The sequence below is a fragment of the Manihot esculenta genome, chromosome 14 (genome assembly GCF_001659605.2).
Source record: "Manihot esculenta cultivar AM560-2 chromosome 14, M.esculenta_v8, whole genome shotgun sequence".
NCBI lineage: Eukaryota > Viridiplantae > Streptophyta > Magnoliopsida > Malpighiales > Euphorbiaceae > Manihot > Manihot esculenta.
Window position 1 is genome coordinate 1,320,724 of NC_035174.2, and position 240,419 is coordinate 1,561,142.

Below are 240,419 nucleotides of genomic sequence, written 5' to 3' on the forward strand. Positions count from 1 at the left end.
AGTAATAAATTTTTATTTTTCATTTATTGGGCTAAAATTTTTTACTTATAATTTATATATTATAATTAAAATTGAAATATAAAAATTATTTAGTTGAAATATAAAAATTCAGTTAGAATTAATCATTTGAATATTTATATTCATAAATTAAAAATTTACTTGTCAATTAGTTAAAGTAAATACAAGTTAATATTATGCAATTTAAATCAAATGATTTTTTTTTTCTATTTTTTCCCTTACTCTCATTCTATGAATAATTGTTTTTTAATTATTGTTCCTCTTAGTTTGCTTTCTGTCTTTTATTTCATTCATATTAAAAATTATTATTTATATATGTACTTTAAATTTTTTTAAGGCAAACTTATTGGATTAATCAACTTAAATATATGTATATGTATATGTATATATATATTTGTGTTAGTATTTTATTAAATATTATTTTATGTTGATTATATTTATCATAAAGATTTTGCCATAATTTGATATTTTAAACTATTATTTATTATATATTAGCCTTAAACTTGCAAATTACTGTGGTTATTTTTCGCACTTAGTTCCAATCTAATTGAATGGGCTCAATAGTAAAACAAAACAACACAGCAGAATATTCACAAAATGGTGTCGTTTTGTGAAAGGGGAGGAGAAGAAAATAAAAGACAGGAAAACCGCTCAAAAGAGATGGCAGACGGGATCGTAATGGAGGGCACAATGGTAATTTTATAAGTTTGGCAGAAAGGCAATAAAGGCTGTGCCACAAAGATAAAAAAAATCATGGAGACATGAGAATAGAAATTTGGTATACCTAAATTGACATTCACCGTTCTAAATTGGAGGTGATAGTATGATTAAGGTTGTTTTATATAACATGCACATCTTGGTACCATAAACAAAATCCTTTTAAGATCCGAACGTTGAGGTTGAGATGGCAAAAATCCCATTGAATTAATCAATCAGCGTAGAAAGCCCGATTACATTTGAAAAAGTTTTTTAATTTTCTATATTTTATGATTCTTTCATCCCAAAAAACAAGATAATGCCACGCACGTGCCTCATAAACCTCTCATTAATTTACTATCCATTAATTAATTACTCTGTGTAGATAGTTATTCAACATTATATAAAGAGTAATTTCTTCATGCAAAATTTAAACTTGTGATTCGCTATCCCATTTAATCATCAAATTAAGAATGTGTAGATATACAAGATTTGCGTATTGGGTAATGTTCATATATTCCTGGCCTTGGCTATTGAAAGAGTTATGAATTTTATGAAGTTTAAATGATGCTGGCGGCTTGAGGAGTTCAAGAACATAATTGGAACTTGGACATATTAACTCAATAATGTTGATTAAAAAAAAGGAAAAATATTCATAAAAGTGAATTGAAAAATAATATTAATTACAATTCAAAAAGAAATCGAGTTGTTAATGTGATTAAGATTAGATGTAGATGATACTCCTTCAAAACAAGGTTATCACCAATAAACTTTTAATATAATATATGAATTTCAAAAATTAAGCTTCTACTATCACTAATGAAATTAATGTTTTGTTGGTGATACAAGTGAAATGCCTTTAAAGAAGAAAGTAAAGTTAAATAAGAAAAAGCTACAAGAAAAAAGGGATAGGGTTCTTGTATGAAGTCATCCCTCATTTCATTCCAACATGTCCACAACCCATTTATTACCAAGAGTATGAGAATCCCATTGTGCTTATTTTCATGAATTTTCAATTCCTTATTTTCGTCTTCTTACAGCAGTCTTGTTGGGCTGGCATCTATGATGTTCCACAAAAACCCTAACCCTAACCCTAACCCAAGTAGGGTTTAATGTGTGAGAGATCAACAAATAAGGGGTACCACTCCAAATACATTTGCCTTTCTAAGTGCTTCCTTTTCGAGGCGACACGATCACTTTCCCGGCGTTTCCTCCCACCTCTTGGAAATTCCCAATCTTTCATCTGGATTCTCGTTACCTATTTTGCCCCAAAATGCCCTCATTCCTTCTTTAAATTTTCCTAAACATTTTCTCTCTTCATCTTAAACATCCATTTACATGAATCAACTATAGATACGTGGTCTGTGTAATTTGCACACTATTTCAAGCATTAGGAATTATATGGACGTCAATTCCCGTTTAATGAAATGGTGAATTCCTGCTTCCAACAAAAAAGAAAAAAGAAATGGTGAATTAATTCCACTTCACCACTACTATTTGCATATAAAATTTATTCAAACAAGCTAATGCATTATTTTCGTTGATGGGTAATTCATCAAGATTTACATTTATATCAGTATATTCGTGGGGGACGTGATTAGCATTTTCCATCAATTTAACCTTTCCTAATTAGGTTCTTGATATGACATTTGTAATAGGGTGAATTCGGGGTAAAAAGGCGAAGGGCAATGTTGTTGTAATGGAAAAAAAAAAGGTAACCGGGACGATGGGTCATTGTATGGTCAAAGATAGCTTCCATTTTGTGTTTTTTTGTGCAAGCATGCAAACCGGATAATTGGCCCGCCTGGCCCTGTCTGCAACTTTCAAAGAAAAGCCGAAAGGCAAAACTCACATGTGTCGGTCACATTCCTCTGATTAAATGTATTTGCAGTAAATGGCTGGTGGCTTATCACCTCTCTTCTCTTTCCACGATTTTCAAGAATACAGCGAGAGAGAGAAAGAGAGAGAGGGTGATGTTTGGTTACAGACTTGGCTAGTAAGTAAATGTTTCTTTTAAGCCTGCTATTTCTTTAATTCTTCTTTTTACCCTTTTTGCCAGCTCTTTGATCTTCTCTTTCTGGTATTGCTTACAATGAGTATCCGCTTTTCGTTTTCTTTTCTTTTCTTTTTTTAAATAATGTATTCGTCGTTTCATAAATGATCTTCCTAATGAGAAGTGAGTTTGTAGAATTCTGAATGTTTTTGGAAGTTTTTAGATTCGAAAAGCTTGAAGATAGAGCGAGAGACGTGGGTCCTGCCCCCTTATTGTGGTGCACTTCAGTCAACGTAGTCTTATACATATATATTTTATATATGTGCAAGAATTTTGAGGGAATTGTGTCATTATCAACAATGGCAGGTGATTTTTTTTCTTTTGTTTTTATTGGAAAAGCTATACATGTTTTGTTCATTATTCTTGATTCAGATTCTACATCGGCAAGTTTGAACCCTAAAACCATGAGTAGTTTTCTCTCTCTCCAAAGATAGCTCCTGAGTAGTTCAGTTTCTAAATTAATGATGCAAATGTCCTCAACTTCCATAACTAAAATTCTTGTCAGCTGTAGTTTAATTTGAATCTATATACTGCAATATACTATGTTTGCGTTTGCAATTTATGAGGAAAAACAAAGATAAAGATCCGCTAGTTGCGTGGATACGATCACCAGCATATATAATAACTCACATGCAGCAGTCTGAGAAGTGGCAGAACCATTTTCATACTTGTATCTTCATTAATCGTCAATTTGTCTATATTCGTTGGGTATGAATTTAGCTTAACTAAGCAGAAATTTTAATCTAGAATTTGATTATTTTATTGATGACATTAATTTATGGATGGAGTACGTATAAAGGGATGACTGATATTTTTCAATTTTAGAATACTAGAAAACAAGGGCACAGTTTAATAAATTGATTAATTAGTGGTAACATTGTAATTAATTAATCCTTTTATAGTGTGTATGTGTGTATAATACATGACAAAGAAGTTATTTTAGCGAATAGTTTTTTAAATTTTTGACTGGCACGAAGATCAATTAGCTGGTCAACAGAATTCTACTATTGGGTAACCCAAATGAAATATAGTTTTTTAATTTCTTTGATTTTTTTTTTCTTTTTTACTGAGCACAACTTTTGGTCCTATTTTGAATGGGTGAGAGAGCACTTCGTAGTTCTTACTCTTCTATCCGGTACTTTTAATATCTAATGTCGATTTTTTTACAGTAAAATACTCCATGTCCGTACACATGCATCTTTAACACATGCAGGAACTCGGGGATCTACAAATTTTGTTTTTGATGAGAACCCATTAGAGTAATATGAGATCTTCTGTGGTTAATACTATAATATATAATCTTAATGTATTCAAGGATATATAGAGAGAGAGGTCGGTAACTTTACGTAGAACTGTAGATATTTAGACTAAGAGATGATTTGCAGAGTGTGGGAATGCTGGGCTTTGGGGAGTCATATATTGCATTCAACGAGGACGAGAGTTCCAATAAGCCTAGTGGGAAGAGGGAGAGAGATTTTAATTTCTATTTAGAATTGTGGGTTTGTCTCTACACATAGACTGAAAGGAGATGAAATAATTACATGATACTAGTTTAATACTATATTTTTACGACACTCGTGTCCTTATAGATAATCTAGTATTATTGTAGTATGATGATGACTTAGGGTCGGGCCGCTTAAAATGACCAGTGCACAAGGGGTAATCAACAATTTGGTTGATTTGTGTGTCTCTCTTGACTGCGAGAGAGCGAGGGGTTCCCTTCAACTTCCTTATACATTTCTCCTTTCTTCTTCTTTCTCCTCTCGACCTTTCTTAACACAATCTCCATTCAGGTAAACAAAAGGAAATTTACATATAAAAAGAGAAGGGGAGACGGAGAGGGTTTGAGAGCTAACTGCTTCAAAACCTAGCCCTGGTACAAAAACCTGTAAATCCAATCGTCCCTTTTGTTCTGTGCATTTGATTTTACATGTATATCAAGATATTTTTCCTATACTGAATGTGTAGTTTTTTTATATGCAGGATACATTTAGTCTGTTGAAGAAGAAGTAATATAGGGTTATTTACTCAAAGAAGCAAGGGCTCCATGAATTCAAACAACTGGCTTTCTTTTCCCCTTTCTCCCACTCATTCTTCTTTGCCAAACCATTTACATGCCTCTCACTCTCAACAGTTTTCTCTAGGGTTGGTAACAGAAAACTTGGACAACCCATTCCAACACCAAGGTATATTTCACTCCCATCTATTCTCTCTCTCTTTCTCACTCTCCCTATTATATACTTCATTTTTTCCTCCTTTGTTAAATGATTTTGCAGAGTGGAGTCTCGTCAACACCCAAGGCGGCAATGAAGTTCCAAAAGTTGCAGACTTTCTTGGTGTGAGCAAATCCGAGAATCAATCAGATCTTGTGGTGTTCAACGAAATTCAGCCTAATGATTCTGACTATATGTTTCCTAGCAATAGTTTGATGCCGGTGCAGAACACTATTGTAGCCGCCTCTAGCAACTACGAGTTCCAGGACAATGCCAATAATTTACAGTCATTAACGTTGTCTATGGGTAGTGCTAGTGGCAAAGGTTCTTCAACCTGTGAAACCAGCGGGGACACTAGTACTAACACCGTTGAAGCCGCTGTACCAAGAAGGTCTTTAGATACATTTGGACAGAGAACTTCCATATATCGTGGTGTAACAAGGTGGAGTTCATTCGATATATTGATAATTAATTTTTAGATTTCATTTTTTTTTCTTCTAATTAATTTATACTATGAACTTAATGTATCCACTTAGGATTTTGAAATGGATAATTTTCGACATGTAGACATCGGTGGACAGGAAGGTATGAAGCTCATCTGTGGGATAATAGCTGTAGAAGGGAAGGTCAATCTAGGAAAGGACGACAAGGTATTCAATATTGATTTTTTTTTTAAGGGTTGATAATGAGTGCTTATGAATTTAATGTAGCTTATATAAATGTTACTAATTAATTACTAACTCTTCCTCTCAAATTTTTTCTTGCCATTTTGGGTTCCGCAATTGTTCTTGCAGTCTATTTAGGTAAGTGAAGTTATTTACTTCAAATTTCTTCAATTTCTACCTTTTTTTTTTTTTAATCATTTTACGTTTTGTATATTTCAAATTATTATCCTATAATTTTATCTGAACAGGTGGTTACGACAAAGAAGAAAAGGCTGCAAGGGCTTACGATCTGGCAGCTCTAAAGTATTGGGGAACATCTACTACCACCAATTTCCCTGTAAGTTTCTTGTTCTAAAACTCAATAAAGCTGAAAATTAATTAAGAGCTGGCAAAATGATAGCGAGAGTGTCTTTATTTCTTTTTAGATCAGTAACTATGAGAAGGAAATAGAGGAGATGAAGCATATGACCAGACAAGAGTTTGTGGCATCCATTAGAAGGTAAATAATCAATTTTATCCCCTATAGCTCCATTTGCTTACAATGAAATTATCGGAGTTTAGTGGGTATTGATCAGACTATAAGTTTGAACGAACATTTACTTGCATTAACGGCTTCTTTTAGCTTTAAACGTAAGCTTAGCTTATTGTTTTTCTTGACTATGAACTACAGGAAGAGTAGTGGATTTTCTAGGGGTGCATCTATGTATCGAGGAGTAACAAGGTAACATATGAATAAATATAGCATCTCTCTCTCTCTCTCTCTCTCTCTCTCTCTCATATCATTATTTTTGAGCAGGCATCATCAACATGGAAGATGGCAAGCGAGGATTGGCAGAGTTGCAGGAAACAAGGATCTTTACCTTGGAACTTTTAGTAAATCATTGATTTTTTTTTCCATGCACGCTTGTTTACATTTTCTTCGAAAATTCCACCTAAGTAACTCAAACTCTTTGCTGATTCATAGAACTTCCTTTCGCATTGCTCAGTCAATTAACCTAGTAAATTTTGTTTAGAAGTCATATAAATTAATTTTTGTCGTAATATCAAATTAATTGTTTGATCATGTAGGTACTGAGGAGGAGGCTGCGGAAGCTTATGACATAGCAGCAATAAAGTTCAGAGGGTTGAATGCTGTGACCAACTTTGACATGAACCGATATGATGTTAAGAGCATTCTTGAAAGCAATTCTTTACCAATTGGAGGAGGAGCCGCCAAGCGGTTGAAGGAGGCTCAAGCAATTGAATCATCAAGAAAAAGAGAGGAAATGATCGCTCTCGGCTCAGGTTTTCAATATGGAAGCTCAAGCTCTAGCAAGTTACAAACTTACTCTTTATTGCAACCACCTTTTGAGCAACCCCAACCATTGTTAACCCTACAAAACCAAGACATTTCCCAGTACGCTCAGGATGCAGCGTTTCACCAAAATTTCCTTCAAACACAGCTCCATTTAAACCAGCAGTCAGGTGGGAGTAATTACCTGCAACAATCAAGCCAAAACCCTCAGTTTTACAACAGCTACATACAAAGCAATCCAGCTTTGCTTCATGGGCTCTTCAACATGGGTTCTTCATCGTGTATTATGGAGAACAATGGAAGTTCCAGTGGGAGTTACAGTGGGGGATATCTGGGACATGGAACGGGAGTTGCTTCAAATTCTTCAGGGTCTAACGCAGTGGGATCAGCCGAGGAACTGGCTCTTGTTAAGGTGGATTATGATATGCCTTCAGGAAGCTATGGCAGCTGGTCTGGTGACTCAGTTCAAGGATCAAATCCAGCTTTTTTTACAATGTGGAATGACTGACTGAAACATTAATTCGATAATTAATATTGAAGAGCGGAGCTGTCATATGCTTTTTTACTATTCAGATTGAGCATCAGGAGATGATTATTTTCCGATTGAAAACCCTAAATAGGTAGGCCTCATTTGATAAGGTGATATAAGTTAGGGTTTTTAATATGGGTGAAAAAGACGACCCAAATTTTGTATGCAAAAATATCCATCTTCTTCAGTAGTTATAAAGTTCTATTTATTCACCCAATTTGTCCACTCTTAGATTTATGTATGATATTCGATTTTAAAGTCAGTTAGTAAATTGATATAATAAATTAATTCAACAATAAATATGATTAGAGTCAGAGAATAGTTCATTAACATGACAAAAAGGAATATAAAATTTGAATTCGTACTTCTCTCTATCACTAAACTAATACTTGAAATAGAAGTTTTCTAATAATAGAATTACTCAATGGAAGAAAAAAAAAAACAAATTTTTAAATCTGCGCCTTCAGCAATAATAGCACGTTACAAATTCAAAAGCGCGTGTTCGAGACATATGATTGTAACTTTCCGGTTTTTATTTCAATCAAAACCAAGTCTCTGCGAATTGAATTGATTACCTCATCGGTTCAAGCAAATTAAATTTTAATGTGCGCTGAAAGTGGGTTTTCAGTTTGATCCTACTCGACTATTAATCAACCAATTTTTCAGGAAGAAAGATGCAAATATGAAATTAGAAAGTAGCAATTGCAACCATAACAGGGATTCAGCGATAAGCAGATATAATTCCATGAAAGCCATAATTTAAATTTACAAAGCTGCGCATATTAGCGTTCACGGACGACTTCCATATATTATCTAAGAATTCCAACAAGCCATTTTGGACGATTACCAGCAAACTGCCATATGAAACAGGATGATGCGTTACAAAACTAAGTACCTAACCACGACAAAGTCCATCAAACCAGCACAGATTTAGACTCAAAAACACTGGAGCCAACATATAAACTCTCGCCAATCACAAGACATAGAGTTCTTCATATTGCAGAGAGATGTCCGATGCTGCCTTGCTTCTCCCATAACAACAATGCAGATGGACACCTGCTAAGATACTTGGCCAACCCAGAACCCCCAAAGACAAAATGATCATCAACTTCCAGGACATGAAACTTCACTCAGTTTGATCTTCAGATCTTATCAAGCTTCTCTGCCTTGACAATGGGGTTGGCTTTAGCTATAGCCTGACGTGCAGCACTGTGATAATCAAATGGGCAGTCATGTTTGTCCGAGTAGCGATGAGATGCACAGAAAAAGTTGCCACATCGACACTTGAACCCTGTTAAACCAACTCGTTTCTTGCAAGTGCCGCACCGACTTGGACCCTCCTTTGGCTTTGCCTCAACACTCTCCCCCAACCCAGAAGCACAAGAAGGCTGCACAGAGATGGTATTTGGCTGCACTGTGTTGACGTGAACATCAACAGCTTCAACAACAACAACAGGTTGTTCCACATTGTTGCTTGCTGATCCATTAACTATATTTCCAGTAGGTGTTGCAGCGAGCTTAGCCTGCTCCTTTTTCAACAGCATATCTTTGTGGCACTTTGAACACAAGTTCATCGTGGCTGCACTTCCAAAGAAGCCACAATTGTTAACACACAAAATCGGGCGTTCAGGAGGAGCTTGACATCCTGTCTCATCATGGTCCATCTTTTAGTTGTCCTGCACCAAAACCATAGAATAATGAATATCAAGCACATACGAAAACAAACATGCCAGAGAGAATGTCTGAAGGCCTCATCCAAATACTAATAAGACAAACCTTGCAAATTTCTTAACGGATGTGTAACTACCCTCACAAGTAGCTTATTAGCAATCCTTAAAGAGAATGTGCAATAACTAATCCACATCCATAAAATACATTTACCAGAAATATGAAATAAAAATTGACAGGAGAAGATATAAGTTTCGATTCAAAACACAATTATCAGAAACACCTACAAACAGAAGTGTCTAGTATGCATAATTTAATACCATTGGCAGAAATGAGGCATCTTTACACAAATTCTAAACATATGAAAGCATGCCAAAACTCCAGGTTTTAGATGAGCACAATTTTTGTATCTCTCACAGGTTGTGATTGGACTGAAGTTGGATTTAATTTCCAAAGCTGTTCAGTGAGGTTGGTTTGTGAGATAAACAGAGGCTGTTGTATAGTACTCAAAAGAGAATAGGAAACATAACTCAAAACAGTGAGACTCATGCGAGGAAACAAAACAGTGAGAAAGGATAAAATTTATCCATATGTCCTTAAATTCATTATAAAAATCCAAAAAGAAAGGAAATTCATGACACAAGTTGATAATATCCTAGTATAGTCAAGAAAAACAAGTATAAAGCTTCAGCCTATTTTGTAGTCTTGTTTACCTGACCACTTGACTAATTTCTAGTAGTGGCAGCAAAAGATTTGGAATTCAGTGATTGGACAAGAGATTCAGAAAAGATAAACAGCAGCTTGGTTATATAATAATGGTGCTCTTTTCTGTTTATGTTTTTCTTTACATTTTTTCGGTTTCTCTGCATATCAAACATTATCTTACACTGAATTTCACAGAATTGCTTATACAATGCATTTGAAACAACTAATAATTTTGATGGAATTTGAAACAGCAGCTTTCATGACAAAATATGATACAAGCCCACTTCCTAACATCTCCTTACACTAGATTGATGTGAAAGCTGTATGCCAAATAGGATGGCATTGCTTGTGAAGCAGGAATAAGTATTTCACTCCATAGAAAAACAAAAGCAAACAACGCATGCCAAGGAGCAACAAAATTATTCCAGTCCAAATAAAACCAAATAGAAACTAGTTGAATGGGCTATATGAATCCATTTCTTCCTTTCCATCTGTTTAGGGCTACATTTTTAGAAAGATCCAGGCCAACATTAACAAATTTCCACATTTGTAGGTTTATTTCTCCTACCCACTATATATGTAATCAAACTCATCTTTGCCAACTTAATTGCCCTGAGTAGCCAGACGAGTAACACCAATCAAATGGTGTAATACGCTATTCATCAACAATCACTCACCTAACAAAGCTAAAATCTCAAATCTCAACTTTATAATTATTATTCCAATTCTTAAATCTCACCCAACCCATAACCAAATCGAGTAACAAAACTAAGCCAAAATCTATACTGAACCATACATTCTCAAATCTCACCCAATCCATAACCAAACCAAAAAACCAAGCTAAAATCTATATTGAACTACAATCATCGGTCACCACGAAAAGACAACTCTACTAATACAACACCCATCAGGGCAGTCTGACAATGTACAGAAGACGCTAATTTTTTTATATCATTCTCTTTATGGTGCCAAAATTAAATAAAAGGCGAAAATTTGTAAATACCAAAAAAGGAAATACAAACAAACAAGCACATATGTACACGAACCTGAAAGTTATTCGTAATTGGAAATGATTCCTTAAGCCGATCTCTTAGCTCAAAACTGCATCAGGTAAGACCTGCTTTAATCAAATAGAACAACTACATAATAAATCAACAGACTCAAAACACCCCCTCCCACCCCCCCAAAAAAAAAAAAAAAAAAGATAAAAAAATCGAGGTACGGGAATCATAAACCCTAACCCCAGGTGATGCTTACCAGATCGCAGAGGAGGGACCGCAGGAGGGGGAGAGAGAGAGAGAGGAGCAAAGCCAGAGAGATAGAGAGAGAGAGGCGTTTGGTGACTTCCCTTTCTCTATAAGAGAGAGAGAGAGATTTCCAAAGCTTTCTCTCTCTAACGCTTCCCTTTTGATTTTTGAAAGGAAAGGTGTCTGCCTCTGCCAACGAACGATCTTTATTGATAGAGGTGACGTGTCAAATTACTATTGGGTGAGCGTGCAAGCATCTGATTTTCCTGTTTTGTCCTGTAACTGTATACAAATAACGGTATTACCATGCTTTAGATTATCATTGTTATTTTTCTTAATTGGTTTATTATGGTGCAGGGAAATACTGGCTAGTCATGTTTAAGCTTTATTTTAGGGTAAAGTGTAATTTAGTCCCTCTGGTTTAGTGAAATACAATCTTTCATCCCTCTGTTTTAAAAAACCTTTAATTTAGTCACTGTGATTTTAAATAATTATGCGTTTAGTCCCTCCCGTTAGATTTTCGGTTAAATCACCGTTAGTCTTAGTTAAAAGACTAAAATACCCATTATTAATATAATTCTCTAACTTGCTCTAATCTGTTCTCCAATTCGATTTATCAAAGCAAACGAGAAACAGAAGGTGGAGCTCCATTTCTCTGACCCATCTAGATCTGTCGAACCTCATCTCTCTTCTGCAATCTGTTGAACCTCATCTCTATTTGTCAATCTGTCGAACCTCATCTCTATTCGTCAATCTGTCGAACCTCATCTCTATTTGGCAATCTGTTGCACCTCATCTCTATTCGGCAAAGCCGTGGCGCTTATCTTATAAAGATCAATCTTAGGTAATATATATATGAATTACTTGGTTAAATATAGTAAATATTAGGGTTTTGGGTTTTTTTATGATTTAGGGTGTTGGGCATTTTTATGATTTGGGGATTAGGGTTAGGGTTTTATGCTATGATTAGGTTTTTGACGATTTAGGGATTAGGGTTACCTGTTTTACAATTTGTGTTTTATTATTAATGTTTTTTTTTTTTTTGTTATTTGACAGAAATGGTGGGTTCATTATATGAATTGATCCTGCACTTTGAGAAGGAGGTTGTCATTGTGCGAAATGTTAACCCAGATATGTATTCATACTTTAGTCTATTATCAGATTGCCATAAGGGGGGTTATGTTATTAGAAGGAAAAAAAATGATGGGAAAAGGGTTACAGCTATATGTGCCACCGCTAGTTGTCCATGGAGAGTACATGCATCAGTGATACCAGATGGTAGAACATTTGTGATTAAAACAATGGCAAGTGATCATACATGTATTAGGGCAATGGGTAATAAAAATGCAAATGCAAATTCTAAGTGGGTTGCAGGTAAACTAATGGATGCCTTATCAGCAGATGGTGATATGTCTTATGACTTAATGCGTCATGAACTTGTGAAAGAATGGGGAGTTGAGGTGAGTCAATGGAATTTATACAAAGCTAAAGCAAGAGCTAGATTGCAAAATGAAGGCAGTCACTAAGATAGTTATAAGATTTTAGAAGAATATGTGAAGGAGCTACAAAGGCATAATCCAGGAACTTTTGTCAAATTTCAGTTTGGAGTTAGGCTTTCAGATAATGATCCAAAAGTATTTAAGAGGATGTTTTTGTCTTTTAAACCAATTATAGATGGCTTTAAAGCTGGATGTAGACCATTTATAGGTGTTGACGGTTGCCACTTGAAAGGTCCATTTGGAGGTGTTTTGCTATCAGCTATATCACTTGATGGTGATAAAGGTGTGATTCCTTTAGCTATTGCAATTGTGGAGATTGAGTGTGGTGCAAGTTGGGATTTTTTCTTTGATTGTTTGAAAACCTGCATTGGTCCAGAAGATGATGAAACACCTCTGACATTCATGAGTGACAGACAAAAGGTATTACTATCAGAACCATTTATACTTTTATTTTTCTGTTAACAAAATTATTTATACTTTTATTTTGCTGTTAACAAAATTATGTGTTTAATACTTTTTTTCTTAAATAGGGACTTATTGAAGCTGTCAGTAATTGGTTTCCTGAGGCATGTCATAGATTTTGTGCTAGACATATGTTCAACAACTTTAAGAAGCAATATCCTGGACTTGGTCTGAAACAAGATTTTTGGAATGCTGCTAGAGCCACACATGGATATGAGTTCTGGGAGGCAATGAAAAGGATTAAAAGGGTTAAGGATGGGGAGCCATTTGACTGGTTATTGAAGGTACCCATGAGCCAATGGAGTAGACACATGTTTTGGCCAGAAGCAAAATCAGAGCATTTAACCAATAACATGACAGAATCATTTAATGCATGGATTGGAAAAATTAGAGGGTTGCCAATTGTGAAACTGTTAGATGCATTTAGACAAAAATGCATGGTCAGACTCCAGAAGAGATATACCAATGGGACTTCATGGGAAGGTAAGATCACTCCTAACACTCGCAAGACAATTAATTCAATCATCAAGCAAGGGAAAAATTGTAGGTTATTGCCATGTAGAAATGATGAATTTGAAGTCACTGAGGGTAATCTGAAATTTGCTGTAAAGCTTCAGGAAAAAAAATGCTCTTGCAAATGGTGGGACATAAGTGGATTGCCTTGCAAACATGCAGCCTTGTGTATTGGATACATGCGTCAAGATATTGAGGATTATTGCCATTATTACTATTATGTTTCAACATATTTGAAGGTATATGAAGGGGTTATTCACCCAATGCCACAAGCCAATTACAGTATACAAGATGAGTCTCAATGCATTATGCCACCACTTTTGAAAAGGTTACCTGGAAGGCCTAGAAAAGCAAGGAAGAGGGAAGAAGGTGAAGCTGCTCCATCAAATGTAAGGACCAAATCAAAGACAACTAGGTGTGCCACATGTAAGCAACTAGGGCATAATAAAAGGACTTGCCAAAGGGCACCTATTAAGAAGAAGGTAAGTATTTGTGGATATTATTTTTTAGATAATATATTGAATAAATTAATTTAATCTCTTTTTTTATTTTTAACAGAGAAATGACAGTTCATCTAACATACATGGGAGACATATCTGAGATACCACAAGTAATGAAGATTTTGGAAGATGCAGATACTACCAATACCCTTCAAGATTTTGGAAGCTAGTTTTCTATGGACAATATTGATGTTGTACTTTTGTATTTTTGTAATTATGGGTACAGGTAGTCCTGGTAAATAGGATAAATTTTTTGGTTTTTTGGAGTATATATGGGTACAGACTTTTGGAAGCTTATGATAATTTTAGGATATGCAGAAAAAAGTTATAGCTATGATCTTTGTACTTGGGCAGTGAATGGGCAAATTTTGATATTGTATTGACTAATTATAATGATATGATATTTGTTTTAGACAACTCATTTATGAGCTAATTATGTCAGCAATTTTATTATCAATTTCATAGCAATTTATGTTTTGCCCAATTTGGATACTAGTAATTTAGTCATGAATTAAGCCCTCAGATTAATAAGTTTACAATCAATTTAATCCATGCGTTTGCAATTTTAACAGACCTTTAACCCCTATATTTTCATATTTCATAGTAAATAGTCCATCAATAATTTAAATTCAATACATATTACTCCTTTAATAATAAATTATACAACCATTCAGTTCATCTAACATTTCAGATTTTGTTATTACCAATAATTTTAGATCTAAATAATATTGATTCAACCAATTTACACAAACACATGAAAGCTGAGAATGTATAAAATACTGGTGTTTTTTTTTTTTGTTATTTGACAGAAATGGTGGCTTCATTATCTGAATTGGTCCTGCACTTTGAGAAGGAGGCAAACACATGGAAATTAAGAATGTATAAAATACTAGTCATCATTCATAATAGCTTGCATTGCATCAGATTTACGTACTACAAAAGTCTGTACCCACAATTTATGAAACTTAAGATTTCATTAACCCACATCCAACCCAAAATAACCCACAATCTATGATACTTAAGATTTCATTAACCCACATCCAACCCAAAATAACCCACAATCTATGAAACTTAAGATTTCATTAACCCACATCCAACTACTTCAACAACCTACTCCTTTTCATCCATTTACTTACACCCAAAATAACCCCAAGAAGCAAATACTGCAAAATACATTACACAGATCTCATTCTCCCCCCAATGAGAACGAGAATGAGAAGAAAAATAAAGACCATTAACACCAATACAATAACTAAGATAGCCTTTGTAAAACCCATCATATTCTCCATATCTTCCATCTTCATTATCATCTTTCGATTCTCATCTTGTACAATAAGCATATCTTCTTTTATATCAGCCAACTCTCGCCCAAGATTTCTTTGCCTCGGCCCGACTTCCACTGTCTCTGCACTTGCTGGAAACCTCGATGCCAGTATACACCATCCCAGGAATGAGCCACATACGTTGTTGCGACAAGCATAATACAAGCAGTTCTTGTTCCTTTCCGATTCAGAAATCCTCACAGCAGCCCTAATGCCACACTTGCAATTCTTATTCAGATATCTTCCCTCCCATCCGCCGCTGGTCGTGGGTGAGCAACTGGTGACCGACATCCTTCAATAATTTGCCTGTGCAGTAACTTTTCCTCATTCTTAAATAGCCCCTTCTTCTGTAATTGGAGGGAAAAAATATCATCCTTCCCGCTAGTTAAAGGGCAATCTTGAAATTTTCTATTTAATTTTCTGTTGACCAACTTATAAATTGAAGACTAACGGTGATTTAACCGAAAATCTAACGGGAGGGACTAAACGCATAATTATTTAAAATTACAGTGACTAAATTAAAGGTTTTTTAAAACAGAGGGACGAAAGGTTGTATTTCACTAAACCAGAGGGACTAAATTACAGTTTATCTTTTATTTTATTATATAAAAAATATTTATTATTTTAATTAATCAATAATTATTATATTATTCATCCAATAGTAGAAAGAATTTTGAATAATCACTAAAATACTAATTGCTTTTAACATTTTTTCGTATAGTGAATTAATAAATACACATGGAGTGTCATTTTATTTTGCGATGTGACACTGCAAATTAATTTTATTGTAATAAATTTATAAAAAAATAAAATTTAATAAATAAAAATTCAATTTTAACTTCATATAAAAAAATATAAATATTTTAATAATAATATAGATTTTACGGATAATTTTAAGTTAATTAACAATGTGTTACAATACAATTAAAACTAAACTGTAAAAAAAAAAAAAAATTCCTTTTGTATAAAAAATATTTCATATATAGATTATTTTTTCGTAAGCAACATAGTTTAGTTTTAGTAAAATATTAAATTAGCAAGCCGCCAGAACATGAAAGAAGAAAAAACCAAAAGATTAAATATGATCAATAAAAAAATGCAAATAAATAATAAATCAGCAAATATGAAAATAAAGCTTAAAATATCTTAGTTTTTGCGTTCAACTGAAATTTGGAGTCTAGATAAAGCACATTTTAACATTGTGATTTAGGAAAAAAACATTTTAAATGTTATTAAAATTTATTTTATTTTTATAAATTAAAATCTATTAATTTTGATGTAAAAATAATTTTAAGTATATCCAAAAGATATTCCATTTTAATGCCACTATTTTGCGTTTACGTAAAGCAAATTCTATCTTCAAATTTAAATTAAAATAGTGAATGACCATTGATTTGGACTAATTGTTTGAAATTCCTGCTGATAAATATGTTTGAAAAACAATTACAAATTATATTTTCTTTATAAACAAAAACAATTACAAACCCAATGATTCGGCCTGCCAATTGATTCAAGCCCATCAAATCAAGAATCACGTCTCTCTCTTTACGTGGTATGATCGAGTTCTGGGATTACCTGAATTGAAGGTCCAAATCTAGAGGGTTTTAGAATTTGTTTTCATCTCGACTCTGATTCCAAATGTGAATGCGTGGATGTACCTGAAGAGGTTTGAGTACTTGCTAATATGATGTCCGTTTCTTGAGGTGTCAAGAATAAGTAGATTCATCCTCAAAGCTCAAGTAGTTGGAGAGTGTGTTGCTTTAGCTTGACATACTCTCATCTCTGAGTTTTCAACCTTCACAAGAAATAGAGTTTTCATTACTCACTGGAATTCTTCATTACTCATGAATGAATGTGAAATTACAACATCAAAAGACAAGAAAAACAGTAGCCTCAAATGATACAATCATTTCTCCCTCAGCCTAATCTAAACAATTCTGAATGAGAAAATGTAAGTGGCCAATTATAGTCAATCACTCCTCCAGCTTCATATGAATGTGTATCTCAACAGCCAAATATCATGACATTGCGCAAATTGAAATGGCCACTAATCAAAATTAGAACCATACCAATTAGGTTAAATTTTCTTCTTCTCTTCTTTCACCAGCTTCAATTCGCTGCTTATTCTTCTCAATTGCTGCCGCCGCCTCCTTAGGCATGTACTTCTCATCATGCTTAGCCAAAACCTCCGTAGCAGAGAAGTAATACTCCCCGCTCCTCGCTTTCCCTGAAACGCTTCTTGCTCCCACTTCCTTCCTTAACTCCTCCGTCAATGGTTTCACAAACCCTTCCACCACCACCGAATGCCCTTCTCTAAACAAGTCAGGCAGCGATCCCTGGTACCTTACCAAAATATCAGTGACCAAATCTGTAATCACAAACTCCATTTCAGGCGAAGAAATGGATTGAACTACGCTTCCTTCGAGAACTAAACCACCTAATCTAAATTTGTTCTTTTGTGGGTTTACTTTATATTTTTCCTTGGCGTCTGTTGGGGTCACGTAAAACACTAATTGATCTTGAAAGTTGTTTAAAACGATAACTATAAAACCCGCGATGCAACTGAACGTCAAAGCATAGGTCCAGAGGCGGCCGGCTTGGCGTTGACGGGCTCGGGCCCCTATGTCGACGTTCTACGAGCGGGTAGGGTGGCGTCGGACGGTGGAGAAGAATCGGAGACCCGTGAGTGAGGGGAATTCCATAGAGATTTCACGGAGATCTGAATGAGGGGAGAGAAGCAAACGTTCAGATTTGATGGTGCAGAGGATTGGAGAATTTGAGAGGAACATCCTGCTGGTACTAGTCGTAGTGGTGGTGGTGGTGCGGAGGAGATGGGACCTAAGGCGGAAGAGGGAGGAGCGAAAGGCCATCTTTGTTTCTCGGGAAAGTGATGGAAACTTTCTGAGCAAACTTGGAAAAGGTTGGGGTTTGTGAAGGAAGCGAGTTTTGGCGGCTAAGCGAAGAATCAAGGAAGTTTGCCGCCGATTTACAGTTTCCCACGTGAAGAAACTGCCTTTCACAATCTGATCTATGGCGACGACAAATCGTTTAGATATTTTAGCAACATATTAGGTTGCCCGCTGGGTATAATTAGCATACGACTGGACGTTTTATAAGTGGAAGAGGACGGTTTCTTCCTATATACAGGGCGGGGTGCTCGTTTCTTTGGCGTCCCTATCAAACAATCCCTTTCTTCCACTGTTTATAGTTTTGTCCTCTCTCTTCTTCTTCTTCTCTAGTAATGTGGGCTTGTGTGTATAATCAATTCAATCACTTCCTCTGTGAACAAGAACTCTTTAAAAGTTCAATATGTTCTCTTTTACCCGCGCCTTTTTATCTGAACGGAATCTCAAGTCGTGGTAGCTCGCTCTTTCTCTTGTGGGTTGCAACTGATTTTCTTGTAATGGTTGAAGTACTTCTTTGTTTTTGAAAATTTAAAGGAGCCAATGCTATTGTTGCCGTAATAATTTGGTCGTATCTACTTATTTTGTTGCTTATGGGAACTCGATGTATTGTGTTCTAGCTAAGATTAAGAGATGAGGCTTCTTTTTACCGAAGTGTAAGGTGAGATCATCAATTCATTTCAAGTGTTTCTCAGATCATTTGTTTCTTTGTACTTACTGATATTCCCTCTCCGGAAAAGCCAGTGTTATATGCTATTCCTTTATTGGTATTGAGAGCAGCCCAGATAGATAATCCTATAAAACCCATCAATCTAAATCACCTGATTTTTGGTCTGAAGTTAAGCTTATGTTTACAAATGCTGAGGAAAACAAAATGTTCCAGTCTTAGAAATTCAAAAATATGTTCTTGGCCAACTTTTTTTCAGTTTAGTAGATTTGTTTTTGGTACTTGTTAAATCAACAGCCTTTCTGAATCATGATTCACTAATTGAGATTTTTATAATTATTTATTACTTTGAAATAGATCCATATCCATTTTACGTTCTAATGCACCAAAAAGCTCTGTATTTAGGTAAGCCTGCTTCAAGATTAGGTCTTCTTCTGTAACTAATTGTAACTTCTGGGTTATGAAACAGGTAGACTCTTTGTAATTCTTAATCAGGTCTCAATTTAAAAATGCTTGGGCTTTATAAGGTCATCCTGAGAGGTTGAACCCTCGATATCCAAGCCAAAAACTGGTTTCTTTTTCCTTCTTTTCTTCATCTTGACATGACTTACTGAGAAGGAAATAATGCTACTCATGAATGCAGCATGTATCTCAAATGGATAGTTGCTGATGAAGTCCTTATTTTATTGCTTACTGTTTCTTAACGCATTTTGCTCATGTTAAATTTCCTCATCCAACCCATTGTGAGAAAGAAATAAATTACCGTGGATGATATAAACTTGATTTTATTCTCTCCCTCTTTCTTTGCAGTAACATTGTCCAGACCTCTTTGTCCAGGGGCAGGTCTAATGTTGAGCATATCATCCTAGATCTGGCTCATAATGCTACACAATTGTCTTTTTAAAAGGAAACCTTTGGGTAAGCAATATCTTTCAAGTTTTTTATTCTAACACATTTCTAATGAGACGTTATTGATTTTTAAGTTTTTTTTGTTATTTATTTTTAATTTCTTGATTGAACAGTTTTTTGAGGTGTTAATCTTCGATTGTAGCAAGGTTTATCCAGAACCAACACTTGTCCCAGGTTGGCGTGTTAAAAGCAAAAAGATTTCAGATATTCTGCTCTCATAATCTGTAATTTATTCCATTACTCAAGCTGATGTATACTTCTTTTTTATGTCCTGGAACGATGTTTTGATGATCTGATGTTATGTATTAGAGTAGACAGCTATAGATAGTGATTACTTTATCTCTTATTTTATTTTTTTTTCCCTCTGTCAAGCCCACCTCAATATGGCTTCAGATATAGGAGCATATCATTTAGGGAACTCATAGAATGGAAGAAAGATATTATATGATATAGTTGTCCTTAATGTTGGAATGTTACAATTTGGATTGCATTTAAAACAAATTCCAGTTTTGAGTTATTACTTTATTACTAGTGTTGTTATTATTATTAGTATTATTTAATGTTCATAGATTGATCCAATTGGATGGAACTTTTGCTTTTATGAATTGTAGGCACAGGTTTGCATAATTTTCCAGAGGGAATGGCAGTTTACCCTCTGCCTTGTTTGTACTGCTCCAGTACGCGAGTGTATTGAATTGTTTATCCCAAGGTTGATGCATTGCAGATAGAAAATCTTAGCCATTTTAGGTTGCTGAAAATAAGGACCAGATCCACCACTTTTCTTACCAGATCTCTTACATAGCTCTTCCAAGACTTTCCTTTTCAAATTCTGTAATTGCGCTTTATGTGCTGTCACCTTCAAACGCCACCAATTACTCTCCACAATACCAATAGTCCCTCAATCACTTCTCATGGTTTCAGTGGAAACTAATTTAATGTATATAAACTTCTAATTATTTTGGCAACTGGCTGTCATTGATGGCTTTGTGAACTTTTGGTTCAACACTTATTATTGTGCTCCTCACTTCTGCTGTTTGGAAATGTGCTTCCTGGCCTACATGTTGGTCTTAATTAGGGTTTGGCCATTGCTTTGCACAATATTAAAGAGGTGCACATTCTCAGATCCTTAACATGGCCCCTTCTTTGTGCATTGGAATGGTTAGTATATCCTTGTAATTTATGCTATTTGTTCTTGCAAGTTCTTGCTCTCTGCAATGTTTGGAAAATTGATCTAGGGATTCTTTTTTTAATATAAGTTCATTGAATATTACATTTCACTCTTTTTGCGTGGACAAGCAATTTTCTGAGAGTATCCTTCTAAATTATTGATGAATCTTCTGTAAGAAAAATATATCTCCTATAAAGATGCGCAAGTGGTGGATGTCAAGATAATTTCCATGTTGAGAGTCTGCTGTAGGGATAGCAATATAGGGTGGTGCTGAGGAGGAATGCTGAATAAACGACAGAAGCGAACGTAGTGTTCACTACTACCCTTTTCTTTGTTAGAAATGATGTTTGTGAGCATGGCCTTTATTTAAATTTATAGGATTGATGAAGAACTGCTGCTTTGTATTGGTGATACCAGTTACGCTGGCCACATTAGCACCAAAATTTGAGCAGGAATCCTCCTTTTGGTTGCCAAAGCATTCGAATCCTAAAGAAAGGCAGTCTTTCAAATAACGCCAACATTAACAGTACCAGTTGTTGCATAGAACATTCTGTTGTTAATGTGGTGTAATATGGTCTATATTTTCAGCATTTTTTGACTTCAACACTATTATCACATATTCAGGTCCTCGACTCTGGGTGTTGGGACCTGTTAATGCATGTGTGCAGTTTTTCCTCCTATTATAACTGCATTTTTGTGTTTCATCTCAACGGATTAGGATTTATTACATTGAGAAAATGTCTAACAGGCTTGATTTGTGTACCAATCTGTTAGCAATCCAAAACTTTTGAGGGTTTGCTGTAGGCAAAGGAAGAGAGGCACAGGAGATCAATATCAGTCCTGGGAAAGGGAGAATTGGGACAGCTGGGAATAGAGACAAAAGGGGATAATAAAGTTAGCGAGAATCACAGACGAGAATGATTGCTGCTTGGGATCGGGGAATAGATAAATAAGAGTGTAGTCACAATAGAGGGCATTATCTGTATTCTTATTTTCTACTCTAAAAAGACATCCTGCTTTGGCTAGCTTGAGGTAGATGGGAGATTTCTCCAGGAATCCTTATTGTATCTTCTGAGGAGGTTCTTTTTTAGTAAGATTAACACCTTTTCATGTCATATGTTCTCTTATTTGCTTCTCACTCTATCATTTTGGTTCAACCTGCAGGTGGTGTCTCTTATGACCAAGACACGAATGGACTGAGGATTAGAAGCTTGAATCGATCAGATGGAGAGAAGCATGTCAAGTATAGAAGAAGTCATTGCTTCCCTGAAATTAGATCAAGACTAGAGGCTGCAAACAATCCAAACAGAGCAGGAACAACATTTTGCTCACCTTGAGACCTTACTTACAACCTTGGTACATGGTAAAGTCCCTATTGATGATGCGGAAGCATCCACCAAATCACTGGCACTCACTCAATGACTTGCCTTTTACACCAAATGGTGGTTTTGGATAACCCATCCATGGCTATTAAAAGGGTTGAGTCGCCCAATTTTTATGGCATGGATATTGTTGCATGGTTGGCTCGAGTTGAGCAGTATTTTGCCATCAACAATACACGGGATGACACAAAGGTTCAGTTGGCATTGGTGTGCATGGAAGGGTTGGCTTTGCACTGGGTACCTTGCGGCAACAATCTTCCGTGGATCAATTTATTGATGAAGTCGTCGCTTTAGTGTCTAGGGTGAATGGAATATCCGACCAACAGTCCCTTGGCTATTTTCTCAGCAGATTGCGTGATGACAAGCGCTCTCTAATTTGTTCCCATGAAGCTGTTGATTTATGTCAAACTATGACGATTGCTCTGGAGGTGGAATTAGAGAATCAATTTCTTTCCCCTTTATGCAGGTCAAAAATTCTATGGATGGTGCTCAGAGATGGACGTCTGGACCTGAGCCTAGGCCCGGGACAAAGGATGAAAGTCCAACACCCTTGAAGAGTTTACCCTTATTAACCAATGCTCTGACCGAACCCTCTTCCAAATTGATTGACAAAACCTCATTCACCTCTGCCAAAAACACCTCCACAGCCACCTCTTCTCCACGACCTACCAGTATGCCGATGCGCAACAGGGGTCTAGACATTACACCCATCAAGAGTTTCTTTATTTGAGAGCGAAAGGTCTTTGCTATAAGTGTAAGAAACCTTTTCACCCACCTCTTCTCCACGACCTACCAGTATGCCGGTGCGCAATAGGGGTCCAGACATTACACCCATCAAGAGCTTCTTTATTTGAGAGTGAAAAGTCTTTTTTGACAAAGGAAGAAGCAAATATTAGGGAAGTGGCTTTCGAAATTCTTAAGGTAACCATAACTGATGAAGCTCATTTCTCTAATATTGAAATGAGTCGTTTTATTCTATCGGGGTATTTCTTCACTCAAGACAATGAAATTAAAGGCTTGGGTAAGTTGGCAAGCAATAACCGTTATGATCGACAACGACGCAACACACAACTTTATTTCTGCTCAAATTAGTTTCCAGCTACAGATTGCTATGTAGACCACTCTCACATTTGGAGTAAAATTGGGAGATGGGCACATGGTGGAATCATCTGGAAGGTGTTGCAATATTCGCATTAATCTGGATCCAATTGAAATGCCAGTAGATTTTTTTATTTTTCCCCTTGGTGGTGTAGATCTGATTTTGGAAATGGCTTGATTGGAATCTTTGGGAAGGCAAATTAATTGGGCAACCAAACACATGACATTTCGGTATCAAGGGTAATTGGTCACGCTGCAATCTAGCTCTCACTAAAGCTCTAGTTTCGACTGCTTATTTACAGAAACTCAAGGATGTTGAGCTCTCAATGTTGTTATGAGAGATTGATGGTAGTTAGCCTTCTTTCTCAATGGAGGCCGAAATCAATCAATCTTAGCAGCAGGAATTGGACCAAATATTAACTCCCTCCAAGGAATTATTCTTTGATGTGACAAGTCTACCTCCGAGCAGGATCATTGATCATGAAATTCCTTTAATAAAAGACACTATTGCAGTAAATGTCTGGCTATAACGCCATGGACACTTTCATAAATATGAGATAGAGAAACTGGCCAATTCCAACGAATCTAAAAGCAATACGGGGTTTTCTTGGATTGACCGGTTATTGCCGACGTTTTGTTAAGGGATATGAATCCATCGCTCAACCTTTGACTCAACTCCTTAAAAAAGAAAATTAAATGCCCTTTCAATGGCCAAAATCAACACAACAAGCCTTTGATAATCTTAAGAAGGCTTTGGTTTCTTCTCCAGTTTTAGCAACCTCTGATTTTTCCGAAACATTTGTTATCGAATGTGATGCATCTGGAAGGTGTGTGGGGCAGCTTTGATGTAGGATCGACCCAATAGCATACTTCAGCAAAATCTTTTCTCCTAAAAATGTCAATAAGTCCACATATGAGAAAGAACTGATGACTTTAGTATTGGCTATTCGGCATTGGAGGCCATATCTTCTAGGTCACAAATTTGTTGTCCACAATGATCAAAGTAGTTTGCGTCGTATGCTGAATTAGTAGATTCATACACCAGCTCAACAAAATTGGGGAGCTAAGTTGCTTGGCTATGATTTCAAAATTTTGTATAAGGCGGGTAAAACAAACTCTGCAGTATTGTCAATGGTCAGACAGAGGTCTTAAACAGAGGGCTGGAAACTTATTTAAGATGCTTTGCATCAGAACAGCCTCGAAAGTAGCAAAAGTGGCTTTGATGGGCGAAGTTTTGGTATAATTCAAGCCACCACATAGTTGCGGGCATGTCTCCCTTTGAGGCAGTTTATGGTCGACCCTTTCGATGCTGCAGCATTACTTACCTGGAGAAACTAAAGCAAAGGCCGTAGCTTGAGAGTTGCTCACTCAAGATGAGTTGTTAAGACAATTGTCTTTCAACTTAAAAAGGGCCCAATAAAGAATGGTTAAAGCAACCAACAAATATAGAAGAAATGTAGAGTTTGAGGTGGGAGATTTAGTGTTTCTCAAAATTCGACCCCACAGACAACTTCTCTGAATCCTACAATCCATGCCAAGCTGACAACCTAATATTACAGTCCATTCTAAATTATTCAAAAGATAGGGAAGGTCGCCTATCGTCTACAATTACCTGAAGAAGCAAGGATCCATCCTGGAGCTGAAAAAGGTCGTAGGACAACATATGGTTACCTCAGCACTACCTAAAGGGCTGGAAGTGGAGGAGAAAGGATTTGCACCTGAACATATTCTACGAAGGAAGACGTCTCTGAATCATCCTACAGGCAGCAAGTTACTAATTAAGTGAGAAGGGAAACCAGAGGATGAAGCTACATGGATGGATTATACAGACTTATCAACTAATTTCCTTATTTTAGCCTTGTGAACAAGGCTATTAATTAGGAGGGAGGCATTGTTAGCAATCCAAAACTTTTGAGGGTCTACTATAGGCAAAGGAAGAGAGGCATAGGAGATCAGTCCAAGGAAAAGGGAGAATGGGGACAGTTCGGAATAGAGACAAAAGGGGATGATACATTTAGCGGGAATCACGGACGACAATCAATAGGAAATGATTGTTGCTTGGGATCAAGGAATAGATAAATAAGGGTGTAGTCACAATAGATGGCATTATCTGTGTTCTTATTTTCTTCTCTAAAAAAGCATTACTGCTTTGGCTAGCTTGAGCTAGACAGGAAATTTTTCCAGAAATCCTTATTGTATCTTCTGAGGAGGTTCTTTTTTAGTAAGATTAACATATTTCCCTATCATATACTTTCTTATTTGCTTCTCACTCTATCACAATCTCAGTGAGTTGCAGGCATTCAAATTGGCAATGCTTTCTGAAATTCTTGAGGGTCTGCTAAGGTCAGGTTGCACTACTATTTGTTCCTCATCATCTAAGTGATTAGGGAAAATTAATTATTAGCATTTCTCTATACTAATTTATCCAAATTGATGGTTTATCTTTTATTTTGTCAAATTTCAACTGTTATTTATGCCGATTAGTTTTTCAGTAATTGCTGATATTGAGCATTGCGTTTGTGATCTGTTTGTTGTTGCATTTGAAATCCGAGAAATGGAAAGCTCTGTTTAAGTGTTAATTATATATTGATCCGGTTAAAAAATTGGTTCTGGTCACTGCTGCTCAATTCGGTTAAAGAACTGCTAGAAGGGAGACGGGAAACAAGAAAGTCATAACCTGGAGTCATGGGCAACAATACTGTGTCCTCCATGCTATGACATGGAGTGTAATGACCTTTTACTCTGTATTAACACACTTTTGGGAATTTTAATCTTAAATGAGATTTGTAATGGTTGCTGAATTGTCACTTGATTGAGGTGTTTTTCTTGGGAAAAGGGCAAGAAGAGAATATGAATGCCTTAACCTTTTTTTTAATCCCTTCAGCTTTTCCTTTGAAGAAGTCACAAGGGAAGCAAAGATCTCATCAAAGAGATTCATGGGATTAAAGGTGTCCACTGCTGTCCAGTCCTATCTTACATTTCATATAAGAAAAAAAAGGGCTTTTGATTGGATATGTCAAAGTTGAATGAGAGAAAAGGGCAAAATGGTGGAGGGTAAAAAAAAATAGACCTACACTTAAAAGCAAAAGAGAAGATGAGTGTTTCATCAACTAAAGGAGGAATAAGGGATAGGAAGTTTCATTCAAAGCTTTATTGGGAAGAGAAGCAACTTATCCACGTTTGGAATTTAAGCTTTGCAGTGAGTGTTAGTTTCATCACTCTACTCTCTTTCACTTACACACACATAGGCACGCAGAGATCTCCATTATGATTTGCTTTCTTCTATCTCAAGCGTTTGTCCGTATTGGATATCCCCTATCATGAGACCTCAACTGGGGAGAATCTCCATAAACCTCCAAAGAAGCACTTCACTTGATAAAGCCAACAATTTTGGCATTTACAAAGCCAATGAGAGGGAGGGGCAGAAAGGGACCAATCCAAAGGAGAGGTTTTCATCTTTTTTATTTTTTTGAAAAATTCTCAAAGAATTAATCTTCCCTTCCCTTGTTGCGTTACTATATTTATGTTACAAAATCTTGATCACTTGATTATTTGCAATATGTGGAATGGTGGTGAATAAAATCAAAAAGCTTGAAAATTATAAATCTTGAATTTAAAATTTTAATAGATATCAGATAAATAGGAAAAAAAAACATTTATCTACGGTCTAAAACCAAAATTTTAAATTGATAAATTTGCAAATGGAATAATAACTCTTTCCAGGACTTTTTAAATTGTTATAATAATATATTTCATTGGTACAAAGAATAAAAGTACATACTGTTAGTTGACAAGTTAGTGATTGATTAGTGTAGAAAACGATGAATTTCGGTGACAGATCACTGGAACTAACAAAGAAAAGAGACTACGTACTCGGACACAGTGCCAATGGTTTAGCTCAGTAGATATATAGTCTGCAGATAAAGAGAGCGGAGACAAGATTGCGTAATGTGTATCTGGGATCACCGGGGACAGCTACTGAGGCAAACCTAATTTTACATACTTCGACTGTATAAATGAAATGATGTTTGATGAGACCTTTGATTGCTTCCTCTTCTTCTCTCTTGTTCCAGAAACTGCCAACAATATCTAATTCTAACAAAGCTTTTCCACCACTAATCACAGGGAAATGGCATTAAATATGCACATAGATGCGTAGGTTTTACAGGACTGACAAGCACCTCTCTCTGCATTTTCCCTATCCGTAATGTGCTTCTATCAGAGTATGCTATCATCTAGACCGTTCAGTGCCCTTTTGTTCTCGCAGAGAGATTACATGACAACACCCGCATGGCTAATAAATGTCCATGCATTTACTATCCTCCCAAAACTAGAAAATTTCATCTTGTCCTCCTTCTATGTTTCGTATCGTCCCATCTTCTTCTTCCTCTTCTTTTTGCTGAAAGATGATGGGATTGTGAATATGTCATAGGAATGGTATTCGATTGTCCAAAGTACAAACTTATGTATCTTTTTTTAGTTGGTACAATTAGTTCCTACTGAAATTTGAATTAAGCCTCTCGAAACTTGGAGACAACTCTATTTATTTATTATGTGTCTTTAACTTCATTGTCTTGATAATTAGAATTTACGATACTGTTTATACTTCATTGTCTGAATTACTAAATTGAGCAGCAGCATAAACTCATCCTTTATGGTACTGTATACTTTCAATCTCTGATTATATCAATGAATTAGCATCAACCCAGAAATTATAAGTACGTCATTTAACTCTTTGGTGGATCTTATTATATCCCCCATTCCTTTTCTTTTCTTTTTTTTTTCAGCATAATTTACACATACGAGATTATACATAATTGTAAAAATATAAGAGATTATTTCAGAATATGTAACTTTATTTAAGAGGCTACGATTGCGTAAAACAATATCAACTCAAAATATGGACCATAGTTTTCGAGATATTGTTCAATTAATTTCTTTCACCGAGTAGATTCATTCTCTTGCTCAATTTCAGAGGCTGGTTCTTCTTCTTCTTCTTCTTCAAAGGAGTCGATACCGTAAGCTGCATGGCCATGACCGAATGACTTGATATGATCTTTGAGAGACCTTTTGTGCTTGAAATCAGATCCACAAATGCAATACCAAAGCTTCCCACAGTTCTTCTCATGGGTTCTCCAATCACCTCTAACAGCAAAAGCCTTGCCACATTTTCTGCACATGAAAGGCTTGATCCCATGTTTTCTCTTGTAATGTGTTTGAAGGGTTCTAAAATCCTTGAGAGGTTTTGATCTTGGATGATCAATATTGTTCCTGCATCCTGGTGCACAGCAATAGCAAGGTAGCCTAAGCATGGCAGTTGGCTGTGTTCCTCTAAGAGACTCTGGCCCTTTCCTATACTGAGATCCATGCCCCCACATATGCATCTACACGATCAAGCCAGTGTTTAAATATGTGAAAAATAATAATGCATGATAAGAATAATTAAGAATAACAAGCTCATTGATACTAAAATTCTATCCCTAAGACCGAGTTCTGAGTTCCAGCCAAAAATAAAAAATAAAATAAAGTAAGGCACTGAACAATTCTAGGTATGTAACTAGCAAATAGACCTTCGAAATAAAAAAAGAAAGAAAAGAGGAGGAGCATTCATTGAAAGTGTAAGTCTGTCCTACATGATTTAGATATCATTGCACCTAAATCAACAAATAAAATATATACTTGGGATTTATCCAGAGAGTGAGAATTATCTATAAGTGCTCCCTTGTACTCATGCACGGAAGTAAAGAGCTTGTGCATGTACAGTGCAACCACATGCAAACCCTAACTAATTTCTTAATCAAAGGATCAATATGTAACTAAATGAAAAAAGGGAGTAAAAAGGGTTTGCTTTCAGAGAAGGTATTTAAGGTACATATGATTCTCAGCCTGCTCAATTGATATGCTGTCTCTCTGTTTATAGATGTGGCATATTATACACAATGTAAGAAGACAAAGGAGGCACTGAAACAAGATATTGAGAGCTCAAGTGACATGCACATCCAGAGTTTTTCAAAGATAAAGATGATATTTACGTGTTGGTTTTTTAAAATAAAAAAAAAATACGTGGTGGTTCTATTGGTGATGAAGAATACCAGAGAGAGAGGTGAAAGAACTGGGATCTCATCTGTTAATTTTACAGATTTGCCAAGGTAGAAGAACACAAACTTCAAGGTACAAAAGAGTAGGGTCTGAGTAGTTCAATCACATAAAGAGAGTTACTGATTTGATTTGTTCTTATTTTTAAATCACAAAGCCCACAAATCATGCCAAAAGAAGGAGATGAGGAGGAAGACGGGGTGGAGGGACATGAATAATTAGAAGAGCAAACGACAGATATGAATTAAAGAGTCGAAAAAGAGAAGATATGTATTAAAGTAGAGGAAAAAGAAAAAGGAAAACCCTAGCCTAAGGACCCACACTTACTCCATTATCAATGATCCAGCTTAATAAAAGTGAAAGGTGAAATCCAGCAACAAAAGAAGTGTACAAGCAAAGAACAATTAACTAGGGATGGGGGTTTGTCGCCTTTTTTTTCCTGCAAGATCAAAAAGGAGGAAAGGAAAGCCAAGCATTTTTTGAAGAATCATGGTTCGTTTCAAGAATTACCTGCATGTTATTGTATCTGTTGAAGGTCTTGAAGCAAAGAGGACATGAAAACTGTGTAGGACCAATCAGAATTTGTGCAGGTGTAGGGATCCAATATTGACGCTTGACAAGAGTATTGGTTGTCTGATACCCAGAAGCAACAGTAACATCTTCTTTATCTGAAGAGATCTCTGTGGAGGATAAGCTTGAGACAAAATCAGCAGAGCTAGGACTAGGAAGCCCTAGGTGCAAAGCCACAGTCACAGAGTCATTATCAAACAAGCTTTCTTCTTTGTCTTTGTTCTTGCCTACTTCCGTGGCACTGCACCAGGATTCTTGCTGGTGGTAGTCATGCCTTGTTGGGCTTAAACTGAGGAGTGGAAGAGCTGCTTTGACAGGAGGAGAGGGAGGTGAAGAGGAATATTGGCAATGATGAGTGAAAGAGTTGTAGCCATAAGATGCATATAAAGATGGATTGGAAGAAGATGCAGAGGAAGACAAGCGGGGTAGATGGTTTAGGTTATAGCATCCACTGAAGTAATTGGACTTGGGATCAATCATGACTGGAATCTGGAGGAGAGGAGAGTTGAGCACAGAAAGGGAGAGGGAGGAAAACAAAAATGAAAATGACGAAAAGGTTTATATGGTGGAGTATGAACAAGAAAACCAAATTAAAAGAAGTGAAACGGTGAAGGGTACAAAGGAAAATGAAGAAGATCAAGGTTGGTAAAGTGAACCCAATTGAGCTAAAAAGTGGAGACAAGATATCACTTGTGAGGTGGGACTAAACAATGGAGAAAAAATATGCTAAAGCAGAGAGAGAATTAGAAAGAAAGAAAGAAAGTAGAAGAGAAACAAGAGGGTTTGGGCTGAGAAAGTATAGAAGAAGATAATCTTGGGACTTGAATGAAGAAAGCAATTTATTCAGTACTGTGTCCAAAGATTTCAATAAGGAGAAAATAATAAGAAAAACAATGTCCAATAAAATAAATTGTCTAAATTACATTTTCATTTTTGAATTATGACTAATTTAATACACATATGTTTATTCATTTTTAAAACTTTTTGCTTTATATTTGAGTCTCTTGAATTAAAGGTCTTCGAAAAGAAAAACTAAGAGTTGGTCATTTTTATTAAAAAAATATATATTTTTTTTCGGTTTAATAAAATCAAATTTTATAAATATTTAAATTATTTATTTTTAAAAAATCAAAAAATACAAGTATTATCTTTAATATAGTTAAATGATTTAATATAATTTTAGATATTCCTCATATAGTTAAAGCATAATTGAATGGAAAAACGAAATAGAATAATATAGAATTAAACAGTTATATTTTAAAAATAGAAAATATTATATTAAATTTTATCCAAATAAATAGACTAGTTAAAAAAAAAAATCAATATACCCAGAAATTGTAATCTTAGAATGAAGCACATGGATTTAAGTGAATATTAAAATCAGTAATTTAGGGTTGGAGGCCTTTAAGCCAATTCCTGAAGAGGGAAGGGAAAACTGAACCTAACAACGTACGAATGTTGTTGGGAGACACTTGCTTTGTTGGGCGAGCCCTGATCGGCTTGGCTTAGCTACTGTCCAACCTGCAGCCTGCAGTTTCTTGCACAGGTGACACACACACACACACCTCTCTCACTGCTCTTTCTTTTCTTTTCTTTTCTTTTCTTTTCTTTTCTTGTTTGTTTCTGCTGCAATTATAACAGCGAGCTTCACCTACTAAATTGACCTAATTAATACAGTTCCTCTCCATAGCAAATCCTATGTTAGAAGTCCTTATTAATCAGACACTTGAAAGACATAACCCATCATTCTTTAAATACATGTAAGAGTGATTCTGATACAGCCACTGACTAGAGAAAAATTATTATATACCACCGTTATAAAGTTAAATTTTAATTATTGATCGTTGAGACTTGCATAAAATTCAATATAATTAATAAATATAATAAAACTGTTATATTGTAATTTTTTTTCTTAATATGTATCAAGATATATAAATAATATCTAAAAAAAATTGAATTTCAACATTTTTGTGGAGAATTTCACTACAGCAAGAAATGTTAAGTGTAAATTATGCATTTGAAACATTTATTGCAGAATCTTATGCATTAAATGATAAAAACCACATAAAATCAAGGATTTAAAGACAGTAGTTGCATAACGTTAAATTATGAGCCACAGATCATACAACATTGTTAAGGAAATGACCACTCCATCCCCAACCCGGCTTAATTTTCATTTTTAGCTTTCTGTATGTTAATTGTAGGAATTGTTCCATATTGTAAATATATGAAAATTTATAATTATATATAATAATTGATTAAAAATTATAAAATAATTTAAATTAATTATTTTAAATTAAATAAAAAATCAATTTAAAAATTATTTGATTCAATTTTAATCGAATTATATTTAATATGGATAAAAAAATAATTAATTTTAATAATAATTAAAAAAATAATTAATTTCAATAATAATTGTAGTAATATGAGTTATTTAATGTTTAACAAAGCAATGTGGGTATAGATTAATGTGAAAAAGATTATATTATTTTTATGCGCAGATGAGTAGATCATTATTCACTCTTAACAAAATATTTATTGATGACTCTGGGTTTCACTACCTGGTGAGAGGTCGAGCCCACAGTGATAGGGCCGGTCCAGGACCCGCAAAGTCCCACGAGTGAGAAGATTCAGCCCATTCATCCTTGAGATCGGACTTTTCTCAGGACCCAGCCTTCTCTTCTCGAGCCCGGCCTGGAAGCTTAGCAAAATGAGGATCACCGGTAGGGGTGTAAATGAGCCAAGCCGTTCGTGAGCTATTCGAGGTTCGATTCGATAAAAGCTCGACCGAGCTCGACTCGATTTCTAAACGAGCCAAGCTCGAGCTTAATTTTTAGGCTCGTTTGGTAAACGAGCCAAACTTGAACTCCATAGTATTCGGCTCGTTAAGGCTCGTGAGCTCGACTCATTTCTGAGTTCATGAGCAGGCTCGCGAATAGGCTCGTGAACAGTCTCGTTAAGTAAACTGAAATTACTATCATAAGAGAAATAAACTAAACCCTTCATATACTTTCATGAGCCAAATCTGAATTTTTTAAAATTCATCTCTATATAGTTTAGTTACACTCTTAAACTTGCATATATTTAGATCATTAAGATTTAAAAACTCATTTTTATAAGTTTACATGCTAATTTGTAGATATACTTATTAATCTAAAATTATTTTAGTTTTAAACTTATTAGTTTTAAACTAAAACTCATTATACATTTAAATAAATTAAATTATTCGTGAACTATTTGAGACTCAGCTCGATAAAAGCTCGACTCAGCTCGATAAAAGCTCGACTCGTCTAAGCTCGTTTGCTAAACGAGCCAAGCTTGAACTTCTTAATACTCGGCTCGAGTTCGATATGAGTAAAGCTCGAATTCGGCTCGAGCTCGAAAAAATTTTAACGAACCAAGCTTGAGCTCTTCAAAGCTCGGCTCGGCTTGGTTCGTTTACACCCCTAATCACCGGCCTAGTTCCGAACTGCTCGGTTAACCCGCGTGCTAAAAGGGAGAATTAAATGGCCGTTACGCAGCAGATATCTGATATCTCCATACGACCGTATCCGTATGGCAGAGACAGGTGGCCCAATGGCAGTGAGGCCATTACACGTCACTGACAGACCAAGGAAAAGAATAAAAGGAGAGGAGCATCCTCCTCTCAGACCAAGCTTACAAACCCCTTGTAAAACCCTATTTTTTTGGATCTCAGATTATCAATTGGCTCCGTCTGTGGGAACGAAGGAGATCTTTTCATCGCCGGAGTTCCATTCTCAAAAACACCCACTGAGATACACAATGGTCAATCATAATGAAAACAACATCGTTAACACCCCCAATGACCTGAGCTCTGCCCAAGAGGGGCAGCAGTTCTCTTTCTCCAGCCCCACAACTCCCAACAACCAACCACCAATCCTTTTCAATCGCTCACCGAGCTTGGCAGAGAATGTGTCCAGAAACACCCTATCCAACCAAGACCTCCAAGTCATGGCCCTCCAACTACAAAACATCGCCCATTGGCTGGGACAGATTATACAGCAGAGGGGCCTCGATACCCCGGTGAACATGTTGCCTGTGGTAGAAGAACCCCGCACCCATGAACCCTAGCCTACCTTTAACCACCCCCAAACAAACAGCAGAGAAACCGGAGAAAGGGGCAGAAGAGCTGGGGAGAAAAGGAGCCGGAAGCCGGAAGCCAGAATCCATGGAAGAAGGGCGAGAGAGTTGATAGAGAATGATGAGATTGACAGTTATTCTGCTAGAACAACCAGGAGAATGGAAGATGATGAATGGAGAGAAGAATGTCGCATGGAGAAAAGACCTAGGCAAGAAAAGGAGGATGTGGATCAAAAGCTGCAGAAAATGAAGGAGCAACTCCTGGTTGAGTTGGGAGCAAAGGAGCATAGCCAGACCCTCTTGCCTGCATCCTCACCCTTCTCAAAGTGGGTGCAGCACGAGACCATCCCCAAGAAGTTCATGATGCCGCCTATGGCAGCATATGATGGAGCTGGAAACCCAAGGGAGCACGTTGTAACGACCCAGAAATCGATACCCCTCTGTAACGGTCCGAACCGCCACCGGCGCTAGGATCCAGATCGGCTTAAGGCCGCCGCGACCCGTAGCAAGCCAAACATACCTCCTGACACCTGGTCAAATCCCATACATGATCAAAACATGAACATAAAAACTTAAAGATTTGATGTAAATACCGAGCTTGACCTGTATGCAACATAACTAAAAACATAAAGAAACCCCCTACTAGAGCCCTCATCGAGACTCTAGCTGGGTCAACATAACATACATCAAGCCGTAGTCACATCCAAAGAACTAGAACCTAACCTGAGCATGCATCAAAACCACAAACATAAGACCTCTACTAGGGTCCTCATCACACTAGCGTGGTAAACAACACATGCCACCAGTTTAGTTCAAGCACAACTCAACATCTAAAACATTACATACATCATGTATTAAACAGGGACTAACCAAGTCTTAGGGCCAAGCACAGTTCTAATCCATAAACATAACTCTGCTTAACTTTACATCACATTCTCTTACAATACACTATAACAATTTATAATACATGTCCACACTAAAAGTACTAATCTATTACTATTACAAGACTTTTACCCTTGACGTCTTCCTGGCCTACCTCTGACCTGCAAGACTGGGGTTAGGGAAAAGGGGTGAGCTAAAAAGCCCAGTGAGTAGAAACAAAGAAAACAGTTCATTAATTACATGCTTTCATGAAATGCGTCACAACACAAACATTTCACATAATAGATTGGACATGACCTCAAAACTCCCTCTGTCGGTGTCCGGCCCCAAAGGAGCTCACACAGGACTTTCAACACATAATATGGTGCCCGACCCTAAATGGGCTCACACAGGACTTATCCATCAAATGCCCGGCTCTCAAAGGACTCACACAGGACTTTCATTCATGACAGATCTATGGGCTATTGAGGTCGCCTTGGTCCATCCACATCAACAGTAAATAATGCAATGCGTCATATTCGTATAACTAGTGCAATCAACCTATTACATATAAACATAATGCATGAACATGCTTTAGGCATTTGATTTTCTTTAAAATAAAAGATTAAGTTAGTTTTACTCACCTCAGGCAGACGTTGAACTGACTCTGCAACTGCTAACACTGATAGCCTCCTCGGTCCCTCGGGTCCGATTCTACACAGGTGGACTCGAATGAGGTGCCAACGCACTCTAAACAACTCATAAACAACTCTCCAAAAACCCCCTAAAACATCACTTAAACATGCATAGAAAACAACCTTGAAAAGGCTGGACAGGGCACTTTTGGCGGCACCTTCGGCGGCCGAAAGTCCCTCTCCAAAGACGAAAGCCAGGCACTTTCGGCGGCCAAACCTTCCTTCGGCGGCCGAAAGTCTGCTTTCAAGCCAAAACTCAACTTTCGGGGGCAAGGTTAGGCGGCCAAACCATGCATCCAAAGGCAAGTTCGGCGGCCGAAACTACCTTCGGCGGCCGAACCTGAGTTCTTCCCAGAAGGGCAGAACTCAGCTTCTCATGCATTCAAGCCTCCCAAACCTTCCAAACACCCCAAAACAAGCACCCAACCTTACCAAAACATGCATAAACCCTTAACCATGCACAAAGGAGCTTAAACAAGCTTAAACTCCAACAAAGAACATAAAAAACATACATAGATAGCTTATGACCCACATAGGCCAAAACTATCAAAACAACCCAAATCCTCACATACTCTCTCCCCATCATGCATACTCACTCCCACATGCATTGACTAGCTTAAACTTTCAACATAACATCACATAAACATACATCAACAGGCATAAGCATACATTGGGCATAAAACCCACATAAACCTAAACATGCATATCTACCCATTAAAACTCCAATAAACTTACTTAAAACTTCATTAAAACACAAGGGAAGCAAAGATCTACACTTACCTCTTGAAGCTCGAGGGTTGGTGTGATCCCTAACTTGGAGATGGGAGGAAACTACTCTTTGGGTCTCCAAGCTCCCAAAACTTAGATCTAAGCTTGAAAACTATTCAACACAACCATGAAACTCATAAAAATATGAAGGAGATGAAGAAAAACATGAAAATGACCAAAGGAGGACATGAACTCACCTGAGCTCGAGAATGGGGAGAAAACTCGCCCATTTCCGATCTGAGGGCTCTTTATAGGTGGCCCGGTCGAAGACCTTCGGCAGCCTAACGTGCCCCCTAAACTCATGCATGTTCGGTGGCCGAACTTGAGGTTCGACAGCCGAACCTTGGCTCGTTCAAACAAGACTTTCGGAGGCCAAAAGCGCTCCCAAAACCTTTCCATGTTCGGCGGCCGAACTTCACTTTCGGCGGCCGAACCTGGCAAATGCCTCCTTGGTCTTTTCTTTTCAAAACTCAATTCTTTTTTTTTTTCATTTAAAACCATGAAATCAGTAAAAACATTTTAGAAAACACATTTTACCCCTCTAGAAGACTCTGACATCTTCAGAATTCCAGATTCCAACGGAGATTCCGCCGGAAGGTAGGGATTCCGATGCCGGAATCTAGCCGGGTATTACACACATCCTCAACTATAAGACCTTCATGGAGCTGCAGACTCTATCATATGCCTTGATGTGCAAGGTATTCCCCACGACGCTCGTGGGGCTAGCACGGGCATAGTTTAACAGCCTGGAGACTGGAAGTATCAAAAGTTTTGGAGATTTGGCCAAAATCTTCATCAGCCGGTTCATTGCCGGAGTACCGGCGGACATAAAGACGAGCTACCTGGAGACAGTCAGGCAGAGGAGGAATGAATCTTTGAGGCAGTATGTCGCCCGTTTCAATACGGAGGATCTGCAGATCCCCGATCTAGACGAGGGCAGAGCGGTGGAGGCCATGCAGAAGGGGACGACCTCCCCAGAGTTCTTTGGCTCATTGAGTAGGAAGCCTCCCACCTTGCTGGCAGAACTGATGAAGAGGGCAGAGAAATACATAAGGCAGGATGATGCCTTGGTAACGAGTAGATTTGCTAAAGAGTCAGCAGACAGGGGAAAAGGCCCGAAAGAAAGGAGGCCGGAGAGGCATGATAAAAGACAAAGCAAAAGACCTGAGTCTTACCGACAGCCCTAGGACCGAAGGGACTAGAGACCTCTCCCCCCTCGGGTTTCAGAACAAAAACCATTCCCCCGCGGGTTCCAGAGACCCTGACCCCACTCAACGCCTCTAGAGCCGAAGTGCTCATGGCAGTCCAAAACAAGGAGTTCCTCCAATGGCCGAAACCAATGAGGGCCGAGGCGAGCCAGCGAGATCCTGATAAATACTGCCAGTATCATCGTACATACGGCCACAACACCAACAACTGCTATCAGCTGATCAGCGAAATTGAGGTGTTGATAAAGAGGGGACACCTCAGGAATTTCGTGAAAAAACCAGAGGGAGAAAGGCATCAGCTGAACCCTACAGCAGAGAGACCCCGGAGGACGGGAGCAGGACCGGTGAATGATGGTTCCAGCGGAACCATCAACATGATTGTGGGGGGAACTGGAGGTCGGATGAGCCAAAGGGGAAAAAAGAGAGCCCGAGCCGGGGAGGGTAGTAGTGCCGAGGTCATGCAGATAGTTTAACATTCTCCAGTGACAATCTCCTTCTCTCCGGAGGATGCCCAGGGCGTTCAAATGCCTCACAATGACGCTCTTGTTATCGAGGCCGTCATCCATAACTACCGAGTTAGGAAGGTTCTCGTCGACAATGGAAGCAAGGTGAACTTGTTGCCGTAGAGGGTCTTCCAACAAATGAGAATCCCTGAAGAACAGCTGGTTCAGGATCAGGCCTCGGTGAAGGAGATCGGAGGAGTCCCAGTACCTGTAGAAGGAAAGGTGAAGCTGGCTCTCACTCTCGGAGAAGCACCTTTGGCTCGGATGCACTACGCGGTGTTCCTGGTGGTGAAGCTTCCCCTAAACTACAATGCAATACTGGGAAGGCCGGTGCTGTATGACTTTGAGGTCGTAACCAGCATAAGGTACTTGACCATGAAGTTCCCGACAGAAGCAGGAGTGGGAGTAGTCAGAGGAAGTCAGGAAGAGGCAAGAGTAGTGTACCTGGCCACGGTATCAGAGCTGAGCTCGGCAGGAGAGAAGTTTGACTCAGAAGTCCTAGAAGTCGGGGATGAGAAAAAAGAGGCCAGAACGGAGCCAATAGGAGAACTAGAAACTTTTCCCTTATCAAGAGCAGAGACAGATAAAGTCTTCAGTCTTAACATTGGCCTGACTGAAGAGCAGAAAACTGAAGTAATAGCCCTGATCCGAGGTCACGCATCAAGCTTCGCCTGGAAGCCTTCTGACATGCCTGGGATAGACCCGAAGGTGATGACTCACAAGTTGAACATTCTCCCAGAAGCCAAGCCGGTGAAACAGAAGAAGAGGGTAGTAGGAAGAGAGAAGCAGCAAGCCACTAGGGAGGAGGTACAAAAGCTTGAGGAAGTAGGGTTTATCAGGGAAGTGATATACCCCCAGTGGTTAGTAAATCCTGTATTAGTCAAAAAAGCCAATGGAAAATATAGGATGTGTATAGACTTTACTGACCTGAATTAGGCATGTCCCAAAGATTGTTATCCCCTCCCTGATATTAATAAAATGGTCGACTTAACAGCCGATTTTGATTACATGTCGTCTTTGGATGCAATGTCTGCTTACCACCAAATTCCGATGGACAGGTCAGATGAAGAAAAGACCTCGTTCATAACAGAAGATGGGATCTGCTGCTATAAGGCCATGCCTTTCGGGCTGAAGAATGCCGGGGCAACATATCAAAGATTGATGAACAAAATCTTCAAAGATCAGATCGGCAGGAACGTCGAAGTATATATGGATGATATGGTGGTGAAGAGTCCAACCTTCCAACAACACTTAACATACTTGAGGGAGGTGTTTGAAGTACTGGAGCAATATAGAATGAGGCTGAACCCGGCTAAATGTGCTTTCTTCATCAGGGGAGGAAAGTTCTTGGGATATATGGTGAGTGGAAAAGGCATTGAGCCCAATCCAGAGAAGGTAGAAACTATCTTGAAAATGTCTGAGCCGACCTGCGTGAGGGATGTCCAAAGACTTACTGGAAGGGTAGTAGCGCTCAATCGCTTCATATCGAGGTCGGCTGAAAGATGCCTGCCGTTCTTTATGAAGTTGAGAAAAGTTCCAAACTTTGAATGGACCGAGGACTGTCGAAAAGCCTTCGAAGAACTCAAACGCTATATTAGCTCGCCACATGTGCTCAGTAGTCCGCTGAAAGGGGAAGAGCTCTTGATTTACTTATCAGCCTCAGAGCAAGCTGTTAGTGCTGTACTGGTGAGAGTGGAAGGAGGAGAACAAAAACCAGTTTTCTATGTCAGCAAAGTGCTCAAAGATGCCGAGGTGAGATACCTGAACATTGAAAAAATAGCATATGCTCTGTTGCTGGCAGTCAAGAAGTTTAGGATTTACCTAGAAAGTCACCAAGGAGTAGTAATGACAGATCAGCCATTGAAGAAAATTCTTCACAGACTGGAAACCTCAGATCGAATGCTTGCTTGGTCCGTCGAAATCAGCCAGTATTGTTTGGAATACCAACCTCACACCACCATAAAGTCTCAAGCCCTCGCCGACTTCATAGCAGAGTGTTCTTTCAGTGAGAAACAAGTAGAATTGGATGTGACATCCTCAGAAACAGTGCAAGGCGAGACAAAGAGGCAGCCTCCAAGAGATTTCGGCTGTAGGTTGTATGTGGATGGGGCATCCGGGGCTGGGGGTAGCGGTGCAGGAATAATGCTAAAGGGACCTGAAGGGTTCAAAGTTTGTTACGCCTTACACCTAGAGTTCAGTGCCTCCAATAACATAGCGGAATATGAAGCCCTGATAAACGGGATGCTGGTAGCAATGGAGGTAGGGGCAACCGACCTCGAGGTGAATAGTGATTCCCAATTAGTGATCAACCAAATAACAGGGGCGTATCAGGCCAGAGACCCTACTATGCAGAATTATTTGGCGAAGGTAAAGGCCATAGAAGCCGAGCTCAAGAGTCGGGGGATCATGGTCAGATACCAGAGAATACCTCAGGAAGAGAATGAAGAAGCGGACTTGCTCAGCAGGTTGTCTAGGGAAGAGCTAGAGCAGCTCCCAGATGAGGTGTACATACAACATGTTAACATTCCCACCTTCGATAAAGCAAATATCGTGATTGAAGTCGAAGATGGGTAGAACTGGATGACCCCGTACCTTGAATATTTGGAAAGAGGAAAACTCCCCGAGGATAAAGCCGAGGCAAAGAAGATTGCAGCCCGGGCAGCTAACTACCAAGCAGTGAGAGGGACTTTATACAGAAGAGGGAAGTCTACCCCATGACTTCGATGCGTGAGTCCGGAAGAGGCTACAAGGGTGATGGAAGAAATACACCGGGGGATATGCGGAGCCCATGAGGGGGCAAGGACACTGGCAAATAAGATATTCAGGCAAGGGTATTATTGGCCCACCGTTAAAAAGGAGGCTGAAGAGTTTGTCCGAAGATGCGATATATGCCAGAGATTTGCCAACGCCATCAACGTGCCAGCCACACCTCAATCCAGCATATCCAGCCCATGGCCGTTCTCTCAATGGGGCATAGATATCCTGGGACCTTTTCCCAAGACCACTGGGCAGAAGAAGTTTGTGATAGTGGCTGTGGAATACTTTTCAAAGTGGCCAGAAGCTGAGGCAGTCCCTACTATCACAACGAGAAAAATGATAGACTTCGTTTGGGGCAACATTATCTGCAGGTTTGAGGTACCCAGGGTGCTCATATCAGATAACGGCAGACAATTTAACTGCAGCGCCTTCAAAAAATTTACAAGAAATATGGGCATCTGGCATAAATTCTCCTCGATGGCCCATCCCCAAACCAACGGCCAAACATAGGTCACCAACAGAGCTATTCTCCAAGGGCTGAAAAAGCGATTGGACGGAGCAAAGGGGAATTGGGCAGATGAGCTCAACAGTATTTTATGGGCATTCAGAACCGCGCCCAGGACGCCAACCAAGGAGAAACCTTTCGCACTTGCATTTGGCACTGAGGCCGTAGTTCCAATTGAGCTACAAATCCCTACACATCGAGTCCAGTTCAATGACGAGAACGCCAACAGTGATAAACTGAGAAGGAACCTGGATGCCTTAGAAGAAGTCAGAGAAGAAGCTCAAGTCCGTACAGCCGCTTAGCAACAAAGAGCGGCTCGTTATTACAATCAAAGGGTCAAGAAAGAAGCCTAAAGGTAAGGAATCTGGCTCTGAGAAATCTGGAAGCTACTGGAAAGAGAGCGGCAGTAGGAAAGCTGGCGCCGACCTGGGAGGGTCCTTTCATAATAATAAAAGTGGTCAAACCAAGGGTGTATTGAATCGAGGACATACAAGGAAACCCTGAGCCTCATGCTTGGAATATCCAACATTTGAAAAGGTACTTCCCTTAAGATGTTACCAAATGTAAGAGGATTGATTATATTTTGAAACATGGGAATAAAGTAAACGTTATTATCATCAAATTTGTTATTTACCATAACTTACATTGCTTCCATTGAAAGAAACGAAAAAGAAAAATAAAACAGGCACAAAGGCTCAAGACCTCAGTGAGGTAGGTGACTGGGCTCCCCAAGCGCCCCCGGCACCATAAAACCGGCTGAGATGATGAAGCGACAGTAAGGCCAAAGTGCCTGAATCTCGTTCAAGACCTCAGTGAGGTAGGTGACCGGGCTCCCCAAGTGCTCCCGGCATCACAAAATCGACTGAGATGATAAAGCGACAGTAAGGCCAAAGTGCCTGAATCTTGTTCAAGACCTCAGTGAGGTAGGTGACAGGGCTCCCCAAGCGCCCCCGGCACCATAAAACTGGCTGAGATGATGAAGCGACAGTAAGGCCAAAGTGCCTGAATCTCGTTCAAGACCTCAGTGAGGTAGGTGACCGGGCTCTCCAAGTGCCCCCGGCACCACAAAACCGGCTGAGATGATGAAGCGACAGTAAGGGTAAAGTGCCTGAATCTCGTTCAAGACCTCAGCGAGGTAGGTGACCGGGCTCCCCAAGCGCCTCCGGCACCACAAAACCGGCTGAGATGATGAAGCGACAGTAAGGCCAAAGTGCCTGAATCTCGTTCAAGACCTTAGTGAGGTAGGTGACCGGGCTCCCCAAGCGCCCTGGCACCACAAAACCGGCTGAGATGATGAAGCGACAGTAAGGCCAAAGTGCCTGAATCTCGTTCAAGACCTTAGTAAGGTAGGTGACCGGGCTCCCCAAGTGCCCCCGGCACCACAAAATCGGCTGAGATGATGAAGCGACAGTAAGGCCAAAGTGCCTGAATCTCGTTAAAGACCTCAGTGAGGTAGGTGACCGGACTCCCCAAGTGCCCCCGGCACCACAAAACCGGTTGAGATGGAGAAGAACGAGACAAGCCTAAGGTGCCTAGATCCCATTCAAGATCAAAAGGGTCTAAACCTTGAGCAAATTCAAAAATCAAAAGAGAATAGGGCAGGTCTAGAAAGAGCTGAAACGCGAGCTAAGATACCTAAATCCGAGCTCGGAGAAATCAAGCAAGAAAAGAACCAAATTCAGGAAAGCCAGAGGGATAAAGTGGAAGTCACAAATTCCCTCTAACCCAAGGAGCAAGAGGAAATCTAAGGCATGAGCAGACAAGGCCTCAGCCTCAATTCCTATCTGCACAGAACTAAAAACAAAGAGGCCGGCCTTGCTCATCACTTTAAAAGGTACATGGTCTGTTTCACTTTGATTACACGAAAATTATATATTCGATCTCAAATCATGGACGAGTCAACAGAATAAAAAATTAATAGGAATGCCTTTGCGAGATTGGAAAAACTTATAAGTTAAAAGTTAGTCGATTGCTGAGGTTCCAGATCGGATTAAGTTAAAGGTGAAGATATTGACATCATGGATGGTCAGCTTGGTATAACCAAACTCCTTAGTATAATTAGTCCCTGGAAAATGAATGTACGGTTTAACAAGTTTATCCTTAAGATTAACTCTTCCAGATTAAACTGCTCAGAAAATCCAGCAAAATAAAAAGCAAGAACAACCCAAGCACAAACATAGGCAAAAGACAGATTCTATTAGGTAGAAGAAAAATTACAAATACTGTTCAATCATCTAAGACTATTGGAGGAAAAATTGTCCGTAAAGGACTTACATTTCTAGGAACATCACTATTATCTACACTACTATCTCTGGGAGGCCCGACACCCTCTTGTCCAGACCCCCCAGTACCCACAAAGGGCACTATCTCTTTTCCTTGAGGTCCAGCATCTTCCCTCAGGGACTCAGCACCTTCCTCTTCAAGCCCAGCGGTCTCCTGCCCATCTCCCTCCTCAAGCTCGGTACCCTCTTCAAGAGAACCAGTGGCAGTGTGAGAAACTCTTTTAGGCAAGGGTCTGTCATCCTCCCCGTAACGCACCTCCTCGCCATCAGAGTCTACCTCAAGAGCTCGGAGTTGGGCTAGCGGGGTGGAAGGGGCATGCCTGGCTTCCCTCAAGCCCCGATTGAAATCGGAGATGAACATGTGGAAGCCCTTGTGCCATATTGCATTCTTCATCTCGTCAGAGGCTTTGAATTTCGCAAGTTGCGCCTCACAGGCCTCAACTATCTTGGCCTTCAACTCAGAAGAGTCCTTATAACTTTGGAGACGAGCTTCACAGGCCTGCTCAATCTCCTTCTTCAGCTCTGCCGACTCCTTATACTCCCTTAATTGTTCCTCACACTCCAACTGGACTCTATCTTCAGCATGCTTGGCATCCTCGAGCAGGGCTTAACACCTCTTCTTAAGAGCCTCGACTTCCTAGCAGAGATGCTGGTTTTGAAGTCTAGATGCCTCTGCTGCCAGAACCAGGTCTTTTTCATTATCAGCACGCTTGATCAGCTCTTGCTCGAAGACCACTATCCGAGCTAAAGCTTCATCTCTCTGGACCATCACGATGTTATAGCGAGTCCGAGCCCCCTCAAAATCTGCCTTCAGCGACTCATGCTGATGCTGGACCTCATCCCTTTGGCTCACCGCCTCGTCCCTCTCCTGCTGGATCTCTTCCAGGGAGGACAGTTGTTTTAAAGCTTCATCACGACGAAGTTCTGCCGCAGTTGCCCCCTCATAAGCCCTTTTGAGGGCTTCCAGCGCATAAGACAACTCTGCCTGCAGGGACTTGGAATGCTCCTAGGCCGCCGCGAGATTACCTTGGGCATCATTGGTGGCAGACAGATTCTCCTCCAGGCGTGCCTCCTCAATTCGGCGATCTAAAGATTCTCGAAGAGAGTGGTCACGAGCATCTACCTCCATGAAGAGACCCATCACCTAACACAAAAAGAAAACTATTAGAATAAGGAAACGAAGAAAACTAAAATAAAAACAGAAATCAGAAAGGACAGCTTACCATAAGGAGTATTTCCCTGATAATGTCTCCGAGCTCCCCCCGAGGACGAGATCAGAACGCTACTTGCTCCCTAGTAGAGCTGGCCAAAAGGCCAGTGAGAGCAAGCAAGCGGGGGTCTGAAGCCTCCGTGATCCCACCGAACATCCTCTCCCGTAGTATCTCTGCAACCACGCTCGCTGGAGATTGATGGGTGATGTCCTCTGCTGTAACTATCCGGAAACCGGACCTCAACCGGCGCTAGGATCCAGATCGACTTAAGGTCGTCGGGACCCGTAGCAAGCCTACTATACATGTTGTACACCTGATAAATCCCATACATGATCATACATTTTCATAAAAACTTTAAACTTTCACATATACCAAGCTTGACCTGTGCATGCACCATACTATAAACATAAAACCCCATACTAGAGCCCTCATCAAATGCTCTAGTGGGTCAACATATTATACATCAAGCTTGGTTCAACATTTCATATCATTAAAATATTTCATATAGATCATGTACAAAAAGGGATTTACCATAAACATTAGGGCCAAGCACAATACTAAGCCTCAATACATTTCTTTACATTACAATACATTACATTACATCATTCTTACACTTCATGTCCACTACTAGACTATTACATAGACTATACCATAATCCTGCTGACTTTCCCATAGCTACCTGCTAACCTGGGGGTTAGGGGAGAGGGGTGAGCTACAAAAGCCCAGTGAGCAGAACTATAAAAACATCATAATAAACATATGCTTTTATGAATGCGTCACAGCACAAACAATTCACATCACGGATGGACTGACCCAAAAATCCCTCTACTGTAACAGCCCGGACGTGAACCCCGGCACTGTTACCGTTCACGGCCCAGGGCTATCCCTCGCCTGGCCTCTTGCCACCTCGGGCTTTCCACTGGCGTCGTGAACAGCCCTTAACATCCATTCACCCTCACGGGTTCCTGGCAGGATTTGTCCCCTTGGGTTCTTACATCGAATGCATCCTTCCCCAAGTGGATTTGGCCCAAATTTTCCAAGGGGACAAATCCTGCCAGGAACCCGTGAGGGTGAATGGATGTTAAGAGCTGTTCACGACGCCAGTGGAAAGCCCGAGGTGGCAAGAGGCCAGGCGAGGGATAGCCCTGGGCCGTGAACGGTAACAGTGACGGGGTTCACGTTCGGGCTGTTACATCTACTCTATGCCCGGCCCTCGGTGGAGCTCCTCAGGACTTCTGTTACATACATAAGCTCTGTGCTCAGCCCTCGGTGGGGCTCTTCAGGACTTCTGTTACATAGCATAAAATCTAGAGGGCTAATGGGTCATCCTGTTGTCCATTCACACCCACAATGAATAATGCAATGCGTCATATTCGTGAATTCTAATGCCAACAACCTATTACATATCATGATGCATGAACGTGCTTAAAACATTTGCTTTCTTGAAATAAAGGATTAAGTTAGTTCCACTCACCTCTGGCTGACTCTAAACTAACTCTGAAGCAGCTATCTCACTGCTGATCACCTCGGTTCCTCAGGTCCGATCCTACACAGGTGGACTCAAATGAGGGACCAAATATACTCTAGCATAACTCTAAACATCTTCCCAAAAACCCCCTAAAACATCATAAAATATGCATGCAAAACAGGCAAAGGAAGGCTGAACAGGGGACTTTCGGCTGCAAGTTCGGCGGCCGAAGGTCCCTCCAGAGCCGAAAGTCAAGCACTTTCGGGGGCAGGTTCGGCGGCCGAAACTCCCCTCCAGAGCCGAAAGTCCAAACTTTCAGGGGCGAGTTTAGGCGGCCTAAAGCTGCCTCCAGGTAGGTTCGGCGGCCGAACCTGAGCTCTTCCAAAGGGCAGAACCCAAGCCTCACAAGCACATCCAGCCACCCCAAACCTTCCAACTCACACCAACATACACAAAAGCATGCATAAACATATTTTCAAGCATATAGGGGCATAAAACTAGCCTATACCCCAACAAACATCACAAAGCATACATTTGAGCATAAAACTAACATAAACCCTAACATTTACATCTACTCTAAAACATGCATCAAAATCCTTAACCCCTTTTTAAAACTTACTTAAAACATGAAAGAAGAGAATGATCTACACTTACCTTTTGAAGATCGAGAGAAGATGTGATACCAAACTTGGAGATGTGGAGGAACGAGCTCCGGGGGTCTCCAAGCTTCAAAACTTGATCTTGAGCTCAAAAATCTTCAAAACCAAGTAAAAACTCATTAAAACTTGAAGGGATTGAAGGAAAACAACAAATCAACCATGGAAGGGCGAAATCTCACCTATGCCCAAAAATAGAGAGAGAAAACTCGCCTATTTTCGAACAAGGGGCCTTTTATAGGTGGCTGGCCAGACCACCTTCGGGGGCCAAAGGTGCTTCCGCAAACTCCCCATGTTCGGCGGCCGAACCTGGGTTTTCTTCCTTGGTCTTTTTCTTTCAAAACTCAATTTCTTTCTTTATTAAAACCATAAAACATGTAAAAATATTTTAGAAAACCTTTATTTTACCCTTCTAGAAAGCTCCGACATCCGAGAAATTTCGGATTCCAACGGAAATTCCGCCGGAAGGTAGGAATTTCGGTGCCGGGGTCTAACCGGGTATTACATCTACATTCAGTATGTCGTTGTCCGGAGCAGAAAGTAGGGGCACCACTGGAGTCTTCTCTTTTTCGAGAGGAGGCAAGGCTAAAGATGGACGCCTGGAGGCCCGAGACTTATTGGGAACGGGAACAGGGGCAGGAGCGTCCGAGGGAAGAGGACGCTTACTCGCAGCCCTCTCAGCAACACCCTCAAAGACGTCTGAGACCTTCTCCGGGGGAGGAACGTCATCAACCGGCCGAGACTCACCCTCCCTCTAGGGATGTTCTCATTAGCAGAAGCGACCTCGACAGCAGCTCCTGTGATGCCTTCGCTGGCTAGGGCGACCTCGACCCCACTCTCGGGGGCCCTTCCATCAGCTAAAGAGGCCTCAAGCCTCCTCTCAGGGGCATCCTCGAAAGGCAAAGCAGTATCTGCCCTCACGAGCCCGGAACCCTCAACTGGCCTATCAGTAACCTGTGGAGCAATTTCCGTCCTCGCAGAGGTGGTCTGACGGGACCCAGCGGCGCGGGAAGATCGAGGGAGTGTGCTCGAACTGCTACGGCTGGAGGGCTTGGAAGACCTGACGCCTCGGGAGCTCGGCTTGAGAGCTCGGAAAGAAGTTGAAACAGGATGAGCAGACCGACCTGCCGACCTGGAAGAGATGACCTGGGCCACCTCCTGAGTGGCTTCCGACACAGACCGCCCAGCTCGGAAGGCATCTAAAGCAACATTCATACTCTCCCAAGATAGGATGAAGTTCCTAGGAGCCTTAATTTTTTCCATATCTACTTAAGAAGCTGCAAAAATCCAAAATCAACATAAGTTAGAAAAAGCACATAAGGAAAATCAAGGGGGAAGGAATCATGCAATTAAAACGAGGGGAAATACCCGCAGCCCTGTAGTCCTGAAGACTGGACACAAACATACACTTTTCGACGTCATACTTCTTTTCAACAGAAGTCAGTCGAAGGTATTCGACCTGCTCGGAAAGACTTAGCTATGGCAGGTCGTTGCAGCCTAGAGGGACACCCTCCCAGGAGAGCTCCACCTCCGAAGACAACCCGGAGTCCTTCTTCAGCTTAACCACAGCGAATCCTTCCACCCAGCCCTTTATCGAGTCCTTATGACCCGAGAAGATGGACAGCCCTCCACGAGGGGCAAAATAGTAAAAGTTTTGGCTTGCCCTAACCAGCTTAAAAAAGGTAATAAAGAGACACGCCGTGGGTGTGAACCCCTAGCTCAGACAGACAGATTCGAAAGAACACATGAAAAGAATGGAATTAGGAGCCAACATTCGAGGGGTTATCTCGAAGTACCGGAAGACCTCAATGAAGAAAGGAGAAAAGGGGAAGGTTAGACCGTATTCTCGTTGTTTGACGAAAAAGACTAGATTGAGATCTTTCTAGGGGTCTATTAAGCCAGAAGGAGGAGGATCGGGAAGAACGATCCTCTTATTCCGGTAAGGAGCTCGAATATGATAAAGGGGAGTGTCCAAATACTCCCGAGAAAAGAAATTTTTTAAAGTAGAAGGGGTGATACTAGACTCTAGATTAATGACGTCAGGAAGTTTTGGGCTATCCATGGTGAAAGGAGAAGTGTACCTTGAAAATGATAGGGGCAGGAAGACAGAACAGGCAGAACGCGCAGAGAACAGAGGAGAAGAAGGATTCTGTAAAAGCTAAGAAAATTCGAAATTTTGAAATAGTAAAGAGAAAAGAGAGAGAAGAAAAGACGTTTTAAGGGAAGCAGTCCTTGGGTCGCACGGTCATAATGGGTCCTCGGCGTTTACCCTCCCATCATTCATGTAATAACTGATGAGAAGGTAAAGGGGCAATGGATGCCGGTTGGGTTTCACTACCCTGGTGAGAGGTCTAGCCCATAGTGACAGGTCGAACCCACAGTGACAGGGCTGGCTCGGGACCCGCAAAGTCCCACGAGTGAGAAGACCCAGCCCATTCACCCTTGAGATCGGGCTTTTCTCAGGACCCAGCCTTCTCTTCCCGAGCCCAGCCTGGAAGCTTAGCAAAATGAGGATTACCGGCCCAGCCCCGAACTGTTCGGTTAACCCGCGTGCTAAAAGGGAGAATTAAATGGCCGTTACGCATAGAACAGATATCTGATATCTCCGTACGACCGTATCCGTATGGCAGAGACAGGTGGCCCAATGGCAGTGAGGCTATTACACGTCACTGACAGACCAATGAAAAGAATAAAAGGAAAGGAGCACCCTCCTCTCAGACCAAACTTACAAATTCCTTGTAAAACCCTATGTTTCTGGATTGCAGATTATCACTTATTAATTTGATGGAGTACACTTATCCCTCATAAATACTTTAATTCAAATAATTTTCCTTTTATTAATATATGACTAGAAAAGTTTAAAAAATTAGGAGAGAAAAATTATAAAATAAATTTTTAAAAAATATAGAAATAATTACTACATGTAATAAAGATAATAATAAAATTAAAAAAATAATCAATACTCTACAAAATGATAGAGTATTTTTTTCTTTTTAAAAAAAAGAAACTTTTCAAAAATATCACATTAGAGAGGACAAAAGGCATGGCATTTTAGGGTTCGAATTACTTCTTGTTAAAAACAATACTATTTCAAAAATATTTATAACAAATTTTAATTTTAATTTTAATTTTAGCTAATATATTTTAATCAGAAAACTTTTGAAATAGTAAAATAATTTTCAAATATTGTTATTGATATAATTATTACAAGATATTTTAAACTAACTTTTTAATTGTTCAACTACAATTTTAAATAAAGGCTTGTGAGATGGCCACATGAGAAGCAAAAGTGGCATTGGTACAATCAGATCAACGCGTTTCTGAGCTTAATAAAGTAATTCACCAGCAAAATTAAAAGCTAAATTTGTCCTTATTATACTTTCTATTATCGACTCGGATCGAACAAGCTGGCTGGACTACAATCAGCAAATTAAATCTCAAACTGATCCACATTTGTAATTCAATCAAATAACGAGCTAAACCAATTTGAATTAAAAAAAACTTATCTGTTAAACTTAAAAACTGAAGAATCATATTGAACTGTAATGAATTTAAAAAAGAACCTATTGTACCAATCAAACCAAACTTACATTTATAGTTTCAGTTCCCCATCCTTTAGTGTAATGATTGATCAGTGGTTTTCAATTCCTTTTATGTGGTAAATTACGGGCAGTTAAAAACTTTTATTTAAAATTGATTTTAGCAAAATTAAATAATCTTTCACATAATGATAGTTCCATTCTTTTTATTTTCATTTACAACTACTGATGTTTATAAAATTTTTAAAAGATATAAAAAAATAATTCTTTTTTAAATTCATTGACAGTTTTTCTAAATATTCTAATATATAAAGAATTTTTTTTTTTCCACAATACAAATATAGCCTTAACAAGCTTAAGTTTTCAGCTCAAACAATACTACAGAAGTACGAAAATTATTGTTTTTAGAATTTTTTTTTCCTCCATACAAAAATAGCATTAACTTGCACAAGGTTTTTTAGCTCAAAGAATACAAGGACATGATACTTCCAATAAAAAACTACATTTATTTTCAAGGATGAATGCTGTCGACAATGATTCAAGCTACCATTACAAGGTCTGCAAGGATAAGCAAAAGCAATTGCCTCTAAAGAACCCTAGATGAATGCTGAATGGCATTTGCAAGACTTCACTTTGAAAACATCAAATCCATTGCATTGCCCTAGAGATTTGACGCCATCTCTCCCCTCCTTCAAGGTCTGCTTAGCATTACTCTTACAGCTATTATTGAAAATAAAAATTCCAAACTGTTTACCCGATATCATCTTTGATTATGCTTTTTCATAATAGCGCTTTAGCCCTAAACAAGCTCTTAATTACGTCCAGAATCCAGATAATACACAAGTCAAATTGATATTGAGACAATAAATGCACCTTCATAAATTCAAAACCTATCAGGCCTTTAGGGTCTGTACCAAAGGGGGAAAACACCCAAGTAAAAATATGGTGATGCAATATGGCATTAATTTCGGTGACCAACTCCAAAGTGAAACCTCTTGGCATGCCTATCATTAAATGCATATTCGAGACGCAAAGGGCCTAAAGGGGAGTCCACTCTGATGCCAAAGCCATATCCATATCCACTTCCAGGCTTCAGCCTCGCCCCAGCAGGATCACCTGATAAAGAATAAAAATACCCATAGGATAAGAAGAAAGTTTTAATGTGCACTTCACTAATAACTATAGCATTAAGTGAAAATAACCAGTAATAATCATTGTCGAAAAAAGAAATCAATACACAGTTCGAAGAATCAAATTAAGCTGATTCAGATACTGAAACTCTCATTTAAGTATGCCCTGCATATTACTCTTAAAAGAGTTAAACGTCAGATGCCCCATAGTGACTTAGCTTCCTACTTCATAGATGAGCATAAATGAATGCATTCTCCCTTGACCATTAAACTTCCATAATAAGCCGCTGAGGCCAGGTGCCATGGACCCTGATGCTTAGGAAACGAAGCTTGACATGCTAAACCCCGTTAGTCATTTTGGTCAAAGTTAAACCCCATCCTACATATACTGTTGCGTCAATAGAAGAGGTATTATGCAGGACATTCAACTCCTGGAAGATGCACATTTCCAGTCCTTATCCCTTCCTGACCATGAATATTACAGAACCAGAGTCCATCTTTCCACCCTTCTAATATAACATTATTTACTTCTAAACAGCAGATAGAAAATCGCGAAAGACTTACCAGGCACAGTGGGCCCAGATCCCAGATCAGTTCCATAGTCAGCAAAGAGAACTCCTTCCACTGGCCCCAACTACAAAACAGAAAAGCAAAAGGATCATTGAATAAACCTTTTTAAATATATTTAGCTTACGGGAGCAATCGAGGAAAGCTTGCACCTCATCAAGCAAAGCACATGTAGGGAAAGAAATATAATTGATTGTATATCCACAAGTAAATGATACCAGGTTTACCAAAGGAAAAAAAAAAAAAAAGAAAAGAAGACAGCAGCACTTACCACAGGGAAAGAAATTTCACCAGAGCCAACAGAGTAAGATCGACCAGAACCGACAGCGCCTTCTTCATATCCTCTCACACTGTTTGTTCCACCTATGGCAAATGCTTCATGAGGGGAGAAATTACCCACCACATGGCCACCAGACAAACTAGAAATGAATACACAAGCAAGTCAGCAAGCTGAATCAGATTATATTCACTAAAAATTCCCATAAAATGAAATTCAATCAGGCAGACTAGAAGAAAATGTTTTTTTTTTATGACGCAAGCATACGCTTCAGGACAACGATTGATTCTCAGGAACATAGGATAAAATTGCAATATTTTTAGAACCATGGAAAATATTGGGCAATTTTGAATACTAAGCTGCTTATCAGGAGCTTAATGAACATGATAGTTGGCTCCTGAGAGTTAAGAAAGTCAGCAGATTGGATGCCACTTCTCAGGTAACCTCCTCAAAGAAACCTCCTTATCTTAAATATCAAGGACTTCTCTAGGAAAATAGTTACTGAAGAAACCACATCATCTTATTTTGGAAGGAAATGATCAATTTTCTTCCTTTAGTCCTTTGTGTATGCAGCACAGTGAATTGACATGCATAAATTGTGGAATGATGCATCACCAGATTCGATGCCTATGATTTGTTAGTAAGCCATTCCTATAGCTAATGTAGGTTATTCTAAAAGCTTATATGCTTATTTTCAAATTTATCTCCTGCCGAACTTATTTTCTTGAAGAAAAAACCCTTTATATGGACCCTGTTGGTTTATCAAGTATTCCATTCTAGCCAAATAGCCCTGGCTGCCAGCTGATATGGAGCTGAAATTGAATAAATTTGCATCTCGATTTTGTCAAACGCTTCTGATGCATCTGTTTTTGCCATCCACTCATGTATCAGTTTTGGTTTCAGACTAATAATGTTACATCATTTTCCAATTAAGAAAAGATTACAGATAGACATGATACCTTACAAGAAAGAGAGCAGGACCGATTTCTATGCCTTTTCTAGCACGTGCATTTACTCTGTTAAAGAATAGCCATTCAGGCCAAAGAGGAAGTCCTTGTTCTACATTCAATACAAACTGCAAGGATAAAAATTATGGCCCATGGATGCATCAGAAACTAATACTGACGAAGTCACTCCCTCTCTCTAAACTATCTCCAGATAAAGGGGTCAGAACCCTAAACTATAGATGACTAACCATTGAAGAACCATGGTCGCCAGAACCAGTATATACACTTTCAAATTTAGCTAGTAGCATATCATCATGAGTCTTGCCACTGCACCAACAAAACAGGTAAACAAAGAACACCAAATTAGAAATATATTAAACCATCACAAAATCAAACCATGGATACAAAATTCCTAGATTCATGATATCAAACTATCAGAGATGCATACCTCGCAGTAAGAGGGCTGCTATAGTGGTCCTTAATGATTGGATTTCCTTTTTCATCACGAGCACCAGCATGCTGTGATATTGGAATAAAAGGAAGTAAACAATGCAGATTAAACTGGAAGAGAGAGAGAGAAGCAGCCAAGCAACAGATTGATCTCAATATCATTATTACAAGCCAAGTTCAATGATGTTAGTGAAGTACCTGAAAAATAAGTCCAGCAGTTCCACTCCACTTTGGCCTTAGTGGTCGACTGAATTCTACACCAGCAATAACACGGCCAATGGTAAGACTGGTATTACCAGGTTGGTTACCATGGACGAGATTCCCTGGTGTTCTTGAATTCTAATAAGGAATGCACCATAAATTCCCATCACCAGACTACTATAACTGACACAAGAATGCAGAAAAAAAAAGTGCATATATATACCTGGACCATAATTGTTCTAGATGTTCTCTTGTCATCACCTTGAATCCATGGGTCTGTGTAGTTTATGCGAAATATTGAGTCAATTTGGCCTCTCTCCAAGGAAATATTGAGTTTCTGATTTCTTCCAAAAACATTTCTATGAGAATAGGTGAAGCTGCAACAGACAAAGAGTAACTATGAGGTGAAACAGCTGCTCATAAGTTGCCATGTGATTGTAGTTTAACAATAGATGTCATTACCAGAAGTATGAAAGATAAAGTTTATATTGCATGAATAAAAAAGAAGTGTTTTTTTCATCGCCCATTTTTTTAACACTTCTCACACATCAAAGGATATCAATATTGTAAACTAATAAAAAAAATTAAAGAAAGATGACAATTGTTATGTGTCAAGAAGCACTGCTTGGGGCTCTGGCAAAGAACTTGCAACCACAAGGGAACAAATTAGTGAATCGTGGTATATTACACACATAAAGATTCTTGAAAGCAGCACCTTAACATAAATATTGAAAGGTGTTTTCTCCAGATCCCCATTTGGCAATGCCATGGGAAATGAAACATGTGAGCTTTCTCACTGAATGCCTTCATAAAATCTTAGCTTTTTCCAAGAGTATAAATAGGATCAAAGGGGAGGCTTCTTAATTTAAATGATATTACCATCAAGTATAAAGAGTTTCTGAATAATAACGTACCCAATAATTACTATTTACTTCTGCCTTCGAAGAATCGAACCATTAGCATATACATTGACCAAGCCAAATGTGATTAAAAGAATAATAGATTGATAAGAGCTAGTTTTCCAATATTAGAACATGATTAGATGCAAAGCAAGTAAGGATCAGAATCAGAATGCATTCTGATAGGCTTAAACCTAGCAAGTCATGGTTGAAAAAGCACATAGAGATAACCGGATCAAAATAAATTGTCCAACACATCATTTTCCTTTTCAACTGTCAAGAGATCCCCCAAGAGGAGCAACAAATAAATGTCCAAACCTAACAAGTCATGACGGATAATTTACATAAAGCAAAACAAGAAAATAGAAGCAATCAGGTATTCTGTGACATTACCTTCCAATAAGTCCTGATAAAGGGCCACTAGTAATCCTAAAAAATTGCAATATAATCAGTATACGGTGTTTCTAATATACCACAAATATAAATTTAATACACACGATAACACCAAGTAGCATTGGCACCAGCACCATATGCATTAGTATCACCTACCCACTGGATATACCTCCACCAGCAGAGAAACCTCCACTTGGGCGTTCAACAACATTCATCACCAAATCAACTTTACCAGTGTCTATACAAAGAAAAAGTAGGCAATTGTGTTAATTTTCAAATGAAAAGGTTAAAAAATAACAATAAAAAAGCACATGTGCAGAAGAAAAGCACTTCCACTCAAATACGCGAACGTTATATTGACAGCACATATAACCAGAAGAAACACATAAGCAACAATAAATCTCTAATCAAATTCAACCAGCAAATTGAAATTCAGAGGAGATTTGTCCATTTGACATTTGATTCATCAAGTGATATCAATAAATACATATGTCAAACTGATTTAAGACTGTTGACATGATGTCAGGAAAAAAAAATTAGAGGCTGTTGCCCTTCAAGCGCAGAAAGTTTATAACTCACTTTCGAAGGAAAATAGAGCTAACTATCTATCTAGCAGTCAGTCCAGTCCCCATCTAAGGCAGGGCTAGTTTTAAATCCAGTGACAATTGTTCGCAGTAGTTAACTATACCTAGTGAATTGAGAGCAAAGACTCCACATAACCAAGTGTTGCCCATCTATTCATAAGTGAAAAGTCCTTCTAGATCAAACAAAACTTGAAGTGGAGACTTTGTTTAGTTTCTAGAATAGCTAGAGTAGCAGGAAAAGAAGATGTTACTAGTTAAGGCATAATCATAACTCTAATCCTCCTTCATTTCCTCCTCCTTCACTATACGTCCTCAGGATCAGGCAGACTAAACTCCCTTTTTTTGTTTGAGATTTCAACCAATTAGAATCAACAACCATATTTTTTACTTTTATTTTCTGAAATGTTCTCTGTGTGGATCTCTCAAAAAGGCTTTCTGGGCATGCAAAGTTTGAAATCAGGCATATATGTAGTTGAAAACAATGAAAGAAAATAAAGGGTCTACCAGTACATTTCAGGACTTCAATACCAAATTATGTCACAGAATGTGATGTTGCACATGAATAGTTATCATGATATACTTCAAAATGAACAAGAACGTGTTTCACCTCCAGCAGGTTGGGGAATGATGCTAACATCTTCCATGATTCCCATGGTTAACACAGTATCTACATCTCTTTTTCCTTGAAGCATGCTGTAGACCTACGAAGGGGTTATTGCAGATGTAACCATCATCATACTTTCTCAAAGTAATGCTGTGAAGAACAACTAGCGGGGACCAGAATTACCTGTCCCTTCTTAGTTGTAAGTTGTCTAAGTATTGTTTCAGGTTTTGTCTTCCCTTTAGTTGGTTCACCACTGGAGAAAGCAACAAAGAACATATCAATCATGAATCCTAGGGCTTTGTCAGTATGTGCAAGAGCACATACCAGCAGACAAATGCAAAGTTAATGCAACTTGATGGAACACTTACGTTTTCCTGTCAAGGAAACGTATGGAAATGTTGTTCACCTCAGCTTCTGCAACTTGTAACCTTATAATACCCCCAGAAAGGATCTCAACTCCTGAAACCTAAAATAACAATAAAGAGAATGCCTAATTATATAGAAGCTGTAATCATAAACCAGATAACCTTGGGGTCTAATTACAAGAAGCGTTAAAATACAAATGTCAAGATAGATGAAGCACTAACCAATCCGAAGAGACCACGCTCCATGTACCAGCCATTGATGGAAGTTATAACATCATCCAAATGCCTGATATTTACCACTTTTCCTGCACAGCTTGACATCAAAATCAAAACTAATGAATCCTATTAAAAGATCTAAAATGCAGCATCATAAGTTACAAGGATATACCCACATGTAAGAATCATAACATATTACAAGAGAGGATGTGTATAATGTAGCAATCAAGAAAAATAGATGGAGTAGATACTGGCATCCATAATATTAGGAGATGAGAAAGAGGGTAGGAGGAGGAAGAAGGAAAAGTCAAAGGAAAGGCACACCTATGTGCATGCCAGACACACTGCTAGAAACCTAGCACAAAGGTTTTTCTTATAAAAATAAAAATTTAAAGACAAAAGAAAACCTACCATATCCATCTCGAAAAGCATCCTCCAGAAACTTCGCTGGAAGAACACTGGCTCCTTCACATACCAACCCATGGAACTCCTGGTTTGGTTCTACCTTATGCCACAAGAAAGCAATATTAGTCATTAATTCAAGTCACAACAAGAAACGTGTTTCTGTACATAAATTTGCATTCTAACCGAAAAGTAAAGATAGGTTTACTAATGATTTGCAGTTAAACCGACCCTCAGTTGGAGAAAGGTTCAAGAATCGTTTTTATGAAATGAGAGAAAATGAGAGAGTGAAACTGCATATCAATATTGTTCCCTTTTGTTGCACCACATATTCGCGTTGTTAAATCCCACACTACAATGAGCAGCTTATTTTCAAGTTCTTAGACTCCTCTGAACAATAATACTATAGTACAAACGTTTTATACCTAAACGAAAGGGGATACCAATTATGTTTAAGAAAGACATAAATATATGCTCGGCACCAAAGTCATCGTCTCCCTACCTCATTCACTTTCAAAATCATCACATCAACATTTAAAACCATTTTGCCGCATTATTTTTTTTTCTTTTCATCCGTTAACACTTAGCACCAACTCTAAAATGCTAGTCATTTGACGGTGTAAAAGTTAAGTTGATATGGAATTTGCCTACCTGAAACACCAATCTTATACCATCGCGGGTATCTACTGCGACAGGCATACACGAGCAAAAATATCCACTATCAATTATCCTGTGTACATCCTCCTGAACCTCGCGAACCGTGAGAGCCGAATTGGCCCGGCACGCTTTCAATGCAGCCACAGCCTCCGCTTCCAGGTCCTTCCTCTCGAGCTCCTCGCCGTCCTTGTTCCTCACCAATACTTCGCTTATCAAAACTCTCTCCTCGTCGTGTCGACTGGCTGAGTGCGCACCTCCACCGCCACTCCCTTTCTGCTGAGTCACCAAGGCTTCTGAGCCCGGAGCCGCCGGTTCGGCAGGTTGACTCAAAGACAATGACGCCGAGCAGAGGATCGGCGACTTTATATGCGACTCGGAATGAGCTGAATCTGTTGATCGGGTAAGTGTCAATGAAGCTAAACATGTAAGAGGTGAGTTGGCAAACAAGTTAGACCTCCGAATTCTGATACCCGGAGTGCGAGGTACATGTAATCTAGAACGAGTTATGAGCGAGTCGATGAAATTAGTAAAAGAGATTACAGTATTGGCCAATTGAGAGTTGAGGATATGAGAAAAGAACGGGAGAGGAGGTGGTGGATGTGATGGTTGTTTTTTCAGCTGTTGTGAAGGAAGAGAAGGAATTTTGAGCAAAGATGATGTGAAGCGAACACTCTCGTTTTGGGGCATTGTGAATAAAGATTGGCAGAGAGGGACGCTTAACTACCGAACGAGGAACTGAAGAAGATCAATCCTGTGGGTTTTGATTTTTGAAGTAGGAGATAAACCCTAGGAACTTCGGCCCCCCAACTAGCTAGCCTGCGAGTAACTGATTCACTTTCTCCAAAGACATCAAAACGACACTCGTAAGCCCGTTTGGGTTAAGTTCGGCAGAAGAATTAAATATTAAAAAAGAAAAAATCTCATTGAAGAAGTTGATTTTTTTTTTTTTTTTTTTGTCGAAGAAGAAGTTGATAAATTATATGAAAATTGAATTAGTTATTTGATACTTTACAGTTTAGTCCTTAACTGTTTCCATTAATTATAATGAGATTTTATATTTTTAAAAATTTATATAATTTTTAACTTCATCGATAATTCAATTGTCCAGTTATTTTCAAAATAAATTCCAATTGTATATTGCATTATTCAAATTTCAAAAATTTACTGTTTTTTAAGTTTATAATTATTAAAATTTTAACCTAATTATTGTAAAAAATTTAAATCATCAATTTTTTTTTATCAGAAAATCAAATTATCAATTTATTAAGATTTTTCTTTAATTAAAAGAAAAATATATAAAGATATGAAGGTATTTAACGAAAATAAATTTATAAATATTTTAATAAATTTTTTAAAATATAGAGATTGAAACATTATAATTCAGTTTAATTATTTTAAAATTTTGATAATTAAGATATATTAAAATTATTTTTAATTTAATATTTAATATATATTTAGAAATTATATATCTATTTTGCAATATATGGGATGATAGATTTCAGAGATTTAAAATTTAAAAATATTTTATATTCCATATTTTAGTTATTTCAGAATTTTTGTTTATTTGAAGTATGTTGTTATGAAAAAAAATGACAGCTATTAGTACTATTAAATTCATTCTCATAATTATAAGATTTTGAATTAAGTTTAATCTTATTTTTTTAATAAACATTGATCAAAATTAATTCTCAATAATAACTGAAATTAAGGAGTAACTAAAAAATTGTAGTGTTGGGTGAGCTTTGTTTTAGAGAGTCAAATTTACGTGTCTATATCTAATGCGAGACATTTTCAAAAATAACAAATCATAATTTTTGAGATTCTCACTCTTTTTTCATTTTGAAATATTAAGTCAGTTATTGCAGTTATTTTAAATACTAATTTCACGTATATATCGTCTCTCTTTATTTCAATTATATATATATATGATCTCATTGTAAAATTTATTTGAAGGATAAATTACCTCCAAATTTAACTATTTATAAGTTATTAAATGAATTTATAGTGTAAAATGATTAGCAGTAAGTTGGAGTCTTGCTATACAAGTTATTCACGGTTAAAAAATATATAAAAAAAAAAAACGATTATTTGAAGATTGAATGGGACTGCAGAGCTGGGTAGAAGTGCTTACAATCTCAGCTTGTTGTTTGGGTTTCTATGCAATTCTTATAATTTAGGCTTGAACCTGTCTAAATAAAAAATAACTCTCCCAAATAACATTAATTCAGATATTCAACTACAGATCCAAAATATAGATCCAACCCACAAAAGAAAGTGGATCAACATCATCAGTGATTGTGCCATAATATATATAACCACATACTCATTGTTCATTATAGGAAAACGACAGTGAGATGAAATATATAAAGATAAAATCTACAAATATCTATGAAGACAATACAATCCAATTTGACCTAAGTATAACTAAAAGAAGCATTTTACCATGGTAGAGTATAATATGTATATTATATAATAAAGGGCAGTTAGCCTGTGACCAGTGTAATGAATAGTATTCGACAATTGATTTTACTTTTATTCAATTACACTTTTGCTCTCCTAAATGCCCTCCTTTCTCAGTTTTCTTCCTTGATTTTGAAGTCTTTCCATGTCCTCCCTTGTTGGATATTATTAAAACGGTACGGTTTCAAATCTCTTTCCTTTGTCAAAATGACATTATTCTTTGTTATCATTGGCTCCATCGTCTCTTTTTTTCCTTTATGTTTGCCTGCTATAGTCAAAACTCACTAAAAAGCAGTTGTGGCAGAAAAAAATAATGAGCCGGTTAAACACAATGGTCCCATGCATGCAGCTTTTTCAAATCGGTAAAATATCAACATATAATAAATCATTATCACGTCTATATTAATGCCAATATACAATAAATCATTTGTGGTTAAAGAATTTTTAATTCTTATACATTAAAAGTTTAAACTCAATGATAGCCCATTGATACAAAAATGCTGAAATTATATAAACAGATGATTTTAAGTCATAATTTCTACAGTTTAGTATTTATTAATAATTAAAAAACCTTTTCTTTTCAAGCATTAGAAATTTCAATTCATTAAATAAAGGCTGAATAAAAGAGTTGCAGATATATGACTTCTCAATAAGAGTTTATGAATACAAATGCATTGAAATGCTATTAAAAGATAATCACAGCCTATGATCTGAACAATATACTATTATAAACAGTGTATGACCTTTCAATTTCTGAGCAGGCTCTTTAGATATTTTGATCATTTAATACAGCATGCTCCTTCACACCTTAAACAAGGTGTAATCATCTCTTTTTGCTTGACTTTGTTCAAGTAAAGGAGATTACTTTTCTAGCTGAAATACTGTCACTTCATTGTCAGTGTTTCCATTTTTTTTAACCTTTTATTAAAGAAAATTACTAGGACAACAGTGAAGATGAATAGCCTCTTCTCTTCCTTAATCATGCCTCTAATCTTATTTATATGTTCACTTCAGTTTTTATATTTTCATTCAGCCCTCTCTTATCTCAGGTTTTCTCCTTTGTTTTTATTTTATTTTTTACTCGACTTCTCCTTTACGTCATTATAACTCTCTTTGATGCATTTTTCTTTTTCTTTTTTGTAGTTGCCTTCCCTTTATCTTTTATACACATTCGAAGGCTTTGCATTAGCTGATATCATATTTATTCCATAGCTTATCAATTTATTTCATTCAATGCTCTCATCGTTTTTTTTTTTCACTTATTTTGTTTTGAAGTTATATTCTTCGTTATTGACTTCACTTCTTTGTTTTGTTTTGTTTTTTATTTTGCGATTCTTTTTTATTTATTATTGTTTGGAGATACCGGATATGAAAAAATTGTTGTATGGATCATTAGAAATTAAGGTGTTTAACTGACAGATGCAACAAAGAAGAGACACGCCATCACAAAAAAGCCTTTCAATGGCAGCATGAAGAAGAAGGTTAGGGCTGGAAGTGTTTGATTTAGAGAACTGCGATAACCGTTTTTACTTTAAATTTTAAGATCTATAAGATATTATATACACATCTTTTAGAATTGTTTAGAAGCATTAATTAATATATTATAATATATATATAGACGTTTGTGTAATTTTTTTATTTATTACAAAGAATTACATTAAATTAATGGTAATTCAGATTATTTAAAAAATAAAAATTAGTTATATTTTTATTTTTTAAAACTACTGATGTGTTTAAACATGAAATACATATTTTATTAGTAGATATTATTTAATTAAATTACTGATAAAAAATCAATTAGGTTTAACACTTATCTCATTTTACTTTAAAAAATAGACTTCAATGCATTAAATTAAAAAAGTAATTTTATTTTTTAATGAAAAAGATACGTGGATACTTATTAAATACATAATTACATTTAGTTTTATTTAGTATTTAGAAATTAAATACTAATTTAATAAAAAAAATTACACAATACTCATTTCACTTTAAAAAGTATATTGTTTTTTTTTTTTTAAATATCGCAGTAATAGATATTATTATATTAAATAAAATACTGATTCCGTAAACAAATAAATTCTAACATATGTAAATGTTTATTAAATATATTATTTATGTATTCGTCTTCTTTTCATTTATTATTCTTACCATTTTTTAATCTTATTGTATTGATACTATTTTAATATATAATTGTATTATTTTGACAATTTATTATTTTTTTACTTTCAGTAATTCATATTTTCTAACCTCTTATTGTTACGGATTATTTAAATCTAATTGCAATATATAATTGTAAGTATTATTTATTATTTTTTTTTTAAATTTAAATCTTTAATCATGATTACTTTATATATATTCAATGTTTATTTTTATTATGTAAATATATATTGATGTTTATATAAATTAATCAATTTTTTTATTTTTACTGTATTTTTTTATAAAATAAAAAAAAGAGTAATAATATATTTATAAATTTTTATTCAGTGTATTACATAAATAAATATTATGTGTAAATTTTGCAGCGAATAACTTTTTAATATGAAATAAAAGGAGGTTGCAATGGTAAAACTGGTGATCTAAATCAATAACTAAATACAAGAGTCACAATTAAGGACATCCCTTGTAATATAGACTCGATTTGTCTTCAACAATCAAAAAGAGTTTATTTTAAATCTCACTGAGATTTAAAAAAAGTGAGGAGCAAGTAAAATTAATTTTTTTAATAGGAGGATAGGCTGTCTCTTGTCTAGAAGCTGTAGAAAATGACCACCCTCTGGTGGGGAGGGGAATGAATTGGATCAACAGATAAGAAAAAAGAAAGGGAATTATACCATTTGTAATTAAAATTTTTATTAAAATTAAACAAATTAAAATACATTCCACGAGCCATAATTGGAGGTGGAAAAAGAAAAGAAAAGAACAAAAACAAAACACCTTCCCCTCTTTTTGATGCTATTGGCCAAAAGCCACAAACGAGATTACATGATGATGTGGATGAAAAAGAATAAAGGATAGGAAATGATGGACCCTTACGCTGTTTTGGGTGCACGTTGGGCAAAAGCAAATATAATGCACACCAGGCACTTGGACGCTTGGCTCCCTAGTGGAACGGAAAGTGCTGACAATGCAAACCATTCGGATTTCGGACATACTTTAAAAAGCTATTGTTGCTATTACTAAGAAAAATATTGATTTATCTTGCGTTTATTTTAAATTTTTTTTTTAAATATTTTTTCTGTTTGAAATGCTTAATAAAGTTGTCAGTAAAAATATATTTATAATTAAATAAAAATTTTAATTATTTTTTACATTTTAAGAACTTTATTAATATTTTTATATATATTTTTTTAAAATTAAAATTAGACAGTAAAATATATTTTAAATATAAATTACTTTTTATAAATAAATAAAGTTTTAGAGTGTAATATTGTTATTGAATTTAATAAAAAAATTTAAAATCTCACATATTTATTTTAAAATAGAGATTAAAAATTGAGAGTGTAGAACTTGATATTTCTCATATTTACTTAAATGCATTTATTATTATATTAAATTTGTGAGAGCAAATTTTATATATTTATAATTTAAATTTATTTTAAATTTGATTGAGATAATAATTTTTAATATTTTAAATATATTCAAATTTCAGATTTTAAAAAGATAGAATGACAAGGAGATGGAATTGAATAATTGAATATTAAAGTTTAATTTGGCGTTGATCCAAGCCATAAGTGTAGTTGCAATCATATTTAAGTGATTATTTTATGGGCAAATCTGTATCTTTTTGATAAATTTTTTTATTAAATATGAACTCATATACTGTTATGAGGTCAACAAGTGAAGTGAAGAGAATAACATAAATAATTTTTAAGAAATTTCATAAAACTAACTAAACGGTTATGATTATATAATATATTAAGTGCTTACTATATAATTTGTCCTGTACTATGTTTAACAATAATGAGCAAAGTAGCTGTTGTTCCAAAGCAACATTACAGGGAAAGAAATAATAATCAATCCAACGCCGTATAGGAAGGGAAAAAAGAGAAATGATTATTGGCTTTTCATAGTGAGGGATAACTTTTCAGTATGGCAGACTTTTTGTCACGTGTGTTGTCTTATGTATATATATGTATAAGGAGTTTGAATAACTATTAAACTAAATGTTAATTTGTAATTAAATTAGTAAACGAACCAAAGATCCAGCAGGACAAGCATGTTGGACCATATCGGAAGGGGTCCCACTCAGCTTGTCGTCTTCTGTCGTCCATAAGGTACTAAATTTACGCTTCATCCCCGGGGTTTTTGCAAATTTAAGGTCGGGATTATTTTTATTTTTGGATTTAAGGCTGAGAAGATTTTATTTGTGATTTTGAGGTTTAACTGTCATGTGGTAGTCGAAAAGGACGTTTGGCGCCTCTTTAACAGGCGCCAGAGTCTGGCGCCATTTTAAGTGACGCCACGCTCTTTTTTTTATTTTTAAATGTGGTCTGGCGCCACTTAAAGTGACGCTAGACGATTATTTTTTTTTAAATTGTTATTATTATTATTTTTAATTATTAATATATTATAATAAAATATTTATATTATATTAATTTTTTTTATTTATATTATATTTTTATAATAATAAATATTTTTATAATTTTAATATATTAATATTTAAAAAATTCTATTATTAATATTTAAATAAAAAATTACTGGAATTATATTTCAGAATTATAAAATTGATATTATGTTGTGATTAGATGTATAAAAATAATTCAATCATATCGTATACATTTATCGAGTGATAAATTTTTTTATTATTTTAATATATTAATACATTAATTCTGTAATTAAATAGTATAAATATTTTGTACACGGTTAATGTTATTTTATAATTTTACAAAATACTAAACGTAGTTATAAATAATTATTATATTTTATAAAAATATTTTTAATATGTAATAATATTATAAAAATATTTAAAATTATAATATTATACTGCTATTAAATCTGTATAAAATAGCTTTATTGAATGAATTACTTAATTTAGTTATTTTTTATTTTTAATAAATTATAAATAATTCGTATAAAATATTTAAAATTATTATATTATTTTATTATTAAATATTATATGACCACTGAGTTGTTTATAATTTATAAAAAAAAAATTAATTAATTAATTTAATCGCAAAATAAATTAATTAGATCTATTCTATTTAATAAATTATAAATAATCAAGTGATCGTATATAATATTTAATTATTATTTTTTATTAATTATTTAAATTACATTATTGTTTATAATTATAAAAATAAATAAATAAATATTAATATTTAAAATTATAAAAATTAAATTTACTTTTTATTAACTGCTATTTAGAATTATAGAATATTATTATAGGCCACTTAAATGTTGCATGTGATCACCTGATTGTTTATAATTTATCAAATATAATTAATTTAATTAATTTATTTTGAATTAGATTAATTAATTATTTTTTTAATAAATTATAAATAACTCAATTCTCATATAATATCTAATAGTAAGACAATATAATAATTATTTATAACTACAATAATTATTTATAACTACGCTTAGTATTTTGTAAAGTTATAAAATAACGTATAAAATATTTATACTATTTAATTACAGAATTAATGTATTAATATATTAAAATAATAAAAAAATTTATCACTCGATAAATGTATACGATAGAATTGAATTATTTTTATACATCTAATCGCAACATAATATCAATTTTATAATCCTGAAATATAATTTCAGTAATTTTTTATTTAAATATTAATAATAAAATTTTTTAAATATTAATATATTAAAATTATAAAAAATATTTATTATTATAAAAAATATTTATTATTATAAAAATATAATATAAATAAAAAAATTAATATAATATAAATATTTTATTATAATATATTAATAATTAAAAATAATAATAAAAATAATTAAAAAAAAAACAATTGTCTGGCGCCACTTACCACATTTAAAAATAAAAAAAACAAAGAGCTTGGCAGTCAAATTTCAAAATTACAAATAAAATCTTCTCAGCCCCAAATTCAGAAATAAAAATAGCCCCGACCCTAATTTTACAAAAAGCCCTTCATCCCCCACTAAATCACATGCGGGATTGTATTCAACTCATTATCACTTCATTATGGATGTCTATCTTTTTAAGTCTTGTAAAATAATCTAAATCTTTTTTATATATTTATATTTATATCATAATTTTTTTATTGTAATAATATAAATATAATTATCCATTTTTAATTATCTTTTTCTCTAAAATAGTGTTCATTCGTTTAGATTATATATTTTTTATTTTAATTATAGTTAAAAATAAAGTAATTAATTAATTTTTTTTACTCTGCTAGTATCTTGAGTAAGTATTTAACTGTTAATATTCTCAGTGTCTTAATATAATTATTTTCTAATTATTCAAGTATAAAAGATTTAAATATAAATATAAATTATTTTATTGATAAAATATGAATATAAATTAAAAAAAAATTATTTTATTAAAAATAAAAAAAATAAATAGAATGACAAGTGACATTTTTAGTTTTGGTTGAAATTAATTTAAACTCTTAATTAAAATTGTAATAAATTTTAAAGATTTGATTTATTTGGTAGAATATAAATATTAATTAAAAAATGTTTGAATAAATATACTAGATAATTGAAACAACGTGCTAAAGCTATAAATATAAATCAAAACTAGAAGAAAGATAAGTATATACAATTAATAAATTATTTGTTTCCAAAAAAAAAAAAACTATGTACCAATATATCTCATTTTATTCATGTCCGTTATTTATATTTAAAAATTATATTTATTTATGAGTATGAGAAACGTTATTTTTATAGGAGTGCATTGATAAATTTTTTTATATGATATATTTGAAAATAATTTATTAGTAATTTGAATATTGAAGAAGAGGGAAAAAGAAAAACTGATTTATGGACACTAAACCGCCCCAATAGAATAGGAAATAATGGGCAAAGTGCCCTAACAGCACGGTCTGAGGTGCGTGCGAACTGCGAACCGTATAAGACGTTATGATTTCAAAAATTCAAAAAAACGAAGGCGACTATATAATGCGACAAGCCCCGTCTCTGAGAGTTTTCTGCCGCTTTCTTTCCCCTCGCATCTCTCTCCCTTTTATCTTTTGCAGTGGCCTCTGGCATATCATCTCTCTTCCCTATCAGCCCTAATCTTCTGTTGTATCACTGCTTTTATAATCCCTAATTCTTGATTACCTTTTACGAGTTCATTCAAAAAGTGAAAACATTAACCATCTTCCCTCTTATCTCCACTCTCCCGTGGTGACGATCGAAGCCTGTTATTTTCGTAGGTATATATCAGTTGACTGTTCTTTTGTTACGTATATTCTCAGTTATTTATATATATCACAGGGTTGCCTTTAAAAGATTTTATTCGCATGTCAAACTATAGATGTGGATATTAGATTTGACGGTAACCGTCGCCAGTCCCTGTTCTATTTGTGGTTTTGATTGATTTTGTGGAAATTCATATCCAGGAGTTGTTATCTCCTGTGCTTTATATTTTTGTAGGTTCAATTTTGGGTTCTTGTTCAACAAGCCAGTCCAAATTAAGGGTACTTCTTGTTATTTGTCTACTAAATTCTCCGTTTCATTGTTAAGTTTGCTTGATTGTTAATGCTTTCTAGCGCTTGACTTTCCTGGTCTGCTCATTTTTGCTTAGCTTCTATGAGCTTAATCATTCAGAACGGTAAAATGGAAGCTAATGGGAGAGCTGACCTCAAGGCACCTTTGCTGCAGCCTCCAGATGGTGTTGCAATTGCTGTTCCTAAAGAAAAGGATCACAGAGATAAGAAGCTTAAAACAATTAAGTTAAAAATAGGGGACATCAAGTGCAGCTCTTGTGCAACATCCATAGAATCTGTGTTGGGAGAGCTTAATGGAGTTGAGAGGACTATTGTATCGCCCCTTGATGGCCATGCTGCTATCTCTTACATACCAGACCTTGTTACTGTAAGTCAGCTTGACGACTTTATCTGCGTTCTTATATATGTTAATATTGCCAAATAATTGGAGAATTCTTGTGGTTTCCCTCCATGCTGTTGTAATTTTATGTCTCTGTTTCTTTGCAAAGCTTCTTGATTTGATGATATTTTTGATGCAGATAAGGAGTTGTGTTTTAGATTTAGATTTAGATTATTTTACTTGTCTGATTTTATTTTTGAAAATTGAGTCCAAATCTTGTTTCCCCCCTAATTGGTATGGGTACTTCTTATTCTGTATTTAAAATATTTTTAAAAGAAATTTTAATTTTATAGGCTCAAAAAATTAGGGAAACCATCGAAGGTGCTGGATTTTCTGTTGATGAGTTCCCAGAACAAGAAATGTCAGTATGCCGGCTTAGGATTAAGGGAATGGCATGCACTAGTTGCTCTGAGTCTGTTGAACGTGCACTTCTTATGGTTAATGGAATAAAAAAAGCAGTGGTTGGTCTAGCTCTTGAAGAAGCAAAGATTCACTTTGATCAGAACCTTACTGATACAGATCACATCATAGAAGCAGTAGAAGATGCTGGTTTTGGAGCTGAACTCATCAGTTCTGGTAATGATATGAACAAAGTGCATCTAAAAATTGAAGGAGTTAATTCCATAGAAGATGCGACCACTATTCAAGCCTTCCTTGAGTCATCACAAGGTGTGAATCATGTCGAAATGGACCTTGCAGAACATAAGGTAACTATTAACTATGACCCAGACCTTACAGGTCCAAGATCTCTTATACAGCGTGTTGAAGAAGCTTCCCTAGGTCCCATCATTTACCATGCAAGCTTGTATGTGCCTCCTAGGCGAAGAGAAACAGAGAAGCTGCAAGAAATTCGGACTTACAGAAACCAATTTTTCATGAGTTGCCTTTTCTCAGTTCCAGTGTTTCTATTTTCCATGGTACTTCCAATGCTTCATCCATATGGTAACTGGTTAGAGTACAGGATTCAAAACATGCTTAGCATTGGAATGCTTCTTAGGTGGATTCTGTGCACACCTGTACAGTTCATTGTTGGCCGAAGGTACTAAATAAGCGAAACTTTTATTACTTGATTTTTCAGTTGTACAATGGAAACCGAGTAGTCTCTTTTATTGAGAAGTATAGCTATATGCAGTAATTATGAAAACTCCATTGATCTTGTCTTGCTTAATGTCCTTTTTAGGTTCTATGTGGGATCTTACCATGCATTGCGACGGAAATCCGCCAATATGGATGTTTTGGTTGCGCTAGGCACCAATGCTGCTTACTTTTACTCTGTATATATAGTGATAAAAGCAATGACTTCTAAGAAATTTGAAGGGCAAGATTTCTTTGAGACAAGTGCCATGTTGATTTCTTTTATTCTCTTGGGGAAGTATTTGGAGGTTCTTGCTAAAGGAAAGACTTCAGATGCTTTAGCGAAGTTGACGGAACTTTCTCCTGAAACAGCATACCTGATAACACGAGATAGTGATGGAAATGTTGTTTCAGAGATGGAAATCAGTACTGAACTGATACAAAGGAATGATGTAATAAAGATTGTTCCAGGGGCAAAAGTTCCTGTTGATGGGATTGTCATAGATGGTCAAAGCCATGTGAATGAAAGTATGATTACGGGTGAGGCAAGACCTATTGCTAAAAGACCCGGTGACAAGGTAGCATTGGCGTTTATATACTGTTGCATGTGAAATTTGAGAAATAATAGAATGCCTAATGGAGATTCATTTTTTCTTCCTGTGATCTTCATGACATCTCCGTGTTTAATAGGTAATTGGTGGGACCATGAATGAGAATGGGTGCTTACTGGTTAAGGCTACTCATGTTGGGTCAGAAACTGCACTTTCGCAAATTGTTCAACTTGTAGAAGCTGCTCAGCTTGCCAGGGCCCCCGTTCAGAAACTAGCGGACCAAATCTCCAAGTTTTTTGTTCCCACAGTCAGTACATTTTATCCTTTAACTTCTTTTTTGTCAAGTTTTGTTCATGATGACCGGCTTTGCTAACTGATAAAAAAACTCAGCTATATTCTTTAGATGGTAGAATGTCAAGTACTTTGAGAGGATGTATTTCATGATAGACTATTGAAGCTTAGTTGTAGATTTTCCATTCGGGTCACTTGCCCATTTTCTTCCTGTTTCAAAGTATACAGGATTCTGTGTACCTTTTATTAGTCATCTTTAATTTTTCACCCCCTTTCAGGTTGTTATTGCAGCCTTTATAACATGGCTGGGATGGTTTATTCCTGGAGAAGCTGGTCTTTACCCTAGCCATTGGATACCAAAAGCCATGGACGGATTTGAGCTTGCTCTGCAGTTTGGTATATCCGTACTGGTGGTAGCCTGTCCATGTGCTCTGGGGCTAGCAACACCAACGGCGGTCATGGTAGCCACAGGCAAGGGTGCTTCTCAAGGTGTGCTCATCAAAGGTGGAGATGCACTTGAAAAGGCATACAAGGTATTAAAAAAATTTAACGATAACATAATTTGGGTTTAAAGGAATAAAGGCATGTCTTTCCATGCTTTTAGTTTACTTAGAAAAGTCTGACTCTTACCAGCTTTGAAATCTAAGAGAACCACTCGTTCCGCTACTTTTCCAATTTAGAGAAAAGTAGATGGTAGATATCAGTTGACTGCATTTACCAGATAAAGAAAAACATAAAGGTAGTACTAGTAGTTATTGCAACTGGTTAAGGCTTTAGGCTTGTGATTTCCAGCGGAGTTTTCAAGTACATAGATCATTATAGAGTAGAGACGATTATGGAAGGGCCGCCCTTTGTATAGCTCACATATGAACTTAACAAAGGGCAGCTATTTCTTTTAATTTTATGTTTTTATAATTGTTTTTAGATACAGTAGCGGAGAGTGGTCACTGTGCTTGCTGCAGGTATATTGCGTTAAGTGTTATATGATCCTTTACATGAGTCTAATTGAACCTTTACTGGTGGGTAGATTCATACATAAAATTGCCTTCCAGATGATTTGTGATTGTTATTTAAACCAGATTGTGTTCTTTCTGAGCTGTAGGTGAAGACAGTTATCTTTGACAAGACAGGTACATTAACAGTTGGAAAACCAGTAGTAGTTAGTGCTGTGCTCTTCTCTAGTTTCTCAATGGAGGAATTTTGTGATATGGCTACAGCTGCTGAGGTAGGTATCCATAATGTTAATGTTGTTCTGATATGAAAGCTACAGGATTGAAATACTACTTTTATTCACAAACCCTAAGTGGGGATTTTCTTTTTTCATAAAGAAGTTTCAAGATGCCAGCTTAACAAATAAACTTGGTTTTTTGGCTGCTACTGAAGTTTGTCAGTAACAACACTTCTAAACTGAAGAATAAGTATTTTCATTTCGATTTTTTTTAGACCAATTCTGAAGTATTTGGATAGTTCTCAAGTTACTTGAATATTTGAAGTGTATGCTAGTTATAAACAGTGTTATGAAAAAACCAGATTTTTTATGTGACTTCTGCTGGCTGCTGCCACTACAGTAGTGAGATAAATTTTGTGACTTCTTTTTCTCCCCAATCATCAGGTGAATAGTGAACACCCAATAGCAAAAGCTGTGGTGGAGCATGCTAAGAGGCTACGCCAGAAGGTTGGGTCTAGTGCAGTACATGTTGCCGAGGCTAAAGACTTTGAGGTGCACACTGGAGCTGGGGTGAGCGGAAAAGTGGGTGAAAAAATGGTTTTGGTTGGGAATAAGAGGCTCATGCGGGCTTGTAATGTCACAATTGGCACTGAGGTTGAGAACTACATTTCAGAAAATGAACAGCTGGCTAGAACATGTGTGCTAGTTTCTATTGATGGAAAAATTGCAGGAGCGTTTGCGGTTACTGATCCAGTAAAGCCAGAAGCTGGGCGGGTTATTTCCTATCTTCATTCCATGGGCATTTCAGCCATCATGGTGACTGGTGATAATTGGGCTACAGCAGCTGCTATTGCAAAGGAGGTTGGAATTGGAAAGGTGTTTGCCGAGACGGATCCAATGGGAAAGGCAGATAGGATCAAAGACTTGCAGGTATGCTGACTTTTACATGGTTATTGCTAAATTAATTAATAAATAAACAAATAACCCTGAATGGCTATCAATTGTACAAAACGCACCATGAAATAAATAAGTACAAGATCAACTATTTAGACCTGTTCAGCTGTTCCAAATATAAGAAAAAGAAAAAAAGAATTCTCTGCATTAGGAGGGAAGGATGGGGAATGGCTGTCCCCACTCTCTCTGTCCTGTTTCCTTTCGTAAAGGTACTGGCTTTCAGATTGAGTCAAAATCCTCAGTTATATTGGTTTTCCATCTATATTTTGAAATGATTGAACAGGCATCCAGTGGATGTGCAGGTGGTTAAGATGTGAAATATTTGAACTGATTGCAGGGAAAAGGGATAACTGTGGCAATGGTGGGAGATGGAATAAATGACTCACCAGCTTTGGTTGCAGCTGATGTTGGCATGGCAATTGGTGCTGGCACCGATGTAGCCATTGAGGCAGCTGATATTGTTCTCATCAAAAGTAACTTAGAAGATGTGGTTACAGCCATAGATCTATCAAGAAAGACCATTTTGCGCATTCGGCTAAACTATGTGTGGGCCCTTGGTTATAACATACTTGGCATGCCTATTGCTGCTGGAATCCTGTACCCATTCATTGGAATTCGGTTGCCACCTTGGCTTGCTGGTGCTTGCATGGCTGCTTCATCAATTAGTGTTGTTTGTTCTTCGTTATTATTGCAGTCTTATAAGAAACCTTTGCACTCTGCAAATTCTTGAGGGCAAATTCACGATGATACCATCTGAAAATTTGAACGACTTGTAGATAAAGTTGACTTTTAAGCTCTGGTTGGGATTATTCATGAACAGGTGTATCAGTGCATACAGTAGCCTTTTTATTAATGTAAGATCCTCTTGATTAATCCACGACATTGGTCTGAGGATGGGAAATTACTCTCTGCAACTCTTTTAGGTATATGATAATTTATTCTGATCAATCATGATTAATCTTACATTAATCTCATTACGATCAGTTATCAAATACTATGTGTATTTTAATTGTGCATACAACGATGGCACTTCATAATTATTCCTTATTTGCGTTTGAATGCGATTTTCTGATTTTTGAAATCTGAAAAGGTTGGATGGAAGTTGTTTATTGATGTTTTAAATTTAAAAATGTTCTAAATATATATTTTATTAAGTTTGGTTTCTATTTTTATTTTATTTCTTTTTATTTTATTTTTTTTAAATACGTAATAGTAATTTTGTATAGATATTTTTTTATTGTATTTATGTATTTTTTTTATTCTTTTTAAATACGTAATAGTAATTTTGTATATATATTTTTCTATTGTATTCATGTTGATAGTATATATGGGCAATTATTTAATTCTATTCGATATTATTTAGATATAATTTTAAAAATTACAGAGTCTATTGATTCAAAAAAAAAAATCAGAGTCTATTTCAACAGAAATTAAATAAGTATATAGAATTAAAATATTTCCGACCAATTTAAATCTTGTATGGTTTGTGAGGAAAAACCTTGCATTGATATAAAATTTATTAATGAGTATTAGACTTTCGTTTTCACGCCGATTTAAGTTTTGTTTATTTATGAGAACATATCTTGTATCGATATAAAATTTCTCAGGACGTATTGAACTTTTGCTAAATTTTAGTTTGATTCTTTTTATTTAGATCATTTTAAATTTAAGCATATGAAACTCAATAATATTATTTATATTGAAAAAAAGTATACCCTTGCAACGTAATGAATGCACTATTCTTTTGAAATTATAATTTTTCAGTATAGAATTACCACATCAGGAAAAGCTACTTGATATAATTGCTATATGCTTTATTTGAAATGATTTACTTCATAAAATATTTTAAATCATTTTTATAAAATTATGTATTATTTTATTTATTGAAAATGAAATTCTTTAAAATTAAAAGTTATTATTATTATTTTTAATTTTAAATAGGAGAAAATGATATAAAATAAATTTAATTAAATAAAATTATTGATTCTATGTTCTTGTAAAATTAATTCATCAAAATTTTTAATTATAATAGGGCCTATTACATTATCATCGATTTGGTTGACAAGAACGAATTTTGAAGGCCCCTTGAAAACTCTGAAGTGGTTGGACAATCGTGGAATTGGTGAGGAGGACGTCAACCTAATTATAATAAAAGGAAAAAAACAATTAAAAAAAAATCTTAAATGCTAAAATTACCATTTTTTTATAAATTGAAAAAAAAAATTGAGGTTTAAGATTTTTTTTTCAATTAAGATAATATATTATAGTTAATATAATATATCCTCTTTTACAATTATATTTAACTTAAAATATAGTATAAATAACTTGTTTTACAAATGGTGTTGCAAAAATTTGCCTAAAAAATAATTGTTATTCCTTTAATCGATATATTTTAGGTTTTGCATTGATATGGCTCAAATAATAATATTAAATTCACAGAGGGAGTGAAAGGCATATTTTCGACGAGAACAAACAGCTCAACGCGCAGCTTACCGTAGGATCTTTAAGCGTGGTGCCATCGGAAGCTCTTTTCTCTTGCTCCAACTTCGACCTCCGTTATCCCTGATTTTGTTTTATTTTGTTTTGAATTTCTATTTCAGCGAATACAATCTGCATCTTCCTCACTCATCTCATACAGTCAAATCTCCGTTGTGAATCAGTTAAGAGGTAAGCTCGAACTAACTTTCTGTTATAATTTAACTGTTTTTTAACTTTGTGCCATTGCATTGATCAAGTCTTTGTTTCATTTCCTAGGAAAGTTTCACTCTTCATTATCAAGAATGTGTGAATCACTGGAATAGATTATTGGGTCTTGTTCGGAAGCTTGATCTAACTTCACTTATCAAGCGTCTCTTTTATTGTGCGGATTCAGTTCCAACGTTTTTGGGTTTTTGAGTATTATGGGAGATCAAGTCGGAGATATGCTTTTATATGATTAGGAATTGGTATAATCTGTATTGGGTTATAGGGTTTATGTGGATTTTGGTTTTATGATTACCCGCTTCTTTAGCTGCTAAGAATTTCGAGGAAAATAGGAGGTGGAATATTGAGGTTTTATGCTCTATTGTTTTTTAGTTTCTCAGTGTGGAGATATCAGCTGGGATGAACCAGGTAATTATATTAGTTTAGTTAAGTGGGTTCGTTGCTTCCTTAAACATTGGAATATGTGATTTTTTATTATTTCATATTCCTTCATTTGTCAGCGACTTAACAGCATTAGGGTATTGGAATTGTAAGAGTCAATTCGTTGATATATGGATAATTCAGGTCTGGGAGGGCGTTTTTTGTCAGGTCCAACTGGTGGATTACTAGACCTTGAGTCACCAATTCATAGACAGCAGCAGACCCAGTTGGGTCATCCCCCTTTAACCCATCAAAATCATATGAATTTAATAGGTGGCCTTGATAATGATCATCAAACCATGGGGCTAACGGAAGTCAAAGGTTCAATCCCAAAAGGATATTCAGCTAATTTCAGTAAAGGGAAAGCAGTTAGCCCTCTCAATGCTGCAAACAATGGCAATGCGAGTGAAGATGATGAGCCAAGCTTTACAGAAGACTGGAATGGTGAGAACTCCAGTGGGGCTAAGGGTAAAAAGGGATCCCAATGGCAACGAATGAAATGGACAGATAATGTGGTTAGGCTTCTTATAGCAGTGGTTGCTTGTGTGGGAGATGATAATGAGGGTGTTGACGGGCTTAAGAGGAAATCTGGCATCCTGCAAAAGAAAGGTAAGTGGAAAACAGTGTCAAAGATAATGATGAGCAAGGGCTGTCATGTTTCGCCACAACAGTGTGAGGATAAGTTTAATGACTTGAATAAGAGGTACAAGCGGTTGAATGATATTCTTGGAAGGGGAACCAGTTGTAGAGTGGTGGAGAACCCTGCTCTGATGGACTCAATGCCTCATCTTTCCGCTAAGGCAAAGGATGATGTTAGAAAGATATTGAGCTCAAAACATTTGTTTTACAAGGAAATGTGTGCTTACCATAATGGACAGAGGATACCCAACTGCCAGGATCTTGACCTACAAGGCTGCTCATTACCCCGTGAAAGGTGCTCAAAAGACAACGATGGTTCAGAGGAAGAGGAAGCTGAGGGTCATGATGATAGTGATGATGATGAATGGGATGGTGAAGATGACAGTAATGCTAAAGTGGATGGAGAGAGGATGGGCAAGTATGAGAGAGATAATGTAAGTGAAGAAGATGCTCACCTTTGGACTCAATCAGGTGGGTGCACTGGCTTTGAGGTTGAAATGGCTGGGATTTTTCAAGATCCTACAGTGTCAGTATGGGAGAAAAAGGAGTGGATTAAGAAACAGAAGTTGCAAGTTTTGGAGCAGAGAGTCAGCATACAGGCTCAAGCATTTGAGCTCGAGAAGCAGCACTTCAAGTGGTTGAGATACTGCAGCAAGAAAGATAGGGAGTTTGAGAGATTAAGGCTGGAAAATGAGAGGATAAAACTAGAGAACGAGCAAAGCATATTGCAACTGAGGCAGAAGCAACTGGAAATGGATTTCAGGAGCTCGAAAACATCTCAAGACCCCACTTCCTTTGGTGTTGACAGAATACAAGCAAGAGATCAAATTGATCTGGGAAGGCATCAATAGACTCTTCAAGGTTTGAAGAACTGAAAAATACACTCCTTCTATCTTGTATGCAATTTTCCTAGCTTTATGTATACGGAGTATCTAACCTTGCTTACCACGTGTATCACTTTAGATTAGCCTTAGGAATGTCTTATAGTTAGTTATTTGAGCTTTTTGCTATACAAAGTTGAAAGTTTAATACTGCTGCTTTTGAGTACTCATCTCTCAGTCTGTTCCAGCTCCCCTGAGCCCCCCACCCAAAAAACAACCATCCAGTGCCTTTCTCTGTAAGCCAGAAGCTTATAGGCCATGAATGCACCCAGGAATTTTGAATAGTTCAGAGGTTTGTCCATTATTTGGTTACCACGCTGAGCGTCAGGCAATAATAGATTCGTCATGTTGTGGTTGGTATTTCTTGCGAGCTATTTGATTCAGTAGATGATTTTGGTTTGTTTTGAAGCACTCATTAGGAGAATTAAACATCTAGCTATTTTATTTCATTCAGTCTCTCTTCTTCCCTTTCTTCCCTCAACTTCTGTCAGATCCATGAACGAGGATTTAGCAACTTCAAACCTAGAGTACAACCAATCAAAGAAAAGAAATTTCAGAAGTCCCTCTCCTAATAAAACCTCATTCCTTTCCCCATGATAGATAAAAAAAATTCCATCCGCCACTACTGCCATTAAATGTAATTTTGCAGTCATCCATTACATGCACCAGAAAGCACCTTCAGTTTGTAGGACTTAAGAGCATAAGGCTCCCTCTGATCCCTGATTTCTATGCACCATGCACACAGCCCAAACAAGGTACTTCGCTCTCACTATGAGTATGCAGTATTGAACTCGGTGATATTTTGAGCTTATCTATGGCTCTGAAATTCTGACAAAGCATTTTGCCAACATTAAGAGAAAAAAAAAATCCCAAATCTATGTTGGGAAGTTATTTTCTAAAACCGGTGACTTGCCGCCCATTTATGAATTTTAACGTTACAAGGTTAGAATAATGGATTGTATGGTCAATAATTTAAGATTTCAGCAAAAAATTAATGGAACATTTTAAAAAAATTTGGTCTCTAATGTATTTTTTCTTTTGTATATATAAAATATGCCTTTTCTTTTCACAAAAAAAAAAAAAAAAAAACCATTTAGAGACTCTTAAGGATTTTCTTGTGGTTGTTTATGAATTTACTATTATGAAAGGATTTCCAAGCGTTGTAGATTTTTTTTTTTATTATTATTTTTACCTGGAGGCATTCTCTGTATTAGATGCAAGCATATGGAAACTATTGATAGGGGAAACCAATGATGTTACCGTGCAAATGAGTTGTTTATATTTGGCTGATCCACGTCAGGAAAACCTTCCTATTGATCCCAATTTTAAATGTTTTGTTCCAGGAAAATTAATCCATCTAGATTTATTCACTCAATCAATTAAGATATTTTATATCATCTAAAATCTTGACAATTCCTATCTAAATCCATGGTAGATTCCACTAAAAATCATAATTTTCTTGTTAGTTAAACGTAAATACAATTGAGTGGGTACAATAAATTTCCTTTTTGTTACTTGTGTGGACTGATATCATGTAGGTATTCTTCCAAACCTGAATGAGATGCTAAAGAGAAATGGAGATCATTTCAGCAGAAACATCCAAATACAACATGGTAAATATACCGTTGTGTGCTGGTGGGATAATACCAGTGTTATTTCCCCACCACTCAGGTATCTGAGCTCCTCTATCATCTACTAAACATCTCAAATTTTCTTTTCATTTCCACTTCCCCCTGCCATGTTCTCATTAATCTAATAAATTCTCCCTCAGGCCATAAACAATTGATTGAAGCATACGTTTAGTTACATATCATGCGATGAATTTTTGTTACATATTAATTTCAAATCCACTTCATGTATATTATTTTGCAGTTGCAATTGTAATTGTGTTTCAAGTGGAACCATATCATGATTATTTTCTGAGAACTTAGCTCTATCGTCCAAAGAAATTGAGGGTATATTTCCATCATCATGCATGCACAAGTAGACTAGCTTGATCTTTGATATAATATTCATAAGAGAAGTTTGTTGCTTAGAAGATCCCAAGAATTGTACTGAAGGAATCCGAAGAAGATGTGGACTGGTGTCATAATATCCGTAGCATAGTATTCCTACAAGAGAAGCAGCATGTTGGGATGGGTAAACTTTATTTCAATTATGTCAGAAGTAATAATCAATGAATAGTAGTACTGGTTAAAAACTCTCTTAAAGGTGTTTGAAATCATTACAAGTGCTGCTGAGGAAATGTGCCTATGAACTTGGCACAGGTGACTCCAAGGCAAATGACTAGCTCTTCATGGTAAGGTGGTATATAATAAGTTTATTTATTTATTGAATGGACACATGTATATTGAATTTAAGTTACTCTTGGTTTATTATTAAATGGTAAATGGGAACAGAATTGCACTTTTGCTTAGTGTAGAGAGACAAAAATGTAGGAGGGAATATAGAATATATGATAGGTGATTGCTTGCACGCTAGGTTTTGTTCTTCTCATTCCTGTTCCTTTGTCCTGTTTCTTTTCTTGGCACATGCCTGACAGCCTTTTCTCGGCCCTCTGGTCAGGCCGGCCACTGATTACTTGGGTACAAGAGCCATGGCATATTGGCATTGCCCTCCTGCCAGTGCTAGCTCAAACCTCACCACCCATGAAAATTGATTGGACATTACCACTATTGGGATGTACAATAACCTTTTGTGTCCTGCTTTGAGTTTTAATTTGGTTATATTGTAAGCTCTGGAGTATCAAACTAAAATACCATTACCATTTACCATTTTAATCTATCAACGACAACCAAGCAGTCCAAAAGCTTGCTACTTCATTCTGCTGCAGTTTGAGAAATTATCTTTTCAACAGCAAATGAAATTAGTTTGGAAACTCAATGCCATAAAGTAGTCCAATTAGTTTCATTTACTTGTTCATGAGCTTATCCACCTAATTAACATTTGTTTATAATTTGCTTTCCTTAATGAACAATATAAGGAAATGATAGATTTTGTGTGAGAGATTCCTCGACATACCTTGTTTGCCCCAGAAGGTGGTGGACCAAATTAGTTTACTTTTTGGAATAATTTCTTTGCGAACCTTAACCAACAAGCACATGAAAATTCATTTGCGGGTCCACAACAATCCAACACAGATAAACCCCCCAAAAACTGTTGACGTGTCTTGATTCTTTCCACGTCAATCTTTTCTTATGAAATTTTAGCTTTCTAACCGTACTGTTGAAATTTCTTGTGTTGATATGAGACTTCTTACCAGAGCAGAAACTACCCATAATAACAAGTTATTGTTTTTCTCTATGCTTTATTGTTTCACTCAGCTTGATTTTATGAGCGGATATTGATAGCCTCTACAATAAATCTTCAAACACCCTGTGGCCCATTGTTTGTTTACTTTTCAGATGTGTCTCAACGATATTTGATGGTCGATGTATTCTATAAGATGACTGAAATTGAGAAGGACGACGTGTGAAAGGCAAAAAAATTGCTCTTATTATTTTGTTTGATCGATGTGTGGTTTGTAGATTGATTCCTAAATCCTAACCAACCAACCAACCAAACTAAACTGACACCAACTTCCTTCTTGAGAGGATCAGATGGCTTTTGGTGATATTTTTTTTTTTTTTTTTGAAAAAAGAAAACATGGGTTCATTTTCTATACACAAGCCAACTACCCACTGCATCCCCAACCACAATGTTTAGCAAATTAGGATTTGTTTCCGCAGCGTGGGCCCATGTTTCAGTTTTTACAAGTTTCTTTTGTTGGTTTTTTAACTTAGTAAATTTTACACATTAATTATGAAATTATAAAAATCTAAATTGTGAACAAAACAAAAAATAATCAATGACATTTTTTAAAAAAAAAGTAATTTATTAATTTTTTAAAATTATATAGATTGAATAATTAATTTTTAAAAATCATTTGCACTCTATTGTTTGGTGAATTGGGATTTAATCGGCATTGAAGATTTGGGCAGTCTTAAGAAGGTTGGTGCCTTGTTGTCTAACAATCTAAACCCATTTAAAATCATTAATGCATATGAGCATTTCTATTGTATATTTGTAAACAATTAAATTTTTCATCAATTTTCAAGGAAAAAAGCGTTCATCATTTGATGGGCAGCAAAAATTTACTCTAATACTATAGAAACTACGAGTTTGTAATAGAGAATATGAATAATGAAAAATTCGAGTAAATTTTCTTTTATTAAGAACCATTGCCAATATTAGAAAAGAATATTTTTAATATAACATTCCTAAATTTAATTTAATTTATCAAGTCCACAAGAGCACAAGTAATTTTAGCAGATAAAAATCTGGTCCGTTGAAAAGAGAAGGGAAAAAAGAAAAAGGTTAAAAAGTGCTGTGTTGGCGTCACACGGAATCATTTCCAGTCCAACAACAGCATAAAGGTGCCATGCTGCTCACAAACGCAGATCAAATGTCGACGTGTAGAGAGAGAAGGAAAGAAAAAGATGTGAGAGTGACGAAGCGAGAAGAAGTCATGCTTCACCATTTCGCCCGTTCGCCGGAGAGAGCAAGCACGTCTCAACTGGCTTATCAGTGTCGGTTCTTCTTTCCCTCTCTCTCTCAGAATATCTTCTCTTTTATTTGTTAATAATAATTCTGAATAAATTATCATTCTTCTATTGAACATCTGATTCTCACTCTTCTTGTGTATTCTCTCTTGATCCACTCCTTTCACCTTTTTTTTTTCTCTCATTTTCCCGAGCTCATTTTGCTTCTTATGCACGCGGTACCACATTTTCTTCGTATTTTTCACATTTTCTTTTCTGTTAGTTCTCTAAATCACTATAATCACCTTTCCTGTTTTGGAGATCAATTTATTCGGACTCTCTTCATTTCTGGTTTCCATTTTGTGCTTTGCAGGAAAGCAAATTGTCGTGAAATTTGTCTACTGAGGTACTTATTTTCTCGTTTTGTTGTTTGACAAGAAAAAAAATTGTTGTAATTGTTAAATCCCGCTTCTTTTTTTTCCCATTCTCAAGGACGTGTTCTTGTTCTGAAATCTGAGACTCGGTTGATCAGTCCGATTTCAGTACATGCTATTGAGTTCTTCTCATTTAAGTAGTTTTTACCAACTATTGTTGCTTGAGATCAACTGGAATAAATTATTTGATGTGCAGTCAATGTTGATTATGTATCGTCTTTAGTTTTGATGCTTACTCTGTTGCTGATTTGCGCTTGCCTGTTTCCTTTGCAGAAATAGTGGGAAGTAATAAAGTAGTTAGGCAGGAGACTGTTTACTGAGGCGCACTGACTGAATCTGCAAGTTTAAATTTAGCGAGTAGGTTGGCATCTACCTTTTTGTTTCTATTTATGCAGTTTAATGCGCTTAAAAAATGTAAATCCAATTCTCCTTGATGAGTTGCGCTCACGCCTACGGCTTACTCATTTGACAGATTAGTGGTTAAAATGAATTGGAATCCACATATGGACGTTCAGTACATGAACTCTAGCTACCCTTATAATTCAGCCGGAAGCTTTATGGAATACTTCGAAGGCCTTACCTATGAACATGTGAATTTTATTTTTGATGGGGCCTCTCATGTTCAGGTACCTTAAAATTGACAATCCTTTCTTTCCGAAACGGGTAGATGGCTTCTTGGTTGGTGTTTCCTCAATGATAAATATAGATTGGCATTTTATTTGTCCATTGTGACACTTATTTGAAATGTGTATCAATTTGTATTGCTGCTTTTTAAGTCAATCTCTCTCTCTCTCTCTCTCTCTCTCTCTCTTTTTCAATATTATTGCTGATTTTAGTTTTCATGTCTAAACAAAAGAAGTTTCCGTAGTTTGCATTATTTTCTTTGGGGAATTGAATGGTCCTTCTTATACGTGCAGGAAAGTGTGTATCCTTCAATGAATGCTAATTTCTACAAGTTCGGTGTGTCCCAATCTGGGGGTAGTTTCTATTATGATCATATTCATGCTGATGAGGTCCATGATCATGGACCACAAATTGATGACTATAGAAGGCCCTTGGAGAATTCTTCTACAATGACTAATGTGCCAACTGGTGCTGTAAATGCAGAACGGGAACGAAACGAGAACATGACTACTCAAAATGATCATGTTGAATGTAAGTTTTGATTTTCCTTTAGGTGTTATCTTTTTCCACCATAAAGTTTGATAAATTTTTCTATGGGGGATAAGTATAACCATTATGGTGGATGGAGATTGGTAAATGGAGAGACAGGAGGGAGGGACAGTGAGGGAGAGAATCTCCTGAGCTGTTTGCTCTCTCCAGTGCAAATTTCTCTGACCAAATGGGGAGGCTGCCAAAAACTGAAGTTATTTTGAAGTGGGATGAGCCTTCAGGTTAGATGGATTGGGTTTTTTTGTATGGTGGGGGTGGGGGGGGCGCAGAGATCTCAAACTGTCGCACAGATTAATAAGCTCGATAAAGGTGGTAGTGTGCAGAGTGTTTCAAAATTCTTATTCATTGAAGATCACAAACAAGATGAAAGATAAGACTTTATTTGAAACCCCATTCTCAGTGCCCTCCCTTGCGCAAATTTGTTCGAGAAAGGCAATTGAACCTCGTAATAAACCCCTGATTATCTTTATATTGACATATTTCAAGCTTCTCTGTTAATTTTCGTTTTTTTTCTTGTCTTTGTTCTTGTCCTTTTTTTACCCTAAATCAGGGTTGAATCTTGGCATATGTTAATTCTTTTGCGAATTTATTTTAAATCCTTGCCATATGGATTCAATTTAGTGACAATATCATATATGAATTGCAGTGCAGCACACCACTATTTGGTGATCTTTTGATTTCACACGCTGCCTTTGGATTAGTTGGACGTTGTTTAAAGCTCAATTGCATTGACAGTTTCTTTTACGTTCTTGTATAGTTGTATTTGCTGATTGTTCTTTCTCATGTGGTAACTTATTCTTTTTGCACTTTTCCCTCAAGTTTCACACCTTCCTTCACTTTTCAGGCTTGCGAAGACATCAGAATGCTCAAGATTTTCAGGTGCACTAACTTCTTATTGGTCCAAGCCTACAGTGATATATGTCTGAATGCAGTTCATATATTAATACACTCTGTCACTCTCTCTACACACACAACAATTATATGTTGCCATAGACATGGTGTTGGGGGCTTCTATGTTTTCTAATTTCAGAAGATAAAAGATACACAAATGTGAAATAGTAGCAAGGAAGATATATCTAGCGAACTTTGACTAAGGTCATGCAAAAAAAATTATTGAGGGAAAGATAAGATTTTATTCCAAAACAATGTGCAAACAGAGAGGCGCTTTTCTTTGCAGCCTACCTATGTCAATATAACATATTAATATTATTTATGCTGTTGCCTACAAAAATAAGAATTCTTGTGGTTTTAGATGAGTATATTGTGTCATCTGTGGACTTTGCAGGTCATTTGGCAAGACAATATTGATCCTGACAATATGAGTTATGAGGTTAGATAATAAATTTCTATTTTCCCCCTTGTAGTTTTAGCGCATTTTAATATTGCTGAATCTGCATATCGTTTTCTTTTCATAATTATGGTGATATCGTCTGTGTGGGGATTCAATGATTGATTCCTTTAGTTGACAGGAGTTAAAAAATGGGTCCACTTTGAGTTTTATGGAGTTCCTAGACTGGGAGGCTTTAACAAGTCATAATTTTGTTTCCCCATTTAAAATTCTGGTGCATGGTTTTACACATAGAGCTGCTCTAGATGAACTTTATGCAGTGCCTGAGAATGAGAGTTGCAAGAGAGAGTAATTTTTTACTTATAGATGCCTGAGCTATTTGATCAAGTATGTGTCATTTCTGCTACCACCTAAGGTTTGTTAATTTGTGAACAAAGTGAATATCTGCTGTTAGTCATTTTATACAACATATTTTGAGTTAAAGCGCAAGTAATAGGCATGTGAATTTGATCAGCAGTGGGAAATGAGAGTTTACCTAGTGGACCAATGCATTATTTTATTCTATACTCTCTCTCTCTCTCCCATTATTTATGTTTGTAAACTATTTTGGTGTCAATTAGTCACATTGGAGCATATGACACTCGGTGCATGTTTATGTACAATTGTACATATGGCTGGGAAAACCTGACATATTGTGGTGATATGGCTCTAACATCTTTTAAGGAGGCCAAAGTATACTAGATGCTAATTTAATTTAACTTTTATAATTTCTATTCTGATCATAGCTTAAAGTCGAATTCTATGGTGGGATATTGTTCAGCATGTGACATACCCAGTACCACGTTATTGGTTGTCACATGTGGGTGTGAACTTTTTTAGCAGGGTTAGAAATGTTAATTTACTTGATTGGGATGTAATGGAGGTTACATTCCCTCTAATCAGTTTTCCCCTATTCTTGTGAATGACGAATGATGCTTCCAGATATACAGCAATTCTGCTTTCTACTAAAATGGGTAGTTCTTAGTGTTTTGACTTTCTTTCTTGCAAAAACTAAAGTGGCTTGTGAAGTTCCAAACTTAAAAGAAGATGTTTACAGTTGTATAGTTGTGGTCTTATAAATGTTTATTATTTGTCTTCTGTTGGTTTCCATTTTAATTTGCATATGTTTTGGATAATCATTTCCTGTTTTAACCAAATCTTTTCCATACAGGAATTATTGGAATTAGGTGAGACAGTTGGAACTCAAAGTCGTGGTCTTTCCCAAGAACTTATTTCCTTGCTTCCAGTATCGAAGTACAAGTGCAGCTTTTTCTCAAGAAGGAAATCAAGAAAAGAGAGGTACTATTTTGGGCTTATGTATGGTGTGTACTGATGTCCATTCCTAGAAATTTGGTTGTCTGCACAGATCCAGTTTGATTTGATTGTTTCTTGGAAGATGTTTTCAAAAGCTTTTATGACCTTCAGTTGGATGTTAAATTAACAATTAAATATCTGTTGAATGTTCGATTGGTCTTTTGGATGATGTCTTGATAAACTTTTCCAAGAGGAATTTAGCTTATTTATTTGGTTAGACATTTCATTACCTTCTGTTTAGAAACTGAACAATGTGCAAGTTCAAGGCATGAAAATATGATTGAGGACTTTATACACAGGATGCTGGTTTCTAGTCAAGGAATGTCAGTTTACTTTTTTAGAAGTCATACCTTTATCTATGAATAAATACTTGTAATGAAATGGAATCATGAATCTGTGACTCTTCCAATTAATGAGAAATGAATGCACTGGACATGGGATAAACACAAATGGTCCAAGGCAACATAGTGAACATGACAAAATTACACATAGAGAATATGACAAAATTACCATACGTTCTCTCCTCCTTTTTCCTTGCTTTTGAAGTAAATTCATTTGTTGATGCAATGGGGTTTGGTACCTAGGTATGCACTATTCCTTAGCATATGTTCTTTGCTTGCCATGCACACTGAGGCCACTGGTCTGTTTTTAATTTCCATGTTCGCATTTTCAATATGTGATCAGAAAATGTTATCTTTCCATCTAAAACTTGAATATGCCTTTCCATCACTACCATGTTTCCAAACCTTCTTTCTTTTTGCTGGAAATAGGTGTGTGATTTGCCAAATGGAGTATAAGCGAGGTGACCAGCGGATCACGCTGCCATGCAAACATGCTTATCACGTGGGTTGTGGGACTAGATGGCTTAGCATCAACAAGGTAAGCCGTTAAAATTTGTAAGATGAACTTGAAATCTTGTGGAATCTTCAAAAACTGATGACTCTTTATCCTATCAGGCCTGCCCCATTTGTTACGTGGACGTGTTTGGTGGCGCATCAAAACCTTAGGAAATATTTACCGGTGACATAACAATTTTCTGCTCTTCTGAATTCGGTATTTTTCACTGCACACATACAGAGTTGCTTGTTTGGGTTTTTCATTTCTCATGTTTAGAAAAGAATCACTTGTAATAAATTGAGTTGGAGACTTTGTGAGAGATGCTCCTGAGATTAGGGATTGTGTCGTTTTTTATGATCCTATCTTCCACGGACATCCACTACTCTCTTCGTTTTTTTTTTTCAAAGAAAATTTAAATCACTTCATATGTCACTTCATGGAGATTGGATAGGAACGCAAGACTTTTACAAGTCGCTATACCAAACCTGTGGTCTGATTTTGTTAGGGTTGACTTTGGAGCAATCTTGTTAGAAGTAAGTGTAAGATGCGAGATTCATTAGGTGTGTTCACGTAACTACACAAATCTAATGTCATGTTCTAAAGAGAACCCACCAACCAGAGGCAGTTGCAATATCTGAAAATTCAATTTACTAGTTGTTTTTGTTTTTTGTTCTTCAACTGACTAGTTCACGATTGGGCTGTACCGTCAGTTTGATTGTCCAGAAATCTCCAGTGGCACCTTGCATTTTTTCTGAAGATTGAAACAAATATGCTTCTCATTTATTTTATGCGTTACCTTCGTGCTTGTCGTTCGACGACTAACCGAATGTTAATTAACCATCAGGGGACGTTTAATTTAAACACGATCAGTCATTTGATTACGCCTTATTAAACTAAGGATTTCCGAATACCATGTTTAATCATTGTCCCTTTTTTTTTTTCCAATTCACGTTGATGCAAGATTTGATTTTCATAATTTATGTTGAGTTTCTTTACAAGCGAGTGAAACTAGCCTTTTTACCCTGGAATTGTCAGATCTAAGTGGTCCACCGCGTGGTATTCAGCAAAGTAATTTTCACATTGAAAAATTACTGAAATTCAATAGAATATTATAATTTAATAGTATATATAATATTTTAATTAAAAATTATTAAATAATTTGAATTAATTATTGTGAATGAAGTAAGAAAATAAATTAAAAAACTATTTAGATCGATTCGGGTTTCAGAAATATTCGATGGTCGGTTTAATCTACCAGTTTTAAAAATTTTCATCTTTGATGCATGGCTTTGTTATACTGTTTAATCTACCAGTTTTTAAAATTTTCATAAACACTGTTTTCTATTCTATTTGAATAAAATAATAATATTAAAATGTGTTATTTAATGTTTAATAATAATTTGCTAGTTTATAAAAATATTTAATAATAATTTATTTTGGTTTGAACTTGTAATACAACATTGTAATCAAACCAAAAAATATGAATAAACTAATGGTAATAGTAATGAATAACTTAGGAGTGGTTTCTATGGTTTCTGCGGCTGTGAGGTCTTAAGGTAAAATAACACTACCTTACGTTATTCAGTTGGGATGGTTTATAAGTGGCATATTCGATGTATTTGTAGACGGCTACATGTTCAAATCATTTGTTTTGTTTTTGTTTTTGTTTTTTTCAAATATTTTTATTAATTTAAAGATAAATGCACTACGTTTAAATATAAATATGTTTTTTTTTCCTGATGTATATATATGTATTAATTTTTAAATGAACTAGTAGAAACTTGAAGCCGAATATCAAACAATGTGATACTTATTTAATACAAATAAATATTGTTTTACATGAAATATGAATTTATAAAATCTATATAAAAATTCAAACACTTTATGTTTTGTCACAATTCTTCTAATTTTATAAGATAAAAGTCACAATTATAGTTAGATATAAAATTAATTTTAATCAATTTAAATTCAATACGTGTACTATTTTCTAATTTTATTAATTAAAACTAATCTCACATCATTAAGAGCCTACCATAGTTAATTCCCTTAAAGTAAACACACTTAGCCTACTAAATGTCCATACTATTTGTTATGTTAAAGTTGAGTTAGGGATTTTAACAATAAGAGGCAATAACATAACCTTTTTTATTTAGAATGTTTCACAGTATATTAAATCATATAATCAAAACAAAAAGAGATAATACATCATATGATCATGAGAAAGAAAAAAAAAATTATAAATATATACAAACGACGCAGCAGAGCATCCCCTCCATGCTGCTTCTTTGTATTGCTTTTATGAAATAAAATGAACGAAAGCGAACCCCAAGAATCATCATGCATTTGGAGCCATTATTCTCTTCAATAATTTGTAACCTACAGTAATAGAAAACAGCAATCTTCATGATCAAACGATGTATAACGGGCGGCATTATGCATAATTGTTTGTGAAGAGAGAGTTAATAAGTGTTCATCCCTTAGGGATGCTTCTTATTTATACTAATTATACATTAGAAAAATATATAAAAGAAAAGTAGAAGTACAAGATGAAGTTTATAGAAAATTATACTTACATGAACTTAAAATTAAGTTTTCTTTCTCTTAGTAAACAGGAGGAGGTGGAGGAGAGTAGTAATAATAGACCGGAGCAGGTGGGGGTGGAGAAGGTGGTGGTGGTGACTTGTAGTAATAAGGAGGTGGAGGGGAAGGAGATGGTGGAGGCGGAGACTTGTAGTAATATGGAGGTGGAGGAGATGGTGATGGTGGAGGTGGGGAGTGATAGTAGTATGGAGGTGGAGGAGATGGTGATGGTGGAGGTGGAGACTTATAGTAATAGGGAGGTGGAGGGGAAGGTGATGGTGGAGGCGGAGACTTGTAGTAATATGGAGGTGGAGGAGATGGTGATGGTGGAGGTGGGGACTTATAATAATAGGGAGGTGGAGGAGATGGTGATGGTGGAGGTGGGGACTTATAATAATAGGGAGGTGGAGGGGAAGGTGATGGTGGAGGTGGAGACTTGTAGTAGTATGGAGGTGGAGGGGATGGTGATGGTGGTGGTGGTGACTTATAGTAATAAGGAGGTGGAGGGGAAGGAGATGGTGGAGGTGGAGACTTGTAGTAGTATGGAGGTGGAGGAGATGGGGATGGTGGTGGAGGTGACTTATAGTAATAAGGAGGTGGAGGGGAAGGAGATGGTGGAGGTGGAGACTTATAATAATATGGAGGTGGAGGAGATGGTGATGGTGGAGGTGGGGACTTATAATAATAGGGAGGTGGAGGGGAAGGTGATGGTGGAGGTGGAGACTTGTAGTAGTATGGAGGTGGAGGGGATGGTGATGGTGGTGGTGGTGACTTATAGTAATAAGGAGGTGGAGGGGAAGGAGATGGTGGAGGTGGAGACTTGTAGTAGTATGGAGGTGGAGGAGATGGGGATGGTGGTGGAGGTGACTTATAGTAATAAGGAGGTGGAGGGGAAGGAGATGGTGGAGGTGGAGACTTATAATAATATGGAGGTGGAGGAGATGGAGATGGGGGAGGTGGAGACTTATAGTAGTAAGGTGGTGGAGGTGGAGATGTGTAATAATAAGGAGGTGGTGGAGATGTGTAATAATAAGGAGGTGGTGGGGATGGTGATGGTGGTGGTGGTGACTTATAATAGTAATGTGTAGGAGGAGGAGGTGGGGACTTGTAGTAGTATGGAGGTGGAGGGGATGGTGATGGAGGAGGTGGTGACTTGTAATAGTAAGGTGGTGGTGGTGGTGGTGATGGAGATGGCGGAGGTGGAGACTTGTAGTAGTATGGAGGTGGAGGAGATGGTGATGGCGGAGGTGGAGACTTATAATAATAAGGTGGTGGTGGTGATGGAGATGGCGGAGGTGGAGATTTGTAGTAATATGGTGGTGGAGGGGAAGGAGATGGTGGTGGTGGGGATTTATATACATAAGGTGGAGAGGGTGAGGGTGGTGGAGGGGACTTGTAAACATACGGAGAAGGTGGTGGCGGTGGTGATGGATAATAGGGCTCGTAATCTGCAGTTACCATATTAGCCATCAAGCTTAATGCCAAGGCATAGACTAGGCATGGCCAAACATTGGCCATGTTCCACAACATTGTCCGACCCCTAAGTTCCAGAGTCTTAGGATTGTATGGGTTATGGATCCAAAGATTATTATTAGTTGATGGGTGTTGGGATTAAAGGGAAGCACTTGCAGTTTATATAGCAAGAATCTGCAATGAATTATTCAATTTTCTTGCACTTAGCTGTTGCATGTTCATTCAGCTTGAACCATTCAAAAAGAGGATGCTGCCTTAGTTTTAATTAATTAATTAGAATGAGAAACAGAAACCCCAACAAATACATAAACAAACATATGAAGAAATTGCCAATAATTTGTTGGCATATCATTGTCTAATTGGATCAGCCGCTAAGATCATCAATCACTAACTCCATAATTTCATAATAATATCAAATTATTATTTTGTTAATAAGAAATATTTGAATTGCAATCAAAGTCCATTAGTTGATAATAATCTCTCATTGTTTATTCCTATTCGTAGAAGAAAATAATTAATTTGACAAAGTAAATTAAGGTACCACTTACCTTTCAATTTTCATTGGAAGTTTGACATTTGAGTTTTTTTTTTTTTTTTTTTTAAATGAGACCTAGTCTCAAATGGATTAAGGAAAAATGATAAGTTAGGAACTTGTATAATTATAATCTATGAGAGCGTAAGCATTTCCCTTGTCTTCAATATGAAAACGGTTAATGTGAATACTAAAATCTCATATTGTCTCAGTAAGTTTAATTAGAATTGAATTTAATAAAATACAATTTAAAATTTCGTAATTGACTTGGTTATTTGCTTGTATCAAAAGCTAAACAAGTGATGAAGTGTAGGAGACTGGACAATTTTCTTGAATGTGTAAACTTACGAAACCTATCATGAAATTGCAACTTCTCAGTGACATTTCGATATGGCTAATGGCAGGGAGTTGTTCAAAGATTTACATATATTTTGTATCAAGTAGTTATCAAGAAGGTAAAAAAAGATGGAAAATTTTTTTCCATATAGATTAGTTGGAGCAGGTTCTGAATAGGTCTTCCTGGAAATTAATTGGAATTACAAGGCTTTCTCCATTTTATACGTAAGTAAGGATGAGGACTTCAAATGGCCTGCTCAAATTGGACTTGTTCTACCTTCAGAGGTTAAAATGAATGCTGAAATTTCAATTTGTGGGGTGCAGGAGGCATGGCTAAGTATAAATTATTATATTTTCTGCCTACTGCAGTAGTATTTTAAGATTTTCAGAAAAACACATTGAAATTATAATGTACTATCCATTCTTTCTTTGTTTGATGAGAGTTCAGATGTAAATGAATCTACTATTAGGAAATGGATTAGTCGTTTCATATGTAATATCTGGAAATGTGATTTAGAGTTTCAGAATAATTAATGTACAGAACGCAGCATGATGATAGAATGCCTGCCAACAATAAATCAAACACTGAGCTTGGATCAGTAATCAGAGTTTGCAAATGGTGCTGCGAATGCATCTAAACAAGCCATCCGAACACAATCAACTTCTGCTCTTGCAGCAATAATGGCATCTTTGATGGCGAAAAACACGGCTGAAGCCAGAAAAAATGGAGGCTTGCCAACAGCTTTAGATGAATGGAAGGCCCTGTCAATTATGAAAACAAGCAGAAAAATTACGACCCTACTTTAAAGCCATAATATAACTCAGCGAACGCATGAGAGAACTAACACGCAATCTGCTTACTTCCCATCTTAGGTTATCATAAAACAGGCATCCATCCCCATGCATCTTTGATTACCTACATCTCTGCAGTGAGCTATTACTTTACAAACATGTATGGGAACTACTTATTTCATCTCTAATGGGTGATTTGGCTTAATGGTATTTGAAATGCACGTCAGGTCTTTTTGATCATTCGGAGTAAGCAATTTGCTTTATATCAATGCCTATCTGTATCAAGTTTTATAAAATGGAAAGCCTCACTTCAGATTTTGTATTTTAGAAAGTTTAGTAATGACTCCTTTTGGGAGATTAAAGAGAGAAACCAGGTGGTATCTACTTGTAAGCTGTGTCTCCCTACTTTAGTTCTTCCAAGGTTACCCACCCCAAACCTTGTTTAAATGCTCCTTCAATCTGAATTTGCATTGAAGCATACGGCAGAAGTCATACATTAATTCTCCCCATGATTTCTTATGTAGAAATGTAGTTTAGATGCATAAATTTTGCGTTGTTTTGGATCAGGGCATGAGGACAGTAGACAATATCATTCATCAGCTCAAGTGTACAATGAACTCTAAAAAGATATACGGCCAAAAACAAAAATCATGGAAAGAAATGACAGGCACCTGTCCAACATCATTGGCTGGATTGACGGACATTGTGTGGAAATCAGACACTAAGCAGATAAGCTTGCACGCATAAAAGGGTGGAAATCCAAAAATTTTATGCAGAAATCATGAAAATAAATCCACCTCAGCAAATGAGCTGAAATTATGTTTTGAAACAGGCTCCATTCGTGCCTTTATCTGCACACAGGCATCCAATACTGCAGCTCCATACATATCGGAGCTTGCGGAAGCTGCTATTGGTGATTCATTAGGTACCTGCAAGTATTAGAATATTCATTTAGGCAAATTGAAAGCCCAAGGGAAAGCTTATGGGCTATTCCTTCAGAATATTAACTAAATTGACAGGAAACTAAATGCAAATATGGAGAAAATGTATCAACAATTTGACTAATTAACCACACACACACACACACGAATAGATAAGCACAAGATAATGCAATTCAAAAGCTTAAGATAAACATATTTTACAATTTTTAGCAGAGCTTCAGACTAAAGTAAGTTCGATGGATGAGCAAGCTTTTCTAAATTTAAAAATAAATTATCCAGTGATGACTGATGGGTTTCTTCAGTCCGGTACAAGGTCAGACCCATAACAACAGCCCTTGTCCAAAGGACAAGATGCTCCTCCAACAACCCGGCCTGGATCACTCGGCCATGAGGATTGGGGCTTGATCATCCGGCCTCGAGGTCGGACCTCCCTTGGGCCAGTCTCCTTACGTTATGCTCGATAATGGAGCCCCGTAGGAGAAGAGATATCCGGCCCACATATCCAGCAGACTTGCTTACACGCGTACTGCGGAATTAAATGGTCTTTACGCATCGAGCAGATATCTGATATTTTTGTACGTCCGTATCTGTATTGCAGGTGGTTCAATGGCACTGAGGCCGTCATATAATAGATTTAAATGCTTCCTATCTAATTTGATTAGTAGGAGAATTACATATAATATAGTCATAGCTCAAGAAATAATTCATTTTTTATAGAAAAAGAAAGGAAAAATAGGCTTTTTTGCTATTAAAGTGCACCTGGATAAAGCCTATGATAGAGTTTGATGGGAGTTTCTTCTAGACACTCTCTTGGAGATGAGTATGCGATTCCTTTAACCAATTCATCATTGCTGTAGTTTAGTAATTGGGAAAAGTTATATATATTTGAATTCTAAAACTGCAAATTTATAGAGTTACATCAAAATTTAGAATAGCTAAAAACTAGTGACCACTGCTGCCACTTCTTACTTAACAATAAAACAAAAAATTTTGCTGAAAATCAGCTAAAGAATAGGATAATCCTAAAGACCAGGACTACATGGAACAGGTCCTGATTCATTTGCTAACATTCTCCTCCTGGATCAGGGGTTGCATACTCCCAGCTTCTCTCTGAGAAATTCAAATCTGCTAACATGAAGTGATTTTGTAAATATGTCTGCGATCTGATTTTCTGTGTTGCAGTACACTAACTTCACTTCACCACTGTTTTGGACTTCTCTCAAGTAATAAAACTTAACATTAAAATGCTTAGTTCTTCCATGAAACACTGGATTTTGAGATATAGCTATGGCAGCTTGGTTATCTACAAATATCACAGTGCTATCATCTTCCTTCAGCTGCAAATCCACCATAATCTTCCTAAGCCATAGTGCTTGATTAGCGGCAATTGTTGCTGCTACGAATTCAGCTTCCACAGTTGATTGTGCCACAATCTCCTGTTTCTTGGAACACCAAGAAAAGCACCCTCACCCAAAAGTAAAACAATAACCAGAAGTGCTTTTCATATCATCAAAGGACCCTGCCCAATCACTATCAGAATATCCATGAAGCTTGAAATCCTGACTTTTATTGAATTTAACGCCATAGTCTTGAGTTCCTTTGAGATATCTAAGCACACGTTTAGCTGCCATCATGTGTATTTTGCTGGCACAATTCAGAAACCTGGATAGGACACTTACAGGATACAAAATGTCAGGTCTTGTTGCTGTAAGATACATTAAACATCCAATCAGGCTTCTATACACTCCTTCATCAGCACGTTCAGCTCCATCTTCTTTCTGCAACTTCTCTTTTTGATTCATTGGAGTATTCACGCTTTTGCATTCACCCATTCTGAATCTCTTCAGAATTTCCTTCAAGTACTTCTTTTGACATATAAAAATTTCATTCTGAACTTGCTTTATTTCCATTCCGAGAAAATAATTCATTTCACCAAGGTCTGTCATGTCAAAAACTTTCATCATCTCCTGCTTGAATTCTTCAATCTTTGCAACATTATTACCTGTAACAAGCAAATCGTCTACATAGAGAGAGATGATTACAATTTCAGAATCAACCTTTTTAACATACAAAGTTGATTCACTTAAGCTTTTTTCAAAGCCTAATTTCAGCAAATAATCATCTATTCTGCCGTACCAAGCTCGTAGAGCTTGTTTTAGCCCATAAAGAGCCTTTTTTAACAAGCAGACCTTTCCTTCATGTCCGGGCACACTAAAACATTTGGGCTACTCAACAAAAATTTCTTCTTGCAAAGTACCATTCAAAAAAGCCGATTTCATATCAAGCTGAAAAAGCTTCCAACCTTGTTGTGCCGCCAACGCCAACAGTATTCTAATTGTGTCCAGCCTTGCTACGGGAGCAAAAGTGTCAGAAAAATCTACTCCCCAAATTTGTGCATAGCCCTTCACCACTAGCCTTGCTTTATGCTTGTTCAATGAGCCATCAGGATTTAGCTTTATCCTGAAAATCCATTTCACCCCAATTACTTTTCTATCTTGAGGTCTTTCTACTAGCTCCCATGTTTGATTTTTTTCTATTATAGCTAGCTCCTCCTCCATTGCTTTCACCCAATTTTTGTCAATTTTTGCTTCCTCATAACCAGCTGGTTCAAAAACAGCAACGTTGCACCTTTGATAAATGTCTGAGAGTGTTCTTGTTCCCCTAATAGATTGATCATCTTCTAGTTCATCAGGAACAAAGGACACAATCTGTTTTTTTATTTGAGACTCCTCATTCCAGTCTCATTGTTCACTTTCAAGGAATTGAACATCTCTGCTGGTTATAATTTTTTCTGTCCAAGGAAGAAAAATTCTATAGGCTTTAGACACCGAACTGTAACCAACAAAAACTCCTTCTTCAGCCTTCTCATCAAGTTTGTCTCTTTTTACCTGTGGAACATGTGAAAAACAGAGACAACAAAAAATTTTAAGGTTGGTTAAATCAGGTTTGACTCCACGCCAAGCTTCATATGGAGTTTTCTTTCCCACTGCTCTTATAGGCAGTCTATTCAGCAAGAAAACAACAGTATTTGCCACCTCTGCCCAGAATTTTTTGGAAGATTTTTCTCATGCAACAAGCACCTGGTCATCTCCATAATGGTTCTGTTTTTTCTTTCATTGATCCCATTTTGCTGTGGAGAATAGGGGACAGTGAGTTGGTGCTCAATTCTAGCTTCTTCACAAAATAAATTAAATTTCTCCGACGTATATTCAGTGCCATTATCTGATCTAATGACTTGAATTCTGTAGCCACTTTGGTTTTCAATCCAATTTTTAAACTTTATGAAAATTTCAGCAACCTCCGATTTAAATTTTATAAAGTATATCCAGCACATTCTTGTTAAATCATCAATAATTACTATGTAATACCTACTGCCATTTAGTGAAGGAGTTGACTGCGGACCACATAGATCAGTATGAATTAGCTGCAATTTCTCTATAGCTCTCCATGTAGATGTTCTGAATGGAAATCTAATTTGTTTCCCAAGCATACAAGCTTTGCAACTTGTGAGATGCTCCTCCAGGTTCGGTAGACCTCTTGCAAGATCATTTCTCTGCATGAACTGCAAAGCTTGATGATGAAAATGCCCCATCCGTTTGTGCCAAGTGTCTGCGGAAGTAAATTGACACGAAAAAGCCGTTTGCTCCTCCTCCAAAGGATTCAGAGAAAAACTTCTTTGCCGCATCTTAATTTTGAACAATTCTTGACCTCTAGGATCAGAGATCAGACACATTTTATTTTCAAACACAAGCTTGAATTCTTTCTCCAGCAACTGTCCCACACTTAGCAAATTTTGGTCAATTTCAGAAACATACAGAACTTCTGAAATTATTTTAATACCAGTAGGGCTTTCAATGGCTACCGTCCCTTCTCCTTCTACTGTGATGTAATCTCCATTTCCAATTCTGACCCTTGAACTTGCAGATTTGTCAAGCTCTCTGAATAGCTCCTCACAATTGATCATATGGTTTTTACAACCACTATCAACAAGCCAATTTTTGCTTGATGTCTTTGATGCAAAACATGAAGCAACAAAGAGTTGTTCTAGCTCTTGGTGAGTTGCAACTTGAGCTTCACCCTGCTGCTGTGTTTCTTTCTCTTTGCAAATTATCTCTGCATGCCCAAGCTTCTTGCACTTTCTACATCTCATGTCAGGCTTTCTCCAACACTTGTAATGAGGATGGTTTTTTCTGCCACAATGCTGACAAGGAGGGAATTTTCCTCCTTTGCTGCTAATGTTGGAGTTGCTTTCAGTGGCAGCATTTTCTGAATTGCCTGCTGCTCCTTTCTTTCCTCTCCACTTTTTGTTTTTGTCTCCAGAATTCTGCTGCCATTTGGCTTGCAAAGCTCCCTCCGTGATTCCTTATTGTCTCATCATTCTTCTTTGTTCCTGTGCCTGCAACGCACTTACTAATTCTGTCAAACTGATCTTTGACAGATCTTTAGTATTTTCCAAATAAGCAATAGTTGCCTCATATCTTTCAGGTAAGGATACAAGTATTTTTTGAACAATTCTATTGTCCATAAATTCATCTCCAAGTATCCTTACCTTAATTGCAATGCCAGACAGCCTCTCTACATACACTTTGTCCATTTTTGACTCCTTCATTTGCTGTATTTCAAATTCCCTAACCAGATTCAGCACCTTCATTCCTCTGATTCTTTCATCTCCTTTATATTCTTTCTTCAGAAAATTCCAAATGGCTTTAACTGAACCAAGTGACATGACCTTACTGAAGATGTTAGGAGAAACTGCAGCAAAAAGACAATTCTTCGCTTTGGATTTTTTAGTCTTTTTCTCCTTGTGTGTTTTGATCTGAGCCACTGTTGGGTTTTCTGGTAAAGGAGGTACCTCATAATCCTCCTCTATAGCATCCCACAAATCACACGCTTCCAAAAAAGCTTCCATTCTTATTGTCCACATCTGGTAGTCTTCTCCATCAAACACTGGTGGAGCCACCACTGAGAAAGAACTCTCTCCTTCCATTAAAAAAATTCCTTACAGCAGTAGAATTTTAGATAAACACTCAGAAAAAAACTCACAAGTCACTCAGAAAGAACTCTCACAGATCCCGTAAGAAATAGGGCTCTAATACCACTGTTGTAGTTTAGTAATTGGGAAAAGTTATATATATTTGAATTCCAAAACTGCAAATTTATAGAGTTACAGCAAAATTTAGAATAGCTAAAAACTAGTGACCACTACTGCCACTTCTTGCTTAACAATAAAATAAAAAATCTTGCTGAAAATCAGCTAAAAAATAGGACAATCCTAAAGATTAGGACTACATGAAACAGGTCCTGATTCACTTGCTAACAATCATGAAGTGTTTCTCTTCTGTTTCAATGCAAGTCATCTGGAATAGAATTCTAACTGATCAATTTTTACCCTCCAGTAGGCTTAGATAAGGAGACTCTTTTTTCTTTTATCTGTTTATGTTTTGCATGGAAAGACTTGCTCATGAGATCCAAGAAGCTATTAACTTGGGCTTATGCAAACCTTGTCATCTTAGATAAGGGTGAGCCTCCTATTTGTTATTTGTTTCCACACTCTTTTTTTTTTCTTTCTATCTCTCAAATGGATGTCATAAACAATAAGGACAAAATTAGCGTCTTCTTTTCGAAAAATATCTCAAGCAAAAGAAAAGGACCTCAGCAATAGATTGAATGTTGTTACTATGGAGAATTTGGAGAAATATCTTGGAGTACCTATTCTACATGGAAGGGTTACTGAAAGACCTGTCAGTACATTCTGGACAAGATCAAAAGTAAGCTTATCAGCTGGGATGCAAGAAAACTTTCATTTGCTGGTAGAATCACTCTAATGTGCCATCTGTATATTTCAGCAGCTTATTTTATTTGCTTGTAAAGTCCGGATTCCACGTTATATGTTCTAAGAGATTGCACAGTGGCTTTCTATGTCTGGAAAAGAGTAATAGTGGCCTCCTATGTCTGAAGAAAAATGGAATACTATCTACAGGACTGAATACGTTGGAACCTACAGAACATCAAGCACAAGGCATGATATGCTGGAAGTTATGGAATCGCCGAAATTCCAGTGTTTTTAGCTAAGAAGTGTTGAACATGGAAACGTTTGTGCAGGTCACCTTGAATGATATTAAGGAACTTCATTTGTCAAGATTATTCCTAGGTTTGGGGTGGTCTCTACAAGATCTACGGGCAATACAATTTGAACGAGGCCTCCGAAGGGTGTTATGAAGTTGAACGTGGATGCTACCACTTTAAAAGGGAACCACCTCGCCTTTGGAGGGGGCTTGCTGTGGGACTCTTCGGGATGATGGATCACAGGTTTTCTAACATCTCTAGGAAAAGTCTGGATGCTAAATGCGAAACTTATGGTTATTTGGCATGGTCTTAACTCAGCTAAGCAATGGGGTTACAATAATATTATTATATAGAGTGATAGTAAAATCGCAATAAACTTTTTAAACAGAAATAATCCAATTATTTGGAGTAGAATGATATAGTTAATAACATTTAAAACTTATGAACACCAAAGCTTACTTCTCAATTTAAACATATTATTCGTTTGCAGATCATCTAATCGATTTAGCTATTAAGTTGATGGTCCATTGGAAAGTGCTAGGTTCTCTACAGTGGGGCTACTCAAGTTGGAATTACCCATGAATCTGTCGATGGACTAGTTTTCTTTTTTATTAGGGATGGCAGGATCAAATATTTTTAGGTATTCGATTTTACTTAATCTTAATAAAACGGATTTGAGTAGTTATAATCAGATTTGAAACGAGTTTTAAAAAATAATACCCGCTGCGAATTTGGATCCTACATATTATCCACTGCTACCGAAACTCATTTATATAAATAATTAATTTAATATAAAAAATATATTTTACAATAATATTTATAAATTTTTTATATATTTTTATTTAAAAATTAAAATTTAAATATTTTCTAGAAATATTGAATTTTTTAAATGAAAATTATTAATGGAAAATATTTTTTATATAAATTATTAATTAAAATATATAAAATTAAACGGGTTTAAATTTAATTCGGATAATAATAATTAGATCTGTAATTGATACAAAAAATTTAGATTAATTTTTAATCAGGTTCAGAATGGATATTACTAACATAAATTGAATTTGAAATTTTACATTTCTATTATTTATCTTTCTGACTCAAAATAATGATAAAAAAAAAATCAACTACAACTTTACACTATTCTTCTTCATCCAAGCAAAAATTTAAAAAAAGAAAAAATTATTTTTTAGTCTCTAAAGTTTAATGTAATTAACATTTCTATTCCTTTATTTTGACGATCCAATACTTAAGTCTTTCACTTTCTCTTCTGTCCAAATTCATAGTCTTTCCGTCAAAAATAGTCATTTAGAATACATGAATTGATAAAATTGGCCCTCAATAAAAGTCTCTCTATTTCAAAATCATGAAACTCAAACCCAAACCTAATACCTCTTCATTATAGATGATTCTTTTTTTTCTTCCTCATACTATTTCTCCAACACTCCATCTATTCAAAATCACGAAACCAAAATCCAATACCTCTTCACTGTAGATTCTTCTTCTTCCTAATACTATTTCTCTAACTCTCCATCTCCAAATTACTGATCTCTCAATTTCTATGTCAACCTCCTTACCATAATTCCTAACCCTTCTGCAACAAATCCCTCTCTATTCCTGTAAGAGCTCACTCTCTCATCTCTCCATTGACCCTCCAAGAAAAGATCTTACAACTCTCAAATAATGTTTCAGGGATCCCAAGACTTGGAATCCCACCTTAGGAATTGTGATTTGAGTCTCTCCATAGAATTGCCACTAATGGTCTAGGTGTCTCATTTGAAAGTGGACTTGTTTCTTCAGCTACAAGTTTCCCTCAAGTTATTCTATCAGGACGCTTTGGTTCTTGATTGGATCAGCTGTTGCTGTTGAGGCTAGGGCAATGTATAATTGTAACGACCCGAAAATCGGACCGCTACCGGCGCTAGGATCCGGGTCGACTTAAGGCCGCCGGGACCCGTAGCAAGCCTGACATAGAACCTGTGAACCTGTATAATCCCATACATGATCAACAACATGCATAAAAATTAAAACTTTTCTTTTCATAAACATTAACCAAACTCAACCTGTGCATAAACATGAATATAACCTTGATCCCTCTGTGGGATCTCATCTGTGCCCTCAATGGGTGATATATCATCTGTTGAGTTGGTTTACATAAACATCATCAAAAACTCTAAGATCATGTGTAAAAGGGATACAACAATCTATGGTCAAGCACACACTAACGTCCATAAATCTCATTACATAACTATACTGTACTTTTACATTACAATTTGATCATATCCATTGCTATCTATTACATAAGCATGACTTCTTTACTCTATCCGGACTCCCGCACTATACTGTACCTGCAAGCCTGGGGGTAAAGGGAGAGGGATGAGCTAGAAGCCCAGTGAGTAGAGCTAGTAAAACACATTAACACTATGCTCAAATGGAATGCATCATAACACAAACAATTCACATAAGGGTTGGGTGAACTTGTCACCAATTAGTCCAAGCTAACATAGTGCCAGGCCGTAGCATGGGGTCCTGGTCTTCCTGTCATACATACATCACTTACCATTATTCCAGGGCCTCCTCTGGGCTCCTGGTCTTCGAGTCCACAATCGTGCCAGGCCGTAGAATGGGGTCCTCGTCTTACATTTCCGTGCCAGGCCGTAGAATGGGGTCCTGGTCTTCCTGTCATGGACTAATTGGGTCATCCAACATTCACCCACATCAACAATAAATGATGCAATGCGGCATATTCGTGAAACTAATGCAATCATCCTATTGCATAATCATGATGCATGGAACATGATAAAACATTTAATTTAAAAGATTATGTTTAGTTCCACTCACCTCTGGCTGACTCTGACAACACCGAAGCAGCTGAACTCACTGCTGGGGTCCTCGGTTCCTCGGGTCCGAACCTACACAGGTGGACTCAAATGAGGGACCAAACATACGTAATTACAACTCTAATATACTCCCCAAAAACCCCCTAAAACATCCTGAAAACATCACAGAAAATATGCATGAAATGGCTGAACAGGGCACTTTCGGCGGCACCTTCGGCGGCCGAAAGTCCTGGACAGAGACGAAACTCAGCTAGGTTCGGCGGCACCTTCGGCGGCCGAAAGTGCCAGACAGAGACGAAAGTCTCTCTTCGGGGGCAGCTTCGGCAGCCGAAAGGCCTGCCTCCCCAGCCATGTTCGGCGGCCGAAAGTACCTTCGGCTGCCGAACCTGGTTTCTGCCAAAGGGCAGAAACTTGGCTCCCTTTGCCCATATCGCCTCCAAACCTACCAATCATGCATATTTTTCAACCCAAAGCATGCATACAAGTTCCTAGGGGCCTCAAACAAGTATATACCCCATCTACAACACTTCACAAACACACAAACAAGATACATTGTTCACCAATCATCAAAAACCCAACATTTACTCAAACATGCATATATCCCTAAACATGCCATTCTACCCCATGAGTCTTGCATAAAACTTGTTTAAAACACATAAGGAGCTTAAGATCGGCTCTTACCTCTTGAAGATCGAGAGGGAGACGACCTAAACTTGGAGATCCACGAAAATGAGCTCCTGAGTTCCCAAAGCTCCAAAACTTGTTTCAAAAGCTTAAATCTTCAAAACCAAGTGAAAACAAGTGAAAATCTTGAAAGATTTAGAGGAAGAACATCAAAAATGGGTGAGAGACGGCGGAGAGCTCACCTTGGCCGAAAATGGGGAAAAGCTCGCCCGTTTTCGGCTAAGGGACCCTTTTATAGTGGCTGGCCAGACCACGTTCGGGGGCCGAATGTGCCTCCGCATGCATGCCATGTTCGGCGACCGAACATGAGGTTCGGCGGCCGAACCTGGACTTCCCTCACTCATGCTTTCGGGGGCCTAACGTGCCTCCAAAACGCATGCATGTTCGGCGGCCGAACTTGACTTTCGGCGGCCGAACCTGGGTTTTCCTCCAAAGACTTTTCATGCAAAAACTCATTCAATATCATACTCAAAATCATCAAGCACATTAAAATATTTTTATAAAACATGATTCTACCCTTCCAGAGGTCTCCGACATCCGAGATTCCACCGGACGGTAGGAATTCCGATACCGGAGTCTAGCCGGGTATTACAATAATATTAGGCAAGCAGGGTTGATGTTTTGACCTCATAATATTAATGTTTTTAGGGATTCCAGATGGGGAGAAGCCAAGAAACTTCGGGGAAGATCCTATGGTGGTTTCTGCTTATACTATTGAGTATGTCAAAGGGTTTTCAAAGTGAGAATTGGAAGATTGGTGGTGGTGGTGCTGATCGGGAAAATGGTGATGGATTTGGAGAGAAAAGGGTGTTGAGAGAAGTTCACAATGGCTCTTGTTGCAAACACTTTACTGTTTACGAATTGGAGAAATGGGGCAATTTCCGTAAATATTCCTCTTCAATGTTGTGGTAAACATTCATTTTCTTGGAATCTTTTAATCCACTTCATAATTTTTAAAAAATTTATGAGAAAATCAATAATGTCTAAAGAAAAATGAGAAGATATGAGAGAGAAGAATATGAACAAAAAAAAAAGAGAATCAACAATGGATAAAAGAAAATAGAGAAGATATGAAAAAAAAAAAAGATAGAGCGATTTTACGTTGAGAGGGTTTTAACAAGTCATTAAGGGTATTTATGGAAAAAATTCTCACCTCTCACTTTTGACTTTTTGACCAAACGACTATTTTGAATGGAAGAAAAAGTGAGGGACTTAAGCATTAGGTCTCCAAAATAAAGGAATAGAAATATTAATTATGTTAAACCTCAAGGACTAAAAAGTAATTTTCCCTAAAAATAAGAAGTCAAACCTTTTATACACGACACCGTTTCAGGCGATACTTGTGGGAATGATTCGCAGGCGCATAAAAGCCCCCAAGGGCCAGAACTCATTGCAAAAGCATCATCAGGAGGAGCTTGGGATTAATGGCAGCACCAACAGCAACGACCCAGGTAGGGTATCATCAACCTACCACTCTAGAAGAAGTCAGAACCCTTTGGATTGGTGATTTACAGTATTGGGTCGATGAAACCTACCTCAGTTCCTGCTTCGCTCACACTGGCGAGGTCCTTCTCTTTCTCTTATTCTCTCCCTTCAACCTATACTAGATTATATATGCGTTTTTATTGCTTACATGTATGTATGGATGTTTGTGCGTTTATTACTATTTTCTATTCCAGATAATTTCTGTTTCAGCTGCTTGGTGTTTGATTTTCTAGAGATCATTTGTCGTATGCAAGCGAAGGTTACTGGGTTATTGCTGTTGTTGCTTACTGCACATCTTCGAGGGAACAATGTCTTCCCATCTTTGTAGAGAAGCGCTTTCTTTCTTCAAAATAACTTTAAGGGACCGCAAATTCAGTTTCAATTTCGTGAAATAGAAAGAAGTTTTGGTCTTTACTAGGTGAAAGACAGCGCTAAAGATAACTTCTTTGCTTGCTACAGATTTCGCTGGCTTAGGATTGCAAAATATGTTATTTCTTTTTTTTTTTTTTAAGTGAAGAAAATTATTGAAAGCAACCGAATTACAAAGGGAACCAACCCATGTCCCATCTACGAAGAATTACTAAAACTCTTATATCTACACTAGGACAACCAATGCACAAGGAGTTTTCAGAAGCTATCAAACAAAAAGATCTCGGTTGTAAGGATTCAACTTTTGCAACACCATGTATGAAATCCATGGGGCAGCAAAAAATTAAGGACCAGTGAGCAAGTTTTCTCAATTAATTTCACTACTGAACAAACCTTTCATTTTTGCTGTTTCTGAATTTGAAGTAAATCTCTTTGTTAAAGGGCCCTGAATGAGAACCGATATAAGAGACTTGCTTAAACTACCTTGGGCATTTCTTCATGTGCTTCTGTTTTTGACTCTTACTATGTTTAATTGTTAATTGGGTTAATTGGTTGCATTGTGTGCTGTTTTATAACAATGATTTTGGTGGAGATGTAGTAGAAAATGCATCACAAATATGAATATATTGCTGCTGAAATACCCCTGACCTGCTTTTAATTAAGACTTCAACTGGTCCTAGATGTTAATGGATGTGCATCTTTGAGGTGTATTTAGATTTTCGTGCAAGCTTGTAGTACTTGCCCTCCATGCATTGATACTCTGAAATGATTAAATACAGGTAATTTCAATTAAGATAATACGCAACAAGATCACTGGCCAGCCTGAAGGTTATGGGTTTGTGGAGTTTGTTTCTCATGCAGCAGCTGAAAGGATTTTACAAACGTACAATGGGACACAAATGCCTGGAACTGAACAAACTTTCAGGCTGAATTGGGCTTCTTTTGGCATTGGAGAGAGACGGCCTGATGCTGGACCTGAACATTCAATTTTTGTTGGGGACTTGGCACCTGATGTTACTGATTACCTCCTGCAAGAGACATTTCGAGCCAATTATCCATCAGTTAGAGGTGCCAAGGTTGTGACTGATCCAAGTACTGGACGTTCTAAGGGATATGGGTTTGTTAAATTTGGTGATGAGAATGAACGAAATCGTTCTATGACTGAAATGAATGGCGTCTATTGCTCAACCAGGCCAATGCGTATTAGTGCAGCAACACCAAAGAAGACCACCGCTTATCAACAGCAATATACTGTAGCCAAAGGTCATATTTGGTTTTTTAATTATATTAGGAAATTAGCTATTGGTAATAAGCAAGTGTGACCTGCCGTGCTTCCTGAGTTCATATTACTCTTTCTTAGTTATCTGACTTCTCTTCATCTTTATTTTGAAATTTGGGAGTATTTCGAAAGATGTCTTGCTGGTTGACCTGTTATTGTCGTATAATCTGGTCTTAGTTTTTTTCTGAGTGTTGGGGGTAGGTGCTGAGTGTCTAAATCAGATATCTAGGTGCTTGGGAACTAATGCAACAAAACTCGTAGCGAGGTAGGTTTGATTTTACATTTAACATAGTATAGAGTAGGATCTTTAAGTGCCAAGGAGCAATGATTAAATTCTTCTTTATTTTTATATGCCATCTTGCAAAAGGGATGGTTTCTCAGTCAAGTGTGTAACTTTTATGCTTCAATAGTTTCTCGGACTAGAATTTGCTTGTCTATCAATTTTGCTGCAGCCATATATCCAGTTCCAGCATACACAACACCAGTCCAGGTGGTTACAGCTGATAGTGACATCACTAATACCACCGTAAGTTAGCAATATAGACCTTTGAGGAATTTATTGTCTTAGTCCAATTCTCTTACTATCTTTTCTTTTTGCAGATATTTGTTGGTAACTTGGATCCTAATGCCACTGAAGAGGAACTGAGACAAACATTTTTGCAGTTTGGGGAGATTGTCTATGTCAAAATTCCTGCAGGCAGAGGATGTGGTTTTGTACAGTTTGGAACTAGGTATGCTTGTGTTCAATAAATAATAATTTTCTTCTTCCCATTCTTCTTTCTTTTAAAATGTTCTATATAGACACTTTTAAAATGTTCTATATAGACACGTATGGTTATTTATTTTTATGGTGAAGCTTTTGGTAATTTAGTAAGAAGTTTGGTGTGTCTTTATTAATTTCTCTTCCACATTGTCATATGGTACAGCGTTGCTATACCTGTCTTATCAGTAAGAGAAAAGAGGCAATCATAAATACTGACAGTGAATGGGGACACACAGTACTATTGCAGAGATAGTCAAATTAGGGCTAGCCTTTATTTTATGCAAAGCTGATAGTCATGGTTTACATGTACCTTGTGTTTTGTGATGTTTCTGACCTATGCCGATCTGTTTGGACAGGGCATCTGCTGAAGAAGCCATACAAAGGATGCAGGGTCATGTGATTGGTCAACAGCCAGTGCGCATTTCTTGGGGCAGGAAACAGGTATTTCCATTTTGAGATATCTAGTGAGAATATTTTCTGCTATCTTATATCTTGCAATGTGATGCTTCATTTCTAATCCATAAACAACAATTTAAATTTTCAGTTTAAATAAATGCCATGAAGAAGGTGAAGGATACAGTTCATGATGGAATTCTGTATGGAATATATGGAATATTGTGGAATAGTTTTTCTTTTCTTTACAGTAGCCTTGCTAATATATGGTACTGTCTTATTGTAGGATGCAACAGGAATCTGGGGTCAGCAAGTTGATCAGTGGAGTGCCTATTATGGTTATGGACAAGGTTATGATGTCTATGGTTATGGGGCAACACAAGATCCATCATTATATGCATATGGTGCATATGCCGGTTATCCACAGTATCCTCAACCGGTAAGCATCTCAACACTTGCTGCAACTATTACAGTTTGACTTGGTGTTTTTCGTTATGCTAATAGTAGCAACTTTGAAGAGTAACTTTGGTCGTTTAGCCCTTAATAGCTGTTCAAAAATTATTTAATTCCTTAAAAGAGCAGTATATAAAGCTAAACGTCTCATTATATGCCATTCTTGGCACTTCATTTTTCCCCTTCCTTTCAAATAAATAGTTGGCGATGTCCTAAAGAGACTGGTAATATAATTCTAAGGGTGATTACAAATATACATGTACAAAGGTAAGAAGTTTTGTACTGGCAACCTAACTCCAGTGAAATTTAAATCTATCTAGCTGGTATATGAGTTCTGAACTTAAGGCAGAGAACCCCCCATTAGATTTTTTTCCAAACATGATGAAAATAAAAAACCCTGGAAGGAAGTAGGAGGGTCTGATTCTTTTCTTTTCTGTGTCTTGTGAATAGATAAACTCTGTTAAGATGTTTACTATCTAGTCAACCTTGGGAGTAGCGATATGGACTTGGCTACATGAATTTTCACATTTTCTATAACCACTGTTTCCGAATGCTGTTGAGGAAGAGATGCTTGGTGAACTAAGCTGATTTTTTTTTTCTTGAATAAAAAACTGACAATTATTGGATCACCCAATTTTTAGGTTGATGGTGTCCAGGATATGACTGGTGCTCTTCCAGTTGTAGAACAAAGGGAGGAACTTTATGATCCCTTGGCTGCACCTGATGTTGACAAGTGAAGTATCTCTTCAACTTTGTAGTGTATCTAGGCCCTACATTATCTATATTTATTGGCTGATTATTGATTTGGTTCTTTGAATTTGATTGTCAGGTTAAATGCTGCTTACCTTTCTATGCATGGAAATGCCATATTAGGCCGGCCCTTATGGATGAAGACGTCATCACTTACCCAACAAGCTTAGGCATCATGGTCCTCTCTCCGTTCAAATTTACGGTACTCGTTAATATTGTTCTGAAGACTGCAGTAGATTAGACAGTAGATTTGAGAAGTATCCTTAGATGAGGGAAATCTGCCGGCGGCAAAAACATTCTTGATATATGTCTATTTTGCTTAGTGCATGCCATGCAGGCGGAGTATGGACAGAGAGAAAACATCTAAAATTTGATGAACCCTTTTTTACTGGTGCATATTTTATTTGTAAAGGAAAACTTAAAGCTTAGAACTCTTTGATCGTTGGCAGGCGAGGCTTTATTCTCTCACAGGAATATATAAAATCACTTCTACAGATGAGCTCCTCTCTTGTTCCAGAAATCCTGGAAAATTGGACGAACAACACTTTTGAGCCACTCTTACCGGAAAATTATTCACTTGACCGTTGATTATAATGAAACTGAATTTATAAGATTTTTAGTATAAAACAGTTGTAAAATATTGACATAAATTACAGATTAAGAAATTTGAAAGTTAAAGGTTGGTTATTTATTTGTGAAAGTTACTGTGTATAAAAGTAATATAGCCATTTCTTTTAATTTTATTTTTTAAAATATCACCATCTTTTGCAAAAGGCGGTTGGGGTAAACTTTTTTAATTATTTCAACTATTATATTCATTATTACACGGTCCGAGTTTTGCTCTACGAACCCTAAATATGAGTTTTAAGTTTGTACAGAACTCAGATCAATCAAGTTTAGCTCTTATTTCTCGAAATCAGTTTTCATCATTTCGATTTTAATCAGTATCACCTCCTGATTGAATGGGCTCAATTCTAGAATTGAATTGTGATCAGGTCCTCCTATGACTTCCAACAAATATTCCATGGAAAAATTCGAAGACACGGACAAGTATTTAAACATTCAAAAATAAAACAGTCAATTGAAAACCAAAAGGAACTACAGTTCTCAAGAAAATACAGTTCTACGTTGCCGGAATTGAAGTAAACATGTATTGTAGCAATTAAAATTTGAGAATACGAGAAATAAAAAATTTAAATTGCTCATTTTAATGAAGGGAATGGAGTTCTCTTTGTTCTCAGATCATAAATACTTAGCCAACCAAGGTAGCTCCTTGCTGCCTTTCAATGCAAAGGCCACATCATCGCTGCAAACAGTAAAGGACTTTGTCAGATTATAATGCTGGAGCAGCACTTCCGCTGTACAAATAGATTCTTTTTTGGAAAAGAAAAACATGATGAAGCCCATAGTCACATTCTGGATCTTGACAGTTGAATTATCATGGTTAGCATTCTCTAGCTTATGCATGTTTGACAAATTTTAGTTCAACAATAATTTCTAGCAAATTTCTAGACTTCGTGGGTGTAAAGCTCTTTTACACCGTACATGTATCCCAAGTCCTAATCTGCTCCACTCTTTCCACATTGCACCACATAAAGAAGGAAAGAAAGAATGATTCTTATCTCAAGGTTTGGTTACTGAAACTTTCTGATAATTCCTTGCATGCAAGACTAGTGTACCACTCACACTAAAAGCTAGCTTAAGGGGGCTAGTTCAAGGGGAGGAGTAACTATGGCCCATATAAGAGCCATGTTATCCCTTTTCACAACCCCTCACGCTCAAAATTTTACTGGTGCGAGACATATTTTCAGGAGGCCCAACATCGAATAGGAGGCTCTGATACCATATTAAATTTGAGTCAGGTTTAACTCACCCAAAAACTAACTCAAGCGAGGAGTGCCTATAGCACATATAATAGGCACATTAACATTTCCACAACAGATGTAGATTCAACAGTTTCCAACATCCTACAGAAGGGATTCTGCTTACAGATCAAAGATCATATTCTACTGAACTGCCAACATCAATAGGACTTGTAGTCATGGCAGAAATACAGAAGAATCTCTGGGGAACTAACCTTGGAAAATTGAGCTGCAACTTCTGCAACCTGTGCCTAGCTCCATTTTCACACAGAATTATTCTGCTTTCACCTAGCATGCATCTGGCAAAGCAAACCACTGGATCAGAAAAATAATTATTTTGCATACGTGTTGAGAAGGGAATGCTCCATATGGCTGAATAACATAAGCTCAAATATGCGTGAATATGGGAATGTGGTTTTAGAACTTATGGTATCCATTCGCAGAATAGATAAAAAATAAATAGGGAAGATGCAGCTTAGAAGCATGCTTATTTTGAGTTGCCTTTTAGCAACAGGGTTAAGGGACTATCAGCAGAATGAAGGGATCATCTTGTAAATGACACATAAGCTTGTGTTGCCAAACATTAATCTAACATGTACAAAGAAAGAACACAGAGAATATTTCACTTCTCGATATCAGTTCAGTTTTTCTTGACAACTAGTTAGGTGTCAGTATTTTCCATCTGAGCCCAACTAGGACAACCAAAGATATGGTCATGACTACAACTGTTCTTCAATCTTCAATACAAGTCTTCAAAATTCATCAAAATTAGAGTTAACAAGGAAAATATTATGGCTCCCTTAACAAACTAACAAATAAAAGGAATGACTTACCCAACTTTTAAGAGAGTGTCCCAACCAGGAAATGCTTCTCCGTTGCTAGTACACATACATGAAACAGTAATTGCCAACTGTAACACAAAAGTACATTATAGAAATCAGAAAATCTTTGAACTTGAAAATGCTTGGTATTATCTACAAATGTTCCAACCATCCCAACTATACCAGCTAAGTTGTTTACATGTGATATCAAAGTGCGCTAATTATCATTTTATACCAGACAAAGAAGTTAACGCCATGGTAATGAACAGTGATGAAAGCATGTAATATTGCAGTTCCCTACTTCAGCTTTTGACATCTTCAATTTTCTTATAAAAAACAGAGGCATAGATTCACAACATTGCCAGTCCAGAAAGAATAGTCGTAGAAGTTTAAGACTTTGACCTTTTCAAAGGTTGTTTCACTCATCCCTGTTTTATAGAGCTCATACACCATAGATGTCAAGAAAATTTTGCTGTGTTTAGAACAATTCTTCATCACCTGTAAAAAGGAGAAATAAAAGAAGGAAAAACAGAAGGAAAACAAGAAAGCTCAGTTATTCACTAGGACATATACAATCAGCCAATCATAGTTGCAGCTAAAATCCTTCTCCCCATAAACTGATATTCATTTTTTTCTAAGTAAAATATAAATAAAAAGCTTCCTTTTCTAATGGGACATTATTTCAAGGAAAACTTTGGTCATTGACCTCTTATATGAATCTCAAAGATTCTGAGTCATAGCCTCATAGTGAAAGAGACAAATGCATCTACTGAGACAGTGAAGCAAAAGTGTCAAAAGACAACTACTAACAATTTCTGTGATTTATAGTTGAAAATCAACTCACTTGAATGTGTGGTGCCTGGAACATTTCCTGGATAGCTGCCTCAACCTCTGACATACCAACAAGGCCTTTTCCTGGAAAGTGATGAGATGTAGATGTACTTAGTGCAGAAACAACTATGCATTATGAATGAGAAGATAGTAATTCAAAATGGAATTGCATGTATGGTTTGGAAGTCTGCGGCTGACCAAATAAAACACAGCAGTTCGATAGAATAGAATTTAAAACCATACAAAATTGCAGAATATATAGGAATAAGAGTACTATTATGCCTAAGGGAAATAAAAATATCTTAGAAAATATTAAGACAGAAACCATTGGATGTGATCAAATTTTTGTTATTCCCATAACAATATTCTAGATGGATTTTTTATTGTTTCTTTGGTTGGGAAGATCAAAACCTAGTGTGTCAAAAGTATATGTACCTGCAGGAGTTGAGTCGGAATATGAATTTAATTTCTTAAGATGATAGTCAGCAATTTCTGCTGCACGCCTGCATATCTCCAGAGCACGACGTGCATCTCCTGAAATAGCTGCTACCTGAAAAAAAAGGCTGCTGGCTCAAAATATTTACAAGATGATGCTTGGAATAAACATTTAATCAGGAGATACCTGTCCCCTCAGTGCATAAAATTAGTATATGAGATACAGAACAAAATGAAATACAGATGGAAAAACAATTAGCACAAGGACAGACCTTCCTTGAAGCAAATTCTATAGCTTGCTTTTCAAATGCATCAATTCCTTTAAGCCGACTTGAAATGATTTCCTGAAGCTGCTGATAATTATAGGGTCCAAAACAAAGCCTTTGCATACCCATACGGCTTGAAATACGAGGAAGCAACTTTTCAGGAAGATCCATAGTATTTGCAATTCCTGAAGATCAAATTTTAAGTTGTAACAAAGAAATAAAAACACAATCAGTATCATCTATCATAAATAGTATCACTTAAAGCGTTGTATAAGAATGAGAAACAAACAAACACACACACAAACAGAGAGAGAGAGAGAGAGAGAGAGAGAGAGAGAGAGAGAGAGAGAGAGAGAGAGGGAGGGAGGGAGGGAGACCTATGACAATCAATTTCGAATGTGGCTTAGTAGGCCAGTCAAGAATATTGTACAGAACCTGGGATAGAGAAAAGGTCACGCATATTACACTTTTCAATCTTTATTAACATTAAAAATTATGTCCACTATAAAATATCTGTGATAAATTTTTATACAGTGAAAGAGATGCTTAAGTTACCGACTGATTTCGGGTTACAAGCAGATCAAGTTCATCAATAAGCAGAATACAAGGTCGGTCATCTCCTTTTGCCACTTTCTTTCCACCCGAGAATCGTTCATTCAGCAAATGGAGAGCCTTTTTCCAGCTGACTCTGTGTCCACTTAATGCTTCGTATATAACCTGAGAGAATGCAGGATATGATATTGTACATCAACCAGACAATCAGTCAAACACTGTCATTGGATAACTTTCACAAATATCGTACCCTGTAAATATTCTCTGGTGATGCTAACTTTAGACCATTAACCTCGACAAAACAATATGGTTTTATACTTCCTGCATCAACTTCAGACCTTAGGTTCCTCATCACCGCAAGTACACTCATTGTCTGCAATTTCATTGCCACAAAAAGATTCCATGAGTTTTTCACTTTGATGACTACCTTTTGGAAGAATGCAACAAATTTTTTATTGACTAAAGCCAGCAGATTTTTACCTTGCCAGTTCCAGGAACACCATGAACATAAAGGCAGCGCCCTAGACATTGATCATCGCAGATGGCACCTTTTATAAATGCAGTCATCTCTTCCATTTCTCTATATCAAATGTGTCAGCCAGTAGAAACTATAAAATAAAATTGGAACAGAAAAGCATTAAGTTCACATACTTATTCCTACAAGGTAGAGACTTTGGCAACATGGCCAACAGAAGTGTTTCTTTTGCTTTCTCCAGTTCAGTCTTCTTATGGCATCGCACATGTTGTGGGATTCTCTTTGTCCCTATCTTCTGAAGTCCAAAGAACTGGCCTTTGCGAGAGTTCTGTCATCATAAAATAATTGATCACTTCAAGTATGGAGCAGCTGCTAAGCTCAAAGCTCAAAAACATGCAAAAACAAGAATGTCCATACAGCAGCCAACCCATGAGCTGAGGATGTTCTAGCTTGTAAGTTCTTCACACTTTCCTTTTCATACTCGATGTCTTCATCTGAACAAGATTCCTCATCCTTGGAAGTACCCCAGTCTTCATCACTATCAGCATCTTCACCATCCTACCAAATGACGACGTGGTAGGATTAATTACCTTTTGATATGATGAATAGCAACATTGCTTTTATTTTCTTACCTCTTCATCATTATCAATCTCAGCCATTCGCTTGAAAGTGTGCCAATGAATGTCATATTCATACTCACACAAGAAAATATCATCTCCTGCATTACTTGCCTTTGCATATTCCTTAGGATTCATAACAAAGCAATGCCGAATAATAGATTCCATCTGCAGCATCAAGCACTGAAATGGTTATGAACTTCAATATGAAAATTTCTGCCACTCGGGGCATGTTAAATGGTTCTAGTAAAGGCACCACGAGGCACATGCCCCAGGACCTGAAATGTATACAGGCAGTTCAAGAGTATGCCATTGAGCAAACAGAGTGAGATGTGAAAATAAAAATAATAATAAAACACCATGACAACACAATGAATGTACAGAAATTTGGTAGTAATGCAACTAGAAAAGCACACAGGTCAGGAAGCTACCTCTTCTACTAGACAACTTAGTATTTTATGTCAATAGAGATCAAGTGAACAAATAATAATTAAAAAAACCATGTCAGAAGATCATAGATCATTTCAACTATGCAACTTATAGTGGTCAGATAAGATAACGATCACAACCTCAATGTCAGCAAAATCATTTGTTCTATAAAGCTCCCTCCTCAAATTATGAGGCTGTCTTCCAGCATTAGTTTCTTCTGGAATCATATACCATCGCCCCTTAAACCAATAGCTGCCATCCACCTCCTTCCATATGCTGTGAATAAGAAGGGGAAAGCTCAACACATATGAACTTAAGCCAATAAAACACTACAAATTTAGAAACATATATCCAAATCAAACCTCTCAATATGAGCAGCCCATAAGTCACTAGAGAGAAGCTTCTCCCTCAAAGTTCGAGCAGGTCTTTTCCCCTTAGGCGGCGCTGGCAACTCAACCTTCATACCCAATTTCCTGGCCTCGCAGAACCCGCAAGTCCAATCCCCTTCTGGGACGTCCTTTAGAGGAGGCTTCAAGCATTTCAAATGAAAACCACCTAAACAGCCATCACACTCAATCATTACCGCTTTCCCTGCTTTGAAGCACATTCTACACTCCTCCACTTCCGGGACCTCATCATCAGAGCTGGCATCCTCTCTTCTTTTCACATACACATCATCCCCTATTCCAAATTCCCCACCATCGTACAGCACTTTCTTATAATAAACCCTCTTCATATTGCTCTTTTGCTCACTTTTTGTATTCTTTGATGCCAATGCTCTTGTTATCACCTTCTCTTCACGCCGTTTCCTCTTCTTTGTCTCCTGGTAATCTGGTGAAACAGGAGAGAATGAAACCTCAACCACTTTAGTACTCGATTTTGGCGTTTTTGCGGATTCATAATCTCTCTTGATTTCTGGGGTCTTTGAAGATTCATTTTTCCTTGAATTTCTTCGGGCTCTTGAAGAATCCTTAACTAATTTTTGAGGTTTTTCAAATTCTTCCACCAATGAATCGTTGTTGGGATTTTCAAGTCGTGAAATGATATTTTGAGGGGTGGAAATCTGATCAAGCTTAAGAGATAATCGACGAGACGATCGGCGAGGAAGGTCAACAGCTTGTGGGGTTTGAGGGGTGAGAGAGATTGAGGAAGGAGAAGTTTGCTTGGGTTTCTTTGAAGGGGATCGGAGGTTTCTCCTCGGAGTATCCACCATTGTGGGCAGGGCCGGTGGAGACAGGGGCTTAGCTAAGGTTTTGCAGAGAGGGAAAGTGTGGGGTTTAGATGGAGGCTGAGAGAATAAATGGCGGGAAACGTTCCCCCTTTAACCCCCGGCTAACTCCGTGCCAGCAGCAGCGGGGTTTTTTTGCCAATTTGGTATTGAGCCAAACAAATTTTTTGGCAGTTTAGTTTTAAAAAAAATTAATTGTCATTTTGGGCATGGCACTCTTAATAGTGAATTTTTTTTTTTTTAAATATATCAGCCGATAGGGGGATTTTTACCGACCGATATTTAATTTTTTTTTTAATTATAAATTTTGATTTTGTGTTTGTGTGAATGACGTCGGACAAGACATTTATTTTTTTTTATTTTTTAAGTATTAATATATTATAATAATATATTTATATTATATTAATTTAATAATATTATTTATATTATAATTTTTTATAATAATAAATATTTTTATAATTTTTAATATATTAATATATAATATATTTTATTATTAATACTTAAATAAAAAATTATAACATTATGTAATTTTAATATCATAAAATTAATATTATATTATAATTAAATATGTGTAAGTTATACGAAAGTAATATAATAAAATATAAATATAATTTTTATAATTTTAAATAATTATATTAATTTATTAATTTATTTATTTTTAATACATTATAAATAATTTAATAATTTTATATACATTTAATTTCAGCATAATATAATTTTATAATTCTAAATACTAATATATTTAATTTATTAATATTTACTATATTTTATTATTAATATTTAAATAAAAAATATCATTGATGTTATATAATTTTAATATTATTCTGTGATTAAATTAATTAATTAATTTTAATAAATTATAAACAATCTAATAATAATATCAACTTTATAAATTACTGTATATTAAAAATAATAAAATTTATAAAATATAATATTTATGTATTAATAAATTTATAATTAATAGTATTTAATTACAGTATTACCATAATAATATATTAAAAACAGTACTCTTATAATTTATACTATTTAAATTGATAATTATTTTTAACTAGTATTATTCAATAAATTTAGTTTTTTAAAAAGTAATTATTTTATTTTTATTTTTTTAATTATTATTATATTATAATAATATATTTATATTATAATAATTTGATAATATATTTTTATAATAATAAATATTTTAATATTAATATATTAATGTAATGACACTATAATTAAAAATAATATCAATTATAAATTTATTAATAGGTAATTATTATATTTAATTTATTTTATATTATTAAATTAATATAATATAAATATATTAATATTTAAAAAATAAAAAATAAATATTTTAATCTCACATAGCACTAAATTAAAATCTATAATTAAAAAATAAATTTAAACGTGGATCGATAGATCTCTATTAGTTGATATATTTTAAACAAAAAATTTTATGGCGCTTTTGTCAAGAAGGTCTCTCCAAATTGATAATTAAGTTATTTTAAAATCTAAATTGACAAAAACCCTGCAGCGATAAAATGAAGAGCAATTATTCTTCCGAATGACCGGGCGTAAAAGGCACGTAGCGCTGAATGGGGTTGAAAGTGAAAGTCACCAAAAACTGGCGGAATGCTCTCGAAACCAATTCACTTGACTGGGACAGGGGAGAGTGGAATTTCGTGTGTAGGGGTGAAATCCAAGATCTACAAAGGAACCAACGGTTGTGGTTTGCAAATGTAAAATCACATATTTATATCCGAAATTAATCTATTAAATTCACAATTTATTAAATATTTAAATTTATAAATAATAATTGAATATAAATAAACATATTGTCCATAACTTATCTTTAAAAAAAAAACGTTCACTTCTGATTGTTACTATATTTAGAATTGAGATAGAGGTAGAACTAGCCTTAGTAATAGTTTATTTTAATTGGCTTTGAATTTTATGTGTTAAGCACTATATCTCAAATTTTGGCATAATTTATTAATTACGTATATGTAAAATTATAATTTATTAACAAAAAAATGTTTTAATAGAAATATTAATTAAAAAATATAAAATAAAATGAATTCATGTGGTGTTTGAGCAGTGATAATTAAGTTGACATGAACACACATAATTTAATTATATTTAAATTATTTGAAAATATATATATATAAGACTTCCAGCAATAAATATACACAGATAAGACAAGATAAGGCAAGGGTGATCGCTTTTAATGCCATTTGTTATGAGCATCGTTTTGTCTCGATCACGTGACTGAATCAAAGGAGCAAGCAATTGCCCACTTGTTTATCTGATTACACTAGTCTTACATATAATTAAAAACCAGAGTTTTCCTGTTCTATTGATACAGCTATTGAAAGCGAAACTTCTTATTAAAATTTGTAATAATAAAATATGATCGTGATGCTAAAACATTTGAATTATTATTACCCACGCAGCAAGCACTAATAAATAATGATACCAGAAATTGCTAGATCACATGGATGTTCCTTGTAGACCTCTTCAAGCCAAGAATCACAAGTACAAGTCCTAGATAATCAAGATTGTAAGCTGTTTCTAAAAGCATTAACTTGTGAATGTTCCATGGAGGAAATCTGAACCAGAAATCAGAGAGGAAGCTTCTTCTTGCAACTGGCTTGTAGTGTGTGAACGCATCGAATGAGAATTTCCCATGGTATCTGCCTATCCCACTTTTACCAATCCCTCCAAATGGCAAGGTATCAGCTACATACTGCAAAGCAAATGTGATTAAGTTTCAATCATGCATATCAATTGGAAGTAAGAAAAAAATCTATCACGGACTCGAGATACATCATACACGTCCTATTCTAGATCCACAATAAATCGGGTATAGGTAAAACTTGCTAGAGATTTTCGGGACAGAGACAAAAGAGAGAAGACCCAGTAAAGGAAGATAAGGTATTTGATGAAATACTTGAATGACTGCATCATTGAATACCAAGCTTCCAGATGATGTTTCTGCCACCATTCTTCTCTTGAATGGTTCATTTTTGGTGAAGGCATAAATTGCAAGAGCTTTTGGCTTTGAATTGATAAATTGAATGCTATCTTCAACCTTCTCTAACTGTTAGAAGCAAAGATAAATACAATGTAACCTGCAGCTTGCTTTGTTTAAAGAACGTAAAATGAAAAGATGAAACTCTCTATAGAAAGCAAAGATGGTGATCAATATGCATCTTACTGTAATTATAGGAAGCAATGGACCAAATATCTCTTCTGTCATTATGTCTGCTTCAAGGGGAGGATCTAGCAACACTGTTGGCTCTATAAACCTGAAAGGATGTTAATTATACCTTAAGCAAATAGAGAAAACAATACATTATGCACTCGTGTGTAAAGTGTTCAAGTTCCAATTAGAATTAGTTTAAGAGATAGCACTAGCAGTGTAATCATTTACAGATTCTCTTCATCCATTGAACCACCATAGACAATAGATTTTTGGACTGCCAAATCGCTGAGAAGGTTCTGCAATCTCAAGAAATGATGTTTGTTAACAATCCTTCCTATTGTATTTGATTCTCTAGGGTTATCTCCAAACATCTTTTTGATGGAATCCTTCATTAGTTCCACCTGAACACAGAGCAGACACCATTTCAAAATATTTCACTTGCAGAGAAAAGGAATTTATATAAAAACACAAATTACTATGCATTTTCCACATCCATACCAAAGCGGAAGCAAATCTCTTTTCCACCAGAATATAATCAACTGCTATGCATGCTTGACCAGTACAGTTTCCAAATTTCGAGACAATAATTCGATTTACAGCCACCTTCAGATTAAACAGCAGGAAAAAAAAATTAAAAATGCATCTAATATAAATTCGAGGTTTAGCTTAAATATTTATATCCAGATTTGTACAATTAAAGTTATACAACGAATGCATGTAAATGTTTAATGTAACGGTTATAAAACTAATCAATATAATAATTAGAAAGATGGGATTATTACCTGTTTGTCCCAAGAAGAAGAAAGGGAATCAACAACAGCAGGGCATTTCCCACCCAACTCAAGAACAACTGGTGTTAGATGCTTCGCCGCAGCTGACATGACTGTACGTCCCACACGGCTGCTACCTTAAAGCATCAGAAGAAGATGCAATAACACCAACATCCTTGGATTATTTAAAATTGAATCATGAGTTGAACTGTTTGTTCATTATCTGTGAGGATAGTTTTTGGTACCTGTGAAGAAAATCTTATCCCATTTTTGCTGCAGGAGTTGTTCACCAACAGATGGTCCTCCTTGGATGACCTTAATAGCTTTAGTGTCTAGGTAAGTGGACATAACATCTGCTAGAAGAGAGGAACAAGCAGGAGCCAGTTCTGAAGGTTTTAAAACTACTGTGTTTCCTGCAGCTATTGCTCCTATCAGTGGTTCCAAGGACAGTCCTGCATTTTGTAACAAAAACACTAGCTAGTAAGTTGGTTTTAGGAAAAAAAGAGGGAGTTCTTGAAAAAAAAATAAAATAAAATGAACAAGCCACATACCGAAAGGAAAATTCCAGGAGGATATGATGAGGACAAGGCCAAGAGGCTGAGGAACCAACTCTGCAGATGAGAGGATTGCAATTTTTGGGAGCTTCACCTGTCAATAAACATCAAACATGGTAGATTTCTACTATTGTTATTATTATTAAGTAAATGAGTCTGCTGAAGAAAAAATTTTACCTTTTCACTTGACATCCAATTTTTCAAACCTTTCAAAGCAAAATTTATGGATTTTATTAGAGTACCAACCTGCAACAACAAAAAAAAAAAAATTCCAAATTAACATTATTTGAAGATTCAAAAATCACCAGAAAATTCCATATATTACATGTTCTTTTAGCAAAAAAATATACCTCATCTCTAAAAGCCTCAACAGGATGCTTCCCTAAATCTTCCTTTAAAGCCTTAAAGATTTCAGCTTCTTTTTCCCTCATAAACAAGAGCAACCCTTTAAGCTGAGACTCCCTCCAAGAAGCATCTCTAGTGTTTCCACCATTAAAATACTGTCTCATGCTCTCTAACTCACTCTCCATTGCCTCTTGATCTCTCAGTGGAAAACAGCTGAATTGCACCACTTGAAACTTGGGTTTCCCAAAGTACTATTTATGGTGTTGTTGAGTCTTGTCCAACTGCTTCCTACTTCACATGCATTGCTCTTGCTGCTTCTAAAATCTTCCATCATCTCTGTCTTTAAATAAAAAAGATAACTTTGCTATAATTATATGTTGGAGTAGAGGGTCTCTTTCATAAATTCATGGGACCATTGGAGGCAGTGGAAACAGGATTTAGGTTCGATCTCTAAAAACGATATTACTGAGAGAGGCAGCTATAAATTTGGAGAGATTAGTGATGTATAAATTATAAATTAGACATTGAGGGATAGAGGATTAAAGCTCTTTCATATGATCCTAAGCTTATTACTTCAGCTAACTGTAATAAATAAGGGAAAAAAATGAACTCTTTTTTAACCAAGTATGTCGGTCGGTGTATAAAAGCCAAGACAAATTTACTAGTTAGGAGACACCCAAAAAAATTTAATTAAATTGAATATTTTTATTTTTATTTTTATTTTAAATAAATTAATTTCTCTTTACTTTTTATTTTAAAATTTTTAATTTATTTGATAAATTGATCTACCTTGAATTATGCCCATTGATTTAATTGTAAATTGAATCGTTTTATTAAATTCAACTCTAAATTAAATCCAAGTTAGCTATAATCTCTAACTCTCTTTTTTATATATATATAAAATTGGATGAAAAATTAGGTCCTAAAACTGAAATCGAATTAAGCCTGTGAATGTATTTATTATTATTATTTTTTACTATGTTTAACTTAGACATCAAAATTATTTGTAATTTGATTTTAAGGTAAAAATTAGTTTGATTTGATCTTAAATATATAAAAATAATTATAATTTTAGAAATATAAATTATATTATGTTATTTCATATGTTCTTGAATATAAAATTATTGCGATTCTCTTGTATTTTATTATAAATTGAAATATTTATTTAATCTATTGATCAAACTAACTGCTCTTTAATTACAAGTAGATTCCACCTCATTTACTACTGCAACCATTTTTAAAATTATAAGATTTTAAATTTAGAACTCATTTATTTACAAAAATAATTTATATTTAAAAAATATTTTCAAAAAGATATTTTTCAATAATATAATTTATTTTCTGTCATTTAAGTTTAATTTAAAAAATAAAATATATTAATAAATTTATATGTATAAGTTTTAATAAGATATTGTAAAGCGTAAAAAATATTTCTCTTTTAAAATATTTTATTTAAAATAATTTATTTTTTAATTAAATTTTTTGAACATTTTAAATACTTAAAAATTAGAAAATATGTTTATTAATAGACTTAGAATATAAAGATATTTTAATAAATTTCAGAAAATATAAAATATAATTTGTTAATAATAATAATATGTATAGATTAAATAGTAAATTTGTTAAATAGTAAATTTTTGTATTCCATTCAATTGAATTTAATTTGGTATAAGTTTGAAATTATTGAATTTCTGAAATCAAATTGAGAAAATTAAAAAACTAATAGGCACACATAATAATAATGACAAGGTCCCGATCAACTTTAATTTAGTTATTATCAGTTGGGGAGTGGTTGGGGTCAATTATATATTATTTAAAGATTATTCAATTTAATTTTTATTAAATATATTAATTTATTTAAATTAATTTTAATAATTGACTCTTAGGTAAAAAGACTTAAAAAAAAAAAAATTACTGCATTTATGAATAAGACTAATCTAAACTTGAAGCGGAAATGGTATTGTGGTAAAGTCCTCCACTAATTACTACTCCAGAATTCAAACTCTAATGTAAAAGATATTGTTAGAAACAAAATTATTTATTATTTAATTTTTATTTTATGATTAGAATAGGTTAAAATTAATTTTGAATTGAAGTTTCTTTTTAACTAATATATTTTAAAAATTATTTTTTTTCTGCCATTAAAATATTTTGTTTAAAAATATGAAAGTGAAAGGGAAGGAGATGTGTTACTTTTGCTTCCTTTATTTGGTGGGGAGACTATAAATAAATTAAAGCTATCTAACTATTTATGAGCTATCTAATAATAATTTGGATAGAAGTTTGGTTGATTCAATTTAATTTTTTATAAATTGTACACATCAATTGGTTAAAACTTGAAAATCAATTTATTTATAAATTCGCAAGTTGATTATAAATATTTTTATTTTTAATTTAACTATATTAAAATTATATATCAATAAAAATTATGCTTATTTTAACTTAATTAAAGTTATAATATATTTAAACTTTAAAAATAAGAGACTGAGATAGGATTACAGGCATTGTTTCTTTTCTAATCAGCGGTGTCAAGTTTAACTAAAAATATAAAGCAACTTTAAAATTTAAAATATAGCACGTTTCCAAATAAGTGAGGGAGAAATAAAAGGCTACCTGCCTCCGACCGTTTAGGTAATCTAACTAATTAATATGGAATGCCTAGCTAAGAGACACAACTTTGAGAAAAAAACATGACATAAATAATATTGAACACCGATCATATACTGTTTGATTGCTGGACCATCCTAATGTCCTCTTCAATAAATCTTCAACCACTCTCTCTTATGCCAATGCTTAAAATCACACATATAGCTTAACTCCAACTTTGATCCACATATTTTACTTATTTGAAATAATTATTTACCAGAAAACAATTCAATTATTTCATTTTAAATATATAAAAAATTAAAGAATGAAATATTTCAATACCAAACCTAACTACAGGAGTATAATAGTTGTATTAAACTAACACATTCCATATAAGTTCTACCATGATCCATGACTAATATGCAACCGTTGTAGAAATAATTTTTCCTAACTGCAAAGTATATTTGGTGCATGGAAAGAGTATACTTGCTCTTCCTATATATATATATATATACTAAAGAAAAAACAAACTAAGAATCCCAACAATATACATGAGTTTCCCTATCTGCTTCAGTGAATGACAGCAATTAAAAAACAAAACCACCTTTTCAAGTATGGACTTCTCTACAGGTGGCATTTATGGTTGCACAACTACCATGCAATTTCCTCAATAATTCTACAATTTGGGGTTCCACGTGAACTCATGCATCTTCCTATCCTACCGCCACTCTGTTCCCAAAGGGAAGTTCTTTCAACACACCAAAAAAGAAAAGAAAATTCCCACCATGTATTTCTCATGTATTTAGAACCAATCTTACACTTTACTGTGATAGTAAGTTACAGCAATCTTAAGCAATTAATTAATATTTAATAATAATTCAGTGTTTATCTCCTAATACAAATCATTTAAAATTTAAATTCTGAAAAAGAAAATACGATTGAGAATTTAATGGGATTAAAGGAATTTCAAGATACCGCAGATTATATGAAGAAGATAAACAGCAGCAGAGCAGAGCAGCAGTTCCACCTCACTGTAAAACAACTCAGAAGTTCATGCCACAGCATCAATTAGAAATCTAACATTCGTACGCTTGAAAGGATTGTGGCAACAAAATATACATTGTTGTGAATTACATCAACGATATGCCTCTGATCACATCGAGTGACCTCACCTCGTGAAGGCAGTGTAATTAACAGGCTCACTGGAAGAGATTCATTAGAAGAACAGAGTGCTAATTCCAGCTCACTTGCAAACTATTATTATCTAAGTCTTTGTTAGTTGTCTAGGGTATCATGAAGACTCGCATCCAATTCACTGGGATCTGAACGTGTCTTTTCATTGATATGTCCAAGTCCAACTTCTTTTATTTTTTTAACAGATGACAGCAGTTCACACGTGTCCGAGTATCAGAATATTACATAACGGGAAACATTGTCATGCCTACTAAACTACTAGAACATGATAATCATACTAGGAAGCCTATCAGCAATGTATCACTGTTACTGTCAAAACAACAAAATATTCATATTTGATGCTAAACTTTTCTCCAGAACCTCATCTCAGTAAGTTATAAAGGAGACCAAACAGAAACAGAGTTTGGATCCATTAAATAGAAAGACCATAGTTGGCACATTGAGATTTGGATAGAGAACTGATTAGAATCATAATATTCGATAAAAATTTACAAAATTAATTAAAAAGATATATATTCTAAAAATGAGTAAAAACATATCACAGTAGTATGTTTTCATGAATATAAAAGTATAATTCAGCTAATGAAAAATGATGTTTTATCTTATCATGTTATGTGGTTTTATATTATAATTATGAACTCTTAAATTATAAACAATGATTATCCTTGTGCATATCCTAATACTCCTATTTAAATTAAATCAAACAATTAGATAATAAAAAAGATGGTGAGTTAAATTAAAAGGTCAGGACATATTAATATGAAATTTTATAATTATAGTCAGAAAAATAAATTAACAAAAGACGAGAAAGAAAATAAAAGGAAAAAAGAGAGCTAAAAGAAAGACCACTGGGGAAAAAATAAGTATGACAACCCTCTAGAAAAACAATCAACTAAAATGATAGGTTCTACAGAATCATAAGATTTGATTATGATTCAAGTACATTTAAGATTCACCCTATAGTTTGAATCATTAGGATGGAGAATCAAATTGAATCATCTGAATGGAAACGAGAATGTAAGATTCTAATAACAGCGAAAGAGATTAAGGATGCATGGAGGCAAATATTGATAACATTGTTCACGCAAACAGGTTGCACTGGAGCATGTGCATGTTCTTAGGAGGCAACCAACTAAACCATTTCATGGAGCGAACACAGAATAACTCCTTTTGTCAAATGAGAAATAATTTCTTGACACAAACACTACATTGTTCTTAACCTTCTTCTCAACAACATACCTGCACATCAGAAGGCACATGGAAAAACTAAGCAATGTAGTTGAGGAAAGGCCCTGATATAAAAAAATTGAACTGCATAATTTGTAAGTAAAGTTGACATAAAACTACTATGTTAGGTCAAATTTACAGGATGTTAAGTCCATGGATATGTAGACATTTGAGAAACAGTTACTCAAATGGTTGTTAGTAGCCTGTGAAAGCAAAAATAAAAACAACACTGCAAATAAATAATATGGACATTAGAATGTGCCCAGAAAGTTGAATCAAACATTACATTCTCATATCTGCTTTAGAGTGACAAGACTTAGTATTACAAAGGGCCCTAGACAGAAACTAGTATAAAGGTCAGGGGCCAAATAATCCATTTGGCCTTTTTTTCCTCTCCAACACACTCTATAGTTCAAGTTTGCAAGACAAAATCAGGGAAATACATGCATAATGCCCTGCAGTAAATATAATAAGTGGGTCAAAACCAATAAATTAAATATCTCAAAGAGGCTTCCAGGTCTAGGAATGTGATTGAAACAACTTCCCAGATGAAGTAGTACCTCTCCTGGAAAGCATAGTCCTTGGAATCCTCTGTCTCTATTAGGTAAAATTGTGTAGCAAGTTTGTGAGCTTCATCCTTCAAATAATTAGAAGAAAAAAAATTAGAAACAAGAAAAGAACCAGAGCTCATAGACATTCTGAACTGCAAGAAGACTTGCAATGCACCTTTGGAATATCACCAAGTGGGAAAATAAGTTGTTTTAACTGGGTCTGAGGCAGATGTGAAAGAAAATAAGTTTGATCCTAGACCTACAAAGCCAAAATTACAGATGTTAACAGAAAGCAATGGACAATTGTTTCGAGTGATCTTCTTAAGAATTTACAACCAATTAACATGCATCAAAGGTTCAAAATAATAGAAATCAAAGACAACATATATGGTCTTCCATGCTCCTAATTTCAATCATTATTTTCTTCTCACTCTAGCCTTCAAACACTTTCTGTAACAGGATTTTTTACTAACTAATGCAGCAACCGTGCATCAAACCATGGAAAACCACATTTACTATCACATCTTTCCTTTACTGGTATTTTCATGAAAACAATAAGATTTATTGCAAAAACTCCATCTCAAAAAAGGCCTCCACTTTAAAAACGTTTGATCTTATGCCTCACAAAGCAGCCAGTTAAATGTAATATATTAAAAAAGACTAGCAAAAAAAAAAGGAACATAAAAAGAATAATAGCAAACGTGCGAATAACATGCTTATCATGTCCTTTGAGAGTTCTAAGACAGAAAAGCTTATTTTATTTCATCAGCAGATGGGTGGATAACATTGGCATAATGCCCAGAAGTATCATAATCAAATACTGTTGATGGCATCCATAATTGCACTTGCAATAAAAAAAATTGAAAATTTAAAAGAAAGAGTAAAACATGGAGCCAACTCGTCTTTGGATAATTTCCACTTTCAAGCTCAATTTATACATGCCAAACTTAATTCTCATATTTCAAAGAACATCTGGATTTTAAGCATGTCCTTTGAGAGTTCTAAGACATAAAAGCTTATTTTATTTCATCAGCAGATGGGTGGATAACATTGGCATAATGCCCAGAAGTATCATAATCAAATACTGTTGATGGCATCCATAAATGCACTTGCAATAAAAAAAATTGAAAATTTAAAAGAAAGAATAAAACATGGAGCCAACTCGTCTTTGGATAATTTCCACTTTCAAGCTCAATTTATAAATGCAAAACTTAATTCTCATATTTCAAAGAACATCTGGATTCAAAGTTCAGCCAAATTGATACTTCTCAATAATGTAAGAGACCTGAAATGTTTATCACTAATTTCTGAGATTTCGAAGACTGTAAAATGCCTATATGAACTCATTCAATTACTCAAAAAGTGAGTCAGAAATTCTCAGTAGGCAAACGGAAAAAAAAGGCCAACAAGAAAAGAAAATAACTTCATCATAAAAAGCACTGACATACTTCAAATCTTCCTCCCATGAGCATTCTGACCAAAAGTTCTCACAATCCTCCTACAGAAAACAATTCGCTCATACTGGTGAATAAAGAAGAAATAAAATAAAAATAAAAGCACCTAATGTTCCCTATAAACTACTAGGGGCACTAATTCAAGTTTTATACTTTGCGTCTCATAGGCCACGGCTGGTCTTACTTTCACTTTACCACTCCCTAATTTTTCTTAGACAAAGAGCCGGAATTTCAAAGAATAGCAACAATGCGGAGAGAGGGACAGCACTTGGAACCGGATTTTGAGGTAGAAGGCTGTGCACTAGTGGCCAGCGGCATGCAAGAGGTGGAGAGCGACACTACTATCGACGCCGCCGCTGAGAAGAAAAGCTATCCTAAGACGCCTATCAGGCATGCAGCAAGAGAGATAATAGGCCTCAACACTGGCACTATTGGGCAGATCAGGAGCCCATGAGGTATAAGATCGTCCCGGAAATGAAGAAGAAGATGAGAAAGAGACACATTAGAGGATTGGTGAGAGATTTCGGAGGGAAGAAAAGGATTTCAGAGAACTGGGCTCACCATTCCCAGTCTCATCTTAGTGAAACGAGACTGCGGACCATTTGTGGATGAGCACACGGTGAATAACCGAACCATTTTTTTTTTTTTTTGGGGGGGGTGGGGGAGGGGAAGAAGAGAAGGGGAAACTTTAAGGGCATTTTAGTCTTTAGATAAGAATATAAATTACAAACCCTACATAAACCACCAGCCTTCTCTCCTTTCCTTAAACCCTAGACAGGGCCGCTGCTGAGCCCAGCACCACACTACGTCACAAGAAAGGTAAGCTCTCTCTTCAATGTCCTACAGCTTCAATTTCATTATTTGTTGATTTCGACTTCGAGTTTGTTTCTTGACGTTCCCTTACTAATCTAGTTTTGAACTTTGCACTTTATGTATCGTTTTTAATTTCTGTTAAAAATTATATTTGCTCAGCTCGCTGTTTTCCGCTAAATTTTGTTTTTAGACGTTGTTGGATTAATCCATTTTCGCTTTAACTAGGTCTATCTGGATTTGCCTACTTGTTATAATAATTTTGAATGATTTTCATTTAGGGATATCGAATAATTTTATATGATCTCTTGTTTCTCCCTAAATACAAGCTTTTGTTAATCAAGGAAAAGAATACTATTGAGAAATCGGCGGATTTATACTATAGGCCATGGCTTTCATTGTTTGTCGCAATTTAAGTAATGGATATCTTTGAATCAGTTTGCCGTCTGTTAGTATATATATTTTATACACTGTCTGGCTGAAATGATACGCTACTTGGAGACATACGTGTTGTGCAATTGCGAACAGTTCCTCTGAAATTGTAGTCGAGAATTGAGGTTTAACATTTTGTCCAAGTATGAACCTGGCTTCGCTGTATAAATTTTTTTCTGAATTAACTGCAAGTACCTGGTTAACCAAATCTCTGTTTGCATTGTAGAATAAACTAAATAAGATGGTTCAGTATAATTTTAAGAAGATCACTGTGGTCCCAAGTGGGAAGGACTTCATTGACATTATCCTCTCTCGAACACAAAGGCAAACACCGACGGTTGTCCACAAGGGATATGCCATTTCTCGTCTGCGTCAGTTTTACATGCGCAAAGTCAAGTACACCCAGCAAAATTTTAGTGAGAAGTTGTCTACAATTATTGAGGAGTTTCCCCGACTGGATGATATCCATCCATTTTATGGTGACCTCCTTCATGTCCTTTACAATAAAGACCATTACAAGCTTGCCCTTGGCCAAGTAAACACTGCCAAGAATCTCATTAGCAGGATATCAAAGGATTATGTGAAATTGTTGAAGTATGGTGACTCACTATATCGGTGCAAATCTCTGAAAGTTGCTGCTCTTGGTCGCATGTGTACTGTGATTAAGAGGATTGGCCCTAGTTTGGCTTATCTGGAGCAAATAAGACAACACATGGCAAGGTTACCTTCAATTGATCCCAATACTCGAACTATCTTGATTTGTGGGTATCCTAATGTAGGCAAGAGTTCTTTCATTAACAAGATTACTAGGGCTGATGTGGATGTCCAGCCATATGCCTTCACCACTAAGTCACTTTTTGTGGGTCATACAGACTACAAGTACTTAAGGTACCAAGTCATTGATACACCAGGGATTCTGGACCGACCTTTTGAAGATCGTAATATCATTGAGATGTGTAGTATCACAGCTCTGGCACATCTACGAGCTGCGGTGCTGTTCTTCTTGGACATCTCAGGGTCCTGTGGTTATAGCATTGCTCAACAAGCTGCTTTATTCCATAGTATCAAGTCACTCTTTATGAACAAACCTTTGATAATTGTCTGCAACAAGACTGATTTGCAGCCGCTTGAAGGGATATCAGAGGAAGACATGAAATTAATCATGGAGATGAAAGCAGAAGCTTTAAAAACTGTGATTGGTCAAGGAGGTGAACCTACAAATGATGAGGGTGTTCTTTTGACAATGAGCACATTGACTGAGGAGGGGGTTATTGCTGTGAAGAATGCAGCTTGTGAGAGGTTACTGGATCAGCGAGTGGAATTAAAGATGAAGTCAAAAAAGATAAATGACTGCTTGAATCGGTTCCATGTTGCAATACCAAAGCCACGTGACCAGAAAGAAAGGCCACCTTGTATACCTCAGGCAGTTTTGGAAGCTAAGGCAAAGCAGGCTGCGCAGGCAGCAGAGAAGGAGAAGAGAAAAACCGAAAAGGATTTGGAAGACGAAAATGGTGGTGCAGGTGTATACTCTGCAAGTTTGAGGAAGAATTACATCTTAGCCAATGAAGAATGGAAAGAAGACATATTGCCCGAAATTCTGGATGGTCACAATGTTTATGACTTCATTGATCCTGATATCTTACAGAGACTTGAGGAGTTAGAAACGGAAGAAGGTATTCGGCAAGCAGAGGAGGAAAATGAGGATTTCTCAATGGATGGTGAGGAATTAACCCCAGAAGAGCAAGCAGCTTTGGCTGAGATCAGGAGAAAGAAAAGCTTGCTCATTCAAGAGCATAGGATGAAGAAGAGCACTGCAGAAAGTCGGTCTATTGTACCTAGAAAATTTGACAAGGACAGGAAGTTCACAACAGAGAGAATGGGCAGACAGCTTTCGGCTTTGGGGTTGGATCCTTCTCATGCAATTAATCGCGCCCGTAGCAGGTCACTCTCTAGGAGGGGCCGCAAGAGAGAGAGGTCACTTGACAGAGGGGATAATGATGCTGGTGATGCCATGGACATGGACGTTGACCAACAAAATAAGAAGCTGCGAATGAGATCCAGATCTCGGTCAAGATCGAAATCACGGCCTCCAAGTGAAGTTGTCCCTGGAGAGGGCTTCAAGGACTCTACTCAGAAGGTGAAAGCCCTCAAGCTTGCTAAGAAATCTGTTAAAAAGAGGAATAAGGATGCTCGTCGTGGAGAGGCAGATAGAGTTATTCCTAGTCTTAAACCTAAGCACCTGTTTTCTGGGAAGCGTTCCATTGGAAAAACCCAAAGACGCTGATCATTCAAGGTTCGTTACATATGCACTTGATTTCTTACCCCTTCTTGTTTAGTGCTCATTCCTTTGAAGCTTCTGCAGTTCTTTTTACTTGGGTGTGCTTGATTTGAGTTATTGGTGCATTGATTTATAAATTTCTAAATTGAAATGCACTTTCGAGTGACTAGACATCATACAATTTTCGTGTCAGTTGCAGGTTCCTTGGTTCTCTCCTAGTGTGTCGACTGTCTTAATATTTTTTCTGCAACATTCTGGTTTATTTGATTCTTTGTTCTAATCAATGAGCTTCACGTCAAATAAGATGGGAAAATTACTATCAAGTTTTGTTTGTCTCTATTTCAAAATCTCACAATTAAAATATTGTTATATTTTGTAAAATCATAAATTTTTAGTTATTCTACTAAAAAATTTATCGGCTAGCTTGTCATATTTATATTGTTTAGTTTTTATAATTTTAAATATTTGTACTATTTAGTCTTTTTTATTAAGTCTAAAATAGATAGGCTCTACAGAAAAACTAAAAAGTTTAATTTTACAAGATGCATGATTTTTAAATAAAGACGAACTAGTAAAATTTTTTAAAAAATCTAAAGACTTTGATAGTAATTCTCTCAATGAAAAGGGAGCAAATGCAAAGAAATCCAAGTGAAGTAGTTAGTAAACTTTTTTTTTGGTTTGCATTTTGCAGGGGAAGGCCTGATTACCTTTGCGTTATACTGGACTATGGATTGACACATGGATTGTATTTTCTGTACACATGCCTTATCATTTATTCAATTTACAGCGGTGTTTGTACTGTGGCAGTGAATGAGTTGTTTGTTTAATCTTTGTCTTCTAATTCGATTTTGAATGAGATTTTAATTTTTATATATTTTTATCACTTTTGAATTTGGAAAATTAATGTTCTAAGCTCAATCCTGCTTCAATGACTTGCCCTGAGAACTCGGATAAGGATTTCCTTAAACGCAAAAGTTGGTGCTCGTTCAAGGCTTGACTGCTGTTAACAAGGCCTGCCTAATTTTCTCCAACAATTAACAGGAAGCTAAGCACCCTCGTAGGCCATAGCAACCCGTCAAACTTCTGCCTCTTGATCCGCCAGCCGTCTAGCCCCTCAGATGCACAATAAACATCAAATATCAACATCAGTTAATAAGTTGATTCATTTTTATTCTTAACCAATTAACGCATTAACTCGTTGCTTATGATCTGGTAATCTAAAATGTTTTCCTTTTTTATTTTTTTCTTTTTACATGAGAATATCATTGTATTCATGAATTTATCTTTATTTGACTGCGATAATATAGTCAGTTAAGTACCCGTTTAAGGCTGGTATTGGATTTGGACTTACGGCTAATTTTAATTTGTCAGGGTTGCCGTTTGGATACTGGATAATTGTTTTTTTTTTTCAATCTTATTTATGAATAAAGGATGAATAATCGATGGGTTTAAATTGAATCAAACTGTTAAAACTAAAAATTTGCATTTATCAAAATTTTAAATTGAATTGAAGCAAATAAAATATAAAATTGAATTGATTAAATTGAAATAATTCCATTTTAGTTACGTTTTGATTTTACAAAAACAAATGCATTAACTAGAATAATTTATCATTTTTTACTTATTTTTATAATAAATATATTTATACTTTTAATCAAACACATCAATTTTTATTTATCATTTCTAAATAATATTAAATATCTAATAATTTAAAAGTTAAAAGTGTTTACTATGTTAGTAATAGCAACACAAGCCATTTAGTATTTCAAAAATTTAAAGAAAATAAATTTAATGTATTTAATTGAATGCGCATTTTCAAAAAAAGAAAATCAAATGCCTAAATATATGATCTATTACAAGCCCAACAAATAAATGGAATCATTAATGAGCACGCTAGCATAGAAGAGGAAGAAATGACTCCCGCAACCGGTTTAACTCAGCAATCTACATTTGGTACCTATGCCTTTCTCATGCAAAAAAAGAAAATTCGGTGCTACAATTGAAGCCATATGAACAGAGATCCAATGAACACAATGCATATTGTTGTGACCCACGGAAAGGAATTTGCAAAATATTATACATCAATTTGTTTTTTTATTTAAAAATTAAATGAACCTAATAAACTGAAAATTTTAAAAATAAAATCAAATTGAATCTTTAGATTTTATTGATTAATTCTCCGGTTTAAATAGAATAATAATCACCTTAAAGTCACATCACCCTTTAGCAAAAATAAATATATATATATACCTTGAAGCTCCATTGTACATATAACTCCAAGTGGAGACTTAACAAACATGATACTTTGTAATTATACACTACCTTGCTATTCTATGTATCTATATGAAATGTTAAACCAATAATCTATAAACCCATACCGTTCTTTCTACACTAGGATCAAGAATTAACTGTCTGTTAATATCAGAATCTAACTTATTCGTAAGAGCATAATTTTTATTTTTTTTTTGGTCTGTTAATTTTCTGGCCCTTTTTCTTCCATAGAATCTCCATGTATTGATAGAGAAGTAGAACAAATGCTACCATCATTTTGACAATGTTTCTGAAGGTACTGGTATGTTTCTTGAGAATTTGAATTTCTATTAAGCACTTGGTTTCATTACTCTAGAATTACCAATTCCAACTTCTAAGCACTAGAGATATCTCCAAATCATTTTTGGGTTATTGAATCCTGATGATACAAAAGAAGAAAAAACCATACGGATTCACAAGATAAGTTACAAGAGGTCAAATTGATTGGGAGGTGGCTGTAATATGCTGCAAGTAGACTGTTCCTTGCCCTTCTTCTATCTGCTGAATTACACTTGTTATATATATAAGTTTTATACGTGCTCAAGTAATTATGTCAACTTTGAACTCGTTTTCCTATTTGGAATTCCAAGTAGCACCCAGCTCATGAAGATAGGATTTTCAAGCAATGAAACATTATCCCTTTCTGGAAGTTGCTTCATCGCTCTTTTGTTCATCAATGTACTTAAGTGGACCTGCCGGCAAAATGAAAAGCTGGACTTATCATTATCAAGTTTATACGTTATTATTATTATACTTTGGCAATTATTTGGAGCTTTAAAAAAGATGAGTGCTTTCACAGTACATTCAGATTCATATTTGCAATCACATGCTACTGGTATTTTAACTTTTTTGCAGATTGATCCTGGTTTTCTGCCTATAATCTTTAGCCACATGTTGATAAAAGTTATGGTGTGGAAGCCTCTAAAAGGATCTGTAAGTCTCTTTTCTTTTATAGTGACTTTGTTTGAAAGTGGATTACCTCTTAGCCCAGAGATTCCACTTTCATTTTATGTACCCTACCAATATCTCTGGGTTTTTCTTGAGTTAAATTCTAATGATGTGCATGATATATGTATATGCTGATGGGTATGTCTTAGGATTTCGATGAAGATTTCGATTCTCTATTCTCGATTCATCGCTTATCGATTTGACAACTGACCCTTGTCTTAGGATGATTCTCATACAATAACTAGGTTTGCTTCAGTGACCTAGAAGGCCTTCCTTACTGGCCCAGTTTCATCAACCTGCAGGTATATGTGTTTACTTATTACAGGAGTAACCTTAAGAGGTAGAGACAAAGGTTTGGCAAGACTCAACAGAAACAGTAAGGAAAAAGCATTAAAAAGTTGAAACTTTGGAGTATCCTCTAATATTTCCCCACACCTTTTTCCCTCATTATTTTTATTTGGATTTACTTGAGTTGGCATAAAAATAATGTGTTTTATGAGAAAATTCATTAAAAAAATATATATCTAGTGCAATAAAATTCCCTGTTTAATTTAGGGCTTATGTCATCAAACTGTAAACAACCCTTAATCTCTCTTAAAAAGCAATGCTGCACTTGCTTGTCACTAAAATTACTGTAATAATGAGATCATTTGAAGTCAATTTGCTATGATGTTCTCTAACTATATAATTGAAAATGCTGATAGGACTGCATATATTTTGGATCTCCAACCACAAATCCAAAACAGCCAACACACAAAGTTCAATAACTACTTAATTGGATGATAGAATCTCTTTCATCTTCTTCCCCACTCACTTGATGGAGTACTGGATTTTTGGGCCCAATGGGGACTTTCAATATATCATATTGCCAGCTCTCTCTCTTTTTTTTTTTTTTTAATACTTTTGATCAATGTCTTGAAAGCTTTTTTGACTTTCCTTTTAACTTTTTGGCATCTAGAGATCAGGAGCTGGTGAAATAATATAAAAAGAACAATGATGCACAGTATATTTAGTATGAACATTGTAAAGGATCATATACATATATAGCAGAAGCAGCTTTTTCTATTGGTTGGTTAGGGATAGCTGATGTGAACATGTCTGAATTTAAATTTGTCAGGTTTTCATTAGATCACGAAATGCCTGATTGTCCCATCATAACTAGAACTCATGAGGGAGGGGTGTTGTTTGGCAGATGAGAAAATATAATTCAAAAGATTTTGATTTCTGCCATTCTAGAAGATGATTTTCCAAAATCCTACCAAAGCTTTCTGCCTCCAACATGACTGCCGGCTACGGAGACCAAGCATACCCCTGCATACTAGAGTAGTTTCTTAACTAAAGAAGAAATAGATCATCTTTAATTTTGTTGTCTGAAAGATGGTAACAAAAGTCAATTGTCTGTTTCCCCTTTTCTCAATTTCTTTTTTAAATGTCCTTCATCTTTTGCTATCTCTAGACAAAATATGTCAATGGGTAGCTGAAAATTCAATCAACTGAACCTGAATTGCTTGAAATACAATTCATTCTACTGTAGTAAATGAACAATGCATGGTTTGTGAAACATGTGTAAACCCGACCAGTGCAGGTTCATTAGAATTTTCCTTCTCTTGCCAAATGATATGTCCACTTCTTGACAAAATAATATACGATAAAATAGCTTCATAGATGGGTCTTGTTCACTAGGATCTAGGGCAAGTTTGTTCTGATATATTACCAAGATCTTATCCAAAAACCAGAGTTGCCCAGTTAATATTCTATAATAGGCAACACGACAATGATGAGAAAAGCCCTAAAGACCACGCAGAGAAAGGTAGTCGACCCCTTGGTAGGGCTTCCCAGAGGATACATAATGCAGAAACGGCATGTAGCTTTCATTTAGATAATTGTTCATCGATGAATTCTTGAATTTCTTTTCTCATCAACTTTCTCATATGGGATATATAAATTAATAAGGCTTAGATATTTTCCACATGTGGAGTCGTTTCTACTCTTTTGTGATCTCTCTGCATCCAAAGCCAAATCAAGAATGAAGATCTTTGATAAAGTGGACCAGGTTAAACATTTTCCATGTTTATTTTTCTTTTCTCTCTTTCTTTATTATTCTTCATCGTTTTATTTTATCACTATCTTCAAATACACGTGTGAGATTATGTGAAGTGGAAGCAAATATCGTGGCTTGGTTATCAAACAACCAATTTTCAATTTTCACTTTACTTGATTTCCTTTTATGTGTTTAATTGTTTTCAATCTCTCCATGTATGATCAATTCAGAAAATATGAATTGATAATTACCTTGTGACTGAAGTAATACATAATAGAAAAAGACAAGATCATAGAGTCAAAGACAAGACCACCTCTCTCTCTAATTTCCTCAGGTCCCTCTCCAAACCGTTTTGTACTCAGACCCATCAACCAACCCCCCCCCTCTCTCTCTCTTCCCTGTAATCTAAGCAAACCCCACAGCCATCATGATCATCATTCCCACTCTATGAAGCGTCCCAGGCCTCTCTCTCTCTTTCTTTCATGTTCTACCATTCTATAAAGTCTTAACTAATCAACATCAAGCCAGTTGGGGAAAGAGATACAGATACCTTTCAGAGGAGATAGGAGCCAAAGACTCTCAAAATGAGGAAGCCAGAAGTTTGTGGGAAGAACAACAACAAGCTTAGAAAGGGACTGTGGTCACCAGAGGAAGATGACAAGCTCATGAACTACATGTTAAACAATGGACAAGGTTGTTGGAGTGATGTAGCAAGAAATGCTGGCTTGCAGAGGTGTGGCAAGAGTTGTCGGCTTCGCTGGATCAATTATTTAAGACCTGACCTCAAGAGAGGTGCATTTTCACCCCAGGAAGAAGAGCTCATCATCCATCTGCATTCCCTTCTTGGCAACAGGTACCTTCTATGCTTCTGCCTTTTTATTATTATTATTATTATCTCTGTTGGCCTGAGGGAAATTTACAAAACTATGCTTATTTTCCTTTTCTTTGTATGTGTAATATTGTATTGTATGTGTAAATGCACTGCATATGCAAATTATTAATATATAAAAAATAAGTCTCAATTATCAATAAATTTTAGTTTAATATTTGGTATTTAAAACCATAATTAAGATATTAAATTCATATCTAAGCTAATTAACAGCTAATAAATAAATATCTCAATAGTTAAAATAATTTTATTTTAAAGATTTTTTTGGAGTGGCACACACATCGGATTTTTTAAAGAATTTTTAGAGTGGCACTCACGTGCTTAATCTGTTGGTAAGTGTATTTAAACAAATTTAAGAGATTTCAGGTTCTACTCAATTCCTATTTAAAAAAAAAAAAAATTAGAGTGAAATTAAGACAATTTCTTCAATTACATGTATATGTTTATTTTCAGAGCTACGGTTACTGGTATTAATGCAACAAATTCCATCAACGGAAAATAGAGTACACATATCGTGAAATGATGGCAAGAATGAATTCTTTTTTGAATTAATTAAAAAGATAAGGTAAAGCATTGACATCTGAATCTAGCTAGCTAAATAATATACTATTACTCCTTATTTTAATTAAATAAAAAAATATATATATATATATGCACATAATAAAAATAAAAGAAATTAAACTCAATTCTCACTCACTCAAATACTGCACGTGCATCTGTTTTCAAAGAACAAACAAATAATTTATATATACTGCTTTTTTCACTTCTGCTTTGCTGATGCTGTATATAGTTGAAAAGGAACATTAAATTGTTGTTTGTCTATATTAGTCATTACAGTTGAAGACAATATTCTTGTTTTCGATTCAATTAAGAAAGCATTCATATGCATCTGTAAGAATCTTGACTTTTAAAGTTTATTCGTTATCAAATAAATAATAAAATATATGAATTATAAAAAAAAATTATTTAAATTGGGTACGATTCGATTTTAATAAGTATTGTCTTGAATTATATGCTTCTACAAGCTTAATATAGGGGTAAAGATCAACGGGTTTAGATCTTCCATGCAATTCATGCAGTGATAAACATATAAGACACCTTCTTGGAAGTTAAGCTGAAACGTAATAATCTGGTGTTTTTTATATCAAAGGTGGTCTCAAATTGCGGCTGGCTTGCCTGGACGGACAGACAATGAAATCAAGAATTTTTGGAATTCAACAATAAAGAAAAGACTGAAGAATCTGACATCCTCCGCAGCCTCACCAAACACGAGTGATTCTTACTCAGAGCCAAGCAAAGAAGTAGCAGCAGCAGCAGCAGCCGCCATAGTGGGAGGAGGGTTCATCTCCATGCAAGAACAAGCCATGATGAATCCCATGTGTACAGACCCATCATTATCATCCGCATCATCATCAAACACATCCATGCAAGCTATGTTTCTGAACCAAATGGACTCATCACCTACCTTGGATCATGGCCTTAGCATGTATGGTGCAAATGCATACTTTAACAACAATGCACCCCCATGCATGACTCCGATAGGTATAACTAGTGGTGATGATTTGCATGGGAATCAAGGAATCCTTGGAGGTGTTAATATTGGGATAGGTGGGGAACTTCACATTCCTCCTTTAGAGAGTATAATCATTGAAGAAAATGCTAGAACTGAAGATATAGCGACGCATGGTAACACCACGAATAATTACCCTTTTAGCAACGTAAATAAAATGAACAGCAACTGCAATAAGGCAGAGAACATGGCTGCTGGGATTGGGAACTTATGGCAAGGAGAAGACCTAAAAGTAGGGGACTGGGACTTGGAAGAGTTGATGAAAGATGTTTCCTCCTTTCCTTTTCTTGATTTTTCCAATTGAATAAATGGTTTTCCTCATATTTTTTTTTCTTCCTTCAATTTTCATATATGCCCTCCATTTATAGACAAAATGATAAACCTATTGAATTTTTATGTCTCTAGCTCTGTCTTCTTCTTCTTTTTTTTTTTTTAATTTTTAATTGAAAAAGTAAATACTAAATATTCAAGACTACATCAAAGAATACTAACCTCACATTCTATACCCATGTATGTAAAGGGTATATAATTATTTATTGAGCTTGTATATATATATTTTTATAAATCAGCCTGCATGGTTTTACTTTCTGATGTAATTATAACTCAAACTTTCCCTGCTGCATGCCTAAAAATAGTAATGTATGGTTATGATTTAAAGTCAAATACTGGAGGAAGAAGTATAATTAAGGTGACTGAAAAAAATATAATCTGAATCATATTTTAGGAGAAGTGAATATAAAGCAAGCTTAATTATTTGTGGAGAGACTTTTTATATAATTTAGTTTTAGATGACAAAAGAGACCACTTTCAATTGAATGCCATACCAAAAAAAAAAAAGTTCTTTCTTAAATCATTTCCCTTTAGATTTCTAACATTCCATTACTAACATGGGAAATAATTATCCTATTGAGTAAAAGAAAACTCATGAACACAATATACATAATTAATTTAGTTAATAAAAATAGGAGAATTACTTATTAGCTAAATTAAGTTTAACATCATCCGTGAATTATTTTAATATATTAAACTGATTTGGAAGAGAGAGAGAGAGGAGAAGGACTAATAAAACGGGATGATTGGAAATTTAGGGTAACAGCGATGGCCCAAAAGCAGTGGGCCGTAGGGGCGTTTCGGTTATTGCAGAGGATGCTATTGTCATTTTGTTTTTAAATAGTTTATTTATACAATTTTTCCTTAAAAAGTAAAAGGAGAATAAATAAATTCGTCGCCTGAGAGATTCGAACTCTCGCGGGGAAACCCCATGTACTTAGCAGGCACACGCCTTAACCACTCGGCCAAAGCGACGTTGTTGAACTCCCCATCTCAATATCTAGTTTTTTTTCTTCTCGTTGGTTGTCAACATAGCTGAAAAAGAATAAAAATTAGTATTTGAAGGAGACTACGTTTCAAATCTCATATAAAATCATATGTTAATTAGACTGTGTTCGAAAAAGTCTTATAGGCACAGTGAGCTTATACTCCCTTTCTTTCTATTTTTTTTTTTTTTAAAATACTCACTTTGCCATTTTAAAAAATAATAAATACAAAAATTCAAACTCAAAACTCACTACTATTTTTATATTATAGAAAAAGACGAATCAAAAACAATTTTTGAGTACCGTATTTATAATATTTTATACTTTCACATTTAATTTCGTATTAGAAAAGTACAAATACAATTCGTCTCCTAATACAAATTTAGATGAGCAATTTCCTATCTTTACTTGATAATAGTGAGCTAAATCGACATGCATTAGTTGCATAAGTGGCATTTAATTCTGATAAACTTCATATGAAAAATATTTTTATTTATAGTTAATTTTTAATTTAAGTGTATTGTTAATTAAAAAAATATAATTAATATGGTTTCAACCATGTTCACCCACCTATTCAATTAATCACCGATATAGTGTAAAAGTTCATATTACGATAAAATTTATAATTAGATACTCCTCTTTGATTTGTTTAAATAGTAATTTATTAAGTAAATTATTAATATATCCTCATTTAATATGTAAAATAAATTAGTAATGTAATAATATGAATAAATGATTTATTAAAAAATTAATATAAAATTTACATTATTTTTAACCATAGTAATTATATTTTTTAAATTTATGCAAATAATAAATAGACTTTTTTTAGAATGGAGAAAGTATTATATATAATAAATATTAATAAAAAATTAAATTAAATTGATGAATGAACGTGTTTTTTGAATAAATTTTATAAAATCACAATGATTATTATTCTTTGTGTAAATTTTTTTTATTTTTTGTTCAATATGGAGTTTTTAATTTGCTTGCTATTGCCCGGTGCTTTCATGGAAACGCCAGTCGACGCTATTCTCTGGGCGGTCCCAAAATGGTCTTTTGAAGCGCCAAAACATTCGACCCTTGGACTCATAAAAAGGTCAGAATTTCGGATACCTGTGTCGCGTGGACTAGATTCCTCACGTGCCCTCATCTTACCCCAGGGTTACTCTCGTCTTTCACTTCTCTCAACTCACTGGCCATGAAATTTCCAACCTTTTTTGGCTAATATCTAACTGTTAACTCATTGGTCCGGTTCAGTCCACGTCACCAAAAAGCCGGGTAAAGCTTGGGCATGTCCCCACTTCCCAACTACCACGTGGACTGATTTTTCCCCGTTTGTCCTGGATCACTTTAGCATGATCCTCGCAACGAATGGGTCCAAGTGGGCCGGTGACCAGAACCAGAAGATCTTTAGATTTCCACCTCAAGTGAAGTCGACTCTATCCAAGCAAGAGTAGCCGTATATTCCCAAGTCTAATTCCACCCTCCGATCTATATCCAACGGCCCAAGTCATATTCTCTCCACTCCCCTTATAATAATTCACCCTCTTTCTCATTTTCGTCTTCTTTCCCCTCTTCCCTTCTTTGGATGCATGCTCAGCAGGAACACTGAAACAGAGAGCAAACCACCAAATGACGTCCCTAGCTCTCACAATGTCTTCTTCATGCTCTCTCGCCTTCAATTCTCGTCCTTCTTTCAAGTCCCCATCTCTCTCCCACTTCAGATCCTCTGCAACTCGCCTTCCCTCCTTCCCTAAACTCACCGCTAATATTAGATTTTCTCCCGCAATTTCTTACCTTCCGAAATTCTCCAAATCCGATGCAGTCACCGCCACCGAAGTCTTTCAGAAACGGAGAAGCTTTAGCTTAACGGTCAAAGCATCCGTCGCTGCTGCATCACCTGCTTCTTCTACTCCTCCCTCGCAGCCATGGCATGGCGCGGCTATCAAGCCATTACTAGCATCAATAGCCACAGGTGTCATTCTCTGGTTCATTCCTGTTCCATCTGGAGTCTCGCGACCCGCTTGGCAACTGCTCGCCATCTTTCTCGCAACTATTGTGGGCATCATCACGCAACCTTTGCCTCTCGGCGCCGTCGCCTTGATGGGCCTAGGTGCTTCAGTACTCACCAAAACCTTAACTTTCTCTGCCGCATTTTCAGCTTTCGGGGATCCGATCCCGTGGTTAATCGCTCTTGCATTCTTTTTCGCTCGAGGATTTATTAAGACTGGACTTGGAAACAGAATTGCTTACCAATTCGTATCGCTTTTTGGATCTTCTTCGTTAGGTTTAGGTTACAGTCTCGTATTCAGTGAAGCTCTATTAGCGCCTGCGATTCCTTCAGTTTCTGCTAGAGCAGGAGGGATCTTTTTACCTTTGGTGAAATCTTTGTGCGTTGCTTGTGGTAGTAATGCGGGTGATGGTACTGAGCATAAGCTTGGCTCCTGGTTAATGTTGACTTGTTTCCAAACATCGGTGATTTCTTCTTCCATGTTCTTGACTGCCATGGCTGCCAATCCTTTGAGTGCCAATTTGACTTTCAATACGATTAAGCAGACGATTGGATGGACCGATTGGGCTACGGCGGCGATTGTGCCTGGATTGGTGTCGTTGTTTGTTGTGCCCTTGCTTTTGTATATAATTTATCCGCCCACGGTTAAAAGCAGCCCTGATGCGCCTAAGTTGGCTAGGGAGAAATTGGAGAAGATGGGGCCAATGACTAAGAATGAGATTATTATGGCTGGCACTCTGCTTCTTACGGTATACTTTGATGCCTTTTAGTGTTTTTTTACCTTTATCATCAAATTAACTTTTGTTTTTCTGTCATTTTAATCTTACGTGTTTTTATTGAACTGTTGATTGGTTTAAATAAAGTGATGTAACTGGTAGACTGTCCGTTATAGACAGTAGGCTATCATCAGTTTTATGTTCTTCACGTCCTCCAAATCTTCTGTTTCACCCTTACTTCATTTATAGATTTTTTTGAACTCTGTGTAGTACTCATTGTGGAATTGTGTTTCCTGCTAGGCTATTCTTGGATTTCTGCAGCTTTTATATTCTAAGCTCTGAATGTGGATGGAATTTTAAATATATCAGAAGGGGTTGTTTGACTTGATGTTTTCTGGACATGCTCATCAAAAATAATTTATTGTTTCAGAGTAAGGTCATTATGATATCATTTGAGTTGGAGGGAGCCAAAATCAATTTGGTTGATTCATATTATTGTGGTTCTTATACAGTAATAAATGATGCTCTTGGAACAAATGCTTTCAAAAAAATGCTATATGCTAAATCTCATTGCTTAAACTCGACTTTTACAAGAAAACATTTGCAACTAGGGAAGCTCTATTGCCTTAACTCAAAACTTTTGCTATCCACGTCTATGCCAATCACTGTTGTAAATACTATACTGTAGAGCTAACTTATTATCATTTATGAGATGTATTTTATGTGTTTGTGCTCACAAGAATTATATATGTTCAATTAAATATTTTTAACTTAAAATATACTTAATTTAGTAGTTTGTTTTTGCCATTTGTCTTTCATTAATAGGTAGGCCTCTGGATTTTTGGATCAAAGCTGAATGTAGATGCTGTTACTGCTGCTATTCTTGGATTATCTATGCTCCTTATCACTGGTGTGGTGACATGGAAGGAGTGCTTATCTGAAGCAGTAGCCTGGGACACCCTCACATGGTTTGCTGCTCTCATTGCCATGGCTGGGTATCTCAATAAGTATGGCCTAATCTCTTGGTTCAGCCAAACCGTAGTTAAGGTTAGTTTCCTGTATCACTGGTTTCTCATTGTGCATTGCTTTATCTAAAGTTTATGTCAAAAGTCTTCATTATCAATCTTAAATCTTAATCTTAGCCATGTGCAGAAGCAAATTATGAATTTTTTTAAGTAGCATGTTATGTGACTTGAATTTGCTGAATCTCATTAGGTACATATTCATTGATAAATTACTTCTATTTTTCACAGTTTGTTGGTGGACTGGGTCTTTCATGGCAGCTATCTTTTGGCATTTTGGTTCTTCTCTACTTCTACTCCCACTATTTTTTTGCCAGTGGAGCAGCTCATATTGGTGCCATGTTTACAGCCTTCTTGTCTGTTGCCAGTGCTCTTGGTACTCCTCCATATTTTGGAGCCATGGTGTTGTCATTCCTTTCCAACCTCATGGGTGGGCTTACACACTATGGCATTGGATCTGCACCTGTTTTCTATGGTGCCAATTACGTACCTCTTGCCAAATGGTGGGGTTATGGGTTTCTCATGTCTGTTGTCAACATAATTATCTGGCTTGGAATTGGTGGGATTTGGTGGAAGGCCATTGGCTTGTGGTAAAAGTGGTGCTCACGAAAATTTGCCCACCCAAATTCTATTCCTGCTCAGGTTTTGTTAGCTCTTAGATGACGCTTTTACTTTCTGGTTTTCTATCTCAATGGGAGATCTTTCGCTTTTGTTGCTGATTCTTTGTCAAAGAACTAATCTTCCGGTGGAGAACTTGGATGGAAAGATTATATACACAATCGGTTTGTTTGGAGCAAAAATCAGAATTAGCTCCTGAAGCTGAAATTTTGACATGGCGTTGTAAGTTTGCAACTGCCTGCAATTCATGATTCATTGTCAGATGACTGAATATTCATTCCTCTTTTATGTAGTATATTGTGTTTGCCTGAAAAGAAATATTGATGTATTAATGTGCAGTATTGTGTTTGCCTGAAAAGAAATACTAATATATTAATGTGCAGTATTGTTAGGTCCATGATTAACTGGTGGAGTATTGAAATTTGCGGACCGCGTTTACTTGTAAGAAAAACTCTAATATTTCTCTGTTAATCTAATATATTTATATTTCTGTTTTAAAAAACTATGAACTATATTCAGCAGTTTTTTTATTTTTCCCTCTGGAACGTTTAATGCGATGTGGAAAGATTAACAGGTTTTAAATAGATTGACAGAGGAGGAACAAATGGGCATTTAGCCTTGGTCATTGTCATCTCTGCCTCTATACTATATCCCTGTGTGTACGCTCAATTATCGTAATGATTTTTGCTGGTCGCATAGACCATGGATCTTTATGGGCCTATATATACAAAGGGGAAGAAGATGAAAATTTGATCATGTATCCGTTTTTAACCCACGGAACATAAAGTGCAATGGTGCTTTCCCCTGTTTGGCAATGGGCAGGAAAATAACATGACATAGAATGAATAGTTAATGGAATCAGTATATGTAATTTTTTTAGAGTATAATCCAATTAATATTATCACTTATCATTTAATTTAATCACAATTAAAATATAAATACTTCTACGATCTCATTCTTTTTTAGACTCAATGTAACTATTAAGTTAAATGCTTCGCCTAAAAAATTGATATTCCCTGCAAAAGGGACAATTTTTTCTTACATTCACCACATTGTATGATTCGAAAAAGACTGGACGGCTTTAAAAGAATTTTTTTTTTTTTTAATTAAAGACATACATAAGTTCCTGAGATTGAAGAAAGCAGACAGTGACAGAGTAAAAGAGATCTCACTTTTTATTCTTTAAATTACATGATAATTAATAATCTTTTGAATCAACTATGTTTCTTGCATAATTTAATAGACTCAGAAATTTAACGCCCATATTAACTATAAATTTATTCAGAAATCGAAAAGTGGGATTAAAGATAGACTTTATTTTTTTAAAGAAAAAAAAGAATTTTGAGTAATATCCGGAAAATTCTTTTTGAAATTGTTAGTAAGCTAGCGAGCCTAAGAGAGACACTTGGCGAGCTATGTGCATGCATGCAATGGCACTGTTGAAGATTTTAGTGGAGAAGGAATAGCTTTCAAGAATTGATACTGACATGCACCTTTCTGTTCTTTGCTTTTATTGATTCTTGAAATTTCAATGGATACAAAACCTTCTTTCCATTTGAGGGACCCCCCTCAATTATGTTTTTCCATTAATATTAATCACACTTTGGATGCCAATCTGTGGCCATAAAAAGCTTCCAATTTGGACAAAGACAACTCTCTCTCTCTCTCTCTCTCTTTCAGAAGCGTGCAATTAAGCTCCTTGCTTGCTCATACAGACAACTTCAGCTTTCGATGAGAACGAGGCAGTCCCTCTTCAATATCTGCTCTTTTGGTTTGTTTGGTCAGGTGGGTACTTGTTTTGTTCTGGTTTTCAGGTATGTATATGCTTTAAGTCTCCAAGATCACATGTTTTTTCTTTTCTGTACCAGATGTTTTCTTTGGTGTGTCTTTTAATAGTTTCCTGATAGTATATGGTAATTTCTTTGAAATTGTTCATGAAAATGAGAAATGCAGCATGTTCTTTTCTATGATAAGAGTTAGGTGGACGCATATGTTATTTTGCCAATGAAATTCAAGTATTGATGTTTCGAAGATGGTTAAAGTCCAATCCTGAGTTCATGAGTTTAGTCTTAGGGAAATTTCCTGGTGTCTTCTATTGAAGTTGAGACTTGCTGCTTTTTCTCTACCTTTAAATGTTGAGACTTGCTGCTTTTTCTTTCTCTCAACTTTAAGTTAGCTTTCAATTTCAATGGAAACAGAAATTTCTATTTTTGAACCAACAATTTGTGGTCCTGACTTTGCCTTTTGCCTTTTGCATGTATCTATATATATCAGGTGCAGAATCTGCAGGTTCTGTGGTTTAATATTTGATGTTTCCGTTACGTCCACCACTTGAATGATCGATGGCTCAGGAGGATGATCTATATCCATCCATGGAGAAGAGCACAACTGTATGCATTTTCTTTAAGGATTTCAGGTAAATATGGTGTCAATGAATTGCATTTTCTATAAGGAATATATTACATTTTTTATCTTGTCAACCCAACCAACTTCATCATCCTAAGAAGCATTAGAAGTTAATGTTCGATTATTTTATGCTATGAGCAGACATGTTCTTAAGCTAGATGAAATTGGGCGAGACATTGCGCGGATAGCGTTGCCTGCGGCGCTGGCTTTAACAGCTGACCCTATTGCCTCTATGATGGACACAGCATTTATTGGCCAAATAGGTAATTTTCCTCCTCCTTTTCTTTGTTATGTTTCTGAACCAGCATCCTTTTTACCTTTTCTTTCTTTTCTTTTTCCCTTTTATTGGTTTCTGATTCAAATTCTTCATATTGACACTTGATTCGCGGTATATTTTTATTTTACATCACGAGGAATTGGATTGTGCTAATTCTTAATGACAGGTGCTCTCGTCACTTAGAGTTGTAATCGTTATGCTTAGAATTGTAATTGTTTTGAACTGTTCTGCAGTGACTTAGAATTATAGTCCTCATAGTTCATCAGTTATTGTTTAGCCTTAGTGCCTGTTGGCCCTTTTATTTGCCTCTGCATACTTTTACAAGCTCAACCTATTGCTGCTTTTCAGGTGCAGAATGCCCTTATGTTTTTTGGCTTGCCCTTCCTAGAAAGCATATATTGCTATTTCCTTGTACTGGAGAAAGATTATATGTTAGACCCCTTCTTTAATGTTTAATTATTGTAAATGGTGAAGGCACTTACCTCTATTTTATATGTTTCATTCAGGTCCAGTAGAACTGGCTGCTGTTGGAGTTTCTATTGCTCTATTCAATCAAGTATCAAGAATTGCAATATTCCCACTTGTAAGTGTTACAACCTCCTTTGTCGCTGAAGAAGATACTATTGGAAAATTGAGCCCTGAAGCACAAGAGAGTGAATCCCTTGAAACAGGGTCACATGTAAACAGTGAAAGTAAAGAGTTGATACCACAAAACGGTACTGAATACCATGTCCCACCCTTTACACTTTCTGTTTATGATAGATCCCATCTAGTGGGTCCAGCAGGATACTATATATATCTATTAAATTCTTTGGTACATCTTCTCTGTCCTGTTTGATAAAATCTGTATGTATTTTGTGAACTTAATGGCTTCTTTTTGTTTCATCATGTTCTATAAGACCCGGTTGAAGGTGCATCCAAGTCAAAATCTCTTATTAGCATCTTTGAAGTGTCTAAGATTGAGAATGAAAGAAGGCATATCCCATCAGCCTCATCTGCGTTAGTTATAGGTGCTATCCTTGGCTTTGTCCAAGCTATTTTCCTCATATCTGGAGCAAAACCATTGTTGAACTTCATGGGAGTCAGTTCAGTAAGTGCTTTTGTTTGAAAACAAGAAGAGGTTTCAACTTGTTCTATTTTCTTAAGTATCAGGATTGATTCTTTAAGAAGACAAGCATGAGACCTTTTTGTTTCTACAGGATTCACCTATGCTAATCCCTGCACAGCAATATTTGACATTGAGGTCACTTGGTGCCCCTGCAGTTCTTCTTTCCTTGGCCATGCAAGGGGTTTTCCGTGGATTTAAAGATACAAAGACTCCTTTATATGCCACTGGTAAGCCTTACGGGATTGAACAGCTCTGCTAGTGGGATATTTTTCAAAAACAATAGAAATTGAAATGTTTTGGCTCTTTTATCCGTTTGATTATTTCACATCATCCTAATGCTTGTGCTCATCTTATCTAATCTGTAGTGGCTGGAGATATTACAAACATAATTTTAGACCCCATATTCATGTTTATTTTCCGTCTGGGAGTTAGTGGTGCGGCCATTGCCCATGTTATATCCCAGTAAGTTATATTTGTCTATTCCCCTCTTAGAGGGGAACTGAATATTTTATTTCTTTTATCATGGTCCAGAGAACAGAAGGTTTGAAATATTTTCTTAGCTCATATTTCTTATTCTTTCTATATAATATATGGCGATTTTAGGTATCTGATTTCAATTATACTCTTGTGGAGATTAATGGAACAAGTTGATCTCTTACCTCCTAGTTTCAGACATCTACAATTTGGTAAATTTCTTAAAAATGGTAAGTTTCCTCCAACCTTCCCCTTCTTTCCTTCTTTTGTTAACTGAATCTCGTTTTCATTTGTACCTGTCACATCCTAATTTTTGTATCTGAGATGAGATATCCCTAAGCAGCATGCTATGTGTCACAATGCGTGCCACCATCAAATTGATAATGAAAATTAAAGTTAAATTTATACTTCCAATGTTAAGTTGTTTCCTAATCATTGGTTACTAAAAAATGGGAGAAGAATGGAAGATGCAGATAATAGTCTAGAGAACTGATGTTGAACCAATGACTTGAAACATGGAGAATAATTATCTGAGAAAATGTTTTCAATTCTAGAATGTTGTTGTAATGCTTTTCCTAAGTAAGAGTATTTGAAATACGTACAGTTTTTTCTTTTTTTGAGAAGTCAAGTTTTGTGCATGAAAATTTTTTAGATTTACTGATAGAGATATAACCGTTTTTTCTGGCACTTGAGCTCCAGGTCTTCTATTATTAATGAGGGTGATAGCTGTAACGTTCTGTGTTACTCTTTCTGCGTCATTAGCTGCACGACAAGGAGCAACATCCATGGCTGCATTTCAGGTCTGCTTGCAGGTTTGGCTGACCACATCTCTGCTCGCCGATGGATTGGCTGTTTCTGGTCAGGTTAGTTGGTTTCAGTCAGCAGTAGCTGCAACTACTGCAATTATTATTTGCATCCTCTTCTTCTCAGCTAGGATTGTGGTTACCTCTTGATTAATAAAAGGAGAGAGAGAGAGAGAGAGAGAGAGAGAGAGAGAGAGAGAGAGAGAGAGAGAGAGAGAGAGAGAGAACTTTAGAAAGATGTGAAGAACGTTCATCAGTTTGTGAAGTGTGGATGTGACTGCTCTATAACAGATTTTGTCTTTGGTATTCCAATTTGTTATGTTGAAATGACTTTTTCTTTGCTAATTCTACTCGTATTTTCAGGCAATACTTGCGAGTGCCTTTGCCAAAAAGGACTATGAGAAGGTGACAGCCACTGCATCTCGAGTGTTGCAGGTGCATACACAAATGCCAGAAAAATAAAAATGAATTCCAAAGTATATGACTTCCCCTAAAAAGTTGGTGATGAATGTAAACTGCAGTTGGGATTGCTTCTGGGATTGATGCTCGCTGTTATACTAGGATTAGGATTGAGTTTTGGGGCAAGGCTATTCACAAGTGATGTTGATGTTCTCCACGTGATCAGTATAGGCATCCCGGTGCCGAACAAGCACTCCTTTCTATCTGCTTAATGTCCCATATAAAATTGGAACTAAACATTTCTTCCTTAACATATCAGTTTGTTGTAGGTACTCAACCCATCAATGCCTTAGCATTTGTATTTGATGGTGTCAACTTTGGAGCTTCTGATTTTGCATACTCTGCATACTCCATGGTAAGTGTTTGGACTTCTCTGTACAATTAATACGTAATTATGTCCGTCTTTAGCATTATTGAAATCACCCTCCAAATGAGAGACAACTGCCAGAATGATTGCTTTTGATTTAGGAGAGAAGAAACCTATCCTGCTAAAGTTTGGCTTCTTCATGGGGAAAAAAATATGTAAAATGGGAGATGTTGCAACCAATGATGAACTCTTCTTTTAGGCGAGTAATGACAGAAAAATTATTGAAAGGGCTTTTGTGATTTGTAGGATTGAAATTGTGTGTTCAAGAATCAATTTTCCTTCTTTCCTATTTGCCTGAGAAGCAAAAACATAACATGTAACTTCAGGTTGTTTATTTCAGCATCCCCATTTTTGTAAAATTCTCAGAAAATTAGTTTGAAATTGTTCTTCTCCAGGTTCTGGTGGCCATTATTAGCATCATATGCTTACTTTTCCTATCCTCCAGCTACAAGTTCATCGGCATCTGGGTTGCTCTGACCATATATATGAGTCTCCGGGCATCTGCAGGCTTTTGGAGGTGATTTTTTTTTATCTCTATTACCAAAACTCCCCCTTCCCCCTCCCTTTTCTGGTGTTAAAAACTGGGACTAAACTTCCAAGTAGATTTATCAACTCTTCCATGCCAAAAGTAAAAAGATCATCAATTAAGAAACCATTTTGACCTTGTGCTACTTCTTCTGCAGGATAGGAACTAGAACAGGACCCTGGAAGTTTCTCAGGAGCTGTTAACGGGTTGTTTATGGTTTCAACCATTGTTTTCTTTTTCATAGATAGCATGGCTCTGGTTGCATAAGCATTTTTCCTTTTCTTTCTTTCTTCTTTTGTATCCTTATCCTTTAAGTGTAAATGTCATGAAATATTGCATCCTTATCTCCTAAAAAAATGAAGTATAGAAAAAGAGATAAAACCCACGTTCTCATTCTTAGAAAGTGATGGACTAGTTGATCAATCTCAATGATTTCTTCACCATTTTTCATTTTGCTTAAGCAAATGCCAACCTTCTAATTTTGATGAGATGCTTATTGGTCATTTAGTTCTTTTCAAATGTTTTTTTTTTCTTATTGCTTTTGTTTTACTTATACCACCGACAAAAATGTTGTATCTTGTAAGCATTGCTTCCCTTTTTTTCCCCCAAACCCCAATTTGTGAGGGAGAACCCACAGAATATATAAAATTAAGTGAAAACCCTAATTTTGGGAGAGAAAACTAAATGAAATCTTAATTAATAGTAAATGAAAACAGAAATCTATGCATTAGCAGTAATTTCTTTTAAAAAAAAATCATAATACTATTACATATTTGATATTAGAAAATTATGTATTTAAAAAATAAATTATCATTGGCATATAATTTAAGACCAATAAAAAAAAAAGAAGCAAGCCTGTTTCATAAAATAGAGGGACACTTCATAAAAGAAATAATTGGTTTCCCAAAAGTTGATTATTCTAAACTTCTACTCAAAACCGTCCATTATCACAATTTAATTTAATTTAATAATATTGAATTATTTTTAATATTATATAAAAACTTGAAGTTTTAAACTTTATCGGTAAACAATAATAATAATAAAGGCAGTAAAAGCAACCATCAAATGCCTTCTCTTCAAAACCGTTAGTTGTATGTCTCTTTCATCAAACCCTAAAAAATCAGCAAGTTTAGGGCATCTATCAAGATCAATTCCTGGAAATTGGTGAAGTTGTCATGCCCCCATATGTATATGTAACATCAAGGTTTAAGAATTTCCCACTTCAATAATGACCTAGCAACTACACAAATTTCTGTTTAAAGAAAAAGAACACTAGAGAAATTCAGATTAGTGGAGTGGCATCATGTTTGTGGTACATCATACCTTAAAGCCCCACTACATGAAAAAGTAGGTTCTACATTGCCTTTTTTTTTTTTTTTTTGGATAAATTCTTCATCTCCACTTCTCATCTTCTAATGAAGATTAAAAGAATCCAAAAAAAAAAAAAAGTACCCACCATCTCCACTTGTTGGGATCCACCTCATAATTGATTCCCATAACATTTCTATAGAAACAAATGACAAAATGCTGAAAGAAGCAAAGATGAATAAAGAAAGCAATAAGATTGATTGATTATTTAAAACAAAAATAAGAATTTTAAACATCCTGAAATTTATCATTCCCATTACAAATTTATCTCAGATGATATCCACAAGGAAGAAGAACATGGGGGTGGAGGAACTCAGCTGATGAGCTAAACAAAATTACATCAACCCTATACTTCGAACAAAAGAATTTAGGGGTAAAATGAACCTAAATAATATCCCCACAAGAGGATCTTGAACCCCTTTTGGTAGTTCTGTCATTAAATTATAAAAAAAAATGGAGGAAATAGTTACTCTGAATTCTGTCCTCCTATAACCTTGTATTGTTTCCACTATATTGTTAATTCTCAGTTTCAACTTTCAGCTATTTGAACCATTTTTATTTTCACCAAGCAACGATCTGATCAAGCTTTAATCCCGCGAGCCATACTCGGAAAGATAGATGATCACTGGATTCACTCTGGGGAACTGAACTGGAACCCTCAAGAGAACCTGAAACTGATTTGCTTTTCTTCTGTCTCAGATGGTGATTCCTTCAACACTGATTGAACCCATGACACATCAGGCTCATCCACAGATTTCTCATTTGAACATAATTTCTGTAACAGACCCACTTCATCTGCTCTAATGGACCAATCTGCATTCACACCGAGTTCCTGTGACCTTAAGCTGCCCAACTGTAATTGCAGCTTTTCACTCTGAGGAAGAGTAGGTAGCTGCGAGCTCATTGGGGATGTGAGCTCATTGAGCCGAGGTGACATCTTCATCGGCGAAGAAGAATCAAAAGAAGCCTGCAGAGGAGAATAATCAACATTCTTTGGAGAAAAGACACCTGTCTTAATTGGAGATGGTATGCTTTGCGGCTGGAATTCATTAATAACAGCAGGATTGTATGAAGGGAAGAAAACAGGTGCAGCACCCAATTGGTAAGTGTTCTGCAGAGATGAAACCTTAGAAGACAAAAACCTGTCTACATCTGTGGCATTCAACTGTTTCAAAGTAGCAGAGGAAGAGTTGTAATGTGGTTGAGAAACGCAGGACAGCTCATTCAGGAGCCGTAATTGGAGGAGTTCAAAATCTTGGAACCTATTAAACTCCTCTGATGGAATATCTTTTGCATTAAGAGGAGTTCTCAGGCGGCTAGCTTGAAGGTTGTTGCTTGGGGTTTTCAAATTCAAGATATTACACTGAGGCCAAGACATGGACAAACATAGATCATTGCTAGAAGGAGAAATAGGTGGAGTGAATGAAAGGGGTGACATGGCAGAAACTGCTGAGGGGGAGCCAGACAAATTGCTCAAAGCTGCAGTGAAATCAGCAGCAGCAGCACCATTAGACATGTACAGAGGCCTCAGTTCATCAGATGTGTGAGCAAAAAAGCATACTCGACGGATGCAACTAGTGCCATCCTTGCAAAGCCGAGTTCTGTATTGAGCTGGATGTAGCCAGCACTCAAAAATCCCATGAGAGTATTCGCACAAATCCCCACGCCTGCATGCCCCCTTCCTGTGATCTGGACACGGCAAACAACTGTAATGGAACCTCCTTGGGTCTCTTCTGCGTGCATTCTCACCAGGATGAACAAAAGGACACTCAGTCCAGTCATGGGAATATGCCCTGGAACAAGGCTGGATCTTGAATGAGAACATCCGAAACTCATCTGTAGTATAAATGCTGCTCATAATATCTGGAACAGTCGGATCAACAGGGTATTCTTTCTTAGCAGATGAAACACGCACATCATGGAGCTTGGACGTAGTTGGGGACAATACTGAACCTGAAACAGAAGATGAGGAACCATCTTCTGATGACAATGAAATGGAAGGTGAAAACTGCAGATCCCAATGATTTACAGAATTCTTTAAGAGCTTTACAAGGGCAGTTTTCAAATAGGGAAAATTTGGGGAAGCAACAACAACATCAATAGGGCGATGGCCATTGGCATCAGTACTATTAGGATCAGCACCAGCAAGTAAAAGCAACTTGACGGCATTAATGGCATCAACAGACCCACCAGCAGCAGCACAATGAAGGGCAGTGCTTTTATCTGTACCACAAGAGAAATTTACATCCACCTCTGGTAGAGAAAGAATAAGCTTTACAACTTCAACGCTGCCATATGTAGCAGCAACCATTAACGGGGTTCGAAGCTCAAGAATTCCCCTTTTGAACAGCCTCTGATGACCATACCAAAGTCCAACCTCCATAATCTCAGATTCATCACACACTGATCGCTTGAAACCCTCAACATCATTATCTGCTGCATACTCAAGCAAGACAGAAAATGAATGTTCTGCCTCAACTGTACCATTTGTATAATCCATGTCCATTCTGTAGTAAAAGAATTGCTTTCAGTGAAGACGATGGAGATGGAGTATTAGATGTTTTCAGATATAGGCCCCTACACATCATACTTCATTCAACTAGGACCAGTTTGAAGAGAATAAAACACAAATCTACAAGAAACAAACGAATAGAAGGACTATTAAGAATCGAATACAAAGCTGAACAGCCATGATGCTCTTTGCACTAAGCCTCCACCATCATAAAATTAGCACCAAACAAGAAGAACCCAGTTCCAATATTGCAATTTATAACTAAAGAAAAAGAAATAAAGAGGAATAATATCAGAAAAAAGCCATGTACGAAAGTTTGAGAACACTCACCAGAGAAGACGATTTGCAAGAGAAAAATGAAAAGACAAAAGTCATTTAGAATTGGGATTTGAGGGATTTAGGTAGGTGCATTTATAGGAAAGGAAGGATATCATTTTTGCATAAAAGGAAGGAAAATCTGTACGGAGATAAGATCTGCCAAATTGGAAGGATAGATTCTGGCCAATGGGTGATATAAATTAATAATTAAAAAAAAAGTTGTGACTTAAAAAAGAAGATAATGAACATAAACATTTCTAGTTTTGTATGATCTTTATATCTGTAACGAAGCAAGCAGCACAATGCCATCTTATTTTCCTTGCAAAATAAAAAATAATTTTTGTAATCGGAAATTTCTCAGTCACAAACTAACTTCTTTATCAAGCTTGGATATTATAACTTGGGCTTCAAAATGCTATAAGCATCAATTGGGATATTCTCAATTAGTTGTTTATGCATCATGTTTCTGCTTCTAATCATAAAGCTGTGGAACTTCGAATGAAAACGAAGGCTTTTCCCTATGCTGAAATAAACATGTTAAAGAACGACATTATGGTGCAAATGAATAAAACCTACTGGTAATGGGACCCTTACTATCAGATCTTCCAGTTATAAGTTCTCATTGAAAAATTATCAGTCAACAATTTTCAAGATTCGGGTTTGTGTTTAACAGTTAACTTTTCATAGTTGAGTCATTGAGTTTAGTGTAATTCATTGGAAAACATGGCCGGGGATTTATCACATCAGATGAGTCATGAAATGCAGTAATTTCACGACTCAGGTTACTGGATCTTAGTCATGAAGCTTATAGTTGTGAAAATTTGATGTGGTTAATTTGGTTACAACATGCTTTGATTACTTGAAGCCATCAATCTCATATAGAGTCTAGGAACTTAAGATTGATTTCTTTTAATTTCAGGACTTGTGCATTGAATTGTAGTAGTTTATAAGCTGCTGACTGAAGGTTGTCTGCTAAAAACGAAAGGCACGTCAAGTTCCGTGCTCTGAACATATATTGCAAAAAAGGTTGCTCCTTTTTCTCTTTCTGCAGCAACTATTCAGTATTCAACATTTCTCATTAACTGGTGAAAATGGTAGTATGGAAGCAAACTGGTTTGCATTAAACCGAAGATATAATGTGTAATATATATATATCTACACTAAAAATCAACAGTAGAAAGAAAATGAAAGGTCCTTTCAACCAATCTTCTCCGTGTTTGAGTCATCTGATTCTGATGGCCATATCACAGTCTCTTTGAGCCTTTCGCGCATCAACTCCAAGTTCTCATCAGAGATTTCTTGGTATATTTCAGCATGATTACATTTCTGAATCTCAGTAACAAGAAGAAAAGGATTATTTTTATAACCATCTCCTATATGTGCTTCGCTTGTTACAGCAAAATGAAGCATTTGATTACCTTAACCCATTTGCCATACAAGTGGAGCCTCGTTATCATCACTCTTTCAGCAAGATCCTGCTTCTCCTGTAAAATGGGTAAGACGAACCCGTGTTCATATTTTCTTTTTCTCTTCTTTGTATAAACATACTTTCAAATATTTCATTTCGTTTATATGAGTGAGTGCCAAACCAAACTAATAAATCAAAAATTACCGTATACCAATTGTTAGAAAATCATTTGTATTTGAGATTAATATAATTTTATAGGCAAGAATTTCAGTGTTTACAAAACTACCTTCACAAGGGTGCGGATGAAACGCTTGCCTTCTCCGGGCTTATTTGATGCAACAAAACTGTCAAAAAGCCAAAAGAGAAATGGGAATACACCTAAAAGCTAATATCTTTTACAAATGTTGACTCTTGGACTTAAAATTCTTAATTATAGACCTTAACAGAATCTAATTCCTACGTAGCAAGCCAGAAATTAATAATCTTGGACAAGATGATGATGACTTACTCATAAAACCATCTATACTGCGTTGGATTCATCTCATAAAGCTGGGTAAGAACAGTTCTTACTGCCTTGTATGTGAAATAGTTGAGTATTTGCTGCAGGCAGAACAATTATAGCAACATATAAAAATCACAATGCTTCAACAGAGATAGATATGAAGTCACAAGTTATCAAATAACAGTATTTATCTGCATGTTCATCAAAATATAGAGCTTGGACTGCCATAGCCCTTTAACAAATTCGTAATAACACCCTGAGACATTTGACAAGCAACTCAAAGCAGATTGAATTTGATGTATTCTTGCAAATACCTCTAACATCTGTTAGAAAACCTGATATATGGAACTAACTAATTTTAGGAAAAAGTAAAAATACTAGCAACTCATCTTTACCGTTTTAACATCCTCAAAAGTATCTTCGTATTGCCCTCCCAATTCGTAGACAACTACAAATCTCCGATCCTTTCTCAGCTTCCTTGAACTCTTATTACTAACAATACCTGAAATCGCTTTCGATGAGAGCCTCCAATCATGCCAAGAACCAACAAACGAACTCCCCAACTCCAATGCCCCAGGCCTATTCAGTTGCCTTCTCTTCATTGAATTCCTTTGCAAAACCAACTCTCCACTATTTTTGAGATTCATATTACTCGTAGGCAGTGCATCCAAACATAAACATGGACTAGTGTGCGAGTCCACCACAGGTGAGCCTACTACGGATAAAGCTCCCACCATTTTCTTTCCAAGCTTAAGGGAGTCCCTCAAAATAACCTATACCCAGATCACGATTGCAGCTATATGTGGCGCCTGAGGGTGCAATTCAAGAAAGTGATATATACCCAAGAAAAAATATCGAAAAAGAAAAAACGGGTATCCAAGAAAATGGAAGTTGTGCTGCTGCACATGAACAGAGAGCTTAAGTGATGGAGGCGCTTTAGAGCAAAGAAGGCAAAAGGGTTTTTTATGGTAAGACGTCTCTTAACCAGACAAATATTTGAGGTTGAAATTTCTCCAAGCGAAAAGGTAAGACTCAAAATCAAAATTTTATAGCTTCAGCTTGCCCCTTCTATTGATTTCTTGTGTGTGTGCAACCAAAGTCTCTGGACAGCTTCTCCAATTTGGTGGCTCTTGGGCCACGTGGTAGAATCTGGTGAATCTTATTGTTTCGGGTGTAAATGAACATGTTAAATTGCAACAGACGTATTGTCTACGCCCTATAGAGTTTCAAGTACTACCAGTGCAATGACAATTGATTCTATGGCCACGCGCTCTACCCAATCAATTGCTGTTGGAATTTTGACATGAACGCTCTTCCAATCGCGTGAGTGATCCGTTCCTGTTTCACAGGCGGATCGTGCGCGCAACGTGTAGATTCTACTTGCAGGGAATAAAGTCTCCAACTTTACCCATTCAAAGACTCCAACTTCGCATTTGACCCACCACAACCACCAGACCCCGCCGTCCTCCGCCAACCGTAATTGGACTAGAATTGATGTGGGCTTTTGCACTTTAGCCCAAAGATGGTACCTTTGGTCCATGTTCACCCCCTCCTTCCAAATCCAATCCTTATAGTGAAGGAGCGAACGACGTCGTTGGGAAACAACTTTTCATCGTCTACGTCCACCCGCTAGGCCCTAACTAGACGCAGAAAAGAGCTTCGAGTTGAGAAGTGAGTTAAGGGCAAAGAGGAAAGCAGAAGGAAGGAAGGAAGAAATCGAGAAATCAAGGAAGAAGGAATAAGCGTTAGAAAAGAAATCAAATTGTTGAGAGAATGTTCTACAGAGGGTAAGAGGCTTTTTCGCTTTACAATTTCTCTGATTTCTCTCTTGCTTTCCTTCTCTTCGATCCTATCTCTTATTTTTCTTTCTCCTTTGTTAAATTAAGCCTTGCAGCTGGGTTTTCGTCAATTTATTCCTTTCTGCCTTTGATTCTTAGGTTTTTTCTCTTTAAGCTATCTGCCATTAATTCTTTGCTTAAAAAATGTTATTTACCGGTACTCCAATCGAATATTTTTGTTTCTTTTTAATCTTTTCTGGGTCCATATTGCACTTGCTTAGATTGATCTGTATTTCCTAGAAATGCTTATTTAGGCATAAATTAAGGCAAATTGTTAAGGGTTAGAGCTGGCTTTGATTTAAAGTCAGAAGGAGCTCCATGCGATCATTGAGGAGGATTATTAGGGCTAATAAACAAATAGATGGTTTGGGAGCAAAATTTTGGGAAAGCCTTTGGATCTTTAGAGGCATAATGAGAAAGTAGCTTCAGGCCTCATAGGGAAATTGGGTATCTTATTTGGAGGAGATATGTTAGGCTCAAAGATGGATTTGTCGCTTCAGAACTAAAGGGACTGTAGAATATAGATAAAAGAAAGGAATAGCATAGCTGTTGACAGTGTATATAATGAATGCAATCTCATATTGTTGGATTTAGAACAAACACTCAGGATGTAAATTATGTCTCTTTGTTAATAGGCACATTAAGAGCATCCTCTTTCCTCAAGAGATGCCATGAGAATCTCAAGTAAAACTAAAAGTGAGCAAACTATTTTTCCAGTTAGCTAACTAAACTATATTTTGGCCAGGAAGGCAGCTTCTAGACGTCTTTGCATCTAGCAGATGTCTACGTGGCTCCTTGGTGCATATAGGGCTGATTGCTTTTCAAGCAAAGGCTTTATTTTTATTTGAAAATTGGATCATTAGAACTTAGAGGTGTGTGTGTGTGTTTTTTTTTTTTTCAAATAGAAGATTAAATAAGAGAGGGAACACCTGGGAGGGACCTGTTGTGAAATGCATAAGAAAAGATATCAGATTTCTAAAAACATGTTCCAATATAATGAAAGGGATGGACCTAAGGCATATAAAGCAAATGAATTAACCATAGACACACACATAAAAAGAACTCTATATATTTGTTGGATTGGAATGTGTCTAATGAAATGACACTCTGATGGCATTAGAAAATGAATATTTTAAAAAGAAAAATAAAATCCAGGGTGTCACTCTAAAAGATTATTTTCTTAGTTTGGTATACTCAGACCAGGTTATACTGGATCTTTGATGAAAAAATCATCAGTCCTTGTGTATATGGGAAGCCATTGGATGTCATTTTTACTTCTTGTATTATGACATTTTTTCGAAAGAAGAAATATCGTGACATTTATTTTTCCTGCATGATAAAAGATTAGAATGAAATAAAATATCTGTATTTCTTAATAAAGTTGAGTACAGAAGCTCATTATTTTTGCATAATTACGAGCATGAAGCATTAATGAATTACTTATCTTCTCTGTTGTTTTAATGGCTTTGGAAACTAAAGTAGATATCCTGATGGTGGTGATGGTCGTGAAATGGGTGCAAAACGTCAGCGGTTAGTTGATCAAGGTCCTTCATTCTATGGAACTTCCACTGGTTCGAGTTTTATGTATAATCCACCACCTTATGGATATGTTGCCCAACCTCCTCCTTTCCCTGTTGTCCGACTTCGTGGTCTCCCCTTTGATTGCACAGAAACTGATGTGGCCGAGTTCTTCCATGGTCTGGACATAGTTGATGTTCTCTTCGTCCACAGGGGTGGGAAGTTCAGTGGTGAAGCTTTTTGTGTTTTTGGGTATCCTCTTCAAGTTGACTTTGCCCTTCAAAAGAATAGGCAGAACATGGGGAGGCGATATGTTGAGGTTTTCAGAAGTAAGAGGCAGGATTATTACAAGGCAATTGCAAATGAAGTTTCAGATGCTCATGGTGGTTCACCACGGCGAAATGCTCCAAGAGCTAAATCATATGATGAGGGAAAGGACTCTGCTGAACATACAGGGGTATTACGTTTGAGAGGACTGCCATTTTCTGCTGGCAAGGATGACATAATGGACTTCTTTAAAGATTTTATGCTATCCGAAGATTCAATTCATATTACAATGAACTCAGAGGGAAGGCCAACTGGTGAAGCATTTGTGGAATTTGCAAGTGCAGAAGATTCAAAAGCAGCAATGGCCAAGGATAGGATGACTCTTGGGAGTCGTTATATAGAATTGTTTCCTTCATCAATGGAGGAGATGGAAGAAGCAGTGACAAGAGGACGATAATGACTGCCTTTGCCATTTGTGCCCCTGATGATGTTTAACCTTGCTCCATTGTTCAAAATTTTGCTTCATCAGTTGATCACATTTTCTCAGTTGGTATGGTTTTGCTGTTGTTTTGCATTGTTTTTAACTAGAATTCTATAAAAACAACCTATGCTATTCAGTGAGATAGTATGTATGTTTGGGTGCATTTGTCTACTAGTTAGTCATATATATTTGACAAAATTTGGTGCTATCAACTGCAACTTGTCAAAAGTTAACCCTTGGTTCTTTGCGAGTGAGTTGAAACGGTGGTGGTTATGGTGAATGAAGGCTGGGAAATTTGTTAAAGTTTTCTGTTATTTATGTTGGAGCAGTAAATACGTATACAGTATGTATTTATAGTGAGAATAAGGTTTAGTAGCCTTGTTACAGAAATTGTGTTTAAATCAGGTGTTGAATCCTTATTTTAAGGGAAAATAATAGGAATTTTTTTAAAAAAATAAAAATAAAAATCCCAAGTTGCCCTCTGGTTTTACATAGTCAGACATATGCCAGACCAGAGGGCTTCTTGCAAATCTCAAGTCTACATCCTTTATAATTGAATCAAACTTTGAGAGTAAAGGATTGCCTTAAATAGCTTTTTTAATAGAGTTTTGGGCTTCATAGTTGATCTCTAACAAAGCCCAAATATCTCTTTGTGACTGTTTTCTCTTCCCTTTTGAATACTTGGACTTTAAAAAATAAAATAATCATATCTCAAATTGAATGGTTACAGAGATTATTAATTTTTTAAAATGAGGTTGAGATTTAAAAAAGGTGCGTTTAATATAGGATTGAATCCCCTTAAAATTTTAAAAATAATATTAAAAATAAAAAAAATGAAAATAGGGAAGAATCAATTGGTAATATCATGAATGAATATAATAATAGTTTCTGAGCAGCTGAAGCCATAAGTAGCCAATCCTTTTGTTTTGTCCTCTTCTCCTTCTGCGTCTTCTTCTTCTTCGTCTTTCTTTTCAGCTTTAACTGTCAACTGTTCATCCCATTTTCTATAGTCTTTTTCATCCTAGGATTCTTCTTTTTTTTTTTTTTTTTTCTCTAAGACTCTCTTTCCATCCTTCCTTACTTTTGCTTATTTACTATTATAATTTTAATTCCTAATATTATCTAATAACATAATATATATATTTAAAAAATAGTTATGCTATAATTATTTTTTTTTCATTGATTTAAATACTTATTTCATGATATTCTTCCTCTTAACAATTTAAAATGTATTATAGAGTTATTTTTTTAAAATAATATGGTGATCAGTTGTATATAACAACATTTCTTTCACATTAGACAATAATATATATTTTAAAGATATTAATTGTTATCTAAATAGTTGGCGTGATTGAAGCAATTACAAATTTAAATTTAAATTTTTTGTATTTTTAGTTAATTTGAATTAAATTATTTAAATTAATATTTTTTATTTAATTCAGTTCAAATTAACAAATTCAAAAAGAAATTATTTTTAATTCACCCAAATTTCATTTTTAAAAAACACTAAAGTATTTTTATTAAATTCAAAATAATTTTAAAAATCAAAATTAGGGTTTTTTTTTTCCTTTTTGACAATTAATAGCCGAAAGCGGGTCAATCCGCTGCCCGCCCTGCGCAAGCCAGTTGCTGCACTACTAATTTGAAAGCGTTACTCTAAACCCACGGGCTGACGGGCAGCTGACCGGATCATGGATCAAAGTTCACCACCCATACATATAACAGCTTAACGCCCTTCAAGCAAATCTCTCTTCTCCCCATCTAATCGCTAGGTTTTTGAAGCCTCACTTATTTTTCCCTCTTTGGTAGCTTTCTCGTGTAGATCCTTCATCATGAGGTAAGTCTTCATCTGTATATCTTTCTTTCTTAGGGTTCTTAGGTTTTGCCAGGACTTCTGAAAATGTTTGAATATTATTTATAGCTTTTTTAACTGTTGTGTTTGGTTTGTCATCTAAGCTGGATGGCGATCGATCTCTTCTATCTAGGGTTCATTTAGAATTTCTGATTTGGGTCTCGACTCTCGAATCTCATTATTTGATCGCCATTTTTAGCGGGTTTTGTTTTCGGAAGTTGCTGTGACTGTGATCTTGAAAAGGGTTGTTTCTAAAGAGCTGGTCATCCACTCGGTTTTTTTATCACTTTACAATCAATTTAGGTTGCTTTAAAGCACCTCTACCATGGGCTTTCCAGTAACAATGGCTTGTGTCTTAGCAGTTTCTTACCTATACTAAGTAAAGTTTCTAGTTTGTTCTTGCCAGTTTCAGTACAATCTGTTATTGTACTTCTACTCAACTATATACTGCCACTTTCCTATATATCTCTCTCCCACAAAATGGCTCCATCTGCTACAACAGAAACAAAAGCAAAAACGACGAGAAAACCAAGAAGAACCCATTACAAGAAGCGGCTGGTGAAGTCCAAGAACATCCAGGAAACATCATTGGTGGAGGATATCTCTTCCTCCACCACCACTACCACAAGCTTCAATGTTTGTTCCAAGATTGATGGCTTAGATTTGGAGGGGGTTGATATCTCTACAAGTTCTTGCTCCACACCAAAAGCTCAGAGATATCGGATACCAGAGATCGTTACATGCCCACCAGCACCAAAGAAGCAAAGAGTGATATCAAATTGCTCACTGCAAAGGAGACCAATCGCTTTCTTTGCCCCTCCAGACTTAGAGCTCTTCTTCTTCTTTGCTCTTCGTGATATCTCAGTCTAGAATTTGTTCATATGATATGAAGATCATTTCAATATAGTCTAAGAGGTGATCCTCATAAAATCGCTCTCAGAATTATATAATAGTTTGTGTTTTCTCAATTTGATCATTAAGGTATAGTATAATGGCTAGTTTGAGCTTGCTCATTTGGGTTTGCTAATCAATTTAGCTGGGTTATTTTCAATTTGGAGGGTATACTAATCACTAAGTTTAGCTGGGGTTGTCCAACTAAATTTAGGCTTAATTATTCCTTTAATATTTATTTCGTTTTTAGATGTTTTGCTGACTTTGGAGTTTGAAAAGTGAGATGTAATGGCTTGATTTAAGTTTTAATTGTAATTGTGATTGTGATTGTGATTGTGATTGTGATTTTAGTGTGCAATTTTCAATCTTTCATTGCTCAGTCAACTTTAAAAAGTGGGTTAAATCATGATTTACTGTTTATGCACAAAATGCAAATCCTTCTCTTCTTTTTTTTTTTTTTTCCGTTGGTAACAGGTGCTTGTACAAATTTCATTATAAAAATAGCTACCACAAGTGCTAATTCCTTTCCTTTTTTTTCCTTTCTCATATATATAATTTTTGCTTTGGGTTCCCTACCCCAGCACCCACATTAATCATAATGTGAACACTTAATGTATAAGAAATTAAATTATTCACCTTTGTTCACTCAATTAATGGCTACAGTTGCAATATTTAAGGGTCCACCAAACAGTTGATATATAAAGGTCTTCAAATATTCTACTTTTTGAATCTAGAGTATAAGAGTAGCATTTTGATCAATTCAAGGGTTCTAGTTCTCACTGCCTGCAACTATAGAATTTTCATTGGGATTGTGACTATAGGCAATAAACTTCTGGAGCGAAAGCAGTAAAAACATGTAGCAGAAATTAGATATTTTGAGCCAATGGGAACAGAGAAGTGATTGAAGGGGATAGTGTTGTTTTCTAATATATTGTTTTAGGGTGGGATTCGTCTTGTCTGATTGAGAGCGTCTGTGTGTCTCTGCCTCCAGGTGAGCCCAGCATCCCCAAGAGAATCCAATGAAAGGAGACCCGTGCGGGTTATTGTGATCATTGCAAGACAATAGTGTAGAATCTCAAGAAAATTTCTCATTATTTTTCCTTTCCTTTCCAACTTTTTTCTGTACTGTTCAAGATAATTTATAGTAACATTGAATTGGGTATCTGCATTTATTGTTCTTCTGATTCATGCATGTATGAAAAGAAGCTTCAATTATTTATCCCTTTCATCATTTTTATTCTCTGCTGGTATATTACCATACCATCAAAGTCTTTCCTTTTTGAGCTCATGCATTGCATACACAGATCTTAACTTCTCTTTAACATATTTAATTCAACATTCATTCAAATAATCAAATCTGAAATCATTTCTCTCATATGCTACTATGGATATTCTACTCATTTATATACATGCCCTCATAATTGAGCGTTGATTTTTGTTTTTTATAAATATGTAGATACCATATAAAATATAGGCCATTTGAGATAGCAATGTATAATGTCTAAATCTGATTAAATTCAAGTGGCCATATCTAGGAAGATTAGAGAACTTAGACCTCCGGCTAAAAGAGTTTTGAGAGGGAGGATCAGGAAAGTCCAAGGATTATGGTGCCTTGAGTTCTAAGCCTGGTTCTTTTACTCTCAGAATATTGCATAAAACTTTATAAAACTTTAAATATATGTATCTCGTCATCCTAACTTGACATCTTTTACTCTCAGAAGGTTGCATAAAACTTTATAAAACTTTAAATATATGTATCTCGACATCCTAACTTGACATATGTCAAATGAGAGTATAGTTATAATCGACTGAATATTGAATGAGTCAATTATCCACCAATAATAAATCAATTGAAAAATCTGTCACAAGTACAGTTATCTTCGTTTGCAGATATATCTTGCATGAAACTTGTTATATAAATCTCCCATCTGTTTAAACAAAAAAAAAATTAATCTTATTTTCTTTGACCTCATAATTCGTATGCAACTTCCTGACCTTAAATTTTTTAAACACCTTCAAAACTTTAAGTAACTAATTTCTATAGCAGCCATTACTCCTATTCTTTACTCGACCCAATCTTACCTATGCTATTCCATAGTCTCAAACTCACCACGTGTCATCATCGTATCCATAGATTAGTTACCATATATATATATATATATATATAAACAAGGGTATGGGGCATGGACATGAATGAGGGAGGGAAGGGTAGGTGATCAAGTGGGTTGATATATACACATAATTATGAGAGTAAGGTAAAGGACATAAAAGAGAAGGTAATGGCAAAAGCTTCGGCTTTGAATATCTGATACATGTTGGAGCTTTTGGGGATAAATAATTGGAGAAGGGAATATATGAAGGACGATAATGCATTGATTACAAGTATTCCCTTTGTGTATTTAAATGATAAGGTCCCCTTTCCCTTTCCCTTTCCCTTTCCCTCCTCCCACTGGTCCCTTCTTTGTTGGGCATATCATCATCTACGCGTTTCCCTTTCATCTCCATCATTTTTCTTTCTTCACCCATCTTTTCTCTCCATGTGCATCTCAATTTTTCATTCATTTCTCTGCTAATTTATTTTATTAATTAGCTAGCTTAGTATATTTAATTAAGAAACATCTAACTCCATTTTCTTTCCATGCATTAATATCAATCATTTAATTTTAATTATTGGGGAAAAGTTCATATTGAGGAGCCAAAGAACAATGTCTTTCTCATCATCACAATTTAACTCCACAGGTTAAAAGGAAAATTTTAACCCTGCTACTTTTGGCTACTTCTCATGAGTTTTCTTTTCTTTTCTTTTCTTTTTTTTTGGCTCTCTTTTATGGGTAGAGATATTTCTAAATCCATATGATTAAATCCATTCTGCAATCAATTTCAAGATGGATAATTTTAGAGTGTTATCTAGTGAGGTCAATCCTAAATAAAGAGATTGTATTCTTTCCCGTAATGAGTTAATAATTTTAACTAAGTTGACATGTCTATCGTAATCAAAATTGAACTGTTTTTTTTTTTTTTTTTCAATGAAATGTATGTACATAAACACACTTTTTTTATTAGCTTAATTAGCACTATTTTCTTTTCTAGAATCCGAGGTTGCCCCTCCTCACCTCTTCCAAAGTATACATAGAAGATCTTCTTCCACTTTTTATGTCAAAAGTACTTGCACCTACACCAATTTTGCTATTCTCTTTTAGCTTCCTCTTCTATAATTCTCATATGTACGGAGGCATTGAATGATTTTAAAAACAAAAAGAAAAAATTATTTCTTTTTCAAAATCATTCCTAAATTGGGAGTTTAGGGTATTAATAATTTAAAGGGTGAAACTGCAGGTTGTCCAATCTCTTAAAAAAAATTAATGAAAGTAATTTAAGTGGAATCAAATTCTTATGTTGATTTAATTCTCTTCACCTTTATACATGTTCAAACTATATACTAGATTTTACTATATTCTGAATTTTAATTTTAAATTTAATCAAATTTATTTTTAATTTGAATTCAAGGTTGCAGCGCTTCAACCCATGGATATTATCACTCGCGCTTTTGAGCTATTGTGTGTGTGTGACACTTGGTCAGGCTCTTAGAAAGACTCTTAATACACTAATTGGTTTCGTCCTGTTTTAAACTTATCAGCGGAACAACTCTAGCCCCAAATTAGTGTATGACAAAATGATAATCCCACGTACAAAAACACTTCCAAGTCCCACCTAATTTTTATGGCAACATCTTTTTCAGAGTGGTGTTACATATCCCAATTTATGGACAACTATCCTCCACTCAAACCATACTCACCCTCAAGCATGCCAGCAATTAAGTGCTTTGATCTCAGCATTGTTTATCCGAAGTGATGCTCTTTCACTCACTCTTTCACTCAAGCTACGAGCAAGGGGACGTCCCATTCCCGTCGGAACGCAAGCTTCACTTGCTTTGCCCCACCGTTGAGGCACCCGAGGAACACAATCCTCACTCATATTTTTACTCCGCAATTTGCTCTTAACACCACATTCACTTAGTGAGTCCGATATCACACCTCGGTGCACACAACTTTAATTCTTGCTCCCCTTCACTAAGGTATCAACGGAACAGCTCCAGCCCCTGACTAGTGTATGTCGGAATGGTAATCGCACACACAAAAACCCTTCCGAGTAACCCACCTAATTTTACGGCAACATCTTTTCCAAAGTGGTGCTGCATATCCCATAATTTATGGACATGACAACTCTCATCCACTCAAACCATACTCGCCCTCAAACATGCCAACAATTAAGCGTTTTGATCTCAACATTATTTATCCGAAGTGACACTCTTTCACTCAAGCTAGAGCGAGAGGACGTCCCATTCCTGTCGGAACGCAAGCTTCACTTGCTTTGCCCCACCCGTTGAGGCACCCGAGGAATGCGATCTTCACTTATATTTTTACCCTGTAATTTGCTTTGAACACCACCTTCACTTAGTGAGTCCGATATAACACCTCGGTGCATGCAACTTTAATCCTTGCTCCCCTCCATTAAGAAAGTTCAACTCAACTAGGCACGTATCACTTTACTGGGTCCTCCACACTAAAAAAGACAACTCCCCCACTCCTCTATTTTTCAAGGATTGTCAGGATGGTAGTGCGTGTCGTGTTTAAGCCCACTTCACTCTGATACCACGTGTCACAGGCGCTTTTGAGCCACTGTGCTCATGCGGCAATTGGCCAGGCTCCTACGAGATTATAGCCTGCCAAATTTAGTCTATTGAGAAGTCTTGTCATACTGATTGGTTTCGTTCTGTCTTAGGCTCATCAGGAGAGCGATTTCAACTCCCGATCAATGTATGTAGAAATGGTAATCCCACACACAAAAACCCTTTCAAGTAACTTCCCGCCCAATCTTTTTAAAATAACTTTCCACTTAATCTTCACGGCAATACCTTACCTTTTCCACTATGATATTGCACATTCCCAACATTATCTTTTCCACTATGATATTGCACATTCCCAATTTATGGACGTGACAATATAACCGGGCCTATCAACGGTAACTGAGCCCACTGTTCATTGGCCGTTGGATGGCTAACCTCACCTCACCTGCCAGAAATATATACGTTTCGGGGTGAGACTCTAATTAATTCCAACTTTAATTAATTATATATTTTAAATATATATATATAAATTTCAACATAAATATTTAATTCATTCAAATTTATACTAAACTTTATATTAAAAAATATATTTTGATTATTTAAAAAATTATCAAAGAGTAATATGAATCTTTACACTTTTAAACTAAATTCTTTAACAATTAAAATAAATCAAATAATTTTGTTTTTCTGAAATGGGATTAGAGATAGAGTAGAATCTGAAATCTCTTAATCAAGCGTAAGTCAAATAATTTTTAAAAATTTAAAAAAAATTAACAAATATAAATTTGATGGATATATAAACCTATCAAGTTTAAAAAAATATTATAAGTATTTATATTTAAAAAATAAATAAAAATAAAAAGTATACTATAAATTTCTTCATACTAAAATAATGCACAAAAATTTTAATATAAAATATTTTTATTAAATATATTATATAAATATTTTTTAAAATTACGATAAGTATTTAATATATTTGTAAGAGCTGCAGTCACTAATTTAAATATAATAATTATTCTTTTAGAAAGTGAATAGATAATGTAAATTTACAAATATTATAAAAAAATATATTAACTGCACATGAATGAGATATAAATATGGAAAAAAAAAAACTGGAATTATAAGTAATGATTTATTTGAAATTTTTTAAATTTAAGAGTTCTATTTATTAATTTATTTTGAATTTGATGAGTTTATAAGTCTTATCAAAGCATATTTGGAATATTTTAAAGGTACATTATATTTTAATTTTTTATTTTTCTTTATACTTTTAAAATTAAATATTTAAATATTTATATAATTAATTCGTTTAAATAAAAAATATATATTTATAATTCTGTTAATCAACTCATTAAAATAAGAATAAATATTTTAAATACTTAAAATATTTTATAAACACTTAAATTTTTTTAATATGTGAATATTTATATATTGTGTAAACTATACTTTATTCTCTAAATTTTAGTCTAATTAATAGATAAATTTTTATATTTTTAAAATTAAATTTTTATATTTTTTATATTTAATTATTTTAAAATTAAATTTTTATATTTATTATAAATACTAATTTAAAATTAATGAATGTCAAATTTTTTCTTCCATGGACAATTTCTCCCTAAATTATTTTTTATAAAATTTATAATTTATTTAAAAATTATTTAATATCATTTAAAAATTACTGAAATTATAAGTATTTTTTAAAATTTTAAAATTATAAATATTGAAATATTTAATGAATAAAAATTATTAAAAACTAATTAAATAAAATATTATAAATAAAAATTAATATAAATTTAAATATTTTTTAATAAAAATTAAAATATTTAAATTATAATAAATAAAGAAAGATAAAATATATAAAAATTTAAATATATAATTTAAAAAATATAGGATGGATTCAGTAATTATATTAAAATTTAAAATTTTAAGTATAATTTATTTATTTAAAAAAATAATAAAAATATTTTTATATTTTTAATATTAAAAATAAATAAAAAAATTTTAATTTAAATAAATTGATTATAAAAATTTAAATATTTAATTTTAAAAATATAATGATTAATCAATTAATCATATTAAAATTTAAAAAAGAAAGTATAATTTATCCATATTTTCTTTGAATTTAAAAGCAGTTCAGGAGGATATATGCCTAAATTTCTAAAATATTTTAAGAGTAAACGTGAAGCACTTTTCCTGGATGCCACGTGTCTCAGCGCTTCTGTCGTTATCCTTGTGGCCCCCACTACAGAGCAATGCGCTTCCCGTATTTTGCCCGTCAAGTGGGGGTCACGTGGACCAGGAATTATATTTTTAATAGTATATATATTTTTTTTAATCAAGAAATACTTTATTTATTTTGTAAAATGTCAATCTAAATCTTGAATCTACCATGATGAATAGACTGTCTAACTAATAAATGGGCGGCTTTATTTTCTGAACGCCGTACCCAACAAATATGAATGTTACCCTGAGACCGCATAACATCTTTGCAATCAGAAACAACTAATCCAAACTCTGAAAAGTTATCCAGAGGAGAGCGAATAGCCAAGACTAAGGATTGGTTATCCGTAAAAATACAACCCGCCTGAAGAAAATAATCTCTAGCATAAGATAAATATTGACGCAAGGCCAAAGTTTCAGCAATAACAGGTTACCCACCCCTCATAAAAACCCGAAATATATATTTATTTTTTCTTTTTATTGATCCTTTACATTTTTATTTATTTTTGTATAATACAATTAAAACACCTGGTGATCACGCAAATCACTACAAGCGCATTTGCAACCGGATAACCTACTATTACCGGTGTCCTTTATGCCACACTAAATTATATGCAAAACTATTATGTTCCAATTTTAGAATAATTTTTTTTAAAAAAATAAAACTTGTGATTGTATTAATTAAATTTTATTACATACAAAGATATTGTTTCAAACAAAGAAATTATACCGATAAATTTTATAACGAAAGTATAAGCAGTTAGAGTAGTATTACAAATATCATTTTTATAGTCTAATAAAAATTTATAATTATTTAAAATTAAATTTTTACATAAAATAATTTGACAAAAATACTTCTTACGTACTTGTTTAAACCATTGCATAAGATAATTTAATAAAAATACTCTTTCTTTCTCATCTCTTAAATATAAATCATTAAAGTATTTCAAACAAAATCACGGAAGAAAATTTATATGAAATAAAGTTTGAATAAAGTTTCAAAACTGATGTCGTTGGTACGATTCCGAAAACCCATAATAACCAATAAATCTCCATCGAATATTACCTTTTAAAATAATTGAATAAATAAAATTTAAAGAAAAGTTAACTCCTCCATATTAACAAAAGGTCTCATCTCAATTTTTGTTTATTGACTGAGAAACAACCATCAAAATATAAAAAATTATGAAAAAATTTTATACGAAAACTAAAAGTTTTTATTTCTATAAAAAATAAAATGTCTAACTTATAATTAGGAACCAATTCCTTAAATATAAATAACTGTCTGAAAATTGCCGCCATAAATCTGTCAAATAGATCTGTATATTTTGAAAATTGATTGAATTGCATATGAGAAACATTTCCACCATAGATAAATTATAAATGATGATTGAAATATTTTAAAGTTTTTAATAGAGATAATAACATTTTTTTTTTTATCAATAGTCAATTGATATAAATCATCTTCTATGAAGAGAGAGAAAAAAAAAATTTTAAAAAAAATAAAAATACGAAACCATCGAGTCACTGAGAAAAATTTAATTACCTTTCATTATCTCGTATATTCACAATATATTTAAAATTAATAATTTAGAACACTTAGTTACCTCGCCTAATTAAGCGCACTGAAATTTTATATTTCTCCAAATATTTTTAATACTCACGAAATTACAAAATTATATTATATAATTTAAAAATAAAAAAATACCACATCAACTAATACTTCAAGTTAATGAAAAATATTGAGATAGAAACTCACAGTATAACATCCTCGTAAAAGAATCTTATGAGAAAATTTTAATCGGTATATACTATTTTTTTTTAAATATACTTTTTTATTTTTAAATATAGTATAATTAATAATTTATCTTTTACTTTTAAAATACAACATTTCAGTATTTAAATTTTAAATTTATCAAAATTAAAGGTCTATTTATAAAAAATATTGACAAAAAAAATTAAACTATCTTTTTTAGAATTTAATATTTTAATTTTTAAAATTTAATTCTTATAAATTTATAAATTTTTCTTTTAAAAAATTGAATTAACAAAAATCTCATTTATAAATCACATCATAACAATAAATTAACCAACAAATAAAAATTTTAATAAATTTAAATTTTAAATTTAATAAATATAATAAAAATTAAGGAAAAAGTATTTTTTTATCTTTAAAATATAATATAATTAATAAATTTATTTTTTTTATTTTTTAAATTTAATATTTTAACTTTTAAAATTTAATTCCATCAAAATATAAAAAAATTTTAAATTTAATATCTACAAATAAATAAAAATTTTAATAAATTTAAATTTTAAATTCAATAAATATAATAAAAAATATAATTTGAATTATTAAAAATAAAAAAATTGAAAATCAATAGAAGTTATTTTTATAATGCGGATCTTTGTTTGATTAATACTTATTCACTCCTAATATGTTTTATTAAAATATTATATTAGTTATTTCGTTAATTTTAATTATTAAATATTATAAAAAATTTAAAATATTTTTAATATTAAAAAATTAATTAATAAATATTTGTAATTTAAAAAATTAACTAATAAATTTTTTAAAATTATATAATAAAATATTTAATAGATAAATTAATTAGCAAACATTTTGAAACGTAAAAAATATTTCAGTGTATATTTTAAAATTAAAAAATTAATTAAAATTTTTTTTATATTATTGAGATGAAATAGTAGTTTTTTTATTTTATAATTGATAAGTGTATTTTTAAAATTATATTTAATTTTTTATTTTTAATTAGATATAAATTATTGATTTAATAAAAAAATTTTATGAAAAAATTTTGAATTTTAATAAAATTAAAAGTACTGAATTTTGAAAACAGTAAGATAAATTTATTAATTATTAAAAAGTAATTTTTCTTATTATTCTAAATATAAAAAAAGTGAAAGTGAGATCGACAGGTAGGGTCTCGGAAAAAAGGGAATTCCGATAATTAACATATATATTTTTTAAATTAAACAATGGCCGAAATTCAAGAAAAAACCGGAGAGGAGCGTTACCGGTTGGAGACCATCCACGTGTCCCAGGAAACAACCTACGTGGAAGGAGGGTGGGTGATCATATCAAATCCCAACTAAGGGAGTTTAAAAAGGGGAACTGTTCTAGTACTGTTAGGATGTTGCTCCAAAACAAACGCCGGAGAATCGCAGTGGAACTGGATTGACTCTCTTGGTCTTCTCCTTCTCTCAAACGCCAAAGGGCCCCGAAAATCTAGGGTTTTGTTTCCATCCACTCTTCTCAACCAGTAAGTGTTGAAATCAAACTTTTCTCATTGGTTATTTAGATTCTTATTTTTATTATGCCTGTTTGAATTATTGTATTTGTTAATTTAAGTTTTCAATTTCTACGACTTTCTGAATTGGGATTCTTTAGAAATTATCTGCTCTTTATGGAATTTTAGCTTTATGATTGTGGTGTGGTCGGAGATTGTATAATCGTAAGTCGAATCTGAAGTAATATACAATTTTGCTTTTCATGTGTTTGTTTATCCCCGATAACTTTGGGGTATATCGAGTCCGTGTTTGAAGAATTTGGAATTGACGGAATGGAATTTGAATTTGAGGTAATGGTTGTAGTAATTAAGCGATACAATTGAGTGATAGTTTAAAAAAAAAAAAATCTTTTGATACTGAATATTTGAATAAGGGCCTATTAGTGCTTTAGGATCAATGCTTTCCTCTCTTTTTTTTCCTTCCATTTTTGCATATATGGTTATTCCTACTAGTTCTGAAATATCAAACGTTTTCTTGGTTAATTGGTATACCTGCTTGACTAGGGATCCATGAACTGAAAGATTAAACTTGCATTCTTATTTGTGTGGAGTTGCTAGGCCCTATAGCTGCCTATAGTGATGCTATTATTTTGGAGGATAGAGTTGCATTATCACAGGGTGCTTCTTTGTTCAATAATTTCTCTGCTTTTCATGTTCAAAGGAGTGAATTTCTAATCCTTAACTTTGGATTTTTTCCACTGTTGTGATCAGCAAACTGCAGTGAAGCAGAAAACTCTATTATTCTGAAGGAAGGTGTTTACCATAACTCCTTGTGTGTAATATAAATAATAATCTTTGCTAGGTCATCATATATGGTATATCTCTCATTCCTTTTCTATTCATAACTCTTGCAACTTTGCATTAATTTCTTTGGAGGACAGGAGAAAAAAAGAAGGAATTAATATCCATCTGAAGGAATTAAAAGACATGCAGTCAAAATCTCAAAGTGCCAATCCATTGGAGCCAGACCCACGTGTCATTCAACCATGTGCTGTTCATTCTGAGCCTTGGTGGCGCAGTATTGGTTTTAATACCGTGTCTTCAGCTGTGCCAGCGGGGAACACATCCAATTTGTCTTCACCTGATGGCCCAAATGGTTCACTGTCAAATGATGATCAGTCACTGTCAAATGGAGGAGTGAATGAGGATGATGATGATGCTAGCAAAGAATCACAGGCCACCGCATCTTCACAATCAGGTACTTTTATGTATACAAAGCTCATAGAAGGATGATATTCGATAATCCATCAACTGCATGAGTTACAGTGTAATGGTTCTGAAATTTTGCATTAACTCAATCTCTGTGTTGTAACTTGAGAATTAACTTCTATTTTCTGTATATTAGCAGATTTTAAAATTGTACTGTCTGCGGAAGCCTTTCTGTTGATATAGCAATGGCTTCTGTTTACGATACTGTTAGTCATACTACTCTGTAAACCTTTTAACGTTGCTCCATGCTCGTGATAATGGCACATCCACAAATTTTATATTTTTTTACTTGTTTTATCTGTGGGACCTGTGTTGGGTTTCCTTATTCTGTAATCATTATCATAGCAAAGTCAACTTAAACCTGAATTAGTTTTCCATAAGGAATATCATGCAACATAGGCCACAGTTGCAGCTCATAAACTTGTACTCTATGTATCCTTTGCAACTAGAGAGGGAACTTTCTTGTTTGATAGCTAAATTGCTGAATAGTTTTCTATATTTAGTTTCAGTTGCAAATTGTGGACAAGGAAACAAAAGTCTTCACCATCTTGCTTCAAGTATGACTACAATGCATGATGAGTGCCTGACACAACCTCCACAGCTTGAACTTGTTGGTCACTCTATTGTAAGTGCTTTCGTTCCCCAAGCCTGCTTTCCCAATTGTACCATCAAGTAGTAAATTTCTTGACTCTAGAGCATTCAGCTGAAAGTAACCTTGTAAAATCAAGATTCTCGAATTTTAGGGATTAAGGGATAAATTATTGCATGCCAAACTGAAGGGATTCCTAGTGTTCTTGAAACTCTTTTTGCAGGCATGTGCATCAAATCCATACCAGGATCCATATTACAGTGGAATGATGGCAGCTTATGGGCATCAACCTATGGTATGTAAGAATAATTCTGAACACATGTTTCCTTACTGCCCTTTTACTGATATCTTCTGGATCTAAAATCTTTTTTTTTTCTTTTTGTTACTCGATGGCAACCAAAACATTATGTTGTCTATTTCTTTCTATTGTTTAGAAAGGGGTAAAAATTAAACAATGCAAAGATATTCAATTCATTTGCAAGAACGCAAGAATGAAGTCAAGTTTCTTTTTCCCATACTCGTGTTTCAAGATAGAATCTTTTCCCATACTCGTGTTTCTAGATAGAATGGCAACGATGTAGACTTTTATTGGCATCAAAGGGCTTGGGAGCTCTTGGGCCTAAGTTTGATGTGAATTTTTTACCTATACACTAAAATAGAACACTGCTTTCTTCTGGGAAGTTATGAGTTATGTTTGCTTGGTTGGTGGTGGAATAGAAAGAAAAGATGTTCTGGCTCTTGGATACTGGACGTCCTACATAATATAAATTTTACGTGCTTATTACTTCATGAATGTTGAAGTCAAATTCAGAGATGACCCTTTGCCACACTTCTGCCATGCTAGTTACTTGCAGACTCTACTCTTTTTTTTTTTTTTTCCTTTTTTGGTTGCCTGATCAGCTAGAGGATGATTCCTATTCTAGCAAGATTCTTGTTGGTCTTGATTTTCTTCTCATCATATTTCTCCCTCAAAGTTTGTCATATGCATAATTTCTCCTCATCATTTTTGTTTATCAAAGTTTTTCATATGCATATTTGTGTAGTCCTAACAATGAATCTTTTCAATGTTAGAGTTATCCTCATCTCATAGGACTGCATCATGCAAGAATGCCTTTACCCCAAGAGGTGGCCCAGGAACCTGTTTATGTAAATGCCAAACAATACCAAGGGATTCTGAGGAGAAGACAGGCACGGGCAAAAGCGGAGCTTGAGAAGAAGCTGATAAAAGCTAGAAAGGTAGATTTTACATTTGGGTTTGGGGTATTGCATTGCCGCTTGGCCCTTATTGGCTTTTGCTATTTGAAAGTATGCTAACAAGTATTTAGTATTTTGTTGTGCACATAATCAAGTGATTTCCTATTATCAGTTTCTTGTGTGGCAGTTTCATCACCCTTATTGAAGTTGTAGGTTCATCATTTTAGTTAACTAGATAATCATGGATTATTTTTTCCAATATCAATTTAAATGTAGTTCAATGACAAATGATTTTCCTATAATAATTTGAGTTTGTGAGATGAAGTTCAGAAAGTGAATTTGCAGTTCTATAGTTGAATGAGATCTTTTGCACTTTCCCCTTTGAATAACCTTGAATCTATGATTGGTGCAATTGCTTTTGGTGTTTTTTCCACTTACGGGCATGTCAAAATTTCATGATTTGATTCAATTGAAAAAGAAAAGTGCTGGTGCAACATTTTACATATGCAACAGTAATTTATCACCTTTGTATATTTACTGTTGTTCCATATGTAGTAGTCAAGCATGTGATGTCTTATTTCTTTTTTCTTTTTTTTTTTTCCAGCCATATCTTCATGAGTCTCGCCACCAGCATGCTATGAGAAGGGCTAGGGGTACTGGAGGACGTTTTGCGAAGAAAATTCATGCAGATGCTTCCAACAATACCACAGAAGGAACGAGCAATGATCCTGGTCCAGTCCTTTCATCTCAGTCTGGCTCTGGCAGTTCATCAATTTCTGAGCCATTGCCTTCAGATTCTGCTGACAGGTGGATTTTCCCCCATGGTGAACAAGGGACAATAGCATCACAAGTTCTCGTAACTTCTGAAGCTAAAAACCATGTACATGGAGGCACCTTCTACCTCAAACACAATGGCTTACAAACCTTGACACATCACTCACTTGCAGGGGAAAAGGGGGAGGAGGGAGACTGTTCAGGCCAACAACGGGGGAGCATTTCCTCAAATCAGGCCTCACAGAGGCCGCTTTCTATCCAGTGAACTCCAGTATGCTAAGTGGACACCAAGATGGAGGATTGGATTCACCCTAGCAGAGACAGCTGAATCCTCTTAATTTTTGGTGACCACATCCCTGGCAAAATGTTGCCAGGCGGCAATTCATTCTTGGCTTGGTTTCATGTTTACGACTCTAATGACGAGAGCGAGACGAGGGATGGGATGAACAGGTGTTGGCTTCTTTTAAGTCGGCCAATCCTCTACCATCTTTTTCCCATTTTCACTTTTCATGTGTATAGTAACATGTGGAATAAATGCGAGTAGAAATAGTCTGTGTGGAGAGCTTCTAAATGGGGAAACAGCTCTTTTAAGTTTAGCATAGGAACTGTGTTTGTCCGACTGACATGGGTTTATTTGCGTGCAATTGGACGGTGGACATTTTACTGCCTCTCTCCATTGATGGTGTTTTATTTGCTATATCTTTGCCTTGCTCATCTTGCAGATCATTCCTTGGCGTAAGTGTAGACGTAATCCTAATACATTTTGAAGTCGGCTGTGCTGCCACTTGGTGACTGCAATTTAGGGTTTAGCCGGTTGTCATGTTCGATATGAATGGTCCTAGATGTTGACAGATATTACTAGACCCTTGACTCTGAATCTCCCATTGTCTTCATGGAACCCACTCTTGTGGTGATAACTTATAAATGATGAAGTAATACATTCTAAATGATGAAGTAATACATTCTGCATTATGTCAATTAAAATTAAAATTAACTAATAGGCTTAACATAGACATTAAAAAATTAGCCCTTGTGGATAGTTGTTCTTATCGGACCTAGTGCACACTTCTTTATTAGGATATGTCATGTTGCAGAAGTCCGGCTTTAGCAATTCTGAAAAAAACAACCACTATCAAGTATTCTTAGCAAATGGCAACAATCGAGCCAAGTGAGGACTATTCTTTTCTTCGACTTAAAAAAAAAGGGACTCTTGCTTTCAAGGCAAGTGGAACGCAGTTCAATTATTTGCTGTCCTCAATCTTGAAATGAGATAGGCTCACAAGAGAAGATGAACCACCATCTAAGTGGTAAATGAGACCACTGTTTCACTTAGGAACTGTCTCATTCATATGTAGGGACATCTTTACTGGTTACAGATCAAACTTTATGTCTAGCACTTGTTGTGAGGTGTTGAGGATCATGTATGGTACTCATGGGTAGGGTTTAATCTAGCAGTAAGTACATCTGGTTGATCTTTTACACCTCAACCCCATCTCTTTTATCAGTGCATCTATCTTCTGCTCAGTATTGCATTGTCCGATCTTTTTCCCCCTATCTTTTTTATATATGATCTTGATGCTGCGGTTGATGCATGTCCTCTATGTTTCCGAGTACCTCATCCCAGGATGGATTCAAATGCTCTGAATTTGTCTTGCTCCCATCCGCAAAACTGTTGTTGGGCTCTGTGGCGTTAACCACAGTTTGCTGTTTCTCCATCATCCCAGACAGCGCAAGCCCTGGAGACCACTCAAGAACATCATCGATGATGTTGGACATTCGTTTTTGATACCTGCAACGACATAGGTAGAGTGCTTCATATCATAAATACTGAATAGCATACTATTTAACAAGGCTGCTATGCTTTGCGCATTATTGTGTGTCTGAAATAGAATCCTCTTAGTATCTTTTTTTTTTGTCCCTGAAGGTGATAGATGCAGACTTTGCCTCATGCAAAGGAAAAAGACTCTTGGATCTATCATAAGTGCAAAACGGGACTGACCTTGCTCTAGCTGCCTCATCAGGGGCATGATGTCTCAACAGTAATATGACCATCACAGCTACTACTGCATAGAAAAGCCTTGCCGTCCACTTGGGTCGTTCCTCCTCATCTTTTTTAGGACAGAAACGGAATAGTTCTCCTAATGTGGCCTCTTCAGCAAGGATGTTGGGGAAGAACCAAACACGCTTTCCAAGAATGATATATAGAACACCAAATATTGTGGCTCTTACTGCAAACCAAGCAGAACCGTTGACAAACACAGTATTAGGAAGGTGGGATAACTCGCTCTTTCCCGTAAAGTGTAGAAAAAAGCTCAAAGGCAAATAGAGTATATTCGTAGATTACTGGGCAAGGAACAACTTAATATTCAAACAAGCTAAATAAATACAAATATGACATTCCAGTATCAAGCACACCCTCTGATCAATATGTGGGACAGACAAGAACATTTACTATCTATGTTTACGCATAAAATCATATATCTCAATAACATGTAGGATAAATGCAATTAGCCTATTATATCTGTACAGCAGATAAATTCTACACACGTAAGAGAATTGTGTCCAAAGAAAAAGGAATCAGAAAGAAAAAAAAAAAAAAAAAAACTAACGATCTAGATAAGTACATGCACCATCAAACTAGTATCAAAATTATGTCTTCTTCCACTAACAGCAGAATCTGGATATCAGTAACCAGAACAAATAATTAGAAACGGGCAAACACGATAGGAAAAAAAAATAATTATTAGTATAATATATATATATATGGGAGACAGACAGAGAGAAATAAATAAGAAGAAAAAGGAGCAAAGTGCAATGTGGTACTTACATAAAAGCAGGGAGAGAATAAGTAAAAGGACCCCTGCACATGAGTAGAGAATCAGAAGCTTGCACCGATGGGGGTATACAGGAAACAGGCAAATTGCTAAAGTCAACACTGGCCAAAAAAATGAGAGAAGTGTCTGCCACAGTGGTTGCCGTTTCACAAATGTCCATGCAAAAAAGGCATCATTTTCTGAGAATACTTGATCCTGCAAAAGACAGCAGAAGAACAATATCTTAGCCAACATAAGCCATTTAATAGCATGCCTTAATTTTACTATGTTAAAAGGGAAAAACTCAAGTGCACAACAGTAAAGATAGGGATTTGAAGGTTAGCAATCTGAATAAAGTATATACAGTCAATTCACTCATAGGCTTGTTATCTCGTTATCCCTAAACTTAACAGTTTTCTTATTACAAAAAAAATGACAGTAGATGGGAAATTTGAGCACTCTGCAATAGAATGTAATTTTTGTAACTCAATGAAAGGATACACTATATGGATAGAAGAAAAACAATACAAGAACTAAAAATAGCCATTATAGTAATGCAGGGAACATCATTAATCAAGCAAACTCAGCAAAAATGCTGACTATTTAACTTAGAAAGAAAATTCTACTTTTAAAACCCTTTTTTTTGCATGCAGGGACTTGGTCTTAAAAAGATCAATAGCATCAATAAAAATTAAACCATTGTCATACAAAAAGGAAATCTCCTAATAAAATCAGTAATTCAAGCAGTATAACTGACTTCAACCAACTTGTTTTAACATGCCTTAAAGCCCAAAAGAAACAACTTACAGGGAAAATCTCTAAATGAGCTGGCCAGACCTTTTTCTTCCCTGGACGAGCTGTTTTCACCACACGATCACATCGCACTAGAAGATGCTTTCTTAACAAAGTATTAGCAATCTCTTCAACCTCTAAACTTTTATTTGATTCCAATATATCTTTGAGCTCTGGATGATTTTTCAGGAAACTTACAAAATCCTTCCCTCTAAAATATTCAACACGTGTCTCCTGCAAAACAGCCCAACGAGAAACCAAATCTTTGTGGTCTCTCACCTTCTCAGCAAACAACTGAAACACATCCTTCTTTGCGGATTGTTTCTGATAAAAAAAAAATGTAAAAAACAAAAAGAAACTATTGAGTCATGAATGACCTTGACAGCTATTAACACAAAATCCAAAGGAAATAAAAAAGCAAGATGCTGCTACTAGTTATGTGGACCCAACTTTTTAAAATAAGACGATGAAAAACCTGACCTTGGCTGCTAATTGAATCGCAAAAGCTATGTGTATTAAAGCAAAAAGAAACCAACAAGATCTTATAACAAGAATTTCATAGAAGCAAAAGTAAATAATCAAACTTCCTAGCAAAATCCAAAAACCCTGAGTAGACTGGATCGTAAGCGCATAAAAATAAACCAAGCACAAATTCCCTCATTAGGCAAAACTTGTGCATTCATTTGCTTCACGACAGGCCATTTTCCGATAAGAAGCTAACCCACACAAATAAGAGCTTAGTAAGCGCGAAGTTTCCCAGTCTTACAATAACGAGAAAACAACTTGCTCGCAAGCTTCATGTTTCTACATTAACTTTTTCTCAGAAACCAAACAGACCACAAACGAAACGAACAGTTCAACTGTGCGAATCTACGGTAGCCTTATCGACAATCTCAACAACCCGAATGGGGAAAAAATGTGACATTTACCTTTACTCCTTTAACAAGCAAATGAGAAATTGTACGACTATAAAGGGCTTGATATGTAATGTATATAGGACATAAATGCGTAAGAGAACCATAGATCACGGGAGGAGAGAACAAACCCTAGGAAGGGTAACGGAATTAGGATCTCGGGCGCCGTTGTGTACAGCTCCTGATGATCTTCGCACCCTTTTCTTTTCTGCCCCTCCTGGTTTCTTCATCTCTTCGTCTCGCTCACTCACTCTCCCTTTGCTATGATATTTCTGCCTTTTTTTCAATAGATTTTATTAAAAAAAAAAATTACGACATTTTGTACGTTTAATATATTATATATTATATAAAATCTTCTTAAACCCCTCCAAAATTGTTAAAAGTTAAATCTAATTAAACTAAAATTTTATTCCTATATAATAATAAAATTTAACTATTGATTACTAAAAAATTCAATATATTATATTTATGAAAATAATTTTTTAAAATATTATAAAATTGGTTTATTACATTATGGATTTATTTGTGAAAAAACAATTTAAAATTTTATTGACCTCAAAAGTGATCAGACTAATTCCTTATTGGCTATAATTTTTTTCAACTCACTATGGTTTAAATTATATTATGACTAAATATAAACTTACTTTTTGGATATTTAATTTCTATATAAATAAATTTAGAATATTCTTCCATGAAGTAAAATTTCATGAAAAAGAATTATATATTCAAGTAAAATTCCTAATATATATGCATATTACAATTACAGTTGGAATAATAATAATAATAAAAAACCTGATCCTTTGTAATTTGTATTGGCTTGTCCAGATAAGCAATAACAAAACTTGAATATGTAAATTTTATTCATAGGATTTGTTACCCAAGAAAAAAAAGTAATTTACAAGGAAATTAAACTGAGTGAATAATAATTTTTTTGAGAAATGGAATAAAGACAACAAAATAGGGCACCTTCAAAAGTCATTTTCAATTCCAGGAAAAAGAAAGGGTCTTTATCATTAATGCACAGATGAACAGAGGAATCCTAACTAAACACAAGTGCAAAGCAAGGAAAAAGTCCAAATTGAAGGTTATCAAGATTTGACCATCACTGATATTCCTGTATTTGACCCCTCAAAGTACAACAAATGCTTGGCTTTGGATGGATCTACATGTTCAGTATTATATAAGGTTCAAATTGTCTGAAAAAGATGAAGGTGAAGTTCTGATAATGTCCACACCCACCTAAAATTTGGGTACCATTTCTTTTCACTTTTCACCTGCAACCATTATTGCTTCCCTCAAACAAGGTATTCACTTTCTCTCTCTTTCTCACTCTTTTTTTTAATAGAAAGAAAAAGAGGAAAACGTTTCTTTACTTCTTTCCCTTATTCTCTAATATATTCTTTAAATACCCAAAAGTAGAGAGTTTGTTTTTATTGGTTTTGAAGGCAAAATTTATCTGCTTTTGTCTACCTAACCCTACAGTTAGAGCAAGTAGTAGAGTTGCATTTTCTTTTACAAGAAAAGGAAATGTATCTAAATACTTACAAAACCCAGAGGTAGAATAGCACCAAGTGTCTTTGCAGTTTTTTGTCTTTTTCTTATTGGGTTTGTTTGAATATGCTGGGAAAGAGTAAAAAAGAAAAAAGGAAAAAGAGCAATAGGGTTCTTTCTCTCTCTGTCTCCTTGCGTCATCGTTGAATCAAAGAGAGTGGGAGAGGGTCTCTCTCTGCAAAAGAGAAGAGGAAGAGGAAGAGGAAGAGCAAGAAAAGAGCTGCTTTGACTCTCTCTCTTTAGCTCTTTCAAATTCACACTTTTGCGTCGGTCTTTTCACGTTCACCCAGTTATTGCATTTAAGTAACTGAAGCTTATTTGGGTATCCCGGAGATTCTTCTATCAGCGTTTAAATCTTCAGAATTCCCTGGTGGGTTTTCCTCCTGCAATTCAGCATTTCGCTATTTGAGCTAAAATAAGCATGTCTTGTTTCTTGATTTTGTCTTTCTTTTAAGTGGTGTTATTGTCTCTTTTTTGTGCGGGTATATAAAAATGTTTCTTGAAAATTTTTTATCCATTTTGTCATTCTTTGTTTCTTGAAAAAATGAATATTTCTACACAATTTCCCATTTTTTGGAGAATTACTGTTTTTTCTTATTTTTTAACCCATCGTTCTTGAAAGCAAATCTTATGCCACAATTCGAAGGTGCAAAATTTATTACATCTCCAGAGAGAAATCAGTGATTGATAAATTTATTTCTTTGGCTTTACTGTGTATTCTTGCCACATCTGCAGTTGAAGTTTTAGAGAGAAGCGTGGATCCATGGGTAACTGCTGCGTGACTCCAGCTTCAAGCTCTGAGAATAAGAATAAGAAGAAAGCCAAAGGTGAAGACAAACAGCAAAATCCATTCTTTGGCGATGATTATGTTGTGAAAAGTGGATCTGCTCGTTTGGATAAGCTCCTGGTCTTGAAAGAACCCACTGGCCGTGATATCTCTGCACATTACGATCTGGGTGGCGAGCTTGGCCGGGGTGAATTTGGGATTACATACTTGTGTTCTGATGTAAGCAATGGTGAAAAGTTTGCTTGTAAATCTATATCCAAGAAGAAGCTAAGGACTGCAGTGGATATTGAGGATGTGAGGAGGGAGGTTGAGATAATGAAACATTTGCCTTCCCATCCAAATATTGTCTCTTTGAGGAGTACTTATGAGGATGATAGAGCTGTGCACATTGTAATGGAGTTATGTGAGGGAGGGGAGCTGTTTGATAGGATTGTGGCTCGGGGGCACTACACAGAAAGGGCTGCTGCTGCAGTTATGCGAACTATTGTGGAAGTTGTTCAGGTGAGTTTTGTTATCATTTATTGTCGTCCAACTTGTTTATTGAGAATGTGATCGTGCATTGAATTTATATTTTGTTTCTTTTATGGGTTTCTGATATGGTTTGTCTTGCTTGTGTTGTGTCCTATAATCTGTTAGTAGTATGAATTTCTGGATAGTTTATGACACTGCTTTTGTTGATTTTTAGGTTTTGAAAATGCTATAGATTGGAAGTGTTTTTGAGGTTTTTATAATATCTGATACTTACATGTGCTGTGCCTGATTAGACTTTCATAAAAACTTAATATCCTAATTAGCTTTTAGTCAACAAAAGTTTCCACTAAATTGATCAGACTGCTTTACGACTATATATTGGACCTGGCAATTTCTAGATATATCATATAGATTCGGGGCCATTATCAGTGGGAGTTTTTTATATGTATATTCATCTGCATCCTACTTATAGTGGTAAAAGAATGTGGATTTCTGTATTGTCTTATCCTTTGGAAACTTTGGTTCTTTAATTGTTGCTACTGCTAATCATAATGTTTCAACTGTTAGATATTAGGGGTTCTTGGTCTTGAGAAATTATCTGATGTGCTTTTGTATGCATTTTGGCTGCAGATGTGCCATAAACACGGAGTTATGCATCGTGATCTCAAACCGGAGAACTTTCTATTTGCAAATAAGAAGGAAAACGCCCCCTTAAAAGCAATTGATTTTGGATTGTCAGTCTTCTTTAAACCTGGTATAGCACTATATGAGAGCCATTGCATGTGTCAGCCCTTTTAATTGCCATTTAATGTTTCTGGGAATTCAGAGCCAGCCATTACCATATTGTTTTTATGTCTTGTTATGTTTCTGAATACTGTATTTTTCTACAGGTGAGAGATTTAATGAGATTGTGGGTAGTCCTTATTACATGGCTCCAGAGGTTTTAAAACGCAATTACGGCCCAGAAGTTGATGTCTGGAGTGCTGGAGTTATTCTTTATATTTTACTTTGTGGTGTCCCACCTTTCTGGGCAGGTTTGTTTTCTTAGTTTTGTCTCTGAGTGTTGGATTTAGAAATTAGTTTTATGGTGTTTAGTTCAAGTTCTATGGTTTCATCATAGTAAAAGATCCTACGAAAATCCATAGTGCAGTTAGTCAGGAGTTCTTCAAGCCTTTGCTTCCTTTCTGCCCCTTGAACAGAAAAACAAAAAAGAAAAAAAAAGGAATTTTCAAATTGCTGATGCTCACCCTTTATTGGTTGATGTTTCCCAAGGCATTCCTTCAGTTTTGACTGTATTTTTCCTTTTCATTCACATAATATTCATTAACTTGCTTATACAGAAACTGAGCAAGGGGTAGCGCAGGCAATTATTCGCTCTGTAATTGATTTCAAGAGGGACCCATGGCCTAAAGTTTCTGATAATGCAAAGGACCTGGTGAAGAAAATGCTTAATCCTGATCCTAAGCTACGACTTACAGCTCAGCAAGTGCTCGGTACTGTTTTTATTCAGTAGGGCAATATATTTTATATATGTCCTTTATCTGCATAACAAAATTATCTGAACTCCTTTGTTTGCAGAACATCCTTGGTTACAAAATGCAAAGAAGGCTCCAAATGTCTCACTGGGTGAGACTGTGAAAGCAAGGCTCAAACAGTTTTCTGTGATGAACAAGCTGAAAAAAAGAGCACTCAGGGTATTGTTTTCAATTTTTCACTGATACATATGTTTAGCTTAATAAAGAATTTTGTAGGGATAACTAAAGACCTTCACCAAATGCATGATTGCATGTGCAGGTTGTGGCTGAGCATCTGTCAGTGGAGGAAGTGGCAGGCTTAAAGGAGGCATTTGACATGATGGATACTGCCAAGAGAGGCAAGATTAACATTGAGGAACTAAGAATGGGGTTGCAAAAGCTTGGACAGCCGATTCCTGATGCAGATCTTCAAATCCTAATGGATGCTGTAAGCATTTTTTTGTTTCTAAAACCAAATTATTCCTCCTTTTTCCAAATAGAGAAAAATGGAAAGAAATGTCCATTCATCCAACTTCTCTGCAAAATTGGTGCCACCTTGATTTTTATATGATCTTCCAAAGCAAAATTAAGAAGCCTAACTCATAATTAGAACTGGTGGTGGTGGTGGTCTTGTTTGGTTGCTCCCTACATTTAATTGTTTTGTGTTTACTGAAGGAAATTTTCGTACTCCATTTTTGAATTTGTCAAATAATTAACTAATTCCTAGTTACATTTCATGATTCTCTGCCTAAACCAAATTTTTTTTCTCCAAATTTGGCTTTAGTATATTTACTAGAGCAAGTTTTTTGAATCTTATGAAATGCAATAACTGAGAACTGGTTTCCACAGGCTGATGTTGATGGTGATGGATCGCTGAATTATGGAGAGTTTGTCGCAGTTTCAGTGCACATTAAAAAATTGGCAAACGATGAGCACCTACATAAAGCTTTTGCCTTTTTTGATCGAAATCAGAGTGGTTACATAGAGATTGAAGATGTGAGAGAATCCTTAAATGATGAAATAGACACCTGTAGTGAGGATGTTATCAGTGCCATCATGCATGATGTTGATACAGACAAGGTTAGTAATAACTATTTATGGAGAGAAAAAATCCTTTTCCAACCTTTGGTTTCTCAACAGTCTACTCATGTTAATGATTTGCCCGTTGATGCCATGGATGATGGATTCAGGATAACAAATGTGGTAGTTGATGTGCATCTATATACCATCAGTTTCAATTAATTATATTTTGCCTTTTTAACATTTTTCGACAAATTGGGTTGCAAGAACATATATAAGTTTTATAAGGCTAACCTTGTTGGCATACTATCTGGCAGGATGGGCGCATAAGCTACGAGGAGTTTGCAGCAATGATGAAGGCTGGCACAGACTGGAGAAAAGCCTCCAGGCAATACTCGCGAGAAAGATTCAATAGTCTGAGCTTAAAACTGATGAGAGATGGATCATTGCAGGTAGCCAGTTGAAGGTAGAATGAGCAAAGGGAAGGAAAAAAAACTAATGGCATGACGGAAGAAAAAGAATCCTCTTTGTTGTTGAGTTTCATGAAATTACTATCATCTTTCCTTTTTCAACTTCATGGGATGTTTTGGATAGGTAGGATTAGAGCAATTGCCTTAGTTTCTTTTGATGTGCTTTAGAATTTGTTTATTCTGAGGTGATTGCAGGAGAGTAATTGGACCACAATTATGTTGTTGTAAATATGTGATGAGTTGTTTAATTGGATTAAACCAATTTGACACCCATTCCATTCACATTTCTATTTTCTATATAGAAGCCATGCTTTTATGGCAGTAACCTTGGTCTTTATTCTTTATTTTTGAAAAAAAGTATTAATTTCGAAACAGGATTATAACCTTGGAATGACCTTTTAGAACGTTTGATTCCCACCCTGAGTTTTCTTTCTCAGCCGGTTCTTGCTGGTCATCCATTCCATTTTGGAATAAAGAAAATATGCGGCTTCATAACAGTGCATACGTGGGGCCCACAGTCTTAATCAACCCCACCATTTAACTAATTTACTGAAATTTCTTATTCTAGTGTATGGTAACAGAATTCCGTCTACGTTCATTGCACTGTATAACTCAAATTTGGTTTCCCATGTCTATCCTATAATGGCCACGCTCTATAGTTCACGCGCTTCCCCCATACTCATCAGAAATTTTTAGAAATAAATTTCAGTATCATATAATTAAATTTTAAAATAGGTTTAATTTGATTAATTGAAATTCAAATTTCATATACTTTGTATATTCATTAATTAAACTTTTTTATATAAATAACTAGTAGAGTCTCATAGTAATATTATTAATCATAAATTATTATACCTAAAAATGATATTTATAAAATACTGATATAAGCGCGTGGAGCATCACTGAAGTGAACAGGTCTAAAAAGGAACTCGTGTCAGGCACGTGACTTCGCACATTGCCAGACGACCACTAACAAGCAGATTATTAAGAACCTGCGTATATTTTTATTTCTATCTCCTTTGATCATCATCAGTTCAGTCATCACCACTCAACCAACCCCCGCAAATATCCTCTCTCACTCCAGCTCAGCTTGCAAAAGCCCTGCCTCTCTTTACCTGAGGTTTGCTGTCGATTCTGGTTCTTGATTTCATAGTTCATGACGACGACCACCTCTTTTGGAGCTGCCAACACTGCGGTGTTGAAGGACCCGAAGATCCAGATACGGAGCTTTGATGGTTTGAGGTCTTCAAATTCTTCACTTGCTCTGACCAGACATGTGAATGTGTTTCCTGTTTCTTCTTCCAGACTTTCGCTTATACGAGCTGTATCCACGGTGGGATTTCTTCGAATTGCCTTCCCCCTTTCTCTGCTTCAAGCTTTTATTCTTAACTTTTTGGACTTTTCATGGATTGATATAGTTATCTCTGAATTATAAATCATTTTGATGATGAATTAACACTTTCTAACTTAAAATCTTTTGTGGGTGTCTAATTCTTGTTTGCGTATTTGCATTTTGGTTGTAACAATGTGTTGGACGAGAGAATGATTTTGTTTCCTTTTATTTTTGAGCGCTGCAAATATGTATTCTAGGAGACAGTGTGGAAGGGAAAATTATGTCCAAGTAAAAAAGAAGTCATTATAGAAGCCCTGAGCATGTTTGCATTAGTTTTGCTCTGTGGAAACCAGAAGAAAGAAAAGTTTTTGGGTTGGGTGAACCGGAAGAAAGAAAAGATTTTAGGTTAGGTAAAAAGACTACACTTCAAAAGAAGTCGCTGCAGAAGCCCTCAGCATGTTTGCATTATTTTTGCTCTTTGGAAACCAGAAGAAAGAAAAGTTTTTTGGTTGGGTAAAAAGGCTAAAAAAAGTTTTTTGGTTGAGTAAAAAGGCTGCACTTCACCCTTTAGTTTTCTCTGCTTTTCTTTTTTTTCCCCTTCCCTGAATCATAATGTATATCATATTTGGTTTCTCCATTCGATGTGATGAATATATTATTGTATATGGTAAGTTTAACAAATTTCATACATTGGGTTATTTTTGTTGGCAGCCAGTGAAGCCACAGACCGAAACTAAGCGCAGTAAGGTTGAAATAATAAAAGAACAAAGTAATTACATCAGGTACCCCCTGAATGAAGAGTTGCTGACTGATACCCCCAATATTAACGAGTCTGCTACCCAACTTATCAAGTTCCATGGGAGCTATCAACAGTATAACAGAGATGAACGTGGTGCAAAATCTTACTCTTTTATGCTTCGAACTAAGAACCCTTGTGGCAAGGTCCCAAACAAACTGTACTTGACCATGGATGATCTTGCCGATCAGTTTGGAATTGGAACTCTTCGTTTGACAACCAGACAGACATTTCAGCTCCATGGTGTTTTAAAGCAGAACCTCAAGACTGTAATGAGTAGCATCATTCATAGCATGGGTTCAACTCTTGGTGCATGTGGTGATCTCAACAGGAATGTCTTGGCCCCTGCTGCTCCATTTGCAAGAAAAGATTACCAGTTTGCTCAGAAAACTGCTGAGGATATTGCTGCCCTCCTAGCTCCTCAGTCTGGGTTCTACTATGATATGTGGGTGGATGGTGAGAAAATCATGACTGCAGAACCTCCTGAGGTGGTGAAGGCCCGTAATGATAATTCCCATGGAACAAACTTCCCTGACTCACCGGAGCCTATCTATGGAGCCCAATTCTTGCCTAGGAAGTTTAAGATTGCAGTCACTGTACCAACAGATAACTCTGTGGATATTCTCACAAATGATGTTGGTATTGTTGTGGTTACTGATGTAAATGGGGAGCCTCAGGGGTTCAACATATATGTAAGATAATAAATATTTTCATCAGTATCACTTATTTATCGAACTGCATATAACCATCTGTTTTTTACAATTTCTACTTCAGGTTGGTGGTGGTATGGGAAGGACACATAGGTTGGAGACCACCTTCCCACGCCTGGCTGAACCATTGGGTTATGTACCAAAAGCAGATATTCTATATGCAGTGAAAGCTATTGTTGTTACCCAACGAGAAAATGGGAGGAGAGATGATCGTAAATATAGCAGAATGAAATATTTGATTAGTTCCTGGGGGATTGAGAAGTTCAGAAGTGTCGTTGAGCAATATTATGGAAAGAAATTTGAGCCTTTTCGTGAGTTGCCTGAGTGGGAATTCAAAAGTTACTTGGGATGGCATGAGCAGGTTAGTTCTAAGGATTCCGAAATTTTACATGTTTTCGAACATGACAGTTCATACACTTCCAAATTCATACCTTCATTTGCTAGTTTCTTCCTTTTTGAATCAGTATCCTCTGATACTAGGTAAGCAAAAAACTTTTGGCAGGGCAATGGGGTTTTGTTTTGTGGGCTTCACGTTGATAATGGTCGTATTGGGGGGAAAATGAAGAAAACATTGAGAGAGATAATAGAGAAGTACAATTTAGATGTGCAACTGACACCAAACCAGAATATCATCTTGTGTGGTATTCGCAAGGCATGGAAGCGCCCCATCACTGCAACTCTTGCACAAGCTGGATTGCTGGTAAGATTTCTGAATCTAGTATGTATATGATTTTTTGAACATATTGCCTTGAATGATTGAACATGCATTACCTTTTGTGTACTAGAGAGTTCTTGGAACTTGCACTAAATGTTATGGGCATTACCTGTTACCATTATTTCTAAGTTTTAATCAATTTAGCTGTTGTTAATGGGCATTGGAGTTTGAGACCAAATTTCTTCTATTTCTTGATCATGTCATTATTATGCTGAACGTATTTGCCTTCTTTTATGTTTTCCTTTGTTGCCTCTTGCTTTTTTTTCTCCATCTTTTTTTTGGATTTTGACCAGTATTGCTTGTGGACAGCAACCCAAGTATGTAGATCCCCTCAATTTAACAGCAATGGCATGCCCAGCAATGCCACTTTGCCCACTGGCAATAACTGAAGCTGAACGGGGAATACCTGACATCCTCAAACGGGTTAGGGCTGTGTTTGAGAAGGTATTTACTGTTCCCTATGAGTTTGTAAGGATCAACCGAGCACTTGATAGATATATATGGTAGTATATTGACATTCCATGCAAATTAGAATCTGAAACATGTATTATGATTTCAGGTGGGCCTCAAGTACAATGAATCTGTGGTAATAAGGATTACAGGTTGTCCCAATGGTTGTGCTCGACCATACATGGCTGAACTTGGATTTGTTGGTGATGGTCCCAATAGTTATCAGGTGGAAAAAGTTCTTTTAAGAATTTGATTGATGCTTCCATCCTTTCCTCTCTTTCCTGAATATGCACGATAGATGTTGAAAAAAGTTTTGATGTGCCTTTTTTGTCCAATTCTGAAACAGATTTGGCTTGGGGGAGCACCTAATCAAACTGCACTGGCAAGAAGCTTCATGAATAAGGTTAAGGTGCAAGAACTTGAAAAAGTTCTGGAACCTCTGTTCTATCACTGGAAACGGAAAAGGCAATCCAAAGAATCATTTGGCGACTTCACAACCCGCATGGTGAGGCTAGAGATCACTGTTTGTTATAGCTACCTAATTTCATGAAAATGTCTTGGTTCCATTATAAATTACTGTTTTCCTAAGGTGAATTAATTTGTACCCTGCCTATTATTTTGATAGGGATTTGAGAAACTTCAGGAGTGGGTTGACAAATGGGAAGGTGTTGTGTCTACACCACCCAAGTACAACCTGAGGCTCTTTGCTGATAAAGATACATATGATAAAATTGATGAACTTGCGAAGTTGCAGAATAAGACTGCTCACCAGTTAGCCATGGAAATTATTCGCAATTATGCTGCTGCTCAGCAAAATGGGAAAGGGGAATGAGGTGTTCATGTGCATCATACAAGATATATTGCTACCGAGCAAAATGACTAAGGTGAATAAGGACCATTATATCCTTCTTTATGCTGTTACTGCTTTGTAACAGCACTGTAATGAATGATAGTTTTGGTGTCATTTTGTACGACAGTTTTGCTGCTTGAAGTTTTTATGATAATCTTATTTTGTGTTATTTGACTAGGCCTTGTACCCAGTGAAGCTGATTTGTTAAAGATCGTTTTTCGTTTCTTTCTCCTGAAACAAAATCGTCTTTTCTTGTGTTTTTGATTTTCAGTTTAATTTGAAAGAATTGTGCCACAATTAGCAGTTCTAGATAACTAAGTGCAGAAGCTTCGTCGAATCTTCTTGTACACTTCTTGATGGCAACCATGGTGCATGATCACAGTTTTTGCAGATGTAGAATCAGCCTTGATCAACAATTAGCAGTTCTTTTCTTTTTCCTTGTTTTTTTTGTCTGCATTCTTGAAATGATGTGGAACTGAAAACTCCGAACGCACACTTCAGAAAGATATCTCAACTCTAAATAATAAATTTATTAGAGTTAATAAATTTATAAATAAAGTAGGAAATTAATAAGAAGATTAACGTATAAAATAAATAAAATAAAAGATAAAAAGAGATGTGATTATTTTCTATACTTTTTTTTATACTTTTTTTACAAAGAAACTAGTAACATTGAATCCATTGATTATTTGTTTATAAAGAAAAATAAATTAATTCAGCTAATTTTTTTATACAATCAATAAAAAAAATTGCATAAAAAGTATTTATATAATCTTGATTAGAGGATTAATTATATATTACATTTATTATTTTGTTTTAAAAAATTCACGTAAAGATTTTTTTAGTGGATGAGTTAAAGAAATATAAATTTTGTAATGATGAACAAATAGGCTAATATATAAAAGATGTTCTCACCAACTAAGTAATGATTAATGTAATCAGTAATATGGAGCGAAAATTGCTTTACTGTACTCTTGATTAATTGTACTCTTAATTTAATCAAGCGATTTTAATTTCGAGAATTTCACGAAAATTTTTTTTTTATAAAAAAAATTTATATCAAATGAAGAAAAATTAAAATATTATTTAAAATATCATTTTTATTTAGTGGTTAATTGTGACTGTCTTAAGAGTATTTTTATAACTTTCAAATTTTAATTTTAATATAATAAGATGTAATTATAATATAAAAAAAATATTCGTAATTTTAATATAATAAGATGTAATTACAGTAAAATAGTTAAATTTATATTAATTATTTTTTAAAATTATTTTAAAGAAATATTTTTTTAAATAGATTGCATGAAGTTGATTTCTAATATAAATTAAATTAATTTAAAATAAATTTTATAAAATATAAATATAATAAAATTAATGTAAATATAATTTTATAATATATATGTTATAATATCTGAAATCATGTTATGCGTATCTATTAGAAAGTATCTTATTTTTTTATTTCTTCATATTTTTCGCTTAACCATAGTAACTTGATTTGTAAGCTTTCCCTATTAAATTCGTATCAATTCCGGTTAATAGGGAATAAATTGTTGGGTTCTTCATACTCGAGTTCTTCGTACTTGAAAATTGAGCGACTCTGTGAAGGACATATTTTAACGTAGAAAAGACTACAGTCGTGGCAAATTTCTTTTTAGCGAGTGGAAAAATCTATGGAAAAAGCCTGGAACTTTAACTGGGTAGCGGGTAAATCTGTTTTGAGTCCAGTGAAATGGTTTTCCACAAGTAAATGTTCGCCTAATCTCTTTGTGGATAGACAGGGAAGAGATTATTCAATTCATTTTGTGACCTCGAATTCTTACCATGTTTTTCCCCTATAAGAAGAGAATTTCATTTCTTTAAGATGAAACCATGTACGAAGGCCAAGCTCAACTGAAAATAGAGCTACAATCTCCAAATCCAAAAATCAAGTCCAAACAACATGGGAGCGCTAGAGGAAATGGGTATAACTGAAAACCCAAAACCAGCATCTCTACCACTTCGCCATTACCCCTCCCTCCTTTGGCCATCGGGGTCAAACTACATTAGCTGCAAAATGATACGCCCCTGGCCGCCAAGAAAGGAGATCCCAATCTATCAAGGAAACGACAAACGTTTCTCCTTCTGCTTGCCACCTCCATAAACAAATGAACTATGAGAAAGCATCAATTTTTTGCAATCAGTGGTGCAGATGGGTCGGACGAGACCACCGCGATGACCTCTTGATACCGGGCAGACAGTCTCAAAGGCCTACACAACCAACATGGAGAGAGAGATGTGCATAAAGCAATCCCCATACCCACTAAAGCAAAAACTAAAAACCCCTTCACAATGAGTAACTAGAACTTAATTCCAAAGACTGGATAAAAGCAAGAAATCGAAGGGAAAAACAAACAGCTAAACCGCAGTGGAAGAGAATCGACGGCCATATTGCTGCATCTCTCTCCGAGATAACCCACCAACTTGCTTTTTCGGAGAGAGATGAAAGAACTTTTATCGAGACAATGGACTGCGTTCACTTGTTGGATTCTTATGAATCTATACAGCTTTATTTGATTTGATATCAAAGCTTGAATGTGAGGAATTAAATTCTTGCAAATATTGAAGTAGCAGGTTGACGTTCTCTATTTTTGCGGTACAGGCTTTAACGGATTCCGTTCACTTTAGTCACGAAACTTGTCAATGCTACCATATTTCTGTATTTGTCGTGGGTCCGAGTAGCATATATGGATACTGTAGCATATATTAACTATGATTCGATAATGAATTATGTGAAAATTATAATATATATCTCTTAATTTTTAAAACTCAAATAGTTATTAATTTCTATATTTTGATGCGTATATTTATTTATTTTTTTAATTTGATTAATGTAAGGTACATATAATAAACTTTTGTTGTTGAAAAATTGAAGGACTTTATAATGGAAACTCCTATGTTAGTAGTTACTATATAAAATTCAAAATACAAAAATTAAATTATTGATTTTTTTTTAAAAAAAATTAATTATATATATTAATTTTGATATAATTTAAGGATGAAAAGGTAATAAGCTCTAATAATAAATATGGAAGGAGAATGAGTGGAGCTGATAATCTACAAGAGGTTAATACTGGATCATGGATAGTGGAAGGCAGCCACGGTCTTCGACTTGGAAGTAGAATGCTCTTTGATCTCTTCTTATAGTTAATTCGATTCTCGTTGGGTCTCAAGTTCAAAAGATCCTTTTATCTCCGGTGCTATTAAGCCGAAATTGAGGTTCTAAACAAGATAAGCGTTTCCGTTTTCAACACCTTAAATTAGAGATGTTTGAAGGGGGGAAGTATTTGAATTTTGTAAGGCTGTATGGGACAGAAAAATAAAGAGAAAAAAGGGAAACTAAGAGGAGAAGAAATATAGCAAAGAGGATTGTCCAATGAAAAGACATAAGTGGATACAACACTTTTACATTAATCTAAACATCAATCAACGTTGCATATAAAGAACACATAAAGATTCCCTCAATTGCGGCAGATACGAGCAGTAGGCATTGTCACACAGATAGAAGCATACTTCTTCTTAGCTTCTGGGGTTCCCGCCTTAGGCTCACCCTCAGCCATTGCAACTTTGGCAATGGAGAACGCAGCAGCAGCTGCTGCAGCTGAAAACACCAAATCCCTCCTCCCACTGCTGCTTTCTTCCTTCTTCTTCATCTCCACACTGACCCTTTCCTCCTCAGTGGCTCTTGAGGCCTTAGCCACGATCAGCCCTCTGCGTGGGGTCGTTATGGGTTGTTTGGCCAAGGACGAGCCAGCTAGGAACGAGGCTGTCATGGTCACGGATGCCATTCTCAGCAAATTCTGCTTCTTGCCTGATGTTGCGAGTAGCGTAGTGTCTGATTCTCAAAAGCACATACAAGGAAGAGGACTATTATTGCTTGCGAATGTAAATGGCTCAAGGGCAGCCTCTGGAGACCATCATCCACTTCCTTATCTCAATAGACATTTGATCAAATGGATTCCTGCCACGTGTTCCATTATCTTGTCCAGAATTTGTGGTTGTGAATCCTTTGAGAGTTGGTCTCAACATGACTTGAATGATCACCAGCCCACACAAAAGTACTTGTATGATTCTACACCTGTCGCGTGGCTTTCCACAATATAAAGATTCATATGCTTAGCACCCCTTACTCGAAAAGTTAAGAAACATGGGCAGAGCGGACACCTAATTCAATTATACATTAGTTGTTCAGGTATCCGTGTTTCTTTTTGTCCTCGCGCAAATTAGCTTGACAAGCAAGAAGAGTTGGTAGCATGATGCTCCAACATATAAAATACCATCCAGGACCAAAACCAAGAAAAATGAAAAAGAGCTGCTCTTCCCCTAAGAAAACCGGTAATCTAACTTCTTTCATTTTTCTTCCGTGTAACAAATTTTTCGATTTAATTAAAACGACTTCTACCATCTACAGAGGGAAGTTTGACTTCACCCTCGTTTATGGCTTCCCTACAAGGTAAAAGTCCTGAAAATCAAAATGTAACGCACAGCACTTGAGAGGAAAACAAACCAATCCATTACCATTACCAAAATGATTAAAAGCAGTAAAAGTTATTACCCAATTCAAAATTCTCCAACAAAACCATAAACAAAATGACAACATATTGTAGTCTTAGGAACCTAAAAAGAAATTAACACCAAATTCTTGGCCCTATATTCTCATCTTTAACAACTCAGGAATGGATTCTCCGCATCAAGCTTCAACTCTCTCTGCATCTTCAATTAGGACTTTCGTTGGTTTCCCCAATAGATCAGTGTACTCCTGGAATGGAGACTTGGTGAAGCGGGTTTCCCTCCAAAAGTCAGGAGTCAAGAATCCATAGGTTTTCAAGAGACAATCAAAGGTGGCCTGCATTTTCCATGGCACGTACGCATGAATTAACCAACAAATGAAACAACAGCATAAACATAGCAATTATCCAAAGCGAAGCCTCATTTATCATTGTGAAAAATACCCGCCCGTCACACACACACACACAAAAAGTGCATTTTTTTTCACATCAGCTAGATTTGAAAATTTATTGCTTCTATGAAAAGGCCAGTGTTAAGAATTAATAACAGTTATAAAGCAATGGAAATCCACAACAATCGCATACAAGAGCTGCCTCCTACGAGTGTAGGAATCCTATTTAACAAATTCACAAAGATAGTAATATTTGTTTGAAAATGACTAATATAAGCTACTACAGGGTTATGGAAAATGCAGGATAAAGTGAAAGTTATGTGACATTTCAAACCAACCAAGCATTCAAATCATCAGAACATACAACAGTTAATAGACCCTAATTTAACTAAAAATTATGAAAATTTGCAAAGTTCCCTCTTTTAACAAGCAAAACAAGAAAAACTAATTTCAGAACACAGCTTTAGCGATCTCCAGAAGTTGGAAGAATGACTATCGAATTATTAACACAAGCTCATATAATATCAGCAAAAACCAACTCTACTGGACAACCATTGCACAATTAAAAAGCATATGAATCACAACAAATTAGAATACAAGGTACTCAGAAAATTACAATGTACTGAAAAATCAGAATATTAGCCTAATATGAATATAAAATCTTTTAGTAACTAAATTAGTTATTCTCATTTCAATAAGAGATGAATCAATGGCATAATATATAATGCTAAACCAAGTAAACAAGCTCAGAAAAGCTGGATAAAATCACTTCCACATTATGAAAATAAAGAATTAATTCAACAAACCAACAGACCTTAACGAAATTCCCGAGAGTCTTCGTGGAGCCCCTTGAAGAAGTGAACACATCCTCTATCCCAGCAAACTGCAGAACCTTCTTGGGGACCCGAGCAGCGACAATCCCGGCGCCACGCGGAGCAGGCACCATTCTCACAGTCACGGAGCCACACTTGCCAGTGACCTTGCAGGGCACTGTGTGTGGCTTTCCAATCTTGTTTCCCCAATATCCTCTCCTCACAGGGATAACTGACAACTTGGCCAATATAATAGCGCCACGAATGGCAGTAGCAACCTCCTTGGAGCACTTGACTCCCAGTCCGACATGCCCATTCCCATCGCCTACGACGACGAAAGCCTTGAACCGAGTTCGCTGCCCTGCCCGAGTTTGCTTCTGGACGGGGGTGATTTTCATGACCTCATCCTTGAGGGACGGGCCAACAAGCGTGTCAATGATCTGGTGCTCCTTGATGGGGAGAGAATGCAGGTAAATTTGCTCTAAACTTCTGATCTTTCCGTCCTTCACCAAGCGGCCTAGTTTGGTTACTGGAACCCATTTCTCCTCCTCCTCACGGCGCGCGCGACGGCGGCCTCTGCCTCCGCGATCACCACGTGGTGGACCGCCGAAGCCACGGCGAAAAGCTCCTCTTTCTCCTGCGCCTCTGTCAGCCATGGTTGCAGTAAACCTTAGATTTGATAGTGAGAAAGCGAACCAAACTGGGGAGAGACGGAGAGGAGTATGAAGGAGCGAAAAATGGTACGATATGATTTTATATAGTGCTAGGGTTTGTGTACAGTGCAGTCTCTGAAGGGGTGGGAATAATTGGGCTCAATCTGGTCCATATTATGGAGCCCTTATTGGATCTTGGGCTTGGTATTGGACTTGTAGTTGTTGGACTCAGGCTTGAGTTCGGGTATGGTGGGTCTAATTAGTACTCTGCTATATACGTGGCTCAGCTGAAGAATCGGCACGGAACGCGCCGATGTATCAGTCCTCGCAGCTGGCCTTTGAATTTGTACCGTTACCGACTCCACTCATGGATTATGGATATTAATCGAGCTCACGAGTATTTCACTCGATTTTCATTGCACCATTCTACTTTTCCTGGATTTTGAAATTTAAATAAAATCACATTTTTATGGAAAAAAATTTTTAATTAATTTGAGATGTTTAATAAATGCAGCTTTTGAATAAAAAACAAACAGTGTACTTTTTGGTGAAAGAAAAATAAAAGAGAAAACGAGAGAAAAGAAAGAGAAACAAAAGCGGTGTTTTTAAATTTTATGTTGTAAAAACGTCTATGGCAATTCTCTTGCTACTACCATTTTAGGTTGTCGTCCACTACCGTTTTGAGCAAATGAAGGTCAATCAGGATGGTTTATTTTGATTTTTCTCCGCTTCATAATATCTTTCCTCTCATTCTGTTGGTGCGGTGTTGTTGGTTTTGCTACTTTTCATTTTTTGCCATATTGCAATGTTTCGCTGTATAGAAGTTTTTTGCTGTTTGGACGTTTTTACAACATTAGAGAATGGAAAAGAATTATTTATGAATTTAGAGTTAAAAAAAATTATTTATGAATTTAAAATTTAACCTAAAAGAAAGTCTGGCGGCTATTTAACAGGCGTCAGAGTCTAGCGCCATTATAAATGGCGCCAACCATATTTTTTTTTGTTTAAAATAGCCTGATGCCACTTAGAGCGGTGTCAGACTATTATTTATTTTTTTATTTTTTTTATTTTTTTTATAAAATTTTAGTAATTTATAGAATTATAAAATAATATTATTATATAACTAAAAAATTATTAATATTATTTAACAATCGTATTACTTTATTAATTTATTAAAATAATAAAAAATTTTATCATTAAAATGATTGAATTATTTTTATATATCTAATTACAACCGAAATGTTTTTATATCTAATCGCATTATAATATTAATTTTATAATTATAAAATTATATATTATAATAATTTTTTATTTAAAAATTAATAATAAAATTTATTAAATATTAATATATTAAAATTATAAAAAATATTTATTATTATAAAAATATCTAATATTATCTAATTACAATCGAAACTGCTTAGATCGTTAGTACGGAAGTGTGAGGACCCTTCTTCAAGTCAAGCAGCTATTTAATTTCTCCAGTACGCATGCGGGCAGAGTTGCGAATTGACTGGACTTGCTATCCTTCTTCAAGTCACATCACTTGGACTCCTCGTGCTGGACCCAAACTCGTGGACAACCCGATCTGCCCCGTGTCTGTCTGGATCAGGACCGAAGATGTTGAACCGGTTAAATAAAGTGGGTTTCTGAAATCTTAGGTTTATTTCACTTTTTCGGGTTTAGTTTCCCTAAAGTGAGAAAAGTCATGCGGTTATCAAATTATATAATAATATATTTTATAACTCTCCAAAATATTATGACATTAATATTATTCTGTGATTATATACGACTGCATAATAGCATTTCAATAAAAATAAATTTAATTTTTATAATTTTAAATATTTATACACTCGTATATTAATTAATTAATATAATTATAATATTTTAATAAATAAAAAATAATAAATAATAAATAATGGCCTAGCACCACTTAGACTGGCGCTAGGCCATTCTTAAAAAGAAAAAAATAATGGTTGGCGCCAGGCTCTGGTGCCTGTCAAATAGACGCTAAACTCTCTTTTCGACTACTACTTAGCAGTTCAACTCTAAATCCATAAATAATTCTTTTTTCTGCCCTTAATTATGCAAAAAGTCTTGCGGTTTATAGGTATTGTTGGGCTGAAAATTTTCTTTAGACTCAAGAGGAGATTTTATATGTTCTAATATCGATAACTCAGAATTGCCATTATTACACTCGGTGATCCATGCACCTGAAGACGAATTCGTCGTAAGCTCTGCCACATCAACTTGGAGCTAAGCAAATTTGGTGTTTCTAGCTTGAAATTTTACAGTCTGTGTTTTTAACTTTGTTATAGATTTTTATTTTAATTGCCTTTTCTCTACTTTTGTTAGTTGTATATGGTAATTCTATTGGCGATGAAATTGTATATTATGGCTATGGCTGTTTTCTTGTTTTAGGGTTTTTTAGGTTGATGGTGGTTTGATTTTATTTGATTTTGTTGAATTTTGATTTAATTTTTAAAAAAGGATATTATTATATAACTGAGCTGATGTGATAAATTCTCACTTTATATATTTTGATCCTTTTGAGATTTAATACAATTTTACAGTTAAAAAGAAAATGAAAGATTAACTTTTTGTTAGATTATAAATAATGAAACTTGTTCTTTGTGAGTGAGAAAATATACGAATTTAATACACTTAATAATTTAAACAATCACATAAGTTTTCAATATATAAGACAAAGTAGTCCTTTGGTTATTATAGTTTATAAATAAGTTGGTTAAAAAAAGACATTGACTTAAGGTTGCAAAATATACCGTGAGCCCCTTGTATTCTGTCCAAGTGAAATACAGACAAATAACGTCTTAGAATTGGTGCACACAATTAACTATGCTTTAACTTGTCCAAAAACTAATGCAACCTTAACCCATTTCCACTATAAAAATTAAAATAAAATAAAATAAAATATGCTATCAATTTCAAATTTAATTCGTATAATTTGAATTTTGAATATTTATTTTTTAAAATATTTTTAGATTTTTATCGTGGCTTAGCAATTGGTTTATTATTAATTATGACACTAAACTGTTACTATTATATACATTTTTAGCATTTATTTAATGAATAAAATTTGACGTAGAATACTTAAATCATATACATGTAAATATTTATTTATTTTTTATTTAATTTAATCGATTTTTGGTGGGTTAGCAAAATCTCATTTACTCTGGTGGTGAGGTTAATTAAAGGAGTTATCAGTCACTAGTATTAGAATCGTCTTTAAAATTTAGGAGTTATGAGTTTGAAATCACGATCGACTTAATTATAAAAATAAAAAATAAAAATAAAAATACAAGTGGTCCTTTGGTGGATTTTAAAAGTGATGCATGTCTCACCCTCATGGGAAAGGCAAAGACATTAATATCAGCAGCAACAAAGCTTCTTCGGGTTTGGGTTTCTTTACTGGGAAAATGAAAATCACAACCTAGAGAATCGAACAGACACATAAGGCTGAGGAATGAGAGTGTCAGTCTTCAAAATTTATCTCTCACAATAACTCTCTTTAAACACACACTACAATCACCCCCATTAATATTATTATTATTTTTTTCTGCTAATATTTGTTGTTAAGTAAATAATACCTTAATCACACGGCCTTTAACGGCACGCATCTTCTTTGTTTATTTTTAATTGCCAAGTCATCGTCTTTAAAAAAGCAACAAACAGCCTCTAATTGGGGAACTCTGATATGCCCACTTAACCTTGTTAAACGTGACCGTCTTTAAACGTTATAATTTTCCAAGCTAAACAAGACAATCTTCACATCCCACCAACGTTATACTCAATTCAAATATTTATTAATTTTATAAGTATATTAATAGTATTTTGAAGTTATAATTTTTCAATAACAAAGTTTAGTGGGATTAGTTTAGGTTTCAATGGTTTAGAAGTTAAAAATTTTAAGAATACATTAGTTAGTGGCTCTTATTATAAGAGCTTTGAAGGCAAAAAAAGGTGAAAAAAGAAATCTGCATAAAAAAAAAAAAAAAAAAAAGAAGCTAAGTCCAAGAAAATAAATTAGCCTGCAGAATAGAAGAAAACGCTCAAACGCCTTTCATTTGAAATCCCTGTTCCTTTCACATAACGAGGTTGCAGGCCTGTGCTTTTTGTAGTTTTATTTCTCCTCTATCTTCTAAACCCTGAAGAAAGATGCAAAAGTTAAAACCTCCATTTTTCAAGCTTAAATCACTACCTGTAACTAGAAAATGTTACAAGAAAGCTGACAAAGATGGCTATTAGTAGCCCCCCACTCCAGCTCTCTCAAAATCTCTATGAATCTCTCCTTTTTAATTCCATATCAGTTGCTACATATTTGGTATTATATTGGACTCTTAATATTTTCTCTCTTTCTGAATCTTACTATTTCTGTTCGTATCAACAATTTTGATGAGTATTTTCGAACCATAAGGAGACTTGTTACTATTTCTGTCACAAAACTCCAAACTCCCACTTCTGAACTGTCACTCTTTCTAACTAAAACCCCATCCCCATCAGTCTCAGTACATAGCCTGCACAATCAAACAAAACAAGTACATTTTCAAACCAAAAGGGAAGTTGGTGAAAATTTTATATTCAACGCTCTCTTCATCTATTCTCCTAAACCTGTTTTCCTACCAATAGGGAAATGGGTCGATGGTTGTTAAATTTGTGCCAATCAGTTCAATGCTTTTTCAAACCCTTTCTTCCATTGGACTTTAGTCTATAAACAAAGAATGCTTTCTGTAGAACGTGTGTTCAGGCTCTAAAGGTCTTGCTTTTCTTCGAGTTAAACACACTACCCAGAAACCAAAAACCAAGTTTACTGTCTCTATATCTATATATCAATTCAAGGAAGAAAAGAGCTGACGTTGGTATTGCATGGATAAAGCATCGACAATAACAACATTGACAGCGAGGAGGTCGAAATGGCAATACCCACCACCGCCACCAACGCCAAGAATCTTGCATTTGCCTCGCAGGCCTCGCAGGAAACAACCTGCAAAGCCTAGTGCTACCAAGTCCTGTTCAAAAAGAGACAGGAAAGATAAGCTGGAGACTTTGTTTGATCAAGAGAGAGTTTTTACAAGAGTGGTTATGCCCGTTTTAACGGTGAGCGGTGGAGGGGATGATCAGTGTGAGGAGGAGAGGAGGGAGAGAGTGGAGGAAAGAGAGAGCGTGGTGATGGAGGAGGAAAAGTGGAAGTTTCAAGCTGAGATGTTGAGGGCAGAGTGTAATTTGCTAAGAATGGAGAGAGATATTGCTGTGAAGAAGATGGAGAGGAGAAGGGTCCAGGTGGAAAGGGCTTTGAGATCTGCTGTTCAAACTCTGCTTTCTGTTAGTCTCTCTCTCTCTCCTTCATCTGCCTTGTTTTTGCGTTTTTAAGTGGTCTGCTTAATCATCAAGAATATATGAGAATAGAAATAATAATTATGGTTCTGTTCTTCACAGAGAGCATAGAAAGAAAAATGAAATTTCTTTTCTCTTCTTCATTAAAAAAAAAATCAAGATTCAAATTTGTGTATGAAACCAGGGAGAATTCTGCCTCTGCTCAAAGCAACACTGCCATAAGCTGCATTACTGTTTAGTTTTTGCCTAATATCGGCCGAAAAGTTTGTTTTGCGTCTATCTTTTCTATTTAGTTCTTTACTTGGGAAAGGGAAAGTGAGGATTTTGGTAACTTCTTTTCTTTTGTGCTTGGTTTGTAGGGGAGAGAAAGGATGTGCAGTGGACAGAATGCAAACATGGTTTTGGAGGAAGAGATCATAGAATTGGCCGATAAACTAGAGAAGTTGCAGAGAAGATCAAGAAATAGGGAAGTAGATGTCCAAAAATGTTGCAATTTTGATAAACAAGCATCTCTTCTTCAAAGGAGGCTACAGAAGTTTGCTGGAGAATCAGATGAGATATGTGTAAAAGAGATTCAAGAGATGGCAGAAGCAAGCTTGTCCTCCAATACTACTAGCGGCAACAAAGAAAATTTTGTTTCAAATAGCAGCAGCAATGTAATATTGAATTTCTTTGTTTCTTCACTATTAAATCTAATCAGTAATGGAAATGAAAACAACTACATGAATCTAAGGTTTGACCTAAAACGAGCAATTTGAGCTCAATGAATCCTTTTTCTTATGCTATGGAGATTTTCCATCCGCTAAACTTTCAACTGTTTCTTTTATTATGTTTCACTTTTAACTCTACATTTATACGTTGGTAATTTATAATAAAAAAATTTGCAGATGGAGGCTCTGAGAAGGAAAGTGGAGGGACTGTCAAGGGGTAGTCCGTTAGAGAGTATGGAAGTTGAATACAGGACGATGCTCTCCACAGCTAACAGCTCTGCTTCTGGTTCCAGTTATGCTGCCACTTCCAAGCGAATCGAACTCTCGGAGATCTCTTCATCCTCAATGAGACAAACATACAAGGTGACCTCTTTTTTTCAATTCATTTAGTAAGATTTGCATGAATGAACATAGCAACGAAGCACCTTATAGCAACTGCATTAGACTAGGAAGAGTAGTTTCTAACTGGGTAGAGTTGGTTCCGGAGCTAAAGTTGTCAAAATCTACCCTGAAACTTTTCATGGCCCAAGAATATCCGAAAACTCTATGCCTAGGATAAGTTGGTAATGAAGTGTCTGAAAGTTAATAGATTAGCTTGTGCAGGAGAGAGCATGTTCAGGATGCTGCAAGGCAATCGTGCAGAGGGTTGTGGAGCAAGTTCGGGCTGAGACAGAGCAATGGTCCCAAATGCAAGAGATGCTGGGGCAAGTCAGGGATGAGATGGAGGAATTGCAGGCTTCTAGAGATTTTTGGGAAGATCGAGCACTTGATTCTGATCAGCAAATTCAATTACTCCACTCTGCTGTAAGTACACTAAGTTTACATATGTTGTCTCTCAACTTTCAGCCTGCTGCAGCTAGTCAGCTACTGTGTTGATTCCATAATGTGCATTTTGCTTTACTAATTGAGGCAATTGAGATGATAAGTTGTCTTGTATAGGTGAAAGAAAGGAGACAGAGAGCTCTCTCCTCAGATGCCAAGGCAAATGAGCTACAAGCTCAGGTATCAACGCTTCGAGCCGAGCTTGAAAAGTTGAGGAAGGAAAAAACTAGAGAAACAAATAGAAACAAGAACCCAGCAGCGAATTCACATGAATCACCAAATGAGATGGAGAAAAGGGTACTGGTTTGTCGATTGAAGGAAAATCGCCAAGCAAATGATGATTGCTGCAAGCAGCAGGAGTCATTGGACAATGGAAGAAAAAAGACAAATACTCGTGGAAGTGGACTTAATGCTTTGAAACGCTCCCCATTTAGAGAGATTGGGAATTCATCATCATTGGCAACGCAAAATAGCAAGGGAGTGCTTCCTTTGCCCTGCCCCCTGGCTTCCAATGTGCAGAGAGATTCTTAATGTCCTGAATCCTGTCTTTTCAAGTTCTTAGTGACTTGTGACCATTGCATTTAAGTTCTGACTACTATCTTAACATACATGAAGTTTGATAATGTGGGGATTAGGACAACGAATGGCTAAGAGTTAGGTTTCATGCTCCAACTGAGCACAAATAAACAATTAAAGGAAAGGGTACTTTAGTTTATGTGCTAACATGTAATGTTTATGCTTCAAGTGATTAAGGTCTCTGGCTTTCTCTCACTTAAGCAGGAAATTCTCAAAATGCACGCAAATAAAGCCCATGGTTTGTTGAACCATGAAACTCACATGACTAAACTGCCAACCCCACAACTAAAGTCTCCCCATTTATTATTGATAAACAAATTTATTACCTTGTTTAGCTTACTAAATATGAAAATTTTGCAGTAGAAAGCGTCTCCTCCTCGGCGTTTTCTATGGATCAAAACCATTGTTAATCTCACATGATCCCTCATTCTTTCAAAGGTACATATGCAATGTTTTTTCTACTAATGTTAGATTTGTTTTCCTCTTACAAAATCGTCTGAAAGATTTTTTGCTGATTATTTTCTTTTCCCATAGGATTGTAAGTACTCGTTTGGTTAAGAACTAGATTTCCAGAGTGAATCCTGGTTAATGAATATGGAATGCTTCCAGAAAATGGATTCATTCTTATCATAAAATAAATCCTCCACATGATGTGCTCAAGACCATATTTTCAAATCTTTACTTTTCTTGGCTATATAGTTTTAAAGCTCAGAAAGACTTGAATCAATCTAATTACATCCATTAAATTGGACAACTCATATGGGAAGATTTTGGAGATCAACTTTGTATTTCTTGCAGCACATTACTGTGCAAGAACTTGTATTGAAGAGTAATAAAAATACATGTATAAATACCAGGTGTTGCCACAGCATTTGGTATTCAGGCCTGTATTAAACCAGAAATCCTCTGTTTTTTCTTTTCTTTTTCATGAATAATTTCATCAAGGCTGCAAAAATTAAGCCGCTTCTTTCAGAAAAGAAGCTGTTGGAAAGATTGTGGCCGTGGCAGATTGACAACGAGTCCAAGAAAATGAGAGGAAAGCCAATAAGTTCAGGAAAAGGAATTATTGTACTGTGCATTGCAAGCTTCATCGCTGGTTCGCTGTTTACTAGTAGAACATGGATTCATACTTCTCCTTCACAGGCTAAGGATCATCAGAACGTTCCTCTCATTTCTCATTATGTCAACAAGCTACAGGAAGTGAAACGTGATTGTGATCACAAGCGTGTAAGTTTTGATTACTTCACCTCAAGATTCTTCTTTCTCCAAGAACTCAAATTCAACAACTTAACGCGTCCTAATGATGTTAATGATATATTCTTCAGAAATTTGCTGAAGGAAAACCTGGAGATATCATGGGAGAAGTTAAGAAAACCCATCAAGCTATCAAGTGAGCTAATTGAATTAATTAACCCATCTCTCTCTCCTATTCTTTTCTCTTTCTCAGTTTCTTTCCTGTATATTTTTGTTTTCTTGACTGTACTCATAGGTCGCTGGAAAATACGATTTCTGCGTTAGAAATGGAACTAACAGCAGCTCGAACAAGCAAATCAAGTAGCCAAATTTCACTAGAAAGACCCACAAATCACTCGCTGCAAAAGGCATTTGTTGTGATTGGAATAAACACTGCATTCAGCAGCAGAAAACGCCGAGACTCGGTTCGAGAAACTTGGATGCCAAAGGGTCTGGTCCTCCCTCTCTCTTTGTGTAAACTTCTTTAGAATAAAAGGTGGCTAATGTTTATTGATCCATGCAGGGGCTAAATTGAAGGAATTGGAGAAAGAGAAAGGGATTGTGATAAGATTTGTGATTGGGCACAGTGCAACACCAGGTGGAGCTCTTGATAAAGCGTTGGATTTAGAAGAAGCAGAGTACAAAGACTTTCTTAGGCTCCAACACGTAGAGGGTTACCACCAGCTTTCCACCAAGACCAGATTATACTTCTCCACTGCAGTTTCCATTTGGGACGCCCACTTCTACGTTAAGGTTGACGACGATGTTCATGTCAATTTAGGAACGTTAACCACCACTCTAGCTAAACATAGATCCAAGTCCAGAATCTATATAGGCTGCATGAAATCTGGTCCAGTTCTCTCTCAGAAGTAAGTTTTCACATTTGGCAAAAATATTTCAGGGTAAGCTCCAAGAGATTACTTCGTTTAATTTTGGATTGCAGAGGGGTAAAATATCACGAGCCAGAGTTCTGGAAATTTGGTGAAGAAGGGAACAAATACTTCAGACATGCAACTGGCCAAATCTATGCCATTTCCAAGGACCTTGCTAACTATATCTCCATTAACTCGTAAGTTTGATATTTCTTAATTATTTGTTGTTGATTTCGTATTAACTGAGGTTATTGAAAACCTTTGCAGTCCCATATTGCATAGATATGCCAATGAAGATGTTTCGTTGGGATCATGGTTCATTGGGTTGGAAGTTGAACATGTGGATGAGCGTTCTCTCTGTTGTGGAACCCCTCCAGGTATTTAACTTAATAAATCGTTTGGCTTTACTGCTAATACTTATTCAGGTGAAACTTTTATCTATATGAATCCTATGGTTGCAAAATCAGATTGTGAATGGAAGGCCCAAGCAGGGAATGTTTGTGTGGCATCATTCGATTGGTCATGCAGTGGTATATGCAACTCAGTAGAGAGGATGAAGCAAATACACAGTTCTTGTGGGGAAGCAGAAGGCGGTGTTTGGAATGTTGATGTTTGAATTTAGTTAGATTGTATTTATTTTATCAGTCATGCGACTGTAAGTCTGTAACAAACACTCTTTAGACAGAAAGATACACTCAGTATTCATGGCTACAATGAAATAAATTTGGAGTCTAATTTTGAAAATAAACCAAATCACAGTCACAATCACAATGAAAATAGATATTTATCAATCGTTTCTAAAGAGGGTGATCACCAAATAACCAATAGACAACTAAATAATTTAAAAAATTCAGATCATATCACCCACACAAGCTAACTACATATTTGAGGGGTTATTTTGATGGTTGATGGACACAATATTTTCTAGACTTACCATACTCAACTGGGGAGGAAAGCTGGGATTCCCATCATCTGAATAAAAAGCCCTCTCGTCTAGCAAAGTTCTCGACTTAAACACACAAGAATTCTCATTCAGATATTTGGAGGTGAAGATGTCCTCTGTGGGGTGTAGATGAACTGCAGTTTCCACCATTGGAGTCATATAGGGAGCCCCATAGGAGCCATGACTAGCTGCTGCTAGCATCGCTTGTTGATCATCATAGTTGCTATTAATTTGAAAGTTGTCAAACTGAGGATTTTCAGAAAATGCAGCTGGAATCTGTTGGGCTGGAACTGAAATTTGAAAAGGCTGCTCATAATCTACAAGAGTATTGGAGTAACCTGGGGAATCATTATATTTAATGACCAAATCAGCTTCTTTATCATCAAACCGTGCAGATTCCTCATTTGTGCGTGGAGTTATGATGGATTTCCCAGCTTTCTTATATATCCTACATAAAACAAAATCATCCAACTGCCCCACAAAAGAAAAAATTAACCAATCAATAGGAGCAGACACTAGAATGATGAGATCTCAAGAACCCAGTTAGAAGAAGCTGATGAACAGAAAAAACAAGAGGTAATAAGAGAAGTGTTACAGTCAAGTCATCAGCATTTTTTCTGATTCTTTGAGGAGCATCACGGACCCTATATTCATGCATTATCCAGTCAGTTTTTGTACTTTCAGAAGGGGTGCCCGTGTAGAAAACAAGTGCCTTTCTATATCCAACCACAGCACCCTTATACTTGATATGTTTATCAGCTCCAGTTGCCTTCCAGTATCCACCAACAGCTACTCGACTTGGTCTACTCCCGTTGCGGTACTTCTTGTCCCTTGATGTAAAGAAGTACCATTCTTTCTCCCCATATTGCATATACGTCTCTATTCATCTCATTCAAACAACAATGTTAATTTTCATAATAATAATACAAAAATAATGGAGATATTGTTAAGATGAAAGAACCTGCAAGCTCTTCAGGGTTGTAGCTATAAAGGTTAAGCTCCACAATCTTGTTTCTAGGTAAAGGCAGACTATGTACCTTGTTTTTCAAGTAGTGTACGACAAGTTCTTCGTCGAGAGGGCAAAACCTGTATCCAGGAGGAAAAGATTCAAAAGAATCAACATCAAGGATTGTGTTGTTGCCATTGGGTAGATCTGTCTCTGTGGCATCAAGAACATGCACTGAAGACGACCCAGTTTCAGGCGTAGCTGGAGGATTAGCACATGCAATGTTTTGATGAAGTGATATTGGTTGAGGTGGTTTGGAAGAAGAAGAAGGAAAAGAAAAAGGAGAAGCAGGGATGGTTTTGGAAGAAGCCAGTCTGAGTTGGGGCATTGGTATCTCCATGGTTGGACTCTTTAGAGGAATTTTTTCTACGTTTACAATCCTAGCATACTTGGAACTCTCTTTTTCTTTTAATTTATACATGAATTGCGATTTTGAATAAATTTAAAAAGATGGATTTTCAAAAACCAGCATAAAAACAAATTAGGGCTGTTCAAAATTTGAAATCAACTAAATTAACTTATCTAAACCGATAACATCCCATATTTGAAGTTGATATGTAGATTTGAAATGAGTTGGCTCGGTTGATTTCAAATATCTTTTTGGTTTGAGTGGTTATTGAAGTATTTAAATTTTGAAAAACCTTAATAATAATAAATATCTGTATAGAAGTTTTGAAAAACAAAATTAACTAGTGTATTTTCAAATAATACTATATTTATAAATGCGCTAATTATTTTAAAAAATAAAAAATAAAATAAATCCTATCGCACCTCAAATGTTAATTAAATGCATTTAGCCAAATTTAGCCATGAATGAGCACACTAAGAAATTTAGATCAAATTATAGTAATCACATATTTCTTTTTTTTTCCTTTTTTTGTTTTAAGAAGATAATAATTTTTTATTAAGAATTTACTGATCATGAAAATGAGTTATAACCCAAAAATAGAATCAAATAGGCTTCATGTCTAATAATAAATAGGGAACATAATGTTTAAATAAAATAGATAGCACATTTAGATAGTTTGAAAATTTAATACGTATTGTTTTTTTTTTTAAATAAAAAACCCTAAAATGAGTTTAGCAACATGCTATTTAATTAATTAGGTTTTTTTTTCTAATTTTTTTTCAATTATGTAATTTGGAAAGTGAATGTTTGAATATGGGTTTATCTAATTAATTATACATTTTTAGCAACCCAACCTAATTAAATTAGAGTTTTTTTTTTAACCAATTAATTCATATTTAGGAATTGTTTAATTTAATAGTAAGATATATGGCTAAATAATTGTAATTATTAGATGATATATTTTAATAAATTACGAGTAACTTAAATTGTTAGAAGGTAAAATGACTAAAACAGTATTTATAAATTTATTATATTAATAAAATAAATATAATATATAATAATTGAAAATAACATTTTTAAATATAATTATTTTTTATGTATTATATATATAATTGTTATAATATAATAATGGATATTATAAATTTTAAAAAGATATTATAATTAATTTATTTATTATGTATTATAATTTTAAATAATTTATTGATGTGAAAATTTATTTTAAAAAATATAATTAATAAATTTTTAAAAAATAATATAATCTAAATAAAAAATAAAGTCAAAAAATCCATGAAAAACAGAATTAATTTTAGAGTTAATGCAATTTATAGGATTTATATCGATTATCTATCAGTTTTTTTTTAAATTTATTGAACACTTAATTTAATTAGTTAGATTTCTATAAACTATTAAATATATTTTCAATAAAAAATTATAATTTAAAATAAGAAGTAGTCATGAAAATGGATACAAATAAGAAATTTGATATTTCATATATATTCAAATTAAAATATATAATCCATACAAATAAGGGATTCTCCAGTGGTTGCTTCAGTTTGGTGGGTTCAAGGAGAGGCTGTTGGCTGATGATCTGTTTCTTGCTAAGGTCGGCATTGAGTGCGGTGTTGGTATCTTCACTAAGGTATAAATCTTTATGTTATTTTAATTTTCCTTTCTCTCCCATTGTTAATGGGAATATCTTACTAATCCACCTGGACCCGAATATTTTAATTTGAATATAAGTTTTTGTTCTCTTAGGTGATAGCCATAATTGTAGATTTCATGCTGACCTCCTCTTGCAAGCAGTGCGGTATCCATTGCAAAATTCTTCTACAATTGCCCTGATAATGCATTTCAGGTTCTCATTTTATCAATAAAATTAACATGCATTAGCTTGCATTATTCGGCAGAAACAAAAACTTAACATATTTACTCTGTTTTCCAAATCCCATCTGTATGTTGCTCTTGCTGGGACTTCCCATTCATTTTTACAGAGAATATGTGCTATTGTGGTAAGGAATTGTTTTGGGTGTAGCACATGATCAATTCAAATTTTCTCAAGTTATATGCTGAGAGCCTGTTGATTCATCATGTGCAGCGTAATGGGGCAAAACTGTTTGCTGTTGGCACCACCTCATCACTGGTAAGTTCTTACTGCTGAAGAAATTGTTAGATGTAGGATTTGTGCATGTGTATACATCAATCTCATTCTGTGTATCCTATCATATTTGCTTGTGGGTAATTTTTTAGTATGAGTTTAATAAAAGGTCCTTAAATCTGGTTATAGGTTGGCACGGTGGTAACAAATACATTGATAAATGCCCGGAAGGCTGTAGACAAGTGTTCAGCAGGTGAAGTTGAAAATGTGCCAATAGCCATATTGTCCACCAGTGTTGCCTATGGTGTGTATATGGCAGTTTCTAGCAACCTCAGGTATCAAGTACTGGCTGGCGTTATTGAACAGAGGATTTTGGAACCTTTATTACACCAGCACAAGCTAATGCTTAGCGCAATTTGTTTCGCTGTTCGAACGGCCAACACATACTTGGGGTCATTGTTGTAAGATTTCTTCATACTTGATGGATTTTTTGAACTTGATAATTTTTCTATGTTATATTCATTCTGGTTATACTCGTAACTTGCTTGCATAGGTGGGTGGATTATGCTCGGTTGATAGGAAATCAAAAGGCTTAGGAGGAGCAGAAAGAACTAGCTTGATGTATGAATATGGGTTTGCACAGCGGCAGGCAGCAGCAGCTTAAAGTTGGGTATTTCATTTGAATTTTGGTGGGATACCAAATTTTGATCTTTGATCTTTGAAAATTGAAACCTCAAGAATTAATTAGTCGATAAAGGCATAAAGCTGCCATTTTTTAGTGTGTTTTTCTTGTTGATCATTTCAAAATTTGTTTTGTTGGTTTCCACTAGATTTGGAGGCGTGGATATTAAAATTTCTTATATTACATATTATTTTATAAAATAATATTTTTTTTATATAAATTCACTTCTTTCGAGAAAGAAGTAAAATATTTACTCTGAATTTTAATTATAAAATAATAATAAATATAAATTTATGTATCATTAAAATTAATTGAAAAAAATAAAATTAATATTTATTATTGTATATTATTAATATATAATAATAAATTTTATTCAAAAAATTATATTTTCAAAAACGGTCTAGTGGTAGTAAATAAAGAGAATATCTACTTTTCCTTTAAAGTTTGTCTTTTTTCGTCATTCAACTTTAATTTAGTCAAAAAGTTAAAGAGAGTTGAATTGACTGTTAGTGTAATCTATCGTACTAAATGCTAAAAAAATAATAAAAAATAAAAATTTCAAAATACAACCTATTTGAAAATGGATGATAGAGATATATTAAAAAATATATAAAATAAAAATTGTGCTAATGAATTTTTTAGAATAAAAATTATATTTTTGTGAGAATGTGAAAATACTAAAATTATTATAATTATTAATATAATAAATTTAATAATTTAAATTTAATTACTTAGTTATTTAATATTTATAACAATTAATTTGGAGTATTAAAATCACAATTTTATTTTTTATTATATTTTAATTATTTATATTTATTAACTTTTTATAATTAATAAAATTTTAATTTATAATATTTTATACAATTAATTCTATTATTTCTTTAATTATTTTATATTTTTAATATTTTTTATAATAATTTTAATCGATTATATATATTTATTTTATATAATTATTCACATCAATAAAGTATTCATAATTAAATTATATTAGTTATAATTAAATAAATAAACAATAATATTTTGAGATAATAAAAACTTTTATATGGTAATTTGTTATAAAATTATTGTTATATAATAAAAATAATTTTTAATTATTTAAATATTTTTTATATTGTCCTTCCTCAATTTTTATAAATATTTTTCAATATTTTATTTATTATTAAAATAAAAAATACAATAAAAATTTTTAATAATAAAAATATAATAAAATTTTTATTATAATACTAATAATATAGTATATTAAAAAATAATAAAAGATCAAAAAGATCGTTACAATAAATATAATAAAAAAATATATTTATTATATTAGAAAGTAATAAAAAATTAAAATCATATATTAATAGTAATTAAAAAATAATAAATTATGTTTTTTATATATACACTAATTATTATTTTTTATAAACATAAAATTAGATATTATTTACGCCATATATTATAAATATTAATATTAATTGTATTATTTGTCAATTCCTTAGCAATTTATTTTAAAATTCAATTATATATATATATATATATATTACCAAGGATTGAAATATAATTAAACGGACGTATTATAAATTTAAATATATTATTTTTTATATTTTATCATTAGAAAAATAAATATGTATTAATTTTTTATTAATTATTTTAAAAACACAGTTAATTTTTAGTTTTAGATTTTTTTAATAATAAATTAATATATTATATTAAAAAGTTGTAAAAAATTAAAAAGTCATTTTGAAAGAAAATTTAAAAGTTATTTATAAATTATAATAATAAAAGTAATAAATTGTATTTATTATGGACATTAATAAATTTAAAAGCGCTCAATTTCTCAATAATCTATTTTAAACCCAACTATATATATTCATTTTAACATTAAGAAAGAATTTACCAGAAATCTTTTCTCGCTCTCTTTATAAGAAAAATAAAAATATGCCTGTCACTTCAAATTAATTAAACTTGAATAATAAGCTCAATTAATCGACGTAGCAACAAAATAATTGAAAAGCCACCAGTTCTAACTGTACTGAACTTCAACGGTAGGACTTGTGAAAATCCCAAAGTCGAACATAAAAACTCACACAAGAAGAAAGATCCAACAACTTGAGTCTGAGTGGAAGAAGAGTTGATGTAAAATTAAGGTCTCATGAACGAAAAAGAAAATAAAAATGGCTTAAATAAATAATTTATGCACTCAGAGCCTACGCAGGGCAAGCAATTCACTAAAAATCAAACGGCAAACTGACTGGAATTTAACCCAAGTTTGATCATCTTAAATACAGTATGTCGTATACAGAAGAAAGAAGTCAGATCAACTTGCCTGGAATTTTTCACTTCGGAGAAAACTGAAAACAAATGCGATAATGGCATAGCTGCAGGACCAATGTCAATGCAATGGATTGCCATGCAGTCTCCCACGAAAACGTGTCATTTTCCCTGCAATTTTTATTTTCTATCACCCAAAAATATTTGGCTTCTGCATAAACCAGCCATTTGAAAGGTGAAAATTTTGATAGTTGCTAATGCTAGAAAGAGCCAAAAGAGGCACCACGTATAACCTACACATTGAACGAGTAGCTTTTCTTATATCTACTCATTTTAACAGCTATGCCACGTTCTACATATTTCAGAGGCAATTTGGTCTTGCACCATTCACTTCGTCATCTCATCTAATTTCATCATCATCTGTAATAATAGTTGATTAGTTGGTCTTTTGATCTACAATCCCCTAGGATGTCTAAAATGGTAAATGTCAGACAACAGCTAGATTTGCTTTCTTTTGTCTGAGACAACATTATTGATCGCGAGGGCCATCAAAAGATTGGGTCTTTCTCAGATTCCAGTGTAGGCCTTCATGGATGCTGTGCAAGAAGTCATTGGTAGAATCAACTTGGCACGCTGTAGGCACAGGCCAAGGCGCCATGCTGCACACAAGTGCATCACCCGGTGTCAACTTTTTCCTGTCCTTGCCATCAAATGATACCCAAGCTGAGCTTCTGCTGTTGAAAGGAACTTGCACACGTATGGTTACATGTTCAGGTAATATCAGCGGCCGGAAGGACAAGGAATGTGGACAAATTGGTGTGAAAAGGATGCCAGGAACCTGCAATTACAGCGAATTCACTGAATAATTTAAACATTTAATATCCATATTAAGGGCACCACTGATGCTAATGTAAAAGTACATCAATAAGAAGGTATATACTTGAGAAAAAAAAGATTAATATAGCTTCTTCAAACGTGCATCAATAATTGTGGTTGCAGATGGTTCCAAATTATGATTTCAGATATCAAAGAACAGACAAAGCTATTATAGCTCAATTTCTGTAAGAAAATGTAAGTTTGAGACTCTCACTCAGAATATACCATCATTCTTTATTTTCTGGTGCAATGATATGAGTATAAGGTCGTAGCATGGCATGTAAGGGATTTGACACTTTGCTGACCACGACAAAATAGCTGAAGCAGGACTCTGCTTGTGTTTAGTTGGCCATTTCTCACATCTTATTAGTATAGTAATTTTGAATTGATGATTTAGTTTTATTATTATTGCTACTCATCCACCCAGATGCCTCATTTAGAATATGTGATTTTATTAGCAGGTTTATTGTTTGTATATCACTTTACCCAACTGACAAAGTGGTAGGTTAATAGTGTAAGCTTAAATGAGGAATGTAACTCATTCATGTATCTTAACAAAGAGATCATTGTTGTCTTCATTTGTGGACTATATGAAACAGCACATGGATGTTAATGTACCTGTGGATGGACCATCGATCCTCCAGCTGCCAATGAATATGCAGTGCTACCAGATGTTGTTGATAAAATTAAACCATCACCTTGCACGCATGTGACAAAGGAGTTGTCACAATAGCATTCCAAATTTGTGAGGAAAGATGATATTCCACGATCAATGGTGACCTCATTTAGGACGAGTATAGGCTCCTCAGTTTCAACCTCATTCGTTGCTGCATCTCTAATAACATGGCATTGCAACCGGTGTCGTAATGTTATACTAATTGGACCCCTAAGAATTGAATCAAGGGAATCTCTATAATGCTCACTATCTAAATAAAATGTTAAAGAATATTTTGGAGTCTGACATGGGAAAGGTCATAATTATTTAAATTAAATCATAACTCTGAGAAAGAGAAGCAAACATTAGCAATGGGCAGCTTCCCTTTCAATAAAGAAATTTCATTAGAAAATTTGAAGGATACAAAATGGAGTCATAAAGCCAAGGGAACCCAAGGAGAAAGGAACAACGGGAGGAACAGCTCCTTTGAACATTGATGCTGCCTGCAAATAAAAAAAAAGATAAACAAGAACATGTCTGTTGGCATTAAAACAGGAGAAATCCACAATGAACAAACTAAAAGTACATACCCAAAGAACAGTCCCATCCCCACCAAGAGTTATCACGAGGTCAACTTTATTGTGCAATAGCGAAATTTCCTTGTCTGCAAAGCAACATTTACAAGTTCACATATTGTTTTCTTTTTCTTCTTATTTCTCCACACTGAATGAGTTTAAATAAAAGAAAACTCAATTTCTTCACACCTCTCGCACAAAGAAGCATTTATCAATAGAGTTGGCATATCAAACATTTCAACCTCCAAAACCAAACAAAATTGAAGAGGAAAGGAAAGTAAAGCAAAACAATGAAGGCAATATTAGGAATGAAAATGAGAGTGATGAATCTAGGATGTGAAGTATGTTCTGATTCTATACAGTATATATTTGGAATTTGGACAGAAAGAGTATAGAAGAACATTAACAACAGTATTAAGATGCTCTCATGTATTGAATTGAATCAACTATATGTTTGTGAATTTTATAAAAAACAAGAATGTATTAACAGCTTACCATCTTCCCACGTTTGCACAAAGTTGAAATAAGATGATTCTGTTAGAAGTTCACCCCTCACACGTGGTTCCACATAAATGTTTAACCTTTTATGCTCTTTCAACCATCTGGTAATGGACATTGAACAATCAAGAATATTCAAAATATGCAAACATTTATAGATAAAAAAAAAAATAACAACATGAAACATTCAAACTGCAAGATCCAACCATATTTAGATAATTTTCAAGGGAAAATAAATGAAAGTACTGCAACAGTGGAAGCAAACTTAAACTCAATTCATGAAATAGTTTCCCATAGTAAGAAACTTAGTCCAGAATTAGACTTCTCAATAGACAAAGTTTGATAGTCAGCAAATCGCATACCAATCCCATAACTCTACAGCTACCAAACTTGATATCCATTTTATTTTCCAATAAGAAAAGATAAATAACATTAAATGCTCTGACTTGGATAGTATACAATAGGAAAATCATTTAGAAGAGGAAAAAAAAAATAAAAATATGTAGCATCTTGTATACCCATAAACTGCAATCCATTAAACTGAAAATTCAATGTAATCATTGATCTAGAATTTAACCAGCCATAAATGCAGAAATGAACACCCAATATTTGGTAACCCTCCCACCTTCTACAACCCCACAAGACCTTTTTGATTTGGTGACCACTTGGTTATCCCTCAGAGTTGGGCAGATGGAGACCTCAAGGACAACTGCCAGAGCTACAAGCATATTTGATTGTTGAAGAACACAAGTGATAAGTGATATACGTTAACATGAAAGCATCCAAGTTTTGAACAGAGGAATACTTGATGTTTTCTTTCCCATGAGTGAAATTCCCCCTCTTTTTTTTGTGGCTTTTTAAGGGCAAATTGGAACCATTAACTATCGAGGATAGCTTTTGGTAAACAGCACCAATTTTGCATTTTGCATCAGTAATTAAGGAACAGAAAACAACATAACTAAATAAAGTCTAATTTGCAAGGTACTATCTTACAACAGTTAGGACCACACAGTAAATTGTCTATATCAAGGAACTTTAAAACTGCCATGCCTTGAAACTGTCACAAAGCTTAAATATAGCACAATGACGAAAGCAGCTCAAGGGAGAAAATAATTTCAGAATTGCAAAATGAAAAACTGAGAAAATCATAGTATGCACACCTGACCATATCTGCACACAGAATTCGAACAGAAGTTGAATTTGGTTTTGTCATGATAAGCACCGTCTGTGGGTTAGACTCCCACTTCAAGGAAATCTGGGGCATAAAAAGTAGTATTTGAGACACGACTAAAGGAATCCCATGTGAACTGATCCTAATATATAAGTTCTCAACATAGATACAACAAAAATTGATAAATGTCTCTGTTATTTACATATAACCATAACTAGATACAAACAAAATTGACATGCAGCCTTGCAGAAGCAATACCTGTTTACTGCTGCGCTCAGCAGTAGTTATGTTTCCTCTTTCAAAAGAGACAACATCATGTTTGTGCTGGTCACTAATTTCACCTTTGCAACACCATGAAAGTTTAAAAGAAGCCTGTCCCGAGATACAAAATGGAATCCAATTAGGCATTTTGTGGAACTAATTTGTCACAACATGAAGAAGGTATTACTACAATTCATTAGGAGAGAACATTTCGAGAGTTCCTTGATATCAATCTGTAATAATCAATTTCTATAATCATCAAAAAATAATCATAAAAATGGCAACGCAACTACCAATAACAACAAAAGCAAAGGCTTTGAAAACCTAAAAATATGTTCTATAAGTACTAAATAGGACATGAGGAACCTCCAGAAATGTTAATAAATATTACCAAGACTAGTGGGTTACCATCCAAACATGTAATGTTTTGAACCTAGAAAAATATAGATATATGCAATTAAATGATAAGCATTGACCATATGCAAAGTAGCTCATGAAATGAGAGGCATATATGAGAGTTACCTTTCTCATCATCCTATTCTGGAACATCTCAGAATCAAGGTTAGTCTCTCCATCTTGAAGAATTTCATGAGAGCAAATCCCATTGGTTAAACAATTTTCAGATTGCTTGTTTGTGTTACTGGGCAAAGGTTGGTTGGTTGAGTTCACTGTCCTCTTTTCGTCAAAATCATCATTGCACTCCTCATGTGAATGTTCTGCATCACAAGCCATCAAACTCCTACTTAGAGACAGGAAGAACAGATTGAAAAATCTTAAGAACATGAAGAACTACAGGATATAAAGTGGGAAACTGTTTGACAAGCATCCTCGATAATGTCCTGATCTGATCCTTTATTTCCTTTTCAAAAATCTGAACTTTAGACAAATCCATTTTCTTAGAATCAGTAACATCAAACAACCCCACTGAGAGGTCATAGAATGATACACAAACAAGTTATGGACAGAAGTTATACAGAAAATAATTCAAATGAATGAGTAGTTAAGGTATTACAAGACAAAGAAGTAACTCAACATACGAAATGATTGTGCAGGAAATTCTGACTAATTAATAAAGAATTATATCATGATTTTCCTTAGAAGTTAAAATTTCTAATTCATGTCCGAGATATACAGAACGAAATTCATATGCTGCTATTTGTAAATGTTTATGCAATCATAGCTACCTTTTCTCCTCAGATGCTGATTTCGTTGCCTTTCCAGCTCATATCTACGCTTCCATTCAGCAGCCTCAGTTTGAGCAGTAGCTTTTCCTTCAGCAGCTCGTCTTAAAGCCTTGGCAACAGCTAATGTGTAAATTGGATGTCAGAATTATATTATAGCATGCAATTTCAGTAAATGATTATGAATGTTCAAGAATTAAACGTGGGCATACTTCTGAGTGCCTCTGAGAACTCTATAAGATGGTCATCAGTTCCCTGAATAGGAGTTTGTTGAAGAAGCTCCTGCACTGCCTTCTCAGAATGGAAGAGGGAAAGTGAATCATTGAATCCATTAGTTGTCTGCGAGCATGAAAAACTTGCATCTCCATTTCCACAAGAATCCTATCAAACAGAAAGGATATATCATAATCTACAAGTCATTTTACCAGTGAGATGCAATACATGACTGAACACCGGGAAATGTAGGAAGAAAAACGCTAAATATAGTTTCCAGAAAAGGGGATGACTGACAGTGGATGTTGGGAAAAGAAAATCAAAAAGCACACTGTTGATGCAAGATTGAGAAGCAATAAAACACAACTATGCTCAGCAAACAATGCACTAGTTTATCATTTGCTCATTCAATCACTTACAAATTCATGATTCATCGTATTAAATAACGGGAATTCGTAAACGAACCTATAACAGTCAAAAGTTAAACCTTAAAAAACTTACGAAATTAGGAACCTGAAGCTCAAAAAGTTCACGTACTATACTAGGCTTTCAATCATTTATGCATATTGTGATGATGGACTTGCGGAACACAAAGAAGACCCATAGCCTTTGACGAATAAACACTGAGTCAACAAGATAAAAAGAACAACAAGATTTTTCCAGGAATAAAATAACATGTTTCATAACCAAAATTTGACCGCAGAAACTAGAATAATGTAATTATCCCACTTTGTCATCCTAATTCCTAACGATATCCATCACAGCTTTTTAAAAATTCCAAGCAATTACTTCTATATACAGAGGTCCTCAACTCACAAAAAAAAACCATTGCATTGGACCTCCAGGTGGCACTGTCTATAAAATTGCAGAAATACAACGGAATTCAACAACCCAAATGCAGAAATCATTCAAAATACAGAAAATGCCCATCTGACACTACTGGCAACAATTATTAGTTAGTGAAAACAATCATAAACTTACAAACAGATCCAAAAGTCATGATCAGTAACACTAAAAGCCACAAAAGCACAAAAATCAAGTCCCCAGACATAAACAAAAACAAAAGCATAGAAAAGCTCGCATGCAAACATATATAGAAAGAGAATGATTGAATACAGTGGAATTGAGCTGGCTAGGAGCCATGAGTGAGAGTGGCTAATTGGAGAAGACGATCAGATGAAGCTCATGAAATAATAAGGGCACCAGAGTAGTTGGAACTTGGTAGTCATATCTGAACAGAGAGAGAAGGAAAAGAATTTATAAGAGTAATTCCCCCATAAAAGATATGAGGATACAGAGACCATGAGAGATTTAGGTAGGCCCCCACACAACGCGTGGCGACTGGACAGTTGGAAGACTTTACCGCTTCAATCTGTATTTCTTTTTAAAATTAACGCGTATGTTTCTTTTATTTCTAAAATTTCATTGTTTAATCTCTATTTTATAATATCATTAAATTAAAGAAGTCATTCAATATATATTTAAAAATATTTTTAAATATATTAGTTATTTATTATATATTTAAATATAAAATATTTAATTTAATGCATTAACTTTATTTTATAAAATCGGATGTATATTAGTTATATCTTTTGACTTGTGTCTCTTTTTGTTTTTTTTTTTTGTTTTTGAAAATAAAAGAACAAATAAATTTTATTTTTTTATTTTTTTTCTAATTTAAAGAGAAAATAAAAAATAAAAGAAAAATATCTTTTCATTGTAAAATTATATATACCCGTTAATTATTAATTCAAAATTAAATAAAGAATATTATGGTAAACTTATCTAAATAAAAATACTTTATTTTTCACCTTCTATTCTCCTTTCCCTCAAACATCCAAATTCTTTTCTCAAATACCAGGTATAACCCTTAAAATGCGCCCGCAGCACAGCACATAAATCCTCCACACTCGCTTCCAATGGAAGATAAGAATAATGTTTGAAAAAATAACTCTTTATTTTTTTACTTAATATTAGTTTACTTAATATTATTATTGAAACTATTATTAAAAATAACTCTTTAATTATTTTAATATATTTAATCAAACAATTTTTAGATATAAATAATAAATTTTTTGAAAATAACCTTTACAAAATAATTACAAATTTAAACTAGATTTTTAACAATGATAATTTGTTTTAAAAAATATTTTAATTGAAAATAAATAAAAATAATAATTAGTTGATTGGAGTGGGAAAATATTAAAATGTGGGATGCACATACACGGAAGGTGGTCCTACCCGGGACGCTTGCGTGTTCATCAATTATTGGTTGATAACTATGGGATGGGACGCATTTGATAAATTACAAATGATTTGATTTGATAGAAATTTCTCGTTGACTTTTTGCCGAAATCACAGAGTTGGGCAAATTTGGAGGCTCTACGTGGACTTTGACTTTTCTTCCTTCCTGGTTTTCGCCGTCTTACGTGGCCGGTGACATTCCAAATTGAGAAATTAATTTTTAGTTTCTACAATTTAATAAAATTAATTATTTAATTTTTTATTTTTAAAAAAATATTTTTTATTTTTTAAAACTGTTAAATATTTTGACTATTAAATAGAATTATAATAGTTAATTTATATATTAATATAGTGTAAAAAAAATAAATTTAACTATAATTTTAAATAATTAAAAAAATAAAAAATAGAAAAAAATTATAAAATGTATAGAGTATTTATTAATAAATTTATATGTAAAAAATTTAATAAAGATATTAAAGTGTGAAAAATAATTTTTAAAAAAAATATAAATATTTTTATTAAAGTAATTTATTTTTTCTTTCGATTATAAAAATATTTTTAGTTTATTAAATTTTCAGTAGATTTCAAATGTTATAAAATATAAAAAATATTTTTCATCAAATAAATGAATTTAATTTTTTTTTTTTAAATTGATTTATTAAATCTGAACCACTAACATGCTTCAACTCATCTCAACCAATTTTTTAAAATGAAAGTGACATTGCAAAATTTGTGACTTGTAGATCACATCAAAACTAGTATTAGTAGAAGATGTAATGAAAAAGCTTTATTGTTGTGGAAAAATTAACATTTCCCACAAATTATCTTATTTCCTTGACCCTTAAAAACAAATTGTGAGGCACTAAAAAAAAAGTGGGTTGTTTGATGAGTATGACAATTTTTATTTATTTATTTATTTTTTTTGTGATAGCCACATATTAATTATTATATATATTTTATTGATTCATGGTGCACTTTTCTTTGACATGTTTCCCACTAATAAACTACTAATTACAACCTATTTGGCCAACTGATTAATGTGTGAAAAATATAAATAGAATAAATATTTTATTTATTCTATTTATATAATAAAATTTTCTATCCCATTTAAAAATATAATAATATTAAATCATTTATTTTACCACTTTTTTAACCTATTAATCACTTAATTTCAAGTGTATTAAATTTTAAATTAAAATCATATAATTTAATGTGAAATAAAAACAAACTAGTGGTCACCACTAGGCTCTAATGGGGAAGGTGACTATCTCACCACTTGTTCAAAGTGAGAATTTAATATTCGATTGGTCTCCTGTCAAGAATTAATAGCTTTAAAGATGAAATTGCTTGCACCAATACCTAACCTTAATTAATGATTTTTATTTAATAATGAAACTTAAATAACAATGCAGGAGACTTTGAATAACTTCTTCTATTCTCTCAATACATACAACTTCTTGTTACTCAATATTCTTGCATTTAACATTTTATAAAAAAAATGTCAATATATCCCTCATTGATTTATGAATTGCTAAGGTACAAATTAATGTTGCAAAATATAGAATGTCAAGCGTCTTCCTTAATTTCTATTGTTTTAAGAATATAGAAAACTGTCTTCATAATATTTTGTTTGTTTTAAACAATTTAGTAACTTGAGTTATTGTAGCTATCTCTAAATTGTAACGACTCGAAAATCGAACCACCACCGGCACTAAAATTCAGGTCAACTTAAGGTCGCTGGAACCCGTAGCTAGCCTGCAAGACTCTCTGTGTACCTGTAAAATCTCATACATGATCATATATTTTCTATGAAAATAAAAACTCTTCTCTAATCCAAGATTCAACCTGTGCATGCACTCTCTCTGTGCACAGCCCCCTTACTGGATCCACACAATATCTGTTAAACCTGGTTTTTCACACACTCTACATAAATGTTCTATTTCTTTACCTTAATCATAAATTTTAAATTATTTATTCTTTCGGTGTTGCTACGTTAAAATAGTTTGATCTGTTAGTATTTGTGGATATATATTATGTATAATAATTTTTTTAATTTTTTGAAATGGTGAAAAATTTTGATAAAAGAATCATAATTGAATTTAAATGATTCGATATTTGAAAAGAATCAAATAAATGCATATTTGATAAAGTTGACCCTGATCTTATAGTTACCTCTATCTGTTATTTTTGGCACCTACACTAAAGTAATGTTTTTCCTGATCCCTCTACTCCTATATTGATTTTATCTAATAACTTACATAATTTTAATTGAATTATACTTTTGTGTAGAGTTATTAAGTTTATATATGATATTGCACAGTGAGATTAGTTTCTTTTATTACTATTGTTATTATTGTTATTAATACTTAATTATCAATAATATTCGTTATTTCTATATTTTTGCAGATAAAATTTAAGTTATCTATTTACTATTACAATAAAACTCAAGTTATCTTTATAAATACCAAATAAGTTTTTTAGATGGATTTCACTCCCTCTAGAATTTACAATAAATTTTTTAATATTATATAATGAATTATATGAATTAAAATATTTTTAAAATAAAAAATTAATGCGACCATAACAGTTATGTTATTTTTTAGTTATCAAATTTCATATATCATATTCAAATATATTATTCATACAATCAATTATTTCCTCATACAATAGTTAAATTTTTTTAAAATAATTTGATTCTTTTAAACCGGTTAAATTATCGATAGTTTAAATTATAATAATTTTTATAATAATATTATTTTATGGTATTTAATAATTTTATAATATATTTTATTGCATGTTAAAAAAATAAAGTATATATAATTATAATTATTTAATATATTATGGATAATTATCATAACAAATTAAAGTTTGGCAGGATTGGAGGTGCTGGGTAGAGTAGGTTGTTGGTTTAATTTAAGGATAGAGGTGGAAAGTCTAATAACTTGAGAAGAAGTCAAAAGAAGAAAGTAGAAGCCTTTGTGCAATAGGAAGGAGCAAGGAGACTTCACAATTTTGTAGGTCTACTTTCCATGTAATTTTTGGATTCTACACATTAATTGTGGTCCCTGGTCAATGAATATGTATTTAAATAAAAACTTCCTTGGAACTTTCATTTATATTAAAAAAATTGTAATTATTTATTTTGTTAATTTTATATTATTATTATTATTCATGTTGTTCAAACTTAGGAATCGAAGAAACAGGAACTCACAAGTAAAATCTACAAAATAGCTGATGACCATATTATTGATACCGTGAAGCTTATGTGAAAATTGAAAAGATAATTTAGAAAATAAAATATATTTTTAAAAAATATTTTATATAAAAATGTTATTTATTACTGTTGTTGGGTGATTCATATTTATATATGAATTCGGTTAATTATAAATTTAAAATATAAAAAAATAAGTTTGATATAATTTTTTCATAGAAAAAATACACTCGCATGTTTCTTGTGTGTAGTGGACCAGATACTGAAAAGCTTTTTGGATGTTCTTAACAAAACTACAAACGGAATCCAAGTGCAAGAAACTACAAGTCGTTTAGTGCCATTAAGATATGGGAGTCGCCATTTAGGAAACGAGCGGGCTTAGGCCCAATCAGAAATCTACATGAGAAGCCTGTTAGAATGTTAAATATGAATAGGGGTAGCCCAATTACAGAAACCTATGTTTCTTGACGTTCGTCTTTCTGAGAATTTGAGAATTAGTGAATTACTTCTGCCTATCTGATCTCTCTGTAATCCACTGTTCTGAATCTCTTCCAACTCCACGATACTCCCACTTTCTCGTATCTTTCAATCGGAAGAAACAACAGCTAAACGCCTTCCATGGACTCCCTTCAGGCCGCCTACAAAGAAGAAGAAGATGATGAGGAAGAACCCACGAACCACCTCGACCCACCCGCCATTGAACTTGCCGAACAACCAAACGATTCAGAACAACCACTTAACGACACCGAAACCTCTCAAAATGGGGATTCCACTAAACAGCAAGAGCCATTTGTATCTGGCCTTTCCGAGTCGGACCCAACCACATCTAACGACACCGAGAAACCCACTCTTAAATCCCCTAAACGTGAAGACATTGAGGAAGATGAAGATGAGGACGACGATGAAGATGAAGACCCACCTCCCAAAAAGCAAAAACAACTCTCGTCTCTGACTAAACAGCAGCGCGAAGAAGAACCCGCAGCAGTTGATGATAACAGCAATGGTAATAATGTATCCAACGGAACGAAGACGCCAACGGCCACACAAGCCACGGCGAAAAAGAAATCCAAGAAAAAGAGCAACAACAATGTCTGGGTAACGAGATCTACTCGCAAAGGGAAGAAGAAAACCAAGCCTAATCCCCAAAACACTCCTGCTGAAGATACTGTGTTGATTACCCCGGTCCCCAGATTTCCAGATAAAAGTGATGATACCCCAGATATGAAAATTTGCTTGTCTAAAGTATACAAAGCCGAGAAAGTAGAGTTGAGTGAAGATAGAATGAGTGCTGGAAGTACAAAAGGGTATAGAATGGTGAGAGCTACGAGAGGTGTTTGTGAAGGGGCGTGGTACTTTGAGATTAAAGTGGCGAGCTTGGGAGAGACAGGGCACACGCGTCTTGGATGGTCTACGGAGAAAGGGGACCTGCAGGCGCCGGTTGGGTACGACGGAAATAGTTTTGGCTACAGAGACATTGATGGGAGTAAAGTGCACAAAGCATTGAGAGAGAAGTACGGGGAGGAAGGGTACAAGGAAGGCGATGTTATTGGGTTTTACATTAATTTGCCAGAAGGTTCATCATATGCTCCTAAGCCACCTCATTTGGTTTGGTATAAAGGGCAGAGATATGTGTGTGCTCCAGATGCTAAGGAGGATCCTCCTAAAATCATACCTGGTGGGTATTTTTGTTGTTGTTGTTTCATATATTTTGGCATTTGTTTTGTTTTATTTTTGCCTGTGCTTTGTTATATAACTTGTGCAGCACTTGTTTACATTTGAAACTGGTGTCTATTGCTGCGTAATGATAAATGTTATCACTTTCTTGCCCGGTTTTTTTGGCTCCTCGTGATGTTGTTGATGATGTTTTCATCTAGCACTTTAAGTGGGTTGATGGTGTTGCATGATTTTCTAAGTGAATAGGAACATCTAGGACTCAGAGCGGTATTTTTACTCATCATGGAATAGTTAGGATGACATTCTTCTGAAACGTCTAATGTTTGAAATAGGAGCAGATTTTTACATGACTTACCCTTTGACGCTAGCATTATTGTAAAAGTTATCAAAGTTGCCATGATCACTTTCCATGCAATGCATCCATAATGTCTGAAGGTCCTTACGTGGTTGGGCAGGCAGAGTTTGGCCTCATTTTATCTAGAACTTGTTTTAGCATTGCAGTGCTTGGCATTTTCAGACCACACATTATCTTTTATTCATGAAATTCAGCAGTGCTTAATGTGAAATTATCTGCTTTTTAGCTAGATAAGGTGACTTCAGTCGTTTCACAAGGGGCTGTTGGGGGATTGGAGTTAATCCTAATTGAATGGTTATGGTGCTTTTCCAGTGGCTAGATATTTACTTAGTATAAGCTTCAGGAGCACAGGACAACTAAATCTTTCATTCTTCAAGGAGTAATTTGGTTTGAGTATGGCCTGTTCTACCTGATGAATGATGATGGCCTCTTCATCTTTAGAACTCTTTCAATGATCTTTGCCACATTTGCATATGAAGCTTAGTTGTGCTTCTATTTCATTTGTATATTGGAGCATCCAGCTGAGGAGCCTTATCATGCTGGAGTATAAAGTTGCAGTAAACGCCAATATGCTGATGAAGTATATTTGACATTCTCCGTTGTTGATGAATACTTGTTGAAATTTTATTAGCAGAGCATGGTCGGCTCTTTCTCTAAATTAGGGAAGCTTGTTTATAATTTGTTTTTCATAAATGGATGTCATGATTTACTTCTTTATTGAACTGCCATGCAGGAAGTGAGATATCTTTCTTCAAAAATGGGGTGTGTCAAGGCGTTGCTTTCAAGGATTTATATGGTGGCCGTTACTACCCTGCTGCTTCTATGTACACCCTTCCAAATCAACCAAATTGTGTGGTCAAATTTAACTTCGGCCCTGATTTTGAATTATTTCCTGAGGATTTTGGTGGGCGTCCAATTCCTAGGCCCATGTCTGAAGTTCCTTATCATGGGTTTGACAACCGTGTAGAAAATACTGCATTGAACGAGAACAAACATTAGTCATCTTGTTATCGATGGAGTGGGAGGTCAATCCAAGTGTTCAGTATTCTATTTGTAATTTTAGTTACTGTTTAGTTAGAAATGACAGATGAATTAATTTGATTTATGAATTCAGGTTTTCTTTGGAAGAGAAAAAAAGAAATTTATTTTCTGTGTGCAATGTAGCGTTGGAGCCTGATGATCCCCGATAATATTTCTTGCTATTAATACCTGGTTTTTGTTGATGAGACTGGGAAACACATAGCTAACAATATCGTTTCTTTATACTGTACAATTTTGTACAAGTCCTCTCCAGAGTTCCTACTTGCAAGCTAGATATATCTTACATGTTTCCCTTTTACTTGCTGTTCTGATATTACTATTTCAGTATGATATTTTGCTTTTGTTAGAAGATGATGATTGATGAATGCGATTTTGTCCTCGCCTCCCATCAGAAATGGCCAGTCTTTATCATGGTTGGCAGAACAGAGCACCGTATGTATGTTGATTATTCTTCTAGTTTCAGAAAGATAGAGAGTAGACAAAACTCCTCGAGATACTTGGCTTCAATTTCTTGCATTTTTGTTCTTTTCTCTTTTTTGAGAATGAATAGGGCAGTTCCCTTTGAAGACGTGTTATCTGATAAACCTTCTTTTATTTTTTAAGGTAATAACTAATAAGTGACGTCTTTTTTGAAATTGATAGAGAGAAGGGGGGATCGACAGATGAATTGACTGAGGAAACAATCAGGTTCGTTCTTTCACTTAAATATGAAAGCTTGCTATACATAAACATTGTCTGGCGAATTTTTTCAAGAAATCTCAATTGATTGCTTGTGTGCACATTGATGCACGTCCTGTCATGCAAGGAATAAATTCTTGTATTTCTATATGGATCCTGTTTAAAATAAATTGTCAGCTCCATTCCTATAGAAGTAGAAGGTACAAAGGCACACCAAACAGTAATGTCATTTCCTTTTTGACAAATTAAAATGTTGTGATGTACAGCAGTCGGAGTCTCTAGACATTGACATTTTTTCTTAACTCGATCAAACTTACTGTTTACTTATATTTTAGCTATAAATAATTAAAGGATAGAATTAATATAAAAGACTAAATTATGATTTTGATTTAATTTAATAAACGAGCTACTTTATGTATTTATCTATCCATATAGAGTGCTAGAACAAATATATCTTGCCTCCACCATGAATACCAGTATGTATGGCCATATGCTGATAAAAAACAACCTGATAAATTAGAGGAAACTACAGCAGAAAATCACTATATTTTTAGATGGAGATAAAGCGTTTATTTTCAAATTTTCAAATAAATTTCTGTAAAGTTCAATGGCAATCTTGATTGAACAATTTGAATAATCCAGTAAAACAGAAAAAGCTAGCCATGCATAGGCTGGTAAAGTGAGCACAAATTGGGTAATGTTTCACTTATGGTACTTTGTTATTATCTCAATTCTCAATTCGAAAGAATATGTTTATAAGAACAATATTTATCTCTTTCTGTGTGAGCAATAACAGTTAAATTACACATATTGTACTGTTACAACATTACCATTTACCACCGCCATAACTTTTCTCTTCACTGCTTCTAATGGAGCGGGGAGTTTAGACCCTCTTGAGAAGATAGAGAATGGAGAGGTTGGTGCCTCTTGGAAGCAAAAGACGGCATCTTCCTGAAGGAAGGTCTCTTTTCAAGTTTTTGCAAAGTTCTCTTTGAATAAAGATCCTTCACAATTGGTGAAGCCCTCTCCTTGAACTTGAGAACCACGAAGAATAGAATCCTATACACTAAAAGAATCAGAAATATGACAGATAAGTCCCACCACTTAGAATGATCTAGAGGAACTCCAAATACATTTGTCACGATAAATTCCCCTGTGAGTTTAGGTTCACCAGGCACAAGAGGTTCAAACTCAAGGCCAAGGAAATCATTCTTGTAGGCACCCTGCATTTTCAAGACAATTGCAATGAATGTAAGAACTTTAATGTGATCATGAGCCTATTTTTTCTTCATTTTTAAATTTTAATCATGTTGCTATACTTGTGCTACGTTAGGCCTTGTGCCAGTGTAGATTAAGCTACACGTACAACTATAGATTAAGCTACACGTACAACTATAGATGGACTAAAATCTCATGTTCTCTGCTGTGACATATAATATCATAATATCCTCTAGACAAACTTGCATTTTTGTCTCAATCAATGAAACTGAGCTTATGTAGGATGAACAATTTTTCCTCTGGCCTAATCATTAACCAAAGGAGGTATGCACCTCAAATTTACCTGAAGTCCCCATGCTCCATAATTGATGTATGAAACAGGGTAGCGCCAGAATGGCTTGGGAAGATCAGGCAGCAACCGGAAGAAGCCAGAGGTCATCATCATGATTCCCTGGATGAATGACAAGAAAAGACCATGTTCTGATACAATGAAATGAATAATATACATTAAGTAAGCCTTAAAAGTGAAGTATTTCGATCTTACAATTATACCAGCCCCAGTAACAAGTCCCATTAAGAAATTAGGAACCAATGAAGCTACAACCATCATCAGGCTCTCTATAACAGAAATGCAAGCAAAGATATTGAGACAGAAAAATGCGTAATGAGAAAATCCCGAACGAAATTTCACCAAGTAAAAACATATAGTCCCGCTGGCAAGTGCGATTGCAACCAAGAATGGGAAAGAAGATAAGTAGTTGGACAGGATGAACACTGTAACTCCATAGTACCCATTAAGCTTTTCTCGATAAAAGACCTGATTTATAAGAAAAGAACATAGGTATCATATCACTTTCTAAGAACTAACAGGTTTATTAATGCCACCACCCTCTATTTTGTCTAAAAACAGATTACATATAGATGAGATCATTACCTTCATTTCTTCAATGAAGGAGGGAAAGCCTCCAATAGACATAAATGTCATGAAGCCTGTTATAAATGCACCGCAGGCTATTCTAGCCAAGATTGCAGTATAGCCATATCCAACATTATGAAAGATGGTACCAACACAAATGGAAACAATTATGTAGATTGCTATCCTTGCCCAGTAATATCCAACATCCCTGGACATGTTCAGAAACGATCTTCTAGTCAATGTTGAAAGTTGCTTCCACCTATTTGCCTGACTTCCACTTCGTATTTCAATTTCTAGTCCTTCCTGCATGACATTTCAAACCGATGTTGCGGTTTTTTTATTGGTAAGGACAGCGGCTTTTACATGTTGCTGGTAAAAAAATTCTCTCGCAAAGAATGTCACAGATTTTTGTTTCCCTTAAGAGTGTATCACTTAATATGGTCAAATTCAATATACTTGTCATGTTGCAGGTAGCCAATAAAACTGAAACATTGTTGGAAGATTCATAAACTTGTGTTTTACAGAAACTTTAATATTGCAATGCAGTGCAGGCTAAAGAACTTGAACACTTCTGGGTGACAAAAACAAGTATGAAAAGACAACAGGGAAAAGCAGTATTATATTCTCCTTTTGGATAAACCTCAAAGTTCATAGATAGTGTCAAAAATCCAGGAAGCATTTAGTATCAGAAAAATGTGAGATTTCGCTTACAATAGCTGATATTTCTTTAATCCTAGCTTTTGTCTTTCTTGGGTAGTTGGAGCGCCTATATTTCTCAACAAGCCTTGCTTTGATTTCTGCTGTTGCCATATTCATCAAAGGATCTGATGTTGCTGGCACATCCTATATTAAGACAGACAGACTATATTTAACAGAAAGATAAATTGTAAAGAGAAAGAAAAAGTGATTTAAAAACTTAGGTGAACGACTACAGCATCCGTAGGCTCAGAAATGTAAAAGTCAGAGCATAATTGTGCTGGTCTCAATCTAAACAGAGCTAGATACTAATCCAATGTCACCTAAAAAAGTTTTCTTGGAACTGATACATACACGAATTCTCTGAGATCCCTTTAGTGTGGCTGTTACAGCATCAAAATCTGAATTTATACAACGTAGGAAGTGATCAGATGGATTCCTTTTCTTTGGACATGGAAAACCAGCTTCAGCAAAGAACTGTACAAAAATCAACACTAAATTTAGATATTTCAAATTTGCAATGAATCATGTAAGCTTTGAAATTGTAAAGCCCTGAAATTGTACGCTACCTCTATTGCCATCTTTGATTCTCCAAAATAGACAGTTTCACCTCCAGACAGCAAAAACAGATCATCAAATAGTGCAAAAACTTCACTGCTTGGCTGGTGAATTGAAGAGATAACTGTCCTTCCATCGCGAGTTATATTTCTAAGAGTTTGAATTACAAAGAAAGCTGATGCACTGTCAAGGCCACTTGTAGGTTCATCAAGAAACAATAGACGGGGCCTTGTGAGGATCTCCAGGGCAATACTTAGCCTCTTTTTTTCACCACCACTTATGCCTCTTAAATGCCAGTTTCCAATCATCCTATCAGCACAGTCTTGGAGACCCATCTCCATGATTGTTCCTTCTACGGCATCAGAAATCTCTTCCTTGGTCATGCTAGTTGGAAACCTCAAATTTGCTGAATAAGTAATGGTTTCTCTGACTGTAAGAGTTCCTAGTAATACGTCCTCTTGCGTCACATAAGCCTGAAATTTAACACAAGGAAAAAAAAAAGGAAAATCTTGTACTAGATCACACTTCTGATATCGGCAAACAAAAATTAATATAGTTCAATCATCCATCATCACTTGGGTTTTACTTCAAACAAGTAATAAACAATAGATAACCGAATGTGTATAACTCATATGATAAATAAAATACAGCTATAAAAGAACTATAAAACCATTCTTTTCTGCTTGCAATCAACAAAATTCACATCAGACTATAATTTTCTGAATCAGTTGGATTTTAAATTGCATTTTCTGTGACAAACTTACCACACCAGAGTCCAACCTCCTTTTCTTCCCATTAAAAAGAACATTTCCAGTCATTATCACATTTCTCGCCAGTCTACCTGTGGCAGAATGAAGTTGCAGTAAGTGATAATTTTACGTCAGACCATTCAGAGAACTAGCAAAATAAGAAAAAGAAAAGAAAAGTATAGTTTTTTACAGCCAACATGCAGGAATTACAACCAAAATAGTACCATAGAACTAAAACATCACCGGGTAACAAATAGTCTAGTAAAAAAGTTTAACTTTCAACCTTTAACCTTTGACTACAAGAAGAAAAAGATGTGGATAACTAACAAAAATTGAAGTGCAAAAATTTAGCATTGATTTAAGACACACAAAATGGTATTTTCAAGTAAATAATTAATTTCAGTCATACATTATGGTCAGAAACTATGAATTCTAGAAATAGCATCACCAAATATGGTATGATCTGTAAACTAGGGAATTAGGAACTGAAAGGAAGCAATAGTGGGGTTGCAATTACTTCTAGTGGTGCCAACTAATTTTGTATCAAATACTCATAGATCAGAGGAGGCTGCATCCTTGTGGTCCCTGCTAACTCACATCATTAAAATTTGCATTCTTTATCAGTTTCAGCTAAATATGCCAAAAAAAAAATTGCATCATAAATTTTGTGGGCCATTTGGGATAATATCAACTAGCAATCACCTGTTGATAGTAGACATAACTCTAACTGGCAATATCACAAATAGCCACAAGATCTCCTCAAAAGAGATGCAGCATAACTAGCCAAACACACCATGAGGGATACTTCTCTGTCCCTGAACTTTCCAATCTCAAGTTTGAGTGGTATTCAATATGACTTGTTCCGGGTTGAGCTGGTTTTCTTTGATAAGTCTTACAAAAAATCTAAAGAGCAACCAATTTTTATCCAAAAACCCTAACTTTTTTGGCATGGAAGTGACAAAAGGAAAAAATATATACCTGCTAGTGAATCAAGAAGTGTGGATTTTCCAGACCCAGAAGGACCCATAATAGCCATAATTCTTCCAGGTTCAGCATACCCACTAAGCCCTTGAAGCAACCTCTTTGTTGGACCATGGCTAAAGTTTGGCAAGACCACAGTGAGATTCTCCCACACCACATATGTACCTCTCTCCTGTCCACCCACTGAGGAGACTGCATTGCTTTGGGAAGTGGTATTGCTACTGGTATCACAACCACCACCACCACCAACGCCACCGTTGGTACTATAACTACTAGCAGCCACCTCAATCTCCATTCTAACCAACCAGAGAGATATTGTGTCAGGGGTATATCAGACTGAGAAGAAGTGTATCTTACATAAAAAGGAAAGAAAGAGAGGAAGAACATGGCAAATATAAGCCGGAAATTTTGTTGGAAATCTATTGGGCCTAGTGGGGCTTGAGAATAAGGATCACAACAAACAACAAACAACTAATTAACCATGACAGTTAATAAGTATGGGAAAGAGATATAGAGGGAAGAAAGAGAGTTAATGGTAAGGATGACTCACGCAGATGGACGTGTGCAGTTGGAAAGTGAATTAAATGCATTTGAATGATATGGTATGGTATTGTAAAAATGGTTCCATTTTCTTTCATTCATTGTCGCTTTTATTAATGGCTGGTTTCTAGTCAACTTCCATTAAAATCATTTATAATTTTCTCGGCATTTTTCCAAATTTTTTTTATTTTTTATTTTTTAAAAATGTACCACTAATACTCTGGTACAAAATCTATTGAATGATTCGACGAAAGTTTATAGTAAATATCTATTTGAGAAAGTGTAGAGAAATCAAACACAAATCATTATCAAATTTCTAAGTGTATCTTGCCATTCATCTATTGATATCACAGTCTTTAATTAGATTAGTAACGGGAAATTATACAAATTACATTAATAATATAATAATTAAAATACTAATTAATAATAAATATTTATATATCAGTTAACTTATTTAATTTAAATTTTTATGTAATTTATTATTTTATCACATTTAATATTTTCATTATTATTTTTAAAAGAATTAAAAGTGTAAAATCTGAAATTTCTCAAATTTATTTAGTTGCACTTAATATCGAAATAAGTCTGTACTAATATTTTTATATCATTAATTCTCTCATTTAGTTAGAGCTTTTAGTTATTTAAATTAAATAAATTTGATTTCTGTAAATTAAATATTTTCTTTATTTTATAATTTTTATTTAATTTATTTTATATATATATTAAAAATATAATTTTTTAATTATATCTATTAAAATATTAAAAAACATTTTAAGAGTTTTTTTAAAAATTATTGGTTAAGATCCTTTCGAATTATAATATTTGGCCTTTGCTACGTTATAATAAATTGGAGTTGTACTTATACTAATAATTATAAATTGGAGTTGTACTTATACTAATAATTTAAATTTTTAGTACGGGTGATAAGTGCTTAATCCTATAAAAATAAAATAAAATAAAATATATAATATTTAATTTATATATTATTATAATATAAAAAAATAAATAGTAATTTTAATGCAATTAAAAAAGAAATAGTAAATAAAAATTATAAAATGAAAGAATGTTTAGCGTGATTAATCATAATATATAATAAGTGTATGAGTTTAAAAAATAAATATTTAATTTAATAAGTACCAAGCATATCCTCCCACATCAAGTTCTCCATAGTCTTTATTCAATTATCAAACAATCAAACAAACATATATGTAATAAAATATTCATATATTTTTTTAATATTCGTAAAAAAATTATTTCTTAAATATAATTTTTTCACAAACAAATAGATATTAAGTTACTTTTTTTTTATCTCATACCTGTATAATTTTTTTTCTTAGAATTTTCACTAATTAATAAATATTAAAACTTAATAGTGGTATCTACGTATTATTATTTAAATGTTTAAAAAGATTATATATTTAATATCGAGAAAGTCGTTGAAGGGAAGGAACGGTTTACAGCCAATCCAAGAAGTCGATATTTATTTATTTATATTAAAAAGTAGATGATTTGATATAATTTGAGGAGAGTAATTTATAATTTTAAATTAAAATTATTAATATAAAAGTAACATTACGTTTTCTGATCGTATCATAAAAAAAGAATTATACATAAAGAAGCAAATTATTTTTGATGATTAAGATAAACTGAGGGTTAATATATTAAAAATTAAACTAATCCTTTTCCTGTATATATTAATTATATTTTAATTATTAAATGAATTTTAACTCTAAATGCATGGTTTTTTTATAATGCTTGCAAGACCAATATTTTACTTTATTTTCTTTTCTTATTTTGCTCAAAAATTCACCCCATGAACTATGAACTTTGTTTTTAAAAGCTCTCCTTTATTTTTGTGCTTCAATAGCACTCAACAATTCTGTAAGATAAATAATTGTAAGATTCTTAGACTCCTCAAGAGACGAGATTTTTTATTTAAATTTCTTTAAAAGTATCACAAAATTTTTTTCAACAATTTTATTATCAGAAAAATCTTCCCCAAGCAACCTGATCGTATTATCAATTGAAAAAATTTTGTCAAATTACTTAGCAATAATCTCATTCCTGCATGCATAAAGTTTCAAAATTTCTCTTCAGATTCAAAACTTGAATTTATTTGATTTTATCACTATCATGATATTCCACTTCAAGTTTATCTCAATTTTTTTTTTACTGTTCCACACGTCATAATTTTTTAAAAAAATTTTCAATTTTTCTTCCGAATGGGTTTTAATTTGAGCAAGAGTGGAATTGCTACGAAGAAGCCTATTAGTGCATTTTCAAGAATAACACCGGTCCGGACTTAAGGAGTATTTAAAAAATACTTGAATTTAAATTTCAACTGAATGATATTATTTTCATCGTCAGAAAACGATGCGATTCAAAATTGTAAGCACTCCCTCAGCCGTATAAACGTGAGTCCGACAATGTCACCATCACCTGCCATCTATCAAATCGCCCACAACCATGAATAGAGGTTGAAGAACAGAGTCCCAAGCCATGCAACTTTCTACCACATATCCACAATAACCCCTCAAACTTAAGAGACCAGATCTGCAAAAGACTACCAGAAATCAACAAAGACAAAGGAGAGGGTAACCTTCATTAGGAAAATCAAAACAAACAGACTACTTAAAGAGAAAAACTAGCCATCCTCTGCTCGTCGGCAAAGGAGGCCACCCGAAAAGAACACAGAAACTCTTCCCTTTTCCATTTTGCCTGTGCAAGTTTATTGGTGACGAATTTTTTGTTATTAGATATATAAAACTTTTTTGCAACCCTAATTCTGCTCGAACGCATTAAAGCATCTTTAACAATTTTGACTTCATCATTAATGGCTCTCTTGAATATTCAAACTCTGTAAATTCTGCCTTCCCCTCATCGTCAGCTTTCAAAAACATGGGGTTAGGATTTTAGGTTTGTTGCTTTTAGAATGGTGACTTTACTCCTATGATTTTTCTTTTCAATTCTTTTTTTTTTTTTCTCTCTCTTTAAAAATTGCTCTACTGCTTGTCAATTTTTTTTTTTGCAAGCACTAACTTCAATTTTTATAAGTTTATAAATTAAGATAAAAATTATTATATACA

The 240,419-nt window shown here is 35.0% G+C and overlaps 34 protein-coding genes, 2 long non-coding RNA genes, 2 other non-coding genes and 2 pseudogenes across 81 annotated transcripts; 22 read left to right on the plus strand and 18 right to left on the minus strand.

Moving 5' to 3' along the window:
• The first annotated feature begins 2,630 nt into the window (after positions 1 to 2,630).
• LOC110631247 (AP2-like ethylene-responsive transcription factor PLT2) lies at positions 2,631 to 7,680 on the plus strand. Of its 7 annotated transcripts, none has more exons than XM_021779007.2 (12): positions 2,631 to 2,710; positions 2,931 to 3,073; positions 4,561 to 4,643; positions 4,751 to 4,953; positions 5,044 to 5,422; positions 5,548 to 5,630; positions 5,775 to 5,783; positions 5,894 to 5,982; positions 6,071 to 6,144; positions 6,316 to 6,366; positions 6,442 to 6,518; positions 6,714 to 7,680. In XM_021779007.2, the coding sequence occupies exons 4-12, from the start codon at positions 4,815 to 4,817 to the stop codon at positions 7,445 to 7,447; spliced, it is 1,635 nt and encodes a 544-aa protein (XP_021634699.1). In that variant the 5' UTR covers positions 2,631 to 2,710; positions 2,931 to 3,073; positions 4,561 to 4,643; positions 4,751 to 4,814; the 3' UTR covers positions 7,448 to 7,680. The 7 variants fall into 7 exon arrangements, with proteins under 7 accessions (XP_021634699.1, XP_021634696.1, XP_021634694.1 ...); XM_021779006.2 differs by lacking the exon at positions 2,631 to 2,710 and adding an exon at positions 2,777 to 2,794; XM_021779004.2 differs by lacking the exon at positions 2,631 to 2,710 and having other exon boundaries at positions 2,774 to 3,073; positions 4,561 to 4,655.
• A 508-nt stretch (positions 7,681 to 8,188) lies between these two features.
• Positions 8,189 to 11,277, minus strand: LOC110631379 (zinc finger A20 and AN1 domain-containing stress-associated protein 8). 3 transcript variants are annotated; one of them, XM_021779186.2, is made up of 3 exons: positions 11,099 to 11,277; positions 10,888 to 10,942; positions 8,189 to 9,144 (listed from the first exon to the last, which is right to left on the minus strand). In XM_021779186.2, the coding sequence occupies exon 3, from the start codon at positions 9,130 to 9,132 to the stop codon at positions 8,611 to 8,613; it is 522 nt and encodes a 173-aa protein (XP_021634878.1). In that variant the 5' UTR covers positions 9,133 to 9,144; positions 10,888 to 10,942; positions 11,099 to 11,277; the 3' UTR covers positions 8,189 to 8,610. The 3 variants fall into 3 exon arrangements, with proteins under 3 accessions (XP_021634878.1, XP_021634879.1, XP_021634880.1); XM_021779187.2 differs by having other exon boundaries at positions 10,888 to 10,958; XM_021779188.2 differs by having other exon boundaries at positions 10,888 to 10,961.
• Positions 11,278 to 12,734: 1,457 nt separating this feature from the next.
• LOC122721735 lies at positions 12,735 to 14,442 on the plus strand. Its single transcript, XM_043950371.1, has 3 exons — positions 12,735 to 13,007; positions 13,118 to 14,044; positions 14,121 to 14,442. Exons 1-3 carry the CDS (start codon positions 12,735 to 12,737, stop codon positions 14,160 to 14,162), a joined length of 1,242 nt encoding a protein of 413 aa, XP_043806306.1. The 3' UTR covers positions 14,163 to 14,442.
• A 2,345-nt stretch (positions 14,443 to 16,787) lies between these two features.
• Positions 16,788 to 18,254, minus strand: LOC110631378 (annotated as a pseudogene).
• A 404-nt stretch (positions 18,255 to 18,658) lies between these two features.
• Positions 18,659 to 26,312, plus strand: LOC110631381. Of its 3 annotated transcripts, none has more exons than XR_006348600.1 (4): positions 18,659 to 18,948; positions 19,765 to 19,872; positions 19,977 to 22,110; positions 22,196 to 26,312. It is a non-coding gene; the product is annotated as an uncharacterized LOC110631381 (long non-coding RNA). The 3 variants fall into 3 exon arrangements; XR_006348601.1 differs by having other exon boundaries at positions 19,977 to 22,063; XR_002490499.2 differs by having other exon boundaries at positions 19,977 to 26,312.
• A 1,911-nt stretch (positions 26,313 to 28,223) lies between these two features.
• On the minus strand, positions 28,224 to 30,946 carry LOC110631336 (zinc finger protein WIP2). Its single transcript, XM_021779119.2, has 2 exons — positions 30,118 to 30,946; positions 28,224 to 28,895 (listed from the first exon to the last, which is right to left on the minus strand). The coding sequence occupies exons 1-2, from the start codon at positions 30,655 to 30,657 to the stop codon at positions 28,452 to 28,454; spliced, it is 984 nt and encodes a 327-aa protein (XP_021634811.1). The 5' UTR covers positions 30,658 to 30,946; the 3' UTR covers positions 28,224 to 28,451.
• Positions 30,947 to 37,941: 6,995 nt separating this feature from the next.
• On the plus strand, positions 37,942 to 38,436 carry LOC110599747. The gene is made up of 2 exons (XM_021736322.1): positions 37,942 to 38,206; positions 38,294 to 38,436. The coding sequence occupies exons 1-2, from the start codon at positions 37,942 to 37,944 to the stop codon at positions 38,434 to 38,436; spliced, it is 408 nt and encodes a 135-aa protein (XP_021592014.1).
• Positions 38,437 to 51,217: 12,781 nt separating this feature from the next.
• On the minus strand, positions 51,218 to 59,311 carry LOC110599807 (outer envelope protein 80, chloroplastic). 3 transcript variants are annotated; one of them, XM_021736383.2, is made up of 16 exons: positions 58,418 to 59,308; positions 57,776 to 57,869; positions 57,371 to 57,453; positions 57,152 to 57,249; positions 56,967 to 57,036; positions 56,787 to 56,880; positions 55,752 to 55,833; positions 55,596 to 55,631; positions 54,527 to 54,680; positions 54,301 to 54,441; positions 54,101 to 54,171; positions 53,901 to 53,979; positions 53,665 to 53,780; positions 52,700 to 52,847; positions 52,426 to 52,495; positions 51,218 to 51,847 (listed from the first exon to the last, which is right to left on the minus strand). In XM_021736383.2, the coding sequence occupies exons 1-16, from the start codon at positions 59,108 to 59,110 to the stop codon at positions 51,693 to 51,695; spliced, it is 2,184 nt and encodes a 727-aa protein (XP_021592075.1). In that variant the 5' UTR covers positions 59,111 to 59,308; the 3' UTR covers positions 51,218 to 51,692. The 3 variants fall into 3 exon arrangements, with proteins under 3 accessions (XP_021592075.1, XP_043806389.1, XP_021592076.1); XM_043950454.1 differs by lacking the exon at positions 51,218 to 51,847 and adding an exon at positions 51,868 to 52,326 and having other exon boundaries at positions 58,418 to 59,310; XM_021736384.2 differs by lacking the exons at positions 51,218 to 51,847; positions 52,426 to 52,495; positions 52,700 to 52,847 and adding an exon at positions 52,864 to 53,568 and having other exon boundaries at positions 58,418 to 59,311.
• An 8,670-nt stretch (positions 59,312 to 67,981) lies between these two features.
• On the plus strand, positions 67,982 to 74,102 carry LOC110600423 (copper-transporting ATPase HMA4). 3 transcript variants are annotated; one of them, XM_021737282.2, is made up of 9 exons: positions 67,982 to 68,241; positions 68,613 to 68,902; positions 69,208 to 69,953; positions 70,095 to 70,566; positions 70,679 to 70,846; positions 71,109 to 71,363; positions 71,933 to 72,055; positions 72,443 to 72,928; positions 73,290 to 74,102. In XM_021737282.2, the coding sequence occupies exons 2-9, from the start codon at positions 68,618 to 68,620 to the stop codon at positions 73,680 to 73,682; spliced, it is 2,928 nt and encodes a 975-aa protein (XP_021592974.1). In that variant the 5' UTR covers positions 67,982 to 68,241; positions 68,613 to 68,617; the 3' UTR covers positions 73,683 to 74,102. The 3 variants fall into 3 exon arrangements, with proteins under 3 accessions (XP_021592974.1, XP_043805937.1, XP_043805936.1); XM_043950002.1 differs by having other exon boundaries at positions 67,984 to 68,241; positions 68,690 to 68,902; XM_043950001.1 differs by lacking the exon at positions 67,982 to 68,241 and adding an exon at positions 68,319 to 68,505.
• A 1,275-nt stretch (positions 74,103 to 75,377) lies between these two features.
• On the plus strand, positions 75,378 to 79,924 carry LOC110600136. Of its 3 annotated transcripts, none has more exons than XR_002485643.2 (4): positions 75,378 to 75,619; positions 75,707 to 77,575; positions 79,134 to 79,266; positions 79,468 to 79,924. XR_002485643.2 is itself a non-coding variant. In XM_021736891.2 (4 exons), the coding sequence occupies exon 3, from the start codon at positions 76,207 to 76,209 to the stop codon at positions 77,563 to 77,565; it is 1,359 nt and encodes a 452-aa protein (XP_021592583.1). In that variant the 5' UTR covers positions 75,378 to 75,619; positions 75,707 to 76,063; positions 76,156 to 76,206; the 3' UTR covers positions 77,566 to 77,575; positions 79,134 to 79,924. The 3 variants fall into 3 exon arrangements, 2 of the variants coding, with proteins under 2 accessions (XP_021592583.1, XP_021592582.1); XM_021736891.2 differs by having other exon boundaries at positions 75,707 to 76,063; positions 76,156 to 77,575; positions 79,134 to 79,924; XM_021736890.2 differs by having other exon boundaries at positions 75,712 to 77,575; positions 79,134 to 79,924.
• Positions 79,925 to 81,954: 2,030 nt separating this feature from the next.
• LOC110630960 (E3 ubiquitin-protein ligase BIG BROTHER) lies at positions 81,955 to 87,620 on the plus strand. Of its 5 annotated transcripts, none has more exons than XM_021778624.2 (10): positions 81,976 to 82,163; positions 82,489 to 82,521; positions 82,823 to 82,906; positions 83,022 to 83,175; positions 83,467 to 83,704; positions 84,567 to 84,601; positions 85,008 to 85,052; positions 86,221 to 86,348; positions 87,134 to 87,242; positions 87,320 to 87,620. In XM_021778624.2, the coding sequence occupies exons 4-10, from the start codon at positions 83,035 to 83,037 to the stop codon at positions 87,368 to 87,370; spliced, it is 747 nt and encodes a 248-aa protein (XP_021634316.1). In that variant the 5' UTR covers positions 81,976 to 82,163; positions 82,489 to 82,521; positions 82,823 to 82,906; positions 83,022 to 83,034; the 3' UTR covers positions 87,371 to 87,620. The 5 variants fall into 5 exon arrangements, with proteins under 5 accessions (XP_043806267.1, XP_021634316.1, XP_043806265.1 ...); XM_021778623.2 differs by having other exon boundaries at positions 81,982 to 82,163; positions 82,823 to 82,910; XM_043950332.1 differs by lacking the exon at positions 85,008 to 85,052 and having other exon boundaries at positions 81,955 to 82,163; positions 82,823 to 82,910.
• A 1,704-nt stretch (positions 87,621 to 89,324) lies between these two features.
• LOC110600342 (extensin-2-like) lies at positions 89,325 to 91,398 on the minus strand. Its single transcript, XM_043950170.1, has 2 exons — positions 89,774 to 91,398; positions 89,325 to 89,576 (listed from the first exon to the last, which is right to left on the minus strand). The coding sequence occupies exon 1, from the start codon at positions 91,308 to 91,310 to the stop codon at positions 89,802 to 89,804; it is 1,509 nt and encodes a 502-aa protein (XP_043806105.1). The 5' UTR covers positions 91,311 to 91,398; the 3' UTR covers positions 89,325 to 89,576; positions 89,774 to 89,801.
• Positions 91,399 to 101,389: 9,991 nt separating this feature from the next.
• On the plus strand, positions 101,390 to 104,353 carry LOC110599748 (annotated as a pseudogene).
• Positions 104,354 to 104,825: 472 nt separating this feature from the next.
• On the plus strand, positions 104,826 to 109,427 carry LOC110600107 (polyadenylate-binding protein RBP47B'). 2 transcript variants are annotated; one of them, XM_021736840.2, is made up of 8 exons: positions 104,826 to 105,006; positions 106,075 to 106,558; positions 107,027 to 107,100; positions 107,175 to 107,305; positions 107,694 to 107,778; positions 108,017 to 108,169; positions 108,825 to 108,921; positions 109,013 to 109,154. In XM_021736840.2, exons 1-7 carry the CDS (start codon positions 104,866 to 104,868, stop codon positions 108,918 to 108,920), a joined length of 1,164 nt encoding a protein of 387 aa, XP_021592532.1. In that variant the 5' UTR covers positions 104,826 to 104,865; the 3' UTR covers position 108,921; positions 109,013 to 109,154. The 2 variants fall into 2 exon arrangements, with proteins under 2 accessions (XP_021592532.1, XP_021592531.1); XM_021736839.2 differs by having other exon boundaries at positions 104,827 to 105,006; positions 108,825 to 108,916; positions 109,013 to 109,427.
• Positions 109,428 to 109,958: 531 nt separating this feature from the next.
• Positions 109,959 to 116,538, minus strand: LOC110631067 (origin of replication complex subunit 1B). The gene is made up of 16 exons (XM_021778777.2): positions 115,584 to 116,538; positions 115,362 to 115,497; positions 114,808 to 114,960; positions 114,593 to 114,733; positions 114,352 to 114,503; positions 114,181 to 114,280; positions 113,951 to 114,073; positions 113,704 to 113,865; positions 113,526 to 113,583; positions 113,155 to 113,333; positions 112,883 to 112,997; positions 112,461 to 112,531; positions 112,019 to 112,114; positions 111,629 to 111,705; positions 111,011 to 111,094; positions 109,959 to 110,239 (listed from the first exon to the last, which is right to left on the minus strand). The coding sequence occupies exons 1-16, from the start codon at positions 116,432 to 116,434 to the stop codon at positions 110,176 to 110,178; spliced, it is 2,562 nt and encodes an 853-aa protein (XP_021634469.1). The 5' UTR covers positions 116,435 to 116,538; the 3' UTR covers positions 109,959 to 110,175.
• Positions 114,823 to 114,900, minus strand: LOC122721843. The gene has a single exon (XR_006348628.1). It is a non-coding gene; the product is annotated as a small nucleolar RNA snoR28 (small nucleolar RNA).
• Positions 116,539 to 118,697: 2,159 nt separating the features above from the next.
• LOC110630855 (aldehyde dehydrogenase family 3 member F1) lies at positions 118,698 to 121,773 on the minus strand. The gene is made up of 10 exons (XM_021778481.2): positions 121,308 to 121,773; positions 121,135 to 121,203; positions 120,955 to 121,051; positions 120,649 to 120,855; positions 120,416 to 120,540; positions 120,132 to 120,236; positions 119,862 to 120,034; positions 119,646 to 119,736; positions 119,379 to 119,528; positions 118,698 to 119,174 (listed from the first exon to the last, which is right to left on the minus strand). Exons 1-10 carry the CDS (start codon positions 121,485 to 121,487, stop codon positions 118,914 to 118,916), a joined length of 1,458 nt encoding a protein of 485 aa, XP_021634173.1. The 5' UTR covers positions 121,488 to 121,773; the 3' UTR covers positions 118,698 to 118,913.
• A 4,169-nt stretch (positions 121,774 to 125,942) lies between these two features.
• LOC110631388 lies at positions 125,943 to 128,965 on the minus strand. 4 transcript variants are annotated; one of them, XR_002490503.2, is made up of 4 exons: positions 128,309 to 128,964; positions 127,036 to 127,119; positions 126,870 to 126,946; positions 125,943 to 126,321 (listed from the first exon to the last, which is right to left on the minus strand). It is a non-coding gene; the product is annotated as an uncharacterized LOC110631388 (long non-coding RNA). The 4 variants fall into 4 exon arrangements; XR_006348475.1 differs by lacking the exon at positions 125,943 to 126,321 and having other exon boundaries at positions 126,516 to 126,946; positions 128,309 to 128,358; positions 128,468 to 128,965; XR_002490501.2 differs by lacking the exon at positions 125,943 to 126,321 and adding an exon at positions 126,516 to 126,764 and having other exon boundaries at positions 128,309 to 128,963.
• Positions 128,966 to 128,989: 24 nt separating this feature from the next.
• On the plus strand, positions 128,990 to 132,706 carry LOC110631387 (nucleolar GTP-binding protein 1). The gene is made up of 3 exons (XM_021779200.2): positions 128,990 to 129,133; positions 129,783 to 131,849; positions 132,526 to 132,706. Exon 2 carries the CDS (start codon positions 129,798 to 129,800, stop codon positions 131,838 to 131,840), a length of 2,043 nt encoding a protein of 680 aa, XP_021634892.1. The 5' UTR covers positions 128,990 to 129,133; positions 129,783 to 129,797; the 3' UTR covers positions 131,841 to 131,849; positions 132,526 to 132,706.
• A 4,588-nt stretch (positions 132,707 to 137,294) lies between these two features.
• Positions 137,295 to 139,996, plus strand: LOC110600476 (transcription factor MYB46). Its single transcript, XM_021737344.2, has 2 exons — positions 137,295 to 137,986; positions 139,173 to 139,996. Exons 1-2 carry the CDS (start codon positions 137,718 to 137,720, stop codon positions 139,894 to 139,896), a joined length of 993 nt encoding a protein of 330 aa, XP_021593036.1. The 5' UTR covers positions 137,295 to 137,717; the 3' UTR covers positions 139,897 to 139,996.
• Positions 139,997 to 140,815: 819 nt separating this feature from the next.
• Positions 140,816 to 140,897, minus strand: TRNAS-GCU. The gene has a single exon. It is a non-coding gene; the product is annotated as a tRNA-Ser (tRNA).
• Positions 140,898 to 142,457: 1,560 nt separating this feature from the next.
• Positions 142,458 to 145,722, plus strand: LOC110631409 (dicarboxylate transporter 1, chloroplastic). 2 transcript variants are annotated; one of them, XR_002490510.2, is made up of 4 exons: positions 142,458 to 143,668; positions 144,461 to 144,682; positions 144,889 to 145,497; positions 145,659 to 145,722. XR_002490510.2 is itself a non-coding variant. In XM_021779232.2 (3 exons), the coding sequence occupies exons 1-3, from the start codon at positions 142,541 to 142,543 to the stop codon at positions 145,249 to 145,251; spliced, it is 1,713 nt and encodes a 570-aa protein (XP_021634924.1). In that variant the 5' UTR covers positions 142,458 to 142,540; the 3' UTR covers positions 145,252 to 145,672. The 2 variants fall into 2 exon arrangements, 1 of the variants encoding a protein (XP_021634924.1); XM_021779232.2 differs by having other exon boundaries at positions 144,889 to 145,672.
• Positions 145,723 to 146,648: 926 nt separating this feature from the next.
• Positions 146,649 to 152,145, plus strand: LOC110631410 (protein DETOXIFICATION 42). 2 transcript variants are annotated; one of them, XM_021779234.2, is made up of 14 exons: positions 146,649 to 147,089; positions 147,550 to 147,691; positions 147,823 to 147,944; positions 148,465 to 148,674; positions 148,858 to 149,048; positions 149,158 to 149,293; positions 149,432 to 149,528; positions 149,670 to 149,770; positions 150,240 to 150,403; positions 150,707 to 150,778; positions 150,865 to 150,981; positions 151,062 to 151,157; positions 151,565 to 151,686; positions 151,853 to 152,145. In XM_021779234.2, the coding sequence occupies exons 2-14, from the start codon at positions 147,618 to 147,620 to the stop codon at positions 151,896 to 151,898; spliced, it is 1,548 nt and encodes a 515-aa protein (XP_021634926.1). In that variant the 5' UTR covers positions 146,649 to 147,089; positions 147,550 to 147,617; the 3' UTR covers positions 151,899 to 152,145. The 2 variants fall into 2 exon arrangements, with proteins under 2 accessions (XP_021634926.1, XP_021634925.1); XM_021779233.2 differs by having other exon boundaries at positions 146,653 to 147,060.
• A 1,125-nt stretch (positions 152,146 to 153,270) lies between these two features.
• On the minus strand, positions 153,271 to 156,842 carry LOC110630954 (zinc finger CCCH domain-containing protein 56-like). Its single transcript, XM_021778614.2, is given in 3 exon segments — positions 153,271 to 153,745; positions 153,747 to 155,695; positions 155,906 to 156,842. Coding segments are annotated over 2 exon segments (1,944 nt in total). The 5' UTR covers positions 155,570 to 155,695; positions 155,906 to 156,842; the 3' UTR covers positions 153,271 to 153,624.
• A 151-nt stretch (positions 156,843 to 156,993) lies between these two features.
• On the minus strand, positions 156,994 to 158,837 carry LOC110630956 (chaperonin-like RbcX protein 2, chloroplastic). 2 transcript variants are annotated; one of them, XM_021778617.2, is made up of 5 exons: positions 158,199 to 158,837; positions 157,810 to 157,901; positions 157,588 to 157,645; positions 157,312 to 157,377; positions 156,994 to 157,225 (listed from the first exon to the last, which is right to left on the minus strand). In XM_021778617.2, the coding sequence occupies exons 1-5, from the start codon at positions 158,538 to 158,540 to the stop codon at positions 157,091 to 157,093; spliced, it is 693 nt and encodes a 230-aa protein (XP_021634309.1). In that variant the 5' UTR covers positions 158,541 to 158,837; the 3' UTR covers positions 156,994 to 157,090. The 2 variants fall into 2 exon arrangements, with proteins under 2 accessions (XP_021634309.1, XP_021634311.1); XM_021778619.2 differs by having other exon boundaries at positions 156,994 to 157,219; positions 158,199 to 158,833.
• Positions 158,838 to 159,239: 402 nt separating this feature from the next.
• On the plus strand, positions 159,240 to 162,210 carry LOC110630955 (heterogeneous nuclear ribonucleoprotein H2). 4 transcript variants are annotated; one of them, XM_043950438.1, is made up of 3 exons: positions 159,240 to 159,590; positions 159,690 to 159,740; positions 161,121 to 162,210. In XM_043950438.1, exons 1-3 carry the CDS (start codon positions 159,577 to 159,579, stop codon positions 161,881 to 161,883), a joined length of 828 nt encoding a protein of 275 aa, XP_043806373.1. In that variant the 5' UTR covers positions 159,240 to 159,576; the 3' UTR covers positions 161,884 to 162,210. The 4 variants fall into 4 exon arrangements, with proteins under 4 accessions (XP_043806373.1, XP_043806374.1, XP_021634307.1 ...); XM_043950439.1 differs by having other exon boundaries at positions 161,124 to 162,210; XM_021778615.2 differs by lacking the exon at positions 159,690 to 159,740 and having other exon boundaries at positions 159,251 to 159,590.
• A 1,350-nt stretch (positions 162,211 to 163,560) lies between these two features.
• LOC110631063 (cyclin-dependent protein kinase inhibitor SMR9) lies at positions 163,561 to 164,983 on the plus strand. The gene has a single exon (XM_021778773.2). It carries the CDS (start codon positions 164,240 to 164,242, stop codon positions 164,627 to 164,629), a length of 390 nt encoding a protein of 129 aa, XP_021634465.1. The 5' UTR covers positions 163,561 to 164,239; the 3' UTR covers positions 164,630 to 164,983.
• Positions 164,984 to 174,627: 9,644 nt separating this feature from the next.
• Positions 174,628 to 179,239, plus strand: LOC110599666 (nuclear transcription factor Y subunit A-1). Of its 5 annotated transcripts, none has more exons than XM_021736174.2 (7): positions 174,628 to 174,778; positions 175,517 to 175,577; positions 175,687 to 176,003; positions 176,518 to 176,639; positions 176,827 to 176,898; positions 177,675 to 177,839; positions 178,402 to 179,239. In XM_021736174.2, exons 3-7 carry the CDS (start codon positions 175,733 to 175,735, stop codon positions 178,834 to 178,836), a joined length of 1,065 nt encoding a protein of 354 aa, XP_021591866.1. In that variant the 5' UTR covers positions 174,628 to 174,778; positions 175,517 to 175,577; positions 175,687 to 175,732; the 3' UTR covers positions 178,837 to 179,239. The 5 variants fall into 5 exon arrangements, with proteins under 5 accessions (XP_021591866.1, XP_021591869.1, XP_021591865.1 ...); XM_021736177.2 differs by having other exon boundaries at positions 175,517 to 175,558; positions 176,524 to 176,639; XM_021736173.2 differs by having other exon boundaries at positions 174,629 to 174,778; positions 175,517 to 175,558.
• Positions 179,240 to 179,380: 141 nt separating this feature from the next.
• Positions 179,381 to 183,376, minus strand: LOC110599665. Its single transcript, XM_021736172.2, has 5 exons — positions 183,222 to 183,376; positions 182,192 to 182,500; positions 181,399 to 181,600; positions 180,571 to 180,799; positions 179,381 to 180,360 (listed from the first exon to the last, which is right to left on the minus strand). The coding sequence occupies exons 1-5, from the start codon at positions 183,318 to 183,320 to the stop codon at positions 180,132 to 180,134; spliced, it is 1,068 nt and encodes a 355-aa protein (XP_021591864.1). The 5' UTR covers positions 183,321 to 183,376; the 3' UTR covers positions 179,381 to 180,131.
• An 899-nt stretch (positions 183,377 to 184,275) lies between these two features.
• On the plus strand, positions 184,276 to 189,240 carry LOC110600160 (calcium-dependent protein kinase 8). 3 transcript variants are annotated; one of them, XM_021736923.2, is made up of 9 exons: positions 184,276 to 184,394; positions 185,377 to 185,929; positions 186,530 to 186,653; positions 186,790 to 186,933; positions 187,240 to 187,392; positions 187,478 to 187,593; positions 187,694 to 187,861; positions 188,263 to 188,493; positions 188,751 to 189,240. In XM_021736923.2, exons 2-9 carry the CDS (start codon positions 185,405 to 185,407, stop codon positions 188,895 to 188,897), a joined length of 1,608 nt encoding a protein of 535 aa, XP_021592615.1. In that variant the 5' UTR covers positions 184,276 to 184,394; positions 185,377 to 185,404; the 3' UTR covers positions 188,898 to 189,240. The 3 variants fall into 3 exon arrangements, with proteins under 3 accessions (XP_021592615.1, XP_043806466.1, XP_021592614.1); XM_021736922.2 differs by lacking the exon at positions 184,276 to 184,394 and adding an exon at positions 184,468 to 185,011; XM_043950531.1 differs by lacking the exons at positions 184,276 to 184,394; positions 186,790 to 186,933 and adding an exon at positions 184,466 to 185,011.
• A 667-nt stretch (positions 189,241 to 189,907) lies between these two features.
• Positions 189,908 to 194,188, plus strand: LOC110600159 (sulfite reductase [ferredoxin], chloroplastic). Of its 3 annotated transcripts, none has more exons than XR_002485649.2 (9): positions 189,908 to 190,236; positions 190,948 to 191,724; positions 191,807 to 192,103; positions 192,245 to 192,442; positions 192,767 to 192,901; positions 193,017 to 193,133; positions 193,254 to 193,412; positions 193,533 to 193,791; positions 194,029 to 194,188. XR_002485649.2 is itself a non-coding variant. In XM_021736921.2 (8 exons), the coding sequence occupies exons 1-8, from the start codon at positions 190,060 to 190,062 to the stop codon at positions 193,737 to 193,739; spliced, it is 2,067 nt and encodes a 688-aa protein (XP_021592613.1). In that variant the 5' UTR covers positions 189,908 to 190,059; the 3' UTR covers positions 193,740 to 193,926. The 3 variants fall into 3 exon arrangements, 1 of the variants encoding a protein (XP_021592613.1); XR_002485650.2 differs by lacking the exon at positions 194,029 to 194,188 and adding an exon at positions 193,936 to 193,994; XM_021736921.2 differs by lacking the exon at positions 194,029 to 194,188 and having other exon boundaries at positions 193,533 to 193,926.
• Positions 194,189 to 197,148: 2,960 nt separating this feature from the next.
• LOC110599739 (photosystem II 5 kDa protein, chloroplastic) lies at positions 197,149 to 197,705 on the minus strand. Its single transcript, XM_021736304.2, has one exon. It carries the CDS (start codon positions 197,579 to 197,581, stop codon positions 197,255 to 197,257), a length of 327 nt encoding a protein of 108 aa, XP_021591996.1. The 5' UTR covers positions 197,582 to 197,705; the 3' UTR covers positions 197,149 to 197,254.
• Positions 197,706 to 198,283: 578 nt separating this feature from the next.
• LOC110599738 (40S ribosomal protein S2-4) lies at positions 198,284 to 200,241 on the minus strand. The gene is made up of 2 exons (XM_021736303.2): positions 199,508 to 200,241; positions 198,284 to 198,639 (listed from the first exon to the last, which is right to left on the minus strand). Exons 1-2 carry the CDS (start codon positions 200,159 to 200,161, stop codon positions 198,484 to 198,486), a joined length of 810 nt encoding a protein of 269 aa, XP_021591995.1. The 5' UTR covers positions 200,162 to 200,241; the 3' UTR covers positions 198,284 to 198,483.
• Positions 200,242 to 204,157: 3,916 nt separating this feature from the next.
• On the plus strand, positions 204,158 to 207,677 carry LOC110631074 (myosin-10). 2 transcript variants are annotated; one of them, XM_021778784.2, is made up of 5 exons: positions 204,158 to 205,495; positions 205,867 to 206,163; positions 206,395 to 206,580; positions 206,812 to 207,021; positions 207,157 to 207,677. In XM_021778784.2, the coding sequence occupies exons 1-5, from the start codon at positions 205,040 to 205,042 to the stop codon at positions 207,568 to 207,570; spliced, it is 1,563 nt and encodes a 520-aa protein (XP_021634476.1). In that variant the 5' UTR covers positions 204,158 to 205,039; the 3' UTR covers positions 207,571 to 207,677. The 2 variants fall into 2 exon arrangements, with proteins under 2 accessions (XP_021634476.1, XP_021634477.1); XM_021778785.2 differs by having other exon boundaries at positions 204,162 to 205,495; positions 206,821 to 207,021.
• Positions 207,678 to 207,907: 230 nt separating this feature from the next.
• On the plus strand, positions 207,908 to 210,468 carry LOC110631075 (probable beta-1,3-galactosyltransferase 8). 2 transcript variants are annotated; one of them, XM_043950088.1, is made up of 8 exons: positions 207,908 to 208,053; positions 208,589 to 208,842; positions 208,941 to 209,005; positions 209,105 to 209,298; positions 209,372 to 209,717; positions 209,792 to 209,917; positions 209,988 to 210,097; positions 210,188 to 210,468. In XM_043950088.1, the coding sequence occupies exons 1-8, from the start codon at positions 208,032 to 208,034 to the stop codon at positions 210,334 to 210,336; spliced, it is 1,266 nt and encodes a 421-aa protein (XP_043806023.1). In that variant the 5' UTR covers positions 207,908 to 208,031; the 3' UTR covers positions 210,337 to 210,468. The 2 variants fall into 2 exon arrangements, with proteins under 2 accessions (XP_043806023.1, XP_021634479.1); XM_021778787.2 differs by lacking the exon at positions 207,908 to 208,053 and having other exon boundaries at positions 208,397 to 208,842.
• LOC110631076 (NAC domain-containing protein 18) lies at positions 210,423 to 212,084 on the minus strand. The gene is made up of 3 exons (XM_021778788.2): positions 211,625 to 212,084; positions 211,259 to 211,542; positions 210,423 to 211,134 (listed from the first exon to the last, which is right to left on the minus strand). Exons 1-3 carry the CDS (start codon positions 212,007 to 212,009, stop codon positions 210,598 to 210,600), a joined length of 1,206 nt encoding a protein of 401 aa, XP_021634480.1. The 5' UTR covers positions 212,010 to 212,084; the 3' UTR covers positions 210,423 to 210,597.
• A 935-nt stretch (positions 212,085 to 213,019) lies between these two features.
• On the plus strand, positions 213,020 to 214,936 carry LOC110599749 (protein RETICULATA-RELATED 4, chloroplastic-like). Its single transcript, XM_021736323.2, has 7 exons — positions 213,020 to 213,031; positions 213,571 to 213,657; positions 213,774 to 213,825; positions 213,909 to 214,027; positions 214,114 to 214,158; positions 214,303 to 214,574; positions 214,667 to 214,936. Exons 1-7 carry the CDS (start codon positions 213,020 to 213,022, stop codon positions 214,707 to 214,709), a joined length of 630 nt encoding a protein of 209 aa, XP_021592015.1. The 3' UTR covers positions 214,710 to 214,936.
• A 1,951-nt stretch (positions 214,937 to 216,887) lies between these two features.
• On the minus strand, positions 216,888 to 223,741 carry LOC110600185 (NAD(H) kinase 1). Its single transcript, XM_021736972.2, has 11 exons — positions 223,589 to 223,741; positions 222,472 to 222,640; positions 222,263 to 222,382; positions 221,601 to 221,794; positions 221,076 to 221,189; positions 220,807 to 220,901; positions 219,644 to 219,750; positions 219,164 to 219,237; positions 218,998 to 219,076; positions 218,537 to 218,844; positions 216,888 to 217,880 (listed from the first exon to the last, which is right to left on the minus strand). The coding sequence occupies exons 1-11, from the start codon at positions 223,613 to 223,615 to the stop codon at positions 217,572 to 217,574; spliced, it is 1,596 nt and encodes a 531-aa protein (XP_021592664.1). The 5' UTR covers positions 223,616 to 223,741; the 3' UTR covers positions 216,888 to 217,571.
• A 4,636-nt stretch (positions 223,742 to 228,377) lies between these two features.
• Positions 228,378 to 231,162, plus strand: LOC110631141 (protein TRAUCO). Its single transcript, XM_021778867.2, has 2 exons — positions 228,378 to 229,602; positions 230,690 to 231,162. Exons 1-2 carry the CDS (start codon positions 228,546 to 228,548, stop codon positions 230,953 to 230,955), a joined length of 1,323 nt encoding a protein of 440 aa, XP_021634559.1. The 5' UTR covers positions 228,378 to 228,545; the 3' UTR covers positions 230,956 to 231,162.
• A 1,203-nt stretch (positions 231,163 to 232,365) lies between these two features.
• On the minus strand, positions 232,366 to 237,262 carry LOC110631140 (ABC transporter G family member 15). Of its 4 annotated transcripts, none has more exons than XM_021778865.2 (9): positions 236,791 to 237,260; positions 235,828 to 235,904; positions 235,075 to 235,536; positions 234,860 to 234,982; positions 234,521 to 234,652; positions 233,828 to 234,112; positions 233,438 to 233,710; positions 233,237 to 233,344; positions 232,366 to 232,898 (listed from the first exon to the last, which is right to left on the minus strand). In XM_021778865.2, exons 1-9 carry the CDS (start codon positions 237,086 to 237,088, stop codon positions 232,542 to 232,544), a joined length of 2,115 nt encoding a protein of 704 aa, XP_021634557.1. In that variant the 5' UTR covers positions 237,089 to 237,260; the 3' UTR covers positions 232,366 to 232,541. The 4 variants fall into 4 exon arrangements, with proteins under 4 accessions (XP_021634557.1, XP_043806286.1, XP_043806285.1 ...); XM_043950351.1 differs by lacking the exon at positions 236,791 to 237,260 and adding exons at positions 236,330 to 236,397; positions 236,515 to 236,784 and having other exon boundaries at positions 233,237 to 233,710; XM_043950350.1 differs by having other exon boundaries at positions 233,237 to 233,710; positions 236,791 to 237,262.
• Between the last annotated feature and the right edge of the window lie 3,157 nt (positions 237,263 to 240,419).

What these genes read in the sequence shown, in the direction of transcription:
- LOC110631247 (XM_021779007.2), top strand. Translation starts at nt 4,815, where the DNA reads ATGAATTCAAACAACTGGCTTTCTTTTCCCCTTTCTCCCACTCATTCT. An exon ending in CAACCCATTCCAACACCAAG is followed by an intron (nt 4,954 to 5,043) that starts GTATATTTCACT and finishes ATGATTTTGCAG; the next exon opens with AGTGGAGTCTCGTCAACACC. An exon ending in ATATATCGTGGTGTAACAAG is followed by an intron (nt 5,423 to 5,547) that starts GTGGAGTTCATT and finishes TTCGACATGTAG; the next exon opens with ACATCGGTGGACAGGAAGGT.
- LOC110631379 (XM_021779186.2), bottom strand. Translation starts at nt 9,132, where the DNA reads ATGGACCATGATGAGACAGGATGTCAAGCTCCTCCTGAACGCCCGATT.
- LOC122721735 (XM_043950371.1), top strand. Translation starts at nt 12,735, where the DNA reads ATGTTTTTGTCTTTTAAACCAATTATAGATGGCTTTAAAGCTGGATGT. An exon ending in TCATGAGTGACAGACAAAAG is followed by an intron (nt 13,008 to 13,117) that starts GTATTACTATCA and finishes TTTCTTAAATAG; the next exon opens with GGACTTATTGAAGCTGTCAG. An exon ending in GGGCACCTATTAAGAAGAAG is followed by an intron (nt 14,045 to 14,120) that starts GTAAGTATTTGT and finishes TATTTTTAACAG; the next exon opens with AGAAATGACAGTTCATCTAA.
- LOC110631336 (XM_021779119.2), bottom strand. Translation starts at nt 30,657, where the DNA reads ATGATTGATCCCAAGTCCAATTACTTCAGTGGATGCTATAACCTAAAC. An exon ending in ACAGATACAATAACATGCAG is followed by an intron (nt 28,896 to 30,117) that starts GTAATTCTTGAA and finishes TTGATCGTGTAG; the next exon opens with ATGCATATGTGGGGGCATGG.
- LOC110599747 (XM_021736322.1), top strand. Translation starts at nt 37,942, where the DNA reads ATGAGGGCCGAGGCGAGCCAGCGAGATCCTGATAAATACTGCCAGTAT. An exon ending in GATTGTGGGGGGAACTGGAG is followed by an intron (nt 38,207 to 38,293) that starts GTCGGATGAGCC and finishes AACATTCTCCAG; the next exon opens with TGACAATCTCCTTCTCTCCG.
- LOC110599807 (XM_021736383.2), bottom strand. Translation starts at nt 59,110, where the DNA reads ATGCCCCAAAACGAGAGTGTTCGCTTCACATCATCTTTGCTCAAAATT. An exon ending in CTGCTGGACTTATTTTTCAG is followed by an intron (nt 54,172 to 54,300) that starts GTACTTCACTAA and finishes CCAATATCACAG; the next exon opens with CATGCTGGTGCTCGTGATGA. An exon ending in GCGACCATGGTTCTTCAATG is followed by an intron (nt 53,781 to 53,900) that starts GTTAGTCATCTA and finishes TTATCCTTGCAG; the next exon opens with TTTGTATTGAATGTAGAACA.
- LOC110600423 (XM_021737282.2), top strand. Translation starts at nt 68,618, where the DNA reads ATGAGCTTAATCATTCAGAACGGTAAAATGGAAGCTAATGGGAGAGCT. An exon ending in CTAAAAGACCCGGTGACAAG is followed by an intron (nt 70,567 to 70,678) that starts GTAGCATTGGCG and finishes CGTGTTTAATAG; the next exon opens with GTAATTGGTGGGACCATGAA. An exon ending in CACTTGAAAAGGCATACAAG is followed by an intron (nt 71,364 to 71,932) that starts GTATTAAAAAAA and finishes TCTGAGCTGTAG; the next exon opens with GTGAAGACAGTTATCTTTGA.
- LOC110600136 (XM_021736891.2), top strand. Translation starts at nt 76,207, where the DNA reads ATGGATAATTCAGGTCTGGGAGGGCGTTTTTTGTCAGGTCCAACTGGT.
- LOC110630960 (XM_021778624.2), top strand. Translation starts at nt 83,035, where the DNA reads ATGAATTGGAATCCACATATGGACGTTCAGTACATGAACTCTAGCTAC. An exon ending in TCAAAATGATCATGTTGAAT is followed by an intron (nt 83,705 to 84,566) that starts GTAAGTTTTGAT and finishes TTCACTTTTCAG; the next exon opens with GCTTGCGAAGACATCAGAAT. An exon ending in GATGGCTTAGCATCAACAAG is followed by an intron (nt 87,243 to 87,319) that starts GTAAGCCGTTAA and finishes TTATCCTATCAG; the next exon opens with GCCTGCCCCATTTGTTACGT.
- LOC110600342 (XM_043950170.1), bottom strand. Translation starts at nt 91,310, where the DNA reads ATGTTGTGGAACATGGCCAATGTTTGGCCATGCCTAGTCTATGCCTTG.
- LOC110600107 (XM_021736839.2), top strand. Translation starts at nt 104,866, where the DNA reads ATGGCAGCACCAACAGCAACGACCCAGGTAGGGTATCATCAACCTACC. An exon ending in TTTGTACAGTTTGGAACTAG is followed by an intron (nt 107,306 to 107,693) that starts GTATGCTTGTGT and finishes CTGTTTGGACAG; the next exon opens with GGCATCTGCTGAAGAAGCCA. An exon ending in TTTCTTGGGGCAGGAAACAG is followed by an intron (nt 107,779 to 108,016) that starts GTATTTCCATTT and finishes GTCTTATTGTAG; the next exon opens with GATGCAACAGGAATCTGGGG.
- LOC110631067 (XM_021778777.2), bottom strand. Translation starts at nt 116,434, where the DNA reads ATGGTGGATACTCCGAGGAGAAACCTCCGATCCCCTTCAAAGAAACCC. An exon ending in TTGTAACCCGAAATCAGTCG is followed by an intron (nt 113,584 to 113,703) that starts GTAACTTAAGCA and finishes TCTCTATCCCAG; the next exon opens with GTTCTGTACAATATTCTTGA. An exon ending in TTCCGACTCAACTCCTGCAG is followed by an intron (nt 112,532 to 112,882) that starts GTACATATACTT and finishes ATCACTTTCCAG; the next exon opens with GAAAAGGCCTTGTTGGTATG.
- LOC110630855 (XM_021778481.2), bottom strand. Translation starts at nt 121,487, where the DNA reads ATGGAGAGTGAGTTAGAGAGCATGAGACAGTATTTTAATGGTGGAAAC. An exon ending in AGAGATTTGCTTCCGCTTTG is followed by an intron (nt 120,035 to 120,131) that starts GTATGGATGTGG and finishes CTCTGTGTTCAG; the next exon opens with GTGGAACTAATGAAGGATTC. An exon ending in TCAATGATGCAGTCATTCAA is followed by an intron (nt 119,175 to 119,378) that starts GTATTTCATCAA and finishes TTTGCTTTGCAG; the next exon opens with TATGTAGCTGATACCTTGCC.
- LOC110631387 (XM_021779200.2), top strand. Translation starts at nt 129,798, where the DNA reads ATGGTTCAGTATAATTTTAAGAAGATCACTGTGGTCCCAAGTGGGAAG.
- LOC110600476 (XM_021737344.2), top strand. Translation starts at nt 137,718, where the DNA reads ATGAGGAAGCCAGAAGTTTGTGGGAAGAACAACAACAAGCTTAGAAAG. An exon ending in CATTCCCTTCTTGGCAACAG is followed by an intron (nt 137,987 to 139,172) that starts GTACCTTCTATG and finishes TTTATATCAAAG; the next exon opens with GTGGTCTCAAATTGCGGCTG.
- LOC110631409 (XM_021779232.2), top strand. Translation starts at nt 142,541, where the DNA reads ATGACGTCCCTAGCTCTCACAATGTCTTCTTCATGCTCTCTCGCCTTC. An exon ending in CTGGCACTCTGCTTCTTACG is followed by an intron (nt 143,669 to 144,460) that starts GTATACTTTGAT and finishes TTTCATTAATAG; the next exon opens with GTAGGCCTCTGGATTTTTGG. An exon ending in TCAGCCAAACCGTAGTTAAG is followed by an intron (nt 144,683 to 144,888) that starts GTTAGTTTCCTG and finishes TATTTTTCACAG; the next exon opens with TTTGTTGGTGGACTGGGTCT.
- LOC110631410 (XM_021779234.2), top strand. Translation starts at nt 147,618, where the DNA reads ATGGCTCAGGAGGATGATCTATATCCATCCATGGAGAAGAGCACAACT. An exon ending in ACTTCATGGGAGTCAGTTCA is followed by an intron (nt 149,049 to 149,157) that starts GTAAGTGCTTTT and finishes TTGTTTCTACAG; the next exon opens with GATTCACCTATGCTAATCCC. An exon ending in ATTGCCCATGTTATATCCCA is followed by an intron (nt 149,529 to 149,669) that starts GTAAGTTATATT and finishes TGGCGATTTTAG; the next exon opens with GTATCTGATTTCAATTATAC.
- LOC110630956 (XM_021778617.2), bottom strand. Translation starts at nt 158,540, where the DNA reads ATGGTGGGAGCTTTATCCGTAGTAGGCTCACCTGTGGTGGACTCGCAC. An exon ending in CTTTTGAGGATGTTAAAACG is followed by an intron (nt 157,902 to 158,198) that starts GTAAAGATGAGT and finishes TTCTGCCTGCAG; the next exon opens with CAAATACTCAACTATTTCAC. An exon ending in TCATCCGCACCCTTGTGAAG is followed by an intron (nt 157,378 to 157,587) that starts GTAGTTTTGTAA and finishes CCCATTTTACAG; the next exon opens with GAGAAGCAGGATCTTGCTGA.
- LOC110630955 (XM_043950438.1), top strand. An exon ending in TTTCTGCCTTTGATTCTTAG is followed by an intron (nt 159,741 to 161,120) that starts GTTTTTTCTCTT and finishes TGGAAACTAAAG; the next exon opens with TAGATATCCTGATGGTGGTG.
- LOC110631063 (XM_021778773.2), top strand. Translation starts at nt 164,240, where the DNA reads ATGGCTCCATCTGCTACAACAGAAACAAAAGCAAAAACGACGAGAAAA.
- LOC110599666 (XM_021736174.2), top strand. Translation starts at nt 175,733, where the DNA reads ATGCAGTCAAAATCTCAAAGTGCCAATCCATTGGAGCCAGACCCACGT. An exon ending in CACCGCATCTTCACAATCAG is followed by an intron (nt 176,004 to 176,517) that starts GTACTTTTATGT and finishes TTCTATATTTAG; the next exon opens with TTTCAGTTGCAAATTGTGGA. An exon ending in AGCTGATAAAAGCTAGAAAG is followed by an intron (nt 177,840 to 178,401) that starts GTAGATTTTACA and finishes TTTTTTTTCCAG; the next exon opens with CCATATCTTCATGAGTCTCG.
- LOC110599665 (XM_021736172.2), bottom strand. Translation starts at nt 183,320, where the DNA reads ATGAAGAAACCAGGAGGGGCAGAAAAGAAAAGGGTGCGAAGATCATCA. An exon ending in CTCATTTAGAGATTTTCCCT is followed by an intron (nt 181,601 to 182,191) that starts GTAAGTTGTTTC and finishes TGTCTTTTGCAG; the next exon opens with GATCAAGTATTCTCAGAAAA. An exon ending in GATGAGGCAGCTAGAGCAAG is followed by an intron (nt 180,361 to 180,570) that starts GTCAGTCCCGTT and finishes ATGTCGTTGCAG; the next exon opens with GTATCAAAAACGAATGTCCA.
- LOC110600160 (XM_021736923.2), top strand. Translation starts at nt 185,405, where the DNA reads ATGGGTAACTGCTGCGTGACTCCAGCTTCAAGCTCTGAGAATAAGAAT. An exon ending in TGTCCCACCTTTCTGGGCAG is followed by an intron (nt 186,934 to 187,239) that starts GTTTGTTTTCTT and finishes TTGCTTATACAG; the next exon opens with AAACTGAGCAAGGGGTAGCG. An exon ending in TGAAAAAAAGAGCACTCAGG is followed by an intron (nt 187,594 to 187,693) that starts GTATTGTTTTCA and finishes TTGCATGTGCAG; the next exon opens with GTTGTGGCTGAGCATCTGTC.
- LOC110600159 (XM_021736921.2), top strand. Translation starts at nt 190,060, where the DNA reads ATGACGACGACCACCTCTTTTGGAGCTGCCAACACTGCGGTGTTGAAG. An exon ending in ACTTGGGATGGCATGAGCAG is followed by an intron (nt 192,104 to 192,244) that starts GTTAGTTCTAAG and finishes AACTTTTGGCAG; the next exon opens with GGCAATGGGGTTTTGTTTTG. An exon ending in TTGCACAAGCTGGATTGCTG is followed by an intron (nt 192,443 to 192,766) that starts GTAAGATTTCTG and finishes GCTTGTGGACAG; the next exon opens with CAACCCAAGTATGTAGATCC.
- LOC110599739 (XM_021736304.2), bottom strand. Translation starts at nt 197,581, where the DNA reads ATGGCATCCGTGACCATGACAGCCTCGTTCCTAGCTGGCTCGTCCTTG.
- LOC110599738 (XM_021736303.2), bottom strand. Translation starts at nt 200,161, where the DNA reads ATGGCTGACAGAGGCGCAGGAGAAAGAGGAGCTTTTCGCCGTGGCTTC. An exon ending in CTCTCGGGAATTTCGTTAAG is followed by an intron (nt 198,640 to 199,507) that starts GTCTGTTGGTTT and finishes TGGAAAATGCAG; the next exon opens with GCCACCTTTGATTGTCTCTT.
- LOC110631074 (XM_021778784.2), top strand. Translation starts at nt 205,040, where the DNA reads ATGGATAAAGCATCGACAATAACAACATTGACAGCGAGGAGGTCGAAA. An exon ending in CTGTTCAAACTCTGCTTTCT is followed by an intron (nt 205,496 to 205,866) that starts GTTAGTCTCTCT and finishes CTTGGTTTGTAG; the next exon opens with GGGAGAGAAAGGATGTGCAG. An exon ending in TTTCAAATAGCAGCAGCAAT is followed by an intron (nt 206,164 to 206,394) that starts GTAATATTGAAT and finishes AAAAATTTGCAG; the next exon opens with ATGGAGGCTCTGAGAAGGAA.
- LOC110631075 (XM_021778787.2), top strand. Translation starts at nt 208,543, where the DNA reads ATGAATAATTTCATCAAGGCTGCAAAAATTAAGCCGCTTCTTTCAGAA. An exon ending in AAAACCCATCAAGCTATCAA is followed by an intron (nt 209,006 to 209,104) that starts GTGAGCTAATTG and finishes CTGTACTCATAG; the next exon opens with GTCGCTGGAAAATACGATTT. An exon ending in GGTCCAGTTCTCTCTCAGAA is followed by an intron (nt 209,718 to 209,791) that starts GTAAGTTTTCAC and finishes TTTGGATTGCAG; the next exon opens with AGGGGTAAAATATCACGAGC.
- LOC110631076 (XM_021778788.2), bottom strand. Translation starts at nt 212,009, where the DNA reads ATGGAGATACCAATGCCCCAACTCAGACTGGCTTCTTCCAAAACCATC. An exon ending in CAACCCTGAAGAGCTTGCAG is followed by an intron (nt 211,543 to 211,624) that starts GTTCTTTCATCT and finishes TGAGATGAATAG; the next exon opens with AGACGTATATGCAATATGGG. An exon ending in AAAATGCTGATGACTTGACT is followed by an intron (nt 211,135 to 211,258) that starts GTAACACTTCTC and finishes TTTGTGGGGCAG; the next exon opens with TTGGATGATTTTGTTTTATG.
- LOC110599749 (XM_021736323.2), top strand. An exon ending in GTGTTGGTATCTTCACTAAG is followed by an intron (nt 213,658 to 213,773) that starts GTATAAATCTTT and finishes TTGTTCTCTTAG; the next exon opens with GTGATAGCCATAATTGTAGA. An exon ending in ACATACTTGGGGTCATTGTT is followed by an intron (nt 214,575 to 214,666) that starts GTAAGATTTCTT and finishes TTGCTTGCATAG; the next exon opens with GTGGGTGGATTATGCTCGGT.
- LOC110600185 (XM_021736972.2), bottom strand. Translation starts at nt 223,615, where the DNA reads ATGGCTCCTAGCCAGCTCAATTCCACT. An exon ending in CTAGCCAGCTCAATTCCACT is followed by an intron (nt 222,641 to 223,588) that starts GTATTCAATCAT and finishes TCTGTTTGATAG; the next exon opens with GATTCTTGTGGAAATGGAGA. An exon ending in TCAGCATCTGAGGAGAAAAG is followed by an intron (nt 221,795 to 222,262) that starts GTAGCTATGATT and finishes CTTGTGATGCAG; the next exon opens with AACATTCACATGAGGAGTGC.
- LOC110631141 (XM_021778867.2), top strand. Translation starts at nt 228,546, where the DNA reads ATGGACTCCCTTCAGGCCGCCTACAAAGAAGAAGAAGATGATGAGGAA. An exon ending in TCCTCCTAAAATCATACCTG is followed by an intron (nt 229,603 to 230,689) that starts GTGGGTATTTTT and finishes ACTGCCATGCAG; the next exon opens with GAAGTGAGATATCTTTCTTC.
- LOC110631140 (XM_043950350.1), bottom strand. Translation starts at nt 237,088, where the DNA reads ATGGAGATTGAGGTGGCTGCTAGTAGTTATAGTACCAACGGTGGCGTT. An exon ending in AGGGATCTCAGAGAATTCGT is followed by an intron (nt 234,653 to 234,859) that starts GTATGTATCAGT and finishes GTCTTAATATAG; the next exon opens with GATGTGCCAGCAACATCAGA. An exon ending in ATGGAGCATGGGGACTTCAG is followed by an intron (nt 232,899 to 233,236) that starts GTAAATTTGAGG and finishes TTGAAAATGCAG; the next exon opens with GGTGCCTACAAGAATGATTT.